Here is a 251,285-nt window from a genome sequence, read left to right on the forward strand (position 1 = left end):
AAGGAGGATTGGCAATAGACGGTAGCTCAGGGCTGGTCTTTCTCAGCAAAAAAAAAAAAAAAATTTGAATAAATGAATGAATGAATTGTGAGCTGTTGAACTGTTTCTTTTGCTTGAATCCATGCTTTCGCGGTACTTAGAGCCAATACCAACAAAGCAGTTTATGTATTTGAATATACTACCAATAATATCTCTTCTTGTTCATTTTGCAAGTTAGGTGGTATTATCCATGTTTTTTTTTTTTTTTTTGCTGGGAAAGATTCGCCCTGAGCTAACATCTGTTGTTGCCAATCTTCTTCTCTCTCTCTTTTTTTTCTCTTTCCTCCCCAAAGCCCCAGTACATAGTTGTATATTCTAGTTTTAAGTCTTTCTAGTTCTTCTGTGTGAGCCGCCACCACAGTGTGGCAACTGACAGATGAGTGGTGTGGCTCCATGCCTGGGAACCGAACCTGGGCCACCAAAGTGTAGTGTGCCAAACTTTAACCACTAGGCTGTCAGGGCTGGCTCTCCAACTTTTTTTTTTAGGTCAGAATGTTGAGGCTCAGAGAAGCTAAGTAACTTAGCTCAAGATCATATGGCTAATAAAGGTAGGAGCTGAGATACAAATCCAGATCTGACTCCAAAGCCCGCACTTGTTCTCTGTTGCCATATTGTCTCCTTAAACCGTTCATTCAACAAATATTTATCAAGTGCCTACCACGTTGTAGGCACTGTTGACAACTGAATAGCAATTTACTGTGGGTTACTAATAAAAATATTTTTAATTTTATCATCTTTGTTGTGTTCTTCTTGAGAAGTGAGAAGTTTAGTGATTTATTTATCTGCAAGTTCTACTTAAATGCAGGTAGACTTAGACATGAAAATGCCTAAGGTAAAACTTCGGTTATCCAGAAACAAACTTTCTGTCATTTTCAAGCATCTAAAAGAGTACTGAACCCAAAACCAAGAAAAAGAAAAGCAAGCACCTTAGATAGTCAAAAAGGAACTTTTGAGTATTGTTGACAATTCCTGAGAAGACTTAAAGTGCCAGAAGTGCTGTGAGTAGTTGGTTCTTCCAGAAGTTAAAGGAGTGTTGATTAAACTGGCAATATCTGGTTATAAATAGGTCAACATTTGTTTTTTATTGAGGTCATAATAGTTTATAACATTGTGAAATTTCAGTTGTACATTATTATTTGTCAGTCTCCATATAAATGTGTCCCTTTACCTTAAACCTTGTGCCCACCCCCCCCAACCCCTTTCCCCTCTGGTAACTACTAAACTGTTCTCTTTGTCCATGTGTTAGTTTATCTTCCACATACGAGTGAAATCATACGGTGTTTGTCTTTCTCTATCTGGCTTATTTCACTTAACATAATACCCTCAAGGTCCATCGCTGTTAATAGGTCAGCATTTTTTGAGAAGCAAGCCAAAACACATAGGTGAAAGGATATGCAAGAAAAGCAGGGTAGGCAGAGTGTAGTGCAGTAGTAGACGTAGTGGACAAGATTTGAAGCAACTCCTGCGCTGCATGAGTGGTGGACTCTTGAGAACCATGAGGAGGAGCCAGAAGATAAGACACTTCTTTGTGGGGTAGAGATGTACCAGTGCCACAGGAACACATTCAAATACAAAATACTTTGAAGCCATAAACATAAGAACCCTCTCATTTGAATGTAAATGAAAACCACAATGAGGTACCACTTCATACCCGTTAGGATGGCTATTACCAAAAAAACTGCAAGGAGGAGAAACTGGAACCCTTATGTATCACTGGTGAGAATGTAAAATGGTACAGCCACTGTGGAAAATAGTTTGTGGTCCCTCAAAAAGTTCAACATAGAATTGCCACAGGATTCAGCAGTTCCACTCCCAGGTATATACGCAAAAGAATTGAAAGGAGGGACTTAAACAGATACTTGTACACCAGTGTTCACAGCAGCATTATTCACAATAGCCAAAAGGTAGAAACAACCCAAATGTCCCTCCACTGATGAATGGATAAACAAAATGTGGTATATACATACAGTAGTATATTATTCAACCTTTAAAAGGAATGAAATTCTGATACATGCTTCAACATGGATGAGCCTTTAAGACATGCTAAGTGAAGGAAGCCAGATACAAAAGGACAAATAGTGTATGATTCCACTTATATGAGGCACCTATAATAGGCAAATGCATAGAGATGGAAAGTAGAATAGATGTTCATAGGGACTAGGGGGAGGGGAAATGGGGAGCTCTGTCTAATGGGTACAGTTCCTGATTGGGGTGATGAAAAAGTTTTGGAAATGGGTAGTGGTGATGGTTGCACGACATTGTGAACACACTTTGAGACACTGAATTGTACACCTAAAAATGGTTAAATGGTAAATTTTATGTAATGTGTATTTTATCACACACACACAGACATACACATGCAAACCCTCTCCTTTCGGTGTGGCGGTTTGCATGTGAGTGGGAGTATGTATAGGGAGGGCATAGATGTGCCATGCCGCACTGAAGGCAGGTCTCCTGCGCAGATGCTCAGACTTCAGTAATGGTGGGCATGTGCTCTCTCTGGTAGTGCAGTAACCAGCTAAGTCATTCTGCTCCTTCTGCAGCCACGTTTGTAAGCATAGGAAAGTGATTCAGTCATTAAGAAAACGTTAAATTACAGGAAACTTGAAATCATTTTTGGAAAGGAGTACTGGGGGACTGGGCTGGGAAAGAGACCTACTTTTCACCATATACCTTATTGTACTGTTTGATTTTTTAAAATATCATAGTTATGTATTACCTACTTTGAAAAATTAAAATAATTTGTTATAGGAAAAAGCAAGGAATAATAAGAAATTTTCATTTTATTCTGTTAAAACAGGAATGCGCACGTTTAAGACTCGCTGCAGAGATGTTGAAGTCATGTTCGAGGTTTAAAGAGTTCCCCTCTCTTATTTAGAACACTGATAGACAAACGGGCTCTTTCTCCTATGATTCTGCTTATAATAGAGGCTTTGCTGCGATTTGCTCTCCACCCATCATCTCGGCAAATAACCACTTTACAGTGTTAAGAGAATCACATAAGAGAATAGATGTTCAGATAGTTGAAAACTGTAAAGTAGATTTTGCTTTGCAATTTTAGAAAGTGATAGCTCTATTTGCATGTCTGGAGCTACAGCATCTGAGTCTTTTTTTTTTTTAATTAATTAATTTATTTATATAGTTGTATGTCATAGCTGCACATCCTTCTAGTTGCAGTATGTGGGACGCGGCCTCAGCATGGCTGGAGAAGCGGTGTGTCGGTGCATGCCCAGGATCCGAACCCGGGCTGCCAGTAGCGGAGCGTGCACACTTAACCGCTAAGCCACGGGGCCGGCCCGCATCTGAGTCTTAATACACGGTGAAATGGGAGATGCTTCCATGGCTTGTTAGGGGGTATGGGCAGAGGAAGACAAAACTGGGAGCTTTGATAGAGTTTGAATGAGTGGAAGGTTTAAGATTTTAGTTTTTCGTTTGTGAAGTATCATATATATTCTAGTGCCTTACTGAGCGTATGTTAGATTGAATGCTGCAGCTGGGTTGACTAGCAGGGCTACAGAGATCTTCCTTATTCCCACCCTCCCTCTCTCCTTTTGTAGTATATGTGCTGTTGTTTCCTTTTCCCCCTTGTCACCTTAATCAAATGTTATATTAACTGTCCTTTAAAATCTCTATCCAAGTTAAATTGATAATCAGCAAGGAAAGATTTTTGGTGGACGTGAAACGCAGCAGAGTATATTGCTCCTTGTAGGTTTCTAGTCTCTTCTAGAGGAGGTTATAGACACATCTGGGAACACAGTAGTCTCTCTTGACTCTTCTTTGAGACTCTCTGATAGCTCCAACCAGGACCAGCACTTTTTTTTTTTGTGAGGAGGACCAGCCCTGAGCTAACATCCAATGCCAATCCTCCTCTTTTCTTTTTGCTGAGGAAGACTGGCCCTGGGCTAACATCTGTGCCCATCTTCCTCTACTTTATATGGGACGCTGCCACAGCATGGCTTGCCAAGCGGTGCGTCGGTGCGCGCCCGGGATCTGAACCGGCGAACCCCAGGCCACCACAGCGGTGAGCGCACACTTAACCACTTGCGCCACTGGGCCGGCTCAAGGACCAGCACTTGGAGGAGGCTGCATGGACTGCCATTTCTGACTCCTTTACTTGCTCCAGGGCCCCAGGCCACTTAATGCTCTCTCTTTGCAAGTGGAAGAAAGAGCAAGTAGAGAAGTCAGGCAGAATGAGATTAAGATTTTTTTCATAGGTGTTCAGTTTGAAGAGCTATGTAACCATACCCTCTTGAGGCTGATTGCTTGAAAACCACAGTTCATTCATTTAATTGGGAATTGTTTTCTCTCCTTTTTTTTTTTTTTTTGTGAGGAAGATCAGCCCTGAGCTAACATCTGCCAATCCTCCTTTTTTTTTTTTTTTTTGCTGAGGAAGACTGGCCGTGGGCTAACATCCGTGCCCATCTTCCTCCACTTTATATGGGATGCTGTCACAGCATGGCTTGCCAAGCGGTGCGTCGGTGCGCGCCGGGATCCAAACCGGTGAACCCCAAGCCACCGCAGCGGAGCGCGCGCACTTAACTGCTTGTGCCACTGGGCTGGCCCCTCTCTCCTATTTTGATACCCAAGTTAAACCTTTATGCTGATTTTCTTTCCTCTTTCTCTCCTTTTTCCCCCTTCCATTCCATTTTTTTGTTACTTTCCTTTTATTCTTTGTATCTCTTTCCCCCCAAATTAAAATGAAACAATAGCATTCTTTCAGAAGAAATCTTTGTTTGAAAGAAGACCACAAATTCTATGAAATTGCTTATTATTTTTTTATGCGAGATTTATTTTTTAATATATAAGGATAATGTTATCTTAGATTGTAAACATTATTCTCATCCTCTTTGAAATGTAAGGAAAACTTTTTAAAGCTAAACTTCCAGCAAAGATTCTATGTGAGCATGTATTGAGCCAAAAGCCTTGAAAATAACTACTATAATTTTCTACTACCCAAGTTTTTAAGGGACAGCATTTCCAAATCTTTCAGGGCACACATCTAATTTTAAAATTCTCTTCAGTTAGAGAATGGGTGTAGTTATTTAAACTTTTCTTCTGCTATAATTTCCAAAACGTTTTCTGTCATAGTAAAGTAGTATATTTAGCAGTATGTAGTAGAATAAATACATTGGTCTAGTACTCAGATTCTGGGTCTCAGTGTTTCTGTTATCAAGTCACTGAACCCTTTCTGTACTGGTTCCTCAACTGAAAATGAAGGCATTGGATGTGTGAGCTTCTGAGGTTCAGTTATAAAAATTTAGTCATTCCAGGTTTTATTGGCATTTCTCTAAAGCCAATAAAATAAAAGATTAAAAGAACTTTGCTTATAATACTGTTATATAAAAATATAATTCATTTCAATATAAAGTAAGTTAGACTTGGATTCTAAAGGGGCTTAGTCAGTGGATGACTAAAACATCCTTTTCATAAGATGGTCTCATGTAGAAATCAGTGTCAAAATACATTCTCTGACAGCTTTGAACTAAAAATCCAAGATCTCATTTTGAGATTAATAATTGTAAGAAATCTGTCATTACCTTGTATCTTATTTCTATTCAGATATTTTAAAAAAGCACCCCATCAATATGTAGGAGTTGACTTTTTCTGTTATGGCTTCCATTGAAATATTATTGCTTTAGTCATTCTCCTCTGACTAAGTTCCTTTTCCTGAGAATGAAGGATTGAGCTCATACCTTTGCATAACGATCTAGAGAGTATTTTAAGCTTGGCATGTTCAGACCTGGCTGACTCGATTAATATGTGGACAAACTAGCACATTAGAACATTTTTTAAGTTCCAAGCCACAAATTCTGCTTTAAATGAACATGGGCATGTATAAAATTAATACTGAAGCCTTGAATAGCACAGACATTCAAAATGCCCCTTGCTTTGGGTGACTGATTTTCAGTGAGGCTCCTGCTTGCCCTGCACATTTCTGCCTCTGCTTTAAGCAGTGCCAAGAGCAGAGTCAGGAGAGGGTTTGCTTCTTTGGCACTCTGCTACCCTCTGCTTTCGGCAGGGAAAAAGGCTGCTGTTTTATTTCTTAAACTCCTACCATATGGAAAGTTTCTATAAATAAACCTTGGATTTATGATTGGACTTCTAAATTTGTAACCTCTATGATCCATGACTAAAGCCAATATAAATATCTATTAAAACATACATAAAAGCTGTGGCACCATTTCTGTGAGAAAGATCGCCAGCCACAATATCTAAATTATCAGTTCAATTATTTCTCCTGTCTCAGTTGGCATGGATGGCCTCATTTTGTTGTCAAGCAAAAACTAGTCAGCTGGTAGTTTTTAGTGAATCCACTTTGAGTTTTTTGAGCATGAATTGTTGGTGTAATTATGTAGCAGACATATTCATGAAAATGTAAAAATATAATACTGAATCATTCAAATGTACTAAAGGAGCTGACTTTTTAGAAGAATCCTGTCGTTTTTCATTTTATAAATTTGAGTCAGTTGGACCTTCAGTCAGCAAGTACATAATGGGCACCTGTTATGTGCCAGACATTGTGCTAGGTCCTGGGGGATATTGAGTTGTATGTTTCGTCTTCAGACAAGTAGAGAGAAAGAACGAAGGAAACCTGGGGACAGTAAAACATTTTACCACTCTATTGGAGAAATGGACAAATGCCATGCGACTGTGGCAGAGAGGCGAGTGGATTAACTCTGGGGAATTGGAAAACACTTTAGAAAATGTTTCAATTGGATCTTAAATAATAAAAATTATTTATGACAGTGGCTGTATTTTATTGAGTGCCTTTTATATACTGCAATTGGTTAATGTTACCCCTGCCCCCTCCAGAAAAGTGGGGAAGAACATTTCAGGCAGTAGGAGAAACAAGGGAAGTATCAAAAATTTTATGTCCTAGAAGTAAGAAGTTCAGTATGGCTAATGGGGGGTGGGAGGGAGATCAGTGGCCAGGGCAAAGGCTAGTAAGACTGGATGGGATCAGATTATGAAGGACCTCAGATACACCGTGTCTGTCCTTGCCACCATGTTTTTCTTGTTTCCTTGCCTGAAGAGCCTTTCTCCTCTCTTAGCCAGTGTAGCCTATTTTTAGGTCCAGCTTTAAGGCACCTCCTATGTGAAGCTTTCCTCCCCTTTTCCCAAAGGTTATTGATATTTTACTGAGTGATTACAGAAAGACAGTGTACCTCATATTAGGGCGTTCCACTTCTTGAACCATTTCCTGTAGTTTAGTCTGATCTCCCCAACTAGTTTCTCAACTCCTAAAGGGCAGAGAATGAATCCTCTTTAGCGCCTGCTGTGGTGCTAAGCACATTGTGGGGACTCAAGAAATACGTAATGAATGGATGAATATGGAACATTTATAGATATCGGTCATTGAGACAGCCCAGCTATGATGGTTAAGATTGCCTACATTTATTTAAAAGGCGTTTCTTTACACCAGTAAGAGCAATTTTCAGAGGTGTAGGTCAGTTGTCATTTGGATGTAAAATGAGTTAATAAGAGTATCTCATAGGGTTGCTGTGAGGATTAAATGAATTAGTACATTTAAGCACTTAGAACAGTGCCTAGCATATAGTAAGTGCTCAATTAGTGTTACTTGTTTACCTCTACCTTTCTGGGCCTTTTTGCCAGTGACAGAGCTCAACCACTGTTGTGGGCGTGGAGAGGATAGCAAAGAGATAAGAAATAGCTTCTTACCTTTGAAACCAAATACCCTTTAGGAACTGAAAGCATTGCTTATATTGCATGAACTTTTATTTTTCTGTTTGTGTTTTAGTGATCGAAGGGTATGGTTGGCATGGAATTGAATTTCTTCTGTCTGTGGGAATTGTAAACAAGGTAGGTCCCACGTTTGTTTGTTCTTTCCTGCCTCCTTTCCTAAGGCGTTTGTTCGTATTTTCATTTCTAGTAAACTAGAATAGATCAGATTTGATTATTGTTTAGGGAAACACTCATCATAGCCCCATGATGGTCTGTGACCATGATTTATCTAATGTTGTAGACAACATCTAGTATCTTGTTAGGAAGTATTGAATGCCAAGAAACAGCACAACCAGTTAAAAATTTTAGTGGTCAGAGAACAGAACCATGAATTCATGCACATGCATGCACACCCATGATCCAATCCTTAGAGGGCAGAAGGTCTTGTATTGGAGCCATTATGTAAACCACCTTGGGGTAGTAGGAAGTGATTGGCTAGCTGATTCTTCTGGTCAGTCTAAAATTCAGTAGCTTTTGTGAATGGTAGGCTAAATACAACAAAGGTCCTGTCTTGACAGTAGCCAGGCTGTCAGTGACAACTGTAAATTTTGTTACTGATGATAGAATCTGTCCGTCTGTAACCACTAGAGTTTGATTTGACACAACATGCTTGTGTTCCTATCTTAAGCTGTGGGGCCTGAACAGAAGTCCACCAGATATGGCTTTGGCTCCTATGTCTGTCTTGTGTCAGATGCCCCCAGAAAGAGCTATAGATGGCAGCTTCACACAGCTCTACAAACCTATTTCTGTCAGAACATTTCCTGTCAAAGTAAGGGCTAGTGCTAGTTCATGTAGTTCTAGTTTTCCATGTTCTTAGGTATGTGGGGACCCCATTGCATTGGTGCAGGAAACTTGGATCACTTGAAGAGTGAACTTGATAGCCACAAAAACAATGACCGTACTCCCCACACCCCCCCAACCAGGAATCCTGTAGACTTCCGCATGGGGTTCTATGGGTTGACGACAATCTTTGGACTCTTGCTGCACCTGCACTTAGAACATCATAGGGGGCCGGCCCCATGGCTTAGCGGTTAAGTGTGCGCGCTCCGTTACTGGCGGCCCGGGTTTGGATCCTGGGCATGCACCGACGCACTGCTTCTCCAGCCATGCTGAGGGTGCGTCCCACATACAGCAACTAGAAGGATGTGCAACAATGACATACAACTATCTACTGGGGCTTTGGGGGAAAAAAAAGGAGGAGGATTGGCAATAGATGTTAGCTCAGAGCCGGTCTTCCTTAGCAAAAAGAGGAGGATTAGCACGGATGTTACCTCAGGGCTGATCTTCCTCACAAAAAAAAAAGAACATCATAGGTTATTGAGACTGGCTTTCTCTCAGTCACAAGGAATAGGAACTGTTAATACACTGCTACAAGGGGAAACAGTTGAGCCACTTCCCAAGCAGAAGGAAGATAGTCCTTGGAATTGACACTGCTGCCTAGGAAGGGAGGTGGAGAGGGTAGATTAAAGTTTAACTTCTTTTTTTCTTTTTTTTGATGGTTAATGTTTTACTTATTTATTTGCTCCTCTGTGCCATTTAACTATTCTTTTTTTTTTTATTTATTCTTTTTTTTTAATTTTTTGTTTATTGCAGTAACATTGGTTTGTAACATTGTAAAAATTTCAGGTGTACATCATTGTACTTCTATTTCTGCATAGATTACATCATGTTCACCACCAAAATACTAATTACAACCCATCACCACACACGTGTACCGAATTATCCCTTTCACCCTCCTCCCTCCCCCCTTCCCCTCTGGTAACCACCAATCCAATCTCTGTCCCTATGTGTTTGTTTATTGTTGTTATTATCTACTACTTAATGAAGGAAATCATACAGTATTTGACCTTCTCCCTCTGACTTATTTCACTTTGCATTATACCCTCAATGTCCATCCATGTTGTCACAAATGGCTGGATTTCATTGTTTCTTATGGCTGAGTAGTATTCCATTGTGTATATATACCACATCTTCTTTATCCATTCGTCCCTTGATGGGCATAAAGTTTAACTTCTGCAAATGAGTCCTGTCATCGTCATCTGGTGGACTGAATTATCAGGGTCTGATCTGGGTGGTCAGTCAGGAAATTTTCTTTCTATTCTCCTGCTTTATATTGGGGTAATAATAAATAGGAACTATTTCATGGAAATACTGTAAGAATTAATGGAAAGGAAAGAAAGGAACTAACATTTATTGAATACCTACTAAGGGTTAGGCATGGTACTGTAAACTTTCACAGTCTGTTCTTTTATTGAAATATATAAAGTTCATTGATATTACAATTTTTCAAGTCCAGGTAGATGATATTGTGAATATGACTATCTTGAACTATTTTGACCTTTATTATAATTTAGAGGAAATAGAATTATATATTGAGATATGTTATTTCATTTGTGTCTGCTAGAATATTCTTTTATGGAAAAAGAAAGAAAATACCTATGAGTTAGTAGAATTTTTTGTTTTTGTTTTTATTTTCTAGGCTTGCTAGTGATTTAGCCAAAGGCAGAGAGGAGACTAGCAGGTCTGAAATTAGAGACACCTGTGCTGTTTTGGGAAGTTGAGACTTTTGACCCAGGGTTTGCTGAAGTTGGTGCAGGAGAGGTCAGAGTAGGTTAATATTTTCATAGCTCAAAGCAAATGTGAAATATGTTTTTTAATAGGTGCAGTTTTGCTTCTGTTTGTAGCTGCAAATGGGGTAAATGAAATACGGTATTGCTGTTTTGGGAAACTTCTGCAAAAGTCCCTGAGCCAGTGTGAATTAATTTTCTCCAAAAAATACCAAAAAATTCCCCATTTGGATGTTTTGACTGGCTGAGGGAATTGACTGTTGTCATCATGCTTATAAAGAAATTACTATACATTCTTTTAAAACAATTACACATCTGATTCTCTGCTTTTTAAATTTTCTGTTAATTCTTTTCTCAAAGGAGGTACCATTTCTGCATCTCAGGCATTTGTAATAATGTGGGATCAGAATGAATTGTTACCCCTCTCTCCTAGGTGATGGGAAATTAGGTTGAAGTGTTTCTTCTCCTTATTCCATATTTAAGGTTTCCAAATCTATTGTCTTTCTGCTCTTAAGATAATAAGCTTTTGTGGTCTTAGCCAGGTCTATAGAGAGTTACCCATAGACACAGTACTGTCCTTTATTGGGCTGAAATGGAAACATTAATATTTATTAATCTATGAAAATTATCATGTCTGTTGAATGAATTACTGTACTTTTCCTCTTGGCTACTTCCTTTCTGTAGTCAGAGAAACCCTAATAATATAATTTTCCCCTCTTGTTTCAGCAAACATATATCACTTTTAAAATTACAGCTTTATTGAGGTATAAACTATATACTGCAAAATTCACGTGTTTGAAGTGTACAATTCAATGATTTTTAGTAAATTTGTAGAGTTGAGCAACCATTATCACACTCCAGGGTTACATTTCCAGCACCCCAAAAAAATCCCTTGTAAACAGCGCTTTCTGGCTTCCTTTAAAGTCATCCACAAATTTTGTTAAGTTCTACATCAAATTTAATCTTCTTACAAAGTTTCCCATCACTCTACCTATTGCATGTTGTCTTTCCTCCTCTTATTTATATATTAGTTTCTTATTCCAAGTCAAACATATCACTCTTTTGTCATTTTTATTCCGTTCTCTCACCACTTTTTGAAAGTGTAACCTTTCCTGAAAAGAAGGGCTTTAGCTTTTGTTCAGAGTTTTTTTTTTTTTGCTCGAAAGACTTTATTCTATAATACCTCAGGCCTCTCAATAAAAGCTCTTGTATTATTCTTGGTTTCCTATTCACTTCATTTGTTATTTACTTATTTTTAAAGGAAATCATTTATCTGGTTATTTCCCTTTGTATATACAGATTACATATTTGCTAATTTGGAGAATTTTGCTCTACGTAAATGTTCAGATGCTTAGTAAATAAGGTAAATGAATAGGCTAGTACACCTGAGCTTTTTAAAGTTTTATTGGTGTATTATGTCTCTATTTCAATACAACAAATTTTCCTGCAACCCAGTAACTTAAAACAACAATAAACATTATCTCACACAGTTTCTGTGGCACAAGAATCTGGGAGCAGCTTAACTGAACAATTCTGGCTCGTGAGTTGGCTCATAATGGCCTCCTGGGCTGTGGTTATCTGAAGGCTTGACTAGGGCTGGAGGATCTACTTCCAAGATAGCTCCCTCACATGGCTGTTGGCAGGAGGCCTCAGTTCCTCACTGGCTCTTGGCTGGAAGCCTCAGTTCTTTACCAGGTGAACCTGTCCATAGGACTGCTTGAGTGTTGTCATGACATGGCAGCTAGCCTCCCTCTAGAGCGACTGAGCTGAGAGAATAAGGAGGAAGCCACAACGACTTTTATGATCTTGTCTCAGAAGTCACATATTGTCACTTCTGCTACATTCTGTTCGTTAAAGAGTCACCGAGTACAGCCCACACTCAAGGGGAGGGGAATTAGTTTCGACCTTTTGAATGGAGGAGTATTAAAGAATTTGTGGTTATATTTTAAAATTACCACAATTAGTATTTGAATGACTTTGTTTTTGCTTATGAGAGTTCTGTAGCTGCTAGCTTTGTCCTTTGTTTCTAGTAGAATTTAGTTTTTTTTTTTTAATTTTATTGTTCATGTGTATATCTAGGTTATGTCTTTCTTTTTGGTAATGGAAGCTTTAACATTTTAGTTAAAATGACTAAATAGGTTATAAATAGAATATGTTCTCCAAATGTTGGCTGAACTTCTCCCAAAATACACAATAAGCCGTTTAGGTGATGAGAGTATATGGTGTAGTTTATTGGTGGATTTTAGAATTGAAGAAATTCGTTCCCATTACCAGAGGCTTCTATATTTCCCTTCTCAGACAGGTCATGAAAGAGTAGTCTATACTTGCTGTTGTTACTTTCACATCTCTGTTCACTTTTTAACCCACCATAGTTGTTCACTGCACATGGGTGCCAGCCGGAGGGTGTATGTAGGAGGCTGAAATCCAGCCTGAGCCTTGCTTATCAAGCTGTGTGCCCACCCACAGAAGGCACCTTTTCTGAATTTGCATTAAGGTACCCTATGGTCTCACCAAAGTCACCAGTCATTATTTTTTCCATATTGCCAAATCAATGAATACTTCTTTCTTTATATTCATTGGTTCATCAGATATTTATTGAGCACCTTCTATGTGCCAGGCACTGTGCTAGAGGCAGGAACCCTCTGAGGCTGTTTTCACACTGTTAAGGATTTTATTTTTCTTGAAACTTCCTGTCCTTAGAAGATTGTATTCTTTCCTCCTTCCTCTTTGGCTGTTGCTTCTCAGTATCTTTGGTAGGCTTCTCGTTCTCTGCTTAGCTCTTCATTGTTGATATTCCCCAGGGCTCTCTAATCTTAGCCTTTAGCTCTCATCACTCTGTGCTCTTTGAGGATCTCTGCATCAAGACCTCTGGTTTCAACCATTGCTTATTTGCTGTTGATTTCTAAGTGATTTCTTCACCGCAGACCTCTAATGAGCCCTAGACCTATCAATCCAGCTGCTTTCTGGACATCTCTCCTTGGATGTTCCATAGGCACTTTAAACCTAACATGTCCAGACTTGATTTATCTACCTCTCCCCACCCCTGCTTCCTTCTGGACCTCTTTATTTATCTCCTGTATCTGGTGAGTGCAGCATAAATCACTTCTTCATTCATGTTACTCATGTTAGAGACATGGGAGACAACTTAGACTCCTCCTGTTACCACCTCAGTTTAGGCCTATTTTTTTTTAAAAAACAGCTTTATTGAGATATAATTCAAATACCATACAATTCACCCATTTAAAGTATACAATTCCATAGTTTTTAGTATATTTGCAGAGTTGTACAGTCATCACCACAATTTTAGAATATTTTCATCACCCCTCAAAGAAACCCCGTAGATATTAGCAGTCACTCTCCATTTCCCCCCGCCTCTCAGTCTCTGCCTTTTCCCTTAGCCCTAATATAACCACTAACCTGCTTTCTGACTCTATAGACTTTCCTATTCTGGACATTTCATATAAATGAAATCATATAATATGTGCTCTTTTGTTATACTGGCTGCTTTTACTTAGCGTAATGTTTTCAAGGTTCATCTATATTGTAGCATGTATCAGTACTTCATTTTTTTCTATGGGTAATAGTCCATTGTATGAATGTACCACATTTTAAAAATCCATGTATCAATTGGTGAACGTTTAGGTTTTGTTTCCATTCTTTGGCTATTATGAATAATGCTGCTATAACCATTTGTGTACAAGTTTTTTGTGTGGATGCATGTTTTTATATTTGTTGGCTATATACCTGGGGGTTGAAGCCTATATTTTTTATCCCTCTGTATTACTGCAGTAGAATTCTCACTGGTCTCCCTACCTCTGGACTTGTCACCTCTTTAATTTGCCTTCTACCTTGCTATCCAAGTGCTTTTTCTGATGTGGAGATTTAATCACATTGCATCTCTACTTCTGTGTCTTCAGTGGCTCCTCGTAGCTTTCAGGAATAAGTTCAGCCTCAGCTTGACACACAGGCCATTTATGATCTGGCTCTTCCCTACCTTTTTTCCTGCCATAGTTTTCATTCTCATTAGCCTAATCTCAACTGATGTCATGCTTCTGCCATTGTCCAGAGGGGTTAATCACTCTCTTTGCATGGGAAATAACTACTTTTTCTTCAGAAATCAGCTCTGGTCCCATTTGTGGTAAACTTTTTATTATCCTTTGTTTGATTTAAGTGCCTCTTCTTTCTGTTCCTACAGTACCTGTACTGTAAGTGCGTACCTTTACCCTAATGCTTATCACCCTCTTCTCTTGACATTGATTCTTTTGTTTGTTTCCGCAGGTAGACTGCAAAACCCTGAGGGAAGGAGCCATGTTTACTTTGACTTTTTATCTTCAGTGCCTAATAAGCACAAAAAAAGTAGCTAGTGTCTATTGGGTTGTTTAATATATGTCAGGCGAGTATTCTAGCATTTTACATATATTATGTCATTTAGTCTTCATAACAACTCTTTGAAGAAGGTACTGTTATCATCTTCCCTTTAAAAATGAGGATGTCAAAGCACAGAGAGACTGGGTAATTTTCTAAAAGTTACACAAATAGCGAATGGTAGAGCTGGGATTCGATAGAGCTGGGACTTGAACCTGCACACTCTGGTTCCAAAGCCTGTGCTCTGATTTGTACTGCTATGCTGCTTCTGCCGTGAAGGCTGGCACATAGATATTTAATAAATATTGGTGGATGAGTACTCACTGTTTCTGCAAGTAGGGCTTTTACTTCAGAAATGGTAGTGTTGAGATTCCTGCCAATAGTATGTTGGTACTTCGGGTTTAAAGAAAGGAAGATAAGGGTTTGAGTCACAGTGGTCTGAATTCCTTTCTTACTCCCTGACTTCTGCTTCTTGATTCATCTCTTTTCCTACTTTTACCAAAGAGGATGATTTTGTGATATTTACATTAAGATTCTTGAACTTCATGTCTTGAATTATTATTTTCCACCCCAACCTTTTATTTTGATAACATTTAAACCTTCAGAAAAGTTTAAAGAAGAGTACAATGATCACCCATCCATATAACTTTTTGACTAGGTTTATCAATTGTGAACATTTTCCGCATTTGTGTTCTCTCTCTTTCTCTACACACACACACATACACACACACACATTTATATTTTGCTGAAACATTTAAGGGTTACTTGCAGATATCGTGACACTTTACTCCTAAATACTTCAGCGTTCATTTCCAAAGAATAAGACCATTTCTCCTACACAACCACAATACAGTTATCACGCTCAGAAACTTGAGTATTGACATAATATCATCTAATATACAATCCATATTGTACATTTCCCTAGTTGTTATAGTAATGTCCTTTATAGCTTACTTTAAAAACTTTGAAATCTAAAATTCAATCAAGAATTACATTGCATTTCGTTGTCATGTCTCTTACCCTAAAACAGTTGCTTAGTCCTGTTTTAGGAATAGAGGGGTGTGTTTCATGACACTGATATTTTGAGAGACTAGGTTTTTTGCAGAATATCCGTCAGTTTGAATTTATCTGTTTCCTCTGAGTAGCTTCAGGATAAATATTGTGGAGAGGATGTTTTGTCTTTCTTGGTGCTGAGCATCAGGAGGCCCATGATGTTAGTTTGTTCTGTTAATGGTGATGTTAAATCTTACATTTGGTTAAGTTCTTGTCTGCCGGATTTATCCATTATATGGGTACCTTTTTCCTTTTGTAATATATAATTGATTAGAGTAATACTAATTATTTCCTTTTGTTATGTCTTGTACAGAAGTGCCGTCCATGTGGTTGTCACATATAGAAATGCCTCTTTTTTTTTTTCTCCCCAAAGCCCCAGTGCATAGTTCTGTATCATAGTTGTACGTCTTTCGTGGCTCTTCTGTGTGGGACACCTGCTCAGCATGGCTTGATAAGCGGTGTGTAGGTCTGCACCCAGGATCCGCACTGGCGAACCCCGGGCTGCCAAAGTGAAGCGTGCGAACTTAACCACTATGCCACCAGGCCAGCCCCAAGAAATGCCTCTTAAGCAACAAACTAAACTGGCTAACAGTGTTTAAAAATTGAGTATTATGTGCAAGGCAATGTGTACAAAATGGAGTTCAGAGTTCATTTAATTTGAGCTTCTTTGTAATGTGAACTTTTAAGTGCGGAGTTTAAATACAATTGCTTAAGAGCCTTGGGATGAAACTCGAGTTTTTTTTGGGTCATAGGAATTTTTGCTGATAACCTTTTCATAGTTGCACTTTAGTGGAGTGTTAACATTTTTCATAGTTTTCAAACAAGTTCTTTCCTGCTTTTTAAATCCCCTCTTCCAGTCTTCTTAGGTGTGCCTTAAAACAGTCCAGCTCTTAGTGAGGGCTCTGGAGTTGATCTGGGTTTGATCCCTGGGTCAACCACTTAATCAGTAGGTGATCTTGAAGAAGTTGTTGAACCTTTCTGTACCTGAGTATTCTCCTCTGTATTATAGGGAAAATAATAATACCCTCATAAGCTTGCTACAAGGATTAAATAAGCATTTGCCACTGTTTCTGGTCCCAGGTGTTCAGTAAATGCTATATATTCTTCTCAGTCTGATAAAACTTGTCATATATTACTCAGTGACTTTTTCCTTAAATCTCTACACTATACATGTATACATAAACATATAAATGTACCTGTAGACTTTGTTAAACGAAATAATCTTAGACATTTCTTCCATAATTTTCTCTGTCCCACCCTTGTTTGTGAAACTCGGGGGAAAGGTAGATTCACTTTTAACTTAGAATACATGTAGAATCCATATGTTAACCTTTTTTTTTCTTAAATGTCTACATTTGCTGCATATCACTTTGAAAATAACACTCAGGGACTGCCTTGTGCTAGGAAAAAGATGGTAAATATTCTTTCTAATTAGACCATATGATCTTTTTTTTAATTGAGGTAACATTGGTTTATAACATTTATATACATTTAAGGTGTACATCATTATATTTTGACTTCTGTATAGACTACCTTGTGCTCACCACCAAAAAGTCTAGTTGCCGTCTGTCACCATACAAATATGTCTTTTTACCCCTTTTGCCCTCCTCCCACCCCCTTCCCCTCTTAGACCACTTGATCTTTTTTTTTTTTTGTGAGGAAGATCAGCCCTGAGCTAACATCCGTGCTAATCCTCCTCTTTTTGCTGAGGAAGACTGGCTCTGAGCTAACATCTATTGCCAATCCTCCTCCTTTTTTTTCCCCCAAAGCCCCAGTAGATAGTTGTATGTCATAGTTGCACATCCGTCTAGTTGCTGTATGTGGGACGTGGCCTCAGCATGGCCGGAGAAGCGGTGCGTCAGTGTGCGCCCGGGCTCTGAACCCAGGCTGCCAGTAGCGGAGCGCGTGCACTTAACTGCTAAGCCACCGGGCCGGCCCCCGGACCACTTGATCTTAATGCTACCTTGGAAATGGTTAAATTCAAGGCACTGATAGCCGCCTGACATCTCTGCCCTGAATCCGAGACCACCATTAATTACATGGCAGTCAGTTGATCTAAGGAGAGTATCAGCTACATTTTTCAGTAGTTCTCAGTGGGAGAGGTACCATAACTCCAGAGGGTATTTGGAAAAGTATGGGGGCATTTTTGGTTGTCACAGTGACTGTGGGGGAGAGAGGAGATGCACCACTGGCATTTAGTGGTCAGGGACCAAAACAAAGAATTACCCACTCAAGATGCCAATAGCATTGCTGTTGAGAGATGGAGCTAATTGAACCGAAAGGCTTGGTGAATTGGTAGATAATGTTTTATCTTAGTTATTAAAAAAAAATTATTAAAAAAAATTTATTGCTTAAGGCAGGAAGCTTTCTGAAAGAATCTTTCAGAGCTGTGGTATATAATCTATGAATTCTTCAGGAATTAGGCCATATTTTTAGGGAGAGTTAGGTATTTTCCTGAAAATTCTGAAAGCGTTGCCATTATGAATGTGCGTTGGTGTTAATCCCTAAAATTAGGAGTAGTTGGGTTAGAGTGGTTTAGTGTTTAAAGAAAACTGGCATTATATTTCTTTAGTAATCTGTATATCTCCAAGGTTGGTAGAAATAACCTAATTTGTCCCTGGCATCCCAACGATGCTTGAATATTGCTTGTACTGTTCTTTCTTTTTCTCTTTTTCTTTTTTAAAGACCAAATGATGTATTTTTTTTGCAGATCGATAAGATTATATTAGGTATGTAATTAAACTTGTTGTAGCTTGTTTCACTTGAGCCTGATGTAGGACTTTGACAAAGATTGTAGAGAAGATGAGTGTTCTCAACTTCCTAGGGCAGTGTTTCTCAAACTTTTTTGGCTGTGACTCATAATTGGAGACGTATTTTGTATTAGGACCCAGTTATACACAGAAGTATATAGATATCTGAAACAAAAGTTTCATGAAATAATACCCTTTCTACGTGTGGTACAGTTTGATAGTTTGTATTTTATTTAATTGCAAAATGTTGACCTTGGTTTATTAAATTATTTATGTGACCAGTGTATTACAAATTGCAATTTGAAAAATACTGCTTTAGGATATTTGTTCATGATAGTCTAACCCAAGCTTTAAAATATGTCCCAATTCTGACTATTTCTTTTCTTTTTTAAAAATTTATTTATTATGGTAAGAACACTTAATGTTATCTGTATGCATCATGTTGTACAGCAGATCTCTAGAACTTATTCATCTTGCATAACTGAAATTGTGTACTCATTGTTTAGCAACTTCTTTAACCTTCCCCCTAGTCCCTGGCAACCACTATTCTATTCTTTTCTTCTATGAGTTTGACAATTTTAAATACTGTGTATAAGTGGAATCATGTGGTATTTGTCCTGTGACTGGCTTAGCATAATGTCCTCAAAGTTTGTCTATGTTGTTGCATATTGCAGGATTCCTTCTTTTTTAAGGCTAAGTAATATTCCATTGTATGTATATACCACATTTTTTTAAAACCGTTAATCCGTTAGGTTGTTTCCACATCTTGGCTATTGTGTACAGTGCTGCCTTGAACATGGTAATGCTTATATTTCTTCAAAATCCTGATTTCAATTATTTTGGGAGAATACCCAGAAGTGGAATTGCTGGATCATATGGTAGTTCTATTTTTTTTTTTTTTGAGGCACCTCCATGCTGTTTTCCATAATGGCTGTACTGTTTTGCATTCCCACCAACAGTGTACATGGGTTCCAGTTTCTCCACACTCTTGCCAACACTTCTTGTCTTTGTTTTTTTGGTAATATCCATCCTAAGAGGTTTGAGGTGATAGTTCATTGTGGTTTTGTTTTTCATTTCCGTGATGATTAGTGACACTGAGCATTTTTTCATGTACCTGTTGGCCATTTGTGTGACTTCTTTGGAGAAATGTCTATTCAAGTCCTTGTCCATTTTTAAATTGGGTTTTTAGTTTTTTTGCTGTTGAGTCATAGGAGTTCCTTATATATGTTAGAATTAACTCTTTATCAGATACATGGTTTGCAGATATTTTTCTCTCATTCTGTAGGTTGCTTTTTTCCTCTATTGATTGTTTCCTTTGCTGTGCAGAAGCTTTTTTGTTTGGTGTAGTCCCGTTTGTCTATTTTTGCTTTTGTTGCCTGTGCTTTTGGTGTCATATCCATGAAATCATTGTAAGACTAATGTCATGAAGCTTTTCCCCTATGTTTTTTCTAGGAATTTTACAGTTTTAGGTCTTACATTTAAGTCCTTAATCCATTTTAATATGATTTTAGTGTATGGTGTAAGGGTCCAGTTTCATTTTTTTGCGTGTGGATATCCAGTTTTCCCAGCACCATTTGTTGAAGAGACTATCCTTTCATCATTGCATATTCTTGGCACCTTGTTGAAGGTCAGTTGACCGTATGGTTTATGACCAATGGATTTATATCCAAGCTCTCTGTTCTGTTCTATTGATCGATATGTCTGTCTTTTCTTTTTTTTCTTCTTCTTTTTTTTTTTTTTTGGTGAGGAAGATTAGCCCTGAGTTAACATCCGTTGCCAATCCTCCTCTTTTTGCTGAGGAAGATTGGCCCTGGGCTAACATCTGTGCCCATCTTCCTCTACTTTATATGTGGGATGCCTGCCACAGCATTGCTTGATAACTGTGCGTCGGTCTGCACCTGGGATCCAAACCTGTGAACCCCAGGCCACTGAAGCACAGCGCGCGAACTTAACCACTGTGCCACCAGGTCGGCCCCTATATGTCTGTCTTTAGACCAGTACCATACTGTTTTAAGTACCATAGCTTTGTAATATATTTTGAAATCGGGAAGTGTGATGCCTCCAGCTTTCTTCTTCTTTTTCAAGATTGTTTTGGTTATTTGGGGTCTTTTGTGGTTTCATATGAATTTTAGAATTGTGTTTTCTATTTCTGTAAACAAATAGCATTGAGATTTTGATAAGGATTGCATTGAATCTGTGATTGCTTTGGGTAGTATGGATATTTTAACAGTAAGTCTTCCAATCCGTGAACACGGGATGTCTTTCCATTTGTTCGTGTCTTTAATTTCTTTTGTTAATGTTTTATAGTTTTTAAGTTGTTCAGTTCTTTGTTGAATTTATTCCTTAGTATTTTATTCTTTCTGATGCTATTGTAAGTGGGATTATTTTCCTAATTTCCTTTTTAGATAGTCCATTCATTAGTGTATATTGATTTTGTATCCTACAACTTTACTGAATTTGTTTATTCTAATAGTTTTTTTGTGTGGAGTCTTTAGGGTTTTTTCTTTGTGTAAAGTCATGTGTGCAAACAGGGACGATTTTATTTCTTTTCGATTTGGATGCCTTTTATTTTTTTTTCTTGCGTAATTGCTCTGGCTAGGACTTCCAGTAGTACTGTGTTAAATAGAAGTGGTGAAAGTGGGCATCCTTGCCTTGTTCTTGATCTTAGTGGAAAAGCTTCAGTTTTTCACCATTGAGTATGATGTTAGCTATGGGCTTTTTGTGTATGGCTTTTATTGTCTTGAGGTCATTTCATTTTATTCTTGGTTTGTTGAGAGTTTTTATCATGAAAGAGTTGTATTTTATCGGATGCTTTCTCTACATCTTTTGAGGTGATCACGTGATTTTTATCCTTCATTCTGTTAATGCAGCGTATCATGTTAATTGGTTTGCATATATTGAACCATCCTTGCATCCTTGGGATAACCAAGTCAGGCTCTTTCTGACTCTCTGCTCTACTACTGCCCTTGGCTAAGCTACCTTCATCTCATCTTAGATTTCTCCAATAGCCTCCTAATTTCACTCCCTGTTTCCGCTCCTGCTCTGGCCCCACTCAGCTCTGTTCTCCTTTCTGCTGTCTGAATGATGATTTAAAAATGTTATTCTGGTCATAATATCCCACTGACAATTGCTTTTTATAAGTCTAGCCTATGTGATTTTTAAAAAGCTTACATAATATTTAATAAAAATGTAAAAATTCAAAGTTAAAGTAGTAATTGTGGACCTCAGGTATCTAGAACAAGTTATACCATGAAGTCCTCTTGCTCAGTAGCCTTGAGGCCTAAACAGAGTCTTCTCATCCCTGTTTCCTTGTTTGCTGTCCTCATAACCCTGCTATAATCACTTTAATTCCACTGCATCACCTGGCTCATTTTATTGATCTGCTGTTCCTTTCAGATTGGCAGAAATGCTAGCTGCTCTGGATTTTGTTGTAACTTTTTTTTTTTGGTAAGCCAGTGTGAGGAGAGATCTGGCATTTTAAAAGACAGGATAGTGTGCTGAACCAAACAGCTCAGAATCCTCCACACCTATTTCATTATTTGTTTATAGAAAAGGAATATGATAGTGTGGAAATACTGAGTTGGGAGTCAGGAGGCCAGGGTTGTCCTCCTGGCTTTGCCACTAATTCATTTGATGACACTGAGCAAGTTGCTTATAACCCTTCTGAGCTTTAGTTTCTTCATCATCTGAAATCATTGGTTACTCTAGGTTTCTTCAAACCCTAAAATTCAGCAATTCTACCATCTTTTTGGTAAGGTTTTAAGACGGAGGAAGAGTCTATTTCTGTACTTGGCCATCCTGATTTTCTCCCATCGTTTGTAATCTGAATGTCTAGAAGAAGGAAAATAAATTTTAATCTGTCACACTCGATTCTTGTGATGGAATAATTCCAGAATTGTGATTATAAAATAGCCTGGACATATAAAGTACTAAGCATATGAGAAATAATTATATATACCACAATGGGGGTGAAAAATGTAGATATGTAGTCCCTTCCTGTGCACTTGCTGTGAACTGCTCTGTGGTCACGATTATGTGATCCACCTAGAGAACCTTTTGAGCTCTGCTCCACTATGCATGCTTTCCTTGAGTTGCAAGGCTAAGTTCTTGCAGCCTGGCTTTGTATTATGTTTTGTGCCTTCAGTGTGCGTAAGTCAGCCAGAGGTAAAGCTGGGGAATTCATTGCTTTGAGGGTTAGAAACCCTCGGCTTTCATCCCGAGGCACTATTGCAGGAGAATTTAGCACCAGAAAAGATAAGGTTACCAGAAGAGGGAGGTGATGAAGGACGAGTACAAAGACATCCTTCGCAAGGCTGTGCAGAAGATCTGCCACAGCAAGAGCGGGGAGATCAACCCCGTGAAGGTGGGCAACCTGGTCAGAGCCTATGTGGACAGGTACAGGCACATGCGCAGGCATTGGAGGCCCGAGGCCGCGGAGCCGCCTGCCCAGCCGCCCGAGCGCTGAGGCCACCCGGACTGGGGGCTGGTGCCCGGGATGGTGGTGATGGCGCTTACCCAGATCCCTAAGTGGTTCTGTTGGGAGTGGCAGAAGCAGAAAACTGGGGACACCCAGCACTCCCGTTTTCAGGGTTCCTGTGATCACATGTTGCCTGCGTACCTGTCTTGCTCACAGTTTAAAACTGGACTTTTTAATATGTAAATTATAGATAAACACAGTTTCAAAAAAAAAAAAAGTTATGACTGCGCTGTTTGTGAGCTGGGCCCCTGGTGTCACATAGGGAGCTATGGTTTCCTTATTATGCATTTTGTTTTTCACTGAACATTGTAGCCCTTTCTCTGAGGTGCCAATGAGCTGTCTGTCCTGTGACAATATTTGCTTTCAAGTTATGGGGAGGATTGGTGGACATCTGTGAAAGTCCTGTGAAAACAGGCAAAACAAAGCTCTGGTGTTTTAATCAGATAGAGTTGTTTGGTGGCACTCAGACTCTTCAGGCTCTTGCACAGCCCTATTTGTTAGAGGCTTTTTACTTCATTTGGTAAAAGAGATAGAACATGTGCCCTAAAATCTGTTAGCTGTTTCAGTCCAATGAGGCACTTAGCATTGCAGTCCCTAACTCAGGGCCCCGTGTTCAGCTCACCTCTATACACTTGTGGCCAGATTGCCATCAGCCTTTTTTCAAACAGAAAGAACAGTGATGTGATGCTGTTCTATACTGTCTGTATAACATAGTGAACTGAGTGTTGAGCAAGTATAGTTGTAATCTCAAAGGAGCTAATAGTATTCATACGTTGTTAGGTAGGTTTACCCTGATTTGTGAACAAATTGTGCCTTTTCCCAAGGGGGTCAAAGTTAGACTGCCTTCCATGGTAGAAGAGGGCGTGTGTGTGTGTGTGTATGTGTAAGAGTTAAAAACTTTATTCTGTGGCTGAATTGAAGGAAGTGACCTAGGGAAGTTTCTTAGACTATGAATAAGAATAAATTGATGGGGGCCAGCCCGGTGGCGCAAGCTGTTAAGTGCGTGCGCTCCGCTGCGGCGGCCCGAGGTTCGCCGGTTCGGATCCCGGGCGTGCACTGACACACTGCTTGGCAAGCCATGCTGTGGCAGTGTCCCATATAAAGTGAGAAAGGTGGGCACAGATGTTAGCCCAGGGCCAGTCTTCCTCAGCAAAACAAACAAACAAACAAAAAAACAGGAGGATTGGCAGATGTTAGCACAGGGCTGATCTCCTCACAAAAAAAAAGAATAAATTGATGAATTTTTTTTACAGAAAGTAGATTAATGGTTGCTGGGGGCTGGAAGAGGAGAGAATAGAGAATGACTACTAATGGGTATGGAGTTTCTTTTTAAGGTGATGAAAATGTTCTGGAATTAGATAGTAGTGATGGTCATACAACTTCGTGAATATACTAAAACCCACTGAATTGTACACTCTATAAAGGTGAATTTTATGATATGTGAATTATATCCTAATAAAACCGTTATTTAAAAAAAAAAGGACCAAATTATCTGTGGGTAAGATGCCTACCTTTTTTTCTGAGTAGAGCTGTATGAAATTCTGACACGTGGGATGCCTTTATTAAGGATACCCTATATCATCGTTTTCCTAAAGTCTTATGCCAACTTGAAAATCATAATTTAAAGAAAAATTTTTTGTTTTGTTCAAAGACTGATTGCGAAGTTTAAAATTCTGTAGTATAAGACTATGGGTGAACACAAGAAAGGAATGAGTTGCATATTTCATTTTTTATAATGATCTAGAAATAGAAATATTACAGAAGAGAAAGCTCATTTGTCTAAGAAAACTAAAAATTGACTCATTCTCAAATAATGAGATACTGTTTCACACACTTCAGTTGTGCAAACATTATATAGTCTAATACTACCAATTGTTAACAAGGCTGTAGGGAAGAGAAACCCTAATACACTGTTGAAGGATGTGTAATTTTTGGCAAGATTTTGTGAAGTTGAAGATGAATATATCCTATGAACCAGCAGTTGAAGGTATATATATATACCCTACAGAGTGAGCCTTGTATTTATGCAAAAGGGAACATGTACAAGCATTTTTATTTCAGTTATATTTGTAATAGGAAAAATTGGAAACAAACTATCCAATATTAGAGGAATGGATAAGCAAGCAGTAGTATATTAATGCAATTTATTACTATAACACAGAATGGACAAACCAGGTCTATGTGTGTCTATGTAGATAAATCCAAGAAACATTATGTTGAGAAAAAAAGCAAGTTACAAAAAGTTACATGTGATACCACTTATGATTGTTAAAAACAAAATAAAACAATACTGTGTTATCCATGGATCCATATATATGTTGCAAAATTATTTTTAAAAACATGGATTAGAAGATATATTTTAGCAGGATTTTTGCTTGTGAGGGGGAGGGAAGACAGTGGAATGAACAGGGAAACCAACTTACGTGCAGTGTTTGATTTCGTAAAAAATCTGAAGCAAATATGATGGTATGTTAGACTTGTTATATTTGGGTTTGTTATATTATCATTTCGCTTTTCTGTATTTTAAATTCTTTTGTTAACTAAAAAGAAAAAATTTAAAAAGTGAAAAAATCATGACATCGGTTTAAAAAAATCAATCAGCTTACACATTTTTCCTTAGATGTTTTCATATTTACTGTCATAGGAATGATTCATCCTGGGGTCAGCCTGGTTAAGTTAGCGCGCTTTGCTACCGTGGCCCTGGGGTCACAGGTTCGGATCCCAGGCACGGATCTGCATACCGCTCATCAAGTCAAGCCATGCTGTGACAGCGTCCCACATACAAAATGGAGGAAGATTGGCACAGATGTTAGTTCAGCAACAATCTTCCTCAAGCAAAAAAGAGGAAGATTGGCAACAGATGTTAGCTCAGGGCCGATCTTCCTCACCAAAAAAAAGGAATGATTCATCCTAATGGTCATGAACATTAGTTTTTTTTTTTTTTTTTGTGAGGAAGATCAGCCCTGAGCTAACATCTGTGCTAATCCTCCTCTTTTTGCTGAGGAAGACGAGCTCTGAGCTAACGTCTATTGCCAATCCTCCCCCCAGCCAAAGCCCCAGTAGGTAGTTGTACGTCGTAGTTGCACATCCTTCCAGTTGCTGCATGTGGGACACGGCCTCAGCATGCCAGAGAAGCGGTGCGTCGCTGCGCGCCTGGGATCGAACCCAGACCGCCAGTAGTGGAGCGCGCGCACTTAACCGCTAAGCCACGGGGCCAGCCCGAACATTAGTTTTTGATGAAGTGCAATGTAAGTGCTAAGGGTTATATCATATTTTTACGTTAAAGTCCTCACATCCATATTTTGATATTTTTTCCTTGATTGAAAAAATGCTTGATTAACACAATAATGTTATACAATAACACATTAGTTATTGGCATGATTGAGTTCTTATTAAAAGTGCATGGGTTTTTATGTTTTATAGTTAGGACTTGGCTTTTCCTCTGTGAGGGCACCTGTGTCTTTTAGTGGTGATGGGAGAATGCTGCCTAGGAAGGGTCTCAGTGCTCCCTTCAGATGTTCTTTCACGTACTCGGAGTCTCAGGAAGGCTGTCAACTAGTATGATATTGGCAGGCACTTACAACGTTGTTTGGTGACTTAAAAGTTTAGTGTTGGGGCCGGCCCCGTGGCGTAGCGGTTAAGTGCGCGCGCTCTGCTACTGGCGGCCAGGATTTGGATCCCGGGCGTGCACCGATGCACCGCTTGTCTGGCCATGCTGAGGCCGCGTCCCACATACAGCAACTAGAAGGATGTGCAGCTATGACATACAATTATCTACTGGGGCTTTGGGGAGGAAAAGGGAAAAAAAGGGAGGAGGATTGGCAATAGGTGTTAGCTTAGGGCCGATCTTCCTTAGCAAAAAGAGGAGGATTGGGATGGATGTTAGCTCAGGGCAGATCTTCCTCACACACACAAAAAAAAGTTTATTGTTAGTATTATTTTTAATAAATATCTACTGTTTATGATAAAAAAAAAAGTGTATTTACCAGATGGAAGTGTGCTTTTGAAGAGCTTCTTGGAGTAGAACTTTTTAGAACTGAATAATGGCGTGAGGGATAGATGATGATAACTATTTTAGCTACTTATCTTAAATCTTAGAGAAATAGCACAAAATATGCATGCCTTTACAAGGCTCGCAAATTCTTTAGTATTTGTCTTGCACGTAGCAGATTTGGCTCTGGATATTCTCCCTAATAATATCAGTTTCCTTTCTGTCATTCTCAGAGGAAAGGATGTTGCTAGGATCTCTTCTGTTTAGTATAGAGAATGTTCCTTTCCTAGTTTCATTTTTTTCCAAGAAATGATTGAGTTTTTATATTTTATATTGAGTTTTCAGGTTAGACTTTTCCCTAGAGCAGTGGTTTTTTTTTTTAAATTAAGGTATAATTGGCATATAACATTATATTAGTTTCAGGTGTACAACATAATGATTTGATGTTTGTATATATTGCAAAATGATCACCACTGTAAGTTTAGTTAACATCTGTCACCATATGTAGTTACAAATTTTTTTTTGTGGTAAGAACTTTTAAAAAGATTTGCTTTCTTAGTAACTTTCAGATATGCAGTACAGTATTATTAACTGTAGTCACCATGCTGTACATTACATCCCCATGACTTATTTATTTTATAACTGGAAGTTTGTACCTTTTGACCCCCTTTACTTATCCCCCCTCTGCCTCTGGCAAACCAATCTGTTCTCTGTATTTATGAGCTCTTTTTTTTGTTGTTTTAGATTCCACATGTAAGTGAGATCATACTATATTTGTCTTTCTCTGTCTCACTTATTTCACTTAGCATAATGCCCTCAGGGTCCATCCATGTTGTTGCAAATGGCAAGATTTTCTTCCTTTTTTTTTTTTTTACGGCTGAATACTATTCCATTGTGTATATATACCACATTTTCTTTATCCATTCATCCGTCGATGGACACTTAGGTGTTTCCATGTCTTGGCTATTGTAAATAATGCTACAATGAGCATGAGGTGCATGTATGTTTTCGAGTGAGTGTTTTTGTTGTCTTTGGATAAATACCCAGAGGTAGAATTGCTAGATCATATGGTTATTCTATTTTTAAGTTTTGTTGTTGTTGTTGAGGAAGATTCTCTCTGAGCTAACGTCTGTGCTGGTCTTCCTCTATTTTGTATGTAGGTCGCCGTGACAGCGTGGCGTGATGAGTGGTGTAGGTCCACTCCTGGGATCCAAACCTGCGAACCCGGGCTGCTGAAGTGGAGTGTGCTGGTCTTAACCACTGTGCCGCGGGGCTGGCCCCTGTTTTTAATTTTTTGAGGAACCTCGACTGTTTTCCATAGTGGCTGCCCCAGTTTACATTCACACGAACAGTGCACAAGGGTTCACTTTTCTGCACATCCTTGCCAACACTTGTTATTTCTTGTCTTTTTGATAATGTGAGGTGTGAGGTGATATCTCATTGTGGTTTTTGATTTGCAATTCTCTGATGATTAGTGATATTGAGCACTTTTTCATGTACCTATTGGCCATCTGTATGTCTTCTTTGGGAAAATCTCTATTCAGATCCTCTGTCCACTTTTTAATTGGATTGTTTGTTTTTTTGCTATTGAGTTGAATGAGTTCTTTATATATTTTGGATATTAACCCCTTATCAGATACAGGTTTCCCCTGCTGTTTGAAAGTAAAGTGTTCCTATGAAACTTTTCATAAGCCAAAATGGCATAAAGTGAAGAAGCCATTACCGTTAATTTATATGGGAAAATTTTTTGAGTGTTCCCAGACCCAGAAAATAACATACCAACTCATACCAAATAACACAAAAAACCTGAAATAAATTAACATGTAGTAAAAGCAGGAATGATATGATATATAGCCTGTATAAAGTAGAAATAATGTATGTACAGTGTAGTTTCACTTAACAGAATCAGGAAGACAGCGAGCACACTGGAAGGCTTAGAGATGGTGGTGGTGATGATGGTGTGTTAGGCTGAGTTATTGGAGGTTGGGGTGGTGGGAGATACAGGAGACTAGGGTGTAGGAGAGAGAGGAAGAGAGTCGTCTCTTAACATCTCATCTGAATCCATCAAGGCAGGCAGGTCACTAACGTCTACACCTTCCTCTATGTCTCCTGCCTCAGTGTCGAAGGTCGAGGTTAGTTGTCTGATGTGGCTGATGTGGAAGGCTTGAAATATGACAGTATGCTCAACTGCTTAGCCTCTGTAACAACTTGCTGCAGAACAAACGCTGAACGCTATTTTCATAAAAGCGATCCTCTTTGGATTTATTTCAGTTAGCGAAAACAGGTACTAACATAGGTCTTTGATAAAAGCCGAAGTGATATAAAGTGAACTTTTGTATAGTGGGAGAAACTTGTATATGATTTGCAATTATTTTCTCCTGTTCAATAGGTTGGTTGCCTTTTCATTTTGTTGATAGTTTGCTTTGCTTTGCAGAAGCTTTTTAGTTTTATTAAGTCCCACTAGTTTATTTTTTGTTGTTGTTGACTTCAGTTTTGGCGTCAAATCCAAAAAATCATCTCTAAGACTGATGTCAAGGAGTTATTTTTTTTTTATTGATGTTTTAATGGTTTCTAACATTGTGAAATTTTGGGTTGTACATTTTTGTTTGTCCATCACCATATATATGACTCCCTTCACCCCTTGTGCCCACCCCCCACCCCCACTGCCCCTGGTAACCACAGTCCAGTTTTCTCTGTCCATGTGTTGGTTTATATTCCACATATGAGTGAGATCATACAGTGTTTGTCTTTCTCTTTCTGGCTTATTTCACTTAACATAATACACTCCAGGCCCATCCATATTGTTGCAAATGGGACGATTTTGTCTTTTTTTATGGCTGAGTAGTATTCCATTGTATATATATACCACATTTTCTTAATCCAGTCGTCAGTCGAGGGACACTTAGGTTGCTTCCACTTCTTGGCTATGGTGAATAATGCTGCAATGAACATAGGGGTGCATAAGCCTCTTTGGATTGTTGATTTCAGGTGCGTTGGATAGATTCCCAGCAGTGGGATGGCTGGATCATAGGGCATCTCTATTTTTAATTCTTTGAGGAATCTCCATACCGTTTTCCATAGAGGCTGCACCAATTTGCATTCCCACCAGCTGTGTATGAGGGTTCCTGTTTCTCCACATCCTCTCCAACATTTGTTGTTTTTTGTCTTGGTGATTATAGCCATTCTAACAGGCGTGAGGTGGTATCTTAGTGTTGTTTTGATTTGCATTTCCCTGATGATTAGTGATGTTGAACATCTTTTCATGTGCCTATTGGCCATCTGTATATCTTCCTTGGAGAAGTGTCTGTTCATTTCCTCTGCCCATTTTTTGATTGGGTTGTTTGTTTTTTTGTTGTTCAATTGTGTGAGTTCTTTATATATTATGGAGATCAACCCCTTGTCAGATGTATGTTTTGCATATATTCTCTCCCAGCTGGTTGGTTGTCTGTTCATCTTGATTCTGGTTTCATTTGTCTTATAAAAGCTCTTTAATCTGATAAAGTCCCACTTGTTTATTTTTTGTTTAGTTTCCCTAGTCTGGGTAGGCATGTCATCCGAAAAGATTCCTTTAAAACCAATGTCAAATAGTGTGTTGCCTATATTTTCTTCTATGAGTTTTATAGTTTCAGGTCTCACCTTCAGGTCTTTGATCCATTTTGAGTTAATTTTTGTGAATGGTGATAGCACATGGTCCACTTTCATTCTTTTGCATGTGGCTGTCCAGTTTTCCCAACACCATTTATTGAAGAGACTTTCCTTTGTCCATTGCATGTTCTTAGCACCTTTGTCGAAAATTAGCTGTCCGTATATGTGTGGTTTTATTTCTGGGCTTTCAATTCTGTTCCATTGATCTGTGTGTCTGTTTTTGTACCAGTACCATGCTGTTTTGATTACTATTGCTTTGTAGTATGTTTTGAAGTCAGGGATTGTGATGCCTCCTGCTTTGTTCTTTTTCTTTAGGATTTCTTTAGCTATTCGGGGTCTTTTGTTGCCCCATATAAATTTTAGTATTCTTTTTTCTATTTCTGTGAAGAATGTCATTGGGATTCTGATTGGGATTGCCTGTGTTTTTTTCTAGGAGTTTTATGGTTTCTGGTCTTATATTTAAGTCTTTAATCTATTTTGAGTTAATTTTTATGTATGGTGTAAGATAGTTGTCCAGTTTCATTCTTTTGCGTGTGGCTGTCCAGTTTTCCCAACACCATTTATTGAAAAGACTGTCCTTTCGCCATTGTATATTCTTGGCTCCTTTAGAGCAGTGTTTTTTGAGCTGAGGTAGGTGGGTGGGGGTGAGTAGTGCTGTTGAAAAGATCATGAACTCTGAGGAGTTTTTCAGGGCCGTAATTTAAAGAGATCAGATTTAGATTGAACAGGGATGGTTTTCTCTGTCTCTGCTCTTTTCTTTTCTGCCTAGCTTTTGAAGGCAGGTCAGAGATGGGTGGTACCCTGGAGTTGTTTAGAAGTGTTTAGATAAACATGCCAGGTTTGGGGCCAAGGTGATGTTTTATTTATGTATTTATTTTGCTGCATTTGCTCATTATCAACGAAAATGGTTAACGTCTGCCATGTAAACAGCATTCTTTAAAGATGTTTTCTCCCCCTCTCCAAAATGAGGTCCTTCAAGTTGGAAACACACTCAGGTCAGGAATGTTTGGGCTTCTCAGCTGTAGCCTTCTGTCCTCATTAATGATCTTAATGGTGACAGAAAACAAACTACTTTAGTTAAACTACTTTAGTTAAATATTGGAGTTTTTTCCCAATAGATGTTTTTGTATTTTAAAGATATACTTAGCACATTGAAGTTAGGGATCTGGTGGTGTGCAAAGAAAATTTGTGTAATCTTCCTAAACTCCATTTTTGGAATAATTTGAAGTTTAAGCCAAAGTCTGACTTGGAAACACAGTTTCTTTTCTTAAAGGGGTAATCTAAGGAGTACCAGGTTTATACCATGATTTAGATTCTCTTGGATTGTCCCAGTGAGAGGTGGAGAAAGTAAGTTTATAGTGTAAATGGAAAACTTTTGTACCGTAAAAGGTTTATTAGCTTTCATCCAAAAGTTACTGAGATCAGTAACTTATCAAAGAGCACCTTGTTTGTTTGTTTTTAAAAATTACATATATACGTGTTGCTAGGATGCTATATAAGAAGGCTACAAAAGAGTATCATATATTTAAATTAGAAAAAAATTGCTTAAAAATAATATTTGTTGAGTTCTTACTCTGTGTCAGCTTGTTATAAGTGCTTTATCATGTATTATCTCATTTACTCGTCACAGTAACTGTGCGAGTTATTATTATCCCTGTGAGGATTACTGATTAGCCTAAGGTCACACAGCCTAGTAAGTGGTAGTGTAGGCAGGTAAAATCAGACTCTTTGACTAAAATACTTATGCTCTTCATCACCATATTGGCTTAATAAAGTCACCATAGAGTGTTTCTATCACCTGAATTTCAAATAGTTGAGCTATAAAGATATACAGGCCATAAAAATGTTTTTGAGTCAGAGGTATGGGCCAATGCCTAGCATTTAACATACCATTTCACTTTTTTGCTACTGCTTATCTGGAAAGCAAATAATTTTTTAAAAGTTGGACTAATTTTAAAGAAGAATATTTTTTCAGTTTAAAATTTACCCTAAGGTGAATATAATATTTTTGTGAAAAATATTTGAACATATCTGAATATTTTGTATCTAAATGTAGCATTTAAATTTCATCTTAGAACTTTGACTTATATAAATCTGTATGAGGTAGCTAATTAAATTACACCAATATTTATTGAGCAATTGAGCATCTTCTATGTGCAAGGCATTGTACTAGCTGGTTGGGAACAAAATGGAGAAGGGAGCTAACATTTGTTGAACACCTGTTATATTCCAGATGGTTTTGGATTACTGTAATTCTTCATCTCATTAATCCATACAGTAACTTTGTTAGGTAGGTGTTATCTTCATTATATAGCACAGGAAACTGAGGCATAGAGAATTTAAGTTCTTAGAACCTAAATGGCACCTCTAGAATTTGAACCTAAGTCTGTCTGACAAGAAAGCCTGTGCTCCTTTTCTGACTCACTATGCTGCCTTGTGTATAAATATAAGATGTGTTCCCTGTTTCTAGGAGTTTATGGTCTAGTCCAGGGGTTCGCAAAGTGGACTCTGCAGATGAACTGCTGGGGGTCCCTGATTCACTTTCAGGGAGTTACAAGTTCAAAACTGTTTTTATACTAATACTAAGATGTTATCGCTCATTTCACTATGCACTGATGATGCAAAAGCAATGGTGGGTAAGTCTGCTGGCACCTTAGCATGAATTGAAGGAGTGGCACCAAACTGTACTCAGAGTCACTGTATGTTTTTACCACCATATACTTACAGAGAAAGAAAGAAAGTAGTTTCACTTACAAATGTCCTTGATGGCAGCAGTAAAAAATTTTATTTTATTAAATTTGGACCCTCAAGTGTACAGCTTTTTTGAAAAATTGGAATATAAATCACACATAAAATTCACCTTTTAAAAGTGCACGATTCAGTAGTTTTTAGTATATTCACAAGGTTGTACAACTGTCCCCACTATCCAATTCCAGAATATTTTGAGCAGCCCCTAAAATACCCCATACCTATTGGTGGTTACTCCTCATTCTCCCTGCTGACCCCCAGCACCAGGCAACCACTAATCTGCTTTCTGTCTCTATTGATTTTCCTATTCTGTATTATTCCATATAAATGAGTTTTAGTAGGTTCTCTTGAATAAATACTTCTTTCTTTGTTATATACCTTTAGGACTATTTCTAGAGACTTAAAAAATTTTTTTTTAGTTTCACCATATAAATGGAATAGTACAATATGCTGCCCTTTTGTATCTGGCTTCTTTCTAAATTTTATTTATTTATTTATTTTTCCCCCCAAAGCCCCAGTAGACAGTTGTATGTCATAGCTGCACATCCTTCTAGTTGCTGTATGTGGGACACGGCCTCAGCATGGCCGGACAAGCGGTGCGTCGGTGCGCGCCCGGGATCCGAACCTGGGCCGCCAGCAGCGGAGCGCGCGCACTTAACCGCTAAGCCACGGGGCTGGCCCTCTGGCTTCTTTCATTTAGCGTGTTTTCAAGGTTCATCCATGTCGTAGCAGCTACTTCATTCCTTTTTTCAAAAAAACCAGCTTTTTGAGATATAATTCAAATACCATACAGGTCACCCATTTAAAGTGTACACTTCAGTAGTTTTTAGTAATTCACAGATATGTGCAACCATTACCACAGTTGATTTTAGAACATTTTCATTACCTCAAAAGAAACTTGCACCATTTAGTTATCACTGTCTCCCAATCTCTCTCCCCCCGCCCTTTTCCAAATAAAGAACCACTAATTTACTTTCTGTCTCTATAGATCTCACTATTCTGGACTTGCATATGAATGGGATCATATAATATGATTTCATAATATGATTTCTAATTTCTCCGCATCCTTGCCAATACTTGTTATAATCTGACTTTTTGCTTCTAGCTGTTCTAGTGGGTGTGAAGTGGTATCCAGTTGTGGTTTTATTTCATATTCCTTAATGATTAATGATGTTGAGCATTTTTTTATGTGCTTATTGGCTGTTGGTATACCTTCTTTGGAGAAAGGTATGTTCAAATCCTTTGCCCATTTTTAAATTGGGTTATTTGTATTTTTATTGTTGAAGTAAGATTTTTTATATATTCTGGATGTTAATACCTTATTAGATATATACTTTGTAAATATTTTCTCTATTCTTGTAGGTTTTCATTTTCACTTCTTGATAGTGTCATTTGGTGCACAAAATTTTTAAATTTTCATGGTCCAGTTTATCTGATTTTTTCTCTGGTTGTGTTTTATGTATCCTATCTAAGAAACTGTTGTCTAATTGAGGGTCTCATTGAAGGTAAACAAAGATTTACACCTGTGTTTTCTTGTAAGACTTTTATTTTTTAATTCTTCGATTTAAATCTTTGATTCATTTTGAGTTAATCTTTATATATGGTGTGAGGTAGGGGTCCAACTTCATTCTTTTCTTGTGGATATCCAGTTGTCCCAGCACCATTTGTTGAAAAGATGGTTCTTTACCCCATTGAATTGTCTTGGCATTAATTGTTCATCAGTCTGATCCGATTAAATTTGGGCTAGGGTAATTTTTTAGGCCAGTCTTTGCAGTTTGTTCTGACCCCAGAAGAGGCTCTTCTTAGCTGACTCTTCCTGGTTCTTAGTAGTGAGCTACTTGCCTATGGTTTAGCTTGTTGCTCTTGATTGAGGGAGGAACTGTTTTTTGAGAACAGCCTTAGGCCTGAATTTCCCTACAGTCTGTCTCAAAGTCAGTTCCTCTGGAGCTTTCTTTTCTTGTGGACTACCTCTCTTCCCGGACAAAATCTGTGAGTGATTATTCAGGACGTTGGCCAGGGTGGTAGCTTTTGGTCTTCTTGGCTTGCCTCTGTTGGCATGGAATCTTTATCCTGTGAGCTGGGGAGAATATGATTAGGGCCTCAGTATTCTTGGACTGCTGCACCTTGGATAGAGGCTCTGCCCTATGGATGGGGGCCGAGTGGAGGAAGAGAGCCCGTGATCTCCTGATTCCACTCACCAGGAATTTAACCTCTTCAATTTGGAGTTGTAGAAGATAAGAAATGCTAGTGGCCTGTTCCTTCTGGTGATTGATTGGGAGCTGAGGAGAAAAGGATACCTTCTTCCTAGCCACACCCACCTGGAGTGAAGCTTCCATCAAGCTGAGCGGTGGAGTAGATTATGGCCCAAATGCCACAGATGTTCACTGTTATTGAGTTTTGGTAGATTCTCTTGAATAAATACTTCTTTATTTGCTGTATACCTTTAGGACCATTTCCAGAGACCTAAATTTTTTTTTAATAGTTTTCACCAGCTTTGCTTGTTTTCCAGGGAAGTGTGTCCCTGGAGCCCCTCTTGCTAAGATCCCAGAAGTGGAGCTCTGTAATTTACATATTATAACACTCTAGTTGGGATTAATACTAACTTAATTTCAATAGTATACAACAACTTTGCTTCTGTATAGCTCTGTTCCCCTGTTGCCTTTTGCTGTTATTGTCACAAATTACATTTTTATACATTATGTGCTTATCAACCCAGATTTATAATTCTTGCTTTATGCAGTTGTCTTTTCAGACAGGAAGAATAAAAGAAACAAAAATGCATTTATATTGTCTTTTATATTTGTCTTTGTAGTTGCCTTTACTGGTGCTCTTTATTTCTTCATGTGGATTTGAGTTGTTATCTAGTGTCTCCTCATTTCAAACTGAAGGACTCCTTTTAGTATTTATTGTAAGGCAGGTCTGCCAGCAACAAATTCTCTCAGTTTTGTTTTTCTCAGAATGTCTTAGTTTTTCCTTCATTTTTGAAGGGTAATTTTGCTTGATATAGAATGCTTGGTTGACAGGCTTTTTCTTCTTCAGCACTTGGAATTTGTCATCCCACTGCCTTGTGGCTTCTCTGGCTTCTGATGAGAAATCCGCTGTTAATTGTATTGAGGATCGCTTGTACATGATGAGTCACTTTTTTCTTGCTGCTTTCAAGATTTTCTTTTTGTCTTTATGTAGTTTGATTATGATGTGTCTAGGTGTGGATCTCTTTAATTTACCCTGCTTGGAGTTCATTGACTTTCTTGAATGTGTAGATTAATGTTTTTCATCAAATTTCAGAAATTTGCAGCTATTATTTCTTCAAATATTCTTTCTTCCCCTTCTTTCTCTCCTCTCCTTCTGGGACTCCCGTTATGCGTATGTTGGTGTGCTTGATGGTGTCCCATAAGTCTCTGAGGGAAACTATCCTTTTTGTTTATTCTTTTTTCTTTCATTTCCTCCTATTGGATAACCTCAATTGATTGATCTTCAAGTTTAGTGACTTTTTTTTTTTCTGCCTGCTCAAATCTGCTTGAATTACTCTAGTGAATATTTCATTTCAGTTATTCTGTTTTTTCAGAATTTCTATTTGGTTCTTTTTTGTGGTTTCTATCTTTTTATTGATATTCTCTATTTGATGAGCTATCACTCTCATACTTTACTTTTTTAGATATTGTTTCCTGTAGTTCTTTGAACATATTTGAAACAGCTGATTTAAGATCTTTGCAATAGGTGTAAATCCAGGGTCTGGGCTTCCTCAGGGATTGTTTCTTTTGCTTTTTCAGTATGTATTTTCTACCTTATAATCTGAAATGGCTGCTCAGGCTTCAACCATACAATCTATATTCCAGCCAGCAGAAAGGAGGAAGGGCTGAAGATGTGCTTACTCCCTTTAACTATACTTCTAGAAGTTGTATTTAATACTTTGCATATAGCCCATTGGCCAGAATGTTATCATATGATAACATGGAATTGTAGTCTTGGAATTGTAGTCATTCATCTGGGTTCCCATTTGCCTGAGTCTTTTATTATTAAGAAAGAAGAGCAGAATGGATTTGGGGATATAATTGGGATTTTGTTTTTTTTTCTGTAGTTCACCCCTTTGGTTGTTCTAATATACATGCTCACCCTTCTTTCCACACACGCAACATATTCACCTCATCCCAAGAGAGACTCTGCCAATATTTCATTTAGTTACTGCATTCAGCTCAAAGCCCAGGATGTCTGAGTAATGTGTAGTCTTCTCTGTCAGGTATGGTTCTGAGCCTGTAAACTAAAAGACAAGGTAACTGCTCCCAAAACAATTAGTGTGCAATAGATGTGATAGAAATAGGATGATAGCAATAAAAAATTACCATTCAGAAAAGGGGAGAATTAGTAACATATAAAAGTGACTGGCCAATAGCAATTATTAAATGCTACTGTGTAGGCAATTTGAAGACTCTCTCCTGACAGAGGAATAAATTTCTGGATTAAGCATTGTTTTTAAGCCTAATGACTTGGTCTTTTACTTACTTCTGTGCCTAGCCCATCTCCACCCCACCTTAGCTTAATGGCAATTACAATGAGGCCATCTGAAACAGTTGGGTTGTCTGAGAAGGCAGCCCCAAGGCCCCCCACCCGTTTTGTTTTGGCAGTTGGATTCATAGCCTTCACTTGGCCGAGCTCCAGTCGTATCACCATCTGGCAGCCACTGCTTTTAACCGCACGACTTTGGAGTACAGAGTGGCTCGCTTTTTTACTCTATAAGGCCCCAAAGTAAGAGGCTTTTAGACAACTTAGATTGCAGGCCACAGGGAAGAGTACACTTTCCTTAGAATAGATGTATTCCTTTATATCTCTGCTTGCTGACTGACTAGCTCTAGTCTGAGTTTTACTTCTCTGGTATAATTTTGTTGAAAGTTACAAGAAGCAGCCAACACATACAACATTTTGAATCTTTCCTACTGTTTCCCTTAAAGCTATAGCATTCCAATATAATCAGGCAGTGGTTTAACCAGGTGTTTTGCCACTGCATAACGATGATTACCTGCTTTTCAGTCTTCCATATCTCAGTGCTCACCACTTACCGCTTAATTAAGCCATTGCCACGTATGTTATGTTCTTTCTCATGAAACATCCTACTCCTGGCACCAAATTCTGTATTAGGATTATGTTCAACCATTTGTGACCAAAAAAAGTAAAATAATAGTGGCTTTAAACATAATATTTTTATTTTTCTCTTACGTAAAAGAAGTGCAGAGATAAGAAACTCAGGGCTCATGTGGTGCTCCACAATGTCAGGTAACCTGTTTCTTTCTATTTTTGTTGCTTTGCCATTCTCAACATGTGGCGTCTGCCTCGTAGTCTCAGATGGCTACTTGTACTCCAGCACATCATCCCCATTCCAGCCAGCAGGAAGGAGGAGAGTCCAAAGAATAATGTGCCCAATTCCTTTAAGGATATTTCCTAGAAATCACACTTAATACTTTTACTTATGTCCCACTGGCTTAAACTCAAAGACATGGCCACACCTAGCTGCAAGAGAGGCTGGGAAATGCAGTCTTCATTCTGGCATGCGCTTAGCTAAAGCTAAAGTGTTCAGTTACTAAGGAAGAAGGGGAAAGTGGATATTGGGCAACAACCTCCTGTGCCTGCCATGGTCCACGTGAGGTTATTTTATTTCCTACTTATTGGTAGTCTCTGATATTTAAAAATGCTCATAATTCTTTTTCTGTTCTTTTTTTCATGCCATCTAAGACTTCTGAGTTACTGTGCTCAGATGCTTTCTTCTTGTTTAGATATAGATCACCAATGTGCTTCCTTTCTCCCAGGTTGATTTAGAACCTTTCTATTTTAAGATATGCCACCAACAAGATACTTGAAGATTTTCGTGCTCCTGTACATTTACCTTTTCTTTTTTTGTTGTCCATGTCATGCTTGTTGTCTGCACAGATGCCTTCAGAATGCACTGCACTGACTACTGACTGCTGCTGCTATTTGTCTTAGCATTTTATAAATTCTACAGTAATTGCTTTTAGATGTAGCTGTAACGTGGAAACTCTTGCAGTGCTTTGGAGAACACTTTTGTTGTATTATTTGCTTTGTTTGGGAAATGGATTTCTTTGCCTCTACTCTCTCCTCCCTCTTTATTTTAAAGCTTTAAATATAATTGTACTGAAGTTAAAATTATATTTACTAATGTCTGTTAACATTTTACTCCATCAGAAATTCTCAGCACCTTTTTAGAATATTAATTAGTTGAGAGTAATACTATTTGAAGCAAGAGGGTGTCAGAAGGGAAGAATAATGGCCATGACTTAGGAGCTGTTTTTATTTAAATTGCTGAGATTTATTATGTTTCTAGAGTTTCTAGCGTGATTGAAGCATTTAATGACCATGAGAAACTAAAAATGCATTTTAAACACAAGCTCTGAACCGTGTGCTGGGAGGCAATGTGAAGAGCCAGTGCTTTTGTATGGTAACTGATCTTGCCAGAGTAGATTCTTTTAATTAATGTTAGCCTTTATAATCAAGGTGTAATCAGAAGAATTGATGAGGATGCTGGTGATATACCTTGGTGTTTCCGCTCTAATGTTGCAGTGCTGTCATAGATGTGTACGTGGTCCTGAGAGTCCCTCTTTGTAGCACCAGTAGGTTCCTAGGAGCTGTAGCCTGGCCTCTTCTGTTTGACCCACAGGCACGCTAGTCTTTGAATATACATTTTTTTCTTGAGTGTGGGTTGCCGTATTTGGATGTTCCTACAAAATTGTGACAGTTTCTGGATTTTTTTTCCTTTTTGTATATGGCAAGATATTTCATTACCAGTGTTGTAAAATATTTGATCAAGAAATTACGAAAATATTCATAACTCCTTTTAAAGAAGGAGCATATTCTTAAGATATGGGGAAAGATCTCGTTGGGAAACCTAAGGATACGAGGCTCTGGCACTGGAAAATAGAGCTTCTCTTCAAACGCTCCATTGTAGTGTAGAAACAAAGCACAATACTGTAAGTGTCATCCCTTTCCTCAACTGCTGCCTGTCTTCATTCTAGGGGAGGTTTGTCTCAACAAGTTTTTCATTCCAAAGTTAGTATGTTCAAAAATAACTAGTCTTGTTCGTATTATTCATACCTGAACAGGATCACGATGGCAGATTTTCTATACTGTGGCCTGGCAACATTTCAGGTTGTCCTGGCTTAATGTAGTATAAGGTTTTGGTGTAAGAGTTAAGTGACTGAAGAATTCCTAACTTGAAGATTGTCTCATGATGGATTACATTATTTTGTAGGTGGGTACACAAAATATGTTCAGATCATATTTAAATTTATTCCGATCTTTTATATATAGCATGTGGACTTGTAAACATGCAGCATTCTTTGTCTTAGAGAAAAAAAATCTTTAAAAGACAAATAGAATTCCACGTTTAAAAATTGGAACACATTTGAACACCACAGAAGAGGGATTAGGAATCATAAGGAAAGCATATCTGTAGTGTTTGTGGGCACGAATGTAGTTCAAGGAATGTAACAAAGTCATCTTGCCCAAATAACCGTCTTCCTTTAAATTTCAAGCAGCCTTTTCTTGGGGAGGTGGGGTTAGGGGGATGGGTTAAGGCAAATTGTCAAATTTCTGTTAAACGTTTGCAACAAAATACCACCTCTTAGTTAAACTCTCTGTACTTTTCAGAATAAGTTCTTATAAGACCTTTTAAGATAACAAGACAGATAGTACCAATCAATTTTTATTCAGTGACTTGTGCAGGGTCATATCACCAAACTCAGTGATATGCTATATTAAGATACAGGTTATATTCATAACTTTTCCCCAAACAACGTTATTGCATTTGTTACTAGGGGGCCAGGCAGAATGGTAAATGATACGAAACTCAAAGTCAGGTGGCAGGCTCAGGTGAACAGGTTCCCCTGCAGTCCCTTCTCTACGCAGCTGCCAAAGGGATCTTTAAAACATACGTCAGATCATATCACTCCATTGCTTAAAACCTCCCAGTGGCATCCAGTTTTTCGTAGAATATGTTTTTCCCCTTCTGCTCTACTCTCTGGCCGTGCTGGTCTTTCAGTTCCTTGAAGATGCCAAGCTCATTCCCACCTCATGGCCTTTGAACTTGCACATGCTGTTTTCTCTGCATGGCTGGCTGCTGCTTGTCAAATTCAGGTAGAGTCAGATTGTGTAATGGTTAGGGGCATGGGTTCTGAAACCTGATTGCCTGCATTCAAGTTATTTAACCTCTCAGTGCCTTCGTTTCCTCAACTGTAAAAAATTGGATAATGTTAAGTAAATACCTCTTAGTGTTGTGAAGATTAAATATATGCACATAAAGTGCCTCACTTATATAGTAAGTGGTCATTAAATGTTGGCTTTTATTTCACATCTCAGCTCAGATATCACCTCCCAATGAGACCTTTCTTGACCATTTAAGTTAGCCACCCTGCCCCACACACATAATAGTTATCTGAAATTATTTTATTGCATATTTATTTACTTTTATTTTGTGTCTCTCCCGCTATAATGTAAAAAATACCTTATATCCCGTGAAAGCAGGGGTATTTTCTGTCTTTTGCCCTCCCAGTGCCTAGAACAGTGCCTGATCAATATATATTTGTTGAGTGAATTAATGGAAGTCAGGTCCACCCTAGAAGGTCTTCTTAGATGATATAAGATTAAAAGGCAATTTGTGGGGCCGGCCCTGTGGCTTGGTGGTTAAGTGCGCGCGCTGCGATGCTGGTGGCCCGGGTTCGGATCCCGGGTGCGCATCGAGGCGCCACTTCTCCGTTCATCCTGGGGCCGAGTCCCACGTGCAGCAGCTGGAGGGATGTGCAGCTACGGCATGCGGCTATCCACTGGGGCTTTGGGGGGAAAAAATAAAATAAATAAAATCTTTAAAAAAAAAAAAAAAAAAAAAAAGGCAATTTGTGTTACTCAGTTAAGGGAAGATGTTCCCATCTATATTCAACACCATTAGTTAGGTTCTAAGCTATGGACATCTGGCAGGGGCTTGTTGAGAATGCTGTAGAGGTAATCAGTAGAAAAGGAATTGAGGCTGGGGATAAAATACGTATTTTATTTCTCTTCTGTTTTTATTTCTGCTGCTTCCAGCTGTTAAGTTCATGTCCTTTTACATAAGCCCTTGAGCTTACTTGTGTCTTTAAGTTTGGGGACAGCTGGTTGCCCCTCAGCATTATAAAGTTACAGCTTTATTGAGCTTCTAAAATAGTGTGAGTAGAAAGTACGGATACATAATTAGATACTCAGCTGTATATGATAATTTTAGGAGTAAGAGGGATGGTCTGAGACCCAAAGTAGGCAGTCTGAGACTAGGAATTCCTGAGTTATCAACGGAGTCAGGTTTGATAGCAGTTTATCATTCCCTTATATCTATACCTCTGCCTCTTTCTCTTACTCTCTCTACTTTTTTTCTGTGGTTTTCTTCCTATTCTTGTATTCTTCTTTGTTTCTGTCATTCTACCTTCATTTCCATGTTTTCCTTCTCATATACCTAATGGAAACTCAAATGACATTTCCGTTATTTGGCTTTGGCTCCTGGACCCAACATCCAAAATCAAATTCATCATCCCCTCAGATAGAATTCCGTCTCCTTTCTTCCCTGATTCTCTCAGCAGAATCACCATTCTAGCAGTCACTCTGGCTTAAAACCGTGGAGTCATCTTTGATACCTCCTTTTCCTTCACCCCCCACAACCAAACACAGACACATCCTTTCGCATGTAAATTGTCTTATTCATTCAACATTAATTCAACAAAGATTTGTGTTCCTGCTCTGTGCCAGGTATGATTCTGTGTTGTGTGGCAGTTCCCTTTCTACATTTACTATCCAAATTCAGGATCTCAAGATGTTATACTTTGCCTAATGAAGTAGCTTTGTAACTTTTTTCCCCAACGTCGTATTCCTTTTTTCTAATCTGGTATTTACTCCACCACCAGACTAATTCTCTAAAATGTGGTTTGGTCATGTCACTCCCCTACCTCTTAGAGCTAAACTCAGCTTGCTGTTCCATGCGCATCTCATATAACTTGTACTTGAACCATGTGATCTGCCAAACTGGATTGCCCTTTTAGAACATACTACATTTTCTCACATCCATGTTTTTGTTCATGCTGTTCTGTCTTCTGGAAGAATATAAGCTCCCTGAGGGCAGGAACTTTGTTTTATTTGCTGTAGTATCTCCAGCACCCAGAACAGTACCTGACATGTAGTAGGTACTCAATACATGTTTATGGAAAGAATAAATGAAAAATAAGTGAATCCTGTCAGCCCCATCCATTTTTTATGACTGTTCTCAAATATTAATATTACCTCTCTCAGAAAGCTTTTTCTGATCTGTATATTTCTAAACACCAGTACTTCCCTGTGACAGAACTTTCTTCCCTCTTTTTTTCTGTATCAGGACTGACTTGGATTGTATATATGATATGGTTGCTGTAAGGTTAATATAATCAGTAAATGTAACATTTATTGAGTTCCTGTTGTGTCAAGTATTGTATCTAGGCACACGAGTCAAAAAGACAATAGAACAATTTCTTTCTCAATGAACTTACTATCTAGTGGAGGATCAATGCATTATAATGGTAGTAGAAGTAAGCAGTGATAGAAGCAAGCCTGGGATCTTATGGAAGCATAGTCTGTTGGAAGGGGATGGATAATAGAGAGAGGGGGCTAGATTGGAGAAGAGGCAATTCTAGGCAGTCAGAGCAGTGTAATAGGTACGTATGATTAGAGTAGAGGGTGCATAAAGGGGGGTAGTGAGAAGTGAAGCCTTGTATTGTTGTATTTGAAGAGGCAGTGTCATATTGTTACCATTATCTAGTTTATTGGGAGAAGAGGAGAAACTTGGATGGCTGATTCCCTGGGGAATGATCAGGAGGCGCTGAAAACCTCAAGTGAACCAAGACCATAGCTCTGTGGAGCTTCCTGAAAAAAACTACTTGGGTGGTAAAATTTTTGTTACTTTCCAAATGTCTTCACATTTGATTGATAGTCACACTATGTAAACAATTCTTTTTCCTCAGAATTTGAAGGCATATTCCACTATCTCGGTTTCCAGTGTTGATGTTAAGAAGTCTGATGTCATTTATTATATCTCATAATTTTGTGGTTGAGGAATTTGGGGAGGGCTTAGCTTGGGGATTCTTCTGCTCCACATGGTGTTAAGTTGGGTCCACATGGTAGCATTCAGCAAGTGACTGGGCTTGTCTGGAAGGTACAAGAGTGCACATGCCTGATACCTTGGTGGGGATATCTGGAAGACTAGTCTCAATTGGATCCCTCTTCCTTTTGGCAGAGTCTTGAGACCTCTTTTTATGGTCTCTCCAGCAGAGTAATCGGACTTCTTATATGGGGACACAGGGCTCCAAGACACCAAGGTAAAAGCTGCCATTCCTCTTAAAGTCTAGACCCGGAGCTGGCATAGCATCACTTTCACAGTACTCCGTTAGTCAGGGCAGTCACAGACCAGCTTGATTCAAGGGGAGGGGAAATGGACTGCACCTATCAATGGGAGAAGTGTCAGAGAATTTGCAGCCATCTTCAATCTGCCACACCAATCTTCCATGTGCTTTCCATTGTTTTGATGTAAATTTTATGTTTTTCTGTTTCTCATACTCCCTGGTTTTGGATAGTTTCTGAGATGAAGGAGGAGCAGAAAGGCCTTTTCTTTGCCATCTCTAGAAGTCTGAGTAGTTTTTAAGCCATCTGAAGATGATGGACATGGTAGTCACAGAGAGAAGAGCATCTGGTTAGCCAAGACTTGATGTTTTCCTCACCTGCTGCTGTAAGACCTAGGGCAGTACCTAGTACATATCTGGTAAGCTGTCAGAAAATACTTGTTCCTGAATTCCTTCATGTTCAGTTTTATATTTATGTCTGCTTAGACAGTAAAACTTTTAAATATTTTGGTTTATCTGCTATGTTGAAGATAAATCAAGAAAAATAAAAGTCAGGCCGGCCCCGTGGCTTAGCGGTTAAGTGCGTGCGCTCCGCTGCTGGCGGCGCAGGTTCGGCCCAGGTTCGGATCCCGGGCGCGCACCGACGCACCGCTTCCCCAGCCATGCTGAGGCCGTGTCCCACATACATCAACTAGAAGGATGTGCAGCTATGACATACAACTATCTACTGAGGCTTTGGGGGGAAAAAAATAAATAAATCTTTAAAAAAAAAAAAAGCAAAAAAAAAGTAAAAATCTCTCCAGCTAAAGGAAGTTCGTTAATTGATTAAAAACAATTTTTTTTATAATTTTTATTTATTTATTTATTTTCCCCTCAAAGCCCCAGTAGATAGTTGTATGTCATAGCTGCACATCCTTCTAGTTGATGTATGTGGGATGTGGCCTCAGCATGGCTGGAGAAGCAGTGCGTCGGTGCGCGCCCGGGATCCGAACCCGGGCCGCCAGCAACAGAGCGCGCGCACTTAACTGCTAAGCCAGGGGGCAGGCCCTAAAAACAATTTTTACACAGAAAATTTTTTTTTCAGAAGAACCATATTACTGATTGCGTGAAATTAACTCTTTGTCATGGGTCATAATAAGGAATCCTTCTAGTATATACTTTCAGAGTTATCAGCTGTCTGCCTGAGCTCTTCCATTTCTCTAACACATTTTGTGCTGTTGCTTCTAGTTACATATGCCGCTCGGCACCGGCAGAAGGCATGCAGCCCAAAAAGCGGGGGGGAGTGGAGAGAAGACGAGGCGGAATCAGACCAGCAAGAGAGGGAGACAGATGGGTTGTGGGAGATGACCCTGCCCCCATGTTGTTTTGTTCTGGCTGCTACTGATCATATGCAAGTCAGCAGCCAAGAAATTGGAGTTGGTGATCCTATGATGAAAAAGGAAGTTTGATCTTGGACTCAGTAGAATTATAAGTTTACAACACTAAAACATGACGCAGATTTTTTTCTTTTGGTTATTTTAATTACTTTTGAGACATTTCAGAAAGTATTTTATTTGAGACTTGTTAATTTTTCTAAATAATGTGATACATATAATCTGAGACATTACTCTTAGGTTTTCTTTTTTGTGCAAGTTTTACAGTAAGTAAAATTTGAGGAGTATTCAGGATTTGGTAGAGGAGACTAATTCCATGATGGCTATGTTTCAACATTTTTGGATCTTGTCTCTAGATTGTCAGAGTTTATTAAGACTTTCTCCTGTGGGCTATTTAAAAATGAGTAGAAAGTAGTGTGTTTGCTAGAGAAATGAATCTTCTCAATGTATATATTTTATGCTAAATATTCTCTCTCTTTTGTCACTGCTTGTACTTGACTTTTGTTTGGCTTATTTTCTAAGGTCAAGATTAAGGAAACCTTGCTTTATGTCTCACCAAGTCTTCACCTTCTTCTATGGAAGAATCTTATTTTTTTAAAAAACATTTTAAGAATGTTATCAAACATACACAAATGTAGAGAGAATAATAGTATAATGAATTGCCATGTATCCGATACTCAGCTTGAACAGGTATCAACATTCTGCCACTATTGTTTCATCTATCTGCCCCCCCATGATTTTTATGAAAGAATTTTATTGTAATACAGTTTAATATTAGCATTTTTAAAGGATATATCCTGAAACTTTTGAAATCTTTTTTTTTTTTTTTTTGTGAGGAATATCAGCCCTGAGCTAACATCTGTGCTAATCCTCCTCTGTTTTGCTGAGGAAGACCGGCTCTGAGCTAACATCTATTGCCAATCCTCCTCTTTTTTTTCCCCCAAAGCCCCAGTAGATAGTTGTATGTCATAGTTGCGCATCCTTCTAGTTGCTGTATGTGGGACGCGGCTTCAGCATGGCTGGAGAAGCAGTGTGTCGGTGCGCGCCCGGGATCCAAACCCGGGCCGCCAGTAGCGGAGCACGCGCACTTAACTGCTAAGCCACCGGGCCGGCCCTGAAATCTTTAACAAATACCACCATGGCATGTAATTTACTTAATAAAAATATGTGGTAAAGTATATATATAAAAATTTTGTGACCTCTTCAAGCCCTTAATGATTCTGTAAATATGGAACTTAATGAGTTACTAAGCTATTAAAATAAATTCTGTGAAACACACACTAAAATAGTTTTTCAAATTGCTTTTTATTTCATTCCAGGCAGTGGCAAGCACAATCATGGTCCAAGTCACTGCAGAATTTGCTACTCCTTTCTTTAATCTATTAAAAATGTATGTGTTCTGGAGGGCCGGCCCCGTGGCTTAGCGGTTAAGTGCGCGCACTCCAATGCTGGCGGCCCGGGTTCGGATCCCAGGCGCGCACTGACGCACTGCTTCTCTGGCCATGCTGAGGCCGTGTCCCACATACAGCAACTAGAAGGATGTGCAACTATGACATACAACTATCTACTGGGGCTTTGGGGGAAAAATAAATAAAATTATAAAAAAAAAATGTGTGTGTTCTAAGAAACATTGCTTTTTAAACTTGTTTATTTTCTCTTCATGCCTAGCACTAGACTTGGGTTGACTTTCTCGGGGGGCCATTTTCCAGTTTCTTTAAAAAAAATCTTTTCCTAGAAGTACTGGTTATGTGCATTAAGTCCATACCAGAATTACAGACTCATGCAGTTAAACTTCATGGTTCATTAGAAAAATCATGATATCATGTGATGGATCTTTTTTGTCTCCTTGGAGCAGTAACACGTGTGAATGTCAGATTTCTGAATCTCAGCAATAATAATAATTAACTAATTCAAAGTAATAGGAAGGTTTTCAGAATTAGTGAAAAGTAAATTAAAGAACATTTAAAGAATAGATAATTTATTCTTTCAAGCTTGGTGAATAATATGAGTTAGCTTAGTAAATTTTTTTTTTTGCTGAGGAAGACTTGCCCTGAGCTAACATTTGTGCCAACCTCCCTCCATTTTGTATGGGGGTTGTTGCCATAGCATGCATGGCTGATGAGTGGTGTAGGTCCGCGCTTGGGATCCGAACCTGCAAACTGGGGCCGCTGAAGCAGAGTGTGCTGAGCTTAACCACTACGCCATGGGGCTGGCCCCAGTCAATTATTTTTTTAAGCAGAGATCTTGCTAGGCCATTTTAAATTACTGTGGTAAAAAATATATAACATTAAATTTACCATCTTAACCATTTTTAAGTGTGCAGCTCAGTAGTGTTAAGTATGTTCACATTGTTGTACAACAGATCTCTAGAAGTTTTTCATCTTGCAAAACTAAAACTCTATGCCCAGTACACACTATTGCTAGGCCATTTTTTTTTCCCTAAGATCTAATATCTTTTTTTTATTGATGTCATAATAGTTTATAACATTGTGAGATTCCAGTTGTACATTATTATTTGTCAGTCACCATATAAATGCGCCCTTTCACCCCTTCCCCCAGCAACCACCAAACTGTTCTCTCTGTCTGTGTGTTGTTTATATTCCACATATGAGAGAGGTCATACAGTGTTTGTCTTTCTCTGTCTGGCTTATTTCACCTAATGTAATACCCTCCAGGTCCATCCATGTTGTTGCAAATGGGATGATTTTGTCTTTTTTTGTGGCTGAGTAGTGTTCCATTGTATATATATACCACATCTTCTTTATCCAATCATCTGTTGATGGACACTTGGGTTGCTTCCACATCTTGGCTATAGTGGATAATGCTGCAGTGAACATAGGGGTGCATAAGCCTCTTTGGATTGTTGATTTCAAGTTCTTTGGATAAATACCCAGAAGTGGGATAGCTGGATCATAAGGTATTTCTGTTTATAATTTTTTGAGGAATCTCTGTACTGTTTTCCAAAGAGGCTGCACCAGTTTGCATTCCCACCAGCAGTGAATGAGGGTTCCCTCTTCTCCACATCCTCTCCAACATTTGTTGTTTTTTGTCTCGGTGATTATAGCCATTCTCACGGGTAGAAGGTGATATCTTAGTGTAGTTTTGATTTGCATTTCCCTGATGATTAGTGATGTTGAACATCTTTTCATATGCTTATTGGCCATCTATATATCTTCCTTGGAAAAATGTTTGTACATATCCTCTTATTGCTAGGCCATTTTTTTTTTTTTTAGATTTTATTTATTTATTTATTTCCCCCCCCAAAGCCCCAGTAGATAGTTGTATGTCATAGCTGCACATCCTTCTAGTTGCTGTATGTGGGACGTGGCCTCAGCATGGCTGGAGAAGTGGTGCGTCAGTGCACACCCGGGATCTGAACCTGGGCCGCCAGCAGCGGAGCGCGCGCACTTAACCGCTAAGCCATGGGGCCGGCCCTGCTAGGCCATTTTTAATGAAAAAAATAAGTCATTTGAAATGAGAAATATTCGTTTACCTATTAACATTGCATGTGTTTTGTAATCATGTAAAGAATTATACATTGTGAAGCAGTGTTTTGGTTTTTCTCTTAATCTGGTAAACACTATAAAATTGCTGGCATTCTTTTATTCTACCACCCTTCTCCCCCAAGTAGCATAAAATTTATTACTTAATCTCAGACTAAGTTATAGTATCACAGATATTAGTAAAGACTGAAATAATGGGTAAAACTTTTTATATGAAACTAATTCTAGCCCAGCAGTTTAACTGGAGTACGTAAATGGAATGAGGCTTGCTGCTGGTTCCTGTACTTGACTTCCAAACATTATTCTCGGTGTTTCTGTATCTTTCAGGCAGTCTTCCTTACATCATTCACATTTTCCTCAAGGCCTGCCTGTGTTGGTCCCCAGATTATCTTTAGGTATCTTTCATTTGCTTCTGTCTTTGTTCAGACAACAAGAGTTTATTGAGTGCCTGTTAATGTGCAAATATATTTGCAGTGTCTATCTGCTGCATACACAGTTGTTACCATCTCAGTTAAATTTCTCAATTTTCTAATGAGAGGTGTGAACTCATATAATCTATAATGATTTAATAACTGTTTTTTTCCAGTTTTATTGAGATATAATTGACATGTAGCACTGTATAAGTTTGAAGTGTACAGTGTAATATGAAATGATTACATATAGTGTGAAATGATTATTACAATAAATTTAGTTAACATCCATTGTCTCATGTAGATAAAAAAAGAAAAAGAAAAAAAAGTTTTTTTCCCTTGTGATGCAAACTCTTAGGATTTACTCTCTTAACAACTTTTAAATATACCATACAGCAGTTTTAACTATAGTCATCATATTGTACATTACATCCCCAGTACTTATTTATCTTATCACTAGAAGTTTGTACTTTGGACTACCTTCATCCAATTCCCGCCCCCCCGCCCCGCGCCCCCCCCCCCCCCCCCCCCCCCGCCGCCTCTGGTAACCACAAATCTGATCTCTTTTTCCATAAGGTTTGTTTTTGTTTGTTTGTTTTTAGATTCCAGATGTAAGTGAGATTGTACAGTATTTGTCTTTCTCTGTCTGGTTTATTTCCCTTAGCATCATACCCTCAAGGGCCATCCATGTTGTCGCAAATGGCGGAATTTCCTTCTTTTTTTGGCTGAATAGTATTCCATTGTATATTGACACTGTTTATTAAAAACCTGTTACTGTATGTAAAGCCACTTTTCCTAGGTCTTAGGGCTGAAGTTTTGATCCTATCCTCCTCCTACTTTCTTTTAGGACTTACTGAAGAGTTTCTGTTTTTTTTAAAAACACACTTCTCAGTGCCGTCATCTGTGTGCACATGTGTGCGTACACGTGCACATGTGTGTCAGGGTGGGGAAGGGTATTGAGGATTGCTGTCCTAAGGAGTTTGGGTCTCAAAGGATCCTTGAATATCATAAAATTGAATCTTTTTAGTCTGAAAAGTCTGCTGTTCAGGAAAACAAAACATGCTCTTTCAGGGTCAGTGGCAAAGAATAGCGAGCCAGATGGATTAATTCTGTGCAACAGTTGTTTTTCCCTGAATATACACAGACATGGCTTAAATAATGCTAAGTCATAGGCAAGATGGGAAAAAATTCTTTGAAGGTTAGATTCTGGATTTTCTTTTTTTTTGTTGTTAATTTTATTTATTTATTTATTTTTCCCCCAAAGCCCCAGCAGATAGTTGTATGTCATAGCTGCACATCCTTCTAGTTGCTGTATGTGGGACGCGGCCTCAGCATGGCCAGAGAAGCGGTGCATCGGTGCACTCCCGGGATCCGAACCCAGGCCGCCAGCAGTGGAGCGCGCATACTTAACCACTAAGCCACGGGGCCAGCCCTAGATTCTGGATTTTCTTAGTAGACATTTGTTGTTTTGTAGTTCCTAAAATTGTTCAAACCCTTAAAAAATCCTTTTCCTAATGTTTGCCCATTTTTAGAATATTGAGTTCCTAATGTTTTTTTTCTTTTGAACTTGCCTCACTGGAGTCTTCTTTTAACCTTTTTGGAGTAAAGAGTCCTTCTTAATATCTTTATTATTCTTAATGTCACCCTCTCATCTTAATTGCTCTTACCTGAGTCTTTTCCAATCCATTTTATATTTTATGAGCTATGTCAACCAGAACTACAGTCAAGGCTGTAGTGGGCTAGCGGGCACGTTATAGCCTTACATCATGGTAGAATGTGATGGTCTTTTTAGTGTTTAATGCTTTCTTCATTTCCTGGCTTTCTGATAGTTTGTTGGTTTTTTCATCTGAAGCAAATTAGACTAAAGACCTCGCTAAAATCTGCAGGGAACTCCTAGGTGCCTTTTCTAGATTAAGAACTATAGCTTTTTCATTATAAAAACAATATACATGTTTTAGAGAAAATGTGGAACCTAAAGAAAGTAAAAAAGAAAAAGAAAAAATTTTCATAGTCCAATCAAACGAAACCCGTTTTTTGTTTTGGTATACTTCCTTATAGTCTTTTTTTCTTTGTATAATTTTATATATAAGTATGCATATTTATATCTCTCTTTTCTTAAACTTAACTTTAGATGGACATTTTCCACGTTTTGAATGCTTTATAAAAAGTATTCTTTTTTTTGTGAGGAAGATCAACCCTGAGCTAACATCTGCCAATCCTCTTCTTTTTGCTGAGGAAGACTGGCCTTGGGCTAACATCCATGCTCATCTTCCTCCACTTTATATGGGACGCCACCACAGCATGGCTCGACAAGTGGTGCATCAGTGCACGCCCGGGATCCGAACTGGCGAACCCCGGGCCACAGCAGCGTAGCGTGCGCACTTAACTGCTTGTGCCACTGGGCTGGCCCCTATAAAAAGTATTCTTTTTTTTTTTCCCAAAGATTTTATTTATTTATTTATTTTCCCCCCAAAGCCCCAGTAGATAGTTGTATATCATAGTTGCATATCCTTCTAGTTGCTGTATGTGGGACACGGCCTCAGCATGGCCGGAGAAGCAGTGCATCAGTGCGCGCCCGGGATCCGAACCCGGGCTGCCAGCAGCGGAGCGTGCGCACTTAACCGCTAAGCCACGGGGCCAGCCCCAAAAGTATTCTTAATAACTGATAGGGTTTGGTGAATGAATGTACTCTTAATTCACTTAACCATTAATTCCCATGTAGTTAAAAAGACTTTCATGTTCTATGTATTCTTTGTCATTTTTAAAGATCTTGTTCTTTCTCATGTTGCCAGGTGTTTTGTTTTAAATATCCTATTCCTGGGTACTATGATTAAATATTTATGTAGGTTACAATATTTGGGCTAATATCTATCATCAGACAGACATCTCTATATTTCTTTATGGAATCTAATGCCTTGGGGATTGTTTTCTTGAAGAAATTTTCTCCCCTAGATTATGTTGGTACAATATGATACTTTAATACCTTGTGAATACTCATTGTTATTTCTCAAGAAACTTTCACTTAGTAGTTGGAAGGTAACGTTTATCTCATAGCTGTTTCTCCTTGGCCACTGTTTTCTTTTATCCCATTGTACGTGTGTGTGCTGCCTTTATTTTGACTGTATGTTGTCCTAAGTGATGTAGTTGAAGATAGTAGCAGACTTGAAATCTCAGGCACTCTGTGAGCATAATAAATATTAATTTAATAATGATGCTCGCTTACTTTACAAAAAGCTTTTAAGAATAATGGTAGCGTGCCAGTAATATAATTTATAATATTAGTATTCAGCATATATTCAATGGAATAGTCTCTTCACAGTGACACCTGAACTTTTTGTTTCTCCTTCCATTTTCAGGTTGCCATCACGAAAGCCAAAGTGGATTTCTCCGGTGTAGTGTGCCTGCCCCCTTCCGTCATTGCTGTAAATGGGCTGGACGGAGGAGGGGCTGGCGAAAATGAGGATGAACCGGTGCTGGTGTCCCTGTCTGCGGCACCTAGCCCCCAGAGCGAAGCTGTTGCCAATGAACTGCAGGAGCTCTCCTTGCAGCCCGAGCTGACCCTAGGCCTCCATCCTGGCAGGAATCCCAATTTGCCTCCGCTTAGTGAGCGTAAGAATGGTGAGTAGATATGGAATTATTGCATTGTCTAATTTGAACCAGGGTCTTCATGTTTACAGTGTTATAGATCCTTACTTTATTTTATGTCTCTTAAAAGTTTCTTATAATCTGTTTCTTGTAAAATAGAGAAATAGTAAGTTTAGGTGATCATTGCAAACTCAACATTTCCTGCCTGGGTTATTACAATTGTTTTCTAATTTATCTTCCTATTTCTCTGCTTCTCCCTCTCCACCTCTTCCATAAATTCACTAATTCAGCAAATATTTATTGAGCATCAACCATATTATAAAGTGTGCTAAGATTGGGTAATGGTAAACAAGCCTCTGTCATTAGGAAACTATACCTATACCTTGTCAGAGTAATCTTCTAAAACTCCCTAGCTTAATACTTTTCAGTGACTGCCTTGTGAGTTAAAAACAAAAACAAATTTCCAGACGTGTTTTCCAGGGTTTGTTTTCCAAAATCTGGTCTCTTTCTGTTTCTTTAGCCTCTTCTCTTATCATTCCCCCATTCCTAGTCTTTTATCCAGCTTGTTAACTGTTTTTTGTACTCTTTCCAAACTAGGCACTCTTATGTCAAACCTTTGTTAGTTAAAAAAAATTTATAAGTTTTTAGGAAATATTTAAGATTTCAGAAAGGGTATAAGGAATAATATAGCAAATACCTGTGTATTCACGTACCACTTGACTCATGTGTTCTCCGTGGATCATCATCCATCCTCAGAGGTAACTACTACAGTGATTTTGGTATTTCACTGCCAAGTATTTCTGTATCTTTTTTACATATGAATATATTCCTAAGCAATATATAATCTTGTTTCTCATTTTTTAAACCCCTATATACGTATATAAAATATATGTATATTAATTGGAGAGAGAGAACTCAAAGAGAACTTTGTATTTTACAAAGTGAGTTGTATGTATTCTTCTGCAACTTGTTTATATTGTTCAATATTTATTTTCCCTGTGAGTTATTAAAGATATTCTATAATTTCATCTAATGTAACCTATGAATAACCATTTATTGAATTAGTCCTCCTTTTCCCTGCTAATCTTTAATACCAGCCTTAATCTGTTGCTCTGTGGGCAGGAGTTAGTTATCAGGCTCTTTGTTCTGTTTCATTGGTCTCTCTATTCATGTCTGTGTCATACTACATCATCTTAGTTACTGTTGGTCAGTAAGTAGTCTTGCTGTCTGTTAGGATGGATCTCTCCTTGCCTTTTTCTTCTTGGAAGTTGTTTTGGCTATTCTTGCCCTTTTAATTTTCCATAATTTTAGAATCACCTTGTGAAGTTCTATGAAAAAAAACTGTTGGATTATTTTCCCCAACATTTTACCATGAAAAATTTCAAACATATGATAAAGTAGAAAGAGTTTTACACTGAACACTTTTATGTCCACTTCTTAGATTCTACCATTAACATTTTATACTGCTTGCTTTATAATATATCTATCCATCCCTCTGTCCATCAATCCTTCTTATTTTTTAGATGCATTTCAAAGTAAATTGCAGACACCAGTACACTTCCATTTTATTGTAGCATAACATTAATACAGAATAACACACAAGGTGTAAGTGTGCTTGTTGTTGAGTTATCACAGAGTGAATACACCTGTGTGTAATTACTACTTAGTGAAGAAATAAAATATTACCAGCACCCTACAACCACCTCTTGTGCTCTTCCCAATCAATACTCCCTGCCCAAAGGGAACTACCAGCCTGACTTCTAACACCATAGGTTAGTTTTGGTTGTTTCTAAACTTTATATAAATGGAATCATGCTGTATGTATTCTGTTGGTGGCTTCTTTTAGGTTACTGAAATTTATTTGTGTTGAATTGTGTGTGGCTGTAGTTTATTTTCATTGTTATATAATCAGTCCATTTTATGAATATGCTGCAATTTGTCCATTTTACTTTTTTTGTGTGTGTATGTGAGGAAGATTAGCCCTGAGCTAACATCCGTTGCCAATCCTCCTCTTTTTTTCCTGAGGAAAATTGGCCCTGGTCTAACATCCGTGCCCATCTTCCTGTACTTCATATGTGGGATGCCTGCCACAGCATGGTTGATAAGTGGTGCGCAGGTCTGCGCCTGGGATCTGAACCGGTGAATTCCAGGCGGCTGAAGCCGAGTGCAGGAACCCAACCACTACACTACCGGACCAGCCCTGTCCGTTTTACTTTTGATGGATATTGGGTTGTTTTAGTTTTGGACTATAATGAATCATGCTGCTATGAAATTCTCATACCTGTCTTTTGATATACTTGTTGGGATTCTAATTTGAAATATATCATTCATAGGTTAATGAGGAGAGTATACATTTTAAATATTGGATCTACCTGTCTATTAGTTAGTTTTATCTCTCCAATTAAATAGGCCTTCTTTAATGTCTTTTCACAGAGTTTTATGATTTTACCTTAAAGGTCATGCAAACATTTTATTAGTTTTATTCCCAGATGTCTTTTTTTTTTGGTAGACATTATAAGTGATTTATTTTTATTTATTTATTTATTTTTATTTTTCTATTTTTTAAATTTTTTTGTGAGGAAGATGTGCCCTGAGCTGACATCTGCCAATCCTCCTCTTTTTTTTGCTGAGGAAGACTGGCCCTGGGCTAACATCCATGCCTATCTTCCTCCACTTTATATGGGACGCCGCCACAGCATGGCTTGCCAAGCAGTGCGTTGGTGCGCGCTTGGGATCCGAACCGGTGAACCCCGGGCCACCGCAGCGGAACACGCGTACTTAACCGCTTGCACCACCGGGCCGGCCCAAGTGATATATTTTTATAAAAGATTTTCTGACTGCTGTTTGATGCTGGGGGATAGAAATACCAAACCTTTTCACAACTCCTGTGGCTTTTCTACATCTATTTCCTCTATTTGGGATACCCTACTCCCTCACTCTTCTTGCTAATGACTCTTACTTGTCCTTCAGTATTCTGTTCAGGCATCACTCCCTTTGAGAAGCCTGTCCTGACTCATATTCAGTGTTAGGTGTCCCTCATTTGGTTTGCCCAGTTGCCTCTTATCATCGTACTTCATCACCCTGTATTATCATTGGAATTCTCCACTCAGCAACGTGAGTGAGCCTTTGAAAACTGAAATCAGACATTGTTACACTCCTCTCAGAATCCTTCAAGGTCTTCCTGTGAGACTTATGATGAAATCATAGTTCTTATGACATGGCCCTGGTATCCTCTGTTACCTGATTTCTTGCCTCTGTTCCCTAGCTCACTACTCTACTCTACTCTGCTCCAGCCACACTGACTTTGTTGCTTTTTCTGGAACACATTGCGTATGCTCCCCCAGGGCCTTGGTCCTTGCTGTGCCTTCATTGAAGTTCCTGCACAAATGTCATTCCATCAGGAAGTCCTTCCTTGCCTATCTTATCTAAAATAGCACCTCCCATTGCTCTTGATCCTGCTTTCTTTTTCTTTCAAGCACTTATGATCTCTGTGTGTGTATGTATATGATCTGTGTATGTATGTATATATATGTGTGTGTATATATATATATATATTTGTGTGTGTGTGTTTATTGTCTGTATACCCCCCTTTTGGTAGTACGTTTCATGAGCCCAGAAACTTGATTTTGTTCACAGGTGTAGATCCGACTCCTGGCTCATTAGTGCGCACCCAATAAATATTTGTTGAATGAATAGATGAATGGTTTACTTGTTTGTCCCAATAGAGGCAAGAACTCTGTTTTTACATCCATAGTGGGAAATGTAATGGAAACTCAAGCAGTTTTTATTTTGGGAAATAGTGGACACTCAAGCAGTTTTTTTGTGTTCTTTTCTCATTTCTAATTTCTGCCTTTTTCACCCAAGATGGCAGAGACTTCCGCTTGATTATATGCTAAGGGGAAAGAGTCCAGAGGGAAAAAGTGAAGACAGAAAGAGAGAGGATAACTGATAGAGCAAGGTTCCTATGGAGATGTGAGAGGATGGGATCCAAAGAGATTGGCTCTGCCTTGAGCAGGAGTAAGGACCAGTGTGCCTCTGGGATAGTAGGAATGGCAGTGAAAGTGATGACGGATAGCAAACAACAAAACTCTAGTATCTTGGGCAGGAAGTGGAGGAAATTGGTGCTGACAGCTGTGATGGTCTCAGTGGAATAGAGGGCAGCTGTTGCTGTTGGGGCACTGGTGTTGGTGTATCTTCAGCCTTTCTCAACTCTTTGGCATATAAATCAATGGAATTTTTTCCCATTTTGAACAACAACTCTTTAACCTTCCCTTTGTAGTCAGGCTCCTGAAAGAGTAGTTTACAGTCACACTCTATCTATACTTTCCCACATTCTGGAGACTTCACCTTATTCTAGTGTCTGTCCCTCCTCTCTTCAGAAACTGCCATTGCCAAAGTCATTAGTGTTCTTTTTGTTGTAGATCAAATAGGCACTGTCTATCCTATTTGACCTCTCTGTAGCATTTGACATGGTTGGCCACTCCCTCCAACCTAAACTTTTCCTCCACTGACATCTGTCACCTTACTCTTTCCTGGCTTTTTAAATTCGACCTTTCCAGCCACTCCCTTTTCTGCTCAGACCTTTTGCTCTCTTTCTCTACCCACCTCCTAAATTTGGTTACTCCCCGTTGTTCAGCTTTAGGGCTTCTTTACTTCTTACTCTATATCTTTACCTTTAATGATTTCCCCCAGAACGTTGTCTTTAACCACCATCATATGCTATTGATTCCGTATAAGATCTCCAGGCCGTCTCTCCTCTGAGCTCCAGACTCATATGCTTGGCTGTCTGTTGAACACCTCCACTAGATGTGCCACAGACTCAGTATGCTCAGAGTTAAACTCATCATCTTACCTGTAGCTCCTACTGAATACTCCATTGTAGGAATTGGCACCACTCTCGACCCAGATGTTCAAACCAAGGGGTGGTTTTGTTTTGTTTTCTTCCTAAATGAAAACTTGAAGAGTTTTATTTGTTTTATCATCAGATAAAGTGTAGGAAAAAAGAAAATAAAAATTCCCTCGTACTTACACAGTTCAGTGATAGCCAGTGGCAGCAGTAAATAATTTCTGTCGGTTTTTGTTTACTTTACACATATGTGCTCTGTATAAATTATTTTTGTATATTATTTCATGAGATTTTCCTGTATCATTCAGCAGTCTTAAAAAATATTTTTTCTCTGCTTGATATTTGAATTGTGTATATACAACATTTAGCCAGTTTCCTATTATGAGACCCTTCCATTGTTTTTATTTTTTTATGTTATAAATAATACTACAGTAAATATTTTGGTATATAAATCTTGGTGCACATAACTGTCGGACAAACTCCCAGAAGTAGATGAAAAGATATGGACATAAAGAACATTTTCCCCTACTGATTGCAAAAGTAATATGTTTGGGCAGGAAGTTTTTAATTTTTTTAAGTCAATATTTCCAAATTATTCTCCAGAAAGATTATAATATGCTCTTTTTGGAAGTAATTTTTTATTCCATCTCCCTTTTACTCCTTCCATCTTTCTTTCCAGCCATCAGTCACCAATTTTTGTAGATTCTGCAATGTTCATATCTATTGATTCATTCTTTTCTTGCCATCTTTACAGCTACTGCTTAGTTCAGATTCTTACTGCTGTTTTACTTGGATTACTGCAACAATGGCCTTGTAACTGGTCTCTCCTTGTTTCTAACCTTGTCCCTATGGCCACTGGGATGATCTTTCTAAACTGTAAGTGAGGTTTCTGCTGTCTTGCTTGAAATCACTTAGTGGTTCCCTATTTCCTCCAGGATAAAGCTTATGCTCCTCAGCATGGCAAACCAGGTCCGTCATAGCCAGCTTCTGCCCTACCCCTCATCTCTTCCCACTCACTAAATAATTTGGGGTTTCCCATAAGAGACACACTTTCACATCTCAGTTCCACTTTATGTACTGTTTTTTCTTCCTGGAGTGACCCTGCTCCTCTTCTGGCTAACATTTCTATCTAGTTAAGAATCGGAGGAAGGAGCTTCTTCCTTCAGGGCTTTTTCCTCAGACTCCCAACTTAGTTTAGGGGTTTGCTCTTTCAGTGTTCTTCCAAAGTACTCTGTGATAATTATCTACTTATTGGTTGTTATATTTGACCAGATGAGAAGCTTTGTGAGGACAGGAATTATGTCTGTCTTATTTATTGTGGTATCCTTAGTGCCTAGCCAAAAACTTTAGTGGGCTAGTGAATCGACTAGAGTGCTTGTTAAATGCAGATTCTGGTTCTGTAGATCTGGGTGAGGCCTGAGATTCTGCATTTCTAACCAACATCCAGGTGATGCTAATGCTGTTGGTCTGAGGACCACAATTTGAGAAGCAAGGTCTTAGGATATAGTGTTTGATAAAAGTTTGCTTGAATATATGAGCAAATGAATGAATGATGAAACTGAACTATTAACTCACTGAAACAATGACTTCTTAGATTTAAGCAGTTAAGAAAAGAAAGTGATCGTTGACTGTTGCTGGATGGAAAAAAGAAAAAACTTTAATTTAGGGTTTAGATTATTTGGAGGGAAGGCTTTCTGAGTCCAGCCCTGCATAGATGAAGTATTTTGTGGAGTAATTCTTTTATTCTCTTAATTAATGATAGAACATTTAGACCAGAAGGTTTAACTACTTTTTTAAGTTGAAGATCTCTGTAAATTTGAAGTTTTATAAGCTCAATGTGTAAGATAGTTGCTCCGGTTGAATGAAACCTGAATGGAGGAGCCAGACCCCCACTTACTGGGCATCCTTCCTACCCCTCAGGCAGCTCTCAAAAGAGTACAAGTTGAAAACTTCTGATCCAGATCATCTATCTCCTTTAGTTTGAGTTGTCTCTGGGCCAACCTCTCCAGTTGCTAGAATGGTTTCCTGACTGCCAGGAGCCCCAGATTGATTAATTTTGATCATGCTTATAAGGGAATATGGATACTTGAAACCGATAGACAACATGATTATCATTTTGGCAGGAGAAAAGAAACCCAAGAAAACGAAATTGTGTTCAGCATTAGAAAGGAAACAGTGATGAAATACTGGTATTAGAACAGTGCTGAAGGGCCGGCCCCGTGGCTTAGGGGTTAAGTGCGCGCGCTCCGCTGCTGGCGGCCCGGGTTCGGATCCCGGGCGCGCACCGACGTACCGCTTCTCCGGCCATGCTGAGGCCACGTCCCACATACAGCAACTAGAAGGATGTGCAACTATGACATACAACTGTTTACTGGGGCTTTGGGGGAAAAATAAATAAATAAAATTAAAAAAAATAAAAAAGAACAGTGCTGAAGGGGAGGAGAGGGGCTTAGTAAAGAAATACTCGGTAAGAAGTTTGATGACTACAGAAAAATACCTTATATGGTGGAATGTATGCCAGTGACCAGAAATACTAATTGCTTAGCAAAAATCACTGAAGTAACTGTCAAAATTAGATTCTGTTATTATAGAGAGAAAATAGGAAATATTATCAAGTTAAGAGGACTAGAAAGTTCCAGACCACTGTTTCCCTGGTGACACATGCTTATTGTTTTCTCTTTTATTCCATCCAGCAGCCATCACGAGAATGTCTGGACGGGGCAATACTGTTAGTGTCCAGTTGCAGGGCTTTCCTGGCCATAATAGGGTCTTCTATTTGTGCACTGTAATGCTTCTTCCTGTCGAAAGGGGAAAGAGGCTGGATTTACCGGTGAGAAAATCATTATTATATTTTACACTATATCTTCTTTGCATGGTTATTTATAGGGAAGTAAAGGTAAGAGCAGAATTGGAAAATCCCTCGGAAGATTGTGAAATTGGAAAGTGTGGCGATCTAGAGCAGAATAAATCCTGGAGTTAGAGGAGGTGCTTTTTCATGGGTGGTGTACTGTGTGTTGAAAGGGTGTAGTGAGAAATTTACTTCTTCTCAGCTCTGTTTCATTTAGAAGCATATCTTATATAGAAATTCAGTCATTTAGCAAGGGTCCTTATGGGGCAGTAGGCAGTCGAGGTCCTGATACCTCTATTTCCTAAACAGAGGAAGTTGGAGCCCTAATGAGAGGAGGTACCTTTGGTTCACCCAACCCTTATTAGCCTAATTGGAAAAAGTTGGTAGAGAAGTTTCAAGGTGCATTTTAAAATATTACTCCTGTCTTCTTCTAGACTGAGCACTTAGGTCTAAAAGATAAAACTGGTCTACCTGTGGATCCTGTCCAGCCTGGGCTTGGAGAAGCCTGGAAAAACCTCTCTAGTGAACTAACCCCATCCTCTTTGGCTCCAGCGAAAGGAGTCCTGGCACACATTGAATGAATGTATCATAATGGAAAATTTAAGTTTCACTTTGCTTCTTCCTTTAATGGTGTAGTGCTCTTTGGCTGTCTTTTCCTTACATATCCACTCCTTCTTCATACTAATCTGATATCAGTCTTTTAAGTATGAATGAGTTTCAGAATTAGCTGAGACTGCATAGGGCCTATTTTCAGGACCCTCTAGGATGGGAGCTGAAACACTGTTTGCTTCTTTTTCTTTTTTTTTTCTTTTTTTTTTTTTTTTTTTTTTTTTGTGAGGAGATCAGCCCTGAGCTAACATCCGCCAATCCTCCTCTTTTTTTTTTGCTGAGGAAGAGGGCCCTGGGCTAACAACGGTGCCTATCTTCCTCCACTTTATATGGGACGCCGCCACAGCACGGCTTACCAAGCAGTGCATCGGTGCGCGCCCGGGATCCGAACCAGCGAACCCCGGGCCGCCGCAGCGGAGCGCGCGCACTTAACTGCTTGCGCCACCGGGCCAGCCCCTGTTTGCTTCTTTTTCATGTTGTAAATATACTGCATTCCAGTTGTCTTATACGCTTTTGTGGGCAAGCCTGGGAATTTTGCCAGAATTGTATTTCATGGCTTCTGTGGGAAAGTGCATTCCATATTCCAAATGATCTAATTACAAATGAGCTTTTGGAATGTGATCCATTTATAAGTTGGGGACTTGCTTATATCCTAAGAGATGTGCCTCTCGAAGTTGGGAATTATAGATTTAAGATGCAGTGAATAGTAATTACCTGCAATGCAGTACTCAGAAGGCGTTGCAGACAAAAGTTAGATAAATTAATGGGCGACAAGTTCATAAAGGTTTCTAAGAGAAAGCTGATATTTGGAGGATTCTTAACCTTTTATTTTGTCCTTGACTTTTAAAATTTTATTTCAAGGCAGTCATTTGTACCTTCCTGCAATTCTACTATGGTTCACTGCTGTGACCGCTATGGAAATTAGTATTCTGCAGATATTTATAAAGCGCCTATAGTATGTGAGACTCTGAGGAAGACATTGAAAGGTATAAAGAGGAGTAAGTTGTACCACAGCTACTAGTTTTTGCTTCCTTCCGTCATGTTCCTTTAATGAACAAATATTAGCTCTTTTATCAGAGCTAATCAATATTGAATTTCTTTTTTTTCTTTTTTTCCTTCCCATTTTGGGTACTACAAACTAAATTTGGAGCTAGTGATCTGTTTATGAGGGATAATTTTTTGGGTCGTGGATAGAGGTTGAATACCAGGCAACATTTTTGAAAATGGTGAGATTTACCTTTCCTCTTCCCTGCTTGGTTCCCCTTTCTAGGCATCCCCTAAATAGCTATCTTGCACTTCTTGTGTTCTGATTAACAAATTTGTGCTTGGATATTAAAGCTGATGAGAACTTTGTATGACTTGAATTTTTGCGTTTTGAAGGGGGTCTCATTATTGAGAAAGTGCCCTTCTCCATCCCACCAACGATTGAATAAGTAAAAACTGGAAATATCACTCACAAAAAATTGCTTATATCTGCGCCTATAGGAATGTTCATTTCTGAATCACAGATTGTTCATGATCCAACAGATATGAATATACTTAGAGAACAGTGGGACAGAACATTTGAAATTATGTCTGCAAGGTTGATAAAGCTTCTTATACTAATCACCCCCCCTTGAAATTAAATTGGTGATATATCTTTTACCATTCAAGTCTTTTTTTCTTTTTGGGGGGGAACTAATAACATATATACAGAAAAGTATGTAAATCATAAGATAGTTTACAGCATAGCCATAAAGCAGAGAACTGTGTGATCACTGCTCAGCTCAACAACAGCTCATTGTGAGCCCCAAGGATGCCGCCACATGCTCCTCTCTAATCACAGCCCCGTCTCATCTTCCTAGGAGCAGCCACTATTCTGACTTGTTGAAAACCATTTGTTTTAACAATTATTTATTTATTCCTAAACAGTATAATTTAGTTGATGTTTATATGAATGGAATGATTATGCTTTTGCTCAACATATGTGGTATTCATTCATATATATAGCTTAAGTTCATCCCACTTTCATTACTGTGTAGTGGATGCTCCCAAAGAAAATTATTCCATAATTAAAAAAAAAATCCATTCTGCTGGTGAAAATTTGGATTGTTTCCAGGTTTAGGCTATTACAGTGTTACTCTGAACATTCCTTGTGTATCCTGGTACATGGGTACATTAGTAATATAAAATTACTTGGTAATACCAAACCGTTTTCCAAAGTGGTTGTACCAGTTTATATACTTTCTAGCAGTATATGGGAGTTCCCACTGCTTCATATCCTTGTCAGCACTTGGAATGTTAAATTTTTAATGTTTACTACTCTGCTGGTTATATGATGGTATCTTATGACATTCTTGATTTTCATTTTACTGTTTTCCAATGAGATTAAATCTCTCTTCTTATATTCGTTGGCCCTTTGGATTTCCTCTCTTGTGAAGTGTCTAGTGAAATCTTTCTCCTGTTTTTTCTACTGTATTGTTGTTTTTTTCTTGTTGACTAAGAAGAATTCTTTGTATATTTTAAATACTAGTTTGTTGTTGCTTAAATATGTTACAGATATCTTCTCGTACTCTAAGATTTGTCTTTATCATTCTTTTTGTGGTGTCGTGTGATTAAGAATTTCTGAATTTAATGTACTTGATTTATGAGTCTTTTATAGTTAGTGAGTTTTGTCTTAGTTTTTTGTATGGGATTAGGGTAAGACCTGATTTAATTTTTTTTCCAAATGGATTCTCATTTCTTGAAAATACTCTTTCCCCAGTGATCAGCAGAGCTACCTCTTTCATATATCAAGGACTTACCTTGTGTGTGGGTGTGTTTCTGAGCTCACTGTTTCCGTTCTCATGATTTGTGTATGCCTGCACCAGTACCTCACAGTCTTAATTATAATAATTGTAATAAGCCCTGTTATATTGGGAGAAGTCAGTTCTCCCACCTTTTTCTTTTTCCAAGAGTGTCTTTCTTGGCTTATTCTTTGTCCTTTGCATTTCCATATGAGTTTTAAAATCACTGTGGGATTCTGATTGGGATTGCATTAAATCTATACACCAATTTAGGGAGAATTAACATCTTTCGAATATTATACCGTGAACGTAGTATGTAAGTTTTTAGATTTTCTGTAAGATCTCCCAATGAGGTTTTATAATTTTCTCTGTAGTGGTCTGACACACCTTTTGTTAGATTTGGTTTTAGAGGTTTCATATATTTTAATGCTGTCGTATTATCCTTTTAAAAAATTTCATTTTCTAACTGTTGTTGCTGATCTCAAATATTTTTCTGAAAGAAATAACAGATACAGTTTGTATATGTCTGTTACTTACCATGCTGGGTGGGATGGGAAGAGTTATGTAAAGAGAAGTAAGCCAGGAGAGAAGGGGAGTTAAAAGGACATACTCTTTCCCTTTTCACAGGCTTTTCTCCTCCTTTGTATAAAACTTAGGAAGTACTCATTTGTTTTCCACATGTGTAGCCTGTGGAAGAAAGGGCAGATAATGTATTTTTTTCTCTAAGGGTACTCACTGTATTCTTTCATGCTTTAGTGTTGCACAGGAGGTACTAATTAACTGCTGGAAGAAGTAAAAATTTTGAGTGGGCAGTTGCTGATCCAAATTACAATATTTTCTTGGGGAAAGAAAAGAGATTTAGTTAGTCAGTCTTCCCACCTTTTTCTTTTTCTTTCTTGTTACTTATGTTCCTCAGGAAGCCTGATTGTCAAGGATTTTCTAGATTAGGTCTCCAGCCATTGTGAAAATGCACAAATCTTAAGCATGTCAGTTCATTAAGTGATTCTGTTTACAATGTGAGTTAGAGATTTCACAACCTGCTTCATCTCAGCGCTCAGAAGTAATCAATTTCCCATTCTCATGTATTCATCAAATGTTGTGCTAGGCTCCTGGAGAACGATACCAGGTAGAATCTCCCTGTTAAAAAAATAAAAAGTAAAAAAAACTCCCAGTGGATCCCATCTCCTAGAGAAAGTTGCTATTAGCATATGATTTACTTTCTTCCAGTCTTCTTCCAAATATATGTTTTAAAAGTAACTGAGCGGGGCCAGCCCCGTGGCATAGCGGTTAAGTGCACGTGCTCCAGTGCGGCATCCCGGGGTTTGGATCCCAGGAGCGCACCGACCCACCGCTTGTCAAGCCATGCTGTGGCGGTGTCCCATATAAAGTGGAGGAAGATGGGCATGGATGTTAGCCCAGGGCCAGTCTTCCTCAGCAAAAAAGAGGAGGATTCGCCTCGGATGTTAGCTCAGGGCTGATCTTCCTAACAAAAAAATAAATAAATAAATACTATGCTATTTTCATTTAGCATTATAGCTTAAGATTTTTCATGTCATTGAAATCTTTTTATAAAGTAGCCTTTTTAATGGGTGTATAACATTCCATTCTATACCATCATTTATTTAATTTCCTCTCGATTGGAATTTGAATTATTTTCTATTTTTCACACTTACACTAATATTTGGGTGAACATCTTTTAAAGCCTTTTCTGCATTTTGCATTATTTCCTTAGAAATGGAAATATTGGCTTAAAGACTTTGACCATTTTAATGTTGAAAAATTTATTCAGTGACTGTTGAGTACCATCTGTATGCTAAGTATTGGAGAGACAGTAAGGAGCAAGTCAGAAGAGGTTTTCATGGTCATAGAATTTGCAGTTAGTGAAGGAGAAAGATTAAACAAAGAGTTATACAAGCCAATTCATAGATACTTGGGTAAGTGCTTTGGTTTAAAAAAAAAGCACAAGTTGTTATAACAGAATAGCAAATCTAATAGTGATGGTTCTAATTTAGGTGGGGGTATTGGTCAGGAAAGGCCTCTTTGAGGGAGAGACATTAAGCTGACAGCCAAAGCACAAGTAGTGGTTGACCAAACAAAGGAAAGAGGGAATAGCATGTGTTTAAGTCTGGGGGTAAGAGTTATTGGGGAAAACTTGGCATAAAAGAATACCAGTGTGTCAGTGGAGGGAGTAAGGGAAGGTGAAGTGAAGTAAGGAGATAGGGGCCAGATCACACAGGCCTTTGTAGACCTTGGTAAGAATTGAGGTTCTTAAGAAATACATTTTCCCATTCCATTCCAAAGTGGCCTACCGGTTTATACTTCTCTCAACCTGTACAAGTGCGTGGTTCACTTATTAGCGTTGGTAGTCTCATTTGTAAAAGACTTTGCTGATGTCATAGATGAAATGTTTTCGCTTCAATTTGTATTTCTTTGATTACTAATGAGGAAGAACCTTTCCCCAAATGTTCGTAGCTGGTGGGTGTTTCGTCGTTTTTGACCGTTCAGTTTATTTCCTTGCCCACTAAAACGTTATTTTTAAGGTTCTTCCACAGGTGCTCTAGTAATAGACTGGGACCCACTCGTCAGGAATTTGTAGAAGAGTTTCTTACATGTCTCTCGCTGTCAGTACAGTACTCTGGGTAAGGGGGTGGATTAGGTCAAGACCGGATTTCTTTAGGCTTTGTTATTTTATCATTTATGGGTATACAAGTCTGTGGAGTTAGGAATTGGACAACTCTGCTGCCTTTATTTTTTTAAGAGCCAGCTCATATCATCCTTCCCCTAAGAAGCAATCCAGGTCTCTTATAATCAGAACTAATTGCTGCTGCTTTTACATTTGTTTATTAGCTCATTGTTTGTACTTTTATTTAGCACTTCATTTTTCTTTTCTTTTTTTTAATTGTTGGTTAGAGATTCTTCTGCCCTACTTCATTGTAAGGCCCTTGAGGGCAGAGGTAGTGTCAGTCTGGTTCATCCTTGTCTTTGTGACCCCACTGGCGTTGATACTGCATAATGACAATATTGCAGACATACAGTATGAATGAGTTCGCTTTGAATGAGTTGGCTATGAATGAGTTTATCTTTATGGCATCATAGCCCTTAACATTTACTATACTGTGAAGAGTTAGCGTAAAATACAACTGTCTTCTATCCTGAGGCCAAGGAATAGCTTATGTATGGTAATGTGTGATCCTTCCAGGTTTGCAGGTCTTGACTGGGTTTTTCATCAGTAGTAGGTTGTGGTCACAGGACGTGGAAGCTGCCCAGGACCTGTAGAGACTTGCCTGGGTACTGGGTTATGTTGTCTTTTGGGCGTTTTCACTTTGTCCAGTACCGGGTGTCTGGGGGAGAGACTTAACTGGTTGGAGCCTGTAAGTTTTCAGTATGATCATTAGATTTTTGTAGAGCTGAACCTCAGTGAACTGCATGCACTTGTGAGAACCCAAATCAGAAGTGGATATATGAACTAGATTACATTTCAGTCTTCTGAAATCCCACAGAGATCGTAAAAAGGCACTTGTTATTTCTATATATACCTGCCTATACTACGGTCCACCATAGAAATTGATATCAGTTGTTAGGTTGACAGCTTTCGATGGTTAAAGGATTGCTTATTTTGTAGGTAAGATAGGCTCTGTTCCTCTGGTTTCTCCTATTTATTCCCTGCAGTTTGGGCATTTTCGTTGTCATTAGCACTTAATATTCCTGAGGGTATTATTGTGGATGACCTTGTTTATGTTAACCCTCTACTTCAATGTTGTGGATAATTTTAGTCTTCCTCATGTAGTTTTCTAAATTATAACACCTTCAGCATGCGTTCTGATGAAAATTGTAGCAACCTATCTGCCTTTTCTTGGTAGGTGGGGATTCTTTTGTTGTTATGAACTTTTTCCCTGCTGTTAGAATTTTCTGCGGTTAATAGGGCTTTTCATTCCATTTGGCATACCTTTATGAATGCTGTCACATTGCTAGATCTCTTAATGCAGAGGCATTAACCATGTGGTAAAGAGCAATAATAGAGATGGGCACAGGTTCTGGGGGAGCATAAATGAGGGGTATTTAGCATATCCCTGGAGGGAGTGGGAGGGTGGGAGAGTGCCAGGATCAGGGAAGGGTTTTTCTCCAGAAGGCTGCACTTAAACTAAGTTTTGAAGAATAAATAAGAATTAGTTGGTAACAAGGATGGTATTTAATAGAGGCAAGTCTGGAGAGAAGGAGCACAGTTAAGAAGCTATTGCCGAAGTATGCACTACCACATACGAAATGTTCTTGTGAAAAACTTTAGCCTGAATTGGATCAAGTCTCTGTATCTAACTGTTAATTTATTGGAAATATGGAGGATAGAGCAGCATGTTAAATGACACCATGGGGATACAGATAGCAAAATCCAAAATGTGGGAAAACAACCTAATTTCTTCAACAGATAAGCTACAAGAAAAGAAAAGAGGAACGGGGAAATCTATAGATTAAGAGACTTAAGAGACACATCAGTGAAATGCAATATGTGGTCCCTGTTGGACTCTGATTTGAATAAATCAACTCTAAAAAATTTTTTAGACAGATGGGAAGATTTGAATGTTGATAGTTGACAATATTAAGGGATTTTTAAAAATTTAGGTGTGATAATGGTATTGTGGTTATGTTAAAAAATTAGTTCTTATCTTTAAGTATACAGAATAAAGATGAAATTAGATGATGCCTAGAATTTGCTTTAGAGTGACCCAGTGTTGGCCAGGTGCTCTGTGTGTGTGGGGTAGAACAGGTGAAAAGAGTTTGACCATGTGTTGAAAAATTTTGAAGCTAAGTGATGGGGTACATAAGCAGCTTATTATGCCATTCTTTTTACCTTTGTGTATGTTTGAACTTTTCTATAATGTTTTTAAAAAGCTGTTGCTATACTCTAGGCCAGACAGAAATATTAAGAACCTGAAATAAAGCACTGGTTATAAGGATGGAACAAAAGGATGGATTTGAGTGAATATGTTAGGAGATAATTAGTTATACTTAGATGTTTGGGGCTGAGGGAGGGGAGTCGAAGTTTATGGTTTGGGAACTGAGTACTGTTAACCTAAGAAAGGGAAAATGGAAGCAATGTATTTTGAGGGGTTGGTACAGGGTGATGATATTGGAAGTTTGCTTTTGGACATCCTGAGTTTAAGATAGCCAGGTAGAAATGCATGGTTGGTTGGTAGCTTACAGGTGAAGTCAGAGCTGGATATGGATCAGTATGTAGCTGATAGTTAACCTTGAGAAAGGATGAGATAGCCCAGGGAGAATATGTAAAGGAGGAAAGGGGTGCCCCTGAGAGGGGCAGAGAAAGAGGAGCCACTTAGGATTCTGAGAGGAAAGGTCAAAGACAGGAAAGTAGGATTTTTAAGAAAATCAAGGAAATAGTAAGTTTTAAGATGAGCATGGAAACTATGATAAATCCAGTAGGAAAGTCAAGTGGGATAAGAACTTGTCTAATTCCTCTTATGAACATTAAAGGCCTTTGGGAGCCTCTGGGGGGTGAGAAAGCTTGGTGAATAAACTATATTGGTATCCTGCAGTATCAGGTCCCTTTAGAGTGGATTAGTAGAGACTGTGGATCATATTAAATTTGTGTTGATTAGCTAGAGAGTTATGATTAAAAGCAAAAGGGTTTTCATTTTATTGTAAATTAAGATTATTACCCTTCATTCCCATGGTGCCATTAACTTGAAAATCATGTTTACTTGTACAGAGACCTTGTCAAAGGTCACTTTAGTTTTCTTTCTATGGAATTTTGCTAATTTGCACAAAAAATAGTGGAGCAGAAGCTGCCACAGGAGTCAGACTTTGAGTTGTGAAACCTGACGTAAAGCCACTTTCCCCAGTGACTGTTGCTGTGCTGATATTCTTCAGGGTAGAGGCAAAAGCTTAGCAGTAGGCAGATTGTTACTTGTTGTTTCCTTTTTTAAAGATTAATTTTTTAGATTTCTATTTTAAAAATTGTTTTTCTTTTCTTTAGCTCCTTTTAGCACAAAGTGCAGATGAGATAATGAGTGTGGAATTGCTGTGAAAAGGAAACAAATGATTTGAAATGTGATGTGTGATTGTTACCACCACCATGACTGTCCATATCTCTGTAGGGCTGGAATCTTGACAGTTGTGGCTTTCCGAGCACTCTTCTACAGCAGAGAGAAGTTTGGGCAGGAGGGGAACAGCCCTCTGCCCTTCCTGCCATCTTCTGTGCAGGAATCTTATAATTTGTGTTTATTTCCCCCTAAGTACAGAACTGTGAGAACTTGTTTCATTTGAAAAAACCCTCACACAGCAAGTTGTACAGCCCACATAGGGACACAGGAATGACTCAACCTTTTAGGGATGCTTTTCCTTTGGTTGCTAACCTCTGACCAGACTATCATGTAGTCTGAGAGTTGAAATTTACTCATTTTTCATAAGGCAGTTTGAGAACTTGGTTGCCAGAGGGGCCAGTGAGAATGCTGCTGTCTTCCCAGAGCAGCATTTAGCCCACACTGGCTGCCACTCCATTGCCTGTTGAGTCATTCCCACAGTTCTATATAGAGCTTTTCTGGCTTTTCTTCTAAACATGATGTTCTTGGAGTGAGAAAGAAAGGAAGTTTTTCTCTCCTCCACAGAATCCCCTCCTACCCTCCAAATCTGCATTGTATTCTCTTTTCTAATAACAGAATATTGCCCTCAATCGTTCTGAGGTTGTTTTCTCTTTTAAGGTCTCTTAATGCTTTCATTTATCATTTGTTTGACTATATAATCATTAAGGCATTCACTGGGCTGAGTTTGCAGCGGTAGGCTCTCAAGATAACAGACTGCTACTTAACCAGAAAGATTGAGGAATTCTAGCTAAACATACCAAACATGGATTTCTAGTTTCAGTTATTCAAAAATCAGTCAAATACGCTAAGGCATCTTCATATCTTTATTATGAATATCAGTTAATAAAAAGTACGTGAAGGGAATGAATGAGTTTTTAATTTTGGATAAATAAAAATTGCTATAATTTGAAAGCATTTTAGTTTGTTTCTGTTTTTGCAATGGAAGATAAAGTGCCCATGTTCGTTCTTCTTCAGAAGACCCAGCTCTGTGCTAGTGGAAAAAGAGTTGAAGTTTCTTTATGAGGAAAGAGAAATTCTTATATATTGGAACTGTTTTCTTCTGTGTTCCATACTCCAGCAAAATCATAAAGCATTTTAGAAAAGTCAAATAACATCAGTAAGCTGTCTATGCACAGATCACATGTCTTACACAGGCAGAAGTAAGGGACTTCTTCAGGGGATTGGCAGATCTGAAAGACAGATTACAGTCCCGGAATGTATTCAGATGACTTTTTGAAACAGATATTTTAATTGGAGTGGGGGTGGAGAAATAGTTGAGCTTCTGTAGCTAAATATTCAACTTCCTTAGCCTGTTATCTATAAATACACAAATGAAAAAGCCGTTGGAATTCTTTTTCAAAAACTAACTCGCCATACATATTTATTTGTATGTGTGTGTTTATATGTGCCTAATCCCCATCCCCACCTCCCATTAATGGGTCAGTAATTGGGCTATTTCTTTCATAAGATTGAGTGGTTTGGATTGTGTTTAATCTGTTGCTCTAAACTGCATTAGGGGCAGAGTCCCTTGTACTAAGGTTTTGAACTAAACCTCATCTTCTCTTCTTAAAAAGAGAGGGAAAAAAGCAGTTGATCTGTTTTCTGAAGGTCTTGCTCTGTCTCTCCCCTCCCCCAGAGACGAATAGCAAGGGGAGGAGCTCACTCACTGTTCTAACCACACTTCATATGTCTTAACTTGAGTGCTTTTTGGTTTCCTGTCGGCAGTAATTCAACTCTGTGCCATCTTGACTTGCCTGAAGGGTGGATAAATTGGTAACTGCACTGTGAAGAGGAATGAGTTCTCACAGTCTGATTTGAGCATAAGGCATGAGACTGAATTTATGAAAGCTTTGGTAGCCTCTGAAGACAGCATCTTTCTTCTGTGACTGAATTTTTTCATTATATTTGTGGGCTGTTGTTTCTGAGAAGATTCTATCATGACTCTGCTGGAACCTGAGATGTTAATGATGGCTGTACAGTCCGGTAATTCCCATATTTCCTGCATACCCTGTTTGCAATAGGTTTCTTTAAAGAGGTTGGGCATATTTGTACTAGGATTGGATGGAGATGGGGAGGAAGATAGATGAGAGCTAACATCAATTGTCCCTTAAATGTACTGCTTTTTCAGGTTTTTATTGTAAAAAAATATTAATAATTTTTTTTCTAATCACAAATTCTATTCAGGCATAGCTTTGAATTAGATACTTGCTGACCTTAAGACTGTGAGACCTATGTGAGAAAAAAAACCAATTTGCCTTCTTTAGTCAAGTATTTTATCTTCAGTGGCGCTGCTTTTAATGAAGGATAATTAAATTGCTTTTGCTGTTTTATACATTGCCGTCTTTAATCACTAATCTGCACTCTATTTTTATGTCTGTGAAAGCATGTTTTGAAATTTTCCCTTAGCTGTTCTTTCTCTTTTGTGGTATAACAGTTCTGTATCATCTTTTGGTACTTTGGAAATGCTATGGATAACACATAGGATTGGAACTCTAAGCTTTGGAGATGGGGAAGTTAGAGCAAGGAGGCAGTCAACAGAAAGAATGCAGGATTTTAAAAATTCTTTCTCTAAAAACAGTTTTCCCAATTTAAAAGTATCTTTTAAAACATTTGAAATTCCAGTTTGTTTTTAATGGTTTCTTGTACTTTTAGTGTTTTTAAACTTAAGTTAGATATCTAAAAATAGGGAATGTTCTTTTGTTATTTTTAGACTTCTGCTAAAATGTAGTCTGTAGTGTTTTCCTGTTTCAGAGCATATCTTGAAAGATTCATACAAGTAGCATTTGGGGACCTCTTCCCATCCACTGGCCTTCACTCAAAGATGAGATTCCTTGGTTCTGGCAGATACTGTCTGGGGCAGAATTGGTCTTCTTGTTCTCCTTGGGGAGTGCTTAGATAGAATGTTGAAAGACACATATCCATCTGAAGGCAGCATCAGATGCTATCAGGCTAAGCTTCATGGACAGGGAAGGGGCAAAGAGGAAAGATACCGATACTGTTCTGTTCTTTCTGGTTTTACAAATAAGCCCATGATGAGTCATTTATTAGTTGAGTTTTCTGTTCATATATGCTGTGTGTTCCAAGTTGCTTTTCCTTTTCCTCCCCCCTAGATCTGTTGCACTTTGTGTTCTAAACAAGATAGTATGCTTATCTGAATGTTTCCCATCTGTCTTTGATGAAATAGCTCCCAGTTAAACTGACTTGAATTTTTTTTTTCTGCTCTGTGTTCCAGTTCTCTGCTGTTATGTGGGCAAGTGCATATTTTATCTTAAGGAGTAGACATTAGCATTTGAACTCTCTCTCTGGCCTTTGATCACCTTGTCTCTTACAGATCATCTCAGTCCACTAACTTTTTAAAATAAAGGTTAAAAGATTGTTTGCTTTCCCGTAAGGGAGTCTTACTGTTCCCAGCCGGATAAGGGAAAGGGACTTACTTAATATTTTCTTGTCTTGCCTAAGAGCTATTTTTCCTATGACATATGCTGGGCAGGGCTAGCCACCCATCTGTTGGGCCAGCTACTTCATAAAACTTTCAAAGGATAATAGAATGTAAGACAATTATGGATGAAATTGACAAGGATTTGGATACAGGTAGAATGAAAGGTCTGCCGAGAATAGCATGTATGTGGACCTCTTTCATTTGCCTGTGTTTGTAAAATTAGACAAACTGGATATAGGAAGGAGTAATAGCAAACTGATTTCTCGAGTGCTTGTGGTTCCTAAATGTTCGGAAACTTTAATAATGTGTTGGTTTTGTAAAATCTGTTACTGTTTTCTTCTGAAGTTATAGCCATTATGCTGGATTGTAACAGTAATATCACAGCTATATTTATGATAGGAAATGAAAAAGCATCTGGTACAAAGCCTTAATAAACTAAAAACCAACCATTCTTTCTAAAAAGTCAAGACATTTAGACTATATGTGAGCCCTAAGTTTTCTAGCAATAAAATATTTGGACCTCCGTGAATGTATGTGCTTTATAGGTGAAACTACTGTTTAATGAGCTTTTTAAAGTAATTAAACCCCTTTAGACAAGATTCAAGATGCAAAGTCTGGGACCAGCCCCGTGGCACAAATGGTTAAGTGCACGCTCTCCGCTGCGGCGGCCTGGGGTTCGCTGATTCGGATCCCAGGCGCGCACCGATGCACCGCTTGTCAAGCCATGCTGTAGTGGCGTCCCATATAAAGTGGACGAAGATGGGCATGGATGTTAGCCCAGGGCCAGTCTTCCTCAGCAAAAAGAGGAGGATTGGCAGATGTTAGTTCAGGGCTGATCTTCCTCACAAAATGAATGAATGATGCAAAGTCTTTACCCTAAAGTAAACTTTAGGATACTGAATATTATAGCTAAGTACATTGTGTATTTATTGCCAGTTTTCTTTTTTTTTTGAATATTTAAATTCATAAATGTTTATATAATTTCAGAGTTCATTGACTGGCCCATTTCTGAACAGCCTTTGGCTCCATGTACCCCAAGAGCAGTGGATAAGTCCCCAGTAGATGATATACACCTTCAAAGAAAGGCTAAATAAAGATCTTCAATGGGTTAGACAATGTTTGACAGAAGGAAGTTTGCATGTTTGTTGAATTGACTGAAGTACTCAAACATACCTGGAATAGAAAAAGCGTGATTTCACTATGTCCATTCATATACTAGGGATACAGATACATGGCAGAACTTTCCAAGATCTAATACAGATACATGGCAGAACTTTCCAAGATCTAATAAAAGTAAAGAAATTTCAAAAGAAACTATATTTTTGTAGATAGGAAATATGTGAGATAAGTATATTCTAATTTTTTCTCTGAATCTCAGAGCAGGGAGACAATACTACTGCATTTTCTACCTCAGCACTGAGATGAACAAAGAAAAGCAAAAAATAGTATGGATCTTCTTGACTATTTTGGGTGAAATTAGATAAAGACCTAGGGTGTTTTAAATCTGTGTCTGAATAAGAGTTGGAAATATGGGGTGTGTGACAGATAAAGACAATAGATAAAAGTATAGTAATTAGATAATAAAAAGTAGAATGTCTGATCATGGTAGAAAGGTCATGGATTTAGTTGTTTTAAAACGGCATACTTGAGAATGAATGTCCAAAGACAGATCTTATACTACACCAGTCAGTAGAGTCCATGGGAGGTAGGAAGCAGATAAGGTGCAAACACTATGAAAAAAAAATCTAGAACAATACTCAGAATCATGTCTACATGGCAGTAACATTCTCAGGCCCCATCCGTCTCCATTGCATCTTTTGAGCCCATGGAAAGATGGCTCCCACATCACTTGCTCTGGTGAATGAAATTTCTTTAGGGGTTATGTTATCTAAATCAAAGTAAAAATGGAGATTTCATCCTTTCTTCTTCTAAAAGATTTATAGTTTAGTTTTACATTTGGATCATTTTGAGTTAATTTTGTTTTTGTTTTTAAATTTTTTGTTTATTGCAGTAACATTGGTTTATAACATTGTATAAATTTCAGGTGTACATCATTATACTTCTATTTCTGCATAGATTACGTCACCTTCACCACCCAAATACTAATTACAACCATCACCACACACATGTGCGGAATTATGCCTTTCGCCCTCCTCCCTCCCCCCTTCCCCTCTGGTAACCACCAATCCAATCTCTGTCTCTGTGTGTTTGTTTGTTGTTGTTATTGTCTACTACTTAATGAGGGAAATCATACAGTATTTGACCTTCTCCCTCTGACTTATTTTACTTTGCATAATACCCTCAATGTCCATCCATGTTGTCACAAATGTCTGGATTTCGTCGTTTCTTATGGCTGAGTAGTATTCCATTGTGTATATATACCACATCTTCTTTATCGATTCGTCCCTTGATGCGCACTTAGGTTGCTTCCAAGTCTTGGCTATTGTGAATAACACTGCAATGAACACAGGGGTGCATGTATCTTTACGCATTGGTGTTTTCAAGTTCTTTGGATAAATAGCCAGCAGTGGATTAGCTGGATCATATGGTAGTTCTATCCTTAATTTTTTGAGGAATCTCCATACTGTTTTCCATAGTGGCTGCACCAGTTTGCACTCCCACCAGCAGTGTATGAGAGTTCTCTTCTCTCCACATCCTCTCCAACACACGTTGTTTCCTGTCTTGTTAATTATAGCCACTCTGACAGGCGTGAGGTGATATCTCATTGTAGTTTTGATTTGCATTTCCCTGCTAGTTAATGATGTTGAACATCTTTTCATGTGCCTGTTGGCCATCTGTATATCTTCTTTGGAGAAATGTCTGTTCAGGTCTTTTGCCCATTTTTTAATTGGGTTGTTAGTTTTTTTGTTGTTGAGATGCATCAGTTCTTTATATATTTTGGAGATTAAGCCCTTATCAGATGTATGGTTTGCAAATATCTTCTCCCAATTGTTAGGTTGTCTTTTCGTTTTGTTGATGGTTTCCTTTGCTGTGCAGAAGCTTTTTAGTTTGATGTAGTCCCATTTGTTTATTTTTTCTATTGTTTCTCTTGCCCGGTCATACATGGTGCTTGAAAATATGTTGCTAAGACCGATGTCAAAGAGCGTACTGCCTATGTTTTCTTCTAGAAGTTTCATAGTTTCAGGTCTTACATTCAAGTCTTTAATCCATTTGGAGTTAATTTTTGTGTATGGTATAAGGTAAGGGTCTACTTTCATTTTTTTGCATGTGGCTGTCCAGTTTTCCCAACACCATTTGTTGAAGAGACTTTCTTTTCTCCATTGTATGTTCTTGGCTCCTTTGTAGAAGATTAGCTGTCCATAGGTGTGTGTACTGACAGTTTTCATTTAGTGTTTGGCGCTTGGGGATTTTGGTGAGGCATACTTGCATGTAAAAACTTTGATCCTCCTCACTGTCTGTGGTCTCTTACTGACTCTTTGAGATCCAGTTCAGATGCTACCTTTCTGTGAAACCTCTTGATAGAGTCAGCTTTCCTCCTCTCTGTTCCTGCAGCACCACCTTTCTAATATAGACTAATTATCATTTTTACATGTCTCCCTAATTAGATTATTAGCTTCTCAGAGGAAATATATTCATCTATGTATTGGCTCCTGACACTGGCACATGATAGAACTTAGTGTGTATTTTTTTTTTTTGAACGAATGAAGAAATCCGATTTGGCATGCTTTCCCTAATAAACAGGCATAAGCCCTTTGAATCAAGATTTTATCGAAATATTTTGAGATCTGTTCTCACATTAAGAAATAAATTCTCGAACCATTGTCCTATATCTTAGCCAGTCTTTACCCAAAGCAGGTGCTGTTGAAAGCATGGCTTTCAAAATTGAAATTCTTTCACATCTTAGGATGTGCAGTGCCCTGTATGTCTTCCTTTGATGTGTATTGCTAAATCTAAGTGTTCCGATCAAGCCACAATTAGAGGGTTTAAAGAATCTGTCACCACTATGGAAACCTATGTAGATCATTGTGATTAGAAAACTAATTATCTGAGATGGACGGGGTTTCGGAAGCTAAGACAAGGAGAATATTGGGGCACAGCATTGCCTCTGGAATATTTTAAAACAGAGGAATGCTGGGACTCAGCCCTTGACAGTTAATATATAAGGCTTTCACCAGGCAGGCCCTGTCCCTGCATCCAGCCAATGCAGTCTTCTTATTAGTTTATAACTCTACAACAGTGGGACAGAGTTCTCTTGTAGAGAAAAGGATTGAAGCAGTTCCCTAGCTATGTTTTGACATACATCTGATCCTGATGAGGCGCAGTTAAGGAGTCTGTTTTTTCTCTGTCTCTCTTGTGCACATATGTACACACTCCCACCCACCCACACTCACACACACCACACCCAGATACACACACTCCGACCACACCCTACCCCTCTACTTGCCTATGCATGGGATATCTCTGGAAGGATCTATTTGTCTATGCATAGGCTATCTCTGGAAGGACCGTGAAAAACCGGTAACAGTGACTACCTCAGGAAAGGAGGATGGAGAGCTGGGGGCTTGGGATGGAAGAGACTTTTTGTTCCACAGGACAGTTGAGTGTTCTTTTAAGTTTATTATCATTATGGAATGCCCCATAAACATGAAAGAATCTATAGAGTATGTATTACAGTAATATATAGAGTCCATAAACCCACGGACCCATTGCCCAACCTGAGAAATAGAGCACAGTATTCACTGAAGGCCTCTAAGTGCCCTCTTTGATTTATCTCTTAGAAAATGGTTTTGTTTGCTTGCTTTTAACTATATATACCTTTTGAATATTTTATGTTTTGTACCACTGCATACTGCCTACTCAAAAATATTATTTAATTAATAATTTAAAAGTGTTTCCTTAGTCCATTTACTCTCTTGATGTCTGTATACTTAATTCCTGCAAATTTCTTTAACTTGTAGTTCCCTGATCATTACAGTTTGCCTCTGAACTGTGTATTTTATAATAGTATGGGTTGGAGAGAAGGGAGTAGTAATTAGTAAAAGTAAGGTGGAGGAAGATGGTGGGCAGACAGCTTTTGCCGTTTTTGGTAATATGTTAACTCTTTAAGGAGGGGCCCCTTGTTTGGGTTCACATCACTTAGGGGTCTGTAGAGCTGGTGAAAAACTTCAGACCCTTCAGCAATACCTACTCTTTGGATCTCTTCATACTCTAAGTATTAATGTGGGCTTTTAAAAAACATATTTTTGTTTATATTTAAAGGATTTTTGAGCTTAAAGGAAACCTTAGGTATTTTCTTGTCCTCTCCCTTATTTACATGAGGAAATTGGGCCGTTGAGGTTAGTTTATTTCCTGAAGTCACATAATTAATTAGTGGCAGAGATGGAAGGAGAATTCCTTTCCTTACTCCCATGACAGTGCTCTTTCTGCTGTAACATACTTACAAAGAAACCATCAGAGACCTTTGATGTATGAGATTGTTTATAATTTTCCCGAGAGATCTTGGTTTTCCTTGGGTTTTTCCATTGCAGGTTTCTATCGCTACTCAGACTGACTCACATCTTAAGAGGTGGAGATAAAAACCAGTGCCTGGGTGTCTACCTCCTGCCCCTGAGAAGTGGAGTCAGATGCTGCAGGCCCCATGATTCTCTGGGAGACCTCCATCTTGCCCTGCCTTCTGTGGCCTGGGTGATGATCTCATACCTTGATGATGATCTCAGAAGACAGGTAGGCAGACAGACAGCTAGTGTCATCAGTATTCTGGATTACATCTTACTACCCTTTCTCTGACTCATTGATTTATCTGGGGTCCCCTTAGAGTTAGGACTCAGATCAAAGGAATTTGAATTCATCTGTCTGTTTCTATCTTTTTTTCCTCCCTTTTGTTTCCTTTTGGATAAGGCAAGCTGTCAAGACCATGAACCACAGTTTTAGCTTTATTAGAACAGTGCCAAATTAAATAAAGATGAGTCTCATACAGTCTTGTTTTTTTTGGAACTTCACTTTTATGATTACCACATGCATTATTTTTGAAAAGATTTTCTTTGTAATAACAAGGAAAAAAATACTAAAGACCCCTGCTCTGCCATCCACAACAAAAAACAACTTTCTCTGCCTTGCTCTCAACAAACTAAAGGGTAGTATCAGGCTGAGCTCATGGTGTCAGGGGTCTGGAACATCCATAATCTCACGGCAGAGTCACATGAATGAGGTGGTGGTGGCAGTCGAGTGAGTACAGAGGGCCTAGAAAAGAGGAATACATGGTGATTACATAGTGAAAATAAGCTCAGTAGTGAAATTTTTGTAGTGTGTCATAATTTTAAAGTGTTTTTATGTATATTATCTTATTTGATCTTCACAACAACTCTTTGAGATGTATCTTCACATTTTACGGAGGAGAAAGATGAGGCTCAGAGATGCTTCAAGACAGACAGTAAGAGAGGGAACAGATGTTTAAATACAGGTTTTTAACTATTATTGCTACTTAACTTATATGATCCATTTAAAATGAAAATGAGATCATATCCCTCCTCACTCAGAACCTGCCAGTAGTTCCCATTCACAGAAAACGCCCAAGTCCTTATAGTACCTACAAGGTCCTACATGGTCTGCTCCCATTCCTGTAACTCTCTGACTGCATCTCCCTACCTCTTCCCTCACTTATTCTGTCCCAGCTGTACCAACCTCTTCGCTGTCGCCGCAAATCTTAGGGAATGCCCCTGTTTCAGGGCTTTTGTACTTGTCTTCCTTCTACTTGGAGCACTCTTCACTGGGTGCCTCATGGCTTGCTCCCTCATCTCCTTCAGATCTTTGTTCAAATGTCACTTTCTCAGTGACGTCTTTTATTTTTCTTCATACCACTTACCGTCTGACAGAATACATGATTTGTTTCTTGGTTACTGCTGTCTCTTCCTACTAGAATATAAATACCTCAAAGTGAGAGGTTTTTCTCTCTTTTGTTTTGTCTTGTGTTTCCAGTGCCTATAAGGGTACCTGGCACATAGTATGCACTTAATAATAATTCTTGAATAAATGATTTACCAAGAAATTTGGCATATGTTTTAAGCAAGTATTTTCCTGAGATGATGCCTTTCCAGCATTTTGTATAGCATGCACTGCCCTAACTAGTGCAGTGGTTCTCAAAGAGTGGTCCGGGGCCCTCTGGGCATCCCTGAGACCTTTCAGTGGGTGCGAGATGAAAACTTTTTATATGTTTATACTAAAATATTGTTTGCCTTTTTTACTGCTGTCCTCTCATGAGTGTACAATGTAGTTATCCAGAGCTACGTGATGTACGCTATCTCCACAGATTGAATGCAGTATCATATATGAAAATTCAGCTGTCTTTCAGTAAATTATACACTAAAGAGATCTGCAAAAATGGTAAAACAGTGGTACTCTTTGTACTATTTTTTTTGAAAAATAATTAGTATTTTTTATAAAAATATGTTATTTATGTTAACTTATTGTGGGCTTATTGCTGTTTTTTAAAGAAATAATAAATATTTTAAATATTTTCAGTTTTAATTTCTTATATGATAAATATTGATAGATATAACCCACATGAACAAAAGCTCTATGTGAAGTTCTCAAGAACTGTAAGAGAGTAAAGGAGTCCTGACATCAAAAAGCTTGAGAACAGTATGACTAGTGTTTAAGCATGGACTTGGGAACCCAGGTTTCTTAGCTCTGCCACTAACTAGCTGTGTGACCTTGGGCAAATTACTTAACATCTTTGTGTCTCTCACTTCATCCATAAAATAATAATAATAATGGTAGTAGTAGTGATACCAACCCCAGGAAGTTGTAAGTATTAAATGAGTTAATATATGTAAAATGCTTATAACAGTTCTTGGCATGTAGAAAGTGCTTTATGTTTTTGGATGTTATTGTGCTTTTGTTTTTCGTCATTGGGATTTTGAATACTGTTAGATGCAGATAGTTTTTTAAAATTTCTTCCTTGGATATTCTGACAACTTGCAACAGCTCTCTTGATATTTGGCAACTTGTAAAAATTTTTAAAAATATGTTTCTTCTTTAACCTTGAAATACTGCTGGGAATTTTTTCTAATGAAATTATAAAAGATATATAAGATTTATATATAAAGATGCTCATAGCAGTATTATTTTTAATAGTAAAAAAACCAAACAGTAACAACCTAAATTTTAACAGTAGGCGATTGGTTAAACAACTTATGGTCCATTCATATGACTACCAATGTAGTCATAAGATTATTTAAAGATGTGGGAAAATGTTTACCATTTATCCATATAATCCTCAAAAAATGGCTGTAAGGATATACACCAGAATATTAATAGCTGTTTCTGGGTAGTGGGATTTCATAGGGGATTTTTTTTTTTCCTGTGAGTTTTCCTATATCTTTCTGATTTTCTGTCATAAGCATACATTTCTTTTGTATTAAAATAAAAACTCATATTAAATTGTGTGTGTGTGTGTGTATACATGTAGGTTAAAAGAGGGAGAAAGTTTGGGTTTGGATTAGGAGCTAGAACTATTGACTTGAGACCTCTGCAGTCAAAGCACTCCACTGACCTAACAATGCATGATAAGGAGGCACTCCATCCCAGTAAGCTGTTCTCTCTGACCAGTCTAGTTTGTGTAAATCCCTTTTACATTTTTGCCTTGTTTCTATTTTGTAAGATTTATTGAAATTTACCTTTGCAGTGTTTGTATTAGGCCATATTCTTGGCAGAGCTGCAGATCCTTCCTATGCACACTAACTTACTCTCAATTTGCTCAACCTTGCAGAAGTTTTTTAGAAACTAAAAACACACTAAGTTATTTCTTTGTTTTTGATGGCTAGGAGTAATCTAAGTTCTCTTAGGCAAAAAATAGTGGCATTAGTATAAAATATTTTAATTATTTGAAAGTACATTTCTGTAATATGTATTGTTCTTTGACCCTACGGTAGGTGTGAAAATCCTCTTAGCAATCCATCTACTCTATCAGAAAGCCAAAATTCCTATTGCCTCATCTTTGCCTTGTAAATAGGACTTGGAGCACATATGTTGAAGAATTAAAATGTTAATTAAATTGACCTTGATTTTCTGAACCTTTATCTTAGTATATTCTCTTGAGAATCAATTAGATTATATTCTCAAATCAGTGCCATAAAACTAATTTATAAAATATTTGGTTGTGTAGGGTATTGAAAATTTATGGTGTTAACGTTAGGCTACCCAGATACCATGACCTCAGTCTTCTAACACTTTGCTACTCAAAGTGTGTTCCAAGCACCAGCAGCATCTGTGTCACCTGGGAGGTTGTTAGGAATGCACAATCTCAGACTCCACCTCAGACTTGTAGAATCTGAATTTTAATAAGATTCTCAGGTACATATTAAAGTTGGGAAGTATTGTTCCAACAGATATTTTATTTTTAATGACTTTGTTTTTGAAGTGAACAGGTGAAATAGAGATAATTTGTTGGTGTATTTCCTGGGTAGTAAGCACTGCTCAAAATGATAAAACTTGGAAGATAAGAATACAGTGTTTGGAAAGATTGTATGATGTCTGATTAGTGTGGAAACGTTTGATAAAATAGAAAACAAACATAAAAGAAAATTTGCTCCTAGTACAGTATTCTGCATTTGATAAATGTTCACAATTTGGTACTTTTTTTTGGCCATTATCTTGACTTTTGGAAGAAAGAACCAATAGGCTTCTTCTTGGCATTCTAGAATGTCTAATTGGAATGGGATCTTAGAGATGACCTGGTACAAAACCTTCATTTTATAGATGAACAGTGGGAACTAAGAATGTTAAGTGTCTTGCCTGAGATCCCATAACTTGGACTTCCCATGTCCTGATTTTCAAAGCACTGATCTTTATACCCCCTATGCTACCCCTCTGTGTTGCTGAAGGCCATATTGTTAGTTACTTCTGTTAATGTTGGTTGAAACCATACTGAACAATTATGAGTGACAACACACCTCACAGCTTCTTGGGAAAATAATGGGGGCTCCCTCTCTTCTTTCTCTTCCGTGTGGACTCATCTGTAATGCTTCACAAAAAGACATTTACTTGTTTTCTGAAAGTTAAACTGCTGCTTCTAGGAACCAGTGGAAGTTGCGGTTCAGGCCTTTGCTCTCTGAGGTGGGAAGGTGCTGGAGAAGGTGTGGGAATTTTCTCTTCTGCTGAAATGGCAGTGGTTTTGAGTATTTAGAAGTCGTGTTATTTTTCTTTCTATCTCTGGTTTAAATAAAAGCTTATAAATCAGGAAAGGAAACCTTTTCAACAAAGAATGCTGGAAGAACTGGCTATCTGTATACAAAAAACAAAAAAAAATTGACCCTTACCTCATACCATACACAAAAATTCACTTGAAATGGGTCATAGACCTAAATGTAAAAGCTAAAGGACACAAAAAGCATGAACTATAAAATAAAAATTCTTAAATTGGACTTTATCAGGTTTAAACATATTTTTCCTCTTTGTACATTGTTGAGAAAATGAAAGACGTTGAGAAAATAAAAGACAAGCCATATAGTAGGAGAAAATATTTACAATACATATATCTGATAAAGGGCTTGTATCTAGACTATATAAAGAACTCTTCAAATTTAAAAGTGAGAAGACAACCCAATAAAAAATGGGAAAAGACTTGATCAGACACTTCAAAAAAATATACAAATGGCCAATAAGCACATGAAAAGATGCTCAATATCATTGGCCATCAGGGAAATGCAAATTAAAACCACAATGAGATACCACTACACACCCACTAGAATAATTGAAATTAAAAAGACTAACAGTACCAAGTGTTGGCAAGGATATGGAACAATGGGAATTCTTAAACACAGAGTTACCATATGACCCAGCAATTCCACTCCGTGGTGTATACCCAAGAAAATTGGAAACATTTGTCCCTACAAAAACTCGTACACAAATGTTCATAGCAGCATTAGCCAAAAATGAAAACAACCCAAATATCCATCAGCTGATGAATGGATAAACAAAATGTGGGATATCCTCAACAGTGGAATATTATTCAGCCATAAAAAGAATAAACTAGTGATATATTCTGTAAAATGGATGGACCTTGAAAACATTATGCCAAGGGAAAGAAGATAGACACAAAAGGCCACGTATTTTATAATTCCATATATATGAAATGTCCAGAATAGGCAAATCCATAGAGACAAAGTAGATGATTGGTTGTCAGGGCCTGGTGGTGGGGGATGGGACAGGGATAGGGGGTGACTGCTAATGGATATGGGTTTCTTTTGGGGGTAATTAAAATGTTCTGGAATTAGGTAGTGGTGATGGTTGCACAACTTTGGGAATATACTAAAAACTACTGAATTATACACTTTGAATGGGTGAATTGAATGGTGAATTATATCTCAAAAAAAAAAATTATGTGAGGAAAAAATGCATGTTTCTTTAGAGTGACAGCAGATCAGTTGTTGCATGGGGCCGGAAATGGAAAGAGAAGTTAACTACAAAGGGGCATAAGAGAACTTTAGGGGATGAAAATGTCGTCTGTCTGATTTTTGCAGTGGTTATGCAGGTGTGATACATTTGTCAGAACGCATTGAACTGTATTCTTAAAGTGGGTGAAGTTTATTATATCTAAATTAAACTTCAATAATTGATTTTAAAAACTTAAAAAATTATCTCTAATTGTAGTATGCTCAAAGTGACCTTTATGTTAAAACTCTCTTATTAATATAAGGCCAACAACTGTTAGAAAAATTAACTTAGGGACTCTGACTTCTATTACTAATTTCTATCCTCCTTTTCCATCTAATCAGTTTACAAAGTGAAATTAGACTGATCAATTTCAGTTAGACTATGCTCATATGCTTTTGAACTAGTATGATTTTGTTGCTGTGCTTTTCAAAACCCATGAGTGGGTGTGATTGTTCTAAATTTCTTTTAAGTTTATGGAACATTCTATTGGCTTTTATTGCATTTTTCCTTTTATGTACAACAGAAAAATGTTCCATTGGGTATAACAAACCAGGTTGATTGTCTTTCACCTTCATTCTGGAGTACCCTGAGCTAATTTGGGCACCAGGAGGTTGGAGTTAAAATGACTCTTGAAGGAAGTAAGCAAAAGGAGAAAAGGAGGTAGCATTGCTAGGTAATGCTAAAAAAAAAAACAACAAAAAAACAAAGCCAAGTGTGTGAACTTCTTTCCCACCTACATCCCTTCTGTCTCCAAACCCCTGATCTCTTGCCAGGAAATGTGCTATATTGCACAAACCCTCCAAGGTTTGAGAACAGTTCTAGAAGATAATCTCTTGAGTTAGAAAGACCAGCTCTGTGGGTGGCTTCTGAGGCTCTCTCCCTGAGGTTTTCTTCCCCCTGCCCTCATTTCTTGGGCCTGACCATACCTAAACCCAGGGATAGAGTATTTCCCATTTAAAATTCTGCCCCACAAGTGGACAAATCTTTTATTATTTCTCCTAAGCATAGCTGAGACAGCCTTATATTTTAAAAACAAACCATTAAAAATTAGTAGAGACCAAATAGAAAAATGCAACAAAACAAACAAACCCCAAAACATAAGAGACACATTTCTAGAGTATGGAATTCTAAGTGGATTTTGTCACAATTCCAGCAAAAATATAAAAATATATTTAAAAGAAAATAATTGTAGCCTTAACACTTAAATAGGATTTACCATGTGGCAGGCAGTGTTCCAAGCTCCTTACCTATATTAACTCTTTTAATCTTTGCAACAACTATATGAGATGGATGCTCTTATATCCCATTTTACAGATGATGAAATTGAGGGGCAAAGTGGATAAGGAACGTGTCCACTGCGACACACTTGGTAAGTGGTAGAGCTAAGATTGCAGCCAGGTAGTCTGGCTTCAGAATCCCTGCTCTTTACCACTACACTATATTGCTTTCCCTGTGAACTTCAAATCCTTTTATCCTTAAATAGTTATGAGGTAGCTCTTGACAGGTTACCCAACTTATCTAGGTTCCTTTGTCCTGTTCTCTTAGCCTGCCTTTTTTTTTTTTTTTTTTTTTTGCCCCTTCCCTCCTGGTCTTATCCCTCCCCCCAGAACACTATGACATGATCATTAAAAACAAACAAAAAAACCTTAACCTTTTCCTCTTTTAGGATATCTGTATTAAATTCTGTTGTCTTAGACCTCCTCTCTGCGTAGGGATGACTTTTTTTCTACATTTAACCCTATTAGAAAGCCTTCATACGAGCCCTAACCTTTGCCTGAGAGCTTCTCTGTTTTTAACAGTGACTCTTGTACCTGTTCATGAGGATTAGAAAGGATGCTATTTTGAATTACAGTGTAGTAAGATTTCTGACTCTACACCCATGGCCAAAACCAGCGTCATATGTTTGAAACTAAGCAAAACCTCTTGAGTGTCTTGCCATAAACGTGCATTAGAAATTTTTTCCGATGTAGCAAATAGTGTCTGTGGGTAGGAAGTAAATTTAAACCTGTGTATCTTTAGAGTAGGAACATTTTCTGTGTAAAGGTCCTTGCTGGCTCTGGTAAGAAAAAGATCCTTTGTCTCTTTCGCCCTTTTCTTCTGAGGTCTGTAGTACAGAGCTTTCAGGAACTTCTTAACAGCTGAGTTTTATATCTGCTAAGTCAGACCATGAGATGTTTGCAAGTAATCTTCCATTAGCCTTATCCTGAAGATCCCTTGCAGTTAGGCTTGTGGTCAGCTGACTCAGTGTTACTAAATTTATATTAATCCCAACCAAAGTGGTTAGTATGAATGTTTTTAGAAAAGTCTTGATAAATTTGAATAAAAAGTATATTTTTTGATGTACTCATAGAATTTGCTAGTGTTATATGAAAGATATTGGAGAATCTAGAAAAACATGGTGCCCACCTGCATTGGGATCATATTCTAGTTTAGATAGGTTAGAGTAAGAGCTTAGATAATATCTAGTCCTGAAGTCAATATTTGTACTCATGAAATAGTAGGCGAGTTTCCTGGTGTGCATGGTTCCATTTTATCTCTTCCTGCCTACCTCTCCAACTTCACCCACTGCTCTTTTCCCTTTTTCTTTCGAGGTTCCATCGTCCTCTGTTTCCTTCCTTCCCTCCTATTTCCAACTTGTTTTATTTATTTCTACTCATCCTTCAGGTCTCAGAGAATGCCCCTCCCCCCCGGTTATTTTCATTCTTGCTCATTCTCTTTCTTCAAGCACTTATACTTTGAGATTATATGTTTATTTTGGGGGATTTTTTTATTGTTTAATGTATATTTCCCTTAGTATATTATAAACTCCATGAGGGCAGTTATCTTAGCTGTTATTGTTAATTTTGTTTTACCATTTTATATCCAGCATCTGTCTAGCTTGATACATAGTAGTTGCTGAATAAATGTATGTTAATAAATGAGTGAAGTGAACGTGAAATATTGGAGAGATTGGGAAGAAGAAAGCCACTCCTGGAACATTCAGTATCCAGATCTCGCAATCCAACAATTTCTTGCAGAGCAAGTACAAACCATCCTGCTAAGGGTGACTCTCTACTTCCTTTATCAGATGTAGAGGGTTATGTTTTGTTCTACCATCTTTCCCTCTCCCTCATTCGTTATGAGAAAGGTCATTGTCAGTTTTTGTGAAATTGTCAAGATACAGAAACTACAGAGTATTCATATCCCTATCACTAGATACACTTCTGCCCAGGATTGAACTAAAAATCGCTTCTTGTTTCAAGTAAGAAGCTAGCATTTATTTGGAAGCAGTGTATGTTTCAGCTAATTAATTAGAGATTTAATTTTTTTTTTTCTCTTTAATGTACTTAGTTTTGTCTCAGGCTTTGGGAGATCATCGTGGCATATTTAAGTCAAAGGACTTAACAATTTTTATTAAAACGGCAAGCATTCATTTTGAAATTTAATAGTTCACGTTCAAACTAAGAGTGTTAGTGTGTAAATACTTCTACTCCCTGCCCACTGATTTCTTACTTCCTACATCTTAGGGTACATACTTTTAAGGTGAAGATAGACAATTTTTGTGAGATATGTGGTGCTCCTGAAAGCTCTTGGCTTAATGTACTCAGTTTCAAAAATTGTTCTCATAAGGACGTCAGACAGCTTTAAACTTGGTGTGTTGGTAGTAGGATTAGAGTACCACAAACAGACTTTATTTCTTGGAAAATTTCCCTTCCTTCTAATTTCTTTCTTTTGTTACTTTAAGCTTTTTAAATTGTCTTTGTTCTTTGGGGGTGCTTAGAAATTTCTTTTCCTAGCAAAAGAATTATATAAAATAAGATTTAGAAAATTTATAGTTTAACAAATGCTCTTGTAAACTGTTCATGATAAAGACGAATCAGTTCAAGTTTACAAATTACTTTTAAGATGCAGATTGCTAAGTGGTGGTGTTATGGGGATGAATTTCTTGGCTTTTCAGGATGTCATCCTTTTTAGCCCTGTAGCTAAATATCAAGAGGCTACATGTTCAACCATAAAATGTTAGCCTCTGCCAACATTACATCAACTCCACAAAACCTCATTGGCTAATTATCCCCTGGGACTAGGACATGGATTTGGCAGCTTGTGAAAGCTGCTTTTTCCAATTTCTCCCTTCCTGGCTGTGACATATCCCAAAGGAATGAAGTTGAGAAATAATCATCTTCTTTTGAAAGCTCTCAACCTCTCATTCCCACAGTGGTTCTCATGGTCAGGGATAGAAGAACCCTTCTTCCACTTCAGGAGTCTTTGTGGCTGGGTGATGTGTTCTTTAAGTAGTGACCAAGGCATCCTGAAAGAGCCAAGGAAGGGTGGGTGATGGCAAGGAACCTCATGTTCCTTGAGATATGTTTCTGTGGTTGTCTATAAGGATTCTAGTGCTTTTGTTAGGATCCTCTTTATATTACCAAAATTGAAGAAGCTGGAAGACCAGGATTGGAAACCATATGTGGTCATTATCTGTGTCAGCTGACATTTGGTATAAGAATTAGTATAGACATTTAACATCTCCTTTAATGAGCATCTATAAAGTAACTTTCTTGAAGGCAACCTTGGATAGTAAAAAGAACTGTATGACCCTAGACGATCCTCTTAATCTCTTTTAGCCTCAATTTTTTAATCCTTAAAATAAAGATATAGTACCTGCTTTCTCTTCCTCAGAAGGTGTTGTAAGGATGGAATGAAATAACACATGTGAACAATTTTACCAAGATCACCACTGACCTACTAGTCACCCTATTCAGTGGCCCCATTTTAGGCTTCCTCTTTTTTGGCCTCTCTTTACCATTTGACTGTATTTGATGCTCTTTCCTCATTCTATACTATTCAGGGTTCTTTGTGTAATCTTGGTTAACCTAAGCATAAAATAAATTTTATGGAAGAATATTGATAGTGCACAGCCTTAATAAGAAGGCTGGATGACAAACGTTATAAAATGAGCAGAAACTAAGCATGGCAAGACATAGTGAAGACCATGTCATGGGACCAGTCTGCTGAGGACTCTGTCGCTGGCACTGCTCACTGGACCTTCTCTGCCACTGCTGCTGGCCCCGTCTGCAACAAATGGTTGCTGTTGTTGGCACTACCACCAGTAGACACTTGTCACAGTGCCATGAATAATTTCTGATTATATTTTCCACCTTTCTGTCCATTCCCCTAATTTTCAAAGTTCTAGATGGGAGGATCGGATTGGCTGGACTTAGGTTGTATTTGTGAGCTAGATGCCAGAATGCTGAGAGAGGGTCTGTCTGTTCCTCTTCAGCTTCTGTAGCAGGAAGAGGGGCCTGCCTTCCCTTATCTTGGAATTTCCCGCAAATAGAAAAGGTATTCAGATCCTGGGCAGCTAAAGTGTAGACACCATTCTCTCCCAGCTTGCGTTCTACCTCTCTGTCTACTATTCAATTTCTTTTGCAGTCTCCTCTTCTTCTTCCTGTTCCTTAAATGTCAGTATTTCGCAGGGTTAGTCCTTGACTCTTTTTTTCTTCTCAGTCTACACATTCTCCCTAGCAATCTCATCCCAACCTGTGGCTTCAACTATCACTTATTCAGGATGTCTGTATCTATATCTCCACGCCCAAGTTATTTTCTGAGCTCTAGGTTCATTTAACCCATCTAATTCTTCCCAGCTGTACATCTAGATCCCTCACATGCACTTCAAATTTTTACATATTTAAACTTGATGTCACCATTGCCGGCGTGTACCCCTGTATTCCCTAGTACCAGTTGCCTAACCAGAAAATTAGGAGTCGTTCTCAATTCCTCTTTTCCTATGTTTCTTACATCTGTTTGGTCTCTGAGTTCTGTAGATTCTACCTCTACTTTGACTTCTTATATTTTGTGTTACTGCCCTAGATCAGACTCTCATCATTTCTCATTGTGGTTTCAGTAGCCTTCTTATTGGTCTCCCTCCCTCCCTCCATTGCCTGTTGGCTCTAGCAATGCTGAATTGCTTTTAGTTTCCAGAACATTCTGTGCTTTTTAAATATTCCTTTCATTTATAATCTTCCCTCTGCCTTGACCATTCCTCTCTCTGCTTGCCAGCCTACTAAGTTCTATTCACCTTTCACGTCCCAGCTCAAGGGCTGCCTCTTCCTAGGTGCATGCTATCTCTGATTGCAGACAGACTTAGGTGCTCCTTTTCCTGTGCTCTCCCTATACTTGGCATAGACTGCCAGAGCAATTGTTTTATTACATTATTGTTCCTAGCAGGTCTCATCATTAGAAGTAAGCTCCTTGAGTGCAGGAGTGGTGTCTTATTTCTGTATCCGCAGTTCCTGGCAGATAGCAGGCACATAATCATTTTTATTTAAGGACTAGATGAATGAAAGCACTTTGAGAGAAGTAAAGTGCTGTACAGATATAACAATATTTTCATCATTGGCATTTTCTTGTAAACATTAGGCCCTTTCTAACTCTAAAGTTCTGTGATCTATAAATCAGTTCTGGGGGAATAATTCTGATTTTATTTCATTCTTTTATCTATCTGCAGGTGGCTGGAGATCCAAGAGCCCTCTCAGCCCCTCAGATGAGTTTTCCTTCTCTCTGATCAGCCTTATACTCTTTCCCCAAGAAGTTGATTGAACACCCTTTCCTTTAGTTTTCCCAGCCTTCCACCTAATACACATTTTAATCCTAAATAATGATTTGCTTCATATGTGACTCCATTTCCTTACCCCACAAACACCAATTTAGTCACTCTGCTGTGGTTGCTGTAGTTATCATAAATTATACAGTGCCTGGAAACATACACTTAATTAATATTGTAGAGATTCTTAGAGAACCTAGAGATTTATCTGTTGATTTGGCTGGACTGCTGGTTCTGCAGTTGCCGTTTCTCCCACCCCACAGCTCTCATCCTGATTCTGTGCTCCTTTTGGGGGACCTTAGCAGAGCAAACAGTATATAGTTTAACTTTCCTCATATTTTATTTTTTAGGACTTGGCCGCTGTCTCTTGATTTACTGCACTGGGAAGAATAAGTTTTGATTTTTTTTCTTGTTCCTCCCTCTGAGGGAGCCTGCGTCATTGAGAAGCGTTTAACCTCATGGCCTTGCACTGGGGCTGGAAATTTGCCTAAGGGAACTTGAAGCTGGCAGTGTTTTTACTAAATTCCCCCTTATGGGGAGGGGGATTTCAGCAGGGCCTGCCAAAACAGGAAGATGTTGGGAAATTTTTTAGTAGCAAAGCTGTTGCCATTAGGTTACTGAAAGTATTTAAAGAGTTTTCTGGAGATAAGCTTAGGCATTTTGAAATCCCTCTGGGAGAAAGCTGTAGCTTCTACCAGGTATAAACAAAAATTCATGCTAAAAAACTTGGCTTTTCAGTTGTGTAGTATGTTGTTATAAGAAAACTTTGACCAGTTGGATGAGAAAGAGAAGCTAACCAGAGAGAGTTTTAGGAGTTTAGAAACTCTCACTTAGGGAAAATAGCTGTAGGCTGAGGCAAATCTCTATGGACTATGGGAAGAATTTGGCTTTTAATCAATTCTAGATTATCCTAAGAGTAGATCATCATAGAGATTTTCTTTGGCAAATCTCTCTTTCAAATTCTTGTTGATATTGTCACTATATTCTATTTACAAAAGCACTTTGTTGATACAAACAAGATATTTGTCCAGTAAGAGTTAGAATAGATGATCTTTTGTGCCCAAACAATGATCTCCCTATTAGGAGAAGGTGTGAACCAGCAAATGTTTAGAATATGACTACCTCTGCTTATTTTTATCTTTGTGTCACAGATGAGGAAAAGTTATACACTTGTTTGCCAGTGTGGAATGATAAGCTGAGCAGGCTCTGGGCCCTGACAAGGGAGGAATTGTGCAGTTAGACCATTTGTGGCAGCTTTGTGACTTCCTGGAAAATTGGAAACAAGCACACAGTACTTAATACAAATACAGGCATTCCTGCCCACCCTAAAAGAGAGTTGGTCTCATCTAGCAAGTTGTCTTTCTGTTCAGTGGCTCTGCTGTTAGCATGGATGATTGAGGGTTGATAATATGCAGGGTTATGTGAGACTTTTTTTTAAAATCAGCAAGTACTGGGCCGGCCCTGTGGCTTAGCGGTTAAGTGCGCGCGCTCTGCTACTGGCGGCCCGGGTTCGGATCCCAGGCGCGCACTGACGCACCGCTTCTCCCACCATGCTGAGGCCGCGTGCCACATACAGCAACTAGAAGGATGTGCACCTATGACATACAACTATCTACTGGGGCTTTGGGGGAAAAAAAAAAAGGAGGAGGATTGGCAATAGATGTTAGCTCAGAGCTGGTCTTCCTCAGCAAAAAGAGGAGGATTGCCATGGATGTTAGCTCAGGGCTGATCTTCCTCACCAAAAAAAAAAAAAAATATATATATATATATATATATTAAAATCAGCAAGTATTTATTAATTATTGATTATATACTTAACACTCTAGTAGGTACTCTGGGGGATTCCTGAGAAGTAGAAGGAATGATTCTGAGACTCAGGAAATTTATATTCTTCTTGGAGATACAGGAGTTACAAAGGATTATAAGACCCCAAGAAAAAGAGATAACTGAAGGCAGGAAAACTTCGCAATGGAAAAGTGCAATTTGGATAGGCAAGAGGAGGCAAGGAGGGAGGAGTGAATCAGATGGTCTTCAGGTGGGAAAGAGTATTCTAAGGCAGGATCTGGAGACTAGACTAGGTGTGGTATGTGAGGAAGAATAAGGTTTTCACCTTGATTAGAACAGGAGGTATGGGATTGTTGGAAGAGAAGGTTGAGTTGATAGGTAATAAGGAGCTGGGTTATTGAGGACCCTGAATGTTAAATTGGAGAGCTTGGCCTTTACCAGATAGTGGGGAGTCATTTTAAGCTGAACAGTTATTTAATTTATCAATCCATTTCTTTCAATAATTACTTTTTTTTTTTTTTTGTGAGAAAGATCGGCCCTGAGCTAACATCTGCCAATCCTCCTCTTTTTGATGAGGAAGACTGGCCCTGGGCTAACATCCGTGCCCATCTTCCTCTACTTTATATGGGATGCCGCCACAGCATGCTTTGACAAGCGGTGCATCGGTGCACGCCCGGGATCCGAACTGGCGAACCCCGGGCTGCCGCAGCGGAGCGTGCGCACTTAACTGCTTGCGCCACTGGGCCGGCCCTGTCAATAATTACTTTTTAAATGGAAATTTTTACTGAGATAATTGTAGACTTACAGTTATAAGAATACAGAGATCCCTTGTACACAGTAATTACTTTTTAAGTGCTAAGTTGGTGAAAGTCACTTCAAAGGTCGCATAAATGTATAAGATATTATACCTGTTTTTCACAAGCATACAGGGAAAGGATATGTATATACATCCTTTTTAATACATATATAACAAAATATGAAGCATAAAATAGGTGCCATATGAGCAGGGTTCTTAGAGAAACAACGAAGTACTTTTGGAAAGAGGTTGGGAAAGGCTTCATGGTGCTGGTGCCATGTGAAATTATTCACTCAGCCCCTCATATATCCCAGGGCCTGTGCCAGGTGCTAGGGATACAGTGGTGAACAAGATAGACATGATCCGTGTCCTTGTGCAGCCTGAATTTATGGGCGAAGGCAGACAAGTAATTAAAATAGAATGAGCGTTATAATGGGAAATTCAGAATGCCATGGAAGAACAGAGCAGGGGGATCCAAACAGTTCTAGGGAACATTGCAGTAAGGTCTCGCAGAGGAAGGGCTGTTTAAGCTATGATTTGAAGGATGTTCCAGCAGAGAGAACAATGTGAAGACCTGGAAGTGTGAAGTAAAATAGCACATTTAACTGATGGACTTGTGTCACAATTGGTATAGAGAGACAGTGTAGTATAATGGATATGAGTGAGGGCTCCAGAGCTGACTGCCAGGGTTTACATCCTTACCACTTACTAGTTGCCCTTGGACAGTTACTGCTCTGTACCTCAGTTTCCCCATCTGAAAATGGGCATGACAGTAATTCGTACCTCATAGATTAGAACTGTGTGATTGAGGACATATAATGCCCTTAGTTTAGTGTCTGGCACACAGCAAGTGCTCGATACATGTCAGCTTTTACTGCTACTGGTATGACTTCAGCTATTAAATATAAGAAGATGAATGGTAAGAAAATAACTTAGAGATTCAAGGAGGGCTTTAAAAGCCGTGTTAAGAGTTTGGACTTTATCTTAAGAGCAGTGGGAAGTCATTCAAGGGTTTTGAGTAGAGGCATGGCATTAGATTTGCATTTTAGAAAGATTGTTCTGATTTCAGTGTAGAAGATAAATTGAAGGAGGCTAAGAAAGGTGGCAGGGAGACCAATAAGATGCAGTTATGGAAGTCCAGGTGAGAGATGGTAGTCATGAGAAAATGGTTAGATTGAAAAGACATTTGCTAATTCAGTCATTCAGCAAATATTTGTCAGATGCTTACTGTGTGCCAGATAGACTTCTCAGTTCTGGAGATAAACCTCTCATGGAACTTACGTTCTGTTGGTGAGAGGGAGATCAGTGAAAGCGAGCAAATATATAATAAAATATCATCTTAGGGATGATAAGTGCTATTAAGAAAAATAAAGCAAGGAAAGGGGATAGATGGTGAGAGTCTGTAGCTATTTTAGAAAGGATGGTCAGGGAAGGCCTTTCTGAGAAAGTGACGTTTGAGCAGAGACCTGAAGGAAGTGGAGTGAGCCATGCTCATGTTTTTCTGGGGGAAAACTTTCCAGGCACAGGTGTGATCATGCTTAGCATGTTCAACGACTAATAAGGATGGTGGGGGAATGTGAGTGAGGAATGTATGTCCTTAAGAACAGAGATCCTGTTCACCTAGAATTGTCTTGAGCAATATCTGGCACATAGTGGGTGCTCAGTGAATACTTGTTGAATGGCTAGATGGGCAGATGGATAGACGGAATTTCGAATAAGTGAACAAATAAATGATTCATTCTCCCAAACTAGTCTGGAATCCAGGAAGAGGGGGAGAAAGTTGTGGGTAAGCTTCCCATCTAGCGTCTTGCTTTCCTGTGAGAGGTTAAGAGGATGTACTCGGGAGCTAGACAGGTTCAGATCCTGGCTTTGCCATCTGGTGGATGTGTGACCTTAGGCAAGTTACTTACCTTGTCGATGCCTCAGTTTCTTCATCTGAAAGATGGGAACAACAATAGTACCAACCTCATAGGGTCATTGCAGGTTTCAGCCTCAGCACTATTGACATTTGGGGCTGGATAACTCTGTGTCGTGGGGCGCTGTACTGTGCATTGTAGGGTGTTCAGCAGTATACCTGGCTGCTGCCTACTAGATGCCGGTAGCAACCCTCCAGTTGGAACAAGCAAAAATGTCTCCAGATATTGCCATATGTCTCCTTGGGGGCAAAATAGCCCCCGGTTGAGAACCACTGGGTTTTTCTGAGGATTAAAGGAGTTGATATGTGTAAAGCACATAGAACAGTACCTGGCATGTGCTGTTATTAAGATTAGCATAGTGGCTTCTAGGGAAAAATAAGTGTTTCTCCTAGCAGCAATTGAGGACAGTTTAGTCTCTCATTTGATTAAGTAAATAACAAAAACTTAAAAATAAAGCACAGATGCTGATGGAGTGTGAAAAAAATGGGTTTGTTTATTCCCAATAAGGTTGATTTATGCACACCCCCACTTTCTGTGCATGGAATGCCTTCCATTCATTCGGGAACCTCTGGCCCTACCTTTAGATGCAAAGATGTCTCTCAATTGGAAGTTTCTTTAAGGTGCAGCAAGGTTAGTAATAGGTTCTTTCCACAGTAACTGGGATTTGGGAGCATGCTTTTGTAACAAGAATTTGGTTTCTGAGATTAGAATGCTTCCCTTTGGGTGCACAGTAGCTTTCAACAAGATGCTACTGGAGGCCATCATCTGTCTTACTCAGAACTCTCCAACCATAATAAGTATGATCAGTATTTATTGTATTTGGCCTTTGTAGAACTGAAATAATAGTGTAGTCAACAATGTTTCATCATTATGTTTTATTTATTTATTTATTTAGTTATGTTTATTTTAGAGTAAATTTTTATTGCATATCACTTGTGCTTGCTGGTAGCTAGTGTATTGGGTTAGCTGTTTGCTAATAGTGCTTACCTGCTGTGGGTCTTAACTCTGCTTCAGCTGTGAAGATGATGATAATTGGAGGGGTCACTACTTTTAGAGACATGGTGTAGAGAAACATCAGTTGACAAAGTAGCAATCAGAATGAGATAATTGAATAAATCGTTTCAAGTCATTCATCACTCCCCATTTAGGGGAGTATTATTATTTTAAAATTTTACTTAAGAAGTCTTCATATATAAATCTACATATATATCTAGTTTTACATAGATGCATACATCTGAAAACGTACATCCTTGTTTTTTAAGTGCAGACTTTTTTGCTTAACAGCCCTTCCCCTTCTTTTCCCTCATTCCCCCCACATTGGTGTGTCTTTATCCCTGAACCATGTAAACAACCTAGTGTATATTCTTCCATATTTTTCTCTGCACTCACATAATCCTATACAGATCCATATGCACATACAAACACACAGTGTTTTCTTCTTTTTTTGCTGTTGACTTGTTTTTTTGTTTTTTGTTTTTTTTTTTTTTTGGTGAGGAAGATCAGCCCTGTGCTAACATCTGCCAGTCCTCCTCTTTTTTTGCTGAGGAAGACTGGCCCTGGGCTAACATCCATGCCCATCTTCCTCCACTTTATATGGGACGCCGCCACAGCATGGCTTGCCAAGCGGTGCGTCGGTGCGCGCCCGGGATCTGAACCGGTGAACGCCCGGGGTCTGAACCGCAGCAGAGCACGTGCACTTAACCGCATGCACCACCGGGCCGGCCCCCATTGACTTGTTTTTAAATGGGATTATATTATATGCATTTTTTTTGCCTTTTGCTTTTCTCACTCCACAGTACTTAATGGAATCCCATCATATCATCAGCTCAAATTAATTCTTTTTTAATGGCTGCATACCACTTCTTGGCCTGTACATACTGTAATGTATTCAAACATTCTCATATTGGAGGATATTATAGTATTCATTTTGCTTCTTTCTTTTTTTGCCATTATGAAAAATGCTATGATAAACGTCCTTTTTACATATGTTTTATGTCTGTTTTTCTATGATGTATATTCTTAGGCGTGGAACTGATGAGTTAAGAATGTATTTTTTTTTTTTTTGTGAGGAGATCAGCCCTGTGCTAACATCCGCCAATCCTCCTCTTTTTTTGCTGAGGAAGACGGCCCTGGGCTAACATCTGTGCCCATCTTCCTCCACTTTATATGGGACGCCGCCACAGCATGGCTTGTCAAGCAGTGCGTCGGTGCGCGCCCGGGATCCGAACCAGCGAACCCCGGGCCGCCGCAGCGGAGCGCGCGCACTTAACCGCTTGCGCCACCGGGCCGGCCCCAAGAATGTATTTTTAAGTTCAATAGATGCTGTAGCCAAATTGCTTTTTAAAAGACTATAGCACTTTACATTTCCACCAGCCATGTATGAGAGTACCATTTTCCCCACCTCTCTGCTAGATATAGGTGCTATAAACTCTTAAATTTTTAACTGGTCTTTTGGGTGTGAAGTGATAGCTTATTGTTACTTTAATCTCTCTCCAGTCAGGACTTTAACTAGGATTCTCAGCAGGTTTGCTGAATAAGCCCTATGAAAGCTCAACCTCTTCGGACAGTGCAGCCACATCTTGAAATGTCAGTGAGACGTGGATTGTAAGGGATCAGGGGATGTATAAGAACAACAGTTCATTAACAGTAAAAAGCTGGGCATTTGGATTCTAAGGCATCTGTTAATGTGAAAATGTTGAATAAATCTGAGTTTTGCTTGGAAGTATGTCTTTGCATCTGTGCGAAAACCTTCTTTGCCAGATCCGTGGCAAATCATCTTGCAGCAGAGATCATTTTTCTGGGGAAGTTTATCACGGTGGTAAGCAAATCGCATTCAAGAAGGGACTATGTTTGGGCCGGCCCTGTGGCTTAGCGGTTAAGTGTGCGCGCTCCGCCGCTGGCGGCCCGGGTTCGATCCTGGGTGCGCACTGACGCACCGCTTCTCCGGCCATGCTGAGGCCGCGTCCCACATACAGCAACTAGAAGGCTGTGCAACTATGACATACAACTATCTACTGGGGCTTTGGGGGGGGAAATAAATAAATAAAAATTTTAAAAAAAAAGAAGGGACTATGTTTTATATACCATATTTTACCAGAGAATTGAGGCCATAATGCATTTTAATGTAATATAATTTACATTATGAATAATTTTTATTAGCTTTATAATTAATCATGATTTTAACAGTAATAATAGCTATCATGTATTGACTACCTCCCTTGTACTGGGCACTTCTCATGTAACTCCAACAACAGTCCTTGAAGTTAGGTAAAATTTAGTGTGAGAGAAACTGGAACCTAGCTGCTAAGTGCTGGAGTTAGGGGTCACACCTTTGACTTTGAAGTGCCTGACTATTAAAACCATGCATTCTCTTGATTAGATACAGTATGAAAGAGCTTGGATAAGACGCATGGATAATTTTTTAAACTTTGTTTTAGCATAAATATAGACCACCACTGTCTAGGCCTTATTAGTACCAGGGACTAATTTGAGTATGATCTTTTCTACTTCCCTTTGTCTGGGATCTGGCAATGATGATAAGTAACATTACTAAGGGTTCAGTGATTAATGAGCATCTGGTTGAAAGATAGTGGACTAGATGCTGTGGGTATTGGATAATATTTATTGAGTATCCATTGGGTAGAGCCCTGTTTTATTTTATTTTGTGGCAAAATAAAATAGGACACAAGATGCTTATCCTTTTCTTCAAAGAGTTTAGCATCAGTTGGAGATAGACCTAGTCATTATGCTACAAATTAAGAGGAAGTTTTGTGCTGAAGGTACAGCATTAAAAAAACCCTGAGTTTTGCGAGGTTAATTAGGGAAGCTTTCTTAGAATAGGTAAGTTTTGAGCCAGAGTTTTAAGATGATGGACATGAACAGGTGGCAGATCCGAGTTTCCTAAAAGATACTATACTCAGAGAGTCAGTTCCAACTTGGAATGTTTCATAATTTTAAAAAGAGTAGAATGTCCCTTGTCACACATCTTCAGATTCTAAGTTGAAGATTCTGTTTGATCAAACTGTTTTCTAGGCTTTCACTTATCCAAGTGACTGCTTTGTTATTCTTCCCCTTGTCATTTTGATTGCTTGCATTTGTGGGGATGAAGTTTACATATAAGATCTGGATTCAGAAAATAATTTTTGGTTCTCTGTTGCTTTTCATAAAAATATAAGGGTTAGAGGTAATTTTAGTTGTTCCTCACCATTCACCTAGTTTTATTAGTCAGAAAAGTTACTGTTTCATAACAGAAAGGCTGATGTATTGATAGATTCAGAACCATGGCCTGAATTCTGACCAGAAGCTGCATTTATCTTGAGATTGTCTGAGATTTTGAGACCTAAGAAATTTGAGAAATCTAGGTTAATTTTTTTTCAACTACAAAGCAAGTGGTTTGTAGGTTTGCAAGTGGTCAATTTTGAATTTTTTTCTTTTTTCTTTTTTTTTTGGTGAGGAAGATTAGCCCTGAGCGAACATCTATTGCCAGTCCTCCTCTTTTTGCTGAGGAAGATTGGCCCTGGGCTAACATCTGTCCCTATCTTCCTCTACTTTGTATGTGGGATGCCTGCCACAGCATGGCTTGATAAGCAGTGCGTAGGTCCGCGCCCGGGATCTGAACCTGCGAACCCCAGGCCGCTGAAGTGGAGCGTGCGAACTTAACCACTGTGCCGCCAGGCTGGCCCCCGAATTTTGAATTTTTAAAATTAATTTTCCATCATAAAATAATATATTTGTTTTCTTAAAATAACAAATTTACAGAGAAGGCTCATCACCTCCGATCCAGCTTTGAACTTTTTTAACTTCACTACTTTCATTTAAAGCTATAAAATCATTTTCATCTAAATTTAACTGAATCTTTTCAGTAGGCCTGTGCAGCCTTAGATAGGTTATTTTTTAAAAGCGTCTTGGGAAATGCTGATACTTTCTTTGCAGTACAGTCTTGATAAAATTTTTTTTTGTTGAATAGTATCAGAGTCTCAAGATGTGTGATAAAGGACACCACTGTTTTTAAAATTATGAAGCATTCCAAATTGGAATTGACTCTGTCAGTATAGCACCTTTTAGGGAGCTCAATAAACTCACCATCTTAAAGGGCTAAAACTTCTTTCAGATTCCCAAATTACAGACACCATGTAATTAAATGGCTCTCCTGTTTGTACTGTCCTCCGATTGGAGCCCATGTGTATCTCTGTGTACTAGAGGATTGATGTCTGTGAAGCAAAGCATGTAACCCTGGTGAGAGAGTGGCTGATTTCTAGGCAAAATGTCTGGATTTGCAGAATTAACATGCAGTACTCTTGCTTCAGAGGAGATAAGGGAAGGGAAATGGCCGCGTGCTGGAGGAATTCTAGCAGCTTTTGACTTTGAAAGATGTGAAGAATCCAAGACAGTGAAGTAGTAATGAGAAACGGCCAGCAGAAATATAATTTGACACGATCTGATAGTTTTTCTCCCCAAACCGTGCACTTCTAATTTTGTTGCCAGTTCAATGTGAAGAGGTTGTTTGGCTGGTGATATCTGGACCACCAGATATAGTGGTATGTTATGGGGCTATCACAAGCAGTTATGGTGAGCACAAATGAATGGATTTCTAGCCTCATTAGCTCAGCTCTTCTGCACCTAAAGGGAAGAATCTGTCTTTGTGGTCTCTTTAGACTCTTCTTGCTGATACACAGTACAACCTGGAGACCTTTAAGCAGAATGGAGCATAGCAGGGATGCTCAGGTCGTTCAGAATCCGAACTAGCTGCTGGCTTCCCTGTGCATTGATGACAGGAGGGAGGTGGAGGAGAGTAGCAGAAAGGTGTCCTTTGGCGTATAGGTAGAGAAAAAGACCCTGGGGTTTCCTGGAAGCATGATAATTATCTACAGAGGACAGTCTTTATAGAGGAGATTGTAGACCACTAATAAGAGAAAGAGATGTGAAAGTATGGTATTCTTTTTCTTTATAGGTACAGACTTTTACTTCAGTATAAAAAATTATAGACTGTGCTTGAAAATCTTGTCCAGGTTCTCCTCTGCTTCTTAAATTCTTCTGTTCGGGCTGAAGTTTCACTGCCTGGTTTCATTGCAAAGGGAAATATATAGGGAAAAGTTTCAGTAAAATCAGTTTGGCCCTTAAGGTCTGGGGTCACAGAGAAGACATTTTCTATTTATGTTATATGTTCTGCCTTCAAAATCTTTAAATGACCACTAATGTTTTCAAAGTCATAAATGCTTGAAAAAGATGGTTAAAACATTTTTGAGTATGTGATTATAGGGAGGCAGCAGCCTTTCTTTTTTTTTTTTTTTTGCTTGAGAAACATTAATTGCTGTGCCTCTTTTCTCTTGGAAGACGTGATTACTCAAAGGCACAGCCAGTTAGAAAACTCTCCTTCCATCCTGGTTTTTATGTTTCAAAAAGTTCTGCTTGCAGTAAACGGTGGATCTACGATGTGCTCTGGCAAATCTGTCCACGTTTGTGTTCAGACTACTTATCAGTACTCTGCGTTGTCTCTGCTGTTTAAATGACTCAGTGTTAGAGTCAGAACGAGGAATCCCAGGAGAGATTGTGACTGGCTTCCTATTTTGGGTGATGGTTTTTATTTAATTTACTAGGTCATGTAATGTAGGCAGATACTAACAGTTTGAGAAATCCTAAAGGAATGTTAGTTCCAAGCATGACATCTTTATAAGAAAACAATTGTGAAGTCACCAAAATGTGAATTTAGTAATGTAAAACAGATCTTTTTTATACTTTGCTCCCCCTATTTTCTATCCTGGTGAGTATTTTTGTCTGTATAGTGGGAGATCATGGGCTGTCCTAAAGGTGTAAAATTAAAATTAAACTATAATAAAACAAAATGGACCATTTGCTGAACATTTTCTGTATAACTGACATACTGATTATTGATTGATTGTCTCATTAAATTCACCCTAAAACCATATGAATTTAATGACGTTATTGCCATTTTCAGATGAGATGAAAGCTCAGAGAGGTTAAGTCATTTACCCAAAGCTAGACTGGTGATAAGAGCAAGAATTTGAACAAAGGTCTGTCTGGTTCCAAGTGCAACGTTCTCAGCCACACTATATCACATTGCTTCTCTCCTGCTTCTGAGGGGTAGAAGATCTTAGTAGGTCTTGGGTAAAAGAAAAAGCAATCTGCTTCTCTTGCTTGCTTTGGTTGTTCATTTGTTTACTGTGTCTCCCTTCTCCCCCAGCACCTCGCATATGCATAACACACACTCAATAAATATTTACTGAGTGAACAATTGTGTACAATTAACCATGGAAAGTGGAAGTGAAATGGCACTTTTGTTTGTAAAATTTTTGTAAGTATATGCTATATTTGTAAATATAGTAAAGTACATCATAGACTAATATTTATCAGGTTTATTCGTGGCATATGTAGACATTTGAATAAGAATAAAAGATCAACAGTCCCATGTGATTCCTAGAAATTATCAACAGTCTGAATGCTCATTTCCCTCTTTCTAGCCAGTCTCCCCGCTGATGGTCTTGACCCTCTTTGTTTCCACACTGCTGTCAAAATGCCCTTTCTCTATTTCTCTTTCTCTCTATCCTCCATTACCTAAGAAATTGTTATTTTCACACCTTTTGCTTTTGTACATTCCTTTCCTTTTTGTTGGAATTCCCTTCCCCATCTTTTTGGTTTGACTTTTTTTTTTTTTTTTTTTAACTATTCAGGACTCGGCTCAGGTGTCTTCTCTGACTCCTCCAAACCCAGCTAGGTCCCCTCTTTGTGTTTCCATCAGAGCGCTTATCATGCTGATGGATTGTATAATTGGGTGTGAGTCATCTCTGTTTCTGTGAATAGCCTGTACTGTAAGCTCCAGGAGGGCAGGGACTTGGGTGTTTCATCTCTCTGTATCACAGTGCCTGGCACGTGGTAGGCAGACAGTAAATATGGGAAGAAAAATGAAACAAAATAAAGGGTGTAGCTTATCTAGTCCCACCATAAGTCTTAGAGAACCATTCCATTTTAGAGATGAAGGACACTGTCTGCTCCAGCCCCTCCTTTTTGGAGATGAAGGTGATGCCCTGTGGTCATACAACTAAGTAATTAGCGGCACAGTTGAAAAACAGGACTCTTGAGTCCTAGCCCAGTGTCCTTTCTTTTGTTGTTTTTTGAGAAAAAATTTTTTTTGCTTATTATAAAGGCAATAGTTGTTTAATGTAGAAAATTTAGAAGATACAATAAACAGAAGGGAGAAAGAGAGAAAATAAAATCATCCTATTCTCACCACCCAGATAATGACCATCCTCCCATTCTGTTCTGTGCATAGAGACATGTTCAGGTATGTGTTACGTAATTGTGTGATGACAACAGTTTGCATTTACTGAATGCTTATAGACTAGGCACTGCTCTAAGTGCTTTACATATATTAATTCATTTATTACAGCAACACTATGAGGTAAATACTATTATCCCCACTTTACAGATGAGGAGATGGAGGCATAGAGATGTTAGGTATCTCAAGGTCACACTGCTAGTAAGAGGTAGAGCCAAGATTTAAACCCAGGCGATCTAGCTCGAGAGCCTATATTCTCAACTGCTATTAGGTTCTGCCTCTATGCTTAATATTTTGTAATCTGCTTTTTTAAAAAGTTGAGATCAATTTGTATACAGTAATGGCCACCCTTTTTAGGGGTACAGTTCAGTGAGTTTTCATAAAAGGTAAACCACCACCACAATAAAGATATATAGAATATTTCCATCAAAAAGTTCCATCGTGTCTCTTTGTAGACATTCTCCTTCCCCGTTCCCAACTCCTGGCTACCACTGATTTTATTTCTTATTATTTCATATAAACACTGTCGTTCAGTATGTAGCCTTTTGCGTTTGTCTTCTTTCACTTGGCATAATGCTTTTGAGGTTCGTACGTGTTGTTGCCAGTAGCAGTAGTTTATGTTTTTTTTGTTTATTGCTGAGTTGTTTTCTGTTGTATGGATATACCACAATTTTTTACTTTGTTCACAAATTGAAGGACATTTGGGTTGTTTCTAGTTTTTGGCAATTAAAATAAACCTACTATGAATATTCACAGACAGCTCCTTGTGTGAACATATTTTCGTTTCCCTTTGTTTAAATACTCAGGAGTTTAATTTGTACTGGGTTGTACAGTAAGTGTATAAGTTTATCTTTATAAGAAACTTCCAAACTGTTTTCCAAAGTAACATTATCATTTTGGTTTCTCTCTGGTAATGTCTGGGAGTTCTAATTGCTCCTCATCCTCGCCAGCAAATTATTTATTGGTAGTATTTGTATTCTGACTCTAGCCAAATAATTATCACTGCATGGTCTTGGAAAAAGATGTTGCTTAAATTAAGGATTTCTGATCTGCTTTTTCTTTTTCATTTTCCTTTTTCTTTCCTTTCTGTGTTATAAATATTTATTGAGCATCTTACAATGCAAAGGAGATGGATAAGGATGAATGACTCTACTCTCAAAGCCCCCTGGTTGGCCCTATGGGTAGGGGCCGTGGCAGATGATGGGGACACAATAGATTCTTATACTTGACCTATTTTCCTACTGGAACAAATTGCTCAGCATAGAGAATTTTGTTTCCATGCCCCTACACTGTATGCCTTGCTCAGCTTTCAAATGCTGAAGAACTTTGTGAGGAGAAGAATATGGTGGCACATCTGGCTCCAGCTGTGCTGCCAGCCTTATTATCCACCGCCACCCCCGTGAGGTGAAAATGCCAGTGAGTGTCATGCTGGCAGCTGTTTCCATAATTAGCTGGCTAGGTTGTTCAATTCAGTCTGTTGGTATCGCTGCCCTGATTGCCCACCCAGTGATTTGAATGATGGGACTCTGACATCTAAGGAATAATTAATCAAATGGTGAGGTAAGTTGAGATTGACTAGATAAGGGTATAAATCTCAAATTTTGGGGGGGCTGCCACTATTGTTGCAATACATTGTCTCTGTCACTAGCCAGCGTCTTAACAGACTTTGTCTTTCTAAATGAAAAAGTCAAGTATGTACTGAGCTATCTTCTTTTAGACATTTTTTCCACAAAATATTTGCAAATTGCTAAAAAGTGTCTATTCATTCCATTTGCCAATTAACCATTATGTTTATGGTGCCCTTCTTGATGCTATGATACGACTTGTTTCAAAGTAAATTCTTGTTGAGTTTTTCCCTTGGTACGCACCCCCCCCAATTTGGTTATCTTTCATCTATGAACATTTTAAAAACAAATGTCAAGTGGAATAAAGTAGTGCAGTGTTATAGCTCTTGTTCCCCTTTGGTGCAGACTTTCCACAAGGAAGGAGAGAGGCAAAGGAGAGAAGAGGGAACCTGGTCATGTGATACTGCTTGTCTGGCAGAAGCCTTTTGGTTCTGAGCAGAGAAACCAACTGTTTACTATTTTGGGTGAATGAGGTTGGTTGGTTGCTACGAGCACTTTCTCTAAGGGAACCCTCTTCTCTTCCAGCTCTACACATTGAAGTCATCCCAGCCCTGCTTTTTGGCATTTGCTTAGAGGAGGGAGGTGTCTGTGTCGTGGCCCAGTGCTGACAGGAAGAAATGTTTTCCAGGAGACTTACTGATTCTGACCTTCTGCTGTCACTGCTTTTAATGCCCCACTCCCTAAGTAAACTTGGGATCTAGCTGTTCTTGCAACCCTTAGTGCTGCAGAAATGAAGTACCCACTTTAACTTAAAGAGCAATGCTAATCAGATCTTGAGCAAATAATAAATGGCCTCTTTAAGGAGTGAGGGAAGGAAGACGAGTTTGTTGCAGCACTGGCGTTTGGAGTCTCATATCTCCCCCAGCATGCTGGAGGAGAAGACCAAGATTCATCAGCCCACCTGCAGGATTCTGCCACTCTCATGGATTGTCCTGAAGCCGGGAAAGGACAGCTGCTCAGCAGTGTGCCTGGCCCCTTATCACAGTTTGCGGGAAGGTTGGCATATTTATCCCTTTGGGATTTGCATGGTTTTGTTTCCTCCTCAACTTACTGCTCTCTTTTGTCACCTCTCTATTTCTCTGTAGCCATCCAAGCTTTGACTTTGGGTGGTTTATTCTCCTAGGGTTTTTATTAAAGCTTGTTGAGCACTCAACAGATAGATAACTGAGCATCGCACGGCAGAGTGTATTTCATGACCTGATGGGACAGTATTTAGGATGTTTCACTTTCTTATTCTTTTCCTTCCACCCATGCAGAGCTCGTATATAAAACCTAGATTATGGAATAAGGAAGAAAAAACTTTTCTTAAGTTAGGTGGGATTCTTCCCTTTTATGTGGGTCAAATGCAATGTTTTATCAATAAAACATACTCCAGTCATAGGTACTATACAAGTAAATAGGGAGCTATTGATGATGACTTCAGTTTTCTCTATCTGTTAAATACTGAAAGCAGATAGATAACCTCTAAGATCTCATAACGTTAAGATATCACATTAAGATAACTCTTGCAAGGCTTTTTACTTGTATTGTGTGTTAGTTTTGTTAGAGTGAACAATTTGGACTGGCCTTACTGATCTTTTTAGTAATTGTAGAATTACATTATGTATGAAGGATAGCAGGAAACTGTTTATTAGGTTAACACCCATAAAGAAGTTTTCGTTTGTGAACATCCCTCTTTTGTATTCTGAAACTGCTGAAAAAACATATTCTTTGGGAATAGGGTTCTACAGAAAAGTTCAGTTTTAAATTTGAGGAAGATTTTTTCTGAAGAGTTCTGGGTTATGAAAACAAAGGGGATGGGGCCTTATCTAAATTCTATCAAATGTGAATGGAAAAGAACATTTTCCCTCTCCTGGCTTGGAAACCCTCTTATTATCCATTATCAGAATTTGTATACAATCTCTAATATTGATTACATAAATGCTACTTGTCTAAAAACATAGACATTTCTTTTGAATCCTTGAGATCTCTTTGGGACTTTATTAACATTTGACGGGATGCTTTGAGCATATGGAATCAGCAATGAATGAATCCACTGAACAGGAGATGAGTGAATATCAGTGCTCAGTTTGCAAAGAGAATAATTTAAAAAACTGGTTGAAAGCCAGTTGATTTATCTTTGAATGTTTAGAAGTGTTCTGGACTAATGTCAAAGAAACACCATGGCAACATTAAAGGGAAGATTGAGAGGCAGAGAGACAGTATGGCTCAGGACTCAAAGCTTTGGGCTGCTACTGTTGACTTTTCGTAATCCAGAGGATTGTAGCGTTTCAGGTTCCCAGTATGATCACTAAGAAAATCTTTGATTTAGGTGCAGGAGCCTGTAGGAAAGAGAACTGCAGACTTATAAGTGGGATCAGAATGGTAATTTTAGGCAACTACCCTAAGCAACTGATTGTATGTATTTCTGGTTTTATACTGTGCTTAGAACCTTGTGCTTAGAATTCAATATGTCTACTGGATCTTGAGAAGACTCACATTATGTTTTCTATAAATATATATACACAGTTTTCCTTTTGAAAATGATTGTCATTTTATAAACTGCACAAAAGAAATAGATTGTGCGTTACATAGTGAAAGTGTAAAGGATGTCTGATGTTACTCCTTTTGGGCTGAAGCGGGTATTTGAGGGCTAAAGATAGTTCTTTCTTCAAATACTCAAAGCAAACTCAGTGGTAATGACTCTTTTAGTCTTGTGTTATTATTATAGATAAATCCCTAATAATAATCTTTTTTTTCTTTCATAGTTTTTTTAGTTCTTTCTTTTCTTTTTCCTAATAAAAAAAGAAAAAGATTCTAAAAGCTGGGACACATGTTTAGAGATAATTGTTTAGGATTTTAGGAAGCCACATTTCTCATTGTTTTAGTTGATGGTTGGAAATGCCTAGAAGGATAGGGACCAGACTTTTTTATTTACCCCCGTATGGCATTGGGACCTGTGGTTTTCTTTATTAATAGACTTCGGCAAGGATCAGATCTGCATTTTTTAGGAGGAGTAAGCCTTGAAAGATTGATCAGCGTTGCAAGATTGATGGTTTATAGTTTAATACAATCATCTGGTATAGCATTGCCCAGTACTGTATCTGTACTGTCCAATATGGTAGCCACTAGCCGTACATGGCTCTTGAGACTTGAAATGTGGCTGGAGTGACTGAGAAACTGAATTTTTAAGTTTATTTAATTTTAATTAGATTTAAAATAGCATATGTGGCAAGTGGCTACCATATTGGATAGCACAGTTCATACCCTTCACGGTCTGATCTTATCCAGCCTTTCCAGCTACCTTCTACTCTCCCTTTCACAAACTTAATGCTCCAGTTAAATTGGAGCATATTATTTTCTTAACCTTGTAATAGTTCCTACTTCCAGGTCTTGGCTCATGCTGTTCATCTCTAGTTTCTGAAGTCCTTCAAAGATGGCTTCTGTGTTGCTGTTCCCACGAAGCTTACCTAATCCTTTTTGTACTCCAGTAATTTATTATCTGTAAACTCTTAAAGCAGTTACAACACTGTCTTCGGTTACAGTGATTTCGTTTACATTTCTTATCTTCTCCATTATATTTGTAAATTTCTTGAGGGGCTTATATAGTTTTCATGGTTGTATGTGTGTGATAGGCTTAACGTTTTCTCTTTTTTCCCCTCCAAAGTGCTTAGCAAAGTGTGTTTATACGTGGTAGGTGGTTAATATGCGTTAGCTGTTAGTCTACTAAGGTTGCTCTGCTTCCTGGCACTAGAGGGCAGTATCATGCCCATAAGCAAAATGTGTTTATCCTAAAGTGACAGATAATATTTTGAGCAGTCTGTCCTAATTCAGTTTTGTTCGGTCTCATATTAATGTCTCGCCTTCAGAAGGAACACACATCTTTTAATTGTCAATGATATTAATAAATAACCTTTTCCTATAATTGTCTCAAATTAGATTCAGAATATGATGTTGGAAAATTGATGTAGGGAATTGATGAGATTCTTACTGGAAAGACACTTGGTACATCAGAGAAACATGGGCCAAGGCATTAGGTGGCAGATTAATTCCTTGAGGGCGGAAGCCTTTTTGTGGTAGGCAGCTAGTGCTCCAGCACTGAGCTGATAATCAAGAACCTGAAGTTCTTGGTTTGATCTTGCCAATGGTGAACTTGGCTAAGTTGCTCTAAGCTTGGCAAACCAGTTTCTTTTGTTGTGTAGTGGATATAATGTCTGCCGTCCTAACTCATAGGGTCAAATAAAATCTTACGTGTGAAAGTAGCTTTGTAAAGTATTATGTAAATGCATAGGGTTATTTTCCTTCTCAATTCTTACCTTATACCTAGTACCAAGAGTACATAGTAAGTGATTGATTATAAATATTTATGACATTAATTTTTTACATTTTAGGTAAAGAATGTACTCTGTTAAAGCCTGCACAGGGGCTGGCCCCGTGGCGTAGTGGATCAGTGCACGCGCTCCACTGCTGGCGGCCCAGGTTCCGATCCCGGGTGCACACCGACGCACCGCTTGTCAGGCCATGCTGTGGCAGTGTCCCACATAAAGTAGAGGAAGATGGGCACGGATGTTAGCTCAGGGCCAGTCTTCTTCAGCAAAAAGAGGAGGATTGGCATGGATGTTAGCTCAGGGCCGATCTTCCTCACACTCACACAAAAAAAAGCCTGCACACTGAGGAGTGATTATAGTCACAATAATTTGGTTAACATATATCCTGTCCTTTGATATTATGTAACCTTAAAATGGACTGTATGTGAGATATATGTTTGTGTGTATAAACTATATATATATATAGTTTAAACTCATTTTTAGTCTCCTTTCTAGTGGATTTATGTATTTTTGTATATCCTCTACTCTTCTTATTACGAACTTAAAATATTCAGAATGAGCCAATTATTGTGAGGGTTTTGGACTCATTATAGAAAGCTACGTTCAGATACAGTTACTTAGCCAAAACTGGTGTAGTTTGAAAATATGCATGAGCATATTTTCCTGCCAGGTTTGTGGGTTAGAAAAGAAGCAAGTCATTCTAGAAGAGGGTGGTGTAGTGGTTGCTTTTTGTTGAGAACAATCATCAGCCTGCAGTCTTCTCGAGTAAATCATTGGATGCATCAAATTTTCAGCTGAAGTTCATGCAATCTTGCAGTTACCAAACCCTCTTGCCAAAGAGAGTTGCAGTCATAATATCTGCAATCGAATCATTTCCTGTTCAGGCTTGCAGGTGGGGGAACTGTCTGAAACTGCAGTCCAGTAAGATTGATTAGAAAGAAAATGCCAAGGTGGGAGAGGCCTTGATGATGTTAAATGACAATCTAGCAAGTGTGAGGGTGGAGAAGGTACCCCAGGATTCTGAGACTAACCAGACTTTAAAGCATAGGCCAGGATGTGCAAGCCCACTCCCATGAGGTGATCTGAATAAAGCTTCTCTAGGACATTCAGATATGTGCTGAACACACTCGGGCAATGGGCCAGGCAGATGGCACATTCCTGCACCAACCTTCGGAGGCCTGCCAGGTTACCAAGCTAGCATTGGAGGCGTGGCTGTGCTCTGGCACGAACAGCCCCGAGAGCCTGCATTTCATCCAGCATTTGGTCCTTGCCAGTTGAGGGGATGCCTTGGGGGACTGGGTTGGTGTCTCACTCCACTTAGGGGTTGGCACATATTCTCATACCCCTTGCCCCTACCCCTTCTTGGAGCTGATTTTTACTGTCAGCACAACTCCAGAACTAACTCACATCCTCTAAGTGATTCCTCCAGCCTGGGGATGACCCAGGGTTAGCATTTGAGATGCCACAACTCCCCTCCCTTCTCACCTCTAGCCGTCTCACCCCTAGCTGACCCACATTTCTAAGTTTGACTAAACCTTCCATCTGAGAATAGGTGGGAGGTAGGCAAGTTAGGCTGCAGTCACCTGTCCCTTCACTTGCTTCAGTGCGTCCCTTTGGCTGTGTAAAGGGAATTTGGGTGTGATACACTCCTTACACTTCACCTTATCCCTTTCCCCCTTTCCTGTTGCCCTTTTGATTTTTTTAATCTGATACTGAGCCTCTCCTCCCCCCACTCACACACCAGTGGAGTCTCCTAAGCTATTTCTGTCGTTTTAATGATCGCCAGCTGTTGCTGTGTAGTTCTGGCTGTTTTCAGGCCCGGGAGAGGCAGAAGAGCCAGAGAAAGAGGGCTCTTGCGTGTGTGTCAAACAAGTCTAATGGATTTTTCTGAAACAACTAGGATGAGACTTCTTAGGGAGGGATGTTAATACTGGGATGATTTGAAAGTGTAGAAGGAGGGGAACTACAAGCTAGTATCTGGGACATTTTAAAACTAAGCATTCTGCTGGTAGGTGTGGCACCCTCTGCGTCACTCAATATTATGCTAGGAAAATGTGGTGTGTAGTAACTGGGTAATTGTTTGGTCACTTTGCATTCTACTTCATTTTAGCTTTGGAGCCAGAATGTCCCCTCCACCCATGGTGTGTGTTGAAGGAGCCAAACATCTAAAGAAAAAGGAGGATTCTGTGATAGGAAAATATATGGAAATCATTCCTGAAGTGGCCAGAATAGGCATTGATTTCAGCCCTGCTTTAACTTAATGCAGGTTTGTTTCGTAAAATTTTGTGCAAAACCTGCATAATGAAATGTTCCACTTGCAAATTTGACCACATAAACTTCAGGAAATACAAAGTTGCTGTTCTTCTAACAATATGAACTCCCTTATGGTTCCATATACATTTACTTTTGAGATGTCTGTACTAAACCTGGGCAATGGGGAATGGGAAAATCCTACTGGAGTTAAATGGGCATCCATATTGTACTAGACTGGCTTTTCTTTTACGTATTCCATCTTGAGAATTTTTTAGCTAATAGGCTTGTATCTTTGACACCTCATTTGCTGCATGACGTTTAATTTGATGGATTTCATTCTTCTACAGAGAAGAAAAATTTTGCTGTAGCCTATTTTAAAATATTCCTTTAATTTTTTGAGGTAAGTAGATAAAATTTTACATCACCTAAGATTTAAGGCTGAGAAATTATTGTTTTCTTCTTTAAATACTCATAGAGAACTTTACGCATAAACATTTGAAAACTTTCAGATTGTGTTTATGTGTGTGTATGTTTAATCCATTTGACCAAATTTCTAATTTCTAATCACCTCTCTGCTCCCTAATCCTTCCCCTAGAAAAAAATTTTTTTTCATGTAAAAAGTTGTTTTAATCAGAATTTACCTGTTTGTTTTTTTCTCAAAATGTCAGTTAAATGAAATGTCATTAATTACTACAAACACTGAAAGTTAATTTCAAAAATATCAAGAAGCTTGGGGCCGGCCCGGTGGCGCAAGCGGTTAAGTGCGCGCGCTCCGCTGCGGCGGCCCGGGGTTCGCTGGTTCGGATCCCGGGCGCGCACCAACGCACTGCTTGGCAAGCCATGCTGTGGCGGCGTCCCATATAAAGTGGAGGAAGATGGGCACAGATGTTAGCCCAGGGCCGTCTTCCTCAGCAAAAAAAGAGGAGGATTGGCGGATGTTAGCACAGGGCTGATCTCCTCACAAAAAAAAATATCAAGAAGCTTAATAGGAAAGGCCTGTCAGGAGAGTCTGAAATACATTAATTTATTTATTTTAGTGTGTGTGTGAGGAAGATCAGCCCTGAGCTAACATCCATGCCAATCCTCCTCTTCTTGCTGAGGAAGACTGGCCCTGAGCTAACATCCGTGCCCATCTTTCTCCACTTTATGTGGGACGCCGCCACAGCATGACCTGACAAGCAGTGTGTCGGTGCACGCCCGGGATCCGAACCTGGGCCGCCAGCAGCAGAGCTCGCATACTTAACTGCTACGCCACGGGGCCGGCCCTCTGAAATACTTTAATAGAATAAAACAAACTTTGCAAGTATTTACAGAATTTACACGAGGATATAGGCCTCCCTCATTATTTCAGTCATGATTGTTCTACTGTGCTATATATTTTTCAAGTCCATAGTATAAAGATATAGAAAGAATAGTACTGTAATATAGTTTTAAGGGAAAAGGTTTTCTCTCTGGCTTACTGTGAAATAACTACCCTGTTCCAAGTTTTGAATCTGCTCACCTGTCACCTATCCTCAACAAAGCTGGATGCAATGTCAGCACCAGTAATACAAGCAGGAAGCAGCCAGTGAGATTTGAGGCTGCCCGCATTTTCTGGGTGAACGTGCAGAACTAATGCAGCAGGGAGACTGCTGTTCCTGGTGCCTTTAACTTTGGAAGGGATTGTTCAGATGGCCCTGCCAGGCTAAAGGGAAGCACATTCCTAATTTATCTCCACCCCATTCAGACGGCTGGTGCCGGTGCACGTTATGCTCAGATCTTAGGTGATGGAGTTGTTTGAGCATTGCCTTGTGGATCCTCAGGAAAGAGACTGATGACATTGAAGTAGCTGGCAGTTTGAGATCTGTCTGCTGCAATTAGAGAAGGAGACTACTTCAAGGGGGAAGATGAGCAACTACCCAAAATGAAATGGTGAACCCCAGATTTTTGAGGATATGGGAAAGAGTTTGATTTCTTTACTTAGTTATTTCTGTATAATTATTAATATTTTTGCTATGACTTTGTTATTAAATGTCATGTAGTAGAAAAAGCACAGACTTTGGTATCAGGCCAACCCGTGTTTGAACTCTGGCTCTACCTCTTACTAGCTGTGCAAACAGTTACTTACCTTTTTTGAACCTCTGTTTCTTCATCTATAAAATAGAGGTAAACATCCCTCAAATGGCTGTAGAGGATGAATGAGTCACTGTAGTGGGACTTCCAGCCCAGTGACTGCAGAATGTAGTTAAGCATTAGATTCTGCATGTCTTATATCTTAGTTTCCTTCTCAAGACAAGTCTTTTCTCACCTCAGTCCCTTTGCACTTGCTTTTTCTGCTGCCTGGAACACTCTTTCTCCACATCTTTTCATGATTTATCATATTATTTAGGTTTCTGTGAAAGAGTCATCTATCTCCTCACAAGGGCCTTCCCTGTGTACTCTGGAATTACCACTCCTAGTCACTCTCTGTTCTCTTATTCCACTGCATTTTTCTTTACATAATGTACCACTGGAAATTATATATATAACTTATTTATTATGTTTCCCCCACTGGAAGATACGCTCTGTGAGGGCAGGGACCTCGTCTATCCATTTTACTGCTGTATCACCTAGCACAGTGCCTAGCATATAATAGGTGCACAATATTCAATAAATGAATGAATGAACCCAGAACCTCCCTAGTACCAGGAAGAACCCCTGGAAGGATGCAGGAAGAAAGTCGTACCAGGAAGCGGGTGCCCTTGGCCTTTTCAATGTGGATGTTTCTGCACTGAGAGCCAAGTGGGACATAGGCCTGTGAAGTTCTCTTGTATCCTTCCAGCCTGCCTCCTGTCTCTGGGAGGAGCCCCTTTGAATGACCTTTACACGTGGCCACTGTTATCCTGTTAGAGTCTCTTTTCCTTTTGGGATTTGGATATAAGAAGCCTTTTCAGATTCTAGAATTCTGAAATGTTCTGTACTGTTCACTGAAATCACCTGGATTTTCCCCTGGTTAGTAAGTATATATAGATCATTTTTTTCCAGCCACATCACACAGATAGTACTATTAATATAGTGTCATTTTTAAACATAGGGAGCTGATGCGTTTTATGAAATAAGAAAAGCACAACATATAATATGGTTAAGGGCTCAGGCTGTAAATTGAGATGGAGCTGGGTTCCAATTTCTGCTCTACTGTTTACTTGCACTCTGACCTTGGGCAAGTTGCTTCATGTCTCTAATGCTCAATTTCTTCATCTACAAAATAGTATAATAATAGTATCTTTCACACAGCTTTGTTTTGAGAATTAAATAAGATGATGTGTGCATAAGTATTATTACACAATACAGAGACCTTTTATTTTGCATATTTTGGTGGCTCAAGTTAGGTATTTGTAAGCTTATTCTTTGTAAATTACTAGGTTAGACGTTTAAGTAGCCCAGGTTTACCAACCCAGGAAGATACCTCATCTCTGCCTGTATCCCTGATGGTATTCAGATTAATAGAAGACATTTATCATTTTTTGGTATTATTTCTGATTTATAAAGCAGATTCAGAGATAATTTAACTCATTTCCACACTATATACAGAAATGGAAGAAAAATTTATGGAATTATGAAAGAGTTGAATGATTGAGCCTATTAATAAAACTTAATCAGATTTGAAATCTCATTATAGATGGTTTTTAGGATGTGTAATTTTTTTTTTTGCTGAGGAAGATTAGCCCTGAGCTAACATCTGTGCCAGTCTGCCTCTATTTTGTATGTGGGTCACTGCCACAGTGTGGCTGATGAGTGGTGTAGGTCCTCACCTGGGATCCAAACCCATAAAGCTGGGCCACCCTAGTGGAGCGTGCTGAACTTAACCACTAGCCACACGGCTGGCCCCTAGAATGTGTAATTTTAAGCAGGATGAAGGATTCCTCTCTTCAGTATTACATTATGGTTCATTGTATTTGTTTATGCTACAAATCATTTTATAATTTCCATTTAATAGAAGGCTCATTATTATTTGTTCTACATAATTAATTAATCATTTATAGGAATTAATCAGTAATTTCTTTCTGTCCAAGAGATGGTAGCATTTTAGTTTGAAAAACCTGACCCTTGATATGTTTAGTAATTGATTCATAAATCTTTCTGAAGGGAAAGTCAAATGCATGGGTTTTTTTGAATAAACTTTTTATTTTGGAATAATTTTAGACTTACAAAAAAGCCACAGATAATACAGAGAGTTCCCACAGTCCCTTCACCCAGTTGCCCCTAATGTTAGCCTCTTTCATAACTGTGGTACGTTTGTCAAAACTAAGAGATTAACACTGGTACACTACTAAGTAAACTCCAAACTTTATTTGGATTTCATCTGTTTTCCCACTGATGTTCTTTTTCTGTTCCAGGATCCAACCCAGAATACCACACTGCATTTAGCCATATGATTTTTAGATGGTGGATCAGTAGGATCCCAGAGAGAATTTACTTTTCTTGCCTCCACTTCCTCTTTTTTGTCTTAACTCTGGATCTGAATTTCTGCAGGTCTTTCCTTCTCTGGCAACAGATAAGACGTTTTTGGGTCTTTTGACCATTGTTTCCATATTGACAGCTTAGAATTTCAGGAGCATGCTTTGAACACGCACAGTATATTTAATTTCATTAATGAATGGGTACCAATTCTTCTGCCTTTCTCTGAATCTTACTCTTGATACATAGCAGGAAACAGAGCCTGCTTCCTCACTGACTATATGCTCCAGAACAGCCTTTCAAAAGGAAACAGTTCGGGCCGGCCCCATGGCTTAGCGGTTAAGTGCGTGTGCTCCGCTGCTGGCGGCCCGGGTTCGGATCCCGGGCGCGCACCGACGCACTGCTTCTCTGGCCATGCTAAGGCCACATCCCACATACAGCAACTAGAAGGATGTGCAGCTATGACATACAACTATCTACTGGGGCTTTGGGGGGAAAAAATAAATAAATAAAATTAAAAAAAAAAAAGGAAACAGTTTCCTTTCCTTCCCTTTCTTTCCCTCCCCTTCCTCTTCTCCTTCCCTTCCCTCCCCTCCCCCAGAACAACCACCCCCCTTCACTCTCCCTCAGAACAACTTGGGATATGATTTTAAATAAGGATGTTTTGATATAAAGCCCTTTACTTTGCAAAATAAAGCATCTCGTTGGAGGTGTGGTACCAGATTACTAGCAGTTCTTATTCTTGTCCTAGAGAAAAGCTATCTGATTGTAAAGGCCTCTAGTGACATATTTATATTCTGTATTATAGTTTTACAAAGCATTTTTCACATACCTTTTTTTTTTTTTTGAGCCTCACAGGGCAGGGATTATTTTTGCAAATTGTATGACAGTGAGAAAATCGAGGCTAAAAGAAGTTAAGTGACTTGATTAGGTAGCAACAGAGCCAGGACTGGAACTCGTGTCTTCTAATTCTTTCTCTGATGTTCTTTGGTCTCCCCTTAAAGGTCAATTCTGTAAGTGTATTGTATTCACTTGGAACTTATAGTCATATAACCAACCCAATATGTAATGCTTGTCCCTTTCCCCAGACATCATAGTTAGGTTGACAGTAAACTCTTTCTGGTTAAGGGTAGGGCTAATTATAGAATACATTGGGCTTTTAAAATGCTATTGTTGGGGCCGGCCCGGTGGCGCAAGCGGTTAAGTGCGCGTGCTCTGCTGCGGCGGCCCGGGGTTCGCTGGTTCGGATCCCGGGCGCGCACTGCTTGGTAAGCCATGCTGTGGCGGCGTCCCATATAAAGTGGAGGAAGATAGGCACCGATGTTAGCCCAGGGCCGTCTTCCTTAGCAAAAAAAAAAAAAAAAAAAAAGAGGAGGATTGGCGGATGTTAGCTCAGGGCTGATCTCCTCACACACACACACAAAAAATAAATAAATAAAATGCTATTGTTTATATTAAAAGCACAAGCCAGAAATACATTTTTGGTGCAGTGTACACTGTGTCATTCAGCCTGATTTTCCAAGTTGAAGGAAGAAAATTAATCATGAAAAGACTAGAGAAACTGAGAGTTTAGAAAGCTTGAGGAAATTATATATAAGAAGCAGGAGAAGAAAAAAATTCCACGGATGCTGTAGGACAGGGTAGGGATTGAGAACCAGAAACAGGAGGGGCATTGGAAAGGAGTAAGAGAACTCTCCTCTCTTTTACATCTTTCTAGTCACTATCAGGAAAGACTTGTGGGAGATTACAATAAATAGGGGCCCAGAGGACTATTGCTTTTTGGGAATGATATCAGGAAATTACTTGAAACTTGAGTACAAACTGATCACGAGGATAGAATATTTTTAAGGCCCAGTTTATATGTTCAGTAGTCCTATCCCACATAGAAAGGATCTTGTTTCTCTTTCTTTGTGATTTCCAATGTCGAGTAGTATCACCTTTGCACTGCCACAGAACCTAAACAATACATAGCTATTTGAATTTTTATTGTTTTTAAGAAACCAGCATTTCTTTTTATTGTTAATGCACATGTGTGTATAAGACCAGATGACTTTGTGTTTGGCAGGGACCCTTAGTAGTAGGGCATGTGTGCTAGCTAAAGTTGCATTTTCCTGTGACTTTTTAAGTAATAATCTATATTACAGAGATCAGTGTCTTTCTTATAGCATTGTAATTACTCATTTTGAGTCTCTTTTTCCCAGTAGACTTAAGAATTCCTTGAGGATAAGAACCCACATCTTATTCACATATGTATCTCTAGCACCCAGTTCTGGCTTTAAGAGTACAAAAGATGTTTGACTGCATGAACTGGGTAATGGGAACAGTCAGACCGCTTAGTTGGGATATGGTGTTTGAGTATGTTCTCTTTGAAAATACTTTTCTCTCTTATAAGTACTTATTTCATGTTTGTTTCCCCCGGGGAAGTATAAACTCTGCTGAAGGCAGCGACTCTGTCTGGTCACTGCTGTATCCCCAGCAGCTAGCAAAGTGTCTGGCATCTATAGTAGACTCTCATATTTCTTGAATGAATGCCTAAGAAAGTCTTGACAAGGAACTAAGGAAGAGCTGAATAAGGCATGAATATGAGGTGAATAGATGTGCTGACCAACTAGTACGTGAACCCTGGAACAACTAAGCAAATAAGCAAAGTGAATAAGTGAAACTGTGTGCCTTAAGTTACTTATTTTAATACAGTTTACCCTGAGGTCTCTGTTTTTCAGGGAGTTTTAATATCTTAAATAATTGTAAAGTAGTAAAGAGGAAATGTGAAAAGTTAGTTATGACAGAAACTGTGGATTTCAGGGTCTGATCTCTGTCATATCCTTTATTTTTTTCTTGTAAAACGTTAATCACAACTCGTACTTATTTGTATGTGGTTTGATGTCTGTTTCCCCTCTGTACTGAAAGCTTCACATGAGCAGAGACCAGAGGTTTATCCAGCACCTAGCACAGGTCCTGGCACATAGTAGTTGTTTAGTAAATATTTGTTAGATGAATGGATGAGAGAATGAATGGAGGAGAACTCTCTTCCTACCCCAACTCCTAATCCCTATTTTGATGGTTATGCTGTAAAGTGACCCAGGCAGCAGAACATGAGGAATACCCTCTTCTGGGGACACCCTTCACCTTCTTTTTGAAAAAATTAATTTTTTAATTGAGATATAATTGACATGTAACACCCTTCACCTACTTTTAATCATACATTCTAAGAATGAAACTAATGAGCGTTCAGAGAACAGCCTTTAGTTCTAAGTGATAGGCAATGTGGTTTATAATTTGGGTATCACTAAATGATTTTTTAGGCATATGGGGTAAACTGGGGTATAAAATACACCAATAAAATAGCTATAATTCAAAGGTGAATATTCTGCAAAGATGAATATTCTAATTATTAGCATGCTAAGCTTCACGTAAGGCTAAAACCCACTCTGTTCCTTTTCTCATCTTTCCAGTGAAACGTATTCTCCAGTTAGAAGCTAGAGGTAGTGGTGTCTATTGCTGAATTGAATTGTATTTGCTTATTTATTCTGGGACTGGTACCTGAAGGTTAATGAGGGGAAAAAATGTACCAATTATTAGGAGATCAGGTTTTGGGAATTTATAGAAGGAACAGAATTTATAGTAAGAATGTACTATCTGAAATTACTTTTCACAAATAATATTTATTAAATACATGTGCTAGGTTGTATATAAAAGAGAACTTGGAAGATGATGCTTCATGTCACATGCGTTAGATTTGGATAGAAAACTTACAGAAGTGAGTCTGGAGATACCAGATTTTATCTCTTTATTGGGTTGTTCTTTAGCCATTTTTTCCCCTTGACAAACCTTCAGTGGTAAATGATAAGTGATTTTTGTTGAAGAAGTGTGTTAGAAAATGAAAGTTCTCTACTGTTACAAACTTTTTAACAAATTTAAAACAAAAATTTTAACTTAAAAAGATTGAACCATTGTTCAGTACACATCAAAAGATAATGTGCTTTAAAGCAGGGAGCATCAAAAGAAAAGCCATTATTTACTGATTAATTAAATCTGCTTAGTACTATTACTTGACATGATCTATAATTGACATCACAAATGTGGATGGAACATGTTGAATTTCTAATATAAAGTGAATGTAAGTTAGGCCAAAGTAGCATTAAATGGGACAACAGTTCTTAACCCAGCATTAGATTGGAATTATCTGGCAAGCTTTTGAAAAGCACTGATGCCCAGGCCCCACTCTAGACCAATTAAAAACCTTCTCGGATGATTTTATTTGTGAAGTAATGGTTGAGAATCACTGGAATGAGGGAAACAATACAAGGATAAAGATGCAGAAGATTTGGTTCCAGTCCTGGCTTCTATTTTCTAGTGTTTTGTTGAGGACTTTTGCGTCTGTATTCATAAGGGATATTGGTCTATAGTTGTGTTGTGATGTCTTTCTTTGGCTCTGGTATCAGAGTAATGCTGGCCTCATAGAATGAGTTGGGAAGTGTTCCCTCCTCTGTTTTCTGGAAGAGTTTGTGAAGAATTGGTATTAATTCTTCTCTTAAATGTTTGGTAAAATATACCCCTGAAGCCATCTGGCCCTGGGTTTTTCTTTGTAGGAAGATTTTTAATTACTAAGTCAATCTCTTTACTTGTTATAGATCTGTCTGAGTTTTCTGTTTATTTTGGAGCCATTTGTAACATAGACAGACTGAAAAGCTGTGGCCAAATTCACTGTCATTTGATTAGGTTTGATTTAAAGTTTTATATTGAAATTTAAAGAAATGAGAAAAAGACTTGTCAGTGTTCTTGAGTTAGGACTGAATTAATGGAATTGTCCCTGTAGTCAGAATCTTCTTAAAAGAGGTCTTACTGAGCAAAGGATGATGCGGAGGGAGGGTTTTTGTTCTTTCGCTGTCATTTCCATATTAACCCCCTTCCTATTTTTTTTCTACTTCCCTCATAATTTCGTTGCTGTATTCTAGAAGCCTTTGTGGGATCAATAATGAGTAAATATGAATAAGGTAGGAACAACCTACCAAGCGGCACATCTTCCTTTCCAGTGAAATCCAGGACTACCAACCAGTGGAACTGCAGAGCCGGGCTTGAGAACACACCACTTAGGTCTATCTCTATACTACAGTCCTGATTGACCCAATTGTTTGATGTTTCCAGTTCTTGGGCATTACCCCTTGAATGCCATCAGCATACTTCCTCTGGTCTTACAGGGCAGAAATATGTGCAGTTCACTCTTTTGCTTTTATTTCCCAAATACTAGCCAGTTATTCAAATAGCAGTTGATCCACCTTTGTTTGAAACAGGTGGAAAACTTGATTATTCCATGGGGAGTGGAGAACCTAGGGTTCCCTACTTTATGGTTCCGTTTCTTTTCTTTTTATTCCAATCCTTTTCTGGCAAGCAGCTCAGATGATTCACCATCCATCAGCTTTAAAGACATCTGTTCAGCTATATATAGGCTGCTCCCACAGACCCATTTCGAAACAAATTTAAAATATATTCAATTTGTGAAATTCAATAACAGTGAAGGCATAAAGACTCATGCTTGTACACAAATTGTTATTTTTCTTTAGTTCTTACTGACTTGGGGAGTGGAGAGAAAATCTAAATGGTGATATAGAATGAAATAGATTTCATCAGATTCCTACTCTTTTGAATCTCCTTGGTCTAGCATTGTCTGTGAATATAATCATTTGAACTAGTGTCAGATATTTCTTGGTGAGGGTGGATGTGCATTAAATGTATGGCCTCTGATATATACTCCTGATTTGGGTACCTTCTGCAATGAATACAGAACATATGGCTCTTATGGCATTTACTGAAAGTGAGTTATTAAATGATTTCTTCTAAAATGAATAATTCCAAAGGTCTGGAAACATAAAGGCATTTTATTTAGAGTGTTTAGAATTAAGAGGAATTAAGATAGACTAAGGAAAGGGAAAATCCATATAAATACCCATTTCTTTGTAGTTGCAAGTCTTAGAAGAAGGATCATTGTATATATACATAGCCAAACAGATACATTTCAAAATAAAATAAAGTGTAGGTTGACTACTATAATTCTGAGTTTATTGCTTAGGTCTTTTCTTTTTTTGTCCTTATAAACATTGTTAGAGATAGCAGGAGAGGACTATGCAATGTATAAAACAATACATACCTACAATCAAGGTGTAGCAATACCCAAGATAATACCGATGCAGGGTAAATTCTATTATTTGAATGGGGAACTTGGTCAGATTTCAGATAAGCGTGTTTGGAGTTAACTGCTGAGAGGGACAAGATGGAATTTGCGGATAACTGAACTTTAATTTCATTTAGTTTTAGAGATGGAAAAGGTTTTATTAGATAAACCTTCCTCTTTGAACTAGAGCTGTTAAAAAAAAAAGCTAAATAGGCCTTTACTGTGCTCTCCATAAAAAACTTGAATCATAGGCTTAAATTTTTGCTTTCATGAAGCAAGAAATTTTTCAGTCAAGAAGTTTGCATAATATCCCTTATGGCCCTATCTGTATATGGTTTATTTAGGAGAGCTGCTGATTGATCTTTCAAAATTATTCTTGGGTAATAGCCATAGTTTTCATTAGTTGTTGTTTCTTTGAAATGTTCAGACTTATTGAATTGCATTTAGATTTCTCTATTCTCTGAAATCAAATTAATTTGTTATATTTAATCATTTTCTAATAGCTCATCTTACAGTGGGCCTTAGAAACACCATTAAAGATGACGAATATTTGCCCTTTTTTCCCCTCTTACTTTATTCTGCCTGGCCCTCATCTTTTTTCCTTCCAAGGAGACATATGGAATGGTATTAAGTGCCCACACTTTAGTGTCACAGAGACTTGGGTGTGAATCCTCATTCCAGCACTTTTGAGCTGTATGACCTAAGGCAAAATTTTAAAGGTCTCATCCTTAGTACATCTGTAAAATGGAGATGATAATTGTACCATCCTCACAGGACTTTTTTTTTTTTTTTTTTTAAGTAAGTTAAAAGTATGTCAGCCACTTAACAAAGGGCATGACACATCATAGCAACACTCAGTGACTCCTATTATTATTTGTATTTTATTATTATAATTATTATTATGCTGATCTATGATTATAATTTATTCTGAAATCAAGTTCCTAGATTAATTTAAATTTATTTTACTGAAGTTGGTTACCCAAACTCCTTTGACCCTGGCCTGAACCATCCATTTTCCTCAGCCCCTTTGCCTGTCTCACCAGAGAATGAACCAGGGTGATCACATTCCATACCTTTTATCTCAGCAGTACAGGCTTCCAGAAGACCCTGGAGAAGCAGAGAATTAAGGAGCCCAGCTTCTGGAATCAGAATGCTTGGGTTCAAATCCTGCTAACCTCTTATTAGTGGGGTAACCTTAGGTAAATTACTTAATCTCTCTGGGCTTCATTTTCCATACCTGTAAAATAGGATTAATCATGCCTATTTTAGGCATTATTTTCTCTCCATGGGGGTCTTATAAAGATTAAATGAGTTAAAACATGAGAGTTAGACAGAACGGTGTCTGGCACAGAGCACATGTTCTATAAATGTTAGCTACTAGTGTGGCTGTTGCTGTTTTTATCTATTTTATTCTGCAAGCTTTTGTTATTAACAGTGTTAATTTGTTTAAAAAAAATAGTGAGAACCTCCTGATTAGATTTCTCAGATTGTATGTATTATCATTTTAAGATGCAATTCAATTCAAGAAACAATTATTAAATGCCTCCTGTGTATTAAGTGCTATGAGGGAGCATGTATTAATAAGGTATATTCCCTGCCCTCCAGGAGTTTATAAACTGGTAGGAGAGGTAAGATATATTCAAGGGGTAACTATTACCCCTTGAAGGGCAAAATATTACTATACTTTTTATAACATAAAAGGTAGCTCACAGGAGGGAAGCCTAGAGTAATTCTGAATGATGGGGAGTGAGCCGGGAAGGTCAGCTGAAGAGGGTAGGCATTTCCAGGTGTAGTGAATAAAGAGCTGGGCAAGTACGTGGTACTTGAGGAAGAGTAATGGGACAGCCTCGATCGGAGTGACTTAGAATGGGAGAGACACAGAACAAGTAAGGACACAGCCAGTGAGCTATCACTGCAACATGGGACAATGTGGTGTGGTAAACTTGATGAGAGAGGAGTGTGAGGAGGTGGAGGAGTTGAAGTTGGCTCAAAAATTTTAATATTAGTACTTGGGGGGATAGTGATAGCATTAAAGAAATAAAGGATGGGAAGTGGGTTAGGTTTTTGGGAGAAAGACAGCTTCTACTTTGGACCTGCTGAATTTGAGATGTAGTCTGGAGTCTAGTTATGGTTCTGCCATTCTTGGAGGCCTTCTTAAAAACTGCTCTGTCAATTGGAAAGGATAGATATTACGATAATATGATTCCTAAGAGATGCAGGTCCCCCTCAGATGTGACTTGCAGGGACCTTATAATTGAAGACTTATTATGTAAGGGACTTTCCTTGGCCATTGGGATCTTCTTAACCCTCCTTCTCTGAACATTTTCTCACTTAGGCTCTGAATGCAGGCTGTGCCATTGTCATTCTGCATGGTGTGCAGTGGTAATACCCTGTAGGTTTCATTGGCATTTGAAATAGAGATAATTGACTTTTAACTTAAAAAAAAAAAATCCCTATTGAGTTGTTTCATTAAGTGATGTTGCCAGAGTGGAAACAGGAGAAACACCTATCACCCTCCCCTAGCCCGGATGTGCTTTGAATCGTCTAGCCTGGTTGTTTCACCTCAACAGAGAAAGGCTGTGAAGTGAAGAGGAAGAGGAAGAAAAGAGTTAGATAAATGGTAGACTATTTTCTGATCTAGAGAAATGCATTGCTTGGTGAAAATAAGTATAATTTTTAGATAACAAAAGAAAAGATTTCACAAATAACTAGTACTTCCTGATCTATATGAATACTGTATCCTTCATTATACTTACGGTGGTAAACATTGGCTACCAGAAGAAAGTGTAGAACATCTAGAAAGCTTTTTCTGCTGCGTGGTGGTCCTCATCATATTTTCTTTGAGTTAAGAATTTGTGTTTTTTTAGTTTTTGGAGGAGGACACAGTGTTGTAGGAGGTTTTGAGCAAGAGGCAAGACTTTGGTACTTTGTGGATTGTTATCGCCCTGCAAGACCCTTCGCAACTTCCTCTCGCCGCCCACAGCAGAATACGGAAACCCTGCCGTATCAGGCCACTTCTGCAATTACAGACAGTCACAATTAAAGGGGATCCATCTTTCACACTACTCCCTTCTATTTTGAGGCTTTCTTTGCGTTTGAAAATGTGTCTTTTGTGGTGGAATGCCCGACTGAGCCTTCATCTCTCCTCTCTTTTTGCTGCCTTGCAGTGCTGCAGTTGAAGCTCCAGCAGCGCCGGACACGGGAAGAACTGGTGAGCCAAGGGATCATGCCGCGTAAGTACCACTCCTTCTCTTTCAGCATTTGGTAGAGTTGCTTTTAGGACATGGTCGTGTGTACCCAGCATGCCACGGGAAGCATCTACCGGAAAACGAGGGCAACAGGTTTCATTTTTCAGTCTTTTCTTGTACTTTTCCAAGTTCAGGGACTCTCAATCACTACTAGTTAAGATAACTGCACTAATTGATCAAGTTCAGTGAAACAGACAGCATTAAGTTTAACAGTGCCATTGAATCATCCTTAGCTTTTGAGTTGTACCTTTAAGAGAGTTTCTACGCCCTGTTACACTTCCCTTTATAGGAAGAGCAGATCTTGAGCTGGGGTATTGTGAGGAAGAACCCACTTCTTGCATATATTTGCCTTAGTGTTCAGGTTCTTGGAAAGAGAAAATCCTTTTTTACCTGGTATTTTGAATCAACTATATTTTTATTTGGAGTGAGATCCTCAGATACCCTAAGGCTGGCATGGGTGTGAATGTGCTTGAATGGAGTCCTTGATCGGGTTAGTGCAGAGCTGGGCTTAGTGGGTGCAGAACTGCATGCATCTCTTGGGGAGATATGAAACCAGCCTCGGAATCTGTTAGAAGTAAGAAAATTTGCTTTTAATACCAACAGCATTATAAACTGAGTGGAAGCTGGAGCCAGCAAGGTTTTGCTCTTTTTGACATTTCTTTTTAAGTCATCAGCAAAGAGCTTAGTCTCTCCCTCTTGTTTCTTTTCTCTTTGTGTGTTATCACTGCTTGCTACACCCTAATGAATTAAAAATAAAAAGTTATATAACATATATGTTGTATGTCATACAGAATATTGTCATACAACAGCTTCTAGCTTCATAGAGGGAGAACCGATTTTTTTTTTACCTTAACCCAATGCCTGCTGACCCACTGCCACTGTATTTTCCTAATGCTTATTCACTCATTCATTCAAAATATATGAGTGCCTAATATGTACCTGTTGATACAGCAAGATAAATCCAGTTCCTGCTCTCAGGAGTTTTATGTTTAGAAGGAGAAGACTGATAATAAACAAGGAGACAAACAAACATAAATAAACAAGATGATTTCGGAGCATGGTAAGTGCTCTGAAGTAAATTAACTGGTTGGCGTGTTAGCAAGTAATAGGAATGAGATGGGGTCACTTTAGATAAGATGGTCAGGAAAGGCCTCCCTGAGAAGGAAATATTTGAGCTGAGATCTGAAGGATGAGATGGAGGTCAGCCATTCAGAAGCAGGAAGAGGGCCCAGGGAAAAGGAAAAGCAAATACCAGGGCCTAGTGCAGGCAAGAGCCTGGCATGTTTGAAAACATCAAGGAAGCTGATGTGGCTAGGGCCTGGTAAGTGAAGGCAAATTAAGATTGGCAAGGTGGGCAGGGCCAGAGTGAGGGCCTTATAAACCACGTGGAGGAGGTGGATTTTATTTTAAGTACAATGGGAAGCCATTGAAAGCTTTTGAGCAAATGAGGATGGGATTTGATTTGTCATGGTAGTGGCAGGTCCATTTCTAAGCAAGTATAAAGAGTCTGAGGTCTGTTTCTATCCTAAGCATCGGCCAGGGGACTTTAGTCTCAAATTCATCTTTTTGTTTACTGCAATTAACTACCGAATCATTTACCCATGTTATGCTATCCTCGACTTCCAGTGAAGGACTCCCCACCTCCAACCCTTAAAGAGTCAGAGCAGATGGCTTATGCAGTGGATCAGTCATGTCATCAGGTAGGGGAATGCTGTGCCTTAAAAACCCTCCAGATCTGCCAATCTACAAACTTTTGTAGAGGAACAAGTTACCCAGCATCTCATCTACTTGTCCCTTTCACCAAGGACGTCACAAGTTTAGTGTCTACTTTGTGCCCAGGGTAGTCCTAGATGCTATAGAGATTAAGGAAATATAAGGCATAGTACCTGCCCTCAGACATTTAACAGTTTATTTGGGTAGCTAAAATTTGCCTATGCACAAAATAAAGAGCAATTCAGTATTTATCTGTGGGGTGCTGACTGTAATTACAGTACTGGTTCTAAGAGCATAATGCGACTTGTCAGGATCTGTAATATGTTCAGGATCTAAAAGCCATGCAGAGGGTGAGTGCCCTGCATTCTTCTTCCTGCCTTTCATTTGATATCAGGGGCTACTGGAGATCACTATTTAATAGGATTTCTCAAGTACAGTCTCCTTGCCAGCATTTCTTGTAGTATTCCATGTTAAGACAAGTGATGCTTCAGTTACTGCAGTTATCTGCTTATATGTTTCTCTCTCCAACTAGACTGTGAACTCCTTGAGAAAGTATCTTATTTATATTTCTGTCCCCAGTGCCTGGCACTGAATGAATGAATGAAGACAGCCGGTTGTAAAGTGTGATGTGTGTGTGAGAGAGAGAGCACAACAGAAAATGACAGATAGACAGACAGACAGAAACAGATACCACTCTGTTGCAAACTTGTTGGAAATCTAGGCATGGAATTGAAACAGTGCTCCTGATCTGTCAGGAGCCCAGGTTCTAAATGTTCTGAATATCTAATTGTATACTTTGGACTGTTCTCTGTATCTGTGAAATGAGAAAAACTGTGCTTCCTATAGGAATAGAAATGCTCTGCTTCTATGAGAATATTGTATCTTCCCTCATACCAAGAGCCACTGTCAGCTGTGGACACAGTCTTGGTTTTCAGCTTTTCTAGTGAAGAAAGTAGGTAGCAAACTCTTAGATTATGAGAGAGAATGTTGAGGCCTGGGAATGGTTTCACATGTGAAGTTCCCTGCTCCTCTATATCCCTGGTGATACACAAGTGGAGTCCTGAGTTCCCAGAGATGAGGCTTTTTTATTGCCAGCCCCCCACCCTGTGAATAACCATACTTCCTCACCACAACCCTGTGCCCGCTCCTATTGTAATCTCCCACATCCTCCGCCTCTCTGACATCCCCACTACCTGCCATCTTCCACCAACCCCCTTCTCACCCTCCACTCCACATCTTTCAAAGAAAATATGGGTAGTTCTAGGGGCAGATCATGAATGATCATCAAGTTGTTCCTGGAGATTTGGAGACCTGAAAAAGTAACATCTGGTTTGAAGTGCCCATCTCCATTACCATCTTGCTGGCCTGAGGAGTTTCTGACAAGTGCCTTTATATTTAATTTTGTTGTACAACTTAGGAAGCAGATAGGGCCCTCAAACCAGGGAAGGGAGCAGTGTAGTCATGGCTGTATTCTGCCTTATCATTTCTGTGTTTATATCTATTATCAAATTTTTCTCATCCCAGTCTTTTTTCTAGCTCTAGGAAGAAAAACCCATCTACTTCATTCCCTGGAATACTCAGACACAGTTCCCATGTAGGACTGGCTTTCAGTTCTGACATCATGTTTGTAGGACACAATGTCTTCAATGGCTCCCTTGCTTTCAGGGTTCTTCATGTTTCTTCATATTGTTGGAAGTTGGGGTATGGCCTTTCCATAATGTTCAAGGAGTTAAAGAGTCTCTCATTCCTACATACCTCTCTCTGCTGCTTGATATGCTCTATTCATGGCATCCAAACTGTAGGGTATAACAGTTGGTTTCTGATATGTTTTTAAACAGGATCATTTCTCAGAATCCTTCATTCTCATCGTGTAAACATATGTCTCAAATTTAACACTGCTTAAACCCTACCAAATGCAGTGTGCCAGAGAGTAAAGGATTACATATTCCAGGCCCTAAGCTTTCTTTAATGATGTCTGAAGCTCTGCATATCTTGAGGGAGAGGAGAGATGGCACAGATAGGAAGCTGGTGTTTAAGTCCAAAGATTAAGACCAGGAATGCTGCTCTATCCAGAATGAAGACTCAGAAGAGATGGGTCACATGTGGTACACTTTTTTCTCAAACAGAGCTTCCCCCACAGCCTTTTTCTTTGACATTTAAAGGTGTACAAGGTCATAAGGCTAAGGTGAAAATTAAGAAAAATGTTCTGGCAATGAGAGCTGTTGCAGGGGAATAACCTTTTAAAGGAAAACATGGAAATTCTGCTGATCCAGACAAATGAGAAAAAAAGTCTCCTGTAATCTTTCTGGATATGAGAGAAGAACCTTGTTTGTCTCTTCTCAGCCTTTTGTTATGCTGTTGTGAATCCTTGAGAAAGCATAGATAGCATGATTCTAATGCTACGGTTAGCCCTCAGTTCAGTATTTTCTCATGTGCACGTAGTAGAAAAAGCTTGGTGCCTTGGCAAGCACATGAAGAAATCATCATTTTTGTCATATAGGTTCTCTAAGGAGCTTGTTCTGTTTCTTGAGTTTTTTCATTTTAACTTGTTTTTTCATTTTAAATGGTATTTCTGTGCACCTAGCCAATGCCGTTGGTGACCCTTAGCTCCGAATGGCTGGGAGAATTCAGAGTGTAAGGGCAACACAACTCAAAGAGGGCAGCCAGTTAGTGTCAATCCAGAGGCCTCTCAAACTGCCTGGCCCCTGAAAGGTGCTCACACATGTTGCTAATGGCCAGCGAATTGGCCAGCTAGTTTTGACTGGTTCATCAGTCTACGAGTAGGCCCTGTGTATCCCACACTGAGACTGGAAAGAATGGCTTCATGTAATGAGTTCCCACAGCTCTGTATTTTTAATAAGCTTTACCACATCTTGACTCCCTGACCCTTCAGTTCTACAGTTTGATCCCTTTGTTGTGCTTCACCTGTTGGTGTTAGCTAAGTGGCCTACACAGAGCAGTGTGGCCCAGTTGTAGCACTCATAGCTAATCTAAGCTGTCATTTTACTGGGCCCCCGTGTTAGCTGAAAATCTCGTGTTCATCTGACTATAGCAGTCTCTGCACCGAGAAGAAATTTCTTTTAAACACTGACAAGAGGTGATTGAATGGCTGGAAGTGTCAGGATTGATTACTATGATCCCTTTTCCTCTGAAGCTAAAATTCTTCTTAATAATATTTTTATTTGTAATTTGGGAATTATTACTTATGTTATTCTTCACCAAATGTACAAACTGAGTTTCAGGATTCTCTTTCCTGAGTACATATGGATCAAATCCATTTTGGTAACACTCTTTTAAAACTAATTTTTGTTTTTCTAACCCATGAGAAAATAAACCAACCTCCTGAAGCCTCAGAGTTTCTTGTAATGAGAAAGAGGCTATGATTTAACTTTGTCACTATCAATCCATCTTTATTAAATACTGGGATGCCATGGGATGTTTTCCCCAAGTAACCATGAATTCAAAAGAATTAGCCTCCAGACCAGCACTGTCCAAGAGCACTTCAGTGATGATAGAAATATTCTGTGCCACTAACCACATGTGCTGGTGAGCGCTTGAAATGTGGCTAGCTTAAGTGAAGAGCTGAACTTTTAATTTAATTTAATTTTAATTAATTTAAATTTAAATGGTCACATGTGGCTGGTGGCTACTGTATGAGACAGTGGAGTTTTAGACCTTACTCTGTCACTTAGGAACAAGGTGACTTTGGGCAACTCAATTAACTTTTCTGAACTCAACTTCTACTTTTATAAAATGGGGATAATAACCCGTCCTACCTACCCCATAGATTTTGTTTGGAGATGATTAGATGATGTACTGTTCATGCTTTTGAAATACAGGCAGTATTATTCTCCATTAAGAATGAGAGGAGCATTAGCTTGGATCTATCATCTTGTGAATCTGAAAGCAGCTTTTTTTTTTTTTTTGGTGAGGAAGATCAGCCCTGAGCTAACATCATGCCAATCTGCCTCTTTTTGCTGAGGAAGACTGGCCCTGAGCTAACATCTGTGCTAACATCTGTGCCGATTTCCCTCCACTTTATGTGGGACGCCGCCACAGCATGGCCTGACAAGCAGTGCGTTGGTGCATGCCTAGGATCCGAATCCGGGCCACCAGCAGTGGAGCGCATGCACTTAGCCACAGGGCCACGTGGCTGGCCCCTGAAAGCAGCTTTTAATATATCTATCAATTTCTATCAAAACTGGTGTTTAAGAATAGGAAGTATTTTTCAATAAATAAAATTATTCTTGATTCCACTTTCCTTCTTACCCATAGATTAAAAAACAGTTGCTGAAAATTGTTAAGAATCAAAGAACCACTAGCCAATGTGATACAGTCATGCATTGCTTAACGACAGGGATACATTCTGGAAATGCATTGTTAGGTGATTTCGTCATTGTGCAAACATCATAGAGTATACTTACACAAACCTAGACTGTATAGCCTACTAACCTAGACTGTATAGCCTACTACACACCTCGGCTATATGGTACTAATCTTATGGGACCACTGTCATAAATGTCATTATGTGATGTATGACTGTACTCTATTAACGATTGTTCCCTTTTTGGTCGTATATTAACAGGACTATCATTTTATTAGGTTGCTCTCTCCATGGTAGTGGATGTTTCTTTTTTAACCTCTCTTAAAACCAGTAAACAAATGGCTGAGTTGGAAATAATGTTTTTTTATTTCTGGGCGACTTGCCAAGACACAGAAATGTTTACCAATGGGGACACAGTGGTGATTCCAGAGCAGATGAGGGCCTGGTTTGTGGCTGAGTTGCCCTTTTTTTTTTTTTTAACTTACAAGATTTAAGATGACAAAATAGTAGGATTCAAGGAAATGTTGTTTGTTGTGTTTTTAAGTGAAATGTTATAATGTCCGAGACATGTCTCACCGATACTTTGTAGATTATGAGTTTGGGTGGGGGTGAGGGTAAGAGCATGTCCTCACCTGGGCCTTGGTCATTTCCGGTGTGCTCCAGTCCACGTGGGAGTTGCTAGAACTCTGTGTGGTAGTCTCTGCACTGCTGTCCCTGTGAGCCAAAGAAGTTTGGCCAAGATCCGGCCAGTGCCCCTTTCCAGTAGGAATTCAGAAAAGGCATCCCCCAAACCCTGCAGTTTGCCAGCTGCGCCAGCCTGGTCAATGCCCTCAGGCTCGTGCTTCTTTCTAGATGCTTGCTCTCACAAATGGTAGTGTGATCGATACATCGATATGTTTGGATGAAAGGGCTAGTTTCCTTTTTTTTTTTAATTGAGATATAATTGACATAAAATAATATTAATTTCAGGTGTGCAACATAACTTTTCTTTTTTTAAAGAAGCAGAGAACTCCACCCAATTGAGATGATGTATCCTCAGCACAGGAATATGACTGTTTAACTGTAATTGAGTCCCAAGTTTAAATGGCATTTGATAAACACCAAGGTAGAACATGTGTTCTAAGATTGAGGCTAACCTTATCCCTAGATTTGAAGCTGAGAGAAAATTGTGTTTAGGCATGTGGCCTCAGGAATCTTCTATTTTATCTCAGGAGAAGACGAGCTGAGCACATCACTCCCAGGTGTTTTATGTTGCATTTCTGATAGATGTTAGCGTCCTTATCTCTCTTCCTGTTGTTGTAGGGTGTATTCCTACCTCAGTGGTCATTGACTAGCATAGAACTCCCCCCGTGGCCAGTTGCTAACAAATCCTAAATAGGACTCTAGAGTGAGTTGTGTATTCATATTCTAAGCACATTCATTGTTGAATCCAAAGAAGAATCCAACAGGGAGCTCTGATGAAAGTAGTCTTCTTGATATGAGTTCTTGATACAATTTAATATCTAAAAAGTACACTAGGTATTCAGTTTCATTTAATAATTAGTTCTTGAAGTGTCTAAGATATCTAAGGCCACCTTCTTTTCAAGATAATAAATGAAGCTTGTTGAAGCTACTCACTAATTTTACCTGAACAATACAAATCCTAAAGAATTACGCACTCGGGGGGAGCGCTGATAGATATCTGTTGATGGTGGTGATTTAAAATTCTTCAGCCTAGTGAGATGTTACTTGCAGAAGGGCAAAGGTTATTTGGAGCTTGTATCTAAACAGATGACTTAGGCATATTGATTATGGGACTTCAGAAACAGGCAACAGCTTTTGTGTATGTGTGTGTTTCACTAAGGAGTATATACTGGAATGATAATTGACTGATTTAGAGTGTTAGACTGAGCTATGGTGTGAAAGCCAGATATAAACATGGCTGGCATATAATATAGTCAAAGAGAAGCTTGGAAGGCCAAGTTCAAAATATTTGACCCCTGATATTTTAACCTTTTGGAATTCACTGTGCCTGTTGATATTGATGCTATGCAAGACTGTGTGCTGACATTGTTTCCCCAGTCTTGAGTCTCTCCACCATCAGTGGGTCGAGGGTGCAAGACTCTGGAGCAGCTTGTGCTTCTGGGAAGGAAAAGATTTAGAATTTTTGAGTCTCCACTTTTTACATTCATTCTTGGTAGTTGACTTTCCTGTCGGTTTGGGTGCGGGTGACAGCCTAAGTGCCAAAACAGGGGTGGTGGCAAGCCAGAGTACCAAAACAGGATGTGTATGAAGCATGTTTTCTGACTGTTAGTTTGGATTCTTGCTTGCTCCAGAATGTATCGTCCCTTCCCCACACCCCACCACCTAAACTTTCTTTGATTCACATGAACTTAGTTCTGGTTTTCATTGTCATGGCCATTCCCTGGAACTGTTGATACTCTTTGGTTAATGGTCCCTGTTGCAGGATATTTTTGTAGACATTTTGGTATGACAGCTGAAAGCAGTAAGACAGAAAATGCAAGTCAAGCCCAGTTAGCTCTCAACATTTGACTCCACACACACGCTGTTTCCTTCAGAAGGAGGATGGCACAGAAAAAAAATTTTTTAAATAACAATGCCTCGAGCTTAACAGAACTTCTAGCAGATGGCAAAGCACTTTCACTTTATTTAATGCTAACAGTCATCAGTGCAGTAGTCTGTATAAATTGCCATTTTGTGGATGAGGATACTGAGGCTCAGAGGGGCCATGTGACTTGTCCAAGATCACACCACCACTAAAAGATAGAGGCAGATCCAGTCCAGGTCTTCGGGCTCCAAACCCCATGCTAATTCCTGAGGGTCACAGTCTAATATTTCTTATTGATGTAGGAATTTTATGATGATAGCCTGTACTTTCACCAAAATTTCAACTTTGAAAATAATGAAAATTGAAAACAGCATCAGGTCAGGACCCACAGTTAGTGAGGTAAGGTGAAAGTTGGTGGTGGGGGTGAGTAACCCCATCATCTTTAAGCCCTCCAGTGAAATTGCTTCCAAGTTCCTACTCTGGTCTGCTGGCTGTGAGGCTTGAAGGCCATGGGCATCTTCCCCCTTCTGTCATAATAATCCTTAGTTAAATCAGAGGTTCTTGATTTCTTTTGTGCCGTTGATGCTCCTTGGAAAATCTTACACATCCTCTAACTAGACAGTTGCCCAAGAAGGTACCCCAAATTCAGACACAGTTTCTGGGGATTCATATGTACTCTAAAGCTGGTACAGTGTGCCCCAAGTTAGGAGCCCCTGCTCTGCTTGGATACAGAATCCTAAGAAAAATCATCTACCTAACGCTAGTGTCAGCCCTTACACACCAGTGACACAGCCAACCTCTGCGCTTTTGTCACTCCGTGTATAAGGACCCTCTCCATTTCTTGTACTGATACCCGTGAACCTCTGCGCTCCTCACCTACTGCCTGCAGAGACCAAGGACTGCATTTCTGTAGCTGCCTTCCATTGAGTGTGATTGCCAGGCCCCAGATGGAAACAGCAGGGTGTGAAATCCATCCAGCTGAATTAGACCCTAGCCAGGTTGTGAGGAAAATGGCAAAAAGCCCTGATCCTTTGGCTCTCAGAAGAACATGCTTTGCAACTCTAAACAATGATCATGAAAGGGGCTCAGGAGATTAAACTCTTTACCAATCTGTGGGCACCTGCACAGCCAGCAGAGTTGAAATTTTGAATTAAGCTGTCGAGAAAAGTTATCAAAACCTTACTAGGTGTACTTTTTAGTCACTTAGCCCCTAGTGATAGAGAATGAGCAAATAAAATCCTTACTTTCTTATCCTCAGTGTCACCTTTCCTCTGCCTTTTGGACTAGGGAAACAATGGTTTTTGAGTTTTAATGGCACCAGAATCCTTGCAGAGCTTACTAAAGATAAAAATTCTTGAAGCCAAGGAATCTGCATTCCAGAGAGATTCTTGCACTCCAGAGACATTCTAATGCAAATGGTTCTTGACCTGCTCTCGGGAAAATACTGGACCAAGGGCTACTGGCATCTTTCCCCTTTACATTTTTAGTGATGACATAGAATATTGTTATTCTCTTCTCCCCAGGAGTTCTGAAGTAGAGGATAGCCCTGTCCACATGATTCAAGAGTTGATGACAAATGTCTAAGACAGTTGAGGCTGCTACATATAAAGTGATTGGGTATAGACAGCTATGAACCCCTGTCTCCAATACTGGGAAAAGCCTGCCTTGCCTGCCTCTCTTCTGGCCTTGTACCGTGTCAGTGGTCAGTTGGGCACAGTTAACGAACTGCCTGGAGCTGTGTGACAAACTTCTGTGCTTGGGCCAAGGGATGTGGCAAAAGACTCAGTTAACTCTGGAAGGAGTTTGATTCTACAGCAACTCCCTCTTCTGCTGTGTTGGCCTCTTCAAGAGGGGGCTGGAGGGAAGAGGAATAGGAGAATGTGTACCCCCTTGACATTTTCTGAGGTTATATCTGAGGTCCTCCCTTCTGTCCCATTGCCAATATTAGAGAAAAGGACAAGGCAGCATTTCTTTCCAGAGGAATAGCCAGGAGAAGAAAGCAAAATGTAAAAGATCAGATTAAAATTACTGTGTTTTTTTGTTTTTTAACCATCACATTTTAGGGAAAAAAAGAAAAAGATACTTGATCAGGGAAGTATGCCCCACCCCCTTCCTCCTATGTCTCTTATGCTGAAATATACGTAAATAAAAAGATCTGAATTTTGGAATCAGAAGAACCAGAGTCTTGTCTTCTTTCTGCAATTTAGTCAGTTGTGATCTCTGGCAAGTCAGCTCTCCATTATAAAATGTGGAAAATAATAGGTACCAAGAAGCTCAAGTAAGGTAATTCCCAACACACTATGCAAACATCAGGGGAAAACAAGGAAACCATTTGCAGCAAATCTTTATGTTTTACCTTCGGGAGCCTTTTTGTCAATGGCAAGGTTGACAGTCTCAGTCCTAGTTTATTTCTTCTCCCCATTTCATTTCTTCTAGTAACACTTGAGAGCAGTGTAGAGTCCAAAGTCCTACAAGGCCCTGTGTGGCTACCCCTCTCACCACATCTCCTCCCACTCTTCTCTTTGTTCACTCTGCCTCACCACCCTGGCCTCCTTGACATCTCTCTCTCACACAGGCAGCTTCCCACTCAGGGCCTTTACACTTGCCGTTCTCCTTGCCTGGATGGCTCTTCCCCAGATGGGGAAGGCCCACTCTCTTCTTCTAGGTCTCTGCTCACACATCACCTCAGAAAGTCTTTCCTGACCACTCCATATAAAATGCTTCTATCCCATGGCTCTCTCCTGCCCATGCTCTGCTTCATATTTCTCCATAGCATGTGTCTCCTCCTTCTGTGTTATATGTTTGTCTTATGTGTCATTCTTCACTAGGGTGTAAGCTGCACAGGAACATGGATAGCCCGGCACCAAAACGGGCTGACACGTGGGCTGTCAATACATATTTGTTGGGGAAATGAGTGAGGAATTAACTGTTAGCATGTCTTAACCTCTTAGGGGACTTAAACCTCTGGACTCCATTTCCTCGCCGCTTATTCCTCAATCTGTTGCAGTTAATTTCTGCCTCCACCAACCCATTGGCAGAGCTCTGAGACCACTGACCATGTCCTAAGTATCAGTAATGCTCTGGAAACTTTGCACGCCTTATTTTGTCTGACCTGCGCACTATTAACATTTCTCTGTTTCTACCTACACCCTTTTCCTTTTTCTTTTTTTTTTTTTTTGTGAGGAGGACCAGCCCTGAGCTAAATCCAATGCCAATCCTCTTTTTTGCTGAGGAAGACTGGCCCTGGGCTAACATCTGTGCCCATCTTCCTCCACTTTATATGGGATGCCGTCACAGCATGGCTTAACAAGCGGTGCGTCGGTGCGCGCCCGGGATTCAAACCGGCGAACCCCGGGCCGCCGCAGCGGAGCGCACGCACTTAACCATTTGCGCCACCGGGCCGGCCCCCTTACACCCTTTTTCTTGAAGTTTACTCCTGATATCAGCTTTGCCTAGCCTTACCCTGCCTCTATGAGCCTCCTCAGGTTCCTTTGCTGGCCTGTCTTCATCACATATGCTTAAATTCTGTGATTCTCTCAAGTCCCAGCCTGGGAAGTATGTCACATTATTCCTAGATGATGTTAGACACATACATATATACACACACGTGTATACACACACACATACCCCACTTACACATCTCTTGATAGGATGTCTCACAATCAACTTGGGCATATTTAGCGTACCCAAAACTGAACACAATCTCTCCCACCCAGTCCCAAGCTTACTCCTCCTGTATCCCCTGTCTGGGAGTATTAATGGCACAACCATTTACCCAATCACACCATTTTGTTCTAAATGCCCTCTTGATTGTCACTGGAGTGCTCTTGTGAAAATGCATTTCTCACTGGTTTGCAATTCAGAATGTAATAATTGATTTCAGGCAGGGATCAGAAATAGATGCTAAAACCATTAGGTAATGGTGGTTAGGGAACAGGATTTCACATGGCCTCAAAATGTTACCCCACACATTGCATATTAATCACCAGGAGAGAAATGCTGCCTTTAAGATGGAGAGATCTGGTGTCACTTTTCAAACTTTTAGCACTGTCAGTGGTTGGACAACATGATATTATGTGCCTCCTGATATTAAGAAGTACACATCACCTATGTAGTCTTCTTGCCAGAAATGTTTAACGTAAATCTACTCAAGAGGAGACAGACAAGTTCAGAATATAGGACATTCTTTCTGCAAGACAACTGGCTTAGATACTTAAATCCGTGTCATGAAAAACAAAAAAGGCAGGAGTACTGTTCTAAGAGACAACAACCAAATGAAGGGCGTGACTCTTGATTAAATCTTGGATTGAGGGGGAAAAAAAATCCAAACAGCTATACAAGACATTTTGGGGGCTAATTGAGGAAATTCAAATACGGACTGTGAATTAGATTATATTATCGAATTAATGTTAATTTTCTCAGGTGTGATAAAGATATTTTAGTTATGTAAGAGAATGTCCTCATTCTTAGGAAATGAACACTGAAGAATTTAGGGATGAAATGTGATTGATACATGCGACTTTCAAGTGATTCCATAAACAAACAAAAATTGTGTGTGTGTATCTGTGCACACGAGAGAAAACGACTATGGCTAAAAGATAACTGGTGAATCTAGGTCAGAGTTATAGGGCTGTTTCTTCTTATTCTTTCAGTGTTTTTGTAGGTTTGAAAAATTTAAAATTAAAAAGGGGTGCAGGGAAGGGGGACATGCTTGTGCAGACATGGGGGGGTGAAGTGAATACATGCCACCTACCAGGTGTGTTTCTGCTCATTTTATTTTTTAACAGAAAACATCAAGGTAGAAATAACTCCCTCACCCCGCTCCCTGCAGTTCTGGTTATGTCACTCCCCTGGTTAATGTGGTGGCTGCACAGTGATCTCAGGATACAATTCTTAATAGCACTTAAAAAATATTATGCCATTTCCTTCTGGCCTCCATGGTTTCTGATGAGAAATCTGCTGTCATTCAAATTGTTTTCCTCTGGCTGGCTTTCAAGTTTTTTCTGTGTCTTTAGTGTTCAAAAGTTTAATATGGCATATCCCGGTATGAGTTTCTTTAAGTGTATCTTGTTTGGAGTTCACTCACTTTCTTGAATCTGTAGACTTACGCCTCTTTCCAAATTTGGGAAGTTTTCAGCCATTTATTTCTTTAAGTACTTTTTCAACCCACCTTCTGTTTCCTCTCCCCTAGGGCTTGGGTGACATGATGTTAGATTTTTTGTGGGTGGAAGTGACCTTGCTGTCACTGGGCCGTGGTGAGAATCCTGGCTCTTCACTAGCTCTCCTCTGACATCACGACAGCAGGGCTGGGGAGGGAGGCCTCACTACTGTGTAAGTCCAGGCTCCCCACTTGGTCTTCATCCTTGGATCAGGGGGAGGGTGTTTGTTACTAGCTGGTGGGAATGCAAGCCCCAGCTTCCTACTTGGCCTTCCTTGACACCCCTCTGGGCAGGGGTATTGGAGTGCTTCATTACAGCCTCGCAAGGGTGGATGTCTAGACTCCCCATTTGGCCTTTCCTGGTGGGGGTGGGGGTGCGGCTGCTGTTTTTCTATGGTGTCTGGCTGGGGTAGAATGATTATTGTCTAAAAGTTTTCTGTCTTGCTAGGCTGCCCTTTTTCCTGGTCATTTGGCTAGTGGGAGTAGGTTTTGTGGGGGCTTTTTTGTCCACCTCCATTGGTTGCCGGCTTCTTCAACTCCAAGTCTGGGATGTATGAAGCAAAAAGGAAACCCAGGAACTCCCCACTGTGTTGTTCTTCAGCTCCCAAGGTCCCTAGCCAGTCTGCCACCTTCTCTCTACCTTTCAGAACCTGCTGATGTTTGTTTTATATATAATGTCCAGAGGTTTTAGTTGTACTTAACGGGAAGAATAGAGAAAAGTATGTCTGTTCCATCTTCCCAGATGCAGAAGTCCCTGCAATAGCACATTGAAACTCTTCATGGGCTGGGCCCTGCTTCCCGTTCCAGCCTCATCGTCCCCACATGAACTCCTTGGTCCAACCATATCAAACTACTTGTAGTCCCTTGAACTTATTGTGCTCTTTCCTACCTTCATGCTCTTGCGCTTCCTCAGCCTCAGACAGCCTCCCCACTCTCTTCCTTGTCTGTATGTGGTGTTTCTATGTCGTTCATTTGGGTTTTCTCTGTAAAATCTACATGGACAGTTCACACACTCTTTCCTCAGGCTGAATTTCGCCTCCTCTGTCCTATGTAGCACTTTAAATTACCTCTGCAATTGTACTTCCATCTTGTATTGTAATTATTTGTCTTTTTCTCTAACCAGAACATGAGCTGCTTTTGAGGACTGGGACTCCATCCTGTATATCCTTGTCCTCAGTAACTAGCACAGTAGTTACTTAAGAATTGTTTATTGGTTAGATGGATGGATGGATATATTTCTGGTTTCCCACCTCAGTTGTTAAATATGTTTGTTCCCATACATACACACAGCCGCCACTGATGCACTGTGCGTGTGCCCACTGCTCCTATAGTGGAAAAAGAAATCCAACAGGCTTGCCTGAAAGAAGGGCTCCTTGGACCGTGGCTCTCTGTTGACCTCTATTAGCTGAACTATGTTCATGGCCTTTGAGTTCCTCTAACGACAGAATTGGTGGTGAACTTCTGGCATAGTATCTTTTCGAGGATGGGAACCATCATTTTTATTATGTCAGCACCTAATAAAGTGACAGTCAGACCCAGGCACCTAATAAATATTTCTCAGTGATAATGATGAGGAAATGAGGCTTCATGGTTAATTGCTGTCATTGCTTGATGAGATGCATTTCCTGAACTGCTTTGGGAATCCTAGAAGACTTTCACTTGCCTACATGTTTAAGTAAATCTGGGGCCAGTGATGGGAAAGCACTGGTTTAATGTCCTAAATTAATGTGATAGGTTGGTTTAAGGGTCCTCATGCTTACCCTTCAGTGCTAGATTAAATCAAGACCTCTCAGTCCCACTGCTCCTGCATCGTAAGCCACAAATCTTATAGACCCACTGAGCACGGCAGTGAGTTCCCCCTTGGAAGTGGATGGCAGTATGTTTTTAAAGATAAAATTCAAACAATTTTTCTCTTTTTAGTTCACAAATGACCTCATTTAATTAAGGCAGCAAACATGTAAGGGGAGAAAGAAAATGAGCGCTGGAGATAGGGAACAGAATATTAATTGGTGGTTGTAGCCAGCCGGGGGTGGGACCCACGTCTAGAACTGAAACTGTGATTAAGAACGCCACACCTCTTAGCCACTTCTGTTCACTTGATTTCCGTGGGGAGCTTGGTTATTTTTCCTTTCAGTACGTGCTGCACACTTCCCTTTGTTCACACAAAGCAGTACAAGTGTTCCAATGAAACCAGCTCCCAGAGGGTGGGAGTTCCAAAGGATCAAGAACTGCCCTCTGACACCGAAAATGTGTATTCTTAAAAACAACATGCACAGCTCTTGGGTTTGCATTCGTCTTTGGGGGCTTCTCTTTCAGAGACTGCCTTCTAGGAGTTTCTGGGAAAATGAAATTTCTGAGTAATATCTTGGCTCCTCTGGCAAAGCCATTAAGGCAGCAAGGAGGAGGGAGGAGTGGGGGTCCAAGATGAATGCAGCCCTCCTAGCTAGATGTACATTTATGGGTTAACTTTGAGTCTTTTGGGTTTTTCCACAGCTGGCAGAGGCCTAAACTTTAAGACCTATTTTCCACTTTGCTGTGCTTCCTTGTGTCTCCTTCCCTTAGCACAGAAGCCTGAGGTGATTTTGAGTCTTCACTGCCATTTGCTCCTATGTCAAGAAAGCTCAGGGTTACCTTTGTCACCCCTACATCTCCTTCATTAGGTTACCCTCCACAGCCAGGGCTTTTGGTAGAGCTGGCTGGAGATGCATAGGAGTGCCCTCCACCTCAAAGCCCAGAGTACTGGCTGCCCCAGCTCCAGTCTCTCCCCACGTGAACCTGAGATGCACCTTACAGGAGTCCCGACAGAAAGCTGAAGAAAGAGGGGCCGTTGCCCCTCCTCCTTTCGCTGTTAGAAGTGGCTATTGAAACTGCTGACCTTGCTATCAGAGAGCAGAATTAGAAGAGGGGAAAGAGCAGCAGAGAGTGAGTGGGCTATTCGAGTACTGAGAGAAACCGACACACTTGTCAGAAGGTTTAGATGAAGGAAGAAAGGGAAGATAGAACTAGACCTGGGCTGGGGCCCACCACTCTGTGAATGACCTCACAGGTTACTGCAGGATTAGTTTCATCACATGTAAAATTGGAAGAATGGTCCCTGCCTCATGGGTTGTTAAGAGAATTCAGTGAGATTATGTTTTTGTTGTTGTTATAAAATGAAACAGTTTTTTGGGATTGGTAATTATTGTCTTGAATTCTTTTCTTAGTCCTCATTTCTGGTTCTCTTGACCAGCCCTGAGCAGCTAATGAATTCCTCTGGTCTTCTCGTCCCCCTCCAGGCTTGTCTCCTAGTATCAGTGCTGAAGGCTGCCCCTTAAGCTCCATGGTGAGCCCCAGGTTTCAGACCAAAGCTTTCTGTGCCTGCAGTCACTTTGAACCCCTCTTCTGAGCCTTCCTTACACCTGTTTGTGCTCAGTCCTGTGGTCAAGCTGACCTTTCCACATTGCCTGCACTTGGCCCTACATCTAAGAGTACGTGTATTGAAGCCTCCTTGCCTCCCTATCCAATAAGGTCATTCTTCTCTACTTTTTGAAGAAGTTAAGAAACCAACCCAGAGTGGAAAGAACTCTGACTTGAGGATGAGACAGAGTTAGGTTGTAATTCTAACTGCCATTTGCTAGCCTTTCCTGCCCTGTCTGAGCCTGTCCTTATCTGTAAAATGGTCTATTACTAGTACTGCAAAGAATCACTAGGAATGTTAAATTAGATAACATGTTTAAAATATCTAGAACAGTACCTGCCACATAAGTAGGCACTCAGTAAATATTAATCTCTTCCTTGCTATTATGTGAAAATTTCCTTACAGTGGAACTACACAGGAAGTCATAAACACTACAGCCAGTTCACCTGTCACTTATCCCTATTTGTGGTACATCATTCTGTTGTACATGAAGATGGTATATTCCCCTTTCATCAAGAAATTCTGTGCTTTGTGAGTTGTTTTTCCAGAAGTTGGATTTGTGCCCTACCCCTTGGGATGGTCAACGGTAGGTTGCTGAGGCGGCAGGCCAGCCGGGGTTTTGACAGATAATCTGTGGCTATGGTACAGAAACTAGCAGGCCTGTGTGGGAATCAAACCCCCGATTCAACCAATCACTGCATTGGATGGCAGAAGTGCCTTAATTCATCGATGTGGGCACCACTTGCTTCTGAGCACTGTCACTCTCACTTGATTCTTACAAGACTTCCGGGAGGAGGGCAGATTCTCACTCTCCAGAAGAAGAGAATAAGCCCCAGAAAGCAGTCATAGCCCATGTCACCCCAGTGGTCATTGGTAGGACCCAGGAAAAGACCACGAGTGTCTTGATTGTCCGGGACTTCTGTGAAGTTTTGAACCCAGAGGAGAGCTGTAATTCTGGCTGTTCAGATGAAAGTTTAGAGCTCTTCCACAGAATCCTCTAGTTTTCCTGTCATTCGTGTACACTTTGTATCTATTTCTTATGGAATAGTCATTAATTCATTGGATGAATTATGTGCTGGGGGCTCTAGGCACTGAGGATACTGTCGGAAATGAAAGAAGACATAGATAAAACCCCTGCATGCCCTGATGGAGCTTATCCTAATGGTGGGAGGCTGACAGTAAACAGATTAGAAAGATGTGTAGTATTACTGTAAAGGATGTCAGACGGTGATGAGCGCTACAGAGAAAAATAAGGCAGAAAGGAAGCTGGGGTGGGGTGGGGCGGACGCTGTGAGTTTCTCTGATTCTTTGTACTTTCGTCTCATCCATGTGGTAAGCTCTCCGAGTGCAAGGCTGCGTGTTCATTCCCTGCTGGTCCCTCATACCCAGTACAGATTCCTGCATGTCAGGGCTTTGGGAGACAGGTTGTGGGATTGAGCCAGCTTACCCAGTAGGAGCAGGTGCAGGGGCTGTCTGCTTACCCAGTGAGATGCCAAGACCTCCCCGGATTAGAGCTGGGATAGCCTGGATAGTGCCCTGAATGCTCTGATGGGTTGGGGAGGGAGCCTGTGGCTTTTCTTAGAGATTATTTGTTAAATCTAGAGCTCCCCCTTCTGTTCGAAGATGGGATGGGCTGTCAACTGATCTTTTAAAACAATAGTTTCTTTTTTATCCTAAGTTAAAAAAAATTTTTTTTTAAAGAAAGTACTGCTGGGATATGTGGAGCTTTTTCTTCTGAGACTGCTGTTGCTGAGGCCTAGCCCCTGGGGGTGGCATGGGGGGAGGAAGCACACAGGCCCAGGCAGGATAGGGTCATATCTATGCTCTTGCTACTTTTAGTGTCTCCTAGCCCTGCACTCCCACCACAGCCAGCAGCCTAGCAGAGTTATCTCCACACACAGTTTCACAGCTGTTCTGAAATTCTAGGGCAGCAGAAGTGAAACTGACCACTGTCTTGTACATTTCTCTCTTATTGCTGTTGTTCCCTACTTGAAGTGAGTCAGGCCTTTTCCCATTTTATCCTCAGGGTGTCCCAACTCATTATTTGTCCCTATAGCCGAGTTTTTGACACAAAACTCTCTTCATGGTGCCGCATTTGTAGAGGGTCCTGGTTTGGTTTCCCCACCCTCAGTGTTGTTTGCTGAGTCAGGAGCTGTGGTCCTCTGGTGGTAGCCCCAGAACAGAGCTGAGTCCTTGACAAGCTGCAGTGAGTCCTGCAGTAAGCTGCGCTGCTGGTTGTGTAACTGGGGTCAACCTCACAATCACTGTAGTCTTTTAGTCCTCAGAGATGAAATTCAAGTTAATTTTAGCAGCGCTATTAATATCAGCTGAAGTGAAGAAGGAAATGGCACCCAAGTAGACATGTCCTTTTGGTTTAGCTGCCCCAGTTTGGTCACTTTGAGATTTCCTGATGAGGTTGACAAAGTAAGGTAGACCCATCATGCAGCTCTGCCCCCCGTGTCCCTGTCTCCCTAACAGTAAGGTGAGGCCCAGCAGGCATTCTTGGAGTGTTGACTGATCGATAAGGATTGTGCAGCTAACAGTCTGGTAACGGGTCCAAGATATTTTTCAGAGTTGTATTCCATGGGTGCACTTTATAGAGCCCATGCTCAGGCAGTAACTCTTCCCGTTAGGAGTAAAGTACCCAAAATTGTCTTACTGGGGCAGCTGAACCATAAAGATACATGCTTATTCAGGTGCCATTTTCCTCTTCACTTCAGCTTATATTAGTAATACTGCTAGAATTAACTTGAAGCTGGGCTGGCCCCGTGGCTTAGCGGTTAAGTGCGTGCGCTCCGCTGCTGGCGGCCCGGGTTCGGATCCCGGGCGCGCACTGACGCACCGCTTCTCCGGCCATGCTGAGGCCACGTCCCACATACAGCAACTAGAAGGATGTGCAGCTATGACATACAACTATCTACTGGGGCTTTAGGGGGAAAAAAAAAAAAAGAATTAACTTGAAGTTAAGATGCCTTCTCCTTTGTAAATTGTAGCAGTAGACGTGATGCTTCACTATAAAGTAATTCTTTTATGATTCTTCTCCCAACAGCTTTGAAAAGTCCAGCTGCATTTCATGAGCAGAGAAGGAGCTTGGAGCGGGCCAGGGTAAGGCACCTTTCTTCCCTGAGGACCTCCAAAGAGCATTTCAGAGCCCATTACATGGCAGGTTATGTTCTTTCCAGTCTAGCATGCCTCCATGGTCAGCCCTTGCCTCAGAGTTCTAAAGAGAAAGCTCTGCCTTTTCTACCTCATCCCCACCCCCAGCCGTCTCCCAGTGTGATGATATGAAACATGATCAGAATGAGTTTTCTCCTTTACTGTATTTAAGGGTATGCAATGGTCACCGATCATCCTCCTGTTCCTTTGGAGACTGCTAGTATTATCCCATCTTTAATTCTGCTTATCCTTTTGTAGACGTTAGGACACAAACACTAGCCATGGAAAAGCTTGCTGAATGGTGGTCTCTCCATGTCCGTGGCTGCACTGCCCACACCTCTCCAGGATGGGCCTGTCAAGGGGCAGCGGAGATGGCTGGTGTCCATGTGCTCTGAGCAGCCAGTGCTGACTTGAGGCTGTGGAAGCAGAAAGGGTCCCCTCTCTGAGCCCAGGTTCATGCTGCAGCACCTGGCTTGCTGCCCTGTCTCCCTTCAGTTTCAGTTCCCTCAGGGGCCTCAGGGGGATGTTCTGCTGCCCAGTGTGGGCGGAGATGGGGAAGTCACCAGAATATGCTTCCCCCACACACTCCCTTCACTTTTTTCTTTTACATACAAGACAAGGGAAGAGAACCTCCCAAATGGAGAATCATAGGCCGTGGCTCCTTAAGACCCACAGCTCTTTCAGAGGCTCTGAAATACTTATCTCCAAGACTTCTTACTATCTTCTCTTTTTATTTTATTTTTTAATTCTCTAAGGAAAATCATGATTAATTCTTAGAGTGAATGGGAAGAATGAGGTCATGGGTACTGGGAACCAAAGCAGTAACAAACTGCCCTGTTTTAGTTGCTGGGAGTGTTAGAGACTACAGCAGGGAGAGAAGGGATGGAATTGCCTGTGCCCCCCAGCCAGTCGTAAGACTGGGTGCCATTTCCTGGACTGCTTCTCAAGGAGGCAAGGAGTAAATATGAACAAATTACTGGGCACTGTTATGTGAAATTATATCACTTTCTTGTTTATGCTCACATCAGCTCTTATAAATTAGGTGTTATTATCTTCATTTTATAGATGCAGCTAAGAGAGGTTAACTAACTTGTCCAGCTAGTAAGTGGCAAAGCTGGGACTCAGACCTTGGTCTGTGGACCCCAGGTGTTTTCTTAGTCAATACTGTATTCTGCCTTGGCCTTGGCCACTGTTCAGAACTTCAGATGGCTGAGAAAATATGCCTCCCCCAATGTCTGTGAAGACCTGCAGTGTCCGACACCTGTTCTGGCATCTTCTACAGCAGCTGTGGCAGTACTTCTGTCCACTGCAGATGGGGTGGTAGACCCAGAACCCACAGCTTTAAACCATCTCCTGGAGAGCTCAGCGTTCCCCCCGGACCGGCACAGAGCTGCCCAGTCAGAGCACTGAGGCAGCAGACGAGGACCAAGTCTTTACTTTTATTACATGCCGTGTGGTCTAATGTTTTATTTTCTATTCTACTCTACTCTGCCTTGTCCTGTCCTGTCTTGTCCTGTGCTGTGCTGGTTTTGAGCCACTAATGGTCTTAACCTATGGTTTGAGAAATTCTGGTGCAGAGGTTGAGAGCAAAGGCGCTGGAGTCAGACAGATCTGGGGTCATATATACATCGTAACATGAGCGCTGGGCAGTGCGCTGGCTCTGGGACTGTGAAGAGATTGGTTTAGTTCTCATGGAGTCTCAGGAATGCAGAAATGAAGACATTGGACTTTAAGGAACTAGAGCTGTGACACCATGTATCAAAATTAGTGTTCCACTTGGCAGCCATTCAGAATGAATGGAAAATGCTCCTGAGATCATGCAATGCTAATTTTTTGAAACAAGATATAAAATTATATTCAGTATGATTGCAACTCTGCAAAATTAAACTTATCTTCTGCATGGAAGAATGATTAGAAACACATATCTCCAAATACTAACAGTGGACGATTAAAATTTTTTGTTGTTTTACTTTCTAATTTTCTTTGATGGACATATATTACTTTTATGATAATAAAAGTAACAGGTTTAAAAAGTATATGTTAGTAGTCCAACTTCTGACAAAGGGTCTTGACAAATGGATGGTGCCCTGGGCAGGTGCGTAGAAATGGATGCGTCCTCCCCAGGCCTGCATCCCCCGGCCTCCCCTTGCCTCAGAACCCTGCAGTCACCAAGCTGAGGTTGAGGGGCTGCAGAGGTGACCACCAGCAGCCACTACAGCCACAGCTGCTTTTTGGTCCTGTCAGTGCTGTAAGCTTGTGACCTGGATTTGAGAGCTGCTTGGTGTGTTTTTTCTGTAGACAGAGGACTATCTGAAACGGAAGATTCGTTCCCGGCCAGAGAGATCGGAGCTGGTCAGGATGCACATTTTGGAAGGTGGGTTAGATTGGAAATGCTTCATCTAAACCCATTCTCACTGTGTTCTCACTGCTGCACCACTCACATTTCTTCTTCCCTCTTTCTTACCACCCCCATTTCTGTTGGCACTGGGTAAGCCAGAGCCTTAACACAATAAAATCGCTGTACTGTGATAGCCACCCCTGGTTTTTGGGAATTCCCAAAGAAGCACGGTCACTTTCTCTTGCGTTGGCTTGCCCTTTTCTCCTATGGCCATGTGGGGGCCCTTGATCTCATCATCCCTTGGTATGAAGTCCTTTCCTCCACAGTCTGTTTTAAAAATGCATTTACTTTCTGTTTTTGTTCATTCATTCATTCACTCAGTGATTACTTGAGCACCTGTGATGTAGAGTAAGATCATCCTAGACATACTTCACCCGGCCCCAGCACACACTTCTTTCCACATTGTAGTGAAGGAAAGGTTTTGGCTGCTGAAAGCAGCGTGAATCTGTCCATTTTCTGCTTGCTTTTGAGCCATCTTTGGGGTTGGAAGAGAATTTCCCTAGTCTGAATCCCACGTTTTGTAGACGAAGACACTGAGACTCAGAGCAGGGAGGTGGATTGCCCCTATAACACAGCAAGCTTGAGGTAGAGTGAAGACCTCCATCGTCTGGTGCACTTTCAGCTCTGTAGCTCCACCTCAGAAAGTCCTCTGGGCTGGCCTGTGCCTGGTGACCATTGTTGTTGTGTGTGACCACATACTGTCCACAGTGGGGGCCCCTTCTTCTGTTCTTGTGAAACTTCAAGCTAGGCCACCCTTCTCTGCCTGGGGTGCGCTTTGCATTCTGATGGTCTCTGCTCCTTCCCCAGAGGGAAGGAGAGCTGCTCTGGAGTTCCCAGGGCAGAACCAGGTCCATTCCTACATCCTCCTGCACTCCATTCTCTCCCACGGGCAGAGACCTCGGCTGAGCCTTCCCTCCAGGCCAAGCAGCTGAAGCTGAAGAGAGCCAGACTGGCTGATGACCTCAACGAGAAGATCGCACAGAGGCCTGGCCCCATGGAGCTGGTGGAGAAGAACATCTTGCCTGTGGAGTCCAGCTTGAAAGAAGCCATCATTGGTGAGGAGGCTCCAGCCACCCTGTGTGGACATGCAGGCCAGATGCAGAAGGAAGGGGCCCTGGGCTTCTTGCTCTTTGACTTCCTGCTTAGACTTGGGGAACTGAAGTACATAGTGTGAGAGCCTGATAAACAGGTTGTATTAGCTTGGGAGTGCCAGTGGCCTCAGGAGTCAGCGCTGTGCCAAAAGAAATAACTACATAACAGAGAGGCCTCTGTCCACCTTCATCTCTGTGAACGCGGGCTTATTCCTCTCTCACAGGGTGGTCAGGATCGATGTGTGTGAACATGCAGAGATGCTAGGAATTAGGAATCTGTTCTTTTGATTAGTGAAATCTCTTCTTGGAGCCTAGCATCTTTTCCACAGATATTTCACTCAACAAATGTTGATTGATCCAAGTAAAGTGTGCTAGGTGCCAGGACCACAGCCCTACAAAGTAGACCAAGCTCCTTGTCCTCATAGAGCTCTTGCCTAGGAGTGGATACAGGCAGGTGAACAGGCAACAACAAGACAGAGGCAAAGCTGTGCCAGAGGGAGTGCGGGCTGCTCTGGGCACGCAGCGGAGGGTCATCCAACCCAGCCCTGAGAGGGATGTAGTGTCAGAGGAGGTGATGGCCAAGACTGGGGCTGCAGGGTGAGTAGGAATTAAAGTGTATGCAGGCGTAGTGGTTAAGTGCGCACGCTCTGCTGCTGGCGGCCCGGGTTCGGATCCTGGGTGCTCACCGAGGCACCGCTTGTCAGGCCATGCCGTGGCAGCGTCCCATATAAAGTGGAGGAAAATAGGCACAGATATTAGCCCAGGGCCAGTCTTCTCCAGCAAAAAGAGGAGGATTGGCATGGATGTTAGCTCAAGGCTGATCTTCCTCACAAAATAAAATAAAATAAAGTATATGCAGGGGAGAGAGGTGTGTGCTCCAGGCTGGGAGAGCAGTGCGGGGCCAAGAGTAGCATGGATATGAAGCAGGAAGAGGGGGTGTCAAGATGGGAGGTGAGAGGCGGGCAGAGTCCAGGATGTGCGGGGCCTCATATGCCACGGTCAAGTGTTCAGATGTGATGCCCTTAGATTTTGGTAATTGTTGGTACAACATGTCTCCTTTGCTGCAGTGAGCCCAAGAACCAGTCCCAGACAAGGCCATGTGTTCCTGCCCCTGGGAGGTAGCCCTGCCTTCAGGGGAAGGACGCTCAACTGTTCCCACCTTAATAATGAGTTAGATCTTTAGGCAGAGCACGAAAGAGGAACCACAGGAGCAGACCCCAAAGCATGCCACTTTGGGCCCTGAGCCTGAGCCCTGGGTCCGAGGACATTGTGGTTTCCCAGGCCTCATCTGCACTGTAGATGGTGGCTGGGCAGTGAAGAAGGTGGCCACTGGGCTGGAGGCTGGCACACCCGGGACAGCCCTTCCCCATTTGGGGCTGTGGCCCTTTTAATTCACACTTTGCCCTGGCATTTGTCCCACCTAATCTCAGTGTTTTCCTATCCAGATCTTCACAGGATTCCAAAACAGCCCCTAGTTACAGGCCAGTGTTTGGGCCAAGGTCAGTTCTGGACTCTCCAGCCAGCCAAAATCTGATAAATGTTTGCCGAGTATCGGCAATGTGCCAGGCCCTCTGTGAAGTCCTGCAGTTAGAAAGACGTACAAAATATGACACTGCCCTCAGAGAATTCAGGCTGGTGGGAGAAGACTGATGTAGAAACAAGTGATTTCTGAGTCTGGCCCCTAGTCAGATGCCAGCACCGTGTAGTAGAAAGGCCACGGCCCTGTGACATCGTAGCTGAGTCACCTGGCTTGTGGGACAGTTTGCAGGCCCACAGGCAATAATGGATTCAGCACAGTCCTTGACTCCTGGGAACACGAACGCAAGGGCTGCTGCTGTTAGCAGTAACGTTGGTGACAGGCCAGCTGACAGGTGCTGTAGTGGACAACATAGACTAATGGGTGTGTGGTCAGGTGCAGTGTGAGCTTGGCCTAGGCGGGCTTCTTTCAGGGTTGGGGACGGTGGCAGGGGCCTAGGAAGTACCACAGGCAATATGGCACATTTGGGGTCAGCCTGGAGTTGAATGAGTTAGCCAAGTGGAGAAGGTACAAAAGGACATTCCAGGCAGAGGGGACAGCATGGGCAGTGGCCTGGAGGCCTGGTGTAGCACGGCTTGTTTGGGGACCGGGAAGTAGTTTAGTTTGCCAATGAGGTCACTGGTGACTTGAGAGAAAGGAGCATTTACCAGCAAAAGCTAGATCATGCAGGTCGAGGAGTGAGTAGGAGGTGAGGAAGTGGTGACAGCAGATGTAGTTCGTCTGTTCAAGAGGTGAATGGAGAAGGTAAAGAGAGGGAGATGGTGGGTTAGGAGGGGTTTTTAGGCTGGGAGAGATGGAGCAGGTTTATGGGCTGAGGAGGGAGTCAGGAGAGGCTGAGGAGATGGGAGGAGAGGAGGAGGAAGAGGAGGGATTTGAACCCAGGCTGAGGTGGAGGAGGGAGAGGAGACGAAGCTGGGTGTGGGCAGCAGACGAGGGAGACAAGACAGTTCTGAGGCCTGCTGAGAAGGGGGGCATGGGAGGGGACTCTTCAGATGGTCTTATCTCCTACAGTCTTCCCCGCACACTCCCCACGGCCACTCACAGCACACACTCATACCCTCTTACACACACACACACACACACACACATACACACACACACACACACACACACTCACTCTCTCTCTCTCTCTCTCTCTCATGCCCTTTCTTCCAGGCCACCCTCAGCTGATCTGTAAGATTCATGTCAAGGCCCTCTCCTCCAGGAGGTCTTCCCTGAGTCTCTCCTCAGCATCCCCTCAGTGTCCACATTTCCCTCTAGCAGAGCATTTACTGTGCTCCAAGGCGACTGGACCATAAGCTCTGGGAGGGCAGGGACCCCATCACTGTACCTCCACTTCCTGCACCTGGCCTATGCCTGGCCACAGGAAAGAGAGAGAGAGAGACTCTGTGGTGACCCTGACTTGCGTCAGTCCCTGGACTTCTCCAGTATGGTCAGCAGCTTCCTGGGCTACTGTCTCACAGCAGGTCTCCTCACGGACTGAGAGATGGTGGGAAAAAATCTAGATGTGTGATTGGCTCAGTGAGCTCCGTCCCCTCCGTGCCCTGCAGGCATACCCCTGCTAGGACAGATGATGAGGAGTGTGTGAGCCGGCCCAGCGAGGGCATTGCTGGCTCCATCACCACAGTCAGTCAGTGGAGGGTCAAGCTCAGATGTGTCCTTTCCAGGTCCCAGGGAGGAGAGAGCCTCAGGTCATGGCCCTGGAGAGGAAGAGTCTGCTGGGAGAGTTACTGGCTTGTCCTTGTTCCTTGTCTGTGGTCTTCCCGCCACAGGTTTCCCCATGTGTGGCTGGCAGCTCACCTTTGTGCCGTGACCTCTGCCTCAGTTCCTCCTGTGTGGACGGCAGACTGGTGCACATCCTCTTCCCCTGACAGTGCTGAGGCTGTGGTTGGGACATGAATCTTTTGAAATATCCTACTCGGCCCTGTTCCCGTCTTTCCTTCGCTCCGCGTCCTGGGATTTCCATGCTGGGACCCTCCTACCCCTGCTTCTGCCTCCCAGCCTGGCCCCAGCTGGTCCCAGGAGCACACGTGCCCATGGCATCCCGGCCTTGACTGTGGGGCAGGGCAGGGTGGGTATAGCCAGCCAGGTGGGGTTTTCTTCTGGTCTCTGGGAGTCACTGGCTGCTAAAGGGAGGTCACCATACTTGCAGTGATCCTGTTTCACCTGTGCAAGTGGGCATCCCTTTTCCAGGAGGCTCCTTAGCTTGTTCCTGGCCTATGGGGAGTTCAGGCAGCCCAGGGGAGGAGCTGCACTCTCGAGGCTGTCACCTGTGCTCCCAAGGTCCCTCAGCACAGGCTCAGAGCCTTCACTGCAGGGTCCACAAGCCTCTGGGGGCAGGAGAGAGTTTTGTGCAGCCACAGGATGGAAGTGAAGTGCCTTTAAGAGCAGGGAAACAGATGAGGTGGAGGAGGCAGCGGACTGGAGGGAGGGAGGGTGGAACTCGACTTTGAAGACTGAATGCAGTGTCGAGTTAAAAGCAAGAGGCTACAAGGGGAGCACTTGGACAGCCTAGTAGCGTCCTCCTGGCCTTTGTTTCGGGATTGTGATGATGAGCTCTCCTAGAGCTCTTTTCGACGCAGAAGGCAGGTTGGCTGCTGGGCGCCCTTCTCCTGTCTGCCTCACTGGGCGTGGGGGGCTACGGGGCAGGCGCCTTGCTGGGACGGCCTCTGGCTGGTGAGCAAGGCCGCTCTCCCCATTCTCTGGGGCCGGAGGAGGAGTCTGATGCTGGCTTTGGCTTTCAGTGGGCCAGGTGAACTACCCGAAAGTAGCGGACAGCTCTTCGTTCGATGAGGACAGCAGCGATGCCTTATCCCCTGAGCAGCCTGCCAGCCATGAGTCCCAGGGCTCCATGCCATCACCCCTGGAAGCCCGAGTCAGCGAGCCACTGCCCAGTGCCACCTCCGTATCCCCCACTCAGGTGAGCTTACCTGCTCCAGATGCTTCCCCTGTTCCCCAAGGACCCCAGACTTGCTGTAGCTGCCCGAATGAGGTCTCTCGTGGGGAAGCGGCAGGTATTGCCCTTACTAGGAGCCTCCAGAGCTGGCTGCTTGAGTGTCAGTGGTGGGGAGGGAGATGTCAGCAGCGGGCCCCCATTTTAGCCAGCCTGAGCCAGCCTGTGGTCACATGACTCCGTGGCCTGCCCCATGTCCACGTGTTTAGAACAGCTCGCTTCTCCTGAGCGTGTTCAGTTCACAGATCTTTTCACCATCCTCGGTCTCTCCCTTTCTAGTGCCTTCTCCCCCTGCCACCCTGGGGGCTGCCCTTCTTGTCCCCCTGACAGTGGTGGCGTCTGAGGAGGTGACTGCTTCCCACCTCCGGACCACTTGGAAGTGGCTGGGCCCTCTGGAGCAGCCAGAAAAGGAGGGTGTCCTCACTTCTCCCCTTCTCTCTCAGGTTGTGTCTCAACTCCCGGTGGGCCCGGATTCTGGAGAAACGCTTCTCCCAGCAGAGCAGCCTCCTCTGCCTCCCTGCCTCACCAACGGGACTGCGGTCCCCACCGCCAAGCCCACCCCCACGCTCATTAAGGTACAGTTCTCCAGCCGACTGCCCTCCTCTCCCTGTGCCCCTTTGAGCCATGCTGTGACTTCATCACAGTGTGGGGACAACTGCAGGGGGTGGGCGTGCATATCTTCTCCCCCTGGTTGGGGCCCAACAAAGGTCACCGAGGTAATGTGGGAGTTCTTGCTGTTCTCTCCCTGTGACACTGGCTGTCACAGTCATGGCCACCATTTACTAAGCACAGTGTGCCAGGCTCTGGACTGGGCCGTCCAGACTCTTATTCCTGCCCTCCCCGTGGAAAACAGCACCCACACCACCCACCTGGTCCACTGATAGCCTCGTGAGGCAGTAATAGAACCCTGTTCTACAAGCGACAGAGCTGAGAAGTGAAGAGATGGGCCCAAGATCATGCCGCTGGTGATGTCGAGCGTTTGTTTTTATTCTCCTCCTCCAAGGCCTCACCTGAAATGCCTGAAGGAGCGAGGTTTACCATCAACCCCATGAGACACTGTGGGGGCCTTTGTGTGGGAAACACTGTGCTGGGCACTGAGGTTAAGTTCAGCAGCACCAAGAGCCCTTGCCTGGCCTCCCTGCCCTGTGGAGCCTCCTGCCTCCAGGGTCTCTGGGACCTTAGCCTTGGGCTGCCACCTCCCCTTGTCTGCACCTGCGCCTCCTGGGCGCAGTCCCTTCCTTCCCGCCTCACTTGCTTCCCTGTCTTGTCCTACTCTCTAGTCCCCGCAGACCTTGCCCCTGGTTGGGAATCTCCTGCCCTCCATGTTCCTCTCCTCCTACTGCTCACAGCCTGGGAGCCGTCGAGGTTCCTGTTCTCTGGGCCTAGCTGAACCCTTGCTGTGCCTCCGGGCTCCCTGATGCCGTCCTTTCTGCCCCCCTGCCCCCAGGCCTGCCCCATTTGCGCCATCTCTGCGAGGCCCTGCTGCTCACAGGAAGTTCCGTGGCTTCCCCCAGTCCCAGAGGAAGCAGCGAGTGCCTCCTCCCAGGGCTGCTGGTGCTCTAGAGCGCTTTGCTGGCTCTGGGGGCCCCCTCATCAGCGAGCACCTCTCTTGCCTCTACATTCTACTGGCGGCCACAGATGTCAGAGGTTTTCCCCTAAGGTTCCTTCCTCAGACTGGCTCTTCGTCACACGACAGGTGCCTGCCTTTGACCACCACACATTTAAAGAATAATGTATATACATTTGTCTACACTTCCTCTTTTCTGGGTAGTGCCTCAGCCTCTGTGGGCTGGCTCCACAGCTCCGCCAGTGAACTGGAACATCTCTTTCAAGGGTCCCTAATTCCAAACCCAGCCCCCCATCTGCCTTTGACCCCCTCGGGTCGCACTCCTCTCTCCATTCTTGCTTTCCCTCATCTTGGTGGCTGCTTTCCCTCGGCCTCTGTCCTCCTCCCTTTCAGGGGGTGTCCCCCAGGCTGCGCCCTCGGTCTCTGTCCTCCCTCCCCTGCGGCTCCACTGCGCCCTCAGCCTTGCTCTGTGTCCGCTCTGCAGGCCCAGCTCTGTCCACTTTGGTGTTCTGCCGGCTCCAGTCTCAGCAGCTCTGCGCCTTCTCCTCCCTCTTTCCATACTCCCGGGCAGAACCAGAACCTCTTCCTGACTTCCATGAAGGGGCCACCATTGTCACTGTTGCCAAAGCTCAAAACCCTAAACCTCTGAACTACTTACCCGCCACATGCTCCTGTCGTCCATCTTCCTCTAGTTGGTCACCTCTACCCAAAGCTTCCCGTTGGTCCCCACTGCCACCTGGTCGAGACCCCAACTGATCCCTGCATCAAGTCCCCCCCTGCTATCTGCCATTCTCTGCTCAGAAACTTCTAGACTCTCCACCGTCCTTGCCTGGCACACCCCTGCTGACTCTTGCCCTCATCAAACTCCACCCTTTGCTGACCCAAAGACAGGCCTCATGAGTGTGACCCGCTGGCCCTTCCTGGTTGGCCTGGTCCTTGTTGACCCTCGAGACCCAGAGGGAGGCCACCCTGTGTGCCAGCGGGGAGTCTCTGGAGGCCCATTTGGTGACTGAACATGAGCTTTTGGAGTCCTGGGTTTGGATTCCAGCTCCTTCACACAATGCGACGTGTGACCTTGGGCAAGTAGCTTCTCTGAACCTGTTTCCTCCTTTTCAAGTGGACATGCTAGGTCCTGGCGAGGCAGTGTTCTCACAGGTCTGCGTGACATGCCTTTTTACAGTATTGGCGTGGACGGCACGAGCTCCATAAACTAGCAGTTTTTACCCTCTTTTCTGTTCACTCTTTGCTTGAGGTCGCAGTGACGTCTGCGTTTGGTTGATTTTCCCTCTGGGCTAGAAGCTATTCTAAGAGAGGGGCCGTGCACAGCCCCCTCTGTCAGGCCTTGCTCCCTCCCTGGTACACGTCTGGGCACTCATGTGGCCTCTGCTTGTGGAGGGGGTACCGTCCAGCAGGGCAGAGTAGAGCAGGGGAGGGTGGATGACGGTGCCTTCTCAGAAGCCACTCAGCGCAGTGGGAGGGCTGCTAGCCTCCTGCCTGGGGGCCTCACTCTGAGAAGCCTGAGATGCCCCCTGATGGCGCCCTCTGCCCCCTGTGCCCTCAGCAAAGCCAACCCAAGGCTGCCAGTGAGAAGTCACAGCGCAGCAAGAAAGCCAAGGAGCTGAAGCCAAAGGTGAAGAAGCTCAAGTATCACCAGTACATCCCCCCGGACCAAAAGCAGGACAAGGGGGCGCCCCCCATGGACTCCTCCTACGCCAAGATCCTGCAGCAGCAGCAGCTCTTCCTGCAGCTCCAGATCCTCAACCAGCAGCAGCAACAGCACTATAACTACCAGACCATCCTGCCTGCCCCGCCAAAGTAGGAGCCCGCCTCAGCACCGCCCCCCTGTCCCACCTGTAGGCTCCCCGAGACAGGCAGATACCGGGTCTGGTGTGGGTGAACCCCAGATCTTCAAGGCCTCTGTGGTCTGGATCCTGCAAGAGTGGTCCCCAGGTGGGGCCTGCGGGCAGGGCCCTCACCCCATGCCCCACACCCGTCTCTACCCAGCCCTGTGGAGGCCGAGGGTGACACTTGGCAGGTGCTCATTTCTGCCTTTTCTTCTTAGGCCGGCAGGTGAGGCTCTGGGAAGCAGTGGGGCCCCCCCAGTGCGCAGCCTCTCCACTACCAACAGCAGCTCCAGCTCGGGCGCCCCAGGGCCCAGTGGACTGGCACGTCAGAACAGCACCTCACTGGCTGGCAAGCCGGGTGTCCTGCCTGCCAACCTGGATGACATGAAGGTACGTGGTTGCCTTCTTACCATTGGAGGACTTCAGCCACTGCCAGCCTGGCCTCCCACGAGGGCTGCTGGGTGCTCGTTTTAGGGCAAGCACCAGCCAGGACCCTCGGCTCTGGAAGGCAGAGCAGCAGACTCTGGTCTCATTCAGCAGAGGCACCTGGAACCTGCTCCAAGGCCTGCCTCACCTTGGTCAGACGTGACATTAGCCTTGTCATCATGGTCATTACCATTAATGACATCAGCCAGTATCTGTCCAGGGCCTTGGGGCTTACCAAGCCCTCATATACCTCTCATCTTCCTCGGCCTCTATGGGATAGTATGAGAAACAGGGAGCGTTACTCCCGCTTAAGGGTGAGCAAGCAGAGGCTTGCCTGAGGTCACACATCTGGCCATTGGTGGAGCCCGGATTCAAACTCAGGCTGTCCACTTCACAACCCCACCTTTTCCACTTTGCCAGTTAACTCGCCGCCAGATCTGCTGTACAAGTGCTGTGTCTGCAGGGGAGGAGGGTGGGTCATGCCCGGGCCTGGCCTGTTTTCTGCCCCGATCAGAAGGTAGAATGGGCCAAATTCTCCCTGAAGAGCTTGTCCTGTGAACCAGGCTGGCCCCTCCTGAGTCATGGCCCTGTCACAGCAAGACATGGTCCTTGTGGGGCGGCTGGGCACAGGCTTCACAGTCCAGCAGACCTGGATTTAACTGCTAACTCTGCCGCTCACTAGCAGTGTGATCTTGAAGAAGTTACTTTACTCTTGTGAGCTCAGTTTCCTCATCTGCACAATCCAGTCAGTCCAACGAAGTATTTATTGAGTACCAGGCACCATGCTGGGGCTTGGGACAGCTGAGGGCATGTTGTTCCCAGACACGGGGGTCGGGAGCGTTTTAATCAGGCCCTGGTGTGGTGAGGATGGGGACAGGGAGGAGGCTGGGCCCTGGGGACATGCACCTCCCCCTTCAGGGCTGTGGGAAGGTTGGGGGGTTGATGTCTCTGAAGTGGCCAGTGGGCCCGGACAGAAGAGGCCTAACAAACAAAAAGCTCGTCCCTCCCATCCTTCCCCAACTGCCCTCCTGCCTGGACCCAGTCCCCTCTGTCTGTCCCCCTGCTGCCCTGACTCTCAACCCCCCTGCAGGTAGCAGAGCTGAAGCAGGAGCTGAAGTTGCGCTCGCTGCCCGTCTCGGGCACCAAGACAGACCTGATTGAGCGCCTGCGGGCCTACCAAGAACAAGCCAGCCCTGCCTCGGGAGCCCCTAAGGCCCCTGCTGCTCCCTCCATCCTGCCCAAGGCTGGAGAGGTGGTGGTAGCCTTCCCGGCCACCCGGCTAAGCACGGGGCCTGCCCTGGTGGCAGCAGGCCTGGCCCCAGCCGAGGTGGTGGTGGCCACGGTGACCAGCAACGGAGTGGTGAAGTTCGGCAGCACGGGCTCCACACCCCCCGTGTCTCCCACCCCCTCAGAGCGTTCACTCCTCAGCACGGGCGACGAGAACTCCACGCCCGGGGACACCTTTGGTGAGATGGTGACATCACCACTAACCCAGCTCACCCTGCAGGCCTCACCACTGCAGATCCTTGTAAAGGAGGAGGCCCCCCGGGCTGGGTCCTGCTGCCTAAGCCCGGGGGTGCGGGCAGAGCTGGAGGGCCGTGACAAGGACCAGATGCTGCAGGAAAAGGACAAGCAGATCGAGGAGCTGACCCGCATGCTCCGGCAGAAGCAGCAGCTGGTGGAGTGGCTCAAGCTGCAGCTGGAGCAGGAGAAGCGGGCCCAGCAGCCGGCCCCGGCCCCGGCCCCGGCCCCTCTGGGCCCCCCAGTGAAGCAGGAGAACAGCTTCTCCAGCTGCCAGCTGAGCCGGCAGCCCTCGGGCCCTGCTCACCCCTTCAGCCCCAGCCTGGCAGCCCCCACTGCCCCCCAGGCAGACACTTGTGACGTGGTGCCCCCAGCCGTGGTGGTGAAGCAGGAAGCTGTGCTACCTGAGCCTGAGCCGGCCCCCACCCCCCAGCTGCTTCTGGGCCCACAGGGCCCCAGCCTCATCAAGGGGGTCACACCTCCCACCCTCATCACTGACTCCACAGGGACCCACCTTGTCCTCACCGTGACCAATAAGAATGCAGACAGCCCTGGCCTGGCCAGTGGGAGTCCCCAGCAGGTACCTGGGTGTGGGAGGGACAGGGGCCACAGGAGGGTGGGAAGATACTTATAATGACAGCCCCATTTACCAGGTGCCCCCATGGCTGGGCAGGCTATGCTTGCTTCCTTTAATCTTCCCTTCGACTCTCCAAAATGAGAGATCACCATCTTCATGTCACCAAGGAGGGTACTGAGACTTGGGAAGGTTAAGGGGCCTGCCCAAGAGCCCACAGCCATGAGGGTGGGGCCGTCAGGGACTGCCCACCTCTCTGGCCGTTGACATCAGAACATTTCTGTACCTGGGCAGAGGGCTCCTGAACAGCCCCCACCCAGGCTGGGGCCTGTTCCTGCCTCTGCTCCGTGGAGGTGGGCCGGGGCCCCTGGTGAGAATCAGGGAAACTCCTGCCTGGGAGAGGCTGTGGGCTTGGCTCTCTGGCCCAGGGTTCACCTGGGGGCCACCAGGCTGAGCCTGGTTCTAGCTCCACTCCTCTCCCTCCTCTCAGAGAGGCCAGCTGTCCCCCACCAAGGTGTCATTGGCAGCTGGCTCCCTGCTGCTGCCATTCTCACAGCCCAGACCCTCCACCCAGCCTGGTCCAAAGGTGAGGCTGCTTTTGGCTTTGTGTGGCCTCTCGGCCTTGCGGATCTTGGGGGTGGAGGGGACAGTGACAGTAACCATGCACCTTAGGAAGGGAGACGGGCCCCTGGGCAACCTCAGGCAGAAAGGGAGAAGAGGGAGAATCAGCCCAGAGCCCCTCCCTCTCGTGAGACTTGTACCAAACCCCAGGCAGCCAGTTGCTCCGTGCCTGCCCCACTCTCTGTAGGGTCAGAGGTCAGGGCCTCTCCCATTCCGTATCCCTAACTCCAGTGGTTTCCATGAAAGCTTCTAAAAGCCAGTGTGGCTAGCAAAGCTGTCCTGGCCCAGAAGGTCAGCGCCTCCTGCCTTGCCCTCCTGGGGTGTACAGGGCCCTGGGCCCACTCCCTCACCCCAACGCTGGTTCTCTCACCGTTTTCCTGTCCAGCCCTTGTCCCAGCCTGGTTCTCCAGCCCCTGGCCCGCCAGCCCAGATGGACCTGGAACACCCGCCACAGCCCCTCTTTGGGACCCCCACTTCTCTGCTGAAGAAGGAGCCGCCTGGCTATGAGGAAGCCGTGAGCCAGCAGCCCAGACAGCAGGTGAAGAAGGTAGACTGGAGCCTGGCCAAGGTGGAGGCTGCCTAGGTTGCTGGGCTGGGCTCCCACAGGCCCCCAGAACCCCGCTGGAGGGTGGGGGCAGGCGCGAGTCAGTCTCATAGACTAAAGAGGCCTTAGGGGGTGGGTCATTAGAGGTTAGGCTTGCCAGGGCCTGGCCCAATGGAGTGAGTGTGGCCCTGGGAGCCTCAGCATGGGCCGGTGGGTTCTGCAGGTCTGGCTGCCAGCTCAAGGGCAGAAGGAAGGGCCTGTGCCCTGAGCCAGGCTGGGGGCCTCCTGTTCTAGATTTTCATCTTCTTTTCCTGTTTTGTTCCTGTAGGAGAATGGTTCCTCTAGCCAGCAGATGGATGACTTGTTTGACATTCTTATTCAGAGTGGAGGTAAAGCCCAGACCCCCAAGCTGCCTACCCAACCTCCTTCTTTCTTCATAGGTTGTCTCCAGTCCTAGGTTGGTTGATTTATTGGGTGGTTTTTTGGGGGGGGGGATTATTTTTTTCAATTTTTCCTGTTTGTTTTGTTTTTTGTGCTGAGGAAGATTCGCCCTGAGCTAACATCTGCTACCAATCTTCCTCTTTTAGTGCTTTAGGAAGATTAGCCCTCAGCTAACATCTGTGCCAATCTTCCTCTATTTATTGTGTGAGGGACGCCGCCACAGCATGGCTAACAAGTAGTGTAGGTCCACGCCCGGGATCTGAACCTGCCCACCTGGGCTGCTGAAGGGGCTGGAGCATGCTGAACTTAACCACTACACCACCGGGCCGGCCCCTGACTTATTGGTTTTTGTTTAGTTATTGAACACTTCGTGGGTGACAGACCTTGTACATTGCATGTAACAGCGGCTGAGATGCATACTGTCTCCAGGACCTGGGCGAGAACACCCGTGGGGGCTGCAGCCCTCAACAAACGGTTGCTTTACCCAGGATGCACAGTGTGGGGTGCTTTCCCTACAGCCTGGATGGAGCAGTGAGCAAGATAGAGACATTTGCCTTTGTGGGGCTCACAGTCTAGTGAGGGAGATGAATGATAAATAAAATAGGTAAATAGAGAGGAGTCTGTGTTATGAAAAGCAGGGAAGAGAAGGGTCTCAGGTGAATGGGGGGTGGTCAGAGTCGGTCTCGTTGAGCAGGCGTGGTGTTAGCCACAGGCACCTCTGGGGGAGCACCCGAGTGGCCTGGCGAGGGCCAGGTGTCTTGGAGAAGTGGAATGAGTGCGGGAAGGGAGCAGGAGGGGAAGGAGTCACAGGCTGGGGCAGACCCCGAGGCCTCGTGCCTGCAGGGCAGAGGGACCCTGACTCGGGGTGATGCGGAAGCCGTCGCACAGCATTGAGTGGAGGATCGGCCAGCTGGAAGGGTGGGAGCAGAGACGCAACTGTAGTGATCCAGGCGAGGGGCCAGGTGCGCTGGCCTGGAAGGGAGCAGGGATGTGGAGAAGGGCTGGAGCTGGGTATATTTTGGAGGGAGAACCCGTTTGATTTACTTACAGATCAGGCATGTGGTGAAAGGAGAAGAGGGCAGCCAAATGACGCCGAGGGTTTCAGCCTGACTTACCAGGACGCAGCGGCATGATTGCCTGGGGAGCTCTGGCGGGGCACGTGAGGGACACATTGGGGCAGCCTCCGTCAGGCTTAGATATGTACCAGGACAGCCCAGGCGAGGTCAGGGCTGAAGGCAGGAATTAGGGAGTTGCTGGCGTCTAGATTGGCATTCAGAGCCATGAGGTTGGGTGAGCAGAGGAGGACGAGGTGGAGGCCGGGGGCTCGAGCAGATACGGCTGAGCAGAGGGTGGAAGAGTGAAGTCCTGAAGCCCAGGGCTGCCGGTGGGTGGTCAGGGAAGAAGGGGATTTAGCATTGTGGTGGCCATGGGTGACCCAGCCGGGGTGCTGCGGCAGGACTGTGGGCCTGTGCCTGCTTGAAGCGGGTTGAAGAAGGGCCGGGTAGGGTTGGGGTATAGCAAGTCTGGACAGCTCTCTGCAGAGGGTTTCCTGCAAAGGGGAGCAAAGAGCAGCATGTAATGTGGGGCCTGGTAGGTGGGGGGGGGGGAATCCCTGAGTGTGGGGAGGGCGCAGGGCAGGGAGGGCTCGGCTTCAAGGGGGACAGCGGGCAGGAAGGCAGAGTGTATGGAAGTTCTCTTCCGAGGGCTTTAATCGTGTCAGTAGGGAGACGGTTAAGTGAGACGGTACAGGTAAAGTGAGAGCTCAGCCGTGGAATTGTGCACTTTCAAATGGTGAATTTTACCTCAAAAAAAAAAAAAAGAGTTCAATAGCAGATGTTACTCTTGAGGTTACCGATTTTGATCTTAGGGAGACTTCTCGGATTCCAGGGTCTGCGGTGGGGCTTCAGGTGCATTTCTAACAAGTGCAGGCGGACTGAGGCTGCTGGGCTGGGGGTGCTCAGGGGCAGGTGGAGAGACTGGTCTGGAGCTCGGGAGAGAGGCCTGGGCGTGAGCTTCAGGAGTTCCCAGTGTCCAGACAGGAGCTGAAACTGGGAGAGGTGAGGCTGCCTGGCAAGAGAGAGACGGTATGAGAAGCAGAGAGGGAGCAGGCCTCAGGCTCTAGCATTGAAGAGATGGCAGGGAAGGGGAGCTGGGGGGTGCTGCCTGCCCCCAAAAGGACACTGAGAAGTGGCCAGAGCGGTGGCAGGGATGCCAGGAGAAGAGGGCATGTGAACAGGGCGAGTGGGGCCAGCAGTGTCCCCGGTGGTGACAGTTGGGCAGGATGACAGGCCGTGACTTGGAGGGAGCTGGTCGTCTGGTGAGAGCAGCGTGTTCAGCTGGGACAGGAGGAGAGCAGGAGGGAGGACAGGACTTCAAGGGTCAGGAAGCAAGCCTGGCTTCTGCATAGTGTTTTTTATTGTGGTAAAATATACATAAAATTTTCCATTCTAACTATTTTTAAGTGTACAATTCAGTGGTATTAAGTACATTCACAGTGGTGTGCAACCGTCAACTACCCATTTCAACTTTTTCATCATCTTATACTGACACTCATTATCCATTACACACTAACTCCCCATTCCTCCCTCCCCCTAGTGCCTGGTAACCTCTCTTCTGCTTTCTGTCTCTATGAATTTGAGTGTTCTAGGTGCCTCATATAAGTGCAATCATACAGTCTTTGCCCTTTTGTTTCTGACTTATTTCACTTAGCACAGTGCCCTCAAGGTTCATTCATTTTGTAGCATGTGTCAGAATTTCCTTCCTTTTTATGGCTGAATAGTATTCCACTGTATGGATATATAACATTGATCCATTCATCCACTGATGGACACTTGGCTTGTTTCCACCTTTTGGCTGTTGTGAGTAATGCTGTATGAACACTGGTGTACAAGCATCTGTTTGAGTCTCTGCTTTCACTTCTTTTGGGTGTATACCCAGAAGTGGAATTAATGGATCATATGGTAATTTTATGTTTACCTTTTTGAGGAACCACAAAACTCTTTTCCACAGTAGCTGCTCCATTTTCATTCATACCAGCAATGCACAAGGGCTCCAATTTCTCCACATCCTCACCAACACTTGTTATTTTCAAATTTTTTTATGATAGCCATCCTAGTGGGTGTGAAGTGGTATCTCACTGTGGTTTTGATTTACATTTCCCTGATCACTAATGACGTGGAGCATTTTTTCATGTGCTTATAGGCCATTTGTATATCCTCTAATGGAGAAATGTCTATTTTTGTCCTTTGCCTATTTTTCAGTTGGGTTTTGTTGTTGAGTTGTACAAGTTCTTTATTCTGGATATGAATCACTTATCAGATACATGATTTGCAAATATTTTCTCCCATTCTGTGGGTGGTCTTTTTCACTCCTTTGATAGTGTCCTTTGATGCACCAAACTTGTAAATTTTTATGTAGTCCCATTTATTTTTTCTTTTGTTGCCTGTGTTTTTGGTGTCATAACCACGAATCATTACCAAATCCAATGTCATAAAGATATACTCGTTTTCTTCTTTGAGTTCTGTAGTTTTAGCTCCTAAATTTGGATCTTTGGCCCATTTTGAGTTAATATTTGTACAGGGTGTAAGGTAGGGTCCAACTTCAGGTCCTTTTCAGGCCTGGTTTCTGATATCTGTTCATTTTCTTGATTGGCAGAGATTTCAGCAGATTTTAAGGAGCCACCATCCCTGCCAGGGAAAGAGAAGTCCCCCTCGACAGCAGCCTGCGGGTCACCCCTAGCCACACAGTCTCCACCCTCTGTCGAGCTCCCCCAGGCTGCCCCACCTCCATCGGCCTCACCTGCCCTCCCTGGGCGCCTGGAGGACTTCCTGGAAAGCAGCACGGGGCTGCCCCTGCTGACCAGTGGGCATGAGGGGCCAGAGTCCCTCTCTCTCATTGATGACCTCCACAGCCAGATGCTGAGCAGCTCTGCCATCCTGGACCACCCCCCATCACCCATGGACACCTCGGAATTGCACTTTGCCCCTGAGCCCAGCAGCGTGGGCCTGGACCTGGCTGACGGCCACCTGGACAGCATGGACTGGTTGGAGCTGTCGTCAGGTGGTCCCGTGCTCAGCCTGGCTCCGCTCAGCACCACAGCCCCCAGCCTCTTCTCCACGGACTTCCTTGATGGCCACGACCTGCAGCTACACTGGGATTCCTGCTTGTAGCTCTCAGGCTGCAGAGCCGGGGATGGGCGGGGCTGGGAAGTTGGGGAGCTTCAGGAACTCGAGGGATCTCAGCTCTCCTGCCTGCCCCAGCCTCTGTGCATGGTCGTGAGTCCTGACAATCACGGGCCTTGCCTTCCTCTGCCTGGGAGGGCGTCCCTACACCTGGCTCAGGCTCACGGAGGAGAGGCGTTGCCAAGCAGCAGCTCTGGGCCATCCCGGGGTTTTGGAGGCCTGGAGAGGCCAGGGGCATTCTACTTGACCTCCTTTTGTGAGGTCAGAGGTGCAGTGTCTGGCTGCAGTTTGCTCAGGCGGGTGAGGTCCAGGGCTGAGGCGAGGAGGCAAATCTCCTTCCTTCCCCCTTCCCTGTGAGGGAAGAAACTAGCTGGGCCTCCACCTCCCCATTCCCCATTCCCCATTATGCTAACCCCAGGGTCCCTGGCTTCCTGCCATTTTACTGTCTTGAGTAGTGTAACCCTTTAGTGGTTGGTGGAGATATTTTCTGTACAGGTGTATATACTTCTATATTATATATCGCCATACATATATACGTATATTTTTGGGGGTGGGAAGTGGACGCGGCTCCCTCCCATCCTACTGTGCACGTATAGAAGGGCCTGGAGACCACCGTTCCTGGGGCCAGCTGCCGCTTACCCTGGCCCCACCCATCACGTGTGTTTGACATGTAGACACCCCATCACAGCCTGTGCCATCTGTCCTGCTTCTTATCAGTGCCACGAGGGCAGAGGTGCTTCCTGGCCCCCTGCCCACATTCCGTCCCACTGCCTCACTACAGCCACCAAGGCCCTGGGGCAGCAGGGATGTTGGCTCTCTGGTGGGATGGAGGTGGCCCTCAAGCTTTGGCCTCCTCCTGCCCTGGGCCTGGCCTCCCTTCTGGCCTGTTACTGTCATTCATAGAGGATTAGGGATGGAGTCACCGAAACCAACCAGTGCTGGGAGAGAGGTGGGGAAGCTGTGTGAACTTTTTAAAATAAAAACAAAAACACTGACTTATTAGTCCAGCTTGTTGAATCCACTGAAGAGGTGGGTGGTAAAGCAGGCGTCGGAGGCATTCTAGCACGTAGGGGCCACACCCTGACGCTGACCCCCACCTCCCCTGGCTGTGCGCTCCAGACCATTCCAGGAATTGCAGAACCTTGGCTGTACAGTTCTACAGCCCTGACTGGACAGAAAACAGGAGGTGCTTTCTCAAAGACACGATTTATTTACAGACCAAAGAGGCCAAGGAGCCTTTAGCCACCCCCATCCCCTTCCTGAGCAAAAACTAACAGAAGAGAGGTGGCTCCCACCTCACGAGATTTTTGGTCAGTACAACCAGTGACATTGGGGCCCGGGGCCTCCGTGAAGACCCTGGCAGGGCAGAGTCCTCCCCCAGGTGCAACGCTCTGGGCGCCCAGGGTGGCGTCCCTGATCTCCCAACCATGGCACCTGGCCAGAGCGCCAGAGTGTCTCCTTCACTTGACCCCACAGCTTGGGGTGGGCCTGGGCCACCCCATCCCAAGACTGGCCAGGGCCGTGCTGTTGTCTCCTTGCCTGAGGAAGGGGCTGCTCTGGAGCCGACGGGTTGGGGGAAGCCTGGGCATGACAGGGCCGCTGGAGGAAGAGCGTCACCCATCTATGTCCCAGCTGAAAAGGTGGTGCTTCACCAGCATGTCCTGAACACCCTCCTTCAGGGGCTGCTTCTCCTCCTGCACACAGGACAGGCCCTCACTGTCACAGGCCACAGGGCAGGGGTGCTGGGGCACAAAGCAAGGAACCCAAAGGTGGCAGGGGCAGAATGGTTCTGCAGGCGAGGCCAGCACTCAGGGTCTCCATGGGACCCTGCCTCAGCCATCCAGGAAGTGTTTGGGGTGATCTGCCAGCACAGACAGCTGGCCTACCCAACCCAGCCCCCTGTGGAGGAGGCAGGCTGTAGGGCCAAGGACCACCCCCAATCACCCACCTCTCTCTTCGCAGGAAGTTCCCAGTCCTGGGAGAGGCTGAAGGCGAAGCAACAGAGGACGCTGGAGGGGAGGGGAGTAGGCCGTCAGTCACCCTCAGGAGGCTCTGCCTGCCCCTGCCCCAACCCCAGCCACTGGGTCAGGGCTCCAGAAGCCCAGCACCGGTGACAGGGTCCTCACCGGAGCTCACACTTGATCTGGACCCAGCCGGGGCTGCGCAGGAAGGACCAGGGCTGGTACCACTTCTCCACGGTCGGCAGGCTGGAGCAGAGCACCTCCAGCCACAGGTGCAGGACCTGCTCGCTGGGGACAGGTGGGGAAGAGTGGGCTGTCCGCAGGATTGTCTGGGGACCATGGGCGGGCTCTGCCCCCCCATGCTGGACTGGGTGCCCCGACTCTGGGGCTCCTCCAGCCCCACCCTCAGCCCCTTTTCCTCCACTTTGTGGCCTCCCCAGGTGACCCCACCTCCTTCACTCTCAGCCAGCTCTTGCAGAGTGGCCTCGCTCTGCTCCTCCACACTGGGAGCCACGCTCAGGGGCCCACTGTCCCCTGGCCCCCACTCCCCAGTCCTGTCACAGCTCTTTCCTCTGCAAAGAGCTCTCGGCCCTCTGCAAACCACTCCGCCAGGTGGCAAATCCAGAAACATCACATTTACCCTGGCCCAGATCTGAGCCTCACAAATGCCCAAGTTCCCCTCAGGCAGGCGCCCCTCCCTCAGCTGCTGTGGAGCCTCATTTCTGGTGAGCCCCTTCAGCGGTCATCTTGCTAAAATCTGTGCTTCAGGAGACCCCGAGAGCCCTCCCCTGGCCACAGAGCAATGGCTGGTCCTGCACCGGAGGAAGTCCTTTGAGAGTCACCCTTGCTGCCTTCTCTGTCTATCCAGCTCACAGGCACCCCACTCTCCCCCAGGGCCACAGCCCAGGCTGCCACTTGTCCGACTGTGGACTGTCACGGGCCCACAGCAGGCACAGACACTCACTTGAGCCCCACGCAGATGAGGGAGCGGAGCTTGACATCCATTTGTGCGTGCGCAGCGTCATGGGTCACATTCACAGACTGCACAGCCTGGGAGGGGCACAGCTGTCACTCAGGTACCCCCGGCTGCCAACCCAGGAGGCCTGCCCCACCCACTGCCCCACTTACCCGGTAAAGCAGCTCCTCTGGGGTCAGGACTTTGCCATCTTCATCCAACCTGAGGGGAGACCAGAGCTGACAGCGCTGCCCTGGTGTGCCAGGCCTGGCCACTCCCTCTCCCACACTGGGGCTGCCAGGAGACCCTGCCAGGAGGACGCTGGGCGGCGGGGCTGGGACCTGGTTACCTGTACGTCTTACACAGCACCAGGCGTGAGTACACCGAGTCAAAGTCTCTCTCAACCTCCCGGCCGGCTGCCTGGGGGGCAAAGGTGAGTGTCAAGGACAATGGGGTAGGTACCAGGTCAAAGCCACAGGGTCCAACTGAGTGCACATCACCACCCCATGAGCTCCTGTACCAGCTCCAGAGGACCACGGGGGACATGAGTCCAGCCACTGACTCACCTCCTCGATAAACAACCAGGGGTGGCAGGCGCCCCCAAGCAGGGACGGCTTCTTCAGTCCATGTTCAAACAGGGCCTTGAGGGCCGGGCAGAGGGTCCCTCGAACGAGGTCTGTGACCCCCTCCGTCACGGTGTCGTCCCCAGCGATGGAGTACTGATAGTGGGGGAGGGGGTATGAAAGGCCCCAGCCCCACACCTGCAGCCAGCCACCCTCTCCCCATCCTCCTAGTCACTGCCGCAGCCAGCATGCTTGGGACCCAGGCCCTGGCTAGGAGCGGGCAGGCCTCACAGGGGTCTAGGTGGCAGCAGCAACCAGGGACCGCCCTGCCTTGTGCACCCTCTTACCTCTTTGCTCCGTTCATCCAGGACTTCCACAAACTTGGCTGGAAACCAGCCTGTGGAAGAAGGAGGGCCCTGTGAGAAGTGGACATCCCGGTGTCCTGACACTTCCCCGAAGGGGCTAAGGACACGCTGTGTGAGGGCAGGCTCTCTGAGCAAGCCCCATTCCTGCTGACGCCAGAGGACAAGGGGACGGGTGCAGTAAAGGGCGTTGGGCTTCACTGCCGAGCCCCCCTTCCCCTCCCCCAGCTCGAGACTAGAGGGAGGCCTCACCTCTCAGGCCATTCAGCTCCCCCACCCAGCAGTGCTCATCCTTCTGAGAAATGATCTGCACAGGGGAAAAGAGCAGGAAGCAAAGCTTTGGTGGTCCAGGCCCAGTGCCTCACACACCATCCTTTCGTCCCCAGCCAGGCCAACGGGAGCTCTCGGCAGGGAAAAGGCTTGGGTGGGGTGGGGTAACCCGCCCACAGCCACAGGGCCAGCAGGTGGCAGGGCAAACAGCACCTGCTCTCAGCTCCCAGGCTCCCCTGCCGCTGAGTGCCCGCGTCCTGGGCCCGAGCGGTGGTGCTGCGGGACCCTGAGCCTCACCCCACGCACCACGATGATGTCATTCTTGCGGAAGCCCAGCTCGTCGTCGTCGTGTCGCTCGAAGTCCAGCAGGGCCTTAGCCCGGCGCCGGTGCCTGCGTGAGCACGCCACATAGTTCTCGTGGTCTCGCTGGTGGCTCTCCATGCTGTAGTCTGGGGTCAGCTCCTGCCAGTGGCACAAAGGCCCACCGAAGGGAAGGCACCTCAGCCCAGGACCCCCTGGCCCGCGCCACCTCCTCACCAGGGCCTTGGCACCTCAGGACAGGGCTGGGGAAGGAGAGGCCCCAAACCGAGCCATTGCGCACAGGCCTGGGAGCCCGTGACTCACCACACTACAGTTTTTGGGGTCTGTGCACTGGAAATGGCGTGCCACGCGCAGGATGGCTTCCCGGAGGTCGGCCATCAGTTCCGTTTGCTTGATGTTCTTGGCCTTGAGTGCCTCCAGGTCGTCCTCCCCTGGGAGGCCCAGAGTGTTATGGCAGCCATGGCCCCTGTCCACCCCTTTCCCAACTCTGAGGAAGCTCCGAGTCCACACCAGGTATGAGGACGGACGTGCACTGGTCTGCACCCCCCATGCTGCACCCCGCCGTGGTGGTGAGTGCAGTAAGCCTGGACTCGGCGGGTGGGGAAGGAGCTGCTGAGCCCAGCCCAGTGCCTGGCTCTCACCGAAGAGCAGCGAGGTGATGCCAGACTTCCTCCGCTGGGTCCTGCGCCGAACAACCTGCAGGCAGGGAGAGGGGTCAGTGGCACCCCCGGGCACCCAGCCGAGCAGAGGAGGAAGCAAACAGAGCCCTTCCATGTGCCAGCTCGGGGCCAGCATCACGCTCATGCTGCCTCATCTGAAAAGGCCTCTGAGGTGGCTCTGAGAGTCAGAAATGTATTGTCAGTTCAAAGCTGGGTCTGTCCTACACTAAAACCAGGCCAGTCACAGCAGAGAGGCAGGAAGGCCGAGGCGGCAAGTCACTCCACAGCTGTGGTCTGACTGGGCCATGCTGGGCCCCGGGTGCTGAGCTGGGGCAGGGCCAGCAGAGCAGGGAAGGGGGGTGGGCTCCCCATAGCCCTGCCATGGGCTCCCTCCCAACCCTGCTGTGGGTGAGGTGGGGCCGCCTCCCTCACGGGCCCACCTGAGAGAGGCTGGTGGTGGTGCTCGTCCCTAGGAGCGGGCCCTGGTCTGCGATGAGGTAGGCCAGGTGCTTGCGGCGCTGGGTCTCCACGGCCACGTCGGTGAGGGAGCCGGCTAGCCGCATGGCTTCCCCCAGCAGCACCTCTGCATCCTCAATCTGAGATGGTATGTCTGAGAGCGTGTTGAAGATGGAGGCTGAGTTCTCGGACTGGATCAGCTCCTCCTCCTGGGCCACACAAGAGAAGGAGTCGGGAGAGGGGGTGTCACTGCCAGGCACCAGGCTGCGAGCTGACCCCAATCACCGTCCTCAGGCATGTGTGACCTCCCTGGACGATCAAGCAGAGCACAAAGAGTCCCTGGCCCCAGGAGACCGCCCAGCAGGGACCTCTCAGGAGGGGCCCGTGTTCAGGCCACACGATGCTGAAGCCTGAACCCCACTGTGTCCCCCAGAGGAGGGGCACCAGGGCAGCTGCGTCTAGCACATGGGGCTCCTATTCTTCAGCTGGGAAGCTGGGTGGTGTTGCCCCAGGTAGGACAGGGGGCTGCAGCAGCACCTTGAGGCGCAGCATGCCCAGCGTGGTCTGGAACAGCACCAGGGAGCCCTCGTAGAAGAACAGGTCCCAGAGGCGCAGCAGCAGCCTGATGTGCACGACGCTGGCGAAGGCCGTGAGGAACCAGTGCAGCGTGATCAGGGACAGCTCTGTGGACACAGACCGCAGCCCCTGTGGCTGGGACCAGGGACAGCCGGCATGGGACAGCCTGGGAGAAGGGGGTGTCCCCCAGGCACACAAGCCAGGGAGGAGGTGGAGGGTAGCTCCCCAAAAGCAGCAAGAGGCCTTGCCTGCTCCCCAGGGAGAGGAGACAGGGCGTCAGGGAACAGCTGAGAACAGGGGAGCAGCAAAGACTGAGGGTGCTGGGTCCACGGCTCAGCCATCGTCAGATGAGCTCCTTCTTCCTTCCAAGATAACCAGCTGCCCCGTCCTCTGCTGGCTGTGTCTGGAGGCCGCAGATCTGCAGTATCTGAGCCAGAGTCTCAGGACCCCTTGACCCTAGAGAAGGGGATGGGTGCCGGCCCTTACCAATGTCATGCTCCTGGAGCAGCTTGTCCAAACGAGGCAGGTACTGGACGATGAGGTGGCGCAGAACCCGCTGGTCAGTCTGGACGCCCAGGAGGGTGGTGCTGAAGTAGGAGGCAGGGAGCAGGTCCTCGATGATGGCGCACATCATCCAGAAGGCGTCCTCCTCCTCCAGGAACAGCAGGAGGCAGGCGGCCACCTGGCCAGGGCAGGGGGACAAGGGTCCTCGACCTAGGTCTCCATGCGAATTAGAAGAGGCACCCCCTCTGGGGGTCCCATCATAGACCACATGCCTTCCTTGGGGTTGGAGCTGCCATATTTGGAAGCCCTGGCCTCCTTGGGGACTCCCGCCTCCTTCCCCACCTCTCATCCTACTGCCTGGATGGTGAGATTGTTCACCACTGGGGGCCTGGAGAACACCCTTGGGGACACCCCCTCCCCTTTCCGGGCTGTGCTCACCATGCCCGTGCCCTGGCAGTAGCCAATCTCTGGGTAGAGCCAGGCCAGTGCTCGGAGAACCCTGCGCAGGCGCGGCACCCCGATGCTACTCAGGTTGGCGAAGCAGGCGTTGCTGGGCATGGTGCGGAGCAGGTCCTTCTCAATCTGTCAGAGCACACCCATAGGAAGACCCTGTGAGACGCAGCTGCAGGACTGCGGGCCCACACCTTCCACACTTCTGACACCTGAGACCCCATGAGGGAGGCTGGGAGACCCCCGTGTGGGGCAAACCCCAGGCAGGCTTCTCACCCAGGAATCGGGATTCCTTAGTGCTCCAGGTTAAAGTTACCCTCCACCCTTCAGGAGTAGAGCTCAGCTAGTATGTAGCTGATTCCACCACACTCACCGGAGAACTTATAAAAATAAAATGACAGATTCCTGGGCCTCAAGCCAGAATGAGAATCTCTGAAACAAGGCCTGGAAATCTGTATTTAAAATCTCCAGGTGACCCTAATGTGCCCCCAAGTTTGGTGGCCTTTTTGACAATTCTCCCTGCTGCCTACACAGGACCCAGGAGGGAGCAAGCTTGTCCAGGCACACGTTTGTGGGTGAAAGGACTGCCCAGTGCTGCCACACGGCTGCTGCGCTCTCCCACGCCACTCCTGCCAAGGGCGATTCTTGTAACCCCCTGGAGACCACTGCCCTCCTACAGGCCCACACACAGTTTCTGGCCAGAAAGCGCTTCCTGAAGGGCTCCCTGTACTGCTCTGGCCTCACCTGTTTGGCAGCAATGGTCTCATCGTTGGAGCTGTTCTTCACAATCTCGCGGTAGGACAGCTCAGAATTCCTCTTCTTCTGCAGGGCCCCGGAGAGCCGCATCCACAGCTGAGGGGAGGGGCCTGCATGAGCACTCAGTCTTTCACGGGACACCTGAACCCTTTTGGCCCTCTACAGGTCCCTCTGGCCACCTCACCTGTGGCCTCATGCTGTGTGGGATGCCAGCGAGCACCAGGGAGCGAAGCTTCTCAGAGCGGGGTAGGGAGACAGTAATCTTGTCCCAGGTGAGATCCCCCACGTCATGATTATGGGTGAACTCCAGGTGGGCCTGCCACCGCAGCCTCTGGGGAGGGTCCTCCATCAGAGAGACACCTGGCAGCTTGCTGGAACTGGGGTCAGCACCACCTGCCAGGAGAGAGTGAGCCCAGGGCCGCAGTGGTGAGCACAGGAGGAAGGAAACAACTCCTCACTATTATGTTCTCCGAAGTTGAGGGCCCAGATCTCGCCACCAAAATCCAGAGCCACATTTCCAACAGCTTCCTGTGGCTCCAGCTGCACGTCCCACAGGCATCCCAATGAGCAAACCCGAACTCTTCACTTCCTCCCCCAAACCTGCCCCTGCTGCAGTCTCTCTCAGATCCATAAACCCACCTCCACTCTCCAGACGCTCAGGCTTAAACCTCAGAACCATCTCTCGCTCCTCCTCTGCTTAGACCCCATGTTCGATCCATCGGCAAATGTTGTTAGCTTTGCCTTCAGAGCATGGGCAGAATCCCGCCACTCTTACCACCTCCGACTATGCCCCAGTCCAAGCCGTCATCCTTCCTCTGGATCACCCCAACAGCCTTCCCCCTGGTCTGTTTCCACCCCTGCCTCCCACAGGCTGTTCTCCACACAGCAGTCAGGAGGGCCCTTCTCAGACCCAGTCAGATCATGTCATTCTGCTCGGAGCCCTCTAGTGCCACCTGCTTGCCTCAGATGCAAAGCCAAAGGCCTTACAAGGCTCGTGACCCACCTCCTCCCGGCCCCCTCTTCCCTGTCCTCATCTCCCACTACTCCCTCGCTCCCTCCACTCCACTCTTCCCCACCAAATCCGCTCCCACTCAGGGCCTCTGCACTTACTATTCCCCTTCCCTGCTCCGCTCACTGCTTCAGTTCCTCCCAGTTTCTGTTCAGATGTCTCCCCCTAGAAGCTTCCTTCACTACCTTATATACAATCCACCACTCTCTTCTCTAGCCCCCGAATTTTTCCATAGCTCTTCTTGCCCCCAGCATATATATTTGTTTGTTTGACCACCTTTGGTTTTGTTCCAGGCACTGGGGAGGCAGCAGTGGACAGTGGACAACCCACAGTCGGCCTCCTGAAATGCTCCAGCGAACGCCAACAAGGCTCTTGTGACCACCGGGCAATCTTGGTGCTATTAGCCCCACAGGTGGCCTCGTCATTACTCATCCTAAAGCCACGCCCTCAGCCTCAGCTTTCTAAAACTTCTCCTTTAATGAATTTACATACAGTAAAATGCACCAATTTTAAGTGTACACTTTGGTGAGCATCAATAAACAAATGTCTAAACATCGTCCTCATCAAGATAGAGAATATTTCCATCACACTGGAAAGCTCCCTGTGTTCCTCTCAGGCCCAGCTTTTAACTTCCAAATGTCTGTCTGCAAACTAGAGAACAAGGGAAATTTCTCTCAGAACTGCAAACATGAGGGATCTGAGGACGACTGGTTTCAGCCAATTAAAATCTTCCAGTCACAGTTAAATGCTGGCAACAGGCTATCCTGGGTTCTGGCAGATGGCTTTCCCAACAGCCCACTCGGGAACCAACATGTGTATTTATACTAGAAAATGATGGAAATGGCCTAGAGGCACAGTCATAGAGTGGTTATAAAAGGATTATGATAAATCCAGTATAATGGGATATTATGCAGCCACTGAAAAACATGCTTTTAAAGAGGTCTCAGGGGCTGGCCCGTGGCGTAGCAGTTAAGTGCACACGCTCCGCTGCTGGTGGCCCAGGTTGGGATCCCAGGCGTGCACCGACACACCACTTGTCAGGCCATCCTGTGGTGGCGTCCCACATAAAGCAGAGGAAGATCAGCACGGATGTTAGCTCAGGGCCAGTCTTCTTCAGCAAAAAGAGGAGGATTGGCATGGATGTTAGCTCAGGGCTGATCTTCCTCACAAAAAATAAATAAATAAAATAAAGAGGTCTTAACTTACAGAAAACACGCTCATGGTGTAATGTTAAGAGAGATAAGAGTGGCTGGCCCGGTGGCGCAAGCGGTTAAGAGCGTGCGCTCCACTGCAGCGGCCCAGCATTCACCAGTTCGGATCCCGGGCACTCACCGACGCACCGCTTGTCAAGCCATGCTGTGGCGGCGTCCCATATAAAGTGGAGGAAGATGGGCACAGATGTTAGCCCAGGGCCAGTCTTCCTCAGCGAAAAAAAAAAAAAAAGAGGAGGATTGGCAGATGTTAGCCCAGAGCTGATCTTCCTCACAAAAAAAAGAGAGAGATAAGAGCAATATGAAAACGTGTATATGATATAATCTTAGTTATGAAAAGTATATACAGATACACATACACACAAAGCCAGGAAAGGAATACACGAAAATATCAGCAGATATCTTCAGGTTGTGGCATTATGGGTTAATTTGTTTTAATCTTTACACTTTTCTATATTTTTCAACTTCTCTATAGTGAACATTATTGCTTTTATCATCATATGAAAATCAATAAAATTAATCTAAAAAACATCAGAGGTCTCCATCTACTTACAACAGCATCACCCTCAGGTGCAGCTCCGTCAGTCCTGGGGCGGGGGACACCCGGAGCCCAGAGGTCACAGCTGCACAATGACAGTCACTGCAGTCCCGTCCTCCCCACGGCACCAGCGAGATTCCACACGATCTTACCTTCCTTGTCCACACGGAAACCGAACTCGTCATAGGAGAACTCGGGCTGCTCCACTGACTCTTCCTTCTGGAACCAGGATTGGGGAGAGTCAGTCACACAGCCCGTCTGGGACTACAGGCTCTGAGACCACAGCCACCCTCGCTGCTGCTTGCTGAAGTTCCACCCAGCCTTCGAGACTCAGATCAGAGGCCACCCTTCCCTGAAGCCTCTGTGGTCCTCACTCAACTGCAGGGGGCCACCACCTTCCCGAATTCTCCCAGCATTTTCCTTGTTCTCCTCAAAGACAGTAAGATCAAGGTAAGAAACCTGTTTTATGCGCTTCCGTGTCTCCATAATACTAAGCACATGATGCCGTAATACTTTTCCTCCAACCTCATGACTTATTCACAGAGCATGTGGAGCTAAGCTGCCTTGTCTGATGGTGGCCTCTGACCCTGTGTGAGTAGGGTGGAGTGGCCACCACTCCCCGGAAGCCTGTAGCGTGGGGCCCCTTCGGCACCACAGTTAGGGAGCAGAGTGCTGGTAATTGCTGTACCTGCGTGTACTTGGCCAGGATCTCCTGAGGCCACATGCTTGGAGTCAGGGCTGAGAAGGGGCCACTGGCAGAAGGCACGTGGCTTCCTAAAATCAAGGAGGACCAGGAATAGGAGATGAAGAAAATGCAGAGCATTTGGGGGAAAAATTCAAGTTGGAATATTCCCCACCACTCCAAGGCGCCAGCAGTGAAGGTGCCTCGTCTCAAGTGGTATGGGTTGGGGAGGGGAAGAAACCTAGAGATGTGCAACTTTCTGGAGAAGGAAAAGAAAAAAAGCAGCGTGTTACAAAACATAACCAAATTTCATCTCCTTGCCTCTTCCTCCACCTAACCGTGAGAATTTGTAGGGCAGAAGGAGGGAAGAGGACACACATTCAGGAAAACCGGAGAGCCAAGCAGAGAAGAGATAGTAGTGATTCTCCCGATGCCCCATCAGAAGACTTGCTCCTTTCTCCACCTCTTACCTGGATGGTCTTCATGACCCTCAAAGGTATATGAAAATCAAGCCCACTTCCATCCCACCAGGTGGGTCCTCCTGGGCAAGATCCCCCTGCACTCTGGAGAGCCTCTCACCCCATTTCCAGCCCAGGCCCTGTCTCCCACCTGACATTGTGCGAAGAGGCGAGGCAAGTCTTCTGCAGATCCAGACAGAAGTTTTCCTATACTAATATCTTACAGTTGGAAGGCTCCTCAGGCTTCATCTGGTCCAGAAACATCAGCCCTGGGAGGAGAGCAAAGGGGAAAGTCATTCTAAAGCAGCTGCTCTCCTGGGATCCTTTCCACCCACCACTCTGGTTTTGCTGGCCCAGGGCAGTGGGGAGGGAAGTCCTGGCCACTGTTCAACAAGACAATGAAAAGTCACACTTAGAAGAAAAAGCCTCCTATTCTGATTAGTTCATCCGAGAGGATACACTTTGAAGAAGCTACAATACCAATGTTCTCAACAGCTCTGTAAGCCAAGGGGGGTGTGCACTCAGTCCCCATGTTATCAAGGAAGGAGAGAATCGTACATACAGACTTCCTGATGCCCCATGCTCAGGCAAATGTTTCTTAAAAAAGAAAACAAAAAGCAGCCACCACCAAAACCTCCATGAATCGGTTTCCCTGACCAGAATCTCGGAGGATCGTTTAGATAGAAAACGCCGAGCCGCTCAGTCAGGACCTCCACGCAGCCCGATGCTGGCATTCCCCACTTCACCCCACAGTCCGCTCTTCCACATCTCTCACCAGCCTCACTGCTGGGAAACGAGGAACTACAGTCTACTGTAACCTCTCCCGTCGCTGTTGAAACTCCAGCCTCCTCCTCTTTTTTGTCCTCTTAAAACACAGGGACTCAATCAAAAACTTAAAAATAGGGCCGGCCCCGTGGCTTAGCGGTTAAGTGCGTGTGCTCCGCTGCTGGCGGCCCAGGTTCGGATCCCGGGCGCGCACCGATGCACTGCTTCCCCAGCCATGCTGAGGCTGCGTCCCACATACAGCAACTAGAAGGATGTGCAGCTATGACATACAACTATCTACTGGGGCTTTGCGGGGGGGGAAATAAATAAATAAAATCTTTAAAAAAAAACTTAAAAATAGAAATACCTTATGATCCAGCAGATACTGGGAATCTACCCATCGAACCTGAAATCAACAATCCAAAGAGGCTTATGCGCCCCTCTGTTCATTGCAGCATTATCCACCATAGCCAAGAAGAGGAAGCAACCCAAGTGTCCCTCGACTGACGACTGGCTAAAGAAGATGTAGTACATATACACCATGGACTACTACTCAGCCATAAAAAAAGACAAAATCGTCCCATTTGCGACAAGATGGATGGACCTGGAGGGTATTAAGTGAAATAAGCCAGAAAGAGAAAGACAAACAGCACATGATTTCACTCATATGTGGAAGATAAACCAACACACGGACAGATAGAACTGTTTAGCGGTTATCAGGGGCTGGGAGGGTGGGGGGTGGGCACAATGGGTGAGGGATGCACTTATATGCATCTGATAAACAATAATGTACAACAAAAATTCACTATAAAAAAAAGTCTTCTAAAAAAAAAAAAATAGGAACTCAACAATAAATGGACAAATAGCCCAATTGAAAAACGGGCAAAAAGGGGGCTGGCCCGGTGGCACAAGCGGTTAAGCGCGCGCGCTTCGCTGCAGTGGCCCAGGGTTCGCCAGTTCGGATCCCAGGCGCGCACCGATGCACTGGTTGGCAAGCCATGCTGTGGCGGCATCCCATATAAAGTGGAGGAAGATGGGCACGGATGTTAGCCCAGGGCCAGTCTTCCTCAGCAAAAAAAAAAAAAAAAAAAAGAGGAGGATTGGCAGATGTTAGCACAGGGCTGATCTCCTCACACACACACAAAAAAAACGGGCAAAAGATTTGAATATATGGGTGGGCCCGGTGGCTTAGCGGTTAACTGCGCGCGCTCCACTACTGGCGGCCCCGGTTCGGATCCCGGGTGCGCACCAACGCACCGCTTCTCCGGCCATGCTGAGGCCGCGTCCCACCTACAGCAACTAGAAGGATGTGCAACTATGACATACAACTATCTACTGGGGCTTTGGGGAAGAAAAAAAAAAGGAGAATTGGCAATAGATGTTAGCTCAGAGCCAGTCTTCCTCAGCAAAAAGAGGAGGATTAGCACGGATGTTAGCTCAGGGCTGATCTCCCTCACACACACATAAAAAATGTTAAAAAAAAAAAAAAAAGTTTAAAAAAAAAAAGATTTGAATATAGATTTCTCCTAAGAAGAGATGTAAATGGCCAATGTGCAAGTAAAAGTATGCTTGGCATCATCAGTCATCAGGGAAATGCAAATCAAAACCACAATGAGACACCACTTCACACCCACTAGGATGGCTATAATCAAAAAGACGACAATAATAAGTGTTGGTGAGGACGCAGAGAAATTGGAACCCTCATCCATTGATGGTGGGAATGTAAAAAGGCACAGCTGCTGTGGAAAACAGTTTGGCAGTTCCTGAGAAAGTTAAATATAGACTTCTATAACCCAGCAATTCCACACCTATTCACCCAAGAGAAATGAAAGCGTGTGTCCACACAACAACTTATACGTGGATATTCATAGCATCATTACTCATTATGGCCAAAAAAAGGGAAACAACCCAGATGTCCAACAACTGATGAAAGGACAAACAAAAATGTATGGAATAGCCATACAATGAAGTTTATTCAGCTGTAAAAAGGAACGAAGAACCAACAACATTATAACACAGATGAATCGTGAAAACATCATGCTAAGTGAAAAGAAGCCAGTCACAAGAGGATGAATATTGTATGATTCTATTTAAATGAAATGTCCAGAAGAGGCAACTCCTTAGAGACGGAAAGTAGATTAGTGAATGCCAAGGGCTGGGGGAGAGGGAAATGCAGAGTCATTGTTATTGGGGTTTCTATCCGGACAGATGAAAAATGTTCTGGAATTGGATAGTGGTGACAGCTGCACAACAGTATGAAATACTAAAACCACTGAACTGTACACTTTAAAAACGGTGAATTCGGGGCCGACCCCGTGGCGTAACAGTTAAGTGCTCACGCTCCGCTGCTGGCAGCCTGGGTTCGGATCCCAGGCGTGCACTGATGCACCGCTTGTCAAGCCATGCTGTGGTGGCGTCCCATATAAAGTAGAGGAAGATGGGCATGGATGTTAGCCCAGAGCCAGTCTTCCTTAGCAAAAAGAGGAGGATTGGCATCAGATGTTGGCTCAGGGCTGATCTTCCTCCATCAATCAATCAATCAATCGAGGGCTGACCCCAGTGGCTTAGCAATTCAGTGCGCGCGCTCCGCTGCTGGCGGCCCGGGTTCGGATCCCGGGCGTGCACTGACGCACCGCTTCTCTGGCCACGCTGCTCTGGCCATGCTGAGGCCGCGTCCCACATACAGCAATTAGAAGGATGTGCAGCTATGACATACAACTATCTACTGGGGCTTTGGGGAAAAAATAAATAAAATTAAAAAAAAATCAATCAGTAGATAAAAATGGTGAACTTTATAGCATGTGAATTATATCTCAAGTAAAAACATAAGAAAATGCCATCTTCTAGGGCGTCAGCACAGTGGCTCCCTCTAACTTTCTAGCTTCCTCTTTCTAAACTGCCCCTATTAGAACTAGAAAGAATCTATTATCACCCACTTGAGCTTCAACAGAAATGCAGTTTTGAGTAGTTTTCTTAGGCTTTTTCTGAATATTAAGCCTTTTACTTCTAACCGTGAAAAGCTTTGACCCTATGAAATAAACGTGAGGTAACACTAAGGAGACGTGGTTGAATATTTTAGGACAAGTTGTCTTCTCGTTTTTGAAATTATATTCATCGAGACCTAAAGAAAAACCTCCTTTTGCCATTTTTCTGGTGACAGGAGTTTGGAGGTGACAGTTGTTACTCTGGTCCACGGCAGCCCCCATCTTCTCCGTGCTATCTGCCACAGAACTCGGGTGTTGGGGATTCTGGGTAAGCCAGGAGGGTCAGGTGAGGGAGAAAGAAATCAAAACGGAAAGTCAAGCAGCCGCCTCATGGGAGCCGTGAGGAAACACTGCCCTGTGGCCTCAACTCCAGCATCTGTTGGAAATGGGCATGGGAAAAATCCCAGTTCTCTTTAAAGATATATTTGCAAATTTAGGGGCAAAAGAGTCACCTTGTAGCTCCTAAGGGCAGCTCAGCTGGGTCACCAACCTCTACTCCTGCCCCCAGACAGCCTGACCATGCCACATTTGGGCTAAATGCCCCTCCTGGAGGCTGTGGTGCCCAACCAGGAGAGCCCCTCCCTCCTGCTTCCAGACAGAGCCAGATGGCAGAACCCGCATCCCTAACAGCTCAGCCGTCCTAGGCTCATCTGTTCTGCATGAGGATGATAATGAAAAGGTAACGTCTTCCTTCAGTAAAACAGATATGTGGGGCCTGGTTTGAATCAGAATTTTGTGCTGGATGGAGCCTTATACATTTTTATGTTAAAGGGACTGAGCTAGAAGTTTTAAAAATTGTGTTGTCATTCAATCCTCACAACACATTTTGAAGCAGATATCTCTATTCCTTACAAACAAGAAAATAAGCCCAGAAAAGACCTAGACCCGCATACAGTTTTCCAAATAGACTCCATTAACTGTATGCTCCTACACCATGCTACACCCCCATCCCGCCTGGTGAAATGATGTCACAGGGCCACCAGCTAGACAGCACTGGGAAAAGAATCCAGTTCTCAGTTATGCCACCCACTGGCTTGGTGCCTGGGAGGGCATTTGCGCGATGGCACTAGCCCTAGGAGGGGGCAGCTTCAGCGCTCATCTCCTGCACCGCCTTCGCGCAGAGGCGGGACAGTACTGCAGTTACAGGGAAGACGCCTCCAGTCAGACAGAGGTGGATTCAAGTCCCAGCTCTGCTGCTCCCCACTTGTTCTAACCTTGGGTGAATTCACTTCGCCTCTCTGAATCTCAGTTTTCTTATCCATAAAATGGAATAACAATACCTATGTCTTCCAGTGGTTATGAGGATTAAGTGAGAATGCAAATAAGGCCCTTAGCACACTGTCCGACATACAGCAAGCACTCAGGAAGCACCAGGCAACTAGTAGTAGTCCTCATAATTTCTAGAAAGCTATTGTTAATATCTGGGCCCTCTACATTGAGGTATATACTAAAAGCCATATGATATTGCTGATGTCCATCCATTACAACCTATAAAAATGACAATTTCATATGGTGCAACGTAACATATGCCAGTTAAGATCATGAGAAAGACTCCTCCTCATTGATGCCCTAGAGGTAGTGATCTGGTTGTTTCCTCCGGAAGGGCAGAGAAAGTGTGAAGGAAGCAGGTTTTGCTCGTAGTGGAGGAAATGAGCTGTCTCTGGCTGTGCAGGACTCAGGGGGCTGGGAAGACAATTCTCAGTAAGCAGATCCCCTTCCTGACCTTAGCCTACCTCCCACTCATTCATTCACTCAACAGCTACTGAGCGCCTCCATAAGCCAGGCATGGTTCTAAGGGCTGAGATGCAACAGTGACAAACAAAAGTCCCAGCTGTTACATTACAGCAGAGAATCAGACAATGAACACAAAAATAGCTGTGTCAGATGGTGATTACTACAGTGCTCTGAGAATAATAAAGCAAGGTAAAGGAAGGTATAGAGAGTATTGGAATAAAGGGGCTACACAGATAAAGTGGTTAGGAAAAGCTCCTTGAGGATAAGGAGACATCTGAACAAAGACCCAAACAAAAGGAAACGAGGGATCAAGTCATGTGGCTATCGGAGGGAAAAGGGATCCAGACAGAAGGAACAGCAAGTGCAAAGCCTTTACGGCAGGAGCATAGTTGGCAGGCTGAAGCAGGAGCAAGGCGGCCAGGGGCTGGGGGTGAGGAGAGAAGAGTGGGAGGAAACATGTGAGAGATGCAGCAGGGGGTCATGGAGGGCCTGGCAGTGCCGGACAGACCTGGGATCTTATTCTCAGCGAGCGGAGACAATACAGGAGGGTTGTGAGCAAAGGTGGGCCCAAATCTGACTCAGGTTTTGAAAGCTCTCTCTGGCTCTTGTGCAGAGAAGACTGCAGGGCAGGAGGCGGCGGCAACGCGAGTAGCAGTGATGTTGGCTTTGCTACAGCGGGACCAGTGAGAATGGTCAGATTCTGGATCTATTTTAAAGAGTCTCTACAATAATATATATATGCCACGTCTCCCACTGACTGCCCTCAAGTCTCCTTGTTCCCCACAGGAGGCGGATGAGAAACTGCTAAGCTGGGCGGGCAGGTTTTTCCTGCCTCCAGTCGCTATGGAAACCTTCCTGAAAGCAGGATCTGGGAGCTGGCAGAAGCAGCTGAGGAGTTAGCCACGTCACCAGCTGCCCTGCTGCTGTCACAGGAGTATCGAGAGGCAGAAACTTCTGAAAAAAGGATTGATGCAAGCAACTTTGAGGTGCTCTAGAAGGAATTTTTAAAGATTAAATGTACACGCTTAAAGGGGTCAGTCTTTTTACTCCGCCTCCAGAGTACTTCTCTCTAGTTTGCCGATCCTACAATTTCCTAAAAGACAAACTGTATTCACGTGGCAAAGACTGTCAGATGTCACGGTAAACCTGTGTGTGTGAGTGTGTGTGTGTGTGTGTGGCCTCTTGATACAGATCAAGGAGATCTAGTCCTTCATGTACTCTTGACCTCCTATCCTGTCTCCTAGTTTTCTTTCTTTTTTTTTGTGAGGAAGACTAACCCTGAGCTAACATCCAATGCCAATCCTCCTCTTTTTGCTGAGGAAGACTGGCCCTGGGCTAACATCCGTGCCCATCTTCCTCTACTTTATATGGGACACCACCACAGCATGGCTTGACAAGCGGTACATTGGTCCGCATCCGGGATCCAGACCTGCGAGCCCCAGGCCACCGAAGCAGAGCGCGTGCACTTAACCGCTACTCCACCGGGCTGGCCCCTCTCCTAGTTTTCTTGACAATACAGCAGAGTTGCCATGACCGCAGAGGTGGTCACACATTTGCCAGGGAACATGAAAGCTGTAAGCGGCAAAAGCAACTCCTTAATACAAGAGGCCTCTGAGATCCTGAAGACTATTTTTCTCCGCAAGGAAATGACAGGACACTGAAGTCTATCGATAACTAACTGGGAGAGAGAAGTGCAAAGCCAGGAAAGTCCCAGAAAGGCTGGAGTAAGATGATAATGAGGCCACTATAGATGCTAAAAAAAGAAAATCAGACAATGAATGCTCAATGGGATATGAACATTTTATTGGAAAATATATGAGTATTTCTTTCAAGGTAGGGTTCAAAAATATTGAGATTCTTCCTGATGTTTCTCCTTGGCTTCTCTTCCTCAGCATACCTCTAAAATGTGTGTGGGCTGCACCCTCTGCCCTTGCTCTTCTCACTTGGAGCTATTTCTGGGCAATCTCATGCCCTGCCAGAGCTTCCAAAACCACCTGTTGACTCCTTCCTCTGGTGACACCTTTCTGCCAAGCTCCAGACTCCTATTTCCAGCTGCTTGCTACTGCCAACATTATGTTTCTCAAATTCAAGTCTGATCCCTGCATCTCTTGCTTCACTGTCAGTGGCTTGCAATCATCCCCAGAACATGGGCCACCTTCTCTAACAGTATGAAGTTTTACATGACCTGGTTCTGCTCCTCTGCCACCATCCCTACTCTACCCTACACTACAGTCATGCTGGCTTACTTCTACCAGCTGCCCAAACGCCACCATCCTTTTGTCTCTAATGGTCTTCTCCTTATCTGCCAGACAGACTCCTATTCATACTTTAAGACTCAACTCAAACAACACCTTGCTACAGAAAGCAGCCTTCTGTGGTAGCCAGCCTCCAAGACCGCCCCAAATGATTCTACCCTCTGGTATTCACACCCTTGTGTAGGCCCACTCCACATGGAACCACAGCTAACCTCTGTGACCAACAGAATATGGCAGCAGTGACGGTGTGTAACCTCCAAGGATACACCATAAATGGCATTGCAGCTTCCACCTTGGTCTCTTGTATCACTCGCTCTGGGGGAAGTCAGCTGCCATGTCATGAGGACACCCAAGGAGCACCATGGAGAGGCGCCAACTTGCCAGCCACATGAGTGAGCTACCTTGGAAGCAGATCCCAAACCTTCAGATGACTGCGGCCCCAGCCAACATCTGACTGCAATGTCATGAGAAACCCTCTTCTCTCATGAGCCAGAATCTCCCAACTGAGATGCTCCTGAATTCCTGACCCTGGAGAGAGAATAAATGATTATCGTTGTTTTAAGCCACTAAGTTTTGGGGTGATTTGTTACACATCAATAGATAACTAATACACCTTCATTGCTCTTCTCTGCCTTTAGTTGAGGTTCTCTCTCTATGTGCCTATAAAGTCCTGTGAATAAGTCCATCATAGCACTTACCACCATAGCATTTTTATCCCTTTTTCTTTTTTGGCCAACTGACCCCACTAGACTAAACTACATCTTGTTTCTCGCTGCATCCTTGGCACTTAGAAGTCTCTCTAACATTTGTTAAATAAATTAGACGAATGAATTAATAGCAAACGAGAGGGCCGGCCCCGTGGCTTAGCGGTTAAGTGCGTGTGCTCCGCTACTGGCAGCCCGGGTTCAGATCCCGGGTGCGCACCGACGCACCGCTTCTCCGGCCACGCTGAGGCCGCGTCCCACATACAGCAACTAGAAGGATGTGCAGCTATGACATACAACTATCCACTGGGGCTTTGGGGGGAAAAATAAATAAATAAATAAAATCTTTAAAAAAAAAAATAGCAAATGAGAATAAAAGTCATATTTCATACCATGGTAATAACTAACTACATTTTATTTACTCCATATTTACTCTCCCCTCTTCTGGGTGTCTGGAAAACAGCAATCTTCCCACCACACTTTTTGAAACTGCATCCTTTTCTCACTCTTCCCAACAGCACGGTTCTGGGAAGCTGTTTATACTGATATGACTTCATCGTGCTGAGCCTAGCTGATTGGTTCTGGGCGAGCACAAACCTGAGTGGGGCCAATCGTAAGACTCAATAGCCATTGCCAAATGTGATCAGACCAGCCATGAGCCCTTGACCCCAACTGGCCTAATAAACCCCTCTCGGTGGCTTTGAATTTGAGACTTAGAGAGCCAAGCAAGTCTGTCCCTTTGGTGATGGAAGCACACACTTATAAATACACACACGCATGTATGTATGTTAGTATAATTATATGTATGTACATATATATTAAGTCATTTTTTTAAATAAGATACTCAATGCTTGGGCTGGCCCCGTGGCTTAGCAGTTAAGTGCATGCGCTTCGCTACTGGCGGCCCGGGTTCGGATCCTGGGCGCACACCAATGCACTGCTACTCTGGCCATGCTGAGACCGCGTCCCACATACAGCAACTAGAAGGATGTGCAGCTGTGACATAGAACTATCCACTGGGGCTTTGGGGGGAAAATAAATAAATAAATAAAATTATTAAAAAAAAAAAAAAGGTAATGCTGGTACAAACTAGTTTTGTGATTTAAAAAAACCAGTTCACTCATGAATTGCTGTAAATTGGAGAGATCTGAGCAGGGGCATGACATGGTTTGACTTAGGTTTCTAAAGAAATCACATTGGCTGCTGTGTGAAGAATGAACTACAGAAGAATTAAGAGCTATCACAGTTGTCTAGGTAAGACACAGTGTCTTGGACTAAAGTAGTTGAGATGGTTACAAGTAAGTGGATTCTGGATATAATTTGGAGGTGCAGAGGTAGATAATGGAAAGAAAGAATCAATGATGTCTCCTAGGGTTTTGATCTGAGCAACTGTGCAGGTCCCATTAACCAAGGTGAGGGAAGGCTGGACGGAGAGCAGGTTTCAGGGTTAGGAATCAAGAGATCTGCTTTGGCCATGTTAAGTTGGGATGCTTATTAGACCTCTAAGTGGAGATGTCAAGTAAGCAACCGTGTGTTCGAGTATGGAGTTCACAGAAGCCCAGTTCACAGAACTGGAGATGTGAACTTGGGGATCATCAGGACTAGATGTCATGGCCGAGGAGAGAATGTAGAAGAGGGGGCCTAGGACCAAATCCTGGAACATTCCAACATTCAGAGGTTAGGCAGAAAAAGAAACAGGAAACAAAATTTGAGGAGTGCCCAGCGAAGGAGAAGGAAGACTAACAGTATGTGGTGCTGCAGAAACCACGAGAAAAAAGTGTTTCCAGAGGGACGGAGTGATCATAAGTGTCACATGCTACCGAGAGGTCAAGTAGTATGAGGACAGAGAATTGTTCACTGGCTTGGCAAGCTGGTGGTTGTTGGTAATCTTGACAAGAGCTTGAAGTTTTAATGGTGAGGGTGAAAGTTCAATTGGAGTGGGTTGAAGAGGGAACAGAAGAAAAGCGGAGTCATCAGCATCAAGATAGCACATGATTTCAACAATGTAAAAGACAATACATGTTGAAGGTAACATAAAAATGCATATTGGCTGGGTTAGGTGGTAGGAGTATGGGATTTATTGGTCTTGATTTTTAATGTTCTCTTTTTTAGAAGAGGTATTGTGTTCAAAAATAATTACATCACATAGAAACTTGTACACAAATGCTCACAGCAGCATTATTTATAACAGCCCCCAAGTGGAAACAATCCAAATGTCCATCAACAGATGCACAAATAAAATGTGTATATCCATGCAATGGAATATCATTCAGCCATAAAAAGGAATGAAGTACTGATACATGCTACAACATGGATGAGCCTTGAAAACACGCTCAGTGAAAGAGGCCAGTCATGAAAGACCACATACTGTATGATTCCATTTACATGAAATGCCAAGAATAGGCAAGTCCACAGAGACAGGAAGTAGCTTAGAGGTTGCCAGAGGCTGGAGGGAGGAAGAAATAGGGAATGACTGCTAATGGATATGGGGTTTCTTTTTGGGGTGATGAAAATATTCTGGAGTTAGGTAGTGGTGATGGTTGCACAACACAGTGAATATACTGAAAACCTCTGACTTGTATACTTTAAAAGGGTGACTTTTATGGTGCATGATTTATATATCAAAAAAAATTACAGCTTAAGGATAGAACATCGAGGAATATGAATGTGTCCTCCTTGAGCTTTTTCCGAGGTCCACAAATGCAGCAGAGATGTGGCTTCTCTAAATCTCGCCTTCCTCTTCCTCTCACAGAGCTACTACTTATCACCTCAAAAAGCCATCTCGGCAGGGATTTAATGTTTAGACAAAACCAAGGAAAGCAAAAGGGAAAAGAAAAGGTGCAAACTATTAGAAACAGCTTATCTATAACTGTGAAAAGGATCCCTTTCTCTCATTTGTAACTAACACTGCTCAGCATGAATTTGACATCTTAGCAACCTGTGAAGTCCCGAACTCCCTAAGCTGCTAAAAGGTAAAGTCTGTTATTTTTCAAGTTACTGTAATAAGTTTCCCCCTAATAGTCTAGTAATCACTGGAAAAACAACTGACAACTCTGTTTTCAAGCCTCTGTGTTTGTTTGTTTGTTTTAAGGCTAAATAAAATCCCCAGGCATCTGGCTTCACGTGGGGTGCGGCTGCTTTCTCTCACACTGAAGTGCAGTACTTTACCCAAAGCAAAAGCCACTGAAAGCAGTTTAAAAGAAAAGAGAGGCTTACAAACCAGGAAACCAGAAAAGTACAGCAATTTGCAAGATAGGCTCTAAGGAAAAAAAATGCCATTTCCCAATCTACTTTTACAGAAATGCCTCCCTGTCCCCTGAGTTTTCTCCACAGCCCGGGCACTTGGTCCCCAGCCACCACCTGAGCTGGGGTCAAGTGGGTGTCAGAGCCCGAGGCTCAGGAGTGCTTCTTCCCAGCACTTCCAGGCACTTTGCACAGGACTGTTCTATTCCACTGAGAACACAGTAAGATGCAAACACAAATGATAAACTTAAATTGTAGCAGGATAAATCTAAGCTACAAGTCAGATGAAAATCTCTGGAGTATAAGTATAGTCACTGTTTTTATCATGGGAAGAGAAGTTCTAGACTCTCCTCTGAGTTTTGTAATTATACTAACACAACAACATTAATGGAAATCATAATTTTAAAAAATTCTGCCACAAGTTTGCCACCCCAATAAATCACATTTTCCTCTCTTCTATACTCTTTTGGTTTTTCTCTACTTGTATACACAGTTCCTACATATTAGATTTTTAAATATTTTTTCTCTACTTAACACTAGATTATCAGTATTTTCGCCAGTAACTATGCAGTCTTTATAGCCATATGTTCTATCATGTACTAATCTAGTCATCTGTTGATACGACATTTAAGCACCGAACAGCAATATCTGCAATAAAAACAATGCTGTGAAGAACTCTCCCTTTGACGATTTTTTAAATGAAATTAACAAATCTGTCTCGCTTGGGAGAGAATTTGGATTAAAAAAAAAATCTGCTTTTTCTACTTTATAGTGTCAGCTTTGTAAATAGAAATCAAAGTATGAGATTAGGTTAATACGAAATTATTGGTACTAGAGTTTAATATAATGCTACTTGAAGCAAGGTAATTAACCTAATGACCCCTAAACTTAAAATTTTAGAATATTATAATTATAGCACAGTGAAGAATTACTATTTTAATTGTTGCCTCCAGAATGCTTCCCCGAGAAGGGGTTTATCTTTGGGAAAACACCTTGATAAACTCCTTAAAGGTGGAAGGTAAACCTTGAAGGCAGAGACTAGAAGAAAGAAGAGATCTGTCAACTGCCTAGTAAAAATTTGGAGGTAGAGGAGAAGAGACAACAGAGGTGGCCTGGACTATAGAGGGAAGAGGAAGAGAAGTCCAAAGACCAGGTGAGGAGCTGCATCCTGCAGAACCGAGTGACCTGGGAGACATTAACACTGTGCGTCTGGGGCCGGCCCCGTGGCTTGGCGGTTGAGTGTGCGTGCTCCGCTGCTGGCGGCCCGGGTTTGGATCCTGGGCTCGTGCCGACGCACCGCTTCTCCGGCCATGCTGGGGCCGCGTCCCGCGTGCAGCAACTGGAAGGATGTGCAGCTATGACGTACGACTATCTGCTGGGGCTTTGGGGGAAATAATAAATAAATAAACAAAATTATGGAAAAAAAAAAAACACTGTGTGTCTGGGGGTGGGGACCAAATGCTTCTTCAGAAAAGGACAATTTAAAACCCAATTTAAGGGGCCAGCCCCGTGGCCTAGTGGTTAAGTTAGTGTGCTCCGCCCGGATTCAGTTCCTGGGCACAGACCTACACCACTCGTCTGCGGCCATGCTGTGGCGGCAACCCACACCCAAAATAGAAGAAGACTGGCACAGATGTTAGCTAAGGGTGAATCTTCCTCAGCAAACAAACAAAATAAAACCTAATTTAAGATACTGTGTTGTTGCAAGGTAAAATCCCTTTGCCATCCCATATCTTCAGTAAAGCCTGCCCTACTCATAAGAGCCTTGAGAGTGGTTTGAGGGAAGATCAAAGAAAATGGATAATAATTACTACTCTACAGGGTTGTTATGAGGCTTAAATGAGTTACATTTGAGAAATCTGGGTGAGGGGGTCGGAATTCTCACATAATGTAGGATACAGGGCTTGCATCCATTTTCTTAAAATTTCAAGATAAGTGATTTCAGCTGATCATGTAATGCTGAAGTTTTATTAACTTGTCTCACTTCTTTATACAGGTACATAAAATGACAACTTTTTAGAAATACAGGCTACACTTCAGCAATCATGGAGTCTATGGCTCTCTCACTTTACAATGATGTTCCCTCTCCCTTAAATGATCTCGATCAGTGGTTCTCAAACTGCAGAGTGTATCAGAATCAACTGGAGGGCTTCTTAAAACCGACACAGCTGAGGCCCACCCTGACAATTTCTAATCTGCAGGTCTCAGAGCCTAAGAATGTGCCTTTCTTACAAGGTGCCAGGTGATGCTGATGCTGTGGCTCCAGGGAACGCATGCTGAGAACCACTGAGCTGAATTCCCCTTTGACCATTCTTCTTTCAAACTCTAACTCAGATGTGACCTTCTCTAATGCCTTCCCTTCCAACTTCCATGCCCCCTACCTCCCTTCTCTGATAGAATTAATCATTGAACGTGCTCCTTATTTCACACTATACTGTAACTTATTCATGTACATATCTGCCCTATATCCAGCACCTAGCCCAGTGCCTGACCTGTGGCAGGTGTTGACAGAGGAGGGGATACCAAACTCCTGGAAGATGCCCATGTACAACAAGCTCCTTTTTAAGTTCCTGTGCTTAACTCCTGCTTGTAATGCCCTCCACTTTACCTGACTGCTCATTCTTCAAGGCTCAGCTCAGGCATTTCCTCCTTCAGGAAGCCTTCTCTGACACTCCCCCTGCCTCTGGTTTGTGTCAGGTGCCCCTATTCCTCTGTCTATCTATTACATATAACACAACCTATCTATAACATATTTCTCGTAATAATAGCTAACAAGCAGAGCTCATTAAAACCTTTACACACCCTTTGGTCCAGCAATTCCCACTTTTGGAAATTTATCCTACACTTCAGCAAAACGACTCATATACAAGGACACTCCCTACAGTATTGTTTGTGATGGCAAAATATTAGAAAACCTAAATATCCATCGGTAGGGGACTGGTTAAATAAATTACAGTCCACCTATATAATGCAATAGTGTGCAGCTGTCAAAAGAGAATGGGTCAGCTATATATGCATTGATAGGGAATGATCTCCAAGATGTATTGCCAAGTGAAAAAAGCAAGGAGCAAAACAGTAAGAAGAATGGTAAACATTTGTGCAAAAAAGGGGGGAAATTTTCCCACAAAATTTAGAAGGCTATCTGTGAGAGGAACCGGGTGGCAGAGAGACTTTTTACTCTTTAGTACCATTTTATTTTTGTGTTTTTTTTTTTAATTTTTTTTTTAATTTATTTTTTTCCCCAAAAACCCCAGTAGATAGTTGTATGTCATAGTTGCACATCCTTCTAGTTGCTGTATGTGGGACGCGGCCTCAGCATGGCGGGAGAAGCAGTGCGTCGGTGCACGCCCAGGATCCGAACCCGGGCCGCCAGCAGCGGAGCTCGCGCACTTAACCGCTAAGCCACGGGGCTGGCCCTTATTTTTGTTTTTGTGAGGAAGATCAGCCCTGAGCTAACATCCATGCCAATCCTTTTTTTTTTTTTTTGCTGAAGAAGACTGGCCCTTAGCTAACATCCATGCCTTTCTTCCTCCACTTTATGTGGGACGCCGCCACAGCATGGCCTGACAAGTAGTGCGTCAGTGCGTGCCCAGGATCTGAACCTGGGCCGCCAACAGCAGAGTGTGCGCACTTAACTGCTATGCCACGGGGCCGGCCCCTTTTATTTTTAATTTTTTTTTTTTGTGAGGCAGATCAGCCCTGAGCTAACATCCACACCAATCCTCCTCTTTTTTGCTGAGGAAGACTGGCCCTGGGCTAACATCTGTGCCCATCTTCCTCCACTTTACATGGCACGCCGCCACAGCATGGCCTGACAAGCGGTGCATCAGTGCGCACCGGGGATCCGAACCCGGGCTGCCAGCAGCAGAGTGCACGCACTTAACCGCTATGCCGCTGGGCCAGCCCCCTCTTTAGTACCATTTTAATTTTGAACTATTTAATGTATTACTTATTCAAACAAAGTTAAACATGAAAAAAATTTTAAAGACCTTTAGATAGCCATAGAATAAAAAGACTAACGTGCCCCCCCCCATTTAGTTCAACCTAAAAAACAATGAGTACAAGGATGTTCAACAACATTTGGATTTTTTTCAAGATGACTTTTGCCATGTTTCTATGAAATGTCAATGTCAAGTTCCATTTCCTCTCTTTATTTTGTGTCTCTGCTTTATTCGTGTCCTCAGCACATGCCTGGTCTACTAACCGGTCAATCCAGCATAGCTGCTGTTCAGTAGATCCAATGAAGACATTTGAGTTCTCACCACACCCGACCCCTTAGTAGCATCTTCCGCTGTAACCACTTCTCCTGAGGCACTCTCTTCCCAGGCTGTGCAAGTGTCCTGACCCTTTGGTCTTCCTCCTGCCTTCTGAGGCTGCTCCTTCTGAGTCTCCTTAAGTTCCTACCCCTCTGCCGGTTCTTAATGTGCCTTAATGTTCCGTCCTAGACCCTCCTCTAGTTCTCTGCACTCTCATGGCTTCAATGAACATCTGCAGGCAGAGGTCGCCAATTTCTATTTTCAGGACACATTTCTCTCTGAACCGCAGGCTAGCACATCCAGCTGCCTGTTGGGCTGCTCCTCCACATTCTTCAAATTGACCACTCTCCAAAAGTAAGTTGTCATCTTCCCTCATGAATGCTGCCCTGCTCCCGTGGTCCCTATCTCAGGAAACTGGCATTACAACCTACTCACCCACTTTCTCCAGCCAGAACTGGGCCTCATAGTTAATCGATTCTCCTTCATCTTCCCACCTCCACCCCTCAACTCGTTGGCCTTTCCTAATGTTTTTTGAAACTTCCTTTTTCTCTTCAATCTGTTGCTTCTTTCCAGTAGGGGCTGTCATCATTTCTCACCATCATAGTTATTACAAGTCTCAACTGACATCTCTGCCTCCAGTCTTGCCCCCTGCCCCCCATACCCCATCTACTCTCTACCCTGTAGCCAGAGAAATCCTTTTAAAATGCAACTGATGGGCCGGCCCCGTGGCTTAGCGGTTAAATGCGCGCGCTCCGCTGCTGGCAGCCCGGGTTCAGATCCCGGGCGCGCGCCGACGAACCACTTCTCCGGCCATGCTGAGGCCACGTCCCACATACAGCAACTAGAAGGAAGTGCAACTATGACATACAACTATCTACTGGGGCTTTGGGGAAAAAATAAATAAATAAACAAAATTATAAAATGCAACTGATCATTTCCTTCTCTTTAAAACCTTTTCTCTTCACTCTGACTTTAGTAAAAAGTCCAAATTTGTTAACTTGGCTTCTAAGACCCTGCATGACCTAGTAGTGCCTGCTAACCATTCCAGCCTCCTCTCTCAACATCCACCTCTCACTAGCCCTCAACACACACTGTATGCTCCAGCCATAGCATACTTCAGATCTTGGAACCCTGCTTTCTCTCAGTACATCTTGCTAAATGAAGCAACTACTCAGCAGTATGTAAAGAAAGTCTCCAAACTTGGGCCCCACCAAACACCATGGTAAGGCAGCTAGTGGAGCTAATCTTCTAGAACTGGCTCCCTTCTCCAGTCATCCAGTCATTCTTGTTGAAAACATGTTTATTATTCACATCACTCTTTATTTCCCTTAGCGTCAAAGACATCTGAAGTGAAGATTTACCATATCATCCAAATTTCTCAACTATATCAAGCCAATTTCTCCTCCAAAACTGGCATCAGCAGAAGAGCAAAAAGACTCCAGTAATCAACTGGACCTTGAGCTCCACTCCGCTCCCACAGGCTTACAGCTGGGACTGCCTCCCTTCCTGAGTCAATATTTTTTTTGTGACCAGAGATAGAGAGTGTTCCTTTAGGCAAGAGTTAGGTGTGATTGTGCAAGGCAGAGCACAGACTGTGGAAACACAGACCAAGGAAACAGGAACCTCACCCCAGAATTCCACAAGCCCAGGTAAGGCTCTCCCTTTCCTGCATAGCAGCAGCAGTTAAATGAAGCTCTCCTGTGCAGATTTCTGAACGATGCTCATGCACTCTAGGTCTTCCTGTAAAATAATTAATCATCCACACTAATCTGGTCACTTCCCGGAGTCCTTCCCAGGATCATTCCCCTAAGATTTACAGCCTGGCAGTACCCGGGGGATGATAAGGAAAGCAAAAGCAAGGTACTGTGCATGGAACTTCTGTCATTCCCACCACCAGGCGTGGGGGCGACAAGCCTTAGAAGTAAAAGTGAAACAAATAATGGTTACCTAACTGCAAGTCAACATTCAGATAGCTCTGAAAAATAGCAGATGACAGTTTTTCAGGAAAATAAAGCTCCTTGAGGGCTGACTGGCAAAAAAGGCCACTGAGAAATTTATATTTAAAGTTTATATAGTCACCTTTTGTATTCATGGGGATTGGGTCCAAGACACCCATGGATAACAAAACCCATGGAAGCTCAAGTCCCCTATAAAAAATGGCCTGGTGTTTGCATATAAGCTACACACATCCTCCTGTATACTTTATAATCTAGATTTAAATCTAGATTTATAATACCTAATACAATGTAAATAGCTGTTATACTGTATTGTTTAGGGAATAATGACAAGAAAAAAAAGTCTGTACATGTTCAGTACACACAACCATTGCAGGCCTTTTGATCCATGGTTGGGTGAATCTGCGGGTGCGGAACCCACAGATACGGAACCCACAGACACAGAGGGCCAGGCAACTGTATTAACACAGGAGCTTATGGCACTTAAAAGGAGATCATAAATATGTATAGTTAACAAGGTCCCTTTTCCTAACGTAATTAAATGATAGTGGTCAACAAACTATCTTATCTTTAAGTCATTTATTTGGCCATACCATCTATATAATTACTGGGAATTTTTCATTTGCAGATATGAAAATACTTATGTAATAACCCTAAAGTATGGTAATCCAATCCTACTTACTTTGTGGCAGTGTGGATGGAGGTATTAGATGGGAGTACCAATGAAAGAAGGAAAAATAATATTTATTGAGCATTAACCATACTGCTAAGAAACCTGAGAAAACCAGGGCTCAGAGAGGTTAAGCATCTTGCCCATATCACACACTCAGTGAGTCAGGACTGACTCCTAAGCTGTCCCTCTCTACCACACTGACTAGGACAACTGCAGTTGTCAATTCTGCGGTACAATTTCCAGGGAAGACCATGAAGCTACTTGCACATGTGCGACAGAACAAGACCTTGACTTGGGGTATGGGGCCCAGTGGGAGCCAGCCATGGTTAAAACATAACACAAGCAATTGTATTAAGAAACATCAATTTTTGTGAAAATTCCAAATTAAACAGATAAATTAGGAGAGAATTCCCAAATTACAACAGCAATGAATTTCTCTAACAGACCTGCACCTATATTTAGAGACCATTAGCTTTTTCTAGGTGCAGGACAAAGGCACTTAGAACAGAGAGTCATGAATGACAGAAGGATCCTTTGAGTTCACCTCCCTCTCAGTTTTTTTTGGAAAAAGAAACTGAGGTCGGAGCTGGTCCCGTGGCGTAGCAGTTAAGTGCGCGCGCTCCGCTGCTGGCGGCCCAGGTTCGGATCCCAGGTGTGCACTGAGGCACTGCTCGTCAGGCCATGCTGTGGCGGCGTCCCATATAAAGTGGAGGAAGATGGGCACAGATGTTAGCCCACGGCCAGTCTTCCTCAGCAAAAAAGAAGAGGATTGGCATGGATGTTAGCTCAGAGCTGATCTTCCTCACAAAAAAAAAAAAAGAAACTGAGGTCAAAGAGGTCAAAAGACTGATTTAAAGCCATATAGAGAGTAGGTCACACAGCCAGACCAGAAGCTAAGTCTCCTATTTCCACTGTTCCAACCTAAAATTGAATCAAAACCTTGGGAAAGACATGGGAACAGGCAAATTGAATACACTCAGACCAGCATCATTAGCAACAGAAATCCCAGGAAAGATGTCACGGGAGGTTCTCCGTTCTCCTCCCACTGTAAATCTTAGCGTTAGGCAGACCATACCTTTTTTTTTTTTTTTTTTTTTTGGTGGGCCTGCCTTCCATCAGATAATCTACAATTTTGGGGGTAGCTCTTCATATCTAACAATACCACTGAGTTAAACAATCAGGTCCATACACTGAACTCCTACATAGCAGGAATTACACTACCATTCTCAATTAACACTGCCTTGTCCAGCCCCATGTCAGTTCTCATTGCTCTCTCTGCCCATGTTCAAATGGCCTGGACAAAGTCAAGAAACATTCTACTTATCTTCACTGTTGCTCAGCAACTTTCATTCATCTCTAACTGACTTTATGTCATGTTTCCTAAAGTGCTACTTTTCAAGCCTTTCCCACATTTCTTCGGATCCCCAACTGCTCTCAGCTGTCACTCACTCCCAGCTGATGACCTGGTTTCCAGCCTTAATGAAGTTGAGGCCATTCAGCTCAAGCTTCCTCAACTTCCTCCTTCTCCACATCAAAACTGCTCAGTCTTTTTACCTTCTCTTTCTACTCTCCCTCTTAGAAGAAGCAGCAGCCCTCCTCTCTTCCCAGGTTAACTCCTCCACCTACCATAACCTTTCAATTCATTTCCCTGAGAGCATCTTCAGTCTTCTCCTCTCCACTGGTTTCATCTCCGGTGCGTATACTCAGATCTCCTGTGTCCTTAATTAAAACAAACCATAACAAAGCAACTACTCCTGGACCCATTCAAGCCTCCTACCTTTCCGTTTTTTCCTCTGCGTCATTGCCATATTTTTCAAAAGCAGAGTAGAATTCTGCACCCATGCCTCATCAATCAACTCACTCCTTAAGCTTTTTTGACCTCGCTTCTCCTCTCACCACCTAAACTTTCTAAGGTCTCCAGCGGTTTCTTGTCACCATATGGAATCCTCTTCCTTCAGCTCATTTCCTTAAACTGCCTGCACCATTTGACTCTGCTGACTTACCTGGCTTTCTTGAAACTGCTCTCCTATGACTCTGAGGGCAATGACCATATTAGTTTTTCTTCTCTGCTGTGTCTTCGCTGACTCCTCTTCTTCCTCCAGACTCCGCAAAAAAGACAATCCCCAAATCAATCTTCTCTTTTTTATTTTATTTTTTTTTGTGAGGAAGATTAGCCCTGAGCTAACACCCATTGCCATTCTTCCTCTTTTTGCAGAGGAAGATTGGCCCTGGGCTAACATCCGTGCCCATCTTCCTCTACTTTATATGGGACGCCACCACAGCATGGCTTGACAAGCAGTGCGTCGGTCCGTGCCCGGGATCCAAACCCTGGGCCGCCAAAGCAGAGCGTGCAAACCTAACCACTAGGCCACTAGGCTGGCCCCTAATCTTCTCTTTTTTAATCCACTCCTAATGGATTCCTATTGGGGAATCCATTCCTGTTCCTAATGTGGATTTAGCTATCACTGCTATACGGATAAGCTACAAATCTTATCTCTAGCCATGACAACACTCCTGATATTTCCAACTTCCCGTTGGATAGCTTCAGTTGACTTATCACCTAACACATCAAAATCTGTATTTTTTAAATGAATCTATTCTTATTCCATCCCAGATGATTCTTTTTGATTTTCCTCTTTCTTCTTCCAAGTCAGCTCTTATTTTCCCTTCACTTACCCTATGCTTCAGCCACCTGGACCGCGCACTGCTATCTCAACATGCTTCTGTCACTTCATATTGTTTCCTCTGCTTAGAAGCCCACTTCCCATTTCTGAATGTCCAGGTTCTATCCATCTTTCAGGGCTCAGCTCAAATGCCACTTCTGTGAAGCCTTCCCTAATCCTTTTTCTCAACAATGCCACACTTACATTTATCTCATTTAACTAGTTGTGTGTGCCTTATCTCTCCTAGTAGACTGGAAGCTCCTTAAAGGCTGAATCCTATTCAGCATTTAATACTTACTAAGGATTCAATAAATGTCTGTTGAGTGACTAAGTCAATAACCTGTTTCATGAGGTACTTACATGAATACACTTTCCTTAGTATTTTCAGATTTGGTGAAGGAATCTACGTTCACCTTATTTATACATGGTACAGTGGGAGCAAGAAGGCCTGGGTTTGACAACTTGTCTGCCACTTAGCTGTGTGGCCTTTGGGCAAAATATTTCATCTCTCAACAGTCTCAGTTTCCCTATCAGTAAAATTAGGGTATTGTACCTGCAGATTAAAGTACTGAAAAAGTACTTAAAACCCCTATCATAGTTTATACAAACTTGGAGTAGAGACTGTATTTTCCAAAGATGGGCCACGACAATATAACCTATCCCACATGCTCTTCTTAAAATCTGACACTGACACTCCCTCCATTGAGGGTGGGGTCTATGTTCCCTACTTTTGTACCCAGGTAAAGCTCTGTGACTGCCTCAACCAAGAGAATATGGTGGAAGTGACCATGTGGCTTCCAAGGTCATGTCATAAAATGCCATGCACTTTTACATTGCTTTCTTGTGACATTAGCTCTTGGAACACACCTACTACGCTGTGACGTAGGTAAGGTCACATGCACAGGCCACATGTGAGTGTTCAGCCAACAGTCTCAGCCAAGCTCCGGCTGACAGGCATTACTGACCCCAAGCCATGTGAGTGAGGAAACTTTCCAGATGACTCCAGCCCCATCTAATTGCAACTGCTTGCAATACCCTGAGCAAAAACTGCCTGGTGTAGTCCAATCAACTTCTGTGTGAGAGAATAATAAAATGATTACTGTTGTTTGTTTTGTTTTGTTTTTTGTGAGGGAGATCAGCCCTGAGCTAACACCTGTGCTAATCCTCCTCTTTTCGCTGAGGAAGACCAGCTCTGAGCTAACATCTATTGCCAATCCTCCTCCTTTTTTTCTTCCCCAAAGCCCCAGTAGACAGTTGTATGTCGTAGGTGCACATCCTTCTAGTTGCTGTATGTGGGACGCAGCCTCAGCATGGCCGGAGAAGCGGTGCGACGGTGCGTGCCCAGGATCCAAACCCGGGCCGCCAGTAGCGGAGCGCGCAAACTCAACCGCTAAGCCACGGGGCCGGCCTGCTGTTGCTGTTTTAAGCCACTGAATTCTGGAGTGATTGTTACGCAGCTATAGATAAAGAATTGGTGCTCAGTATGTTATAGCTATTATTAATATAATGCCATTTTAAATTTCAGTCAGTTTGCTCTTATCCTTTACTTTTTCAGACTGACAAGTCCTAATCTTTTACTCTAACCTCACATGGCACTGTTTCATTTAACATAAATGAATGTTCACTCTGGGTCAGACCCCATTTTAGACCCTGCAAGACAACAGTGAACAAATCCAAACCTCAGCCTTGTGGAGCTTTTATTCTAGCCACGTAAGGAGACAACCAAACGATTCAATAATATAAAATAACAGCAATTATTAACATAATTTAATAAATTGCACAGTAATTTATACATCAAGTCAGGTAATGATAAGTGTTACCTCTCATGCTTATTATTTTGTCCTTTTCTAGAAATGAGAGGAATCAATATTCTACCAGAAAAATACAAAGTATTCAGAGCCATCTCAATTTAAAATAAAGGATGGGATAATATTTTCTGTCTTGTTTCCAAAACATTTCTGAACAATGCCTTACACATTTATTGTTCTTTTTGACCATGATAGTCAAATGGAAAAATCTATAAACTCCCAGGTCCCTTCATTAGGTCATAATCTTTCATTTTATCAAACTAATTTGGATTTTTTGTTGCTTCAGTGAGCTTCCAGATTTACCTGTTAAATTTAGAATAATAAATTAATGTAATATTTTAATTTGTATCTTTCCAGATCCCAAATACAATATCTATGTTGTTAAAATACTTATGCTTTTTTCTGATGATTTATATAGAGTAGTAAAATTTTCCTGTAACTTTTCCCCAAGCACTTGGTTCTTCTCAATATGAATGAATATAATGTTAAAACACTGCTTATATTATGTGAATCAATGTGGAAAGAAAAATAAAATTTACAAAAATAAAAGTTACAGCAACTTTTAAAGAATATACATACTTCATAAAATTAAAAACATATGTATTCTGCAATGTACATCTATAAAACAATGAACTTTAACTCACTTCCAAAGTTTATTATCCTGCCTCTCTATTTGCCTGTTTTTCTATCTATTCTTGAATTTCAAAGCAAAAATAAACCTAAACACACACACACAAAAACCACTCACACAAATCCACTAATATTTTTTCTGGTTATAAAAGCTGTAGAGGGGCCGGCTCCGTGACGTAGCGGTTAAGTGCACGTGCTCTGCTGCTGGCGGCCCAGGTTCGGATCCCGGACACATACCAACACACCGCTTGTCAAGCCATGCTGTGGCGGCGTCCCACATAAAGTGGAGGAAGATAGGCACGGATGTTAGCCCAGGGCCAGTCTTCCTCAGCAAAAAGAGGAGAATTGGCAGATGTTAGCTCAGGGCTGATCTTCCTCACAAAAAAAAAAAAAAAAAAAGCTGTAGATAGTCATTGTGGAAAAGCCGGAGAATTTACAACTAATAAATGAATAAAGAAATGAATGCCCAAATGTTCACTGATTATTTCCGGGTAGTGGGGATAAGTGTGATTACTTAATCACACATACACACATACACACGGCATAAAGAAAAATGTGAACAATCACACAGGAACATTTCCATCATCACAGAACATTCTTTTGGATAGCACTTCACTATTATACTGTCTCCCGGGACTAGGTTCTGGGGTGGGTACATTCGGTCTCTGTCTATGGGATTACAGTTTCACTGACCAGGCAAATACAGACACATGAAATGGTGAACAACCCAAGGCCAGTTAATAATAAGAGGGCAAACCACAGCTATTACCAGTTCAAAGAAATTAAGAGATAACTATAGGTTGAAGTGGAAAAGCCTTCATGAAGGAGACAGATATTTATTTATGGACTTAATAATTCACTGAGGGATATGCATATACTGTGCGAGGCACTGCAAGGGCCCGAGCTAAGCAAGATTTAGGGGCACCACAGTTTAACAAGGAGATAAACCAATATCTCCACTCTCTCTCCAATTCTGTCATTAATGAGCTGTGTGACACTGGGATCTCTAGTCCTTATGAAGGAGATTATCTCAGACTTCTAGTCCTAAAATGCTGTGATCCAAAGAGAAAAGGAAGGGCCGGCCCGCTGGTGCAAGTGGTTAAATGCGTGCGCTCAGCTGTGGCGGCCCGGGGTTCGCCGGTTCGGATCCCGGGTGCGCACAGACGCACCTCTTGTCAAGCCATGCTGTGGTAGCGTCCCATATAAAGTGGAGGAAGATGGGCATGGATGTTAGCCCAGGGCCAATCTTCCTCAGCAAAAAGAGGAGGATTGGCAGATGTTAGCTCAGGGCTGATCTTCCTCACCAAAAAAAAAAAACAAAAAAAAAAAACCAAAGAGAAAAGGAAAAGGAGGCGGCACCAGAAAGTAAGGAAAGCAACTGAAAAAGGTATAAAGTTGACAGAATGAGCTAGCCGTGTTCAAAGCAGACCCAGCGGTGATTTTGTGTTGAGGAAATATTCATTCATTCAACGTATATTTACTGAGTGCCTACTATGTGCCAGGCACTGTTCTAAGTGATGGGGATACAGCAGTGCTCAAAACAGATAAAAATCCTTTCTTTCTAGGATCTGGCATTCTAGAGGGGAAACAAGTGATTAAAAAAATAAATAAGAAACTATATTGTATGCCAGGTGATGAACAGTGCTACAGAATAAAATGAAGCAGGAAAAGGGATAGGCAGTTTCAGGAAGTTGCTATTTTAAACCAGGTGTTCAGGGAAGGCTCAATGAGAAGATGAAATCTGAGCAAAGACATGAAGAAGGTGAGGGGCTGAGTGAAGCCAAGGTCCGGGACAGAGAGAAGAGCAGCATATAGGTGGTGAGGCAGGAGCACAGGACACCAGGTTGGCAAAGTAGAGAAAGGCAAGAACAGTAGAGAAAGGAAAGATCTCTAGGTCTGAGAGTCTGGAGACTTAGATTTCAATCAGAGAATCATCACTTCAGAATTGGAGAGACCTTTACAGGTCATTTAGTACAACTACCCACTAGATTATTAAACCCATATTACTCCTTCCAGGTGACCTTCTTATCACGGCTTGAACAATTTTAATGCATGTATCTACCTCCACAGACCAAGACAGCCTGTCCATCCTTGGATAGCCCTGCCTTAGGCTTTAACTTGAGCAGGAATCTGTTTGCTAGTAATGTCTACTCTTCATTCTCTTTAGGGAAACTTTGTATACTATATGCTTCAGACCTTTGAAGATAACCTCAGGTCTTCTCTGAGATTTCTCTTCTCTACAGGTTAAAGTTAACCAGTTATTTTAACTCTTTTCTAAGTGACGTGACCTCACGTCATGTAACAATAAGTTACGGGAGTCTCAGCTGCAAGCCACAAAAATTGACTTTGGATAACTTAAATTATGTAATATAGGAATGTAGTAGAAGGCTATGAGGTAGAGTACAGAACTGAGGAAAAGCTGAAGAATCAGGTCTTTGAGAACAAATAACAGAGCAGCTCTCGCGTCTACATATTAGGAATTAACTCATGATTATGATAAAGGAGCTGCGACTGTTTGTCACCGTGTCATTCAACCTCAGATTCAAATTAAAGGAGGAACACATCTATCTCCCTAACATTTACTGGCCTAACCTGGGTCATGTGCCCATCACCTACTTGGTCAGGGATGGACTGTTTCGTCAAAGCAACAGTGAGCTGCTATTCCCAGAAAAACCTGGACTGGATGCTGGGCAGGCCAAAACAACATACGTCCACTCAACTCTCTCAAAATGTGATGCCTCAAAATCAACGCAAGAATGCGGGTGTGCAGGAGGAGCAAAGCCAGAGTATCGCCTCCACACCTGCTGTATGTCCTTGGGCAAGTGACCAAACTCATGCCTCAGTTCCTATCTGTAAGATGGTGATGATCACGACGACATTTTGTTGTACTTATGCCAACCAAACAAGAATATGTATGTGAAATGCTTTATAAACTCAAGGCTAACTGTAGTAGCCAGCACTTACTGACTGCCTGTCACAGACACTTTACGTAGATTATTTTATTTAATCTTCAAAACAACCCTATGAAGTAGGAGGTTATGAACACAAACTCTGGAGTCTCACTACCCAGATTCAAATCCTGACTCCACTACTTATTTGTGTGACTTTGAGCAAGTTACTTAGTGTTTCTGTGACTGTTTCCTCACCTTAAGCAGGTGTAATACTAATAATATATAGGGTGGGGGCCAGCCCCATGGCTTAGCAGTTAAGCACGCGTGCTCTGCTACTGGCGGCCCCCGTTCGGATCCCGGGCACGCACCGACGCACCGCTTGTCCGGCCATGCTGAGGTGGCGGCCCACATACAGCAACTAGAAGGATATGCAACTATGACATACAACTATCTACTGGGGCTTTGGGGAAAAAAAGGAGGAGGACTGGCAACAGATGTTAGCTCAGAGTCGGTCTTCCTCAGCAAAAAGAGGAGGATTGGCATGGATGTTAGCTCAGGGCTGATCTTTCTCAAAAAAACAAAAAAATAATATATAGGGTGGTTGTGAAGATTGAGTTAATATAAGTAAAATTCTTAGAAATGTGCCTCGTATATGGTAAACACCCAATAAATATTAGCTATTATTATGAGTGGTGATAGTAGTAGTAATTATCCCAATTTTGCAGATGTGCAAAATGAGGCACTGGGAAGTTATATCACTTGTGTTAAGTTTTCAAAGTTTAAAGTGGTAGAGCCAGAACTTAACTTTATTGTAGGTGCTCCTAATTACTATACTCTACTGACTTCAAAAGTTTAAAAAAAAAAAAAAAGGTGGTATTTGGACTTTAACCCTAACCTCAAGTCACACAAATTAAGGATATTTACAAATGAAACTCAAACACAAGAAGAGGGATTATGATCTGTTGTTTCATGTCTTTAGAATGTTAGCTGGAAGGCTAACTAGATATCTAGAGACAGTCAGGAACAGTCATATCATTTTGTTAAGAAAAGAATCTTCTCTTAGCCCCAATTGGAAATCAGGCCCTTCCCAAGAAGAAGCCTTCTGATAACTCGACTGGTGCTTTCAATCTCATTTCTAACGTTACTCTTCTTGATAAAGCTAGTTAATGATTCCAAAGAAGTTAACTTTCCAAAACAATTCACATCATTAGCAGAGAAAAAAAACACACATATAAAACCTACATAACACTTAGAAAAAGCAGGAATGTGTTTATAATGGAAGAGAGGCATGAAGTGAAGACAGTTAACAGTGCCTAAGGAGGGGCTGGCCCCACGGTGTAGGGGTTAAGTGCTCACGCTCCACTTCTGCGGCCCGGAGTTTGCGGTTTGGATTCCGGGCGCGCACCGACGCACCGCTTGTCAGGCCATGCTGTGGTGGCGTCCCATATAAAGTAGAGGAAGATGGGCACAGATGTTAGCTCAGGGCCAATCTTCCTCACACACACACACACACACACACACACACACAAAAAAACAGTGCCTAAGGAAAAGAAGTGAATGTCTCTCTCCTCCTTTATGAATTGTGACCATAAAGTAACAAGCTTAAATGTTCAAAAAGAAAGGGAAGTGATTATACACATACTATTCGAACAATGGGGTCTTGAAAGCCAGTTCATAAGCCACACTGAAAGTGAGCCTCATTATTTCGGTCATATGGTATATCAAGAGGACCAGCACCCACTATGTGCTGAACACAACATCCTATGAGGTATTCCTTCAACAAATACTTATTGATCACCTTCCACTGTTCTGGGAGACAGGGCTGAGGTGGTGAAAGAGAAACGGCTTTACGTTCATAGTGCTTACATTGTAGGCAGGTATTATAAAGAAGAAATTAAAGGTCAGTTCCCATGTCTGTCAGACTCTAAAGCTTACAATGTATATTTCAACTGTAGCATCTCTCACTGGCAAGGCACAGCTTCTCCTGAAAGTCCACACCTACACGTGCAATCCTGACCTCACTGGAACAATTTAGGGTTTCTCTCTGCTGGCAGACCAGTGTCACTTTCTCAGTGAATTGTTCCTCCCCCAACTCCCAAGAGCAAAGATTGCTCCGTCAGCAGTTAACACATCACACTGACATGCATGAAACTCTTTTTCTCTCTCATTAGTCCCTAAACTCCCTCAGGGCAAGAACCCTGTCTTAGCCTCTTTGTAAGTCTAGAAGATGGTATACACAGTAGGCATTCAATAAATGGCTGAGTGGAGCTCATGAGCCAATTTCAATAGAGTTGAGGGTAGAAGCCAGACAGCAATGAACTAAGGAGTAAATGGAAGGGAAGAGCACAGTTTGCTTTTTAAGAACAAGTTTAGAAAGGAAAAGGAAGGGAAATGGTAACAGTTTGAAGAAGAAATGTGATCACTGGAAAGTTTTATATTTTCTTGAAAATGAGAAAGACGAACGTATTTGTTGGTAAGGCAGTACAGCACAGTAGAAAGGGCAGGGGTGTCAGAGTCAGACAGACTTGAATTTGAATTCTGGCCCTGTCACTGACTATGTCTGAAGGCAAATCACTTAATCTCTGTACTTCAGCTTACACATATATAAAATGAGAATGATAATACCTACAACTCACTGTTACAATTACAGAACTTGGCAAACAGAAGACATTCAATCAACAGAATTGATGATGATTATTGTATGTGGAAGCCAGGACTCTGGTGTTCTAAGCCCTCCCTCATAGCTTGTGCTTCAGCCCAGATTTCCTGTCTCAGTCTGCATGTAATATGTGATGGCAAAGAAACAGGACCGTCATTTCTTCTGTACCACCCTCTGTGCTATTCCACTGCCTTGTGACAGGCTGCATGAACTCATGAATGGCTGCTGTGGAAAATTACTGATGTCACCAGCTAAGGAACAGGGACAATCTGGAGAATAAGCAGATGAAACTGTTAAATCATCAAATGAACAAGATTTTGGGCTCCTGCCAAAACTCTCATTGAGAACTAAGAAGAGAGACACTGAAAACACAAACACTCAGAACATCAAGTTTCTAAGCCAACAAGGTGTTCCCAGCGTCCACGCCAGGCACAGAAAGACAGGTGTATAATAAGAGATGATTCCCTCCTGAGTTCCCTTCTCAATATTTCACCCTAATGTCAGGGTCATTTCTGTGAGGTACTACTCTAGTTCACTGACTTTTCTGTCAACCTGACAAGTTCCCAAAATCACAAGATTAGTATGCTCTTTTATATTTGAACAATTTTTGTTCCCAGTCTTTTAAAGTTAATGCTCTGGTCATGGGTCATGTTCACCTGTTACCCATGTCTGATCAACAGAAACATCTCACCCCTCCCTGCTCTCCCAGATCACACACCTCCATGCTTAAAAAGGGGCACCCAGAAGAGGACTAATGCCCAGGCTAATGAGACAATTAGTTACAAAAAGGCTATATGCATGTAGGATTATCAAGAGACAGGAAAAGCGGCCTTTATTTAGAGTCAATTACAAACTAATCATGGAGAACAGAAATAAATACATAAAACAAAGGAGATATAATTATTGTTTAGAGTTCAGAGACAACTGGAAGATAAGGAAAAGAGATGAGGAAGAAAAGTAGGAAACATATGTGTGGTCTACCAACTTGATCATAAAAGCTACAAGTAAACAAGTCAAAGTTGAAAATTCAGTTTTTGTGAGTCAGAGTCTGATCAGGAACTTGAATTTACCCAGAAAGAACAAGAAAGGAGGGTGAAGAATATTCCTGGACACCTCTAAATATCCCACCAAAAAACAGCCAGCACCCCACCGCAAATCTCAGCTGCGGCACAAGACTGGGAATAGGATACGGTCATTCGTCATAGAAAAGAAACTTTAAAATATCCCCCTATCCCCATGTAAAAAGCATCCTGGATCATTAAACTAAGTAGGAGAATAATTTTCAAAATTCCAATCCTAACCCCACTGGGTGATTCTAGCTAAAACATGCCTCAATTTCCCCAAAGTTAAAATACAAACATTTTACAGTGTGTTCCGAGTCTCGGCCCGAACCTGAACCTGACCCCGGACCTGACCTGAATCTTTAAAGTGAAGTCACAAGCTACATCTGAGGAAGAGTTTGCTGCTGTAAATGTATCCGAGGCAGCCGTTCTTCCAAAAAAATAAAAAGAAGCCCGGCATTAGGTGCGGTCTCTGAAAAACTGCTCCCAGCTGCCGGGGTGGGGTGTATCGGGCCCGAGTCCCCCGGGCACCTGCGCCCCGGCGCAGCGGCCCCCACCTCCCTCTGGGCCAGGCTGGGCCTCCTGGGGGTCCCTCCCCCTCCTCCCCTCCCCGAGCGGGACCGGGGGGCGCGGGTCCGAGCACCGCCTCCGCCCGCAGGCCCCGCGCCGGGACCGCGAGAGCCCGCGCTGCCGCCGCCGGCCGGAGCCCCCACCCCACACGCCGCATGAGCCAGGTGCGGCCGCGCCGCTCTCTGCGGCCGGGGGCAGTGCTTCTCCCCTCCTCGACCCCTTCGGCCCGTCAGTCCGTCCGTCCGTCCGTCTGTCCACAGCCGCCCCCGCATCCACACCGGAGGGGCAGTGAGGGCGCCGGGCCCCGCAGGCCCAGCGAGTCTCAGCCGACCTCTCGCTCCGGACTCACCCGCCCCACAGGGGATGTCCAGCTGCCCCGCCGCCGCCAGTCCCTGCCACCTCAGCGCCAACGCGGTCGGGCTCACGACTCCGCGGCTCAGCGACTCGGACCCAGTCAGCGCTCGGCGGCGCAAGCGCGCACGCGCGCCGGGCCGAGCGGGCGGTCGCGGGGCAGGCTGGGGGCTGTAGTCGTTGCGGTCCGCCGGGCGCGAGCGGCCGCAGGGTCTGTGCCACCGCGGACCGCGCAAGCGAGCCTCGTTCCAGAGCGAAGCCCCGGTACCCCGGCGGGGGAGGGGCACAGGCGGCCTTCGAAGCCCAGTTTTAGCCTAGCTATGCCCACTGCCTCCCGTCTGCGCCGCAGCCCGAGGAGTTTAGGGCAACATGCGGTGGACCAGCGGTCAGGATGGGTGGATAGACGCTGCAGGGCTCTGGGAAGGAGTGGCCCTTACTTGATGCTCATTTTCTAAATATTTAAGTGCCTTCTTACGGGTGTACAGAACCAGTCCTAGACCAGCATGATCCACTCTTACACAATTCACAAGACTTGGAATGAGCCACAAATTGGAACAAATTTGTTGAGGTCATGCCCAAGAAATTCTCTCCGGGCATGTATAACACAGTGGGTGTAGTAGGAGGCCTTCATTTGAGTCACTCAACCACGCTGACATTTAGCTCATCCATAAAATGAGAATGTGAACTTATGGTTGTGTGAGAACTAGATGCTGTTTGAGAAAACGTTAAAGCACAGTACAAATGAACAGTCCAGGAAGCTAGTGGGCCCATCTCCATTCAATATCCGGGTCCTAGTTGACATCAGGCTCGAGCTTGAAAAATCGTGCTTGCCACCTTTTAGAAAGGTCACCAAAAGCTACAATAGTGTCACAGGAATGTTCTCCAGAAATTTCACCCTACTTTGAAGCGATATGAATTTAGTTTTAGAGCTACTACTTAATGTAAGCGTGGGTTCCAAATGGTGTTCCAGGCTGGTGTCAGGGTGAATGAATGGGAACCACAGCCAGCGCCTACCAAACACAGTAAGGCAGTCTCAGTCATGACCCCACGGTGTTATGCTCACTTTACAGAGCACTTTCAGTTATTCATAGCACTCCTCTGCTGAAAGCAGGGTGAATTTTACCATTCAAATTTTACAGTGGACCTGGTCAAAATAAAGAGAACTAGTAAGTGGCAGAGCAGAGATCTGAACCCAGTTTCTGTGGCCAAGTTCATTTTTCTTCCCCACCACACCACTGTCTCTCTCAAATTCTGCTTTCTTTAGAAAAAAAAAAAATCGTTGTAGAGCAATGAATTCCAGCCTTTTTAGTGTGGTGACATCCTTTTTCTCTCATCTCACAACTTGCACGCACGGGCTATATTTCTTAAATTTATCTTTATGGGAAAACACAATTTCTTGAGATAGTTGTAAGGTAAGCTGAGGTGTCAAAACTCAATGGCTGAACAATGCTTAGTTTCAGCATAGACCCCTTAGGTTTTGCAATAAAGCATTAGCATTTCATTTTTGCCTTCTTTCCCTCCGGACTTAACAAGGAACTAAGGACTTGTCAATGCTGTTGCCAAATATAGTTTCCAGCCCTCCTCTGGTTCCAGTGAAACATCTGTCAGACATGAATACTGGGCAGGTCTAAAGGCCACAAGAGACAGAAAATGAGTACCTCCGTTTTAGGAATGGTAGACTAGCAAACAATTGTATGAAACCTTCTTACTCATAAATGCTGTGTAAGAATTCCTTATACACATGTAGCCTCCATTAGTCAGACAACAAAAGAAAGAAAAATGCCAAATTCTTAAAAGCTTCCTAGGACAGCACCCAAGGCAGGGCCCCTCTCAATTCATGCCATATGAAGGTAGATGGAGCCGATATATTGAAGTACTTCAGCCAAGTACCACATAGGTGAGAAAAGCAGCTTCTGCAACATGATGAAGAGTGAATTACAAGATGCTTAAACCAAGGGAGCTAAAAACCAAGGAAAGCAGTGTGGATTTCTGGTTGAAGTCACATTTCAAGAGCACCTTTTCTCAGTGGAGCTTAATGAACTTGACACGTGTTCAAATGCTGCATTATGTATGTCCCATTATTGAGGAGGCACTCACCACTCTGTGTAGTCTGTTTCCTGCACTGGAACCGTAAGCTCCAGGAGGGCAGACTGTCTTGCTCACCACTATATTCCCAATACACAGTAGAGTGCTGAAAAAACTATTTGTTATAGTATGAAACCTGGATCAGAAACAAAATATTTTGTAAATACTTATTTCCTCCAGGTTATCACTAAAGAAATGAAGCCTTCTAAATGTGAAGTATAAATATATTATTTTACCCTTTTTTTCCTTGAAGGAAATGAGCAACTCAGTTATTTAAGAAACTATGGGACGAATCCTTCTGCGATCTGTTGTGTTTGGATTTCTGCAGTATATATTTTAAATATACTTGGCCTGTACTATTAAAACCAGCACTATCCTAATTACAACTTCTCAAAGTTTAAAGCCATGGGAGAGGTATAACACTTTCCCAGTTTTAAACTTCTCAGTGCCCTAGAGCCATAGCAATGAAAGGCTAAGTCATTCATGGATGGAAACTCACTCGCAGCATTCATGGCTCGTCTCCCTCCCGATCTCACATGTGGCCACTTGAGACCACTATTGGATATGAGCTTGTTATTTCCTAAGAAATCCCTTGTGGGAATTAAGGACACAAGGGTCTGCAGTAGTTCCCAGGGATCCCTTCAAACCCCTCCTTCCACTCCAGCCTGGGCTGGATGCTACCTAACCACAATTTCTGGCCCACGCTAGAAGAGGAAGGCCCAACACTCCCACAAAGATATGAGAACTTGCAGTACCAAGGAAGACATCAGAATCTGAAAGGGCGGTCAAACATGGCTCTTCCAATGCCAAAGGGCCTTGTTAAATGAGAAAATATAGAGGGCCTTGTTTTCATCCACCCAAAATCTCATTTCTCATTTGACCTTTCGTCGAAGTAGTCACCTACAGATCATCTTGTCCAATGAAGTGCTCATCTTGAAATCTGGGCCAGAAACCCACCTCAGTTCCTTTCTGAGTTTGGGCTTTTCACGAAGGTAAATTACCACCCATACTCACTACTTAAACTATTTTCTCAGAAATTTGGCCTCTAAGAGCTTCTCTGAATACAGCACTTAATGAGGTAAGGATAAGGTCACACCAGATCCAGAATGGAAAAACCAAATTCTACTTTGACTTCTAGTTATGTTCAAAATTAGCTAAATTTATGAGCTAAATTTTGTGTCCATTAGACCACATCTCTGATACAGAACATAACTGGTAAGTAATATATATAAATTCTGGTCTCTAAAAAATAATGTTATAATGACTGAATGTAATTTCTGCCCCAGATAGGATCCTGGAACAGAAAAAGGACATCAGTTAAAAACTAACGACTTTCGGGCCGGCCCCGTGGCTTAGCGGTTAAGTGCGCGCACTCCGCTGCTGGTGGCCCGGGTTCGGATACCGGGCATGCACCGACACACTGCTTCTCCGGCCACGCTGAGGCCGCGTCCCACATACAGCAACTGGAAGGATGTGCAGCTATGACATAGAACTATCTACTGGGGCTTTGGGGGGAAAAAAAATAAATAAAATCTTAAAAAAAACAAAAAACTAAGGACTTTATTTAATAATGTATCAATATTGGTTCATTAACTGTGACAACTGTACCATACTAACATAAGATGCTAATAACAGGGAAAACCAAGCACAGGGTATGTACAACCTCTCTGTACTATCTTTGCAATTGTTCTGTAAACCTAAAACTACTCTAAAATTTACAATTTAAAGAAAAATTGCATTAAAAACTTGAGAAAATACACACAAGCAAAAAGAAAATAAAAATCACCTTAAACTCATCATCCAAGAAACTACACTTATTTCATTACATAGCTTTTCAGCATTTTTTTTTTTTTGGTGAGGAAGATCAGCCCTGAGCTAACATCCATGCCAATCCTCCTCTTTTTGCTGAGGAAGACTGGCCCTGAGCTAACATTCTTGCCAATTCTTCCTCCACTTTATGTGGGATGCCGCCACAGCATGGCCTGACAAGCAGTGCGTCTGTGCACGCCAGCAGCGGAGCGCGCACACTTAACCGCTATGCCATGGGGCCGGCCCCTCAGCTTTTTTTTTTTTTTTAACTTTCCTATATTTATTTTTTATGCTGCCTCATTTCCCATTCTCTGGGTGGTTCTGGTTCAAGTTCAGGGTGTACTCTGTTCCATGGCAGGCAAACCAAAACAACAGCAGCATCCTGCTCCTGAATGACCATACCAAGGAAGAGCTGGTGATCGTTCCCAGGCTCAGAAAGGCAAATGACATTTTCTGAGTACCTTCTTCATGTCAGACCCTACATTATGCAATTTCAGTCAGCTAACCCTCACATCCATCCAGGATTTACGTCACCATTCTGGAGGCATGTGACCTCTGTGCTAAACTTTCCTGGTTATCAAATGAAATCTACCATCAGCCAGGGGAAGAGGGCAATATGTGCCTAGGTGACTGACTGCAGCTGAACAGAAGCCGGTTGTCCCACAGTCTACCCAGACCCTGATTTCTGGATGGTTCAGATCCTGGAGTTTGCATCATTGGTTAACTGAATGCAATCTAATCTTCGAGAAGGCATGAGTGTTCTCTCTTCTCAGCCAACCTATAGCCCATACAAATGCCTTTAAATTACAATATTAAATGGGAAAATAAGATCAGGTAACAAAATTGCACTTAAGAGTATATCACAAGCATAGGAGCCAACCCCGTAGCCTAGTGCTTAAGTTTGGCGTGCTCTGCTTCAGCAGCCCAGGTTTGGTTCCCAGGCGCAGACCTATACCACTAGTCGGTGGTCATGGTGTGGTAGTGACCCACATACAAAATAGCAGAAGATTGGCAACAGATGTTAGCTCGGGGCAAATCTTCCTCAGCACACACACACAAAAAATATCACAAGCATATAAAAACAAACGAGAATGAAAGAGGAAAGATACAACAAACCCACCAAAACATCCCAGGAAAAACCAGCCAAATCACCAACCATGAGTTCAGAATTGTCAGAACAAGACTGTTATCTTACTTCCTTATTTTCTATGAGGAAATTTATTAGTTAAAATCCATGGTACCTGATATCCCCAGTGTGTTTGGCAGTAATGTAAGTTCTCAGTCTACAAATACACAGACACACTGATAGTAGCCGCTTCCTATTAAGTGGCCCATACCAGAGAAGTAGACAGAATGCTTGACCAGAGCCCAATGGCTTAATTCCTTGTGCCAGACCTAAGAGTTTCTAACATTGCCTCAAGATTGTTACAAGAGAGGAATAAGCGAGTAATCAAACTGTTTTTGTAACTGTATTTAGAATCTGGTTTTAAGGACTGCCTCCTTCTAGTCCCCTTTCCTTCTACTAGGTTGAGCTCTTTACTTCTGGCCACCTTTGTAGATACAATTGGAGGCAATTCAGCCTCTCCTTCCTCCCATTCCCATTCCTGTTAACTAGGGAGACTTCTGGCTTCTGCTTGACCTGAAGGGGTAGGGTGGGGGGAGAATCACTAACTCACAGCAGCTCCAATGTCTAGCCTCCGACTCTCAACAATGGGTATGGGTCTCAGTCACGTCTCTTGGAATAACAGATAATCAAGTCATTCTTCCTCCTCACAACAGTACTGGAAGCATTCACAAGTTTTCTCCTATCGGAGAAGGAGCCATAATATTCCTTCACCTCTCCTCATCTGTTAAGGTCTTCTTTGGAGGTTGGCACTCCAGTCTCTGTTCCTCAGACTGGGTGTCCAAAATTGAACATAATGCCATGAGTGTGGAGCAGTTAAGACTCTGGTGGCTTTTCTGGACACATACAACCATTAACACATCTTAAAACTGTCCTATCTCACTGGCAACCATATCTGGTGCATACTGAGTTTAAGGTTAACTTATTTACATTTATCTTAATTTTTTCTTCTTAGTTTTGGCCACATCATTTCAATTTATTTAGGTTAGAAGAAATCTTAGTTATTTTACCAAATAAATGTATTGGTTAATTGTCCTAGTTTTGTGTCATCTGATAAATAAGATTTCATTTTCATCAATGCTGAAAAACTGTAGAATGAGACAGGGCTACTGACAGAGGCCTGCGGCATGACACCAGTGCCCTCCCTCGAGGTGGGTGAGAATGCATAACTCGATCTTCTTTGGCTACACCTGGTTCAATCAGCTATCGATCTGTGTAACCAGGATTAAAGACTGTCAAATGTCTTGATGAAATCAACACACCCAATTAGCATTTCCTTGATATAGGAGTCTTATCAAAAGATGAAATGAGGGCGGACATAAAGCTGAGTAAGCCTGATGATCACATACATCAGTTTCTTTGAGAACTGATTGTAGCTCCAAATTTACTCATTCTAGCCACATATAACTGAAATGAAGGTATCCAACCACAGTGAATCACTAGGTCCAGGTCATTTTGCTAGGTCCAGATCAAATCCCCCTTCAGAAGAGAGGACCAGGAATTTGCTCACTGCCACACAATCAAGTGAACATGTGAAAAGGACCAAACTACCTGGAAAATATGCCTTGAAAGAACAGAGAGCAAACTATGACCTACATTTATTATGCAAGTTTGTGTTGCTGTGAAAAATGAAGTCCAACTATGATGCAATTTATTTCCGCCTTGTAAATCTTGAGAAATGTGAAAGTACCATGGAAAGAAAACAGTGCTCTATTTATTTAAGATAACAATTCTTGGGGTAAAACAGGGCACTAAAGTAATAGGTTTCATGACTAGGCAATAAAAGTTAACAAAGCCAACAATGATTTTTTGTTTAATTCTCTTCCAGCTCTACAGATTTAATTCTGCTTTCACGTTCATTACACTTTTATATGGTTTTAACAGGGGATATACCTCCTCTTCTAAGAATCTCTGTACCTGCCAAAGAGGAAAGCAAATATAAGACAAAAGGAAACAATAAGATGTAAATTTTGGTAATACTTTTTTTTCAATGTCAGTTTATATTACTGAGACCTGATTTGATAAAGGTTTTACTCCACCACTGAACTTCTATTTTTCTCAATTTCCTGTCAGAAATTCCCTAGATACAGGTAGCTCAGCCTACCATGCCCACATAAGCTATCCTTCCCCACAAACCAGCCCAGCCTGTGGTCTCTCGGTTGGTCCCACCATTCTCCACCCAGACACCCAAGCTAAAATCACTGTTTCTTCCCTCCTCCTCATTCAACCAGCTGCCAAGTGATTAACCTCCTTAACAGCCCTCAAATCTCTCTCCTCATCTGTATCTCCCAATGCCTTGGCTCAAAGCCCATCATCGACTGCTCAGCCCACCGCAGCAGCCTCCTTACTGGTCTCCCCACTTCCAGTTTAAGTCTTTCAAATCCAAAACACCAGAGTGATCTGAATACAAATGACAAACTCCTGTCCGTCTTCAGCTTTAAATCCTGTAACTACTTCTGGGGCACCTGACACTCTGGCAACATTCAAATGATTATAGTTTCTCTCCCATGCTGGACGTCTATGTATTTGCCATCTCCTCTCAGCCTGGTGTTCCCAGGATAACTCCTACTTGTCCCTAAGAGTCGGCTCAGATGTCAAGTCTTCCAAGAAGTCTTTCCCAACTTGTACTATTCTAGGATTGTCTCCTCCTTTGTGATCCCAAAAAAGATGTGCTTCCCTCAATTCCTGCATGTACTGCTTGGTATTACAATGACCTATTTACAAGTTTTCACCACTAAGTTTTGAGCTCCCTCAAGAAAAGGATTATCTATTCATCTTTAAAGCCCCAGAATTAAACACAGTACCCCAACACAGACTGAGCACCTCATCTGTACTCAATGTTTTTGAATTAACTCTTGTAGTCTCCAAGAGGAAAAATGACAAACATTTACTCAATAGTTACTATGCACGAAGCACTATGCTAGGGCTTTCAATCCACACAACAACCCTATGAGATACTTCAGCCAGTAAACGCCAGAAGTCAGGACTGAACCCACATTTATCTGATAGTAAAACTCAATCTTTGTCCATTATACCACATGCTCTAGACCAAAAGAGAATTCAGAGAAATCCACAGGAGAAATACTTAAGGCAGCTCAAAACAACCAAATCTTTACATTTTAGCCAGCAACCTGCTCTGGATTCTAACTAGCCCCATTCTCATCATACCTCCTATAAAGCAGAAATATTAGAGACAGCATTTCAGGTTCTGTAGAGAGCAGTGTAAAACGAGGGCATCTGGGGAAGACTGCAGCACCACAGAAGCGTTCTGATACTTACCTGCTGGGATGCACGACCGGTGAAAGAAGGAGGATGCAGTAACTGGTCCAACTGGGAGTGAATGGGACTGAAGTAGGCATCGGCCTGGATACGCTCCATGAGGTCATTGTCACCCCCTTCCTGCTTGACCACAGCAGCTGCCTGCTGGGAAAGCACTCTAATTTTCTCATGGCAATCCTGGGAAGACAGTGAGGTATTGTTGGTTCACTAACAGGGCATCCGAATGTCCTAAAAGTCATCTGACACTCCACACTCACGCTGTCTATAGCTGTTACACAAAGCCCAAGTTGAGGGCCGGCCCCGTGGCTTAGGGGTTAGGTGCGCGGGCTCCACTGCTGGCGGCCCGGCTTCGGATGCCGGACGCGCACCGACACACCGCTTCTCTGGCCATGCTGAGGCCGCGTCCCACATACAGCAACTCGAAGGATGTGCAACTATGACATACAACTATCTACTGGGGCTTGGGCTTGGGGGGAAAAAAACAGAGGAGGAGGATTGGCAATAGATGTTCGCTCAGAGCCGGTCTTCCTCAGCAGAGAGAGGAGGATTAGCACAGATGTTAGCTCAGGGCTGATCTTCCTCACACACACACACACACACAAAAAAAGCCCAAGCTGAGGTGCTTCCCCTTACAGTCTGACTCACCAAGATCTTGACTCTCTGACCACATCCTAGGATGAACCACAAGTGGATGTCCACCTCGAGATGGCTCCTCTAAAGCCTCATGGACCACCTGCTCTTGTGTCCTGCCCACTTCCCATAATTTCCTATGAAAATTCAGACCTGATTCCTTCACTAAGAGTGGACCTTTTCTATAAGTGATTAAGAGATTCACTTTTAATAAATTGAGTTCACCACAATCACCCTCCAGAGATAAGCCTGTTTCATGACAGAATGTGGTCACTGTTCTGTACCAATACCATGACTGAAGGTAAGGACAGAAACACTTTCCTTCAGGGGGGAGAGCAGGACTAAAGGTGCACTTTCAATTTACCCAGAAACATGACAGGTTACAAACCTGGCGGTTACCCCCAGCTTTCACCATGGCCATGATGATGTTTTCTGTGGCCATGAAAGGCAGCTCTTGCCGAATGCGCCGCTCAATTACCTAGAAAAATGAATGAAGGGCCACGAAAGATGCCTCAAGGTTACAAAGTAATACACACACTAAGATATCAACTATGTTCAGCAAAATGCACAGCAAGGACATGAACTACCATATTTACGAAGAAAGTAGAATGGATTGTTTTATTCTACACCATATTTTTCAGTTTTCTTACTAATTCAGAGTATTATTTGATTTAAAAAAGAAAAGTTGATTTAAGTAAACTTAAAAGTTGCTTCATCGGGATGATTCCTAAAACCTTAAGTTTGTTAAATTTCAGTGCTCAACCTCAAGAGCTGAGTATATGATGGAAACGAACCCATCTGCCTCAGAAACTTAAAAACAGGCAAAGAGAACAGTCGGCTTTGCCAGTGTCACCAGAGGTGATGGTTCATGCTGGCAGACAGTTCAAGCCAATTCAAAGTACTTCTTTTTCCCTTTTCTATAGACATGTCTATGAATTCCACAGAGGGCCGGCCTCGTGGCTTAGTGGTTAAGTGCGCGTGCTCCGCTACTGGCAGCCCAGGTTCGGATCCCGGGCGTGCACCGATGCACCGCTTCTCCGGCCACGCTGAGGCCGCGTCCCACGTACAGCAACTAGAAGGACGTGCAGCTATGACCTACAACTGTCTACTGGGGCTTTGGGGGAAAAATAAATAAATAAATAAAATCATGAATTCCACAGAGTTAGTTCCCTAGAGCTTATGTCACAATCTGAAGGATGAGCTCCAGTTGGGAAGAACTCCTATTGGACCAGAATACAGCTCACTCCAGAGCAGGAAAAGGTTACACTCCCCTTCCCACATTCCGACCCCTCCCTAATATTTCGCTTTTTAATTGAGGCCTCTTACTTTGGGGTATACCACCAATCCTTCAGAAATGTTCTGCAACGTGTTCAATATAGTATCTGCGGTGAGAAATGCCTCGGACAAACAGACACGTCTAGAAAACAAACAGCCTATTCAGTTATCTCTTTAAACAAAATAATTTTAGTGAAATGTACGGTGTGTCCCAAGAAGCTACCCTACTGACTTCGCATGCCATATGTACTAAGTACTTGGACAATTTCCTTCAATCTCATGACTTCAACTACCTCAATATCCTGACAACCCTTAAATCTATCACCTCTAATCCAGACCACTTGGCCATATACCCAATTGGAGAGCTCCACCTGGTTGATTTGTAGGTACCTCAAACCCAAAACTGAATTCAGCCAGCTCCCACTGCCTCCTGCTCACCATCTCAAACCCGCTCTTCTCCGTGTAGCTCCTGTCTCAGTAAATGGCACCAGCACCCCATAAATCATCTTAATACTCACTCCAGTCAACCACCAAGGCTGGCCAATCTGTCATTGATTTTATCTCCATATCCTTCTCCATTCACACGGCCACTATGCCAGCGTGGACCTGGATTTTTAAAGTAGCTTCCTAACTTATTCTGACCAGATCCACGTCCCCTTACAACTGGTTCTCCAAATTGCTGCCGTGTGTTTTAGCAGGCACATCTGATTAGGTCACACCCTGCTAAAAAGTATTCAATGGTTGACTTGTGAATGAGTTCATGTATCTTATTTCCACAGAGAAACCCTGGGTTATGCACAGATCCCAGAGAGCTACCTTTAACTATATATTCTTTTCCACTCAAGAAATCATAGTACAATGCAAGCAAACCCGAGCAATATGAATCTGCTTTAAATAAGTATACACATAAATGAGAAAACCATGTGCACGCTGGTACCATATTCGTAGCTACAAATTACTTCTGATCCATCTCATAATTAATCAACATGTCATTGTGCCAAGACACCACAGCTGACACCCACCTGCCTTCAGAATATATCTAAACTCCTTTTCAGGGCCTATAAGGCCGTTCATAAACTGGTTATCACCCACAATCGTGTCCCACCTCATCTCTTGCCACATAAACTCCATTCCCCAGTGCTACCCGACTATTACTAACTCCATAAACTGTTCTTTCTTCTGCTTTTGAGCCTTTATACATGCTCCCGATTTTACCTTAAATGTCTTTAAAAAATGCCTATATTTCTAAGTCTTAAAGCATCACCTCCTCTGTGGAGCTTTCCCGACTCCTCTATCACTTCTCCCTCCTCTTTGCTCCCACATACTCTGATCCTAACACTTATCACACTGTTCTTTCTATGTTCTTGCCTCCCTGCTACACTCCGGGCTCTTTGAAACAAAGAGGGAATGCAGAGATGCTCTAAATGTCCTTCTGCTTCTAGGGCCCTCTTTTGCCTTCCCACAACTTGCTGTAGGTGACATTCCCATTCTACTGACCGATTGGCACTATCATCCAGTGTGCGCTCAAACCACTGCACAGATGCTGTCTGCAGTGGGTCCATGATAAGGGTCATCAGGTGACGGGCAAGGCTGCAGCACCGCTCTGAGCGCATGGGGTTCCGCTTGTATGGCATCGCACTCGAGCCTATCGATGTACAAGGACAAGAAGCAAAGGTAGCAAGACTTCAGAGGACAGTCCGTGCCCGAGCATGCTGCTGAGTGAGCTATCAACACACACCCACCAGCCTCCCAGCATCTCTGTGGTGCTCCCATATCTTCACACAACACTCACCAATCTGTTGTTTTTCAAAGGGTTCCTCCATCTCCTTGAGGTTTGCCAGGAGGCGTAAGTCAGTGCAAATCTGGGGGACAGCAGGAGTACAGGCATCATTCTACACTCTTGGTATGTAGGAATCTGGGAGCAGGGACTAGACTGAAGGAGCTGAGCTCTCTAGGTGTGCTGTTGCTAAGCTCAAGATCAGCATGTGCTCCCCAAGAGCTCCTGAAGAATATCTTAGACTTCTCTTGGCTCCTGAAGAGCTGGGATGACAAATTCAGGGAGCATGGAAATGTTTTTGTGAAACACTACTTAAGATATCATGGAAAGACAACAGCAAGATGAACTTTAATGAGAAGGTCGAAACCAGTCCTCCCCTTTAATGCACCTTAATTTAAGAGGCTTTATTTATGGGCTCCAAATTGTTAAAGGTGTTGGACATCTCTTGCGAGACACGATTAGGTAAAAGTCTGAGGCTGATTTGGTCTGTCTGTGGTGCAGAGCTCTCATCCCCACCTCCACAAGCTACCACCACTCACCTTGTGCACTGACGCCCCCAAGCTAGCCAGCACAGACAGCACTTCAATATCCACTTTCCGTGTATAGGTCTGCCCTGTGATGATGAAAGCCCTAAAAATAAATAGAAAAAAGCCGTTAAGTGAAAATATTTCAAAATGTGACAGTGTCACATTTGAGAAAACAAATGAGCAAAAACAGACCCTAAGCAAAAGCTTGATCTCATTAGTATACTAAGTCACATTGAGCCCAGACGACCTCACTGATAACTTGCTCCTAGAGCAAAGTGTTCTTCCACTCTTTTTACTAATACTCAGATAGCTGTCCTGACCTGAGAAGAAAACATGGTCTAGTTAGCCCACCTTCTGCCGCAGCCCAATGGAAGTGCCTGGAAGAAGTAGTCATGTTGCAGTCTGGTGGCTCAATGAAAATGGTCAGATTTAGACTAACCCACTGGAGGCCCTCAGTAAAGAAACAAAAACAGCAACAACATGGGTAAGGCTATTGTAAAAATCTCAGAAGTAGTTTCCTTTTTTCTTACAGATTAAGAGAAAATAGAATCCAGACTATAAGAAAATAAAACCCAGGCCAGAGACGGAATAAAATGGGTGGAAGAACAAAGGAAGAAAGCCAAAATAGTTAAGGTCAAATCTAGAGGTACACCGAACACAGGCCTTTCATCATTTAATAGGGAGGCCAACACTTTTCCCACTTACCTCTTAAATCCTGCCTTCTCTGTCACCATCTTGTCAAGCTGCTCTACCTTGGAAAGAAAAGACATGCCTGTAGAAATTTAGGTGTGTCTAGTATGAGAGTACTTCAACATCTTGCCCAGATTTCAGCCCTCCATACCCTTTCCAGTCCAAAGACTCCACTTGTCCCGAGATCAATCTCTCCTACCATCCTGGAGGTCAGCTTTGTTTGTGGTGCTCCCACCACTGAGTTTGTGTGTCCCCCAGGTCACTTTCAGAATACCTTTTGGTCATCTCCCTCGAAGAGCTCCAGGAAGCTGGCCTGAGTACCAGTGGTGCCCTTCACTCCTCGGAAGCGCAGGTCATCTCGGACACGCTTCAAGTTGTGGAAATCCATGCAAAGATCTTGAATCCAAAGACAGCAACGTTTCCCAACTGTGGTCAGCTGAGCAGGTCTGGAAATAACCCAAAAATGAACAGAGAGAAGTGTCAAACCAAGGAGTTACTTCATAAAAGCTTCATTACTTCTAATAATCACTGCTACCCCTGGGAAGGGGAAGAATTAAAGTAAGAAATGGAGAAACTGGTATAGACAAAACAAGAGCCAAAAAGTTTGAGTAAATAATAGTCAAGGAGAGTCCGTGTCATTTATAAATATTCAAAGGTTATAAAACTAATGGGCTCCTAACATACATAGCTCTTTCTTCATCTTCAAGAGGCAATATAGGGCCGGCCCCGTGGCTTATCAGTTAAGTGCACGCGCTCCGCTACTGGCGGCTTGGGTTCGGATCCCGGGCACGAACGGATGCACCGCTTCTCCGGCCATGCTGAGGCCACGTCCCACATACAGCAACTAGAAGGATATGCAACTATGACATACAACTATCTACTGGGGCTTTGGGGAGAAAAAGGAGGAGGATTGGCAACAGATGTTAGCTCAGAGCCCGTCTTCCTCAGCAAAAAGAGGAGGATTAGCATGGATGTTAGCTCAGGGCTGATCTTCCTCACAAAAAAAAAAAAGAGAGAGAGAAGCAATATAATATAAGGGCAGAGACAACATCTGTTTTGTTCCTCTCCAGACTTTGGCAAGAAATATACACTCATGTAACAAACATTTGCAAAGTATATAACATGTTCTCAGTTTTAGAAATACAACAAAGAACAAAACAGAAAAGGTCCCTGCCCAATGGAACTCACACTGTAGTGTAAACAAGTAAACAAACATGATAATCGTTGATTTTTTAATGAAAAATATGAAAAAATAAAATGAGGATGACAACACTGGAGAACATTACTCTAGGTTGGCAGTAAAAGAAGGCCTTTGAGAGGAGTCAAGATCTGATGAGGAGCCGGCCACGCTGTGGAGAACAACCCCCAACACAACCAAAGGACTCTAACACCATAGCTAATGGCTTTGTCTCCAGTCCAAAGTCTAAATCAACTCACTGCAGGTTTGTTTCTGAACATAAAACATAATGATGAGTAACTGCAATAATGACGGAGTTCTAACAGATAACCTAGCCCATCTCAGATGGAATTTCTCTATTAGGCTAATGACACTGACAACTGGCGACATATAGGAACATTACTAGGAATGTCTATAGCTGGTACACCACAAGCTACAATATATCCCCAAATCAATCTCAAGGTAGTTTTTCCTTGCTAAATCCTGCTAATAGATTATTGGTATTAGCAAATAAATAAATTTGCATGGATCTGTTCACAGCAGCATTATACATAATAGCCACAAAGTGGAAACAACCCAAATATCTATCAACTCACCAAGGGACAAACAAAACGTGGTATATCCATATAATGAAATACTATTCAGCCGTAAAAAGAAATGAAGTATTGGGGCCAGCCCTGTGGCGTAGTGGTTAAGTTCACACGCTCCACTGCTGGTGGCCCGGGTTCAGATCCCCGGCGCGCACTAATGCACCGCTTGTCAGGCCACGCTGTGGCGGTGTCCCAAACACAGTGGAGGAGGATGGGCATAGATGTTAGCTCAGGGCCAGTCTTCCTCAGCAAAAAGAGGACTGGCATGGATGTTAGCTCAGGGCTGGATCTTCCTCACAGAAAAAAAGAAATGAAGTACTAATACATGCCACGATATGGATGAACACTGAAAACATTATGCTAAGTGACAAAAGCCAGTCACAAAAGGATGAATACTGTATGATTCTATTGAAATGAAATGCCCAGAAGAGGTAAATTCATAGACAGGAAATGGATTAGTGGCTGCCAGGGGCTAGGAAACAGGAGAGAATGCTAACGTTTGGGCGGGGGTGGGGTTATGGAAATATTCTGAAATTATATGCCAGCGATGACTGCACAACTCTGTAAATATACTAAAAACCACTGAACCGTACACTTAAAAAGGGTGAATTTTGTAGTATGTGAATTGTATCTCAATAAAGCTGTTTCTTTTTTTTAATGGACAAAATCACTTTTTATTTTGTACGTGTGAGAAAAAAGACTCCCAAGATTCTGACTGCTAGTTTTGAGATGAAAGATTTACTGCACCATAGTACCATTTATCAAAAATACCAGAATCTAACAATATTACTTAATTCTGAACCTCAGGATGTTTCTATATTAATAATTTAATCTAGAGGAGAACTTAAGTGCAAATCTGGAAGATATCTTGGAAATTTAAAAGCTGTTTTTTTTGTGTGTGTGTGAGGAAGATCAGCCCTGAGCTAACATCCATGCTAATCCTCCTCTTTTTGCTGAGGGAGACTGGCTCTGAGCTAACATCTATTGCCAATCCTCCTCCTTTTTTACCCCCAAAGCCCCAGTAGATAGTTGTATGTCATGGTTGCACATCCTTCTAGTTGCTGTATGTGGGATGTGGCCTCAGCATGGCCAGAGAAGGGGTGCGTCGGTGCGCGCCCGGGATCCGAACCTGGGCCCCAGCAGCAGAGCGCTCGCACTTAACCGCTAAGCCACGGGGCCGGCCCTACTTGCACATTTTAAAAATCAAAAGTACATTGGTGGTTACTAGAGGGGAAGAGGGGAGCGAGGAGGGTGAAAGGGATAATTAGGCACATGTGTGTGGTGAGGGGCTGTAATTAGTATTTGGGTGGTAAACATGAGAACATGATGTAATCCATGCAGAAACAGAAGTATAATGATGTACACCTGAAATTTATACACTGTTATAAACCAATGTTACCACAATAAACAAAAATAAAATAAAATAAAATAATGAAAAAAAGTACAAAAAGGAAAAAATTTAATTTCTCAATTATCTCATAAACCAGAGTAATCAATATTTAATTCTTGGTGTAATTTCTTCCAATATTTGTACAACTTATATGTTGTCTTTATCTCAACATTAACCTAAGCACATTTCCATGATATTAGCCTTACACGCATCATTTTAATGGCTGCATACTATTCCAAGCCGTGGATATACTATACCTTATTTAATTATTCTTTTATGGTAGGACATTTAGACTGTTTCCAATGCTTACTATCATAAATAATATTTTAGCAAAGGTTTTTGTACATAAAGCTTTTCCCATAATTTAGATTACTTCCTTGGACCAGATTCTCAAGATTGTAATTACTAAATCAAGGACTTTGAATACTTTCTAAGGCTCCTGATACATATTTCCCAACGCTTCCCAAATGAACTATTAGATTTACTCTCTCACGAGTATAGCTTTTAAGGTAAGTATCAGGTTCATTCCTCATAAGCATCCCAAGTTATCTGCTTAAGCTATACTTTGAGATTCTTCACTTCAAGGTTTCCGTGAAGGGAGAACCGAAGGAATAAATGAAAGCCAGATGCACAAAAACAAGCCCAATTCCCAAGAAGTAATCATATCACTTACTGGAAATGTGTGAAACCTAAGGTGGGAAGATCGGCTTGTTCCTTAGCAAAGTCAGCAAGCCGAGAGATCACTCTGGCAAGCTGTAAGAGAGACCATGTGGTAGAAAGAGGGTGGAGTCAGGTTGAGCTCATTACATAATCAGGAACTAAACTTTTAGAGAATTTAATATAAAATTAGACCTCCAGCTCATAGAAGGCAGAGGTCATATCTTTTCATCATTGTATCCTCAAGTGTCTTGAAGGGTTCATAGCAACCAACGTTCGAAAACTGAGGTAACTATCTTAAAAGTCTTATAAACCTTTTCTGCACAATTTTAAGACCACTGACACGCTCATGCAGAAAAACAAGACAAAATCATAAATCTGACCCACGTAATCCAGCAACATGCCACTGGTTACACCTCATTTAAAAGGCTATGCTTTAAAAAGCATTCATGTATAGTGTTTTAACCCAAGAAGAGACAATTAGTTCTCCATTAGATATGGGATCATTTGCCTGAGTAAACAATAATCTATTTAGATTTATGCCGTGTTGATTTCCATAGGTGTGGCCATTTCCTATCAGAGGGAATCTAGGGCTGGTAGGAAACTTCTGTCAACTCCTTACCTTTGGCAAAAGCAGGTCAAATGCATTTCTAAGAATAATCAGGTCCTGTAAAGGAAAACGCAATGGTCTTATATTAAACAGCTTTGCCCAAACAAATTACATAACACTTTTGGGCCATCACAACTGGGTTTCTCAGCTAGCTGCCATCTCAGTATCAGCAACCCACTGCGCAAGCCAGAAGATGCTAACAGAAGTTGTTCTTTTCCGATTACTGTTTTAAAAGCACACCAACTTAGAGAGCAGTACTACTGGGATCTATGAGGAACAAAACCTTTATACTCATAAAACCCAATTTACGTGGTATCTACAATGACTGGAAAATAGTTAAGGGGTAAACCCCCATCCTGAATACTGGAGACATCCAGGTCAACAAGGTTTATATCTTCCCAGAGAAGAGTGCCTGAGTCTCTGAGAAGCTTCCAGAGGCTACCTTCGATTAGTTTCCTCTCCCTTTTCTCATGTCTATCATCGCTAACAAAACCAGAACCAGAACATCAAGGTTTAGGAAATTTAAAGCTGTTCTTGAGAGAGGCAAAAGATGTATTTCAGGCAACTTCAACACATGCTTGTACGAGACAGTAATTGTTGAGCCCAACTACACACTGGGTACTTCTACAAAGTATATTTTTAAATTTATTTATTTACTTATTTAGTGTGTGTGTGTGTGTGTGCGTGTGAGGAAGATCAGCCCTGAGCTAACATCCGTGCCCATCTTCCTCCACTTTATATGGGACGCCGCCACAGCATGGCTTGCCAAGCAGTGCGTCGGTGCACGCCTGGGATCCAAACCAGCGAACCCTGGGCCGCCACAGCAGAGTGCACACACTTAAGCGCTTGTGCCACCAGGCCAGCCCCCATGTTCCTCCACTTTATATGTGATGCCGCCACAGCATGGCGCAACAAGCGGTGTGTCGGTGCGCACCCAGGATCCAAAACTGGGACGCCAGCAGCGGAGCACATGCACTTAACCGCTAAGCCACGGGGCTGGCCCCTTTTCTTTAAAAATTTATTTATTTACTATGTACAAAGTATATTCTAAATGAGAGGACTATTGTTCTTCCATTATTTGACTCACCAATTACACACAGATATCTTCAATTATGTACCACCTAAGACTAAAAGTCTTTGGGACAATATAAAAATTAGTGGCTTCCTCTGAACTGGAAGTGTACCTGGAATCTAACGTCTGGTCCCACAGGTGCACTGTGATTAAGAGCACAGTTTGGAGCCATTCCACCTGGGCTTGTATCCTTTATAGCTGCATAATCTCGGGCAAGTTCTTCAGCCTCTCTCTAAGTTTTCTCATCAGTAGACATGGGGATAAGAAAGCCAGATTCCAAGAACCATATATTCTGATTCCATTTATATGAAATTTCTAGAAAAGGCAAAACTATAGTGACAGAAAGCAGGTCAGTGGCTGTTTGGGTCTGGAAACAGGAGTGGAGATTGACTGCAAACAGCCACAAGAGAACTGCTTGGGGTGAGGATGTGCTCTAAAACTGGAGTGTGGTGAAGGTTGAACAACTGCATACATTTACTAAAACTCATTGAACTGTACATTTAAAAAGGGTAAATTTACAGTATGTAAACTATACCTCAACAAAGCTCTCTAAAAGTGGAGATAATAGCATCTAGCTCTTATGGTTGTTAAGAATAAATGAAGTAATACATAAAAAGTGCTCAGAACATGCCAGGCACCTAGTAAACTCTTAGGAAAATGTGTGCTGTTACTTTTTCATGTTTGACTGTAAGATGCTTTTGCTAATTCAAGGTTTTGTTTGAGAGTTATAACACAATCCTTTTTCTTTTCAGAAGTCACAGCAAAGAGTTATAAAAGACTTTGGAAAGAAAATCCCTTTGGAAAATTACCTTGGCCACTAAAACGTTAAGACCTCGGCCTATGTCCAGCATTCCAGTGCATAACCAGTATCTGCAGGTCTTATTTTATGGAGGTCATTAGGGGTTTATAGTTTAGATTGGAAGGATGCCAAAAGCAGAGAATTCCTGAGCATTAAGATACCCTGAAAACTAAAGATCTATGGAGCCACTTCCTAAAACTGGACAAAACCAAATAAAATTTATAAAAGCATTGTAAAGATTGAGTCCTAAATGGAAACCAAAGAACACGGGCCCTTACTGTATTGTCTCCAACATAGCAGGAGGTGGCGCCAAGATGAATAATGCCGGCGGCTTTTGGACAGCAGTGGCCAAACGTGTGCACATGAGCCATCACGTCATGTCGTAACCGTTTCTCTTCCTCAGTTGCCATCTTGAAGTCGATGTTGTCCAGGTTTGATTTCATCTCCTGGATTTGTTCATCTGTGATAGGCAAACCCAATGTCTACAGAACAGGCAAAATAAAATAAAATAACCTCACGTGTCACCATTATTTGAATTGACACTGAGAAAAAAGTTGGTTCATGTTAGCATTTATGCCCTACCTCCCAATTCTTAAATTAAAATTTGGGGCAACTAAAAGTACACGGGGAGGAGGGGACAACTTTCTCAATGAATCACAGTAAATTATATTCTAAGTAAACTCCAATATATAAAGCAATGTAATCCTGATCTTTGTTCCTTCTGCCCCTGTATCTCTGCTTGGTTCCCTCCCTCACACGTTCTGGTCTCTGCGCTCAAATGTCATCTTCTCAGAGAGGTCTTTCTTGACTTCAATGTGAAACATCCTTCTTCCCTGTCACTCTCTATCCTTTCAGCCTGATTTTATTCAGAGTACTTACCACCACATGACTTTTTTTTTTTTTGGTGAGGAAGATTAGCCCCGTGCTAACATCTGTCACCAATCCTCCTCTTTTTGTTGAGGAAGATTGGCCCTGGGCTAACATCCGCGCCCATCTTCCTCTACTTTATATGGGACGCCGCCACAGCATGGCTTGACAAGCGGTGCGTTGGTCCCCGCCAGAGATCCGAACCAGCGAACCCTGGTCTGCCGCAGTGGAGTACGCACGTAACCGCTATGCCACCAGGCTGGCCCACACATGACATTTTTCACAAAGTGTTAGCCTGCCCGCCTCTCTAGAACGTATATTCCATGAGAGGGGAGATTTGCTGTATTTACTGCTTACTCCTTAGTGCTTGGCACGTAAATGCCCAAAGTGTGGAATCTAGGCCACAGCTTTACATTTGACCCAGATAAACTCGGAAACCAAAATTACAAAGGCTGTAAGTAGTTTTGCCAACAAATTATGTATAGAAATTCAGTGCAACTGAAAGCAATTCCAGGAGTTATGATTAGAAAATATAAAAACATCAACATCTTACGTTCATCTATCACTGGAAAAATCAGGCTGGCAAAAAACAGCTGGCAGCCCACAGGCAACTCAGAACCCTGGATCCAAGTGGTGAACATATACATTGGTCAAATTTATTCAAACCTCACTTGACACTCCCAAGTCTTGGCCCTGGTGAGGATTTTGCAACTTAGACCTTTCTTGTCCAAGATGGTAACTACTAGCCAGATGTGGCTATTTACATTTAAACTGATTAAAATTAAAAAGTAAAAATTCAGTTCCTCAGTCACACTAGCCACATTTCAAGTTCTCAGCAGCCACCTGTGGCAGAGCTGCCTCCTGTCTTTGGCCAGTAGATATGACATCTCAGAGCTCCTCCCAGAGCAAAGTAGCAGGGGGCAACATGGACAAACTGCTTCCTACCCCCTAGAAATGTTATCCTCTCAAAATTCATTCCCTGCTCCTAATTTTCTGCACTCCTCCTAATCTTTCATTCCTCAAGTTTTTTTTTTTTTTTTGTGAGGAAGATCAGCCCTGAGCTAACATTCCTGCCAATCCTCCTCTTTTTGCTGAGGAAGACTGGCTCTGAGCTAACATCTATTGCCAATCATCCTCCTTTTTTTTCTCCCTTTTTCTCCCCAAAGCCCCAGTAGATAGTTGTATGTCATAGTTGCACATCCTTCTAGTTGCTGTATGTGGGACAAGGTCTCAGCATGGTGGGACAAGCCGTGCTTTGGTGTGTGCCGGGGATCCGAACCAGGGCTGCCGGTAGCAGAGTGTGCGCACTTAACCGCTAAGCCACGGGGCCAGCCCCCTCATTCCTCAAGTTGTTTTGTTAACTACTAAATGATTATGTAATTTATGCTGCCAATTTTGACACTCTAATAGATAATCCAAACCCAGGAGATTCTATCAAAATTGTATGCATTTCAGGCAATGTGCAGACTAGGCAGAGGAAAGAAAACATATTCAGATGAGTACGTTTCATGTACTCATTCTAGCTTGAAGCCATGTACTAGCCATGGTGACCCTGGCAAGGTCTTTAAATGCCACTACCCTCATCTATATAATGGAGAATCAAATGAAAGAGAAAATAGAGTATATGTTAGAATGCAATAAACGACGACAGACTATTAATGTCCTCTTCCACCATCCGTTGTTATCAAAGCCAACAGTTTATGAAATCTCTCTGCACCTCCATTCAATCACCCGGAAAACATCTGTAAAATAGTACTTGCCATAAAGAGTTCTTTTGAGGACTAACGAACTATTAACATATAAAAAAAATTTTTTTTTTTGGTGAGGAAGATTTGCCCTGAGCTAACACTTGTGCCAATCTTTCTCTATTTTTTTACGCGGGTCGCCAACCCGGCATGGCAGCTGACGAGTGGCTGAGGTCCCACCCCGAACTGAACCCTGGCCTCCAAAGCGAAGCACACCGAACCTAACCACTAGGCTGTGGGGCGGTCTCCTGTAAAGTCTTACAACAGTGCCTGTCACACAGTACGCACCATAAAAATATCTATTATTACGTCACTTTACTTTCTTGACCACGTGGTAGTGAAATACAGGATGAAAGTTCCCTTGTAGCGAGTTCCACTGTACCAGGTCCTAGGCACCTACTCAGATTGTTTGGGGTTTCCTAACGCCGTTTGAGAGGACACTGCCATCTTGTTTATTGTGGCCTTTTCCTCCGAAACTTTACAGTTCTCTGGATCACCTCCAGTTTCCTTCAACTCCTCTGGGAAGGCCCCTCAGGAGCTATTTCTGAAACCGTTGGGCTGAATAGCTCTACATCCCGTTCGTATCAAAGAATCCATAAATCCCATCTAACAAACCCCTCCTCTGCTTCTCCCTCCTCAGAGGCAAAACGTGGACGCGCGAAGCGAAAGAGTGGCCTAGAAAACACGGATTTCGTAGTGACAGCCCAGCCACCGACTGCAGCGGCACCGTGGAAGGGGGGGGCGGCCCAGCGCTCAGGCTGTGCACTGAACCCAGGTTCACACCCCAGTTCGCTATTAATCGCTAGCTGGAAGCGTGGCCTAGAGCAACGAACGCGCCTGCTTGTTATGAGCATCACCTACTTTGCAAGGTCTTTATGGGTTAAACGAGAAAACAGGTGTAAAGAAACGAGCACAACGGCACTTAATGAGCGCTCCTCGTCCGTGGTCAGCCGCGTACTCCCGCGGGAACCGCCAAGATTCATTCCTGAACTACAGACTGCGCTTCTCGCCGCCGCGTCTCTAACCCTCGGGCACTAGAAACACGCGAGGCGACGAGTGGCGGCTCCCGGCCTCCTGCCCTGGCCTTCCCGGGGCCGCAGCTCCTCCGGAAAGGGAACACCCGGCCCAAAAGAGCGCGGCAGCTGACGCCGGCAGCTAGGCCCACGTTCTGCGCCGAGCCCGGCACGTGCTGGGGCGGGCCCGCCTCTCCCGGCCCGGCGGCCCGTTACCTGCTCGGCCTCCGCCAGCCAAACCCAGAGCTGCCGCCATGTCCGGAACTTGTACCTCTCGCCAAACACGAAGCACATTTCCGGGCTGGCGTAGCGGGAGGCAAGCGGCGAGCGGTAGCTGTCATACCCGCAACCCGCCTGCTGCCCACCACGGTCTCCGCTCGCCGCCATTCCGAACTCACAACCCCACCAGAGAGAACAGGGCCACCAAAGCCGGAAGCGGAAGCCTAGAGGGCGGGGCTTCCTCCACTTGGTCCCGCCCCCGAGGTTCCGCGAGATTTGAGCGCTCAAGGTTACGGAGAGTTTCGGCTGGCGGCTGCTGAGGGTTAGCAAGCTTCTGTTTGTTTACAAGAAACGTCATCGACGCTTCCTAAGTTTCTTAGCCGCTCTGTGCCCCAGTTTCTCCATCTGAAAAAAAGTACATTGAGACCTGCCTTTAAGATTGCTGTGAGGACTGAGTATTAGACTGATGTTTGGGGCACGTACAAAGCCCTCTCTGTTTGCTATTAATTTATTATTGTCGCCTTCCCCTCCCCAACTCCTACTGCCTGCGGCACCGAGAGGAGAATTGAAGATGCCCAAGGAAAGTCGGCATTTATCGAGTTCCAAGTGAGCCTGTTGCGTGAAACTGCAGCAAAATTGGATTTCAGCAAGCGCTGGAACTGAGACTCAGAAGCTGAGTGACTTGCTGAGGTCACCCAGCTAGTAAGTGGGGCCGCCCGACTTCAGATTCTTCCCTCTCAGCCGTTATGCTGTGTAGTTCCCTGCACACGCCATGCCGGGTCACACCACGGCTTGGTGAAGGCATTCCCCCCGTCCTGGAACACCTCTCTCTCTACTCACTACATCCTACTTAAAATGTTCCCAATAAAAACTGCTAACATTTATGGAGGTGTTACTAGGTGTCAGGCACTGTCCTGAGTGCTTTACACACGTGATCTCATTTAATCCTCGTGAGGATCCTGAGTTGTTCCAGTTATTAAATGAAATAATACAAGTAAAGCCCTTGGTGCAACGCACAAAGTGCTCAATAAATGCTAGCCATTATTATGATCCCCATTTTGCAGATGACAAAACAAAGGCATGGGCAGGTTGAGTGTCTTTAGATTGCTCATGTAGAAGCTAGGAATTAAATGCAGGCAATAGGCTCCAGATCCCTGGTTCTTATCTCCAAATGTACCCTTTCTTTTGTGCTACAGTAGCTACTATGCTGCTTTGAAATTACCTGTTTCTTAGTTCTTCACTATGAGACCTCCCAGGGGAATTTGTTTTGAATTCCCAACTTGTTTGCTGAAGTGAACTCCCCTTCCCCAGTAACCATAATATTTCAGGGATATTAAAAGTTAGATCTCGAGGCTTCAAGATCATATCCTTGACAATAACTTCTTTTCCTGTCACCTTTCCATTTCTGCTTTCATTTATTCATGGATTCACTCAAAAACCTATGGACCACCCCTGTAGTGTCCTCCCTCCCCACCTCTGGGATTTCATAGATGATGAGTGACCTCCTGGCTTCTTATAGACCTCTCTCATAACTCGCACCAGAGTTCAGTGTTGTTTGCCTTTCCCATTGATGGTAACTTGGTGGGGGCGGAGATCATGTCTGTCTTGGTCACCCGTGTTCCTGGCACCTGGCACAGGATCTAGCATCCTATAGGTGGCTAATAAATGTTTGCGGGATGAATGAATGCTGCCCAAAGGAGCCTAGCCCAGAAAGAGCAGGGCCCACAACAGCCAAGATACAAGTTAGATTCTGACACTGCACTTCCTCTTCCCCCAACCTCTCACACCTCTTCAGTTTCTAATTCCATGGATCCTTCATGTCTCCACCTGGACTCCAGAATTAGCAGTCTGAATTGACTGCAGCACCCATTCCAGAATACCTTGGCCATCAGAGAAGCCCATCAGTCACCTGGGCTCATCACCTAAGTCTTCTTGCACCTCCCCTCTTGAGCTGCAGAAAATTGGTTTTGGGAGTCAGGGCAGACGATTCTGGAAAGATGAATTTACTACTGCCTGCAACTTCCCACTCTTTGCAGAGTGCTTCAGGGCTGTCCTTGCTTTGATGTGCTGTGATGAGTTCACTGTTCTCACTGTGACCACTGCAAACTCAGCTGTCTCTTCAGTCTTCCAGCCCTCTCTCCTGCCACTGCTTCACTTTGCTGTTTTCCTCCTCAAAATAGGAGTTTCTGCCTCCAGTCTTCTATTTCTTCATTCAGGAAAAAATCTTGCTCTTTCAATTATTTTTATCTCAAATCTTTGATCTCTTCAATTCTGCCTCCCTTCTCCTCTGATTTTTTTTAAATGCACAGGTTTCTTCCACTATAGAAACATCTTCACTTGCTCTGGTATCTCCTTAACATAGAAACCTCTGTTTCTGGCTGCCTCTTCACCAACAATTCCTGGCACTGCCAGTTATTAGTTGTGTGACTTGGGCAATTACTTCATCTTTTGGCACTTGGTCTTCTCACCTGTGAAATGTGGCTGATGATCCCCAGGTGTACAGTCAGGAGCAAAGGCAGGAATAGATGCTGACTCCCTAGCTCAGTGTCCAGGACTCCTGTATTCAACCAATTCCTTCCCCTCCCTGCTTAATTCCTTAGCAGTGTGATGCCACGTCTGCCCGTTCTTGTTACCTCCAAATCACACTCATCGATTACCAATAACTTCCTCTAATAAACAAATCAAAAGGCCCGTTCCCATAATATATATTTGTTTGCCTATATTTGCATAAAGAATCACTAATAAAGTCTATGTGTGTGGGGGACATGCAGGGAACAGGATAGGCAGAGAAAGAACCGGGAGCAAACTTCCCAATGTACATCTTTATATTGTTTTGATTTTTGAGACAAATAGTTTTTCTTTTTTCCTGTAGTAAATCATCACTCTGGCTGATGAAGTTTCTAGTGTTTTTGACACCCCTCCCTCCTGGTTTGACAAGTAAACTGTACTAATTCTCCTAGTAGTCAGAATACTCTTTCTTTGATGGCCCTCCCTCCTCTCACTCCTGGAACAGGAAGCGGTAGGAGTTTCCTAAGATTTAACCCACCTTTCCTCCCCTTGGAAACTGCTTGCACATCTGCAAGGCTTACCTTCTCAGTCTGCAGGTTTTCCAGAGTTTTGCTTCTTGATCTCCAAAGACCATCTAGACACTTCCAGCTGGTTGCCACTGTTCATAAAGCAACATCTCTAAATCAGGAGTTCTACTTTTGTATCTCTTTTTGCTCTAACTCTATGAACAGGTCTTTTGATTGTTTTATTTTCTCCTTTATAGCTATCCTTCTGTTTTTCTTTTAGGCTTTTAAAATACCTATTTTCTTAAACAAATTCTTGATGTAACATCCTGTTACCCATCAGGATCATTGATTCCACAGTGGGCCATACTGTGTGCCAGGCATAGTACTAAGCACTGGGATTCGATGGTTAGCTGATGAGGCTGGAGTGGAGAGGGCAGAGGTGAGAAGAGAGGGAGGTAAATTTGGAGAAGTAGATGGAAGCCAGACCATGAGAACCTTGTTGGAAATAAGGATATTTGAGGGGTTTATTCTAAGCAATGGAAAGCCACTAAAAGGCTTTGAGCTGGAGGATGACTTCATCAGATTTGTGTTTTGAAAAATATCATCCCAGTTATTATAGAATGGGTTGGGGGCAGGGGAACTGGAGTGAATGCCAAGTGAGAAACCAGTTGGGCTAATGTAGGACTAGGTAAGACCTAGGGGTGCAGGTGATCTACAAGGGAAGTAAGTAGCAGAGGAAATGAAGAAAAAGAAGAGATTAACTTAAGAGGTACAATCAATCCAGCGTGGTGATGGATTAGTTGTGGGGAGTAAGGGAGCAGGTGGGGTCAAGGATATTCCTAGGTTTCTAGGTTTTATCATTGAATGGATGGTAATGCCATTTACCATGGGGTAAACGGTACCCCATGGGACGAGGGGCAAGCAGGCAGGATGGACTTCTGCTTTGCATTTGAGTTTGCAGTGCTGTTAAGATATCCAGATGTTTCAAAATGTTGAGTAGACAATTATATATACAGGTCTGAAGCTCAGTGGTAAGGGTTGGAAATACAAATTTAGCAGTCATCAGCATATAGATGGTAATTAAAGCCATAGGGGTTTTAGGCCCTGGAGCTGGTAAACAACGAAAAAGAATTCCACCTTTTTTGGTGCTTACCTTCCAGTGAGGGAAATGGATAATCAAGAAAAAACAAGATAATTTTAGAAAGTGATATGAAGAGAGAGTCAGAGGGAATGAGATCGCATGGGGGATTTGTGTGGGGTTTATAGACCATGGCATGGAGTTTGGATTTCAATTGTAAGGAGAAACCATTGGAGGGTAGTGACATGAAGAAACAAAGAACAGTCTGGGGTGGAGTTACGGGGAAGATGGTAGACTGGTGGGAAGCTACTGCAGTGGTCCAGGTGAGCATGTAGGGTGGCTAGACCCAAGAGTTGGTTGTGGTGAGATGTGAGAGATGTGGACCGTTTGTGATATATGTTTAGTAGAGAGCTGACAGGACGTCCTGACGGACTAAATAAGCGATGTGAAGAAGCTGTGCGTTTGAACAATTAGGTGGTACCACTTACTGAGATGGAAAAGTCTGGGGAAGAAGAAAATTTGACAAGGAAGGGGGAGGGATTTGTCCAATAGACTTAGAAGTAGACGGCAGTTAGTCAGTTGGATAGACAGATTAGAAAGGCCAGGGTTGGAGATATCGTTTGGGCAGGATGGGGACATGTGTTGCATTTAAAAACACAAGGCAGGCTGAATTCATCTAGGGGGAGCAACATGACTAGAAAACAAAATTCAGGACTGAGCCCAGGGGCGCTCCAAAATTGAGAGCTCAGTCTGAGGAAAAAGGACAGTAAGAAAGAAGGCCAGTGAGGTGGATGACACTGCCTAGGATTTTAGCTTAGAGAGAACAAAGGCAGGCCTGGGTTTGAGCACTGATGAAATCCAACATTTCATGGCCAGATAAAAAGATGAAACAGATGCAGGAGATAAAGGAACATGTCAGAGTATAGAAGGAAATCCAGGAGTTGTGGCATCAAGAGTCCAGTGGTCATGTCCATTGCCCTAGGGAGGTTGTTAGTGACCTGAGAGACAGCTCTTTTAGGGGTATGAGAGGCAGAAACCAGATTGGAAGAGACCCAGGAGGGGGAGGAGAGAAAATTACTCAAGAAGAAAAATAGGACAGTAGCTGGCAAGGCAGGGGCTGGAACATGGGCCCACAGGAGGGTTTTCACCAGGGGATGGACTTGAGCACATTGATTGGCAAGGGCCCCAGCAGAACACATGAAAAGAGAATGGCTTAAGGAGAGTTAAAGAGTACCCAAGGGGGCAGGAAGGGGAAGGATCCCAGGCACTGAAGGACCCAGCACTTGAAGTGGAAGCACCTCTCCCTGTTTATAGTTTGGCAGCAGGAACTTAGGGGAATTTTTCTGATACCTCTAATTTTCTCCATGTATTAGTGGACACAGGACGCTTGCTGGGCAGTGTCAAGGTCTCATTGCTGGTTGGTTACAGTAGATTACAGGAGTCCTCATTTGCCCTGTAGTAAGTTTTTTTCCCCAGCAATGCTGCTTCTGGGTGCTGGTGGAACATAGAAAATAGGGTTTTTCCAAAGTGGGGATTTTGTCACGTAGGTGTCAAGAAAACAAGAGGGGCAAGGAAATTTACAGGTATTAGCAGCCATGTTATTGAAATTATGGGCTATAAAATGTAAACTGGATTAGGAAGGGAGAAAAAGGAGAGGGGGGATAGATTGTTCGAAAGTAAACAGGTCAGCATCCCGGACTGGCTGATGACGTCAAAACACAGCCAAAGAGGAGTGGGAACCATTGGGAGGACAGGAGGTCAAGGATGCTGAAATCAGTGATTCTGGAGGGGTGCCATTTTGAGTGAGTATGGGAGTGCATGGCTGGGTAGACTGGAGGAAGGAGCAGAAGATTGGCTGTTAGGACAGATTTTCCAGGTGGACACTGAAGTCACCTAAGGTGATGGCAGGGCGCGCAGCCATGAAGAAGGCTGTCATATGCTGAAGTCTTAACAACCATCTCTAATTCTACAATACATGCCCCTCCACCCACCCTTAGCCATTTAGACATTCTTAAAATATCCAAAATTTAAAATAAAGTGTTCGGTGATAAAGGTCCTCATAGTTTTTGCAATGATCTCTATTCCTCAAAAGTAGCACTTACTTGTCATAGGCAGGTGCTCGAGGTGTTTCTGAACACCTAGTTCCTCTCTTCCCACCTCACATTTCCCAGTGTTTATTCATTTTATGAGAACAGAATTGGATGGTACATGGCCTGTGACTGTACAACAAACTTGCTTAAGACCATTCTCTCAGAAATCCAGGTGTTTTTAGCAAAGGCATTTTGGCATGATAGCCTGTGAATCCCATCTAGGTTCCTATTATGGTTCTACCAGTGACTGAGGCAAGTTTCAATTACATGAGTGAATATATGGCATACTTAGAGCAGTGCCCAGCTCACAGTAAGCAATCAATCAACGTTACCTATTATTAGCTAATTAAATTATTCTGAACCAGTTTCCTCATGGAATGGGTTTGCTGCTATCTGTTTCACACAGCATTCTGAGAATGCAGTCAGACACAACAGTACCTGGGAATTAGAAAATGTTAGCTTTTGGGGCCGGCCCGTGGCTTAGCGGTTAAGTGCGTGCGCTCTGCTGCTGGCGGCCTGGGTTCGAATCCTGGGCATGCACCGACGCACCGCTTCTCTGGCCATGCTGAGGCTGCGTCCCACATACAGCAACTAGAAGGATGTGCAACTATAACATACAACTATCTACTGGGGCTTTGGGGGTAAAAATAAATAAATAAAGTTAAAAAAAAAATGTTAAAAAAATAAAAAACAGAAAAGAAAATGTTAGCTTTCTTCCATTCCTCCCCTTTCCCCTTCTAGAGGTGTTTCCTAATCACATGTCCACAAGTCTCTATTTTAGTGGCTAACAATAAGAAACTGTTTAGACAGGGGAACCTCGCCTTCAAGGGACAGCTCTAACGCTTCTCGGCAGTGTGGCAGCGCTCAGAGCAGGCCAGGAGTTTTCTGGACCAGAGTGAGCTTGCTGGTTACCTTCCTGGGTGCAGTAGAGATGGGATCTTCTCTCTTCTCTCCTCTATTCTCATTCCAAATGCAAATAGGGATTAAACAAGACAACAACAAAAAGCAGAAGGAGAACATCAATTTCTTTTCGAGAATTTGAACCTGCACTGCGGCTGGCAGCGAGGAGCACAACAAACCCCAACAACAAAAACATAAGACGAGATACACAAAGTTGAGGCCCAATTCCGGTGTTGAATTTCAGACAGCTTTTATGTGTGGAGCAGGGAGAGAGAGGAGTAGAAAAAATATAAACATTCAACAAACAAGCAAATTAAATTAGCAGAATAAAACAGGAAACCACAATAAATGCTTAGCAGCCAAACACATTTATTAGTCTTTTTTCTTTTTTTTTTTTCCAGGAACCCAAAAATAGTTTGTAGTTATAATGTAAGCAACTGAGTTGCACATAATACAATCATATCTTTCCAAAATAAAATAAAATAAAAAACTAAACAAAAACAAAAATAAGCTGTTTAAAAGCCCAAAAAAACCCTTCAGAAAACTCGTACATATGCATTACATCATCTCTCAGTTTTAATGAAATGACGGCGACTTAATTCCTTATTACTCAACCTGTCACAATCCAATAAAACACCACCCTTTAGTTTTTTTTTGTTTGTTTTTGATTTTTTTTTTTTTTGAAATCCAGCATGAGAAATACAGTACCTGCTATGGCAAAAAATACACATAAAATGCAACTTTTCAGCTTATTTGTACATTAGTAGAGTTTAACATTTTGTTGTTTGTTTTTTAAGTGAACCAGTGATTTTAAGTACCACTATACTAAAAAAGTAAAATAAAATATAGAAAAGGGGGGCCCAGCCTGCCATGCAAGTGCACCTCTAAAGTGCCTAGTTTCTGTGTCCATGTAAAACCAGTAATATGAGGAGCAATTTCAACATATGGGAGTTTGATTAAACCTCTATGTTTAAGGAAAAAAAAAAAAAGACAATGCCATATCCTCCCTTTTCTCCCCTCAAATTTCCTTAAATCCCATCATCCACTTTCTCTATTGCCCATCAGAAGAGAGAAAAGAAAGCCACCAAAATAATATTGTAAAAGCTATTTCAAGTATAAGAAAAACAAAACACTTCTAGGTAACTTGCAGAGAGCATCAATATGTGCAGCTATTTCATCATGGTTACAGGTTTTGTTTCTGCTGTTTCAGATGAGAGGATTTTCGCTGTACCTTCCTGTTACCTGTTTGTGTGCAAAGTTGGAAAGCTGCCTTTTAAAAATCCAGCCTCTTTCTGATGCCCTTCTCTGCACCTTCTGTTTAAAGGGGCAAGGAGAGAAGTGAAGGGAGGAGAAAGGAGGAAGGGAGTGACGCGTCACAAGTCACGAAAATGCTACTTTTCCGTCTCTCCTCCTCTGTCCCAGACCCCCACATCCCCTCACTTCTCTTGTTCACCATCAGTGACCTAACTCTCACTGCAGAGATTCCCATGATTCAGTTTCCTGATTTGGTAGGATGTATTTACTATGTAAACATAGCCCCCTAGGATTATGGAACCCAAAGCAGCATTTATATCTCCATCTAAATGGAGGAAGATAAAATAGTCCAGAAACCTCTCCTCAGGTTGCGTTTGTTTTCTGTTTTTGGTTACTCAAGATAGGGATGGGGTAGGGTGGGCACAGAATAAGTTGGAAGCAAATAGTGGAAAGTCAGGAGTGGGCACAGTTGAACTGTTGTGTCTGGTTTTTTTTTTCCTCCCAGAAGGGTTTTGTTTTTTTAAAACCTATTAAAAATGTTCCTGCACCTTAAGTCACACTGAGGTTAAGGCCAAGGGTGCAGAATCTTGTGCACGTGTCTCTGTGAGCACATTCATGGTGCGTGCACCATTTTTGATGTCTTCTGTGAGATCACTGGACACACTTTGGTCACTGGTGTGTGCAAAGGGTGGTGGTGGGGGAGCGTCCCAGGAAAGAAGTGCAGAGATCACCAGAGCCCTTTGGGAGCATTGTAAGGGATATAAGGTCAGGAAGAACTTAGGAGGGGTCAGAGAAAGGAGACTGATAGAAAAGGGGGCCTCCAAACAAACAACAGAAATAAAATCTGAAGGTCGACAGTGCCCAAATAAGAAGGCGGGTGGTGAATAAGCATGCACTTAGTATCAAGCTTCTTCCCCTCAAAGGAAGTCGTCACTATACAAGATTAGTGAGCTCAAACTAAAAGGGCTTCTTGACAGATACAGGGTTTATCTTCAAGATGGAGATAAAAGGGGTTTTTGTGAGGAAGCTATTCAAAATGATCCACTCTGACCCTGCCCCGTGGGTGGCCAAAGCTAGGAGAGCAGTAGCTGACAGATCCCTACAAGCAGCATCTGTTAAACTTATTTCCCTCCACCTAATGTCAGCTTCAAGCCTCACACAGGGAGCAACGTCTGCCGGTGCACACGCCTTTCAGGGTGGTTGTTTACCCATCTCAGGTGAGTTTCCTTCTAAGTGAGAAATCAATACATTTCCAGAGCATCACAAAGTGACAAGGCTATGAATTCTACAGTGCCAAACTGAAAATGCCAGAGACTAATTCCCTTTGTGAACTACAGAATGCTACTCAGTTACTCCAAGTGTGTGTGTGTGTGTGTGTGTGTGTGTGTGTGTGTGTATTTGTGACAACCAAGAGAGGCTGAGAACTCAAGGTCTCACATAGAAAACATTCTGGAGTCCCTGGAGGGGATGGATCTTCCTGAAGAGAGAAATTCAGATACTCCCCACCCTGGAACTAGAGCTGGAATAGACACATCTATTCAAAACAGGGTTTAGACACTGGTCTGTTGTCACTGTGGATGGGAGGCAATGGAGGGAACACCACCCCCAAAATGTAAGTCCACTCCCCTGACCTGTTCTGCTTCGTTGTGTTAAACATGAAAGAATAAGATCTGAAACTTCTGATGGCTTAAAAACAATGGAAAATATCATATTTTAGGGTTACTTTCACAGCAAAGAAAAAATTGTAAAAGTTATTCTGCTATTTACACATTCATATTTTGAAAAGGATAACCCACTGATGTCAGAAAAAGAGAGGGGAGTTAAGAGTCTACATTGCAGGGGAAATGTGCCTCGAGGTATTGTTTTGTGTTAGACAGTTGAAACGTCAGGATTTTTTTTGTTTGTTTTGTTTTTTGTCTAAAGGCAATCTAACAGATTGGAACCCTGATAAGATCGAGCCTGTGCAGCCTTGCACAGGCACGAGGAGACTATGATCAAGTCTGTTACTCGTTACAGTACTGTGACATCAACAAAAACTTCTGCATGGAAACACTGGATATGGGCAGAAAAATCTCTTGCTTACGACTTTGTGTGTTGCAAATAATGCCTAGACCAGAGCAATGCAGGTGCCACGATTCACCACAGGGCAAGATCAACAAAGGAATTCTGTTAGGACAAAGAAGAGGCTGTAGGCTTTCCCGTGTCAAACACCTCACTGCTTGCTTGCTATATACAGCTTAATAAACGCAAGGGAAGCAGAGATTATGTTTGGCTGAGGGGTAGTGGATGGGGAAGAGAATCCTTTTTTGCCTGCCAAGCAACAGTCCTCTTTCCCATAGAGCAAGACAGTTTCCTTATAACTAAGTTCACTAAAAATGATTAAGAAAGAAGAAAGAAAAATTAAAAAGGAGGAGGAGTTTTTGAAATTGACATCAAGATTGACTTTAAGGTCAGCACGAGTGAGGCATGGTTTCCTGAGCTTGAAAGGGTTCTGAATTCAGGAAAGGACGAGTACTTTTTTCCAGAGAACACTGGAGCCTCGGGGCCCCACTGTTGCACTGGGTTAACACTGCACGGCTATGAGGAGAATCCTGTACCACACTGGCTGATAGGAACTGCAGGCCCCCGGGGACTTGCCGGGCCATCCGGCCTGCTAGCACCCGCGGGAGGCCTTAGAGGTCTCTTGCTATCGCACTGTGCCGACCTTACTGCTTCTTGCTCTCACTCCCCTTCCCCACCAGGACATGGGGATACCATGGACACAGAAACCGTAGAACAAGGATGCAAAGCTACTTCCTTCCCCTTTCTGCCCTCTCCTCCCCCCCTTTGCAGAATGCATAGTTACAATTCATGTTACAAAACAAAGAAGCAATGATGACCACATATGGGACCTTTTTTTTTTGAAAAAAGAAAAAAATCCAACAACCTCTTCTTAAATTCAGTATCAAAATTCACATTTGCATAATAATACATTTCAAGGCCATGAGAGGAATGAGAGTGAAGCACAGACAGCGGCAGCATCTCTCCTCCCTGTGTCTTCCTGGAGGAAGCTGGAGGAAGCTTGTGGGAGGGATTGTTTTCCTCTTTGGGGAGTTCTGAGGAATTCTGGAAATGGCCCTTAGCATTCACTTGATATTTCTTTAGAAGATAGGGAGTGGGGAGAAGAGGTGGAATTGTTTAAAACAAATATAAAAACAAGCGAAGAGACACTGCAGATTTCCATGTTTATAATAGTTCTGAAGAAATAAAATATGATTTCAGATTTTTCTCTTTTCTCTCTCAAACACTTCAATCTTATTCTTTCAAAAGCTTTTTCCTTGTGTGTAATATACCCTGTTCGCATAAACAGCAACATTATGTGACTTCTGTTTGGGAAAATAATTGCCTTCTCAGGACACAGACTCAGAAGGTGGAAATGCGCTGCCCCCTCTGCACACAGCAGAAGCTAGAAGACGCCTTCTTGACATGCATGAATGTGTCACAAACATCACCATATTTCAATTCTCCAGTGCTTACGGAAAAACAAAAAATAAAACAGCCACAGCCACACGCACACACACATATACACGAAGAAAACTAGGCAATGCAGATAGATAAATTCAACCTGCACTCTTGGCCTAACCTGGGTCTCTGACATCTGTGCACCATCACCTCATTATCCCCTCTCCCAAGTCCCAGAATCTCTTCCACACAACTATACACTGTGCAATATTGATGCTAATGAAAACTCAACAGCTGCCCCTGGGGACTGCCAGGAGAAACGCTGACTTCCCTAAAAGACTAAGCTGACCGTCTTTCTGTTTTATCCCACTGGATAGCTTCTTCCTAAAACAGACGGTCTCTGTACTCACAAAGGCACATTCAGAAATACTACACTTAAGTAATTAATTCCTTGGACAAAATTAAAAAGTGGGGGTAGGGGTGGTGTTTTAAACACACTTATTTTAAGTTATCCCGAAATTTCTGGCAAGAAGTGTCACGCTGAATGCATCACTTGGTGAGAAACTATACCTTTAAAAGGTATGTTAACTTCTTGAAGGTTCCAAAGGTTTTTGTTTGTTCTGTATAAATACCCCCCCCCCCCCCCCCCCCCCCCGTTCTCATTTTTGGCGAACACATTTGGGATATACTCTCTTCCTCTCCATGAAGCTCTGCTGTAAGGCTAGTCCTGCAGTGAGGCTGCTCCACCTCACCTCCGGTCACCTCTTCCAACCCAGCCCTCTGAGAATCGTGCACACCTTTCAGCAGCCCAAGGAGAAGGAATGCCAGAGTCAGTAAGAGGTCCAGGAAGGCAGGGGAGGAGAAGGGACAGAAGAGCACTGTGTTTCACAGCTCTGCTACAACAGTACTGTAAGCTATCCTGACCACTTCTCTTTAGCTGCTCGCGATTTAGCAGTAAAGAGGAATTTCACTTTTTAACAAAAACAATCTTAACTTATTAATATTGGCTCGAAATGAGTCAATTACAATTGGGAATTTACTTCCAAAGCAATGACTTATAGTTTGAAAATGAAACTGAGGCACAAAGTGCTTTAGGGAAACACTATTTCTTTTTTATTTAAAACAGAACACCTCTTGCCTTTATCTGACCTTTCCCCTCTCATGAACAAAACAAGCGTTTGTCACAAAGAAGAGCCAATGACTGAGTCTTGCTGAGACCCTAAGGGCAGGGAGGTCACTTTTTCTGGTGTGCATAGTTTCTCGTTAAAAACAAAGTCAGGTGTAAAGCTAACTGAAAAGGGAACTTTAAATTCTGTGAGGCAAACACTGGTAGTTTCTGCCACTTTTGCTATTTTTTGGGGTGGTGGTAGGAGGTTACTACAAGAGACTGACAGTTTAAAAACCATTCAAATGTTAGAATACTTGGTAATTACTCCAGATCTAGTCCCAGTGACTGTCTGCGTGAGGACGGCATGGATGCCCCACAGTGCAGAGGAGCTCTCTGCTTCCTGACCAGTGTTCCCATCACCATCCTCTGGATGTTCACCGCCTCTTTTCTTTGGCGGTGCAGGCAACGGAGAGGTGTTGTGGGCAGGGTAGGGAGTCAAAATTCAATTTTTATTAAGTTATTATTATGTTCATAGATTCTTGATAATTATTTCAAATCTAAAGAATGTGAAGCCAGCACCTCCTTTGTCAAATTTAAGGTCAAGAAAACAACACCATCATTGACAAATGGGGACCATCTCTGAAAATACACACACTTTTGGCACTGGCCCAAACCTGCAGACCTTATTACAGGGTGTACACTAACTCTGGAAATATGGATAATATTCTATGTTTTTTAATAGATTGACAATGTCCTTGACAACATTATGTATACTTGCCTGTTTCTAGACTGTGTCGACACCCTATATGTGCAGATAAGAAAGCAGAGGGGGTGGGAAAATGTGCAGCAGAGGGTGAGGGCACCCTATTTTCTCAATGACTGCTGAGGTCTAAAGTTTATGACAGTCATTGTACACACACAGGCTAGAATATTTTCCTCTGCGCTATCACACGCAGCCTTAGCTGTACACTCACAGGAGGGAGAACAATTAAAGAACAAGATTTCTTTTTGCAGTAACACTAAGAACTGTAGTTAATGCATAGACATGAAGTGTGACATAACTTGGCAAAAACACCGGAGAAGAAAAAGTCTGATTCTTTTTAACCAGCTAAAAAAGTAATCTCTACTCCTAAAGACCTTATAGGTAACTAAAACAAAAGAAAAACACCTACACCCCAAACAATAACCTACAAAGTGTTGTATGTTGAATTTGAACTCTGAGGATGGGGGAGAAGGGGACCTTTTCTACATAAAGACTTCATTGTTCCCTAATCTTAGAGATGGCGATTACAGCCAAGTCTGCTGAAAACATCCTGTTTACACTGCAGAGGAAAACAGGCTTGGCTTAAGTGTTTTGCAAAGCACACAGACATCTTCATTATGTTTAAGAGAAGAGCTAAGACGGCAGAATATAAAAACTAAAATTAAAAAGTACACAGCATCTGAGGTCGATATGGAACCTGGCTATTAACCCTACAAAAAATGCCCCCCTCCCCCCAAAAAAGTGGTAAAAGTGAGTGAATATTTGCAACAAGTTAACAGCCTGTGAAATTTTAGTTTCTGCTAGAAATATTAATAAAAGATCTTCCAAATTCTTAGGCAGGAATTTCTTTTCCATTCTTTTTTTTTTTTGCATATCTTATACAGCACATTCAACCCACAGGAACTTGGAAGAACCAATTGCTAATTTATGCTACATTCATGTCATAAGAGGTGGAAAAGTTCTTAGAACAGGAACCATAGTAATACAAAATCAAGCTTTTATGAAGAAAACTAATTGAATGGCAAATCAATGGATATTGTTGATTTACTGAGGGACACTGATGAAAGAATTTGGTTTGGAACCTTAACTTGCAGCACTGCTAAGTCAACTTCTGTGAATGTTGTAAATGAAAAATATCAAGGGCTAGGGACTGAGGGATCAGAGATGCCACATGGGCCATCAATTTCTTCCCAGTGTCTCGGAGATCTGAACTTTGTTTTTTGTCAAACACCTAAAATTAGGTCATGGCACTGGATCCCCATTGCCAGTAGAGGTCCCCAGTCTGATGGAAGATACCTCTCCCCGTGCCGTGGTTCTTTTCTTTTGGCTACTCATGTGGTAGACAGAAACTAAGTTTGCGATGTTCGAGAGATGGACACCTCTAGCCACAAGCAATCACGTGTTTAAAAAAATAAAGGAAACTAGTAGAAAATGGAAAGCTCTAATTTACATGATCAAAATGTTTATAAAATAAATCTATGTAATAAGAGGTGACCAGCAAGCCTCTGTACACATGCCAGTATGTGGTGGCAGAGAAGATGAAGCCACCTAACCTCTCAGCAGATATGGCTCTTGCCAAAGAATACCATGGAAAGAAGAGTTTTTCTCTTCCATTACATCCTCACTGTATCCTATTCTTAGGTCACTGCCAACCAATAAAGCAAAGCTTCCAGCAACTTGACAAAAAAGGCGGGGTGGGGGTGGGGGCTGGGGGAAAAGGGAGGAGACAAAGGACAAGAGCAGAAAAATAGGAACCCCTTTCTAATGGCCCAAACACTTTCAACTCACGGTAGCTGTCCCAGTGACACACCTGGAGAGTCAACGCACTGTAATGAGGGCAACGACACAAGGAAGGAACTTGGCATTCCATATTATCGAGACAGAAAAGCATATTAACTTCCTTGATTTCTGTGTATTGACTTATTTTAAATTTAGCCCTCTGCCTTTGGGGCCTGTCCAGAACCACTCCAATTTCCTTAATGGGCAAGCGTCCTAACGTCTGTGGAGTGACTGGACCACATGCACATACACACGCATTCCCTCTGCTTAGGATGTCTGGGTGTATGTTCGAAGGCACTAAAGCGGTTTTAGAGAAATTGCAGGCAGCAGCCCCACCCACTCCCTTTACCTGTAGAGCTGGAGTTTCTTTCCCACTGGGAAGCTTAGATGTTTAAAACAAGCTGTGGTCAAGCTTGGGAATTCCGACCCCCGGCCCCAGGAGGGAATACAAAAGGAGAATTCGACATCACCAAAGACTGAAAGGAAACACTCCACATCTCCGGCAGAGGGATGGGGATAATTAAGCAGCAGATCTTCAAAACAGCAATTAAAACGAGCACTACAGTAGCTGGGAGCTAAAAAAGTAAAATCACTTGTTCCTTATTAGATTCTTCTATTATTTTCTCCTCCTCCCATAACAAACGGAGGTAAAACAGACATTCTTCATTAACAGAACAGTCCATAGATATTTTTTCTCTAGTAATGCCTATATTTAAAATTTGTTCCAAAAATTATTAACCTATATTTCCTAACTCTTTACATAGATTCTCAGCAATCCAACCGTACTATTTTACAGATCAGAATTACTTTTTTTTTTTTAAGCTGTTGTTTCTTTCTTCCTTTCTTTTGTTGCTGGGGTTAGAGAGACAGAGAGAAGGGTTCCTCTAAAAAAAAATTAAAATTATTAGGGGAGACTTCAGTTCAGTCTTAAATGGAAAGGAACAAAGTGATGGCATTCCCATTTATATACACCAAACACTCTCCCATTAAATTACACACAATTTCAAATGAATCTATGATAGAGCTCTTATAAAGCTTAATCCTTCTCCCGTATTTTTTAAGATAATGAATTTACCTGTTGCTGCTAAATTGATAATTTTTAAAAAATATTTCTTTCTACGCGTTTTAAAATGTGTGATCCCCAGTATGACTATAACGTTTGGAGACTTTTCTTTTTACATTTTTTAAGTAAAAACTGTTTAAACTTTTTGAAGTTTCAGGAACTTGTAAAAGTTTATTAACAGGAAAGAAACAGCCATCTATCTAGGATAAGATACGGTTAAATAAACCTTCTTCAAAAAACTGGCTTCCTACCCTAGAATTCCTGAGAATGCTTGCAAATTTTAAAGCAGGAAAATAAATGTTAAAAACAAAAACAAAAAACACTGTTAAATGCTCCCAGAGTTAGTCTTCATCTAAAATATATATTTATATGTGTGTGTGTGTATATATATATATACACGTACATATATATATATACACATGTACTTTTTGGTCTTTTTTTTTTTAAGTTTTTAATTTTTTTCCCTTTAAGCTTATGATGGAAGAACATTTTAGCTTCTCATGTTTATTTTTACATATTTCAAATCCCTCATTATGTCTTTTGTAAACAAGAGGGGCTCTAGCACCCGGCTTTCACCGTAGTATCGTAAGGACTCAACTAACCCATAGTGCAGGTCAAGGAACCAACAGGCAGGAGGAGAGGACGGTGGGGCAGGACACGGCAGGGAACCAAGAGTGGCAGTGGACAGGGTCACCTCTGGCTCGAGGGAGCCTCGGGACATGCTCCTGGCCCAGGGACACTAAGATTTAGCCTTCTGCAGATGTCTGAACACAGCTGCTCTTCACCTGGAGGTCACCACACACGACATGGTTTTGCTCCACACACACAGAGCAGTTGGTGGGGGCTGGAAGGAGACATTTTGTACGTGGGCAGCAGTGGAAGGGGCATGGTGGTGATGAAAACCGGAGAGCAGAAGGAGGGCACAGTTAGTTTTCTACAAGGCATCCAATGAGACCAAACCAATGCTGGAAACTGAAGTTTGACCACCTACCCACAAAGGGTTCATAAAGACTTGTATGAGCGAACGCTCACTTGAATTATGCATGTCAATCTCTTTTGAGGCTAGGTTTATAATCAATAGGGTAAGCCGAGAGGACTACAGAATTCCCATTCTTTGTCTCACAAAACGACTTAAATGCAAATAATTCCTTTTTGCCTTTTCCTATACACACCCACCCACCCACCTACACACAGACACAAGCTAAAAGTCAAATACATTAGGCATTGTTGTATCCTTCACTGAAGATGCTAAAGAAAGAAAAACTCCCTTGTCCTCACTAGCAGCAAGTTACGGAGGACAGTAGAGGTCTGCTCCCACCGAGGGTTGGAATGGGCAGGTAATTGCTGGTACAGAATGTCGGCACTTTATGTTAAACAGTATAATGCAGACTGGGATGTCCACACAAGTGCTAGCACGTTACCGGCATACGTCCCCCTCCCCCCACCCCGCCCGCCCTGCCAGCCATCTGCTTTGTACAAAGGGGTACCCCTCAGGTCTGCTGTAACTCTCTTCA

The 251,285-nt window shown here is 42.7% G+C and overlaps 3 protein-coding genes across 9 annotated transcripts; 1 reads left to right on the forward strand and 2 right to left on the reverse strand.

Annotated features, from left to right (window-relative positions):
- Nucleotides 1-6,246: 6,246 nt before the first annotated feature.
- On the forward strand, nt 6,247-168,033 carry MRTFA (myocardin related transcription factor A). Of its 4 annotated transcripts, none has more exons than XM_058568307.1 (16): nt 6,247-6,701; nt 7,799-7,860; nt 53,408-53,669; nt 126,940-127,005; nt 147,210-147,265; nt 149,615-149,690; nt 150,608-150,769; nt 155,087-155,262; nt 155,739-155,870; nt 158,424-158,677; nt 158,925-159,096; nt 160,223-161,233; nt 161,718-161,813; nt 162,234-162,395; nt 162,721-162,781; nt 166,488-168,033. In XM_058568307.1, the coding sequence occupies exons 1-16, from the start codon at nt 6,683-6,685 to the stop codon at nt 167,000-167,002; spliced, it is 3,282 nt and encodes a 1,093-aa protein (XP_058424290.1). In that variant the 5' UTR covers nt 6,247-6,682; the 3' UTR covers nt 167,003-168,033. The 4 variants fall into 4 exon arrangements, with proteins under 4 accessions (XP_058424290.1, XP_058424291.1, XP_058424292.1 ...); XM_058568308.1 differs by having other exon boundaries at nt 6,248-6,701; nt 162,234-162,386; XM_058568309.1 differs by lacking the exon at nt 161,718-161,813 and having other exon boundaries at nt 6,248-6,701.
- On the reverse strand, nt 164,500-210,052 carry SGSM3 (small G protein signaling modulator 3). 4 transcript variants are annotated; one of them, XM_058568311.1, is made up of 22 exons: nt 209,946-210,052; nt 178,897-179,014; nt 178,294-178,379; nt 177,758-177,824; nt 175,032-175,240; nt 174,836-174,943; nt 174,080-174,223; nt 173,624-173,819; nt 173,099-173,244; nt 172,546-172,770; nt 172,088-172,142; nt 171,750-171,877; nt 171,432-171,587; nt 171,108-171,162; nt 170,841-170,890; nt 170,497-170,649; nt 170,280-170,350; nt 170,104-170,152; nt 169,940-170,025; nt 169,141-169,263; nt 168,959-169,023; nt 164,500-164,896 (listed from the first exon to the last, which is right to left on the reverse strand). In XM_058568311.1, exons 2-22 carry the CDS (start codon nt 178,901-178,903, stop codon nt 164,697-164,699), a joined length of 2,379 nt encoding a protein of 792 aa, XP_058424294.1. In that variant the 5' UTR covers nt 178,904-179,014; nt 209,946-210,052; the 3' UTR covers nt 164,500-164,696. The 4 variants fall into 4 exon arrangements, with proteins under 4 accessions (XP_058424294.1, XP_058424295.1, XP_058424297.1 ...); XM_058568312.1 differs by lacking the exon at nt 209,946-210,052 and adding an exon at nt 186,885-187,047; XM_058568314.1 differs by lacking the exon at nt 164,500-164,896 and adding an exon at nt 168,404-168,708 and having other exon boundaries at nt 168,963-169,023.
- Nucleotides 210,053-216,529: 6,477 nt separating this feature from the next.
- Nucleotides 216,530-233,476, reverse strand: ADSL (adenylosuccinate lyase). Its single transcript, XM_058568315.1, has 13 exons — nt 233,279-233,476; nt 229,716-229,919; nt 227,579-227,623; nt 226,973-227,052; nt 223,417-223,588; nt 223,158-223,204; nt 222,465-222,555; nt 221,941-222,010; nt 221,646-221,793; nt 220,200-220,290; nt 219,262-219,351; nt 218,244-218,420; nt 216,530-216,881 (listed from the first exon to the last, which is right to left on the reverse strand). Exons 1-13 carry the CDS (start codon nt 233,447-233,449, stop codon nt 216,795-216,797), a joined length of 1,473 nt encoding a protein of 490 aa, XP_058424298.1. The 5' UTR covers nt 233,450-233,476; the 3' UTR covers nt 216,530-216,794.
- Between the last annotated feature and the right edge of the window lie 17,809 nt (nt 233,477-251,285).

The sequence above is a fragment of the Diceros bicornis genome, chromosome 25 (assembly GCF_020826845.1).
Source record: "Diceros bicornis minor isolate mBicDic1 chromosome 25, mDicBic1.mat.cur, whole genome shotgun sequence".
In the NCBI taxonomy this organism is placed as follows: domain Eukaryota; kingdom Metazoa; phylum Chordata; class Mammalia; order Perissodactyla; family Rhinocerotidae; genus Diceros; species Diceros bicornis.

Excerpts from the sequence above, each read along its gene's own strand:
- MRTFA (XM_058568307.1), top strand. Across the intron at positions 161,234-161,717 it reads CCAGTGGGAGTCCCCAGCAG|AGAGGCCAGCTGTCCCCCAC; the intron begins GTACCTGGGTGT and ends CCCTCCTCTCAG. Across the intron at positions 162,396-162,720 it reads CCAGACAGCAGGTGAAGAAG|GAGAATGGTTCCTCTAGCCA; the intron begins GTAGACTGGAGC and ends TTGTTCCTGTAG.
- SGSM3 (XM_058568311.1), bottom strand. Across the intron at positions 170,650-170,840 it reads TGGATGAACGGAGCAAAGAG|TACTCCATCGCTGGGGACGA; the intron begins GTAAGAGGGTGC and ends CCCCACTATCAG. Across the intron at positions 170,351-170,496 it reads CCTGGTTGTTTATCGAGGAG|GCAGCCGGCCGGGAGGTTGA; the intron begins GTGAGTCAGTGG and ends TTTGCCCCCCAG.
- ADSL (XM_058568315.1), bottom strand. The coding sequence starts at position 233,449 with ATGGCGGCGAGCGGAGACCGTGGTGGGCAGCAGGCGGGTTGCGGGTAT. Across the intron at positions 219,352-220,199 it reads GATTGGTGGTATACCCCAAA|GTAATTGAGCGGCGCATTCG; the intron begins GTAAGAGGCCTC and ends TCATTTTTCTAG. Across the intron at positions 216,882-218,243 it reads CCGGTCGTGCATCCCAGCAG|GTACAGAGATTCTTAGAAGA; the intron begins GTAAGTATCAGA and ends CCTCTTTGGCAG.